At 45.2% G+C, this 283,981-nt stretch overlaps 11 protein-coding genes, 3 long non-coding RNA genes, 2 other non-coding genes and 1 pseudogene across 34 annotated transcripts; 11 read left to right on the top strand and 6 right to left on the bottom strand.

Moving 5' to 3' along the window:
* The first annotated feature begins 2,113 nt into the window (after window positions 1-2,113).
* Window positions 2,114-9,126, top strand: LOC105071700 (uncharacterized). Of its 2 annotated transcripts, XR_012501288.1 has the most exons (5): window positions 2,114-2,914; window positions 4,323-4,375; window positions 5,113-5,193; window positions 5,420-5,608; window positions 8,706-9,126. It is a non-coding gene; the product is annotated as an uncharacterized LOC105071700 (long non-coding RNA). The 2 variants fall into 2 exon arrangements; XR_006726150.2 differs by having other exon boundaries at window positions 5,113-5,608.
* A 38,597-nt stretch (window positions 9,127-47,723) lies between these two features.
* Window positions 47,724-76,284, top strand: THEM4 (thioesterase superfamily member 4). Of its 2 annotated transcripts, XM_074349441.1 has the most exons (7): window positions 47,724-48,065; window positions 51,891-52,044; window positions 54,273-54,459; window positions 58,802-58,961; window positions 59,552-59,662; window positions 69,749-69,873; window positions 73,198-76,284. In XM_074349441.1, exons 2-7 carry the CDS (start codon window positions 51,964-51,966, stop codon window positions 73,236-73,238), a joined length of 705 nt encoding a protein of 234 aa, XP_074205542.1. In that variant the 5' UTR covers window positions 47,724-48,065; window positions 51,891-51,963; the 3' UTR covers window positions 73,239-76,284. The 2 variants fall into 2 exon arrangements, with proteins under 2 accessions (XP_074205542.1, XP_074205541.1); XM_074349440.1 differs by lacking the exon at window positions 51,891-52,044 and having other exon boundaries at window positions 47,731-48,065.
* Window positions 50,617-51,872, bottom strand: LOC105071784 (steroid receptor-associated and regulated protein pseudogene; annotated as a pseudogene).
* An 11,177-nt stretch (window positions 76,285-87,461) lies between the features above and the next one.
* THEM5 (thioesterase superfamily member 5) lies at window positions 87,462-95,095 on the top strand. The gene is made up of 6 exons (XM_010958401.3): window positions 87,462-87,766; window positions 88,713-88,914; window positions 90,426-90,564; window positions 94,068-94,178; window positions 94,493-94,617; window positions 94,908-95,095. The coding sequence occupies exons 1-6, from the start codon at window positions 87,644-87,646 to the stop codon at window positions 94,949-94,951; spliced, it is 744 nt and encodes a 247-aa protein (XP_010956703.1). The 5' UTR covers window positions 87,462-87,643; the 3' UTR covers window positions 94,952-95,095.
* On the bottom strand, window positions 89,090-94,022 carry LOC141574354 (uncharacterized). The gene is made up of 3 exons (XR_012501287.1): window positions 92,462-94,022; window positions 91,142-91,243; window positions 89,090-89,308 (listed from the first exon to the last, which is right to left on the bottom strand). It is a non-coding gene; the product is annotated as an uncharacterized LOC141574354 (long non-coding RNA).
* Window positions 95,096-98,061: 2,966 nt separating the features above from the next.
* On the top strand, window positions 98,062-102,899 carry C2CD4D (C2 calcium dependent domain containing 4D). 5 transcript variants are annotated; one of them, XM_074349438.1, is made up of 2 exons: window positions 98,062-100,493; window positions 101,655-102,899. In XM_074349438.1, exon 2 carries the CDS (start codon window positions 101,731-101,733, stop codon window positions 102,790-102,792), a length of 1,062 nt encoding a protein of 353 aa, XP_074205539.1. In that variant the 5' UTR covers window positions 98,062-100,493; window positions 101,655-101,730; the 3' UTR covers window positions 102,793-102,899. The 5 variants fall into 5 exon arrangements, with proteins under 5 accessions (XP_074205539.1, XP_074205538.1, XP_074205537.1 ...); XM_074349437.1 differs by having other exon boundaries at window positions 98,062-100,726; XM_074349436.1 differs by having other exon boundaries at window positions 98,062-100,726; window positions 101,558-102,899.
* A 5,611-nt stretch (window positions 102,900-108,510) lies between these two features.
* On the top strand, window positions 108,511-130,996 carry RORC (RAR related orphan receptor C). 7 transcript variants are annotated; one of them, XM_074349432.1, is made up of 12 exons: window positions 108,511-108,626; window positions 110,833-113,749; window positions 120,811-120,933; window positions 121,030-121,115; window positions 121,446-121,587; window positions 122,846-123,358; window positions 123,565-123,686; window positions 124,582-124,714; window positions 124,878-124,949; window positions 125,160-125,270; window positions 126,476-126,585; window positions 129,467-130,996. In XM_074349432.1, the coding sequence occupies exons 2-12, from the start codon at window positions 113,743-113,745 to the stop codon at window positions 129,626-129,628; spliced, it is 1,581 nt and encodes a 526-aa protein (XP_074205533.1). In that variant the 5' UTR covers window positions 108,511-108,626; window positions 110,833-113,742; the 3' UTR covers window positions 129,629-130,996. The 7 variants fall into 7 exon arrangements, with proteins under 7 accessions (XP_074205533.1, XP_074205530.1, XP_074205531.1 ...); XM_074349429.1 differs by having other exon boundaries at window positions 124,878-124,985; XM_074349430.1 differs by having other exon boundaries at window positions 124,558-124,714.
* A 153-nt stretch (window positions 130,997-131,149) lies between these two features.
* LINGO4 (leucine rich repeat and Ig domain containing 4) lies at window positions 131,150-136,741 on the top strand. The gene has a single exon (XM_074349427.1). It carries the CDS (start codon window positions 134,365-134,367, stop codon window positions 136,144-136,146), a length of 1,782 nt encoding a protein of 593 aa, XP_074205528.1. The 5' UTR covers window positions 131,150-134,364; the 3' UTR covers window positions 136,147-136,741.
* Window positions 136,742-144,024: 7,283 nt separating this feature from the next.
* On the top strand, window positions 144,025-160,461 carry TDRKH (tudor and KH domain containing). Of its 4 annotated transcripts, none has more exons than XM_074349425.1 (14): window positions 144,025-144,129; window positions 153,230-153,374; window positions 154,122-154,228; window positions 154,843-154,932; window positions 155,793-155,897; window positions 155,999-156,320; window positions 157,201-157,361; window positions 157,548-157,720; window positions 157,955-158,019; window positions 158,302-158,453; window positions 158,678-158,779; window positions 159,054-159,150; window positions 159,454-159,541; window positions 159,725-159,863. In XM_074349425.1, exons 2-13 carry the CDS (start codon window positions 153,251-153,253, stop codon window positions 159,504-159,506), a joined length of 1,551 nt encoding a protein of 516 aa, XP_074205526.1. In that variant the 5' UTR covers window positions 144,025-144,129; window positions 153,230-153,250; the 3' UTR covers window positions 159,507-159,541; window positions 159,725-159,863. The 4 variants fall into 4 exon arrangements, with proteins under 4 accessions (XP_074205526.1, XP_010956712.1, XP_045375110.1 ...); XM_010958410.3 differs by having other exon boundaries at window positions 154,843-155,032; window positions 155,758-155,897; XM_045519154.2 differs by lacking the exon at window positions 159,454-159,541 and having other exon boundaries at window positions 159,725-160,461.
* Window positions 160,462-161,565: 1,104 nt separating this feature from the next.
* Window positions 161,566-168,079, bottom strand: OAZ3 (ornithine decarboxylase antizyme 3). Its single transcript, XM_010958413.3, is given in 6 exon segments — window positions 161,566-162,083; window positions 162,803-162,888; window positions 163,391-163,566; window positions 164,338-164,412; window positions 164,414-164,474; window positions 164,759-168,079. Coding segments are annotated over 6 exon segments (561 nt in total). The 5' UTR covers window positions 164,779-168,079; the 3' UTR covers window positions 161,566-161,940.
* A 142-nt stretch (window positions 168,080-168,221) lies between these two features.
* MRPL9 (mitochondrial ribosomal protein L9) lies at window positions 168,222-172,791 on the top strand. Its single transcript, XM_010958542.3, has 7 exons — window positions 168,222-168,457; window positions 168,649-168,805; window positions 169,270-169,394; window positions 169,599-169,649; window positions 171,454-171,555; window positions 172,078-172,161; window positions 172,274-172,791. Exons 1-7 carry the CDS (start codon window positions 168,305-168,307, stop codon window positions 172,406-172,408), a joined length of 807 nt encoding a protein of 268 aa, XP_010956844.2. The 5' UTR covers window positions 168,222-168,304; the 3' UTR covers window positions 172,409-172,791.
* A 14,902-nt stretch (window positions 172,792-187,693) lies between these two features.
* On the bottom strand, window positions 187,694-194,615 carry RIIAD1 (regulatory subunit of type II PKA R-subunit domain containing 1). Its single transcript, XM_010958543.3, has 5 exons — window positions 194,374-194,615; window positions 193,783-193,859; window positions 189,655-189,701; window positions 188,417-188,543; window positions 187,694-187,809 (listed from the first exon to the last, which is right to left on the bottom strand). Exons 1-4 carry the CDS (start codon window positions 194,455-194,457, stop codon window positions 188,473-188,475), a joined length of 279 nt encoding a protein of 92 aa, XP_010956845.2. The 5' UTR covers window positions 194,458-194,615; the 3' UTR covers window positions 187,694-187,809; window positions 188,417-188,472.
* Window positions 194,616-198,819: 4,204 nt separating this feature from the next.
* On the top strand, window positions 198,820-215,665 carry LOC105071708 (CUGBP Elav-like family member 3). 2 transcript variants are annotated; one of them, XR_012501283.1, is made up of 14 exons: window positions 198,820-200,165; window positions 201,446-201,528; window positions 206,494-206,542; window positions 206,975-207,103; window positions 207,236-207,315; window positions 208,338-208,481; window positions 208,623-208,764; window positions 208,994-209,143; window positions 209,507-209,572; window positions 209,871-210,026; window positions 210,249-210,392; window positions 211,245-211,382; window positions 212,251-212,312; window positions 213,020-215,665. XR_012501283.1 is itself a non-coding variant. In XM_074349426.1 (13 exons), exons 1-12 carry the CDS (start codon window positions 200,021-200,023, stop codon window positions 211,370-211,372), a joined length of 1,416 nt encoding a protein of 471 aa, XP_074205527.1. In that variant the 5' UTR covers window positions 198,822-200,020; the 3' UTR covers window positions 211,373-211,382; window positions 213,020-215,665. The 2 variants fall into 2 exon arrangements, 1 of the variants encoding a protein (XP_074205527.1); XM_074349426.1 differs by lacking the exon at window positions 212,251-212,312 and having other exon boundaries at window positions 198,822-200,165.
* Window positions 200,026-203,714, bottom strand: LOC141574353 (uncharacterized). Of its 2 annotated transcripts, none has more exons than XR_012501284.1 (3): window positions 202,992-203,714; window positions 202,360-202,526; window positions 200,026-200,988 (listed from the first exon to the last, which is right to left on the bottom strand). It is a non-coding gene; the product is annotated as an uncharacterized LOC141574353 (long non-coding RNA). The 2 variants fall into 2 exon arrangements; XR_012501285.1 differs by lacking the exon at window positions 200,026-200,988 and adding an exon at window positions 201,451-202,270.
* TRNAT-AGU (transfer RNA threonine (anticodon AGU)) lies at window positions 210,430-210,502 on the top strand. Its single transcript has one exon. It is a non-coding gene; the product is annotated as a tRNA-Thr (tRNA).
* Window positions 215,666-218,710: 3,045 nt separating the features above from the next.
* On the bottom strand, window positions 218,711-270,674 carry SNX27 (sorting nexin 27). Of its 2 annotated transcripts, XM_074349423.1 has the most exons (12): window positions 270,173-270,674; window positions 248,378-248,609; window positions 240,010-240,202; window positions 238,334-238,398; window positions 236,469-236,573; window positions 232,734-232,812; window positions 231,007-231,170; window positions 226,591-226,680; window positions 224,318-224,467; window positions 223,852-223,980; window positions 223,399-223,458; window positions 218,711-222,529 (listed from the first exon to the last, which is right to left on the bottom strand). In XM_074349423.1, exons 1-12 carry the CDS (start codon window positions 270,481-270,483, stop codon window positions 222,482-222,484), a joined length of 1,626 nt encoding a protein of 541 aa, XP_074205524.1. In that variant the 5' UTR covers window positions 270,484-270,674; the 3' UTR covers window positions 218,711-222,481. The 2 variants fall into 2 exon arrangements, with proteins under 2 accessions (XP_074205524.1, XP_074205525.1); XM_074349424.1 differs by lacking the exon at window positions 248,378-248,609 and having other exon boundaries at window positions 270,173-270,303.
* Window positions 270,675-276,007: 5,333 nt separating this feature from the next.
* On the top strand, window positions 276,008-276,081 carry TRNAV-GAC (transfer RNA valine (anticodon GAC)). Its single transcript has one exon. It is a non-coding gene; the product is annotated as a tRNA-Val (tRNA).
* The last annotated feature ends 7,900 nt before the right edge of the window (window positions 276,082-283,981 follow it).

The raw sequence follows: 283,981 nt of genomic DNA, 5'->3' as shown, positions 1-283,981 counted from the left end.
TAGGCGAGGCGTGAGCCATACAATGGTGTAGTGCTTTTGTGTTGCAAGTGAAATGCCGGTGTTTATGTCTTGATAAATTGCAAAATGTTTCTCCCAGCCCTTTCTGCGCCTGTTACAAGTTTCGGCACACATGCACTCCACTGCTGTTATTATAATAGCTAGGCTTACTAATAATACAATACTCTGTATTTTTATGGAGAGATGATGTGTGAATTGGCACATGAAATTGTCCCAATTAAATTGGTCAGTGAAGATGGAAACAACATACTTCTGGGGAAGAGTTCAGTGTAAGGTCATCCACCATCACACAGAAAAGCATGCAAAGGGAAACAGGAGAGTCCAAAGCTAGCTTTGGAGAAGGATATCTGTAATAAAATCAAGGTCAGAAATAAAATGCCAACCGTTGTGCTTTGTCATAGCCAACAAATGAACAGCGTAAGACAGCTGATAGCTTTGCAGCTCTAGGGTTACATCAGCAGATTTACAAAGAGAGGGATTACTACATGATAATTAGATGGCGGAGGGGAGCTAAAAAATGGACTCCAGGAATGATTCCCAAATCCATGCTGTAGAACTGGACCCCCGAGGGAGCTGCTGGCTCAGGAAGCTCCCTGCTGAACTGTGAAGCCGTTGCTAAGCCTAGCAGCTCCAGAACCACACAATGCACGGCAGAGTCCACACTAACAAGCACACCCATCGCCCTGCCTCTCTTTCCCTGCATCTCTGACCTGTACCTCCCACGACAGCAGGTGGGCCGCCCACTTGCCAGGCCAACTTCCTGTTCGCATCCCCCTAACAGGGACATGCATGGGGGTGGGCGGTGACTTCCTTGTCCCTCAAGAAGGGCACAAAGGGTCCTTGTCACCACTGACCCCGAGACTGTCATCAGCCTGGGGTCCCCCTTTCCTGGACTTAGGGCAGAATCTTTGGCGACTGCTTCCAGAAAGTATCTGGCTCCTGGGTTATAAATTAATTCCCTGGTCCTAACATTCACCTGGGGTTCCCATCTCTCTGCGTTCTGCCTCTGAGGAGAAGCCTGGGGTTGGGGCTGGGCACTGGATTTATCCATCCCTCCTAGTTAACACCCATCTTTATTTTTGTTTGTTCTTTCCTTGTGTGTATTTCCTAATTTATTCACCTGTTTCCCCTTTTCCCTTTTCCTTTTTTTTTAAATTAAAGAGCAAAGCTTTTTATTACTCTGTAATTTTAAAAAACTGAAAAAATTATTGAAGAATTTGGGGGGAAATTTTGTATTTTTTTCCTGTGTAAATACCGGATTCTTTTGAGCTTTATTGTGGTTGTTAATTTGAAGTAATAAAGTAGAAAAGGATAAAGTGGGGGAAAATGGTTCCCATATCCATATCTCATAGACGTGCATCTAATTCGCAGAATCTCAATTACATCAAACCCTAACTGCAAGGGTGTCTGGGAAATGAAAGTTTCACATTTTCCAGCCTCTGCAGACTAGGAGTTGGCATGCTGGTCCACCATATCTGCCACAGTGACAATCCTAAGAGAAGTCTTCCAACCCATAGATTAAAGAAACTACTGTCCTGAGGGAAAGAGGCCCTAAAAGATAACTTCTGACAGCTGCTGGGAACAGAAAAGCAAGCTGCCCCATCACGGTCGGGCAAACCGTCTCTCTCCTTGAGAACGCATATCAGCCTGGATTTGCCCTTTTAGTTTACACAGCCTGCCTCCTGAGAAAACTGTGTTTACCAGGTGTTATAAAATTGATGTTCAATTCACAAATGGGCAGGTGAAATTGTAACACTGGGACATTATGAGCTTAGATGTTCCCCAACCCATAGCAAGCTTTCATATCTAAGCCTCTTCAACTGAAAACAGAAAGAGAACCATCCCAGGAGAGTTCTGGAGGGTAGGGGAAAGGAAGTGTCAGCCCAGCTTCACAGTGGGTATGTGGATTCAAAACACTTCTAAAGTCATGTATTTTTCCCAGAAGATGGCCTCAGACGCTCTGGCATTCAGATAGGTGCCCAGTGCCAGGGAACCATCTGGGTCACTGTATTTGGCGGGGGGGGGGAGGGGTGCGTGTGTCTGTGTGTGTTGGGCTGGGAAGGGAAGGGAACAATAACACACTTCTCACTTTAGCCCCATGGCTCAAAGCATTTAGTAGGGAGCTGGTACAAGGGGAAAAAAAAAATGGGAATTTATGGTTTGAAATCCTACATGGCTCTTCTTGCCAACAAAAACACACGGCTCCCACAGTCTGACCTGCTGAAACAGCCATCTAGGCTTTAGGGGCCGAAGCCTAATGGTTCCCCAGGGGCAAAGCTGCAGTTATGCCAAAAGCCATCAAGAGGAACCAACCGGAAAATTCCAATCATTCTGCCACATGGCTGAGTTGTAAAAGCAGATCCCGCCCCTCTCCGCACCCAGTTAGGAAGGAAGAATGGATAGCAGTACAGAAAGTCAGTTTCAAACCCGTTGCAAAGCTGACCCTGAATAACCTCATTTTCTCTCTTGGACCCTGAACATGAGCCAGTTACCTGTGATTTAATACTTTTCTACCCACCTCATCTCAGTGCGAGACCAAGGGCAATTATGTAGACCCCTCTCTCAATATGACCAATTTAAAGTGACTGTCCACGTACCTTCCCCGGCTCTAAAACACAGAGGGATAGTTGTGAACAGAAATGCATTCATTTGGCAAGTATTTACAAGGACTACTATGAGAATGACACCAAGAAAAGTTCTGTTGGAAGATATAAAAAAGAGAACAGAGCCTGCTCAAGGAGCTCACAATCTGGTTGAAAGATAATAGATGAAACAGTAAAAAGTTAAACAGCAACACAACAGAAGAGGCAAAGGTAAGATGTGATGGACACCCTTAGTCACTGTTGGTAAGAATACAATTTATTCAGCTTTCCAAGGAGGCAAATGTTGGCAGTAGGTACGTTTTCTTTGGATCTAGTGTTTCTATTCCTAGGCATTTATCTTAACAAAATAATCAAAGATAGTGACAAAGATTCATATATAGAGATACTTAGTTTTTTGGTTTTGTTTTTATTGAAGTATAGTTGATTTACAATGTTTCAGCTATGCAGCAAAGTGATTCAGTTATACATATATGAGTGTGTGTGTGTGTGTGTGTGTTCTTTTTCAGATTCCTTTCCATTATAAGTTATTACAAGATATTTAAATACTTTCCTGTGCTATATAGTAGGACCTGGTTGTTTATCTACTTCATTTATAGTAGTTTGTATCTGCTAATCCCAAACTCCTTATTTATCCCTCCCCACTCTTTCCCTTCTGGTAATTCTAAATTTGTTTTCTATGTCTGTGAGTCTGTTTCTGTTTTGTAAATAAGTTCATTTTTATATCTTTTTTTTAGAGTCCACATATAAGTGATATCATATGGTATTTGTCTTTTCTGTCTGACTTATTTCACTTAGTATGATAATCTCTAGGTCCGTCTATGTTGCTGCAAATGATACGATTTTATTCTTTTTTATAGCTGAGTAATATTCCATTATATATACACATATATCTCATATCTTCTTTATCCATTCATCTGTCAATGGACACTTAGGTTGCTTCCATGTCTTGGCTATTATAAATAGTGATGCTCTGAACATTGGGGTACATGAATTAGACTTTCTCTAGATATATGCCCAGGATAGGATTGCTAGATCATATGGTAACTCCATTTTTAATTTTTTAAGGAGCCTCCATATTGTTTTCCATAGTGGCTGCACCAATTTACATTCCCACCAACAGTGTAGGAGGGTTTCCTTTTTTCACACCCTCTCCAGCATTTATTATTTGTAGACTTTTCGATGATGGCCATTCTGATTGGTGTGAGGTGATACCTCATTATAGTTTTGACTTGAATTTCTCTAATAATTAGCAACGTTGAGCATCTGTATGTCTTCTTTGGAGAAATGTGTATTTAGGTGTTCTGCTCATTTTTTGACTGGGTTTTTTGTTTGTTTTTGATATTGAACTATATGAGCTGTTTATATATTTTGGAAATGAATCCTTTGTCATGCACAACGTTTGCAAATATTTTCCCCCATTCCATAGGTTGTCTTTTATTTTTGTTTATGGTTTCCTTACATACAAAGATATTTGATGTGGTATTCTTTAGAAGAGTTAAATCCTGAATACAACCTCTTTGTGCAACAATACAGTTGTGGTTAAGTAAGTCTAGATGTACATGAGATACTGTATGACTCACAAAAACCATGACTTTGAGGAATATTAAATAAGATGGGGACTTGTCTATGTAAAGCAAAACAGACAGCAAAATTGGTATATAACGGATTTCCTTTCTTTTTTAAATATGCATGTCTGCACAGACACACAGAAAAAGACCAAAAGAAATACACCCACCTGTGTTTCAGTTTCCAAGGTAAGAATTGCTAGCTGGGGAAAAAGCTGTCTCCAGGAAGAGGTTTATGGGGTTATTTTTATTTTCTTCTCTACACACTGCTATGTTATCCAAATTTTCTACAGTAATTCTACTTTTACAACCTAGAAAACAAAATTCCAAATAATATTTTTAAAAAGAGCATGTGTATTTATTTAGGGTCTACCATGAGTCAAGACCTATATGAGATACTTCTTAAGCATTATATTTAGTCCTCACAATAACCCTGTTAAGGTATTATGATATCCATTCAAAGATGACAAAACTAAGACTCAAGTAATGCTCTCAAAGTTAGTGGCAATGTCAAGATTTGAACTCAGATACCGTCTTTCTTTCTACTCTGCAGCTGTCTGTGTCAAAGTAGGAGTAAATTAAATATCAAACATGTTAAACATTCAAAAGGGTAAGAGATCACTGTGGGCGGGGCAAGACTAGTCAGAGAAGATTCTGTGTAAGAAGTAGAATCTTGCCTTTGAAGATTAGAAAAAATTTGGATAATGGCTAATACATACTGAGCTCTTACTGCAATCCAGGTTCTGTTCTAGTGCTTTACAAACAGTAACACATTGCTCCTCCCAGCAACTTACGAGGTGGGTGCTATTACTGTACAGGCGATTTGCCCAGGGCACAGAGTCCGTAAGTTGTGCAGGCAGTCTGAACCTAGACCTTCTAAGGTTTTTCACCGTTTCCTTCTGCATCTCCGGACGTGGTAATGACAGCACAGAAGAACATCCAGAGCAAAGAGCATCTGGGCACGGTCAGCAGGCGGGAGTGGAGTGTGCTCACGTGAGGAAGCACGTGTAGGTGGGACAGGGAAGGTAGGAGGTGATGAGAGAATGGTAACTGGGAAACAGTAAATGACAAGGGAAGTACGGTGGGTGAGGTCACTGGATTAAACAATACAAATCTAAGGTTTGGGTTATCTCTACTCCTTTGGGAGACAGAGATGAGCCTCTGGGTGGGGTAGGGGGGAGGTAATCGGCAGAAAAATGTGTTCCTGTGAATGTTCTGCTCGCTTTCCTACAGCTCCCTCATTCCAATCGCATTCCAGCTTACAGAAGATAAAGCCAGGTGGGGATTTTTGTTTATCTTTCTAAGAAGCCCTGAGAACAGAGAAGGAAGATGTCGGGCCGCAAGGTCCGGTTGAGAAAGCTCTCTCCACAGAACACGAATTCATTTTATTTCCCACCAAGATTCCCACTGAGCTGCAAAATGGTATGTTCACTCTGACTGTAGCTACCCGGTGTTTTTTTAGGGCAAAGTCTGGAAGGGGTTATGAAAAGGCAATCCCTTTTTGTGGTCATGTTACTAAAGTTTCCTTTAACATTAATACATCATCCTTTCAATAAGATTGACTAAACGTGGAAAAAGATATTTCAGTTAGCTCTCTGGACACAGACCTTGTACTGCTCAATGTCAAAATCCTATCTGTCACGTCACCCAAAGCCACTAGTCAATGAGCAGCCCCTGCATTGCAGGTTCTTCCCACAAAGGTTCAGCCTGTTCCTTTCACCCTCTTCTGGGCACATCCATCAAGGCTCTGCTGAGCATTAATAGCACTTAGCCTCGAGCCTGTTTTTCTAGGAGGAGGGAGATGATTCAGCTTTGGTCTCTGCAGGGAGGACTCTGCCCTGTCCTACCCATCCCGGGTGAGTCAGCACACAGAGCCAGTTTTCTTGGCCTTCTTACAAATTTTACAAAAGCTGAAATTTCCTTTCAACGGTGTGATTTAAAGCGCTGCAGGAAGTAAAGCGAATGACACAGAGAATGCGGTCACTGGCCAGCAAAGGGTCTACAGTCTGGCGGGGCGAGAGCTGCGGGCATCGCAGCAACAGCACACGACAGCGTGTGGGATAAACATGGGGTAAAGCAGCAGCTCCGGTGGGGCCAGCTCTGAGGGCTGGGGGCTCATGGAGGAAGGACGTTGGCCAGAAAGGACCGGGAGGAAGATCCACTTTGGGCAGGGCAGGCTGGGAAAAGCAGAGAGGAACACACAGAAAATGTGGGAAAGGCAAGAAGGAACGGAGCGAGTGGAGGAGCTGTGAGAGGCCTGGGCGGCTGGGACCCCAGACGGGCGGGCTGTCGGGCGGGGTAAGGGCATGGACTTCCCGCAGCTAATGGGGGTGGGGGCTGCAGGTAGGTTTGATCAAGGTGTTTCAGCGAAGGAGGGGTGTATTTCAGGACAATTAAGGTGACACAAAAATGACAGATGTGGGAGAGACTAGAGAGAGACCCAAGTAAGAGTCTACTGCTAACTGGGCATTCATGAAAAAACTGAGGAAGATCTCAATGTACTGATCTGGAATGGTCTCCAAGACACAGTGCTAGAGTGAAAAATAAAGTACAGAATAGTGTGCATCTGTCCGTCTGTACATCTATTAAACTACCATTTGTGGGGAAATGACAGGAGGGAATATATGTGCATAATGACTTAAATATGCAAAAAAAAAAACCTCCAGAAAAATATACAAACAGCTGATGAAACTGGATGCTTCCTAGAACGAACAGGCCCCCCTGGGGAACAGGAATTGGGAGGAGACTATTTATGTGTCCTTTTGTATCATTAGAGTTTGAATCCATGTAAAGATACAAAAAAATTTATAAAATTATACTTTAAAAAATAATCTGTTGCCTTTAAAAAATATTTTTAAGAATTTTCCTGTCTTTAGTAAATATGTATTGTTTTTAATAATTAAAGCTTAACTTTTTTTAAAAGGTTTTATGTGCCTATTATAATAATCTGAGTCAGAGAAGTTAAGGTTTGGACTAGAGCACTCGAGGCAGGAATATGAGGATGAGGTGGATGCAAACATCTCATTTCCAGGGTCCCCTAAGCCTGTGCTTCTCACACTGCGGCCAAGGGGGTTGGTGAGGGGCAGTGGCAGAGTTTACTCAAGTTACAGCCTAAGCGGGGAGCAGTTTTCTGGAGCGCTCACTTTACTTGATGGAGTCATTTAAAAGAGTTTCGTATTGAAATAGATGGTCAGTGTAAAACATAGGACTTCTAAGAAAGCTTCCCCCCTACAGGGTGTTCCTTTTGGCTGCACTTTTTGGATATCCCCCAACACACACACACACACACACACACACACACACACACACACACACACACACGCAGGTGTTCATTTTCCTCTGACAGCACTTTGGAGGGCCTATTTGAGAAGCCCACACTGGCAAGCCCATGCCATGCAAACGGCCCCACGTGGCAAGCTTCCAGCATCCTGACACCCTTTCTGCCTTTTGACCCCCACCACTTACCCCAACCCTCTGGACTCCTCACTCCCCCATCCCCCAGCGTCCGACCTCTTTGTTCCTGCTCTTATTTACAGCCCCACTTTACCTTTACGACTGAAGCACACCCGCACTTTACATGTTAACCATCCCGACTTCTCTCATTAACATAGACTTTCCAGGACCACCCTGAGAAATCGAGGCCCTTTCACACTACTGCAGCCTCCTAGGGGGCAGCACTCCCGCCACGCATTCTCAGGCTGAAGAACGAGGGAGGGCACGGCTCATTGGTAGAGCGCGTACTTAGCACACATGAGGTCCTGGGTTCAATTTCCAGTACTTCTGTTAAAAACAAACAAGTAAATTAAATAAACCTAACTACCCCCAAAAAAATCCAAAAAAAAGGTCTTTCAAAAATGTAACAAGACTCAATGCCTGATTTAAATGGATAGAAAATAGAAGTATTAGATGCACTTTTAAAATCTATGCAAGCTTAACCCCTGGGGCTCAGGGCTGGGTGGCAAACTTCCAAAAGAAGCCCAACTGCCGTGAATCATTATATATGAGAATTTGTCTAAACCAAATCCTAACTGGGACCTGGCATTAGCCCACACATTTTGCATATTCCCTGCTGGGACCTGCCACCAACACTGTGGGTCAGGTATGTGTGACCCTGTCCATTCCTGTGGCCTCCACTTACACTTCACGGACCAGGTTTTGGGCTTTTCTCCCTTCCCCACTGGCCTCCAACTCTCAGTCTGGGCCTGGTTCCGCCTTCTCAGCACTGACCACTCATCACAGTGGGAACAGGGAGAGGGAGGAGCCAAAGGAGCGCTTGAGCGGACAGAAGATTGAGACGTCCATTGACATCATCACAGAACCATGAGGGAGGGGCTTTTGAGCACCGTGATGAGGACACTTGGGAGGTAGTTGGTCCAACAGTTAATGTCAAGCAGACCTGTGCTTAAATCCTTCCTGTTATTGTCAACTTTATGACATATTGATAAGACTGGGTACCATCTATTGCCCATTTTCTATTGGCAGAGTTCCTAATATGCTTTATCTCATTTAATCCTCACAGCGATTCTTCGAGTTGAGTATTCTTACTTCCCCATATTACAGATGAAGAAACTGCGCTGTAGAGAAGTTAATTTGTCCAAAGTCACACAACTTTTTAAGTGGTAGAGCTGTGATTCCCACCCAGGTCTGACGCTGAAGTCGATGCCTTTAGCCAAATAACTACTGAGTAGCCAGGGAAGAAATCAGAAGTCAGATTCTTTCCTCAGCCATGTCCAGTCTACTAATAACCTCATCCAAGACAATCTTCTAGGCTCATTAAAAGATGTTCTTCCCCATACCCTTCCCTCCCCAGTGAATCTTCTGCCCATTCATTTTTTACACTCTATGTAATCAATCAACAAGAGAAACTCAGGGCAGCCGCTCACCTGAGCCTGCCTGCTTTCCCCTTGAGAGTGTACTATCCATCCCTTAATAAATCCCCACCTTACTTCCTTAACCACCGTGTCTTGTCTCTGAATTCTTTCTGCGATGAGGCAAGAACCTAAACACTGGCAACCGAATGAGCCGGCAGAAGAAATGATGGAAAGAAGATCTAGGAGAGAGTAGATGACTGATGGAGTAAAATCTCTGAGACGTCAGGGAGGAATGAGAACCAGAGCACAGGAGGAGGGATTAAGCTAGGAGGGGAAGAGGGATGTGTAATCCACTTTAAAAGGAGAAAAGCAAGAAAGAATCAGTGTAGGTTAGATATTACGCCATTTAAAACTTAACAAAGCTCTCCAGGATGGGTACTGTTTTCCCCACTTTCCAACTGACCCGGGAAAGTTGGATTACTTGCTCACAGTCACAGAGGAGGACCTAGGTCTTCTGACTCCTAGCTGCTTGGAACCCAAACTGTGATGCTCATTTGCCCACAGTATTTTGAAAGCTTAAGTTCCCCATAGGAAGTGCCCTGAAAATGACTGAAATTTAGTAGTGTTCTTGTTTTATGACTTGATAAGCCAGAGCGGAAACAGCTTTTACAGGAACACATATGTGGTGCCACTTGGTAGAGATCTAGTGAAAGAGGCTGCCCTTAGTTAATGTTTGGCCAACTCGGTACCAAAGGTCTGACTTTCCTTCCTGAGCAAGAGTTGGCTAGAAGAAACAACCTTGCTTCGGCCTGTGTGTGTGTGGCTGCGGAGCACCAACATGCTTGTTTTTAAAATCATCTCCTTTATTCCTCCTAACAATCTCACCACATGGATATAATTGGGTTCGTGTTACAGAGGAGAAAACTGAAGCTTAAAGAGGCCAAGTAACTTGCTCAAGGCCACAGAGCAGGTGGTGAAGTAAGAACCGAGCCCAAGTCCTTCTGACTCCAAAGCTCTTGCTCCTTCAACAAAGCGTTGCTTCATGTAGCTTAAGGGAAGGGGGGGACCTGCCGGTTGGAAAGTGAACTACGAGGCTTTGTAATATCCCCTGGCATATAACCTGTCTACCAGGATTTTTTCCTTCTCCGTTCAGACTCCTAAACTTAAATTAAGAAAGAGTTGCAGGACTAATGATAGTCTATATTTATATAGTGCCAACTATATGCCAAGCATTGTCCTAGGTGCCAGAGACTTAATCCTAGAGATAGATTCTCTTCTTGTCTCCATTTTACACAGGAGAAAATGGAGGCACAGAGAGGCTGAGTAACTTGCTCAAGGTTACAGGACCTGTAAATAGCAAAGCCGGAATTTGAACCCAGAAAGTCTGGCTCCTGAGTGCGGGCTCTTAAACAATTATGATACTGCCTTGCAGGCAGGGACTGCTGGTCTCTAATGAGAAGAATGACTAGACTTGATTCTCAAAAAACACCTTTCAAAATTTGTAGATACTGACAGGCATATGTAGAATAGATAAACAAGATTATACTGTAGAGCACAGGGAAATCTATACAAGATCTGTGGTAGCTCACAGCGAAAAAAGTGCGACAGTGAATATATGTATGTTCATGTATAACTGAAAAATTGTGCTCTAACTGGAATTTGACACAACATTGTAAAATGACTATAACTGAATTAAAAAAAAAACGCCTTCCTAGAGTTCTGTACCTTATGAAATTACCCTTCAAAAGTGAAGGAGAAATAAAGATTTTCTCAGAAAATAAAAAAGTAAAGGAATTTGTTGCCAGTAGGTCTGCCTTGCAAAAAATGTTGAAATAAGTTCTTTAGGGAGAAGGAAAATTACATAGGTCAGAAACTGGGATTGAAAGAAAGGAAGAAAGAAAGAAAGAAAGGAAGAAAGAAAGAAAGAAAGAGAGAAAGGAAGGAAGGAAGGAAGGAAGAAAGAAAGAGAGGAAGGAAGGAAGGAAGAAAGGGAGGGCACAGAAAAGGAATAAACAAAGATAATATTACAGCTTTTATTTTTCTTATCCTTAACTGATCTGCCTGAAAATAAGTTGCTCAAAATAATAATAGCAACAATGTTATTAATTATGCAGCAGGAAAAAAATCAATAAGGACATAGCTGAATTCAGCAGGTCCATCAATCAACCAAATATAAATGACGTCTATAGACGACTTCATCCAACAACAGATTACACATTCTTTTCAAGCTCACGTGGAACACTCACCAAGATAGACCACATTCTGGGCCATAAAACACACCTTAACAAATTGTAAGAACAGAAATCATACAGTGTCCACTCTCAGACCACAGTGAAATTAAACTAGAAATCAATTAAGAGAAAGATAGCTGGAAAATCCTAAAATACATGGAAATTAAATGAAACGCTTCTAAATAATGCATGTGTCAAAAAAGAAACCTCAAGCAAAATTTTAAAATATTTTGAATAAATGAAAATAAAAACATAACTTATCAAAATTTGTGGGATGCAGTGAAAGAGGTGCTCAGAGGGAAATTTATAGCACTGAATTATATATTAGAAAAGAAAAGAAGTCAATCATTTAAGCTTCCATTTTAGGAAATTAGAAAAAGAATCCCTAATATCTCCACTAACAAGGAAAGAAAGAAAGAAAGAAAGAAAGAAAGAAAGAAAGAAAGAAAGAAAGAAAGAAAGAAAGAAAGAAAGAAAGAAAGAAAGAAAGAAAGAAAGAAGGAAGGAAGGAAGGAAGGAAGGAAGGAAGGAAGGAAGGAAGGAAGGAAGGAAAGGAAGGAAGGAAGGAAGGAAGGAAGGAAGGAAGGAAAGAAGGAAGAGCATTTGACAAAATTCAACACCTATCATGATAAAAGCTATCAGTAAACTAGGAATAGATATGAACTTTCTCAACTTGACAAAGAATATCTACCAAAAAACCTACAATTAACATCATAATTAATGGTGAGAATTAAGTAACTTTCCCACTGAGATCAGGAATAGGCAGGATGTCCCTTCTCACCACCACTTTTCAACTTCACACAGGAAGTCCTAGCTAATGCAACAAAACAAGAAAATGAACTAAAAGGTATACAGATTGGGAAGAAAGAAATAAAACTGTCTGTTGCAGATGACATAATCATGTATGTAGAAAACTCAAAAGAATCAACAAAACCTCCTAGAACTAATAATTGCTTATAGCAAAGTTGCAGGATACAAGGTTAATATATAAAAGTAAATTCTTTCCTATATGCCAGCAATGAACATGTGGAATTTGAAATTAAAAATACAATGCCATTTACAATAGCAACCCACTAAAATGAAATACTTAGGTACAAATCTAACAAAATATGTACAAGATCTGTAAAAGGAAAACTACAAAACTTTGATAAAAGAAATCAAAGAAGAACTAGAATAAATGGAGAAATATTCCACATTCATGAATAGGAAGACTCAATACTGTCAAGATGTCAGTTCTTCTGGACCTGGAGGGTATTATGCTTAGTGAAATAAGTCAGACAGAGAAAAACAAATTCGGTATATTTTCATTTATAGTGGAATCTAAAAAATAAAACAAATGAACAAATGAAACAGAAAAAGAATCGCAGATACAGAGAATAAATTAGTGGTTACCAGAGGGGAGAGGAGTGGAGGGAGAAGCAAAACAGGTGAGGGGATTGGAAGGAACAAACTACTAGATATAAAATAATTAAGTTATAAGGCTGTAATGTACAGCACAGGGAACATAGGCAATATTTTACAATAACTTTGTATGGAGTATAATCTAAAAAAATCAAATTACTATGTTGCACACCTGAAACTAACATAATATTATAAATCAACTATACTTCAAGGAAAAAAAAAGATGTTAGTTCTTCCCAGCTTGATCTATAGATTCAATGCAATCCTAATTAAAGTCCCAGCCAAGTTGTTTTGTGGCTAACAACAGATTCTAAAGTTTATATGGAGAGGCAAAGACCCAGTATAGCACAATATTGAAGAAGAAAGTTGGAGGACTGACACTACCCAACTTCAAGAATTACTGTAAAGCTACACTAATCAAGACTGTGTGGTACTGGTGAAAGAACAGACAAATAGATAAACGGAACAGAATAGAAAGCCCAGAAATAGACCCCCATGTATATATAGTCAACTGATCTTTGACCAAGGAGCAAAGTCAATACAACGGAGCAAAGATAGTCTCTTCAACAAATGGTGCTGGAACAACTGAACATCCACATACATAAAAGAAATCTAGAAACAGACCTTACATGCTTCACAAAAATCAACTTAAAATGGGTCACACATCTAAATGTAATATGCAGAACTATAAATCCCCTAGAAGATAGCGTAGGAGAAATTTCAGATGACCTTAAGTTTAGCAGTGACTCTTTACATATATCACCAAAGGTACAATCCATGAAAAAAAGAATTGACAAGCTGGACTTTATTAAAATTAAATTTTTCTGTTCTATAAGCAGATACTGTTAAAAGAGAAAAAAGACAAGCCACAGACTGGGAAAAAATATTTGCAAAAGACATATCTTATAAGGGACTGTGTTATCCAAAATATTCAAAGAACTCTTAAACTCAACAATCAGAAAACAAACAGCCCATTAAAAAATGGGCCAAAGACTTTAACAGATATCTCACGAAAGAAAGTATATAGATGGCAAATAAGCATAAGAAAAAAATGCTCCACATCATATGTCATCAGGGAAATTAAAATTAAAACCAAGATTAGCTACCACTTTATGCCTATTAGAATGGCCAAAATTTGGAACACTGATAACACCAAATCCTCGAAAGAATGTGGAGCAACAGGAACTCTATTCATTGCTGGTGGGAATGCAAAAGTGGAAGGCAGTTTAGAGGTTTCTTATAAAACTAAGCATACTCTAACCATACGCTCCAACAATCATGCTCTTTGGTATTTACCCAAAGATGTTGAAAAAACTTATGTCTGCACAAAAACCTACACATGGATATTTATAGCAGCTTTATTTATAGCTGGTAAAATTTGGAAGCAACCAAGATGTCCTTCAGTAGGTGAAGGGATAAATAAACTGTGGTGCATCCAAATAACGCTCTCACTCCTTTAATTAAGCCTTTGCATATACTATCTTCCCCCTCTAGAATACTCTTTCTCCTACTCTTCATCCTTTTCAACCTTGAAATATCTGCTTAAATGTCACTTCTTCCAGGAAGCCTTCCTAAATTCCCAAGTTCACAATGTGTGTTTCTTCTATCTTCTCTCAAGGCATCCTGTTCTTCTAAAATGTAGCACTTATCATATCATTTTGTAAAAGTTTCCTTAATTCTCTGCCTCCACCAATACTCACTAAATTTCAGGAGCACTTATTCATTACTTCACCAGAATAATCTAGCACAGATCTAGGTACAAAGTAAAATTTTATGACTAGGCCTGACACATGACAGTTGCCAAAAAATATCTGTGGAAATCAAAAGGAAAGAATTAAAGCAGGGCTCAAAAAGCTACAGCATAACTTAGCCAAACTGGCAGGACACAGTCCAGAGAAGCAGCATGAGATGACACTGTTCAACTTCCTTCTGGTTGTCGCCTGAGTCATTCTGTCAAACACAGAATGGACCAAGCTCCAACTCCAGATATCATGGAGATAGCATTCCATAAATAGGGCACAAATTATGTAGGTCGATGGACAGTATCATTGTCAAAGTAATTCACAATTCGTGAACTGATTTTCAGTTAGCCCTAATAAGTGAGCAGCAGGTCCTCAAAGTCTAATAACAAATTTCTGTAATTTGGCAACAGAACAGACAGGCTGTATCAGAGCAGGTTAACTGCTGAGTCAACTGCACAATAAAGTCCAATCAGGCCTGGCAGCTCTCTTTCAAGCGGTAACTCAGGGACTTTGGTCAGCAAGGGGGAGGAGGCAAAGAGGGAAGACAGAGAAAACAAAGGAGCTCGCATCCGATATTTAACTGCCTTGGCCCTGATGTAAACACGTTCCCTTCCATTTACGTTCCTCTGCTGAGAACCAGTCACACGTCCCCACCAGGCTGCAAGGTCAGGGACTTGCTAATGGAGCTCCTGGCTGGGCATCTGCTTCCCAACAACTGTTCTACCCATGACAGGGGAGCACAGGTCTTCAGTGGTCAGCTCACTGCCCCTGCCATCCTGCCAAAGGAAACTGAACCCTTACTAGTACAGCTACAAGACCTTCATCATAGTGAAGGGGGATGGAATCAAAGATGGCCATTGCAGGGGGAAGGTATAGCTCAAGTGGTAGAGAGCACGCTTAGCATGGACGAGGTCCTGGGTGCAATCCCCAGTACCTCTTCAGTACCTTCTCTAAAAATAAATAAGTCCAATTAACTCCCCTCACCAAAAAGAAAAAAAGAAGAAAAAAAAAAAAAGACGGCCATTGCTAGCTTCTCTCACAAACACCACAGCAATATTCTCTGCCCTTGTTGATTTCCTGGCTTCCAATTTCACTCTGTTCCAGCCTCCACCTCCACTTCCCATTGATTATACACTTTCCTTTCAGAATAACTGCTCTAAATTCAGACCTGCCCTATTTAAATCACATCAATGGCTCTCTAGTACATTTAGGATGAAGTGTAACTTCCTCAGCATGGCATCCAAGCCCCACCAAGCTCTGGCTTTAATCTACCCCTCCAACCTCATCTCCTGCCACCCCCCTCCCACACTATGCTCCGAACTACCTGCACTTCCCCTAAAGCATCAGGCAACTCTGCGCCTTCACACCCGTGCACATGCCGTGACTCTGTCTCAAATACCCTCTGCCCTTCTCCTGGGGCATATTTATATTACTCTTCGAGATTCAGCTCAAGTCGCTCCTTCTCTGTGAATCCACCCCCACTCCCAACTATAGTTAGCCATTCCTCCTTTGCGCTACCACTTTTCTTTGTACGTACATTGACCATCACACTACACTACAATTACTAGCTTTAAACATCTATCTTACCTATTAGATTGTGAACTCCTTAAGTTCAGGGACCAAGTCTTTTCATCACTGTATTTTCAGAGCCTAAAATATCCAATATGTACTAGGAACTCAATAAATGTTTGATGATGAATTAATGCATGTATATACATGTGAAGGAATCACAAGTCTTGCAGAGTGAATCTTGAGTGGTAACATTCTTTTGCTGACTATGGAAGCCAAAAGAGGAAGATAATATTTCCAAGCCAATAAATATGATTCTGGGAACTCTAATTTCAATGCGCCTTATGACTAGAAAATTCATGAACAATTTCTCAGATTCAGCTGGGGAGTCAAAACAGTATTTTCTTATTTTTGCTATACTTTTTAATTACATATTCATAAGTTAAAACCAAACGTGTAGAACCAACTCAGACCCCCAGGTGGAACAGCAAGCGGGAGTGAGTTTCTGTCAAATGAGAAATCAACACAGTAGAGAATCCATGTCCAGTCTAAACAACTTTCTATGGATGAAGATAGGTTTAAATTTTGTTTAATTTTTTCGTCATTTTAAAATAAGAACCAGATAAAAACAGATTAACTGGTTTTATTAAAAAAAACTTTTAGAGAGGAGAGTAATATCTCAGTGGCAGAGCACATGCTTAGCATCACGAGGTCCTGAGTCCAATTCCCAACATTTCCATTAAAAAGAAAAAGAAAAAGAACTTTTAGGAAAAAAGTGAATGCAGTCAGCCCTCTGGTATTTGCAAGTTCCCCATCTGCAGGTACGGAGGGCTGACTGTACTATGCCATTTTATGTCAAGGACTTGAGCAACTGCAGATTTTGGTACCTCTGGTCCTGGAACCAATTCCCCTATAGATACCAAGGGACAACTATGTTTACATTTTTTCTCAAGTAAAATATCAGTATTTATACTAAAAACAGAAGTTTTCTAAGTATCAGAAGACAATGTCTTAATATAACTTTCCCTAGCCTGCCTAGTAAACTTTGATCTAAATCACATGTCGTAATTTCAGTGCTTGAGTTTAACTATATATTCACAGTTCTATCCTTCATGGCTCAGTTTTACTAATTTTTGTAACCAGGGAGATGCTAGGAAACAATGTTGATTGAGATGTAATAAGTACCGGGTACCATTTTAGATGCTTTATATATATCATCTTTTTGAATCTCCCTAACACCCTCATAAGGAAGTGTAGGAGACCCTGGACAGGCTTTAGGTTGCTCAGCAAAGGAACTCCCCGCACACATTTGAGGAATTCCCTATCTTAGGAGTCTTGCTGGAGGCAGTCTGGCTCCCTCTAACAGGCTGGAAAGCCAGGTAATCACTTTCTAAGGCTCCCTTACATCTAGGAGTTAGCAGGAGACCTGGGCCACCTATCAGATAGACTGCTCCAGACTTGAATCAGAAGCTAGTGACCCAGAGAAGCAGGAACTATGAATATCTCTGCTAATTAAATTCTTACCTGTGGTCACGTGGAATAAAGAACCCAATGAAGGGAAGATCTGAGGGTCAAAGCAATCAGACCAATATGAACAGAACAGGGAATTCCATTCCAAGGACTGTGCAGTGGAGTGGGTATTTTTTGCTTCCTGGCATCTGGATCACCCCGCTATGTTTGGGAATTTTCTAGTCTTGGAGTTTGGGTGGATAGGGAGAGCCCACCTTTCACTACTGAAGCTGAAATACTACATACTTGCTTTCTCAGACTCCTTCACTGCTAGAGAATAGCAGATGACCTAAATTCTCCAAGCAGACACACCTTGCCCCAAACATTAAATTGGAAGTTAGTGATGATAGTCAGAGACTGCAGAGCATCCACTGAATTGGTGGCAGGGCAGGAGGACAGCATCCTGAGTTTCCAAGAGCAGAAAGGGCAAGAGTACCAGCCAGCATCCAGTGCCCAGTGTCAGCAGCATCCTTGTAGCTACAGGGCATCACTGCTTCCACCAGATGACTCTGTAACATCCTTCCGCTGTGGTCCTGGCAGCTGCCTGGCCTCCCCTGTTCCTGTGCATTTTTCTTTCTCAAGATTCTGTGAGTTATCCAATACCCCTTTTAATAAATCCTTATCTGCTTATGTGTGCAATTAAATGTGTAGATGGTTTCTGTTGTTATAAACCAAGAACCCTGGCTGATATGGGTGGATATTATCTCATTTCCCTCATACGGAAATCAAAACTTCAGAAAGGTTAAGTGACTCACAAAATAAGATATAACCTAGGAGTGGCAAGGCTGGGTTTGGATCCAGGCCCATTTGTACCTCTTGTCTGTGCTCTTTCCACTCTGGTACACTGCAATATCCGGAACCGAAATGTTTCAAATAAAAAACACTGTTAAATTAACATAGAGAAAAATCACGCACAACGTTTTAATGGAAGACTAGGAAAAATCTTTTTTTTCCAGCAACGTTTCCCAAATTCCACTTATCAGAACCAGCAGAGTGGAAAGCACTGGAATGCAGTATTTCCATTCTCTTCAAAACAAAATCTGTTTCCTTTCTCTGCCAGAAAAAAATGCTCCTAAGAAAGCTAAGAAAAAGTCAAAGACAGTATCTTTTTTCCTCCTGCTGGAAGGTGGAAACAACTTTTTGAATAATTAATCGACTGTATAATTAAGGGACATAACTCTCCAGAGACTCAGATTCCTGTCTGTCATTAAACAATTGTGGGCGGTGCACACGCTCCAAATCAACAAGGCCAGCCCTTTCACAGGAACACGGAGTTGGCTCTATGCCTGTTTTGATTAGAACAACGCCCTGCTGCTTCCTCTCAGAGATCTTTGGACTGGTCATGTCTTGCACACAGTGGGCACCCAATAAATATTTATTGAACGAATACATCTTTGCCCTTCTTGTATTAGAGTTCAAAGCCTAACTTAGAGTTCAGATCCTAAGTATTTGGAGGATCTGAAAAAGAGAAATTATTTTCATCTTTTTTGCGGTTTCTTTCATTCACTTTTGTCAATGCCCCAAATTCCAATCCTTAATTTTGTTAGTGCTGAAGAAGATGAGCTGGAAGCAGATTACGCATGACCGACAGGACCAGACTTCCCTTCTAAAAAGGATCCCTAGAAAAGCAGAGAATTCCGCGGGACAGGGATGAAAAGCTCTGCCCGGAGGGGAGGGTGTTTTCAGCCCTTGGTATCGGCTCTCAAAGAATACACACTAATAGAACTAGACATGCTGTTTTCTTATCCCTGAACTAAAAAGAAAGACAAGATCTAACATTCAAACTGTCTGGGATTCCCCTCTACCTACTCTGGGAAACCATTTACATCAGACAAATATTTCCATCCCCTGCAGGATCAATATGCAGTGATTCTGAAAATAAACCTTAGACCTAGCCTGTACCAGGAGCTCCCACTCCTGTTTCTTATCTTTTTAAAAAAATCTTCACCTGGAGGCATAGTGTGGGCAGAATAAGGCCTGCTCTTCCCATGTTCCTCCCATGTCCTCATCCCAATCCTTGGAACCTGTTAATATGTTATTTTACATGGCAAAAGGGACTCTGCAGATGGGTTTTTTGTTTGTTTGTTTGTTTGTTTTTGGGTTTTTGTTTTTTTTTTTTTGGTGGGAGGAGGTAATTAGATTTATTTATTATTCTTAGAGGAGATACGTACTGGGGATTGAACTCGGGACCTCATGCTTGCTAAGCATGTGCTCTACCACTTGAGCTATTCCTCCCCCTTGGGACTCTGCAGATGGGATTAAGGTTAAAATAGGGAGATTACTTTGGATTATCTGCATAGGCTTAGTTTTATCACAACAGTCCTTAGAAGCAGAGAAACTTTCCTGGCTGGGTTAGAGAGAAGAGAGGGCAGAAGGAGGAGAGATTGCAAGGGCAAGGGGGACTCAACCTACCGTTGCTGGCTTTGAAGAGGGAGGAAGTGGGGCATGAGTCCAGAAGTGTGAGTGGTCTCTAGAGCAGCCCTCAGCTGACAGCCAGCAAGGCTTCGGGGACACAGTCCTACAGCAGCAAGGAGCTAAGCTCTGCCCACCACCCACGTGAGGAAGGAAACAAGTCCGCCCCGGAGCCTCCGGAAAGGAACACAGCCTGGACACCTGGCTATCAGCCCCAGGAGACCATATCACACTTCCAACCTGCAGAACTGTAAGGTAAGGCATTTGTGTTGTTTTCGCTGCTAAGTTTGTGGTAATGTGTTAACAGCAGCAATAGAGAACTAGTGCGAGACATCCGCCTCCACCTGCCAGCCAGTCGTTCTCCGCCTGTTCGAGTTCACTTTAGAAACACGGATGCAGACAAGCCAAGGGAGGTGATTCTGCTTTTGTGGTTGCTGTAATTTCTTTTCTTTTCTCACTTGTTTTCCTGATCAGCTATAAAAGTCCCTGCTTGTCTCTGGAGTGACTGCTAGCCTCTTCTTTCCTGTATGAAATTCCTCCAGGATGAGTGGGCCACGGGGTTGTGGTTACGGACAGGTCAGTATCTGGGCTAAAAAAGAAGGTAGTTTGTCCTCACTGAGTCACAGAATGTGGGATCCAGTTAGGGGCCGACCTTATTTAGTGAAGCAAACACACCGGGAGTTAAAATGACTTCCCTGAGAATACACAGTGAACTATTTCAGAGCAGGGACTCGGAAACGGGTCTTCGGGCTTCCAGTTCACGACATGGTTCCCACCACACTGGTGGTTCCCAGTCCCGGGTGTGCATAAAACAATGATGCCAGGTCCCCACCCCAGGGGTTCTGACTCAACTGGTCTGCAGCGGGGCCCAAATCAGTATTGTCTGTTCAGAGCTCTCCTGTTCTCATGGGCTTTACACCAAGTCTCTGAATTTCGGCCAGCTCTTAGTAAAGCACACTGAATTCTACTTCAAGATCCAGATTAGTGATAATTAGCATCCAATACAACAAAGAGACCAGTATCACTTTTATTCATGATTATATAGGGTTTCATCGGATGCAAAGCAAAAACAAAATATTTAGCTGGATTTCCACATTGCCTTCCTTAAAAGAAACTCTTTTTCCCTGTGCTCACCTACCTTGAGAGAGAAGAATTTCTGCCACTTAGAACGTCTGACAGCTGACTCCATTTCCGGCCCCGGTCCTACGCTGTCACTGGTTCCTCTTCCTCTCCATGCCTCGAGGGACTAAAGTCCCTCCCCTCTCCTGGTGCGCCCCACCTTTGGCCCACCCTGGACCCCCTGCACACTATGCTGGGTCTGCAGCCATCCCTGCTCTTCAGTGGCAGCCACAGTCTTCCTCCCCGGAAGGTCTGTTCCCAAAACCTGCCCCACATCAAGTGAGGTTGTTGGCTTCCTCCAAAGCAGTAGTTGTGCACAGAAAAAAACTATTTACAGATGCTTTGGTTTTTAAGATTAATATTTGGTTTATTAAAGTTAAATTTTAAAGCCCAGTATTTCTAGTATAGATCATCATATTCTAGTTATTAATCAAGCACAATTCAACAGTCACTTTTAAGGCGTGCCTTCACAAATTAATTAAATGCTCTTAAATATTTTAAAACTGCCTTTGTAGATTTGGTATATTTCACTTTTCTTTTTCCTTTTTTTTCTATTAATGAGAACTTCCACTTGGCTCTCAAGTTGCTGTAATGTCATAATGCCAATTCATCAGATCTTTTGCACTTGATGGAATTACATTGTAAACTTTTGCACTTTATTGCATGATTTAAGTTGACCAAATTTTGTTTTCTTCTCATCTTTCCCTTGCTTGACAGGGCCATAACACTCAATTTTTCAAATAGCCCTCTTTGGATTCTACATGACTCTCGTAGTTTTGTTTGGCTCCAAAATCCACTCTGTGCTGCTGACCACCCCCCACCACTATATGCTAATAACACTGCACACCAACGCCTTGTCTTGTCCCCAGTTTCTGACCCTCCTGTGGCCTGTGCTAACATCCTTACCTAGACCAGGTTCCAGGGCTGAGCCCCATCCGCTGCATGTCCCCTTCCTGAGCGCCCTCTCCCGCTCCTCTACCCATCCTTCAAGGCTCATCTCAGACCTCACCTGCCTTCGCCTCAGCCCCTGGTGATCTTGCTCTCTTCCACACGCGTATCGCCCATTGCTGACACGATCCATTCTGTATTACCTTGTGCATCATATTATTGCTAGTTATTTTTTCCTGCTTTTTCCCCCTCGCTTTTTTGTCTTCTCTCACATAGATCAGAAACTCCCAGAAGGTAAAAGCTGTGTTTTAGAGTGTTTCTATCCCTGCTTCTGGCCTAGCATGAAGGCCCTGGGCACAGCAACAGCTCAGCAAGACCTGCTGGGTGATTGAGAGGTTGCCGTTTATTAGCATGTCATTCCTAGAGGGCGTGTGTAACCCCTGCTCCTGCCCAATGTGCGATGCATGGTCACTGATGACTGAGCAACGGTAACTTAAACTAACTAGTGGAGGCTCACGGCACATCCCTATTGGGGGATAGATAGCTTGTAACTCTGCTTCTTAGCTTCTGTGATGCTGATTTACTGACTTCAGCCAGCTAGTAAATTCCAGAGGGGTCATATCTGGTACAGTGTTTCCATCCTGAAATTACGATGCCTGTAGTGGTTCAAACATTTCTATCTGAGAAATATCCTCCCATGTGCTTAACGCCTACTAAAAAAAACCGCCGAATACTACATTTCAGCATGCTTTACTTACAGACAATAAGCACGTGAGAAGAGACAGGGAGTGAGAGAAGCCGCTCACGAGAAGCCTTTTCCTAGGTTTAGCTGTGTCAAGACTGCATGGGAAAACAGACCTTATTTTTATTTTTATAAGAACTAAGTTTGCAGTTTCTTGATATACGTGGAAGAGCAAAAGGGTACCTATAGTTTCTTCTACCCAGAGGAAGAAAATAAGAGAACATGTTCACATGACGAATGAACCATGTGTGCAGCCAAAGCCCCAGATCTGAGATGTCTCTGATTTACTGCGGGAAACAGGGGAGTCTCCCAGCTCAACTGTTGGTCTGGCTTGTGGTTGTAATTGAAAGCAGTTGCCCTCCCCACACCCAGCTGTGAGGATGACTCATCACCTGTCCCCCAGGCCAAGTGTTGTACAAAATACTCAGCATCACCATGGCAACAGCCCAGCATCTGCCCTCACTTGGGTGTGGTTAGATTAAGTACTACCGCTTTTTTGTTGTTTTTTTGGTATCTGTTTGACCAGTTATAGATTTAAAATATTAATCATAGGAAAAGGCCATTTGGTACCAGAGAGCTGTCATACAGCAGTGCAAGAGGCAAAAAGTGAAGAAAGAGACCCAAAATAGCACAATTAACTTTTTTTTTTTTTTTTTTGAGTAAAGATAGATTTATTCAGAGAGATACATTGAAAGGCAAGAGAAAGGCCACAAGGTGTCAGGGTTGGGTGCTCAGATTAAAAGTAGGTACACATTCCATAGACAGAATGTGGGCCGTCTCCGAAGAGGGAGAGAGGCCTACATTAACTTTTTGTTAACAAAAAAAACTTCTTAATTTTGTTAACAAAAATATGTCTCTGCTGTGAGCCATCAGTCACAGACAACACTGTACTACCTGAGGAAGACGGAAAGCAGAGATAATGATAATTATTGATGTTTTACTGTGAGACGCTCATTATTATTATTCCTCTTTTACAGATGAAAAAACTGAGACACCAGAGCTTACAGTTATACAACCAGTCAGTTAACAGAGCCAGGACTCAAACTCAGGCCACCTGATTCAAAGGACCTACACTCACGACCGCTCTATCTGACTACCGAAGGATCCTCACAAGTTGTTTGGTTGTGTTTTTGTTGGTTGGTTTGTTTTGCCAACTAAAGTCAAATTATATGAAGGCTTTCAAGACTGAAACAGGATGGACTTCTAATTTGACAGTTAACTGCTAAGTAAGCAAGCACTGTGGTTATAGCAGAGACCCGGCTAGCGGGACGGGTATGTTCGACTCACAAATGCATAGAGAAAGCTCTGTGTTTGATGCCAGTCCACCTAAACCCCTCCTTACACCTGGCAGCTTCACTCTTGCACAACCACAGGTCCCGCCCACTTCGGCCAGGCATCTCACAAATCCCAGCCCTCATCACAAGGGGGGCTCTGCTGGGGACAGATCAGCACAAGCCCACCACCATTTCGGGAAACACAACTCGCAGAAACTAGCCAACCAACAGAGGGCCACCGGGGACACCCAGGACAGCCTTATGCCCTCGTTTGCCAGGCACCCCCATCTGCTGCTTGAGTCGCTTGAACTCAGGAAAGGGCTATTAGCTCTGGGTCCAGAGCCATTACTTGAGACTCAAGATGAAAAAGGAGGCAATGAACACATTCGTTTACTGCGCAGCCAAGAGTGGAGGGTTGGTTGAACCTAAATGCAAAAGCAAACTGAGCGTTAAATTTAATCACTTTTTAGGTACTGATTTAAGTATTCTGTCATTGTTGACTAACAGTTTTCTTAGCTCTAATTCGGGTCCTTGACGGTAACATGAAGGTCCTGTGGGCTTACAGCATTGTGCTGTGTCATGATGCAAAACGGCTGTGCCACGATAAGCAAGTGAGCTGGCCTGTCACCACATGAGGCCTGCCCCATAGAGGTCAGCAAAATGTGACTGCCGGAAATTTGTCTCACCATCTGAATGCAGAGCCTGCAGCTGGGCTGCTTGGGCTCATAGCCCACCTCTGCCGTTTACTAGCTCTGGGACTGAGCAAGTTACCTTTTATTCTCTGTCCCTAGGTTTGCTGGGGGACACTTAGTGGCAGGCTGGTAATGCAGGTTGGTAAAAAGAATTTACCAAAGGCAAGGAAAAATTTAAGAACAAAGGACAAGTTTTAATAAGTGCGCTGCTACAGCCAACAGCAGGCTGCACAGACAAGAGGTGCCTGTGTGTCCAAGTGTAAACGTGCAGGGTCTTTTATTGAGGAAGGGGCTGTGAGCACGAAGGGACAGGGCAACAGACTTCTGACTGGCTTTAAGCGAGGTAAGGGGGTTTGGGATATGGGAGGATAGTGGATTTATGACTCCAGTAAGATGGAGACATGGGCTGAAACAAGCAAGATCATGCATGGATGGACTGCATGGATGACCAAATGTGTCCAGGCTGATAATTCACAACCTCTGGCCACTGATGACACCCCCTGCATACCTGCTTCTGACCTTTGAAGGTTTGGTGACCGTGGAGCACTCATAATAATAAGCTAATGTTCCACGTTATTACTCGCTTGGGTGCCCACTGGCCTGGCTGTTGTGCACCCATCACCTCACTTCATCCCCCAGAACAACACTGAGTAGGGACTAGTACTATCTCCACCCACAGATGAGAAAACTGACTCTTGAAGACTTTGAGGAACTTACCCGAGGTCCCACAGCAAGTACACCTCAGGATTTGCCCTTAGGCAGCCAAGCGCTCCAGCTGAGGGGTGGGGCTCAGCTGGTACCTCGGGCCTAAAGTCCTGGGATTCCATCAAGCCCACTTCTCAGACTAGGGGTGCTACAATATTCAAATTCAGTGTGGTAGCATGTTGACCACTCCAAACACAAAATTTATTTAATACTTACCCTTTAGTGAAGGAGCAGTGTTAGAGTTTTACCGATAAATATCTAAAAATAGGTAGTGTGAAGCAATTCCATGCCATGCATTCAAATGTCTGAACTTGCAAAATTTGACATAAAGACTGTTAGGGTGGCTGCCAAACACAAGGGAGGAGTAAGGGGAAAGATAAAGCACAGAGGGCTGTCAGATTTTTGTTTTCCCATGACAGTAGTGAGAACCAGACACTGCAAAAGGGGTGGAAAAAGTCTGTGTGGACTTTTACCAGAGCCAATTTCAATTTTTAAAAATTATTTGTAACAGTGAATAGTTACCAAGCAACTGTAGCCAAGTTACTACATCCGTGGTGAAAATACAATACACACACACACATAATGATCTTTCCAGTGAATGGACCCTGACTCATTGTCACCAGCCCTTACTATCATCATCCACAGATCTGCAGGAGCCATGATATCATCATTCCTTCCACAGAGGGGAAGAAAAATGTGACTGTGGTGTGTCTGTGTGTGTGCATATAAGTAAGAAATGAGGCGGGACAGCTAGAAAGGGAGTCGACTACCTTGATCAACTTCCCAGCAGCAGGCTTGGTCAGATGAGCTTAGGACACTCTGGTAAATTTTAATGGAACCACTATTAAAGTCATTAAAGACTGACCAGCTTCTACCATAAAGCAGTGGGGAGCAATGGTTATTCACACGGGCTCTGGCAGAAGACTGCCCAGGTTTGATTTCCAATTTCTTTACTTACTAGCTAGGTTTTCTTGAATAAATTGCCTAAACTTGATAAGCTTCAAGTCCCCCATCTGTAAACTGGGAATAATTCTAGACCCTACATCATAAGGTTGTTGTGAGGATTAAATGAGCTTAAATGATTAAATATTTACAACAGTGGATGGCAGATAATTAGTACTCAATAAATGTTAAATGTACTATTATCTCTCTCAGTGAAAATCACTGGTAAAAAAATAAATACATAAATAATTTTAAAAAAATGAAAAAGAAAGAAAATCACTGGTAACCCAAAGTGCTGACCCCATCAACAGGGTTTCTCATCAAGGATGATGGCCCCTCTAGAAAGTGTCTGGGGAATTTACAAATGTGGTGTTCTGTTTTACTTTGGTTTGGTTAGGTTTCACGTGGTTGTCAGAATGATTGGCGAGCACTGCCAGCACTCAGTGGGTTAAGGTTAGGGTTGGGGTTAGATACTAGATGTTCTACAATTCATGGGTCCGTGCAACGATGAACTACCCCGGGTCCTACACAACTTCACATATCCTTCCAGTCTTCATGCAGGTGAAAAACTTTGATTATCTGAACCTGGAGCCTCATTCCATTTTACATATGAATGCAAAGTATTTTTTGCACAGCTTAAATATTACTGAATTGTCCAGGAATGTAACTATCATGTAAATCAAGTGAAGCTAAATTTCATGCTGTTCAGAACCTTCCTAAGAATTGTTCACATTTTGTAACATTAGATGACCAACAAGTTGGGCCACCAGCACACCCACATCAGCCAGTGTCTGCGGCTACTGTGATCATAGTGATGCTAAGTGTGCTCGCAAGATTCTTATTCCATCACCATGTCTTCTAAGGGAGCTATGCCTGAGTAATTACATATTGTAATTGAGACTTTTTTGTTATAAATTACTTCCCTTTTATTTCTCTTTTATATGACTTTTTGGATATTAGATTGCTTTTTAAAGTTATGTGTATAGATGTTATATTATCTATGAATTTTGTTTCAGGAAAGCAATGGAAGCATTACGAAGTATTTGTTGTGAAAGGGGATGTTGGACCATAAGCGATGGAAAGATCATACTCACAGAACCCACTATTAATAGGGAATTCAAAGAGGGGAGGGTATAGCTCAATGGTAGAGTACATGCCTAGCATGTACAAGGTCCTGGGTTCAATCCCCAGTACCTCCATTTAATTAAATAAATAAACCTAATTACCTTTCCTGCACCAAAAAAAAGGGGGGGGGATTCATTAACTGACAGATTATGCAAACAACAAATTCTTTATCTAATCAAAAAGATGATAAGTATGTTAACTACGCTGGTACTTGATGTAGTAGACAGACTAATGCCCCCGACCAAGATGTCCACGTCCTAATCCCCGAACCTATGAGTGTCTTAGATAACATAGTAAAGGGGAGTTAAGGTTGCAGATGGAATTAAGTTTACTAATCAGCTGACCTTAAACTAGGAATTATCCAGGTGTGCTCAATGGTGTGTCCAGTGTGGTCACAAGAGTCCTTAAAAGTGGAGGACAGAGGCAGAAAAGTGAGAGTCAAGAAGATGTTATTATCAAAGAAAGGTACAGAAAGATGCAACACTGCTGACTTTGAAGATGGAAGAAAGGGGCCATGAGCCACGGAATGTGAGTGGCTGCTAGAAGCTGGAAAGCTCAAAGAAACAAAATTTTCCACAGAGCCTCTAGAAAGGAAAACAGTCCTTCTGACAGCTTGATTTTAGCCCAGTGGGACCCATGTTAGACTTCTAATCTACAGATCTCTAAGCTAACAATATATTTGTACTGTTTAAACTGCTAAATTTGCGGTATTTGTTATATCTGCAATAGATCATCTGCGATAGGCAACCAATGCACCTGAAAATATAAAGTATTATTAAATGAAAAGAGCAAAATTCAGAATACAGACAGATGCACAAACACAGCCCACAGCTGGGTTTAAATTCAAATGGGCAAATGAAGAGTGCAAGGTGGTGCTGCAGTGACTTGAGATGGACAAGCTAGACCAGCGAGCAAGGGTCAGGGGACCCCGGTCTGAGGCCCGGCTCCACAACAGACTTGCTATATGAAGCTATAAGAATCGGTCATCTCTCTGGGCCTCAAGTGCTCTCATTCCAGTCTTTCTAGAACACCTGCTACTGACGAGGGTCTGGACTGGGCTTAACGGAGCCAAAGAATGGGACCTTGTCCTTGGTCTCAAGGAGATTCCCAGTCACCCCGTAGGAGAAAGGGGGGTGACTAGATGCTCTCTGAGGCCACATTCAGCTTTAACAACCTATGAGTCCATGAGTCTAAACAGAATTTAATGCTTACTACCTTTTATGTATGTGTGTGCGAGGCTGCCTGAGTTCATAAATATTTTTGGATTGCAGGAAGTAGTTATGTGAAGTTAGATCACTGAAAAGTTCTCTCTAAAACATAAAAAATCACAATCTCAATATATCTCAGTTGAAAGCACCTTTGTTAAACTTTCCCTGTTTTCCAAACTAAGGCATAGGTATTGCTGTTCTTTTCAATTCCATGTAATTTTAATTCAGTGCCACCCTCCCCCCAAAAAACCCCAGTGAGCACCTATCAGCACGTAGCACTCTCCTCTCTTGGTAGTATTTATTTACACTATCAGTGCTGCTGTTATGTTATCTTTAGTTTACATGTATAGAGACAATTTTAAATGAGTACATTCTAAGATAAGTTTGAGGTTCTTAAGAGAAATAATCCAAAGGTAAGGGAAAAGGAGTAGGGAGGAGAGTGAATTATAAGGAATAAAGAAGCTAAGTTAAAGTAAGAAGCAAAATGCAATTATGGTGGACAGGATTAGGAAGGAAGCTGAAAGAACACGAAAACAAAGCAAAAAAATGTAAAAAGAAAAGGAAGACAAATGTGGTAGGAAAACAGCAGGGAGCAGACTGACACATCTGGTCCTCCTTCCGTCCGTCCGTCAGCTTCACTTCCTTTTTATTCCTGCCCCACATCCCCACACTGAGCGACACCCCTGGTCACAGTGCCCTTTGGCTTCGTTGTGAATTGTGCTAAAGTGAGTCTTAAGGCTCAGTGGGCCTCTGATGCCCCCTGCAGGCCCTCAAGGCTACCTGCTTTGTCTTTTTTCTTTCTCTCTCTCTCTCTCTCTTTTTTTATTGAGTTACAGTCGGTTTACAATGTTGTGTCAATTTCCAGTGTAGAGCACAAGTTTTCAGTTATACATGAACATACTTATATTCATTGTCGCATTCTTTTTCGCTGTGAGCTACCACAAGATCTTGTATATGTTTCCCTGTGCTATACAGTATAATCTTGTTTATCTTTTCTACATATGCCTGTCAGTATCTACAAATTTCAAACTCTCAGTCTGTCCCTTCCCACCCTGGCAACCACAAGTAAAACAAAAACAGACTCATAGACGTAGAATACAAACTTCTGCTTTCTCTTTTATTTTAATGGGACTTACCAGACCTTACTTAACCTTTACATAGACGCCTGGGTCCAGCAATGAGATAGAGCAACTACAGGCTTCAATAAGTGTATGTTCCCAGGAATGATATTGAGATTATGCCTTGGCATTCTCCATACTTGTGAAACGAGAGATTTCAGCGTGACTTATAAAAGCCCAGGAGTGTACTTTGCTGTGATTTGGTTGAAACGCATGAACCTTGCCAGAAAGATTTGGGTTTGAATTCCTGCTCTGTAACTAACTGTGTGATCCTGGGAGAGTCCATTAATCTCAAGGAGCTATTTCTTCACCTTTAAGATGGAGATATCAAGTAGGCCTTGGAGGGTTCCTGCGAGAGGCTTAAATGGGGTATGATGGGTATAAAGTGCCTCCCTCGCTCGGCATCTACTACCAGGGGGCCCCTCAGCAAGTGGAGCTTTCATTACCTCGTTCTAAGGACAAACCTGTATTGTCAAGAGCTCTATATCCCTTGTGATGCCAGAAATCAAGAAAACTTAAATAGTAGTCTTAGGTTCTTTATTTTCCTCTATCCCTCTGTCTCTGTCTCTCCGGCTGTGTCTTGGCCTACCCTCCGTACTAAAGACAATTGTGGTCTCCTTGGCTGCTGCGCTGCAGTGCGAAATCCTTCAGGTGGAGCCCATGCTTCCTGCAGCCGCCAGCCCCCTCAGGAGAAAGCAGCCTCCTCGGTGTGACTCGCACCCTGTCTTCCAGGAAGCCCCTTAGAACTCATAGTGCTTTTGTCTCGCAGCCCTAGAAACTTGGCAGAGCACTCACCTACGGAGGTTTCACACGACAGACTATTAACCATGCTTAGAACCCACCTATCCTCATACAGAATATCAGCCTTAAAACCCAGGCTTATAGTTTCTCAAGCCAGTAATAATAATAATAACAAAGTCATGCACTGCAGAAAGAATATCTAATAAGCAAACAGCTCTATGATGCTGGTGTTGCTTCTCAGTATCTATTAAAAATTTTATGTAGGATTATCTGAAGTATATGTAAGTCACAGAAAAAATCTCAGAGATTCTGCAGGTTTGACTCCAGACCACTACAATAAAGAAAATACTGCAATAAAATAAATATCACAATGAAGTGGGTCCCATGAACTTTTTGGTTTCCCAGTGCATATAAAAGGCATTTTACACTATACTGTAGTCAAGTCAATGTGCAACAGCGTCATGTCTAAAAAAAAAACGTTAACCAGAAAATACGTTATTGCTAAAAAATGCTATCCATCACCTGAGCCTTTAGCAAGTCGTAGTCTTTTTGCAATAGTAACACCAAAGATCACGGATCGCAGAGCACCAAAACAAATATATTAAATAACGCAAAGGTTTGAAATATTTCATGAATTACCAAAATGTGACACAGAGAAAAGAAGTGAACAAACGCTGCTGGGAAAATGACACTAACACGTGCTCAGCGGAGGGTTGCTACATCCCTTCAATGTGTTTAAAAAAAAAAAGCAACATCCGTGAAGCACAATAAAACGAGGTTTGTGTGTGCGTTGCCTTCTGAATTAGGCCAGATTATCAGAAAGCAGTGTGCCTGTACTATACTGTTTTGCGTCCCCAGGTGAGTCTCTTCCGTTCCCCTCGACTTGCTTTCTCTGGACTTCGGTCCCATTGCTTATACTGCGAGATGTCACACGGGGGAGCCCTGTGAGGCTTTCCTGTCTTTACAGAAGGGCGTCATTGAGGATGTTATTCAAGGCATTATGTAGAATCCCCTCTGTGAGAACCTCTGTGTGAATTCATGTCTTCAGGTCTCAGCACTAGAAACAGGTCACCTGCTTCTAAGCAGAGGGTGGTTCTCCTTTTTTACTCCAGAAAGACAGCATACATTATACATTTGTCAAATATCATATAATTATACAACATGACGAGTGAAGTCAAATGTAAATTATGGACTTTAGTTACTGCAACACTACTGGCTCGTCAATTTTAACAAATGTACCACTAACGCAATGTTAATAGCAGGGCAGCTGGGAGAGAGGGAGTATGTGGGAACTCTCTGTACTTTCTGTTCAACTTTTCTGTGACCCTAATACGTCTCTAAAAAACCAAGTCTATTTAATACATATACACACACAGGAAAATACACACATAGGAGATTCTGGGAAGATGGTGGCATCAGCACAGTTTTTCAGGGTCTCTGAATCCTCACATAAAAACAGACAAGCAACTAGAAAGCAAAACCAAACCCTGTGGACATTCACGATGAAGCCTTGATGTTAAAGTATCCCCGTGAACCCCAAAACAAAGGGAAGCGGGGACAAATCAACAGTCACCAAACCTGCACGATATCAGCATCAGTGTAAGAAGGAAGAAAGAAATGGGACAGTGGCTGGTGGACCCTGAACAGAACTCCAAAACAGCAACAGGTACGGAGGCGCAGCTGAAAAGTGGAAAAGAGTTTGCTCTCTCCAATACTAGGTGAGTGCAAGGGGCCCCCAGTAAAGACCGTGGGGAGTAGGGGTGAGGGCTGGGGCAGTCTGGCCCCTACTAACTCTCAGAACTCATTTCCCAGGGCTTCCTTCCAGCACGGGGCCCCCTGCTGGAGAGAAGAAAGCAGGGAGTAAAATGAAAACTGAGCAGGACAGGGACAAGCGAGAGGAGACAAAGGTCCTGATCAAAGTACAGAACAGATCCCACAAATCTCAGAATGCAGGCTTCATATTTTTAACATTATACCAAAATGCAGAGGGAGCTCTGTGAAGTTAGAAAAGCTTTCCTGCCTCATTCTAAACGTTCAAGAAAACGACATAAAAATCAGCAACAAAAAAAGGATTTAGGCTGAATCCTCATAAAGTTATGTTAAAAAAAAAAAAAAAAAGAAAAAGGAGTAAAGAACAGAATAACATCCCTACAAACAATGGAGTATGCTGGAAAGACGTACCCACAAAAGAGATCAAAGCTGCAATGAGCTGCAAGATATTAAGAATATAATACAAATCTAAAGTGCATCTCAGTGGGTTTATACAAATGGATACATCCACGTAACCACCACCCATTTCAAGAAGCGGAACATTACCAGCATCCTTGTAGACTCCCTTGTGCCCTGTCCTTATCAGTAACCATGTTACCTCCCGAAAGTTAACACCATCTTGGGTTCTATCAGTTTCAATTAGCTTGGCCTGTTTTTGAAGGTCGTATAAATGAAACTTAAATCTACCCTTGTGTGTCTAGCTTTTTTCTCTCAACATTATGTTTGTGACATTGACCAGGCTGCTGTGTGAGGCAAAGTCCGTTCTTTATCATTGCAGTAAAGAAACTGTGAGTTCACCACAATTTATCCGTTCTGCTGCTGGCGGATATTTGGGTTGCTTCCACTTCAGGGTTACTGTAAAAGAGGCTACTCTGGATAGCCTTTTCCTTGTCTCCTTCACTCACTTCTGTTGGGTATATTCCCTCGGAGTGGAATTGCTGGGTCACAAGGAATGGACACGTTCAGTCTTTGGAGCTGCTGCCAAACAGTTTTCCAAAGTGGTTGTTATCAATTTAAACTCTTATTAGCTGAACGTGAGGATTCCAGCTGCTCCACTTCCTTACCAAAATTTGGTATTGTCAGGGTTTTTTAGTAGCTGTTGTGATAGATGTGTACCAGTTAATTTGCATTTCCCTAATGACTAAGAAAACTGAGTGTCCTTTTATTTGCTTACTAACCATTTGGATACCCTCTTTTTTGATGTGCCTGATCAAGTCTTGTGCAGACTTTTCCTTTTTGACATGTAGGAATTCTTTATACACTTAAAGTCCTTCATCAGATGTATGTTTTTGCAAATATCTGCTCTGACTCTGAGACTTGCCTTTTTACTCTTACTGGTATCTTTCAATTAATAAAAAATTTGTAACTACCATGAAGTTCAATTTATCAATGTATTTCCTTTATAGTTAGGGATTTTTGTATCTTGTTAAGAAATATTGCCTCTACTCTAAAGTCATGAAGATCTTCTTCCATGTTATTTTTTTTACAAGTTTTATTCTTGTACCTTTCATACTTATATCTACAATACATCTGGAATTGACTTTTGTGTATGGGATGTAATAGAGTCAAGGCTCATTTTTCCCACCAGCCGTCCAATGGATCCAGCACCATTTGTTGAAAAGGCCGTATTTTCCCTGCTATATTGCAATGACACCTTTGTTGTACATCAGGTATCCATGTACACGTGGTCTGTGTCTTTGTGCTCTATTTTATTGCATGGGTCTATCTGTCTCAAACCTAATGCATCTGAAATTGAATCCCTGATCTTCTTCCCTAAACCTGCTCCTCTTACTATCTGCCCCATCTCAGTTGTGGGCAATTCCAGTTACTCAGGCCAAAATCCTTGGTATCATCCTAACTTCTTTCCTGCTCTCACATCCCACTTGCAATTCATCAGCAGATCCTGTTGCATTTACTTTCAACTACCTCTGGAGTCACTACCTCTATCACTCCCACCCTGGTCCAAGCCAACATCCTCTCTCATCTAGATTACAGAAATAACTCCCTAACTGGCCTCCCTGATTAGTGTTAACTGACTGGATGTACGGCACAGGAGAGAAGGAGGGGTCAGGATCCCATCCAGATGTCTGGGCTTGGGTAGTGGAAACTGCTTTCCAAGATCAGATAGCAAAGAAATTGGTTTGTGGGCAGAGGGAAGAGAGGACCCCTCTCTGCCTCTTCTTTACCTAATGGCCTGAGTAACACTGTGAAGTTACTTCCTGTAAGTCAGATCATGTCCCTGCTCTACTCAAAACCCTCCAATGGTGCCCTGTCTCACTCAGAGTAGGAGTCAAAATCTTTACAATGACCCACAAAGCTCTATGTAATTTGGCCTTCATTAGCTCTTTCCATATTATTCCCCCGTTCATTCACTTTGATGTAGCCATAGTAGCCTCTTTGATATTCCTTGAAAAACCAGGCATACTCCCACCTCAGGACGTTAGCACTTATTGTCCTCCCAAATACCCAAATGGCTAGCTCCCTCATTTTCATCAAGTCTTTGTTTAAATGTCATCTTTTCAGGGAGGCCTTACTCTGACTAACCTATTTAATTATAACCCAATCCCATTCTAGTAATTTTTCCCCCTTGGTTCTGATCATCTTCTAACTCTGAACTCAACAAAAGTAATCCTGAGAAAGACCAGGCCAGCATTCTACAATGAGAACCATTCGCAGAACCTTCTGAGGGGTGCACCATAACATCCATAAAAGACTTTTTAAATTTTTTGGTATGTTTTGTTCACTGCTATATCCCAGCTCTTAGAAGAGAACCTGACATATAGTAACGGTTCTATAAACACTTTGTTGAATAAACTCAAGAAATAGATGAATGACTGAACCAAACACATTTTAAAGATCTCCAACATTTAATGGCTTAATAAAAAAGGACGAACTTTCAAAGGAGATAGAAAGAACAACCAGACATGGAAAAAGAGTCTAATACCCTAGATATAAAGGGAATTTCCTGAGTGATAGTGTCTTTTGTTATTTATAACAAGCCCTTTTCAACCATACCTGAATTTATGCTAATGAAGTTACTCGGGGCAGAGTCCTAGGCATCTTCAGGTCTGGGAACCAACCATGTGATTAGAGGGTTGGAACTTTCAGAACACCCTCTGACCTTGGAGAGGGGAGAGGTGTTGGAGATTAACTTCAATCACCAATGGCCAGTGAAATTAACTGTGCTTACATAATGAAGCCTCGATTAAAAACTCTGACAAGGTTTAGGGGAGAGTCTAAGTTGGTGAATTGATGTGCTGGGAGGAGAGTGTGCTGAGAGAGCATTAAAGCTCTGCACCAACCCCCACCACCCTCTCACCCTCACCCCGCACCTTGCACTTGGCTGTCCCTGAGTTGTATCCTTTATAATAAAAATTTTAATAAAATTAAAATAATATAAGTATACGCTTTCCTGAGTTCTGTGAATTATTGAATTGGTATGAGGGAGTGCAGGGAGGGGGGCATGAGAATCCCTGAATTTATAGTCATCCAGGCAGAAGTAGAGGTAACCTGGGCACCCTATTTGCATCTGGCATCTGAAGTGGGGGCAGTCTTGTGGGCCTGAGCCCTTAATCCATGGGATCTATAGTGACTCCAGATAGTTGGAGTCATAATTGAATTAAATTATAGAATATCCAGTTGGTATCAGAAAACTGGAGACTTGGTCATTGTTTGAAAAAACCACTCAGTCACCCAGGAAGGGACAGAGTCCAATTTGAATCCAAGCCTTTTACCACAATGTAGTTAAAGAGTAATTAAGGTTACCAGATCATGCCATGTGAAAAGGAAAGAGGGCCAAGGACAGATGCCCCAAAATTTAATGAGAAAGTAAATGATTTCACAAAAAAAGCAAATTTCCAGAAACACAGGAATTAAACTTGGATGAGTTAATGTTGAAGAAATCAAGAAAAAAGGAAGTTAAAGGAAAGTGGTGATCAATGCTGTTAACTGCCATAAAAAGATCGTAAAAGTTAAGGCTTGACAAATATCCTCTGAATTTGGTAGTTGTGAATGACAATTCAATAGTCCCTCAGGCCAGAATATAATGAGTTGGAAAATGTGGGGTTTGTGTGTGGGTGTGTGGGTGCGAGAACCTTGGCTGTGGTAGAAAAAAGAAGGGGTAGCAATGGGTTAGTGGCACAGGAGTGAGGGTTTCCACTATCCTTATTGCTTGTTGTTTTGGGTGAAAGAGGCTTGAGCAGGTTTACAAACAGAAATGGGCCAGATGTGGAGAGTGCTTAATGGTAGATGCCAGGCCCACAGCTCAGGAGTCTGGTCAAAAAGCAGGCTGACAAGTTTTTACTTTTATTTTTATAGCTTCTGTCTTGTAGAATTTTCTTGGCATGTACAGTCGATATTTTCTCTGTATTTAAAAAAAAAAAAAAAAAAAGATGACCCAAAAAGAAGGACCCTTATTTAAAAAAAATAAATTATCCTTTCTTCGCCCCTAGCTGCTGCCCTCTCTCCTCAGGGGTAAGGTTTCTGGAGAGCAGTCAGTCTGTTTCTGTCCACAGGCGTTTGCTCACCTCCCACTCACTTCTCCCGGCGCCCTCCAGTCTGGCCTCCAGCGTCACTTCCCCTAGACAGCTCCTGCGGAGGTCTCTAGCATGTTGCCATTAAATCAAACGGTATTCTCTAGGCGCTCTCTCTCTCAAGTTCCTGGCTTTTCTGTTTGCTCACTGGACATCTCCACAGGTATCTCTAAAACACAGTCCACCTTTCTTCCCTCTGCCCCCAGGCATACTTCTTTTTTCCCACTTTGAAGGGTACCTTCCACCATCCCCCATCCAAGCTCAGAAACCTGGTGACTTCCTGAGTCCTCCTCTCTCCCATCCCCTCGGTCTCATCCATTACCAGATCCCTTCACTCCCACCCACCTTCACAGAATCTCAAGTGTATCTCTGATTCCAATGCAATTTTGAGAGCTTCCATCATGAACTTTCTGAAATAGCAATCAGATGTCACTCCCTGCTAACAGTCCTCCTTGGCTCCCGCTGCCCACAGAGTAAACCCCCAGCACAGAAGTACGGACGGTAATGATCCTTCAGGATCTTAAAGGCCCTGCCTGCTTCTCCAGCCTCATCTCTCCCTACATCCCTGTCCTAACCGATGCCCAAACCCCACAGAAACTGTTGGTAGTTCCCTGAATCTGAGCGACCCTATGCTGTCCTCTGGCCTGGAGAATGACTCCTGGATACCCTGCACCTGCAATGTCCTCTCCTGCTTCATTTCTGGTCCAACGTCTCTTTGTCCCTCAAGACTTAACTCAGACTTCAACTGTTCAGGGATTTAGTAACGCACACAGGGACAGTGTCACTGTTGATCTATTGTAGCTTTCCTTTTCAAGATTCTTAAGGCATTTGGATTACTGTCTAATCCTAAATGGCTTTATCCAAGAGTAAAGGAAGTATGACCTACAGTAACCCCACAACTACAGGAGATTTGTTTTTGTCATATGTTGGTGCCTTAAAATTTGTATTGGGCATTTCTAAGTATTTGTAAATGGTGATTTTAATTACGCATAGCCTACCAAGGCAAAAGAAGCTTTCTTGAATCAGAATTCTGTAAAGAATGTTGTTTATCCAGTGCAGAGGATCCTACTCATTACCAGAATCTTTAACAGTTTTGTGGAATCCACCAATCCAGATGACAAATCTTACGGGAGTCTTTAACTCTGAATTCAACGAAAGCAGTGTTGAAAAAGACTGATCCAGCATTCTCTAGTGAGAACAAGACCAGAGAACCTTCCTAGGGATGCACTGTAACATCTGTGAAGCCCTACATGTCAGGATGGCACTGGAACATGTACGTTTCCCCAGCTATTTCATCTATAAACTAAGGATAATAACAGTTATTTCACACAATTACCCTAATGATTAAGTAAAGAGAACTTTCGATTAGACATAAAAAGTTGGGAGCATCAGTGTAAGGATGGTGTTTAAATCCATGGGAATTCATGAGATAACCTAAAGAGGGGTGACAGAGGGGAACAGAAAAGCCCCAGCCTTCTTTCTAAATGTTTCCCATCCATTTGTTCATTCAGCAACTGTTTTCTGAGCGCCTATGACCTGTCAGTTACCACACTAGGCACTAGGGGTGCAGGGTGAGCCAAAGAGACGTGGAGAAAGCTTACAGTCTCCTGACGGAGGCACACAACTATGTATGTCATTACAAACTATGATAAGAGCGTTAAAGGAAAAGTTCCAGATATTATGGGAGAATTTAATGAGGACCTAATTCAGATTAAATAACATTGTATATAAAACACTTAGCATAGTGTCTGACACAGTGAACACTTTGGCCAAGGAAGGCTTCACTAAGAAAGTGACAATTATGCTGACACCAAAGAATTCGCAGGAGTTGGCCAGGTAGAGAACGGGGTGAAAGGGAACTGCCAGGCGAGGAACAATATACACGAAGGCCCTGAGGCAGCAAAGAGCCTGGGGTGTCCCTGGAACTGGAAGGGGACCTGTATGGCTAGTTCTATGTGACGGTCTACACGATGGTTCGGAAATGACAACACCTACCTGGCCATCCGAGGCAGAACTCTCCCTCTCCCCTATGTGATTAAAATCACTTCAAGAACCACACAATTCTAGATACCACGCAAAATAGTCATGATGCAAACGAACTGCATCTGCCTGAAAATGAGCCTGCAGTCTGCTTTCCAGCCTCCCCTTTCAGTCACCCTTCTCCCACTCCGTACCCTCACCCATCCAGCATCTCACTTTGTTGCATTGCCCTGAGGCTAACAATTCAAGAATACATCCTCCCTGAGGAAGAGTCCTGTGACAGGAAATCCAAGAGAAATTCAGCAAGAAATATTACACGAGGCAGCATCTTATTGTCATACAGGTTACGCATAAGTTCAGAAGTTAACTTAAAATTCAGAAGTGAAGTGGTGATCAGCGGGATACATGTTAACACTATTAAACGGGAAGGATATAGCTCAGGAGTAGAGCACGCGCTGAGCACGCACAGGGTCCCTCATTCAATCCCCAGGACCTCCATTAAAATAAACAAACAAACAAACAAACCTCACTTCCTCCTCCTTCCCCCCACAAAGATATTTTTAAAACACCATTATTTAAATTGAAAAAGTACAAAGACATGAAACCCTAAGATACTCAGGCAGTTGAGGCTTATATGTTCCCCTCAGCTAAGGAGAAGGAGGAGGGGTCTGGAGCTTCAAAGGGGAGGAAGACGATTCTCAGGAAGGTTAAAAGAGCCAATGTTTGGTAAACAAATGTTTTCTATGCCATGGAGATATGTCTCTCTGACATAAAACTTATCTTTGGTACTAGCTCTCTTCTGGTGACAACCTAAATTCTTTTAGGCAGTTAACGGGAAGGTAAGCAGCTCTTCCTGGGTCTTCGGGCCTTGTCTGTCATCAGCTCAAAATAATCCACATGCCAAAGTGGTATTCTTTGGCGTCATGTATTCTGCTCCCCCTCAACGGTAATATTGGAAAATTTGGAGATATGTGAAGCTCTTTTTTTTTCATTGAAGAATAGTTAATTTACGGTTGCGGTCGTTTGAGGTGTACGGCAAAGTGATTCACATGCGTGTGTGTGTGTATACACACTCTTTCTCAGATTCTTTTCCATTATAGGTTATTACGAGATATTGCATAGTGAAGGTCTTGAAACTTGATTCTTGAGGATATCTAACGTCCACTATAGCTTACTCATTCATGTTTATTCTGACTTCTGTTTTACAAAGTCTAAATTTGCAATTTTAAAAAATGCAGTGTAAAAATTTACCAGACTGGGGAAAAAAGTTTACCAGGAATTAGAGCACCCAGTCTAAGGTTAAAAATTAAAGGACCTGCTTGTTGTCCAAGATGCAGTAACAAGGACTAAATTCATCCTTTCACTTCAAAGAATACTGTCCCCACCCCACCCCCCAAAATAACCAACAACGCACACACAAAATATATGAGAAAACAATTTTCAAGACACTGGACATCAAACAATGAAGGACAGTGATTCCTGAGAGAGTGGAAACAAGTGACAAAAGAGCCCTGCAATGAACTTGGGGTTCCCAGGCTGCCACACAGCCTGAGGGGAACCCAGGTGAACCCGTTGGACTCCCTGAATTGCGAAAGTGCAGCTGAGAGTATGGGGAGCCCAAGATGGCTAGTGTTCACAGAACAGAGTGCTAGAGAGGAGAGATCTGCACAGAGAAAAACTCTAGAGATCTGTGGAGGGTATTCAGAGTACTGCTTGGTGCCTGCGTGAGAGAAAACTACCCTACAGATGCTGGGGAGGCAACTATTGAAAGAATGATAGTAAACCGTGCCCGGCACTCACAGAGCCAGGAAGAGAGCCTGTTCTAACAGCTCGGACTGGAAAACCTCATGATTCATACAGCACTGGATAGAGTATTCACAAAGGTCTTTCTTCAGTAGTGGGAAATAATTAGCCCTTGATCTATGGTTCTCAACCAGTGGTAAATTTGCTCCTCTCCCCCAGGGGACATTTGGTAATGTCTGGAAACGTTTTTGGCTTATCAGGACTAGGGGCAAGTTGCTACTAGCATCTAGTGGGAAGGCCAGGGACACTAGTAAATATCCCACAGTGCACAAGAGGACAGCCCCCTGAAAACAGCATTACCTGGTCCAAAATGTCAACAGCACTGAGGTTGAAAAAGCTTGCTCTAGACTCACCCCTGCTCTGGTCCTTCCTAACAAATCTTAAAAGCAAGACTCAAAAAGATCATACTGTTTCCAAGTAAATTAACTGCATTCCAGAGCAAAGCTCAAGATTTAGAGGATTAAAAATTACAACATCTGGCATTCAATTCTTCTTCATCAAAACACAGATTACCAGGGTGGTGGGTATAGCCCAGGGGTAGAGTACATCCTTAGCATGCCGGAGGTCCTAGATTCAATCCTCAGAACCTCCATGGAAGTAAGAAAGAAAGTAAACAAAGATTACTAGATACGCAGAGGTTCAGGAAAATGCAACCCATACTGAAGAGAAAAATCAGCCAATGAAAACCAACCCAGAACTGACACAGATGTTAGAAATGGCATAAAATGACATTAGAACAGTTATTACACCTGTATTCGATAATCTGTAAGTTCAGTAGGTCAAGTAGAGATATAGTAGGTATAAAAAAAGACCCAAATCAAACTTTTAGAGTAAAAGTTACAATGTCTTAGATGAAAAACACACTGGATGGGATTTAACAGCAGATTATATCATTTAGAAGAAAAGATTAGTCAGCTTGAAAGTACGGCAATATAAACTATCCAAAATGAAACAGAGAAAAGACAATTTTTTAAGTGAAATTTAAAAAGAAAAAAAGGAGCATCAGTGGGCTGCGAGACAATATTAAGCGGCCTGAGACACAAGTACTCGGAGTCCCTAAAAAACGGGGGGATAAAGGAGAGAACTGAAAATATAGTTGGAGAAATAACAACCAAAATTTTTTCAAATTTAAAGAAAACTATAAATCCACAGATCCAAGAATCCCAATGAACCCCAAATACAAGAAATATGAAAAAAAAAAAAACCAAGGCACAGCATAACCAAATAGCTAAAAAGCCAAAAACAGCAACAACCAGAAAAACAGTAATGAAGAGAAGACCTTAGAAGCATCTAGAAGAAAAACAGACACCTTGTGTATAGATTAAAATAAGGATGCCATCAGGCTTCTCATCAGAAACAGTGCAAATGAGAATATAGTCGAGCAATGCCTTGAAATACTGAAAGAAAAACCTGTCAACATAGAATTACATACTCAGCAAGAAATCTTTCAAAAGTGACAGCAACATAACTATATATTCAAACACGTGAAAACTGAAAGGATTCATTACCACACTACACACTACAAGAAACTACACCACGTACATAGACATACGCTGCAAGAAATTTAAGTTCTCAGGCAGAAGAAAGTGATACCAGATGGAAATCTGGATTTCCACAAAGGAATGAGGAGCACAGAAATGATAACTACAAGGGTAACTAAACAGGATTTTTTTCTTGTTATTTAAAACTCTTTCAGTGATAAATGACTGCCTAAACAGAAATAATAACAATGCATTTGGGGTTTTAACATTATAAAAGTAAAATGCTTGATAAAAAGAACATACAGGCCAGGAGGGAAGAAATGAAAGTATACTATTGCAAGGTTCATATAGTATATAGTATAGTGTCACTTGAAGGTAGACAACCATAAATTAAACTCTAAACTATAAACTTAAAGTTCAAACTCTAAAGAAGAAATACATGAGTGAAATAGTCCTGCATCTATCAAAGAAATTGAATGTGTGGTTAAAAGCCTCCCTACAAAGCAAACGCTATGCCCAGATACCTTCACTAGTGAATTTTATCAAACATTTAAGGAAAAAAAGAAGAAAAAGCCAGTTCTACACAAACTCTTCCAGAAAATTGAAGAGAGAGTAATATTTCCTGACTTGTTCCATGAGGCCGACATTACTCTAATATCACAACCAAAAAAGTGTATTACAAGAAAAGTACAGACCAATAGCCCTCATGTGGTTTATCACAGGAAAGCAAGGTTAATTTCATATTAAAAAAATCAATGGGTTGGGGGTGGGGGTGAGGGTATAGCTCAAGTGGTAGAGCGCATGCTTAGCATGCATGAGGTCCTGGATTCAATCCCAAGTACCTCCTCTAAAAACAAATAAATAAACCTAATTACCTCCCCCCTTTAAAAAATCAATCAGGATAATTCAAATATTAAACAATTTAAAAAGGAAACCACACGATCATCTCAACAGATGCATAAAAAGCATTTGACTAAATCCAACATCCATTCCTAATAAAAACTCTTAGCAAACAGGCATGGGAGGAATGTCTCCCATGTTTATGAGCAGCTGCAAAAATCTATAGCTAATTTTGTATTCAGTGGCAAAAGATTGAATACTTTCCCCCTAAGATACTAGCAACAAGACAAGGATATCTGCTTTCATCACTACTGTTCAACATTGTACTGGAGGCTCTAGCCACACAGTAAGGCAAAAAGGAAAGAAAAGCTGTCCAGACAGTAAAGGAAAAAGTAAAACCATACTCTAACATGATCGTCTATGTAGCAAATCTAAGGACTCTATTTAAAAGTTACTAGAACTAGTGAGTTTAGCGAGTTTGCAGCTATAAGATAAATATATAAAAAGTAATCGTATTTCTATATGCAAGCAATGAACAATCAGGGATTTAAATTAAAAATATTATTTACAATAGCATCAATACATGTGAAATGCTTAAAGGTAAATATGACAAAAGATGTACAAGACCAGTACTACAATACATAGCTGAGGGAAATTATAGAAGATTTAATAAACAGAGAAATATAACATGTTTATGAGAAGACTTGTTCACGAGATATAACTTGTTCATGAGAAGACTCAGTTTGCTAAGATGTCAATTCAAAATCCAGGCAGGGAAAAAATGTTAAAAAAATAAATAAATAAATAAATAAATAAAAATAAAAATCACTTAAAAAAAAAAAAAATCCAGGCAGGGTTTTGTAGACACTGACAAGTTTATTCTAAAATTTATACAGAAATGCAAAATATCTAGAATAGCCAACTCAATTTTGAAAAAGAAAAACAAAGTTGAAAATAATTTCAAAACTGATCACAAAGCTACAGGAATCAAGACAGTATAATATCAGCATCAAGAAAAGTAACGAGATCCATGGTTCGGAATAGAGAGTCTAGACCAATATATAAAAATGGGTAACCAGTTTGTTAGCCAGGCGCAAGGACAACTGGATTGAGAAAGGTACTGGAATAAATGGATATCCACGTGTAAAAAAACAACAACAGACAAACAAAATCTCTTCAATTCCTACTTCATATCATATACAAAAATTAACTCAAGGTGGATCTTAGACCTAAACATAAAACCTAAGTCTATAAAACTTCCAGAAGAAGGAGTTTGTGACATTGGGTTAGGCCAAGATTTCTTAGCTATGACACCAGAAGCACAATCCACAAAAGAAAAACATGACAGATTGGACCCGATTAAAATTTAAAACTTTTGTTCTTTGAAAGACACTTAATAGAATGAAGTCAAGCCACTGACTAGGAGAAAAAATTTTGCAAAGTACGTATCTAATAATGGACCTATATCCAAAAAAGAATACAAATAATTCATTTTTTCAGTGGGCAAAATATTTGAACAGATATTCCACCAAAGAAGATATACAGATGGCAAATAAGCACTCAAAAAGATGTTCAACAGTATTTGTCCTTAGGAAAATGCCAGTTAAAACCACAATAAAATGCCACCCACACTTGCAGTTAGAATGGCTCTAAATTAAAAACACTGACCATACAAAATGTTAGCAAGGATGTGCAAGAATTGAAACCTTCATTCACTGTTATTGGGAATGTAAAATGGTGCAATCATTTTGAAAAACAGTTCAGCAGTGTTTTGTGCCAAGCTCAGCCCATAACCAATGTTATAATTGGACCAGCCCCTGGGTTTCTTATGATCGCAAAAAGACCTTCAGCGATAGTCATTAGGGAACTTTGAAAAAAATTAAGTTTTATTACTTACAACACCTGGAAATTACACAGCACACAGCAAGGGCATGAGGAAGCTTGTGACAGATTTGCTCATTATCTTGATGGTAGTGATGGTTTCACAGGCATGTATGTGAATCAAAATTTACCAAACCATATACTTTAAATACATGCAATTTATTATATATCCATTATACCTCAATAAGGCTGTTTACAATATTTAGTTAAAGCATAGTTCTATAAAAAACAAGGTTGAAAATTTATTCCTTGCCTAAGACTCACAAACACCAAAGAACAACTCTTCCCTTCTTTGGACTTCCAGTCCTATTCCTAGATTGTCACCTGCCCCATCTCCCTCAAAATTTGACCAGGCATTTCTATGTGTTGTTAACATGACTACCTCAGATGAGTATCTGGTGAGGGAAATAGGTGAGAGTTTTGGTGACTGAGCCAGATGCATTGCCACTACCTGAAAAATCTGAAAGTTATACTGAATGCAATTGACCTAGAAGAATTGACAATACAATCTTAGCAGGACTGTAGTCTATTTATGGGTTTTGATTGACTCTAACTACATTGTAATTCATACATATATACAATTTTAAGTTTTCTGTATAAACGCTCTTCTTATTCATTAACAGAATCATCTGGATTTAGGGGTTTGTTTTACAATGTGCCTCTATCTGCATGCACCACATGGTAAGACAATAGACACCAAAGATACTTTGGGCTCTTGATGCCAAACAAGTATTGAAGCAATGTGGGTGAGTTATTAAAAGGAGTACTACACTTAACAAGACAATTTGGCACTGTCCCTGACCTCAGGGAACTGGAATACCATACTGAAGAGAAGACAAGTGAGACAGAGAGAATATGGGTTGGGGATGGAGGAGGCCATGAGATTACAGTCTGCTAAAACTACAAAAAATCAACAGCCACCCCTTAGGCCTGATCATCTTCAGTTTAAGAGTCACTCTTACATGCCTTCTCTCTCAAACTCCCTTGGTCTTAGACTGCTATATCTTTCCTCCAGTTACTATTGTGGGCTTAATATATATCCAGGCATTCTTTCCTACTGACAAACTGATGGAAAAGTTCATGTAATCAAGAAAAATATCTAATACTAATCGCACACACATACACGAACACACACAAAGTAAAAGGGGGCTCTCTGAACTTAGACCCAAGCCCAAAGCCAAGTCCATTTATCTCCAATACATCTCTCAATAATGATGCCACTAGTCTCACCTTTACTGTGTGAGTAGTTACAGAGCTGAGTTGGTGGGAAAGTGTTACCTAATGATGTTCTGACGGTAAGCAATTCTAGTAACCTGTTATTCTAGTAATCCTTAGAGTCTTAACACTTCACTTCAGGATAGACTAGGACTGTGGTACATTGGTAAATGTTTAATAAAGGGAGAGAGAAAGGCCCTCGTTTGCAGTATACTCCTAATCAGCCAATTTCAAGCTACCACTGTGACGTGACTGAATGAAACACTGGGAAGATATGTGCCCACCATACAAATGCAGTCAAAAGCACATACAATAGTAAAATGCAGTAAAATCATTAGGCAGTTACAGATTTTAGTATGTAATACTGTCACCAGCAAAGCCCATTAATAATTCCTGGGAAATAAAACTAGAATCTGGGAAATAAAATCAAGTCTAACCTTTTTCTTTTCCTTTGTGCTTAGTCTAGTTTCACTCGTTCACAGGGTACCGCATGCAGAGGTCCTGCACCCAGCAGTTCAGACCGGAGTTCTAGTGAGCAATGGCTGCACCCCACACCTCAGTTTGGGGGACGGCGTGCAGAGGAGCTGCGCAGGACACGGCAGTTCAAGATGGTGGCCGCGGGAGGTGTGCAGAGACTCTGCCGCCCGCCCCGCTCCCCTCCCGCACTGTGATCCGGAGCATGAGCAGCACGCCTGCGTGGGACTGCAAGAACCCCGCCCGTTCCCCGTCCCTGATGACAAGGACCCTACAAAGCAGTCCTGCCAAAGGCTTTTGCGGCAGCTTTTAAGCTGGAGCGCAAGCTCGTACCTCTCCATTCTTTGATCAAAGAATAAAGCTTTCCTTTGCTTCTGAACCGAACTAGATTTCATTCTATTGGCTCCAAGGACACTGGACAGAAGGGCCCTTGCAGACCATTCAGTAGGGTTGACAACAGTACCTTCATTTTTTTAATATAGTTTATTTAATTGCAAGCTTACGTAATATAAATTGTAATAATGGCAGTGTTAAAGAATTGGCTAGCCAAATATCTTGAAATTTTAAGTCTGCTCCCACAAGTCTGTACAAGCCGGCTTCAGCACACCACTGGCCTGAGGCTACTTGCTTTGCAAGAGGAGTACCAAGTAACTTGAGTTGCGGAATACTAGGTAAACTGAGGTAACTTCTAACTTCGTGACTAATTCTGAGAGAGCAGGTCCTGGCAACAAGTAAAACTTGCTGTATTATTTTTAGTAAATCAAAGATGAAGGAACCAGAGGCCAGGTACAACGGGAGAGTGTACAAGTGTTAAGCGATGGAGTGGGAGTGAGCTCAGACTCGTCTCCAAAGCTAAAATTGAATGTACCCTTCAGGTGTTGCTGCGATTTCTATTTGAAAAAGCCAGACTTAAGGACTTCTAGCTCAGCCAGAAGCCTGGGGGGGTGGGGAGCGTGGGGGTGGATGGCACAAGAGGCAGAGAAACTAGCTTTTTAAGCCAATAAATGCCCTTTGCACTCAGAAGGTTCTCTGTAAACCAATCCCAACCTGATCCCAGGGACTTGTCCATGGCCTACAAGAAAATACTTTATTCCTACAATCCACTGTGTGCACTCCTACTCGCCCGAGGGCCTTAAGTCTTCGGCGGAAGGGAAAAATACTTGGGAAACATAAAGCGCAGCATTCGACCGGCTTCATCCACTCGCAGCACGCGGGCTGAGAAGGGCTGAAAAGGGCGCTGAGGGGCTGAGACGGGCTGAGAAAGGCGCTGAAGGGCTGACTAGGGCTCCGGGACTGAGGGGCGGGCCCCTCGCCCTGCCTAGACCGCTGGGCCCCAGACGCCGTGCACCAACTCCAGCCGCTCTCGCGATGCATTACAGTTGTGGCGGGAAGTGGCTCCGGCGCCAGCGCAGAGCGAAAGGCCTTACGGGACGGAAAGGCGGATGCCCCGCCGGCCTTCACGCCCCTCCTTCCAACTGCCCCTTAGAGGCAGGGAGCCTCCCCGCCAGGCTTCGCCCTCCGCTCCCCTCAGTTTTAAAAGAAGAGCGGGGGCGGGTCCCTGGGTGAGTCATCTCTTCTCGTGGCCCCGGGCTCGCCGCTGCGCTCGCGGCCGGAGGCCCCCGTGTGCTGGGAGCCATGCTGAGGAGCTGCGCCGCGCGACCGCGCACGCTCAGCGCCCTGCGAGCCGCGCGGGGAGGCGCGCCCCGGCCGGCGAGGGACCCGGGACCCGCGCGGGTGAGTCCCGGCGCCGGGCGGCCGGAGGGGGCGGAGGGCGAGGCCATTCCGTCCCGAACAGGCGTGAGAGAGCGAATGTGTTCAGCTGTTTATCCATTTCCACAGCCAACTGACCTCAGAATAAAAGGCATCAATGTTAAACAGAGTCACCGAGTCTTTTAAGTCTTGAGATTCAAACCATAAGCGACTGGACAGGAGGGTGACTCCGTTTTGAAGCAGTGTGCAGGATGCTTGAACCAGGCCAGCAGGCCAAGGAGTGCCTCTACTGATATTAAAGGTTGTGACTTAAACAAGGTCACGTAGAAAACATGCAGTAGAGTTGGGATCTGAACCTGACCAGTCTGGCGCACAACCATTACTTAATACCATCGGGAGAAGGGTATACCCTCTTCCAAGCATTCAAACCGAGTTCTCTGCTCATCAGCTAATCTCGCCCTCTGCAAACCAGTTTCCCCACCTTTAAAGGTTGTTACAACATTTAACTGAGATTACGCAAGTGTTTAACAGCAGAGTATTAAATAAACATTGCCTGTTCTTACATCCCTACGTTGTGATTCGTTGATGTATTCAATTAATGTTAATTAAGCACGAACAACGTGGCAGACATTGGTTACTAACAGTATAAATATAAATAAGAAGGGGACGGGGGGGGGTGGGAAGGGACAGACTGGGATTTCAAAATGTGGAATAGATAAACAAGATTGTACTGTGTAGCTCAGGGAAATATTAACAGGATCGTGTGGTGGCTCACAGCCAAAGAGAATGTGACAATGAATATATCTATGTTCATGTATGACTGAAAATTGTGCTCTACACTGGAATTTGACACAACACTGTAAAATGACTATAACTCAATTTAAAAATGTTTTTAAAAAAAGATGAATAAGAAACAACCCTTTCTCTCAAGGAGCTCACAGTCTAGTTTGGGAAAAAGGAATGAAAGTGCAAAATTTAAAAATAATGTGTACAAAGGGAACATAGAGGAGGGAACAGCTCTGTCTTGAGCAAGAACTAGAAGCTACTGTAGCTTACTTTTAAAGAATAATGAGTGCAGGTTGGTTATTAATCCTGTACCAGCTTGTACTTTGGAAAAGATAACATCTTGTGCTAATCTCACAGCAAAGATAAATCTGTTTCTTTAATTATATGTTGGTGTCTTATAATATGTGTTGAGAACATTTAATAGTATTTAATGGCTTTATAACAGTAGTATTTATAGGCTTTATAAATCATGCTTCATTCAGCTCAGTGACTTAATCTTAAAAGGAGTCTCATAAAGTTGTAGCTTAACAAGTCCCACTTGAAAAACACACAAACCAAAGATCAAGCAAGACCTTTTCTCTATTCAGGGCAACAAAAGATAATGATTATCCCTAACATTTCTGCCTCGTGCACCAAGTCCAGGTGCCTTTAGTTCAAGTATGTCTTAGTTCTCATCTCCTTGGACTGAAAGTTTCATGATTTTTATTTCTCATAACATCATATTTTCATCCGTGGTCCTAAACTCAACATGCCCCAAACTAAAATTAACAGTCCCACTCCTACTTTCTTCCTCTTGACATGCACATGGTCACTAATAAAAACCTCCTCTTTCTTTTCCTTCTATCCACTCATCTTCACAATTCAGGAATCATCCAAGACTCTTCTACTTTCTCTTCCCCCACAATCAGTCACTGTTCACATCCCTTGGTCCCAGTATCCTAAATATGTCTTAAATCTTTGTTTTCATTCCTCTCTACCAAGTTCAGCTTCTGACCATATCTCCTGGACTTCTGCAACAGTCCTTTAACTGGTTTCCCTACCATTGCTTCTCACCTTGCAATTCATCCCTAACATCAGAGGGAGCTGTCTAAAACCTAAGTTCATGTTACTGCTTTGCTGAAAACTCCTTTTGGCTCCTCACAATGGAAAAATATTTTTGTCACTCAAGTATCACCTTTATGATTCTTTAAAGACATCCTTTCTTTAATTAACTAATTAATTAAATTCTTTATCCTAAGCAATAATATTTATGAAATCACAAGTGTGATGTGCTATTTATGTCCTTTTATAATATGCATTTAAAAATACGTGTATCATTGTCCTTGTGCCAACTTAAATCATCTTTCCTTTTGGCCTTTGGGAACATTGACCCAGAAAATGAAATCTAAGCCTGCGTTAAAGCCAAAGGGCCTTTGTGGTGTCACCCTCTTCTACTTTGCCATCTCCATCTTGCTGCTGTTCTTTTTGCACCTTACATCCACGAAGACCAAAATCCTAGCAGTTCCCCAACATGTCATACGGTCGTTTCGTCTCTCTGTCCCTTTGCTTGGAGCAGTCCTCCTGTTCTTTCCCTAGTAAAGATTTTATCCTCTAGAAATCACTCAATCAGTCCTCACTTTTTGAAGTTTTTCCTGAAAGTCACTCCTTCTGTGTCTGTATCTACTTCTATTGTAGCATTTTTTTCCCCACTGTTCAAAATCATCTTTATTCAGTTGTTTAACCTTTCTCCCCCATCTCCAAGAATACTAGCTCCAAGAAAGCTGTATCTTCTCTTGGCTTTGCAGGGCCCGGCACATGGAAGATGCTACATTAGAATTTGCTTCGGGAATTAGTTAGTCTCTTTCTATGTGGCAGTACCTTACCCTGCTTCCGCTGAAAGGCTAACAAAGAGAGAGGAAGGAGTACATAGAGTACTGTTGAGTGTGTCCCGTTTCAGATGGCCTTTAGGGATCTGATGTCCCTTCCTTGGCTCAGGCACAAAAGACTTCTGTTTGGCTGGGGAAGAGGGAGTGGGCCCGGGAAATTGCATCCACTGGGCCTCGGAGCCTGGGGTGCCAGCCCCTTCCTCCCACAGCCAGCCCCTTTCGGTCAATCAGCCTGTGCACAGACACAGGAGGAGAGGGCTTTAAGTGAGCGTATGACTTCCCCAAGCTGAAGACCTCTTCACGGGGCTCCCCTTGGCTTCAGGAACCTCCAGGAGGGAGGGTGGGTTGGCTTGGGAGGCAGCTGGGGTCACAGTCTCTCTGCAGGGTGGCAGGGTGCCCGTGGCCTAGGCAAGGCCCCCATCACCTGTGGGTGCCTCCTGAGTCAGATGAGGCTGGTTTCCCCCACAGAACAAGATGTAGGTCTTCATTGGAGGGATGACAGGTCCTAGGTTGGGACTCGGAGCTCGGGGTGGTGCTGGGGGCGCTGCTGGGGAGAGCTGTTTCCCATGAGCACAGTCGATAACGAAAGTTAGGTGAGCTTTGGGGATGGTCTTCTGATGGCAAGCTGGCTTTCCATCTGAGCTGGTCTCCAGGTCTGTCTTAAGGCCCTTGACTTTGGGGCTGGCTCTCAGGTCCCAGGGGTCTTCTGAGGGGGCCGTTACTGCTGCCATAGGGCCTCGCTTAGCGCTAGCAGAAGGAGCAGTTTTCAGCAGCCTCTTCCAGGATGCAGCTCCCCACCCAAGGACCAGACCTTTTATATTTACTGGATCCTGATCTGCTGAGTGAATTCCACCAGGAGCCACAGGAACTGGCCTGGGGCAGTTGAGGGATTGTTTTGATCCACTGAGGTTATGTCAGTAGGATTGCTGTCTGGTCCCTGGGAGGTAGGCCTTCTACCAAACAGACACTATTTCTTCCAACTCCAGCTGCTTCCTCGCTTAGGACAAGCCTTGGAACCTTCTCACCGAGGCCTCAGTTTCCCAAAACTCAGTCATTGGCTGCCTCCTCAGTTTTTAGTTGTTTTATTTTGCTTTTTCCTGCCTAAGAACTACGTGGAACACTACCTACTAAGTATGTCTCAGCCTGTTTAAGTAGCGATAGACTGGGGAATTAAGCCACAAATATTTGTTTCTCACAGTTCTGGATGCTGGAAGTCCAAGGTCCAGGTGCCTGCAGATTCTAGTGTTTGGTGAGGATCTGCTTGCTGGATCATGGATGGCTGTCTTCACTGTGTCTTCACCTGGCAGAAAGCCTGCAGCATTTTTCACACTCAAGGCTGGAAGCACTTGAGGGTAGGGCCTAAGTCTTCTCTCTCTCTTGCCTGGAACAGAACCATGGCATATAGTAGGGCTCAGAAAAGTTTGTTGCATTTAGCCGAATCCCCTAGACGTTCAGAATTTAAAATCAGGTAGGAGAGCCCACAGTTAAGGGAGTCATTCCAATTCCTAAAAGTCTGGTCCATAAAAGGATGCTAGAACTGATCAAACCTCGAGTTGCCTATTTAGGATAAGACCTATGGATGAAGTGCGCCCAAATCCACAACTCCAGAGTCTACACGTCCTGTTCCACCTCTCAAACTGACGTGTATTGGTCAGTACATATTAATTTGTGACTAATTGTGTCTTTTTGTTAGCTTACTTCCAAAATTCATGTGTTTTTAAAACTACATGATTGGGACTGGATTCTAAGGAAATAATCCAATAATAGAGAAAAGGCTATATTCATAATGTTCCAATGATCCTTTTCATTTAAAGCAGCAAAAACCTGGAAACAATTTACAGTACAATTTAAATGGTTAAGTAAATTATAGCGTATCATTTTAAAGGACTATTTTTCTGTTGAAAATGGTGATAACTGAGATTAAGGACATGAGAAAGTGAATACTAAATAACTAAGTGGTGAAGCAGAAGGAAAAATTCTGTACTGAGATTACAAGTTTATTAAGAAGAACTACATATAAAGATACTTGGAGGAAATACATCTAAATTTTACCATTGGTTATAGTAAGATGGAGAGATAATAAGTGGGTTTTAATTTTTTTTTTCTTTTCTTTCCTTCCCAAATTTTCTGAGCTGGGTTCTGAGGGTACGAGCCAGTCAAAAACATAAGAAAAAACAAAGTACAAATACTGGGCTAGGGACTAGAGTGGTCTTGACCCTACTGACATTTTCCCTCATGAAGTCAAGACTTCCTTTTGTTCAGCCAGGAAGTTTAGTTCCACAGAGTTCTTGAGACAGGCTCCCTGAATTCTTATCATCAGGCCAGGATCAGAGCCAACCCAGGTGTCAGCAGAAGGCTGGTTGGCTGGTTCTTCCATCACAGTAAATGTACCTCCCTCTCCCCTGGGGTGCAGTCCAAGTGCTGTAGGTACATTGAATCTAAATGAATTGATAAGGGTCCCTGGAAGGAGAATGCCTTAGAGTTGATAGCTTCTGTGATACTAATGTTCCAAGATTTCTGCAGAAGTAAAAATGGTGGAAGCCATAGTTACTATGACACGAAGCACTTGTCCCCTCCCACCTCCTCCTCCTCTTTCTTTGTATTCTCTTTCTGGGCATTTGGCTCTGACACCCACTCTATTGCACAATTCAGAAACCTGGGATTGGCTCTTGTATGCTTCCTTATCCAAATAGTGACCACGTTCTGCTTCATGCGCTTGTAATTTTTCACCTGGGTTACTCCAATAGCCTCCAAACAGAGCCCTCTCATTCCAGTCTTGGTTACTCCCACTATCTTTCATATTATGGCTAGATCTGATCTTGTCACTCTCCCGTTTGAAGTCCCTCTGAGAGCACTGCAGATGTGATTCAAACCAGGGAACTTAGTGTGGAAGCTTCTCACAGGCAGGTCCTTGCCTACATCCCTGCAACCATCTGCTCCTCCCTTTGCACTGCAACAATGCCAAGCTTCTTTGAGGCCTAAGTTTCATCATTTGTAAAATGTGGATAATAATTAGTACCTACTTAATATGGTTGTTGTAAGGCCCCTTAAAACTGTTTCATGCCTCCTTGTTTTTGCACATGGGGCTCCTTTGCCTGCAGTGCTCTTTCCAGCTGGTTAATTTCTGCATGTCTAATCAAGACTCAAGTCAATGAACATCTCCCCCGCCCGCGAACACCAACTCTATGATGAATACCTCTCCCCTGTGTTCTGGCTTCCTGTGTGTACCCTACTTGTAGCACTTTCTACCTGGAGGAAAATGTCTGTCCTTCATCTCTCTTTATCACCAGTGCCTGGCTCACCTGTGCTTGATTCAGTTTTGAAAAAAAGAAGGGGGTCTGCAGACCTGGGCTTAATGCTGACTCTGCCAATAGCTACTTGGATGACATTGAGTAAATCATTCACCCTCTCTCAGTCTCCCATTTCTGCCAAGGAGGGTAGACCAGGTGATCCTGAAAATTTGCTTCTACTTCAAAATGACAAGCTTTTGGGAAGAGGAAAAGCTGCAAGATAGTCTTAGAAAATAGAAGAATGTGTTGTACCTCCCATTACTCTCCCTTTTCTCCTCTCTGTCTTTTAGAGGTCATTTTCTACTGAGAAAGTCATTCATAAAGACCATTCTCTTCCCAACCCCAGCTGGAGCAAGGATTTAAGACTCCTCTTTGACCAGTTCATGAAGAAATGTGAAGACGGCTCCTGGAAACATTTGCCTTCATCTGAATGTAAAGTTCCTCAAAGGATTCACAGCTTCAAGACCTATTTTCTCGGTAGGAACAGCTACTCTTCCATAAAGACTATTTAAATATCAAATATAAAACCAAGAACAGATTAAAGCATTAGTTACCACTTAAGAAAGGGAGGATAGGTTTGCTGTATTCTCCAGTTTTATAGGCCAGAAATTGCAATAAATTTTGCAGATTGTGGGAGAGCATAAAGTCTACTGCCAATAATAAGACTGCCTCCACCATGGCATCCTCATCACCATTAGCAGAAGTAAAGAAAGGGCCCCAGAATGCCACCCCTCTCCCACATTCTCATCACCTTTCTGTCTTGAGGCTGTCATCACTAACCTCCTGTTACCATTTATATATGGCTGTCACCCTTAAGAAGCTTAGAACACTCAGGTCACCCCCTCATCTCCCAGACTGTAAACTCCCAAAGCAAACCACCCCACCTGTAACATACATATTGCACTTCCTGACCTGTGGGGGTGTGTGCTTTTTAATTAATAGACTTTTTTTTTTTCAGTAGTTTCAGGTTTATAAAAAAAAAAAGTAGAAAGTACGAAGTCCCCGTATACCCCTTAATCCTCTCCACCAGCTTTCCATATTATTAACAGCTTGCAATAGTAAAGTACATTTTTTATCAGTGATGAGACAGTATTGATACATTAAAGCCCTTAATTTACTTTAGGGTTCACTCTTTGTGTTGTACTTTGTGGGTTTTGACAAATGTTTAATGACATGTGTCATTACAGTATCATACTGAATATTTCCACCGCCTTCAGATCTGCCTGTGCTCCACCCATTCATCTCCCTCCTCCACCCTGAACCCTTGGCAACCACTCATCTTTTTACTCCGTAGGTTTGGCTTTCCTGAAATACGTATAGTATGTATCCTTTCAGATTGTTTTCTTTCACTTAATAATATGCATTTATTACGGTACATTTATTTTTTCCCTAGCACTTATCACCATCTGACATGGTTTGTGTTTATTTATTGGTTTGTCTCTCACCACTAAAGTGTTTGCTTCATGAGGACAGAGATTTTTTAATGTTTTATTCCCGACTGTATCTTCAGTGTGTAGAACAGTACCTGATACATAGTAAGTGCCTTATACATATTTGTAAGAAGAGAGGGAAGAAGGAAGGCAGGAAACACATGAGGGGGCCTGTTTAAGGTACTCAACTTGTTTTTTTTTTTACCTAAAATCTCTGACCTCCTGTTGAGCATTGCATTCCTGAAATAGGCCTGAATACACAGATAGGGTCCCTGACTTCATGAAGCTGTTACAGTTATTTCCTAATTTACTCATTACCTTTTACTCATCTAACCACATCTTTAGGTAGTAGTTTGGGTATTGTGATGGTTTTTTAAAAAATGACCTCAAGTGGGCCATTAACGTTGCCTGACAATCATTTTTCATTTTTCCCTCTTCCACTCACTCTCCTGCCCTCCTAAATGACTATTTCCTACCTACTTTTTCTCAAGCCTCACTCTCAGCTGATCTTACCTCCTGTTTCACTAAGAGAAAATAAAAGCAATCAGAAGAGAGCTGCCAAGTTCCCCCCCCCCCCGCCCCCGTCTCATTTACCCTCTTCCCTGCATCTGTGTCTGATACTCTGCTTTTCCCATGTGAACTGACCATACTCCTGCAGAGGCCAAGCCTTCTTTTTGTGCGCTGCGTTACATCCCTTTGGTCTCCTTAAGGACATCCCTCTCTGCTAGATTTTTCTCTAGCTACAACAGGCCACAACTGCCTTTCTCTCTTCCTGGTCTCTCTTCAGCCCTCTCCAGTCAAACCCCCACTCTCACCACTCCATCAGAACTACTTTCACTGGTGACCTTCATATTGTTAACCAATGACTTTGCTCAGCTTTTGGCACAGCTAATGACAACTTTCTCCTTGAACTTGGCTTCCAGGACACCACATTCTTGTATTTCATTGGTGCCTCCTTTATAGTTTCTCTTGCTGGTTCCTCCTTATCTTCACATTCTTAATGTTAGGGTGCCCCATGGCTCAGTCCTTAGTACTTACTCCTTCTCTGTACTCTGTTGGTAATTTCATTCAGCCTCATGGCTTTAGAGGCCACCCAAAAGCTGACAACGTCCTATTTTTTTCCTTTATTATGTAAGTTACATATGTACAATATAGTGGTTCACAATTTTTAAAGGTTATACTTCATTTATAGTTATTATAACGTATTGGCTATATTCCTCATGTTGTACAATATATCGTTGTAGCTTATTTTGTACCTAATAGTTTGTACCTCTTAATCCCCTGCCCCTATGTTGCCCCTTCCCCCTTCCCTCTGCCCACTGGTAACCACTAATTTATTCTCTGTATCTGAGTCTATTTCTTTTTTTGTTATGTTCACTAGTTGTATTTTTTAGATTCTACATGTAAGTGATATCATACAGTATTTGTCTTTCTCTGTCTGACTTATTTCACTTAGCATAATGCCCTCTAAGTCCATCCACATTGCTACAAATGGCAAAATTCCATTTTTATGGCTGAGTAGTAATCCACTATATATATATGTATATATACTTATTTTTATATATATTCCATTATATATATGGCAATTGTAGATAATGCTGCTATGACCATTGGGGTACATGTATCTTTTCAAAGTAGTGTTTTTGGTTTTTTCAGATATATATCCAGTAGTAGGATTGGTGGGTCATATGGTAGTTATATTTTTAATTTTTTTATAAACTTCCATACTGTTTTCCACAGTGGCTGCACCAACTTACATTCCACGAGCAGTGTACAAGGGTTTCCTTTCTCCACAGCCTAACCAACATTTGTTATTTGTTCTTTTTGATGACAGCCATTCTGACAGGTGTGAGGTGGTATCTCATTGTGGTTTTGATTTGCATTTCTCTGATGATTAGCTATGTTGAGCATCTTTTCATGTGCCTATTGGCCATCTGCATTTCCTCTTTGGAAAAATGTCAGTTCAGTTCATCTGCCCATTTTTCAGTCTGTTGGTGTTTTGTTTTGTCTTGTTTTTGATATTGAGTTGTATGAACTATTTATATATTTTGGATTTAACCCCTTATCAGTCATATTACTTGCAAATACTTTCTCCAGTTTAATAGGTTGTCTTTTTGTTTTGTTGTTGGTTTCCTTTGCTGTGCAAAAGCTTTTAAGTTTAATTAGGCCCCATTTGTTTACTTTTGCTTTTAGTTCCTTTGCTTTAGGAGATGAATCCAAAAAATACTGCTACAATTTATGTCAAAGAGTGTTCTACCTATGTTTTCTTCTGGGAGTATTTATGTTATCCAGTCTTACACTTAGGTATTTAATCCATTTTGAGTTTATTTTTATATGTGGTGTTAGAGGACATTCTAATTGCATTCTTTTACAGGTAGCTATCCAATTTTCCCAGCACCACTTACTGAAGAGACTATCTTTTTTCCATTGTATAGTCTTGTCTCGTTTGTTGCAGATCAATTGACTGTAAGTGGGTGTTTATTTCTAGGCTCTCTATTCTGTTCCATTGACCTATGTGTCTTATTATTGTGCCAGTACCATACTGTTTTGATTACGGTAGCTTTGTAGTATAGTCTGAAGTCAGGGGGTGTGATTCTTCCAGCTCTGTTCTTCTTTCTCAAGATTGTTTTGGCTATTCGGGGTCTTTGGTGTTTTCTACACACATTTTAAAATTAGTTCTTCTACTTCTGTGAAAAATGCTATTGGTATTTTGATAGGGATTACACTGAATCTGTAGATTGCCTTGGGTAGTATGGTCATTTTAACAACAGTAATTCTTCCAATCCAAGAACACAGTATATCTTTCCACCTGTTTGTGTTATCTTCAATTTCTTTCAGCAGTAACAACTTCCTAATTTAATGATTTAGTGAATTGGTTCACATTCTGGTTCCACAATTTAAAGCTGTGTGACCTTGGGCAAGTTACTTTACCTTTCCTTGCCTCAGTTTCCTCCTGGTAGATACTTCAATATTTGCTGAAGAAATAAATGAAACAAAAATAAAACTACTGTACTGTTGCATTGTTCATTTTCTTTAAATCGCAATTAAACCATGCTTATTCTAAGAAGGGTTTCTATCTATACCTTATTATTTTATTCAGTATACCCTTACCATTTATGTACTGTATTTTCTGACTCCCATGTGTAAGTACTTTGTTTTGATTTCATTTATTTTACTATGTCCCCAGGTAGACTAATTCCACAGGAGCAAAAGATTAACTACATTCTGTTTCTTTGGCACCCTTCAATTCCCTTCAGTTTGCACCTGGTTGACATTTTAATCAGTCATCCACTGACCTGCGATTTTAGCAGGGCACACATGTTTAGCTCTGTCATGGCATTTTCCTCATGCGTGTTTCTCACGTGCCCATTCACTTCATTTGCCTGCAGACTCAAAGCCTGTGAAAGAAGACCAGCTGTCACAGGCCCGGCCCTTCACCAGAAGCTATGAGGTTGGCCAAGGCTTTGAATATGCGATGTTCTATAATGAAGATGAGAAAAGGACGGTTTGCTTGTTTCAAGGAGGTCCTTATCTAGAAGGACCACCTGGGTAAGAATGATAGCCTAGAAATGTGGATCTAAGAGATTGTCATCTCGCAGCACCCCCATGTGTCCACAGTACAATGAAGGCATTAAAGTAGTAATGCAGATACATACTTATGGACGTGGATAGATGTTTACCATAAATTATTAAATGACAAAAGCATAGGACATAGAGCAACAGACTATACTCTGAGAGTATTACTAACATGTTAAGTGTAGCTTGTCACTCGATGGTGGGATTGTAGCCCTTATAATTTTTAATTTCTTTTTCTTCTGTTTATCTGCATTTCCTACATTCTTAAACAGTGATGTATATTTAGTTTAAGAGAAACATAATATAAATTTTCTGAATTGCATTTTAGCTTTATGCTTACTTGTGACCTGATTATCATTAAGTTCTGGCTTTATTACAATATTATAGTATTATACTATGAACAAAATAAAGTTGGGAACATGGATATAGTTTGACATTCAGTACACTGAACATGGACTAAGTTCGGAGATGAATTATATGGGATGCTTGGATCATCTTTCTCTCTTAAGGGGCTGTTTTCAGAATTTCTGAATACATTTCTCTTCCCTTCCCATTGTAATTAGATTCCTTCATGGAGGTGCCCTTGCAACGATGATCGATACTACTCTTGGTGTGTGTACAATTTCATGTATGGGACTTTTCATGACTGCCAATCTCAACATCAATTTTAAAAGGTAAATGCACGGGTAGCCTTTACTTCTTAGGTTTCATAATTTAGGCTCCGCAGCAGTGGACCCTGAGACAAGGATTTCTGTGCAAGTGTTTATTAAGGAAGCGCTTCTGAAGGAAACCATGAAGGGAGTGGGAGAAGGACAGGGAAGAGGAAGAAGCCAGCCAAGGTTAGACAATCGGTCGTGCAAAAGGTAGCTTCAGCCTAGTCACTCAAAGAAGTCTGGAGTGAAATGTGTGCCTCAGTGTCGTCCCTACCTCAGCAAGGGAGCCGGAGTCTTCATAGTCTCTCGTACTTCGTCGCAGGATAAGGGCTGTCCTGGGGACCATGAATTCCTGGGCACTTCTTGCTCTCTGTGTTTGAGCAAAGCAGGCTCTAAGGAAAATGTTCAAAAAACAAAAACAAAGGTGAAAAGAGGATTGTAGGGGATCTGAGTGGAGCACCAACATCCAGTACATAACAAAACTTAAGTTTTACCTAACTTCACACAAAGAAATAAAAGGGCAGCAAGGTAAGTCTGGTATCCATCACAAAGCTCAGCACGATCTTACTTAGTTCTTCAGTCATACAGCTGTACCCCGACAGTCAGTCAGATGGTATGGATACTGGCATAGGCAGAGGGAGAGGGAAAGGGCAGAATAGAGTTTAAGAACAGAGTTTAAGGACAGAGTTCGATAGATGAGATCGCTAATGCGGTTCTGTGGGCTGTTACCTTACACAGGAAGCATGCAGGTTACAGAACATCTTCACATCGTACCCGATAGAGTTGTGTGGCTTATATGGCAGTCACGGAGAGGGGAGGCATACTTCATTGATTATATTTAATGTCAGTAACACTTAGCTCGGCTTATCCTGCTCATGGCATGCTATAGAAAAGCATTCTTCCCCCTAGCAAATACCATTAGTTTATACCAGGGGTCAGCAAAACTTTCTGTAAATGTTCTGTGCTTCACAGGCCATAAAGTCTCTGGTACAACCACTGAGCTCTGCCACTGTAGCACAAAAGCAGCCACAGACAATAGCTATGTCCACAGCTATATCCATATAAATAAAACTTTATTTACAAAACAGGCAGCTGGCCAGTGAGACATAGTTCCCAACTCCTGGTCTATTTACCTGCAGGCCCAGTGAGAAAAAAGTTAGACAAAGCCCCTTGCCTCCTTTTCTTTTTTCTTGGAGTGCTTCTCTCTGCTCCTTACCATGTACACACACAAACACACACACACATACACACACACACACACACACACACACACACACACACTCTGAATGAATTAGAGGCCAATGCTTTAAGTTTTTCTTCCCTGGCTGCCAATAATAATAACTTCAAAATGAAAATGACTTAAGCAAGAAAGAAATTTATCATGTAAAAGAAATCTGGTATGGTAGCTCCCTGGTTCCGAGATGCAGGCTCCTTCCAGTTCATCTTTTCAAAGTCCAGAGTGGTAGCAAGAGCCATCACATGACCTGGACAGCAGGACTGAGGAAGGGAAGAAGAAGTGCTGTCTTCTCTCTTTCAAAGAGACTTCCTGGAAGTGCTATGCAACACATCCATTTAATCTCATTAGCAATAAGGAGGATGGGGAGAATGTTCCCTTAATTGGCATCATTATCACCTCAAATAAATTCAGCTTCAGCAACTAACATAACCAGACATATTCATAAATCCAAACTTACAAATTATACAGTATAAATTATTTTAAATACTGAAGCATTGATTAAAAACATAATTGATGGGGAGGGTATAGCTCAAGTGGTAGAGCACATGCTTAGCATGCATGAAGTCCTGGGTTCAATCCCTAGTACCTCCTCTAAAAATAAATAAATAAGCCTACCCCCCACAAAAAAGAAAAAAATACGTAATCAAGTTTTACTAAATAATCCAGTAAAGAAAATAACAAGCCTAGTATGGTAGTCTCTTCGAAGTGCAAAATTTTCTCCATGATTACAAAACCTACTATTTCACCTACATTTAACCTATTAAAATTTTTTCATTCTGGGTTTGATTAATTTCCTCGGGTTGTCGATACTTATATTTTCCTGAGGCTAGAATACTCATTCTTATAACCTCCCCAGGCTTCTAGTGATTATGTCAGATTCTAAAGAAACCAACTCAGGTCAGCCAAATTTGTAGGTTGTAGGCTGTCAAACTGGTGATCCTTGATGGGACAGGATTTTGCCTCTGCCTGCGATTGGAGCATAACCCTGAATTCATGAGTCTGAGCCGCTCTTGGAGCTGAGGTTTCCTTGCTGTGTCAGCCACCTTCCAAATCTACACCTGTGCTTACAACCTGGTACTTCCCCTTATTCAGTATCTAAGTCTAGTGTGTCTTAGTCGTATATATTCTGCCTTGGTGTACTGCTCACGTACAATTAAATGCATCTCATTTAATGGCAGAGGTTCCATCTCCCAGGAGGTAGGACAAGAGTCTGTGCAGTTTTCTTTCAGGGATATTCACCTGGGCAAGACATTCACCTTTCTAGCTGGTTGCTTTCTGTAATCAGTCCTTTCTGTTAAGGGTATGATCCCGGCATTTTCTGGAATTGTTTGGCTTCCTCACAGCTCTCTGCCTATTGTGTTGGGGAGGGGGTTATTGGGGTTTTTAGGGAGATTGTGCAGGAGTATGAACCTCCACATGGCATATATCCATTGATGTAAATCCACTGAATGTGCCTAAATGCTCTTTTCACCCGTCAGCTCATCAGCTCACCTGCACCTCATGCACTTTAGGGGGACATAAGAGGTAATAGCCCTGATGGGGATGCTAAGGGCTGTACAAATCTTTGCATATCCTCAGTTCATGCAGACTCTGAAGCCCTTTGGACTAACACATGGAAGACTCCCTGATGAACATAGGTATCCTCTACCTCTACCCACACTTTACCACTAAGAAAAGCATTGCTTCTGCCATGACGTGTGTAAGCATAATTCTTTGAATGCAACCTGCCCAAAGCTGACCTGTGTACACCTCTTACTCTGTGTCTACCATCTCCTACTTCCACAGAGTAATACATATAAGACAGATATATACTTCATAGAAGAAACACTTGCTTGTCAACACTGTTCCCTATGTGTAAACTGCTTTAGAAGTTAAACCTAGCCTACCTAGCCTATCATAGTTATCCTTGAATCATAGCTATGGTTTTGTACTCCTTGTGCTGACTTTTCCCTTTTTTGAGAATCAATAGGAACTTTCTGTAATGTGGTTAGCTGTGATTATCACCCTCTTTTCTGTGTTTAAATTACATTTGCCCTATAGAAGTCTCATTAGACTGGCTCCTTGTCCTTTATGTTCTATCCAAACAGCTTTTAAGTACCTTTGTCTCCTGAGAGACAGTATAATCACTAGTTAACAGGAAAGACTTTGGAATAGGTTCAAGTGCTCATTTTGCCACTTACTAGCTATGTGACCTTTGACAAGTTACTTAACCTCTCTGTGCTCTGATGTCCTCATCTTTAAAAAGAGGATAAGAATACCCACCTCATAGGGTCATAGCAGTGAATGATTAATCCATGAAAAGCACCTAGGACAGTATCTGGCCACAGAACAAGTTGCAGTAAGTGTTAGCTCCTTATTACTTTTTATCATTAACATTGTTGTTATTATCATTACTTCTATTTCTAACAACAATAGGTTACGTCTGTGCCAAGACACGGAATAGCTACTCCTAAAACCAGAAAAATATTAAATTGTTCCACATGTGTTCTCATAGTGGGCAGGATGACCTTGCTGCTGGGCTCTTACAGTGTCAGAGCTAGAAAGTTATTAATGTTTAATAAGGTCATGAGTTCACTCGGATATTTTTAATTTAACATTTTTTGTGCCTTATATTTAAAAAAAATTTAATTTCTAGTTGTGGTTAAAAAAAGACATAAAATTTACCATCTTAACCTTTTTTAAATGAAAAGTTCAGTAATGTTAAATATATTTACATTGCTGTGAAACAGATCTCTAGAACTTTTTCACCTTACAAAACTGATACTCTTTACCCATTAAACAATAACACTTCATGTCCCCATTTGCTCAGCCTCTGGCAGCCATAATTCTACTTTCTGTTGCTGTTAATTTGACTACTGCAGTTACTTCACATAAGTGGAATCATACAGTTATTTGTCTCTTTATGACTGGCTTATTTCACAGACCGTATGTCCTCAAGGTTCAACCATATTGGAGCATATAATATAATTTCCTTCCCCTTTAAGGCTGAATAATATTCCATTGTATGTATATACCACATTGTGTCTACCCATTCGTTTGTTGATGTATATTTGGGCTGCTTCTACCTCTTGACTATTGAATAATGCTGTAATGAACATGGGTGTACAGATATCTCTGTGAGATCTTGCTTTCAATTCTTTTGGATATATACCCAGAAGTGGGATTGCTAGATTATATGGTGATTCTATTATTAATTTTTTGAAAAACCACTATACTATTTTCCATAGCTACTGCACCACTTTAAATTCCTACCAGCAGTGAAGGATTCCAATTTCTTCACTTCTTCAACAGCACTTATTGGTTTTTTTTATGGTAGCCATCCTAATGAGTGTGAGGTGATACCTCACTGTGCTTTGATTTGCACATTTCTAATGCTTAGTGACGTTTAGCATCTTGTTGTATGCTTCTTGGCCATTTGCATATCATCTTTAGAGAAATATTCAAGTCCTTCACTCAAGTTTTTAGTTGGGTTTTTGTTTTTTTGTTGTTGTTGAGTTGTAAGAGTTCTTTATATATTTCGGATGTTAACCCCTTATCAGGTAAGTGATTTGCAAATATTTTCTCCCATTTTGTAGACTGCTTTTTTACTCTGTTGATTGTGTTCTTTGATGCACAGAAGTTTAAGTTTGATGTAGTCCCATTTGTCCCATCCACAGGCCGTCCACATAAGGTTACTTTGCTGTTCATTTGTTATCCACAATTAGAAAACTTGCTAAAAGTAAGTTTTACCTGAAGTCACATGGATAAGGAGAAAACAGTCAAGATTAGAACTCAGTCTTCTGAGCCTAAGTCTGGTATTCTTCACTGCAATGCACAGCCTCCCTTCTCTTCTTTTAATTGATGATTATAGAGCAGAATAAAACTTTGGGTAAGTAGTCTAGAACTTAATATTTATCAGACCCTATATTTTCATATAAAGTTGTTAGAGTCATAATAATAATTTTTAAAATATATTTAATCTAATCAGTTGATGACCCTGTAGCATACTAGAGACAACCACCTGGGATTAAAAATTAATTGAAGATAATTTATAGTGTCAATTAATCATCAGGTTTCTTAGTCCACCCTCCTACTTTTTTGGGGGGTTGGGGGAAAGAGAGGTAATTAGGTTTACTTATTTATTATTACTTTTTTTTTAATGGAGGTACTGGAGGTTGAACCCAGGACCTCATGCATGTTAAGCACGTGCTCTACCACTGAGCTATACCGTTCCTCCCTACCCTCCTGCTTCTAAGAAGCAAGACTGCTTCTTAATCAGCTCAAATACTTTCCAGCCCTCTAATCTAAATGTCACACTTGATTTATTTTCTTATGCTTAGCACATTAAGATGAATAGACAAAGCAGTTAATGATTAGTGGTTAGTGGTGGCTAGCCAGATGAAAGGATCAGTATCTCAACATTTCTATAACTCATTCATGGCCTATTAGTTGGGGAGGTCTGGGTTAGACTTCTTCATGCAACATGGCAGACAAGAAATTCTGAAGGACATTTCCTCCTTCAGAACAACTAGATCCTGTGCCAAATACACAAGGAAATAAACCACCATAAGTGAGAATCAGCAGAAACAATAAATAATGGACTTAGACCCTCAGAGGCTTGAGATATCATGATAATTAGATATACAGTATAAAAGAACTATGTATGAGATGTTTAAAGAAGTAAAAGATGGAATCACAAAAAGAGAAAGCAATAAGAAACTATAAAAATTATTAACAGGGGGGAGGGTATAGCTTCAAGCGGTAGAGCGCATGCTTAGCATGCACAAGGTCCTGGGTTCAATCCCCAGTACCTCCTCTAAAAATAAGTAAAATAAATAAACCTAATTACCCCTCCCCGCTGCAAAAAAAAATTAACAGATCTGCCATAGAACCTAAAACTCCTAGAAATGAAAATGTAATTGTTTAAAAATGAAAATACCTCAGTAGATAAGTTAAAGGGCTATTTATACACAGCTGAAAATGAACAGAAATGTAGAATTGAAAAAATTAACCTGAATCCAGCATAGAGAGAAAGAGAGGTGAAAAACATAAAAAAGAGGTTAAGTTAAAAGGATAAATAAAAAGCCCGAATATACTCTGATCCTAGAGGGAGTCCTAGAGTCCTAGAGGGAGACAGTAGAATGACTGGAAGAGATCTCGTATTTGAAGAGATGATGGGTAAGCATATTCTAGCACTAAAGAAAATCATGAGCCACAGATACAGAAAGTACAGCATATATCAAGCAAGGTAAATAAAAATAAATGCATGTCTTGAGCTATTATAGAGAAATTACAGAACACTGAAGGCAAAGAGATCTTAAAAGCAGTCAGAGACAAAAGATTACCCATAAAGAGTAGTCTTGCCTCTTAGAAGCAAAAGGGCACGTTTACTCTGGCAGTATGCTTCTTATCAGCAACAGTGGAGGCGAGAAGTTAAAATATCTTCAAAGTGCTGAAAGACACATGTAACCTAGAATTATGCTCTCAGCAAAAACTAAAGTTCAAAAATGAGGGCAAAATAAAGACATTTTTATTTAAACGAAAATGGAGAAAGTTTACAAACCACAGGCTAATACCTAGGGAACTTATAAAGGATATACTTCAGAAAGAAGGAAAGTAATCCCACCAGACGGGAGGATGAAAGAAAAAATAATGAGCAAATACATCAGTAAATATGTTGATAACATAAACCCAGACAAAGTCTAGATGTAAATAATATCAATGTCTATATTCTGGGGAAATTTTAAAAGGACAACTAAAATACTGGACAAAAATAGCATGTAGTTTGGGGATGAGGTAAACATAGTTAATATTTGTATTCTTCATTGGTGAGGGGACTAAAATAATAGAAAATCAGTGTGTATAACTAAAGCCTAACCAGTAGAAGAGTAAAAACCAAACAACTAAGTAAATAAATAATTAGAAAAATGTAATTTAAAAGTGAAAGAAAGAGAAAAAAAATCACCACAAAGTGAGTCAAATAGAGCACCAAAATAAGATGGTAGAAATAATTCTTAATAAATCACTAGTTACACTAAATATAAATGCACCAACCATCAGCTCAAAGAAATAAGATTATAAAATTGAGTTTTAAAATATAAAAAGCTATAAACTGTTTATATGAGACATGTCTAAAACATGACACAGAAAACTTTAAATGGAAGGGGAAATGCGCTAGTCAAAAGCTAACCAGAAGAAAGGTGAAATACCAGGGGAAAAAAATAAATTGTCGAAAAAGTAATATTGGGGGTAGAGAAGACTACTTCATAAGAAAAGATTTGGTTCAACAGCAGATAGTGACAATTCTAATTCAGTGTGTACAAAATAAAATAACTTGAAAGTATATAAACAAAATTAGTAGAATCATGGGAAGAAATTAATCCACTGTCACTTAATCAGTTTTGTGGATTTCATGGATATTCCAGCACACTGTTGTCAGTTATCGGTAAAGCAGACCAAAAGAAAAATTTTTTTAAAGAATTAAAATACCACAAGATAATAAGTATGATTTATTGGACATATGTAGAACCCTATATCCAGTAATCAGAGAAAAATACATTCTTTCCAAGCGCACGTGGAACATTCACAAAAATTGATCATAGATAATAGGTCATAAGTCAGATCACAATATATTGTAAAGAATCGGAATCTTACAGGCCAAGTTCTCCCCACGTTAAATTAGAAGTCAAAAATAAGGAAAAATCTTTTGAATTGTATTTGATTAGTTGCGGTAGCAGTGGATACTATTACAACCCCTACATTTTACCTACTTAAATCAATAGGCTTTTTTGTTTACATATTCTCTTGTGTGTCAAAGTCAGTGAGGGACTTACCCCTAAAATGAGTCAAAGATTCGGACTCCTTCCTGAGTGTGGCTTCTCTATCCTCTTAGGGCCTCTGTGTCTTCTTTATTCAACTATTCAAGCTTTCTGATCCTTTTTTGTCAATTTTGATTACATTTTTTCTGAATTTCATCCAAGTTTTCAAGTATATTGATATGAAGTTATTCATAGTGTTCTCTGTTTTTTTCTTACCTCAGTTAAATATGTAGTTATGTCCTTTTTGGACCCAGTATTTATTTTAATTCTCTCTCATTCTTCTTGATCTATCTTGCCAGAGATTGTTAGCCTTTTCAAAGAGCCACCTTTGGGCTTTTTAAGCCTCTCTGTTTTTATACGTGTGTTTTCTCCTTTATTTTTAAAATTTGCTTTTATCTTTATTATATTCTTTTTGCCTCTAACACAAATCTAACTAAGTTTTCTAGCAAAACTGGATTCAGGAAAATGATCTGAAGCCTGTTTTCTATGCCAGTCAAACTAATCTGTGCCTAAATATTAGTTTCATTTAGAAAATGATACTCTATAAACATAGTTATTATTTTGTATTTTGTCCAAAGAGAAATGATGTTTTCTCTTACTTTCTCTTATTAATCAAGGAATTTTTCATTGTAAGGAATAGATCTCTTATTTCACAATAGCTTAAGGAAAAAAGAAACATTGCTTGTGTGGTTGAGAAGATAGGTGTGGCTAGGTGCAGGTATTCAATGATGCCATTAGGAATCTGTGCCTGTGTCTCAGCCGTGGTTTCCTCCGGGTCTGCTGCATCCTCAGGTAGCCTTTCCCAAGGCAGTGCCACAACGGCTACCAGGCAGACTTGTATCTTGCAAGGCTAGCAACTCCAGCAGAAAAAGAACCCAGCCCCACGGGCTCCAGCACAAGTTCCAGGATTGACTGTTTCAGCCTGTGCCCACCTGCACAACCAGTCAACCTACATGCTCTAAAACTGGGGGTGATTCCCCAAAGAAAGGGAAGTGTAAGGGTATGAATGAGAGCATGTGGTGAGGGGTAGGACAGATGGATAAATGAAGGGAGTAAAGTTAGTAGTAAAAGGAGACGCTGGGCAAGCACGAACACCTAATGTCCCCTGGGTCTTAGTAAATCCTGAATTGTCAAAGCTCAGGTGTTCCGTCAAGAGGACACATTGTAATTGACTGTACTTCAATTAAAAACAAAAAGAGGATAAGGAAAAACTAATGGGCACAAAAACTGTGCAGAGGGGTAATCAGAGTGGTAATTTCCCTTCCACGTAGAGTGGTTCCTTCATCCACATGGTGGTACTATAGGAGCATGAAGCACATCTCCCTGCTCCTTATTATGTTTCTACCAACTAAAATTTTACCTTTAAAGATACCTTTTTCTTATGGTACTGTATCTCTAGGATTCCCAAAGGTGACTGTAGCCACTAGACACATATAGCTATATAAATTTAAATATAAATTAATTGTAGTTAAATAAATTTAAAGGTTCAGTTTCTCATTCACAACAGCCACATTTTGAGTGCTCCTGTGGCTACCACATTGGACGTTCCAGACGTGGAACATTTCTATCACCACAGAAATTTCTGTCGATCAGCAGTAATTTAGCACATAAAGCTGTTACCCGCAGTTTGTTGTTACTGGGTGTCCTTCTAGTGACAGTTACTCTAAAAGGGATTGGGTGAAAAATTTTGATTATGACAGAGAAAATGAGAAAAGCTGACTGGAACCATCCCATGGTCGTGTTTCCATTTCTTTAAAGGATTTCAGCTCCTCTGAGATGAGTCAGCCTCTGTAATTACAGAGCTGGAATCCCTGATGACCTCTTTGAGCCTAACCTACAAGAACAGTCTGGGACCAGATACCCGGGAGCCACCTGAGAGCAGTGGTGCTTGGGAGGAAGAGGGTGTGAGCGGCTGCTGGCGTCAGCCCCTTTCAGGAATGTTTTATCTAAGATAGCATCCACTGGTAGCAGGCATCATAAATCTCTACCCCTGTCATGTACTTGATCATTTCTTAGGCTTACATAAATCTGATAAGAGCTGATTTTTCTCTTTTTTTTTTTTTTCTTCTGCAGTCCTATCCCCCTTTGTTCTGTTGTTGTGATCAGTAGCCAACTTGATAAAGTTGAGGGAAGGAAAGTGTTTGTTTCCTGTAATGTTCGAAGTGTTGATGAGAAGACCCTACACTCAGATGCAACAGGTAAGAAGCTGCCACTCTCTAGTTTGGGTTTGGCTTAGTTTGGTTTGGGTTTTTTTGTTTTGGGGTTTTTGTTTTGTTTTGTTTCATTTTGGTTTTATAACCCACACATACCCAGAAATTCTTAATTCTCTGTCATACAAAGAACAAGGTGTTCTTTCTACATTGCTGGTAGAGGGCTGTTTGCCAGTATCTCTCAGAATTACAGTCTTGAACCCTTTGAGCCATCCCCAGGATTTTATCACACAGGTGTACTAACATGTGTGCGACGTTGCAGCATGTAAGGTTGCTCTACAGATCCAGTAATTGTGTTATTCATGCAGTGTTGCTTGGAACAGCAAAAGGTAGACAGAACATAGATATCTACCAATAGGAGACTGGTTAGAGACTTCAGTTCATCCATAAGCTATATTATGTCTGCCATAAAAATGTTTTGGAATATTGTGGTGCCGTAAGTAAGAATAAGAGAACTCTTCATGTATGGTATGCAGCTATCTCATTACTGCACATTGAATGGAAGACACAAGATACAGGACAGTGAATGTAGTCTGTTATCATTAGTGTAGAAAAAAGAGAGAGGTTCTTCCCATTCTCTTCTCCTTTTCTACCTCCTTCCTTCCTAAATATTTCTAAAGCCGTTAGGTGGAGTCAGACATGGTAGGCTTGGTGATGAGGGGGAGGCCCCAGGGCGGGGTGGCGGCAACAGCCCAGCCCTGTATGGGAGTCTGAGTGGAGTGGAGGGTGTTGCTCAGGGGAGTGGCCCAGCACAGGATGTCAGAGCCCAGGTAGGGGAAGGAAGGAGTCCCAGTGGGGAGCATCCGCATGGGCTGGCAGCTGTGATGGGAGCCAGATCTCTCATGTCAGAGGTGTTCTAGATGCAGAAAGAGAGCAAACCTGAACCCTGCGGTGTGGGATTGGAGTTGGATTGGAGTTTTCTCAGTCTTTGCCTTTTGCCAATACTGTTGTGGTGATAATGATTTGTAAGGACAAATACTGTTGCACATTGTCATTTTGCACACATTTTGGCGAGTTACTCTTCAGTGGTTCAGGAAGAAACAGTTCTTTGTAGTAGTCTCAGATTTTTCTGTAAGCTTGAAATTATTCCAAAATAAAAACTAATAAGCAGGAGGGAAGGGAAAATCTCTCTATATATTCATACTGCATACACTTCCAAGAAGGCCACGCACATCATCACTGGTTGCCTCTGGGCGAGGGACCAGGAGGTTGGGAGGGAGAGTTCATTGTACGCCCTTGTGTACCTTGTGAAAGTGGTTCTGTGTATTGATTCCCAGTGAGGAGAGAGGTTTTGTGAAGCCTAGAAGCTTATACAGTTTAAGAAATTCTAGGGAAAAAATGCAATATTGGGTACAAAAGTGAGTATTTATTTTAAATGAAAAAAGAAATCAGAACATTCCATTGCCTTGGAAATGCAGGTCCCTTGCCTCTGCAATCTCTAGAGGCAGTTTACCAGAAGTGCTGCCATGGAAGTACTTCCTAACTGCGCCCTTGAACACTGCGCAGCCCCCGGCTCTCCCAGGGCCCTTGCAAGTGAGGGGTCCTGGAAGCCTCCCCTTCAGTAGCTTCAGACTTAAAGAAGTTAACTTAGATAACCAGTACTTTTTGTTTGTTTTTATTCTTTCTTATTTGATGGACCTTGACAGACTTGTTTGGGTTCACTGGAATCCTTGATTTAGGACACAGAGTCATTACTGGTACATGGATGATACATTACTTACTCACTAATTTATTTATCTTTCTAATTTCATGATAAACATCCTGATACCTACCATCCAACAAGACCCAGTCTTAGTAATATTATATCCCTACCGAATGACTTTTCTTCATCTCATCCTCCTGTTTTCCCTCCAGAGGTAACTCTGATCTAAAGTTTTATGATTTCTATTCCTTTGTGCCTTGTTATTTTTTATTTTCTAAGTCTTATCAAGAATATACGTGTGCCTAAGTGATATATTGTTTAGTTGCTTGTTTTTGAGCTTTGTAGAAAGGAGATTGTGCTGTGTATGCTTTCCTGCAGCTTGATTTGTTTCCACTCGGTTTCATGTTACTGAGGGTCACCCGTGTTGTTGGCTGTGCAGTTTGCTCATTCACTGCTGTATAGGATTCCACTGTATGACTAATGGTGGGCCTCTGACTATTATGAATGGGGCTGCTGTGAACACTCTTGCTTACGTCCCCTGCTGGTGTATATGGGCAAGAGCTTGGCATGTACTTTGTAGTCGAATTTCTGGGTTGTAGGTATGAGAGTGTTCAGCCCCCCAGGGGAATGCCAGATTGTTTTCTAAAGCTGTACCAAATCATGTTCCCACCAGCAATATGTGAGATTCTGTTGATCCCTATCTTCTCTAGCAATTGGTAAAGTCAAACTTCTTGATTTTTACCAATCCAATGATTATAAAATGGTATCTCAGTATAATCTTAATTTCCATGATTACCTATGGAGTTGAGCATCTCTTCACATATTTATTGACTACATTTTTTTCCTATTCTGTGAAATTCCTGTTTGTTCAGCCTTTGTGTGTGTGGGTGGAGGTTCTAGGGATTGAACCCAGGACCTCGTGCATGCTAGGCACGTGCTCTACCACTGAGCTCTACCCTCCCCCTCGCCATTTAGCCTCTTTTATTGTTTTTCTTTTTTTTTAACTGATTTATAGTAGTTCTTTAACTATCTGATATTAAACTAATCTCTTCTGGCTATATAAGCTACATACAGCTCCTTCCAGTATGTAAGTTGTCTGTTATTTCTTTAACTTACCTTGTTTATGTACAGAAGTTTTTAATGTTAAGGTAGTCACATTTATTAATTTTTTTCCTTTATGGTTAATGCTTTTTGTATCTTGTTTAAGAAATTCGTTTTTCCCCTAAGTGTCAGCTGTTTGTAGTAATGGTGGATAAAAGGAGCAGGAAGGAGATCATGAATAATTTGAATCCACAGTCAGTTTAAAACTCCATTCCAGGCTATGGTTTATACTTCCTGTCTCACTAAACCTCTCAGTGTCATAAAGGCACCGGATGGCTCCATTGTAATTTCACTTCCTTTCACTCCCCTGACTATCTCTAATGGAAGTGGTAATGGTCCATGAAATGACCACGTGGTGGAGGACCTCGTTACCCAGGAGAGATAATACAGTATTGTGATAGTCAAAAGCTGATTCTTAATTTGACTGAGAAATGAGAGTGGGCAGATAGCCTGAAGGTACAAATATGAATCGAAGTGCTTTTCTTTATAGATATATTTCTACTTAGAGAAGTTCCATCAAATTGAAGTCAGTTGACTTATAATAATCTTTTGTCATTTTGTTTGTTTAGGCTTATTTATAAAGCTGGATCCTGAAAAAAGTTTGACATAAAAGAGCTTCTGGTGAATTCCACACCAATCTGCGTAAGGCTCTTCCTCCTCCAGATGAAGCAGTTGTCCCCCGCCCTGCTCTACTCACCCACCGTTGAGTCCCGCATAGGGTGAAGCCTGCTAACACTGATCTTCCTGAACAAGTCTTCTGAATACAATTCCAGGAGTTCCACTTCCATCTTCCAAACTTTTAGCACAGAGACAATCCCTGTGAGAGTGTCAGCAATTCTTTCTCTCTCCTCAGGAGAAGTGTCTGGTTCTTCTAAAATTTGAATGGGTTCCTTAAAGCTGCACAGGCGTGATATCTGACCCACTGCAGACCAGAAAAAAAATTCATATTGAAATTTTTATCACAAACTTAGAGATGCCAAAAAGCCAAAGAAAGGAATAAATTTGTGGGTGCATGAGTGTCTGTGTGTGTGTGTGTGTGCAGGCACACATGCACACGCATTATAGATTACAAAACTAACTTTATTGTATCTAAACAAATCTTTCTGGCTGCAGTAGGAAACACAACTAGTTCCTGTAGGATTGGATACCTCACATCTGTTGTCTTGGATTCTAGGAATTAAACCACTGTGCCATTTTAACATAGGCTGTGTTACTATATCTTACTAGCAGCATAGTTTATCATTACTGGAAGGAGCCTGTATTCATTTCCTAAGTGTCTTAATCCTTTTGGGCTGCTATAACTAAATACCACAGACTAGGTAGCTTATAAACAACAGAAATTTATTGCCCATAGTTAAAATGAGTTAAAATGGAAGGTCCAAGAACAAGATGCTGGCATAGTCACCTTCTGGTGAGGGCCTGCTTATTGGTTTCTGTCTGGCACCTTCTCACTGTGTCCTTACATGGTGGAAGGAGCTAGAGACCCCTGTGGATCCTCTTTTACGAGGACACTAATCCCATTAGTGAGGGCTACACCTTAAATACCTCCCAGAGGCCTCACCTACTAATATCATCCCATGGGGCATTAGGATTTCAACATATGAATTCTGGGGGGACACAAATGTTCAGACCATAGCATTAGGGCTGCCACAACAAAGTCCACACGCTGGGTGACTTAAAATAACAAACTCATTGTCTCACAGTTTTGAAGATTAGAAATCCAAAATCAAGGTATCAGCAAGGCCATGCTCCCTCTGCAGGCACTAGGGAAGAAACTGCTCCATGCCTCTCTCCTGGCTTTTGGTAGCCTATCTTCATGGCTTGTAGATGCATAACTCCAATCCTCCATCTTCACATGGCATTCTCTTGTGTGTCTTTGAATTGTTTTGCCTCTGTCCAGATTTCACCTTTTTGTAAGGACACCAGTCATATTGGTAGGGCCCACCTTAATGACTCCTTTTAACTTGATTACCTCTACAAAGACCCTATTTCCAAATAAAGTCACATTATGAGGTACTAGGGGTTAGGACTTCAACATACCTTTTGTCGGGGGACACAATTCAACCCATAACAGAACTTTAGACAAGTCAAGGTGAATTTAGAGATTAATAGATAATCCCAAAGAATCCACCAAAAAAACTAGAGTTAATAAATGAATTCAGCAAAGTTGCAGCATTTAAGACTTCATGAAAATTTTAAACTTATGTGGATCAAGGGACACTATCAAGAAAGTGAAAAGGTAACCTACAGAATGAGAGAAAATGATTGCAAATCATGTATTTGATAAGGGTTTAGTATCCAGGATATATAAAGAAATTCTTAAAACTCAACCAAAAAACTCCACAATTTAAAAATTAGTAAAGGGCTTGAATAGACATTTCTCCAAAGAAGATACACAAATTGCCAACAAGCATATTAAAAGATGTTCAACATCTTTGGTGCTTAAGGAAATCATAACAAAACAACACTTTATACTCACTGAGATGACTATAATTTTTTAATGGAAATTAACAAGTGTTGGCAAGATTGTGGAGAAATGGGAGCCCTCCTACATTTTTGGTCAGAATATAAAATGGTGCAGTTGCTATGGAAAACAATTTGGTGGTTCCTCAAAAGGTACAAGTTTCCCCCAATATCCTAAAGTAGAGTGTCCCTATGAAGAGCTTTCTTACGATGAAATAGCGTAAAGCGAGGAAACAATTACCTAAGAACACATCTTGCTAATGAACTGAGATAAAGCACAGATGCTCACAGACACAGCTTAAAGCTGTGGCTGCTTAATGCCGAGATGCTGAGTGCAGTTCCCTGGAAAGGAGTTGGTGGCGCCACTCTCACTGCTGCCCTGGGTGCCCGCTGGGGTACCCACTGCCTCTGAAATGCTCCCTGCGAAGCAAACACTGAATGTTATTTTTGCTTTTCAACTTTTTTCATAAAAGTGAAAATTCCCTTCTGATTTCTTTCAGTTAGCAAAAAGGGGTACGAATGTAGGTGTTTTGTAAAATCAAAGTAGCCTAAAGCAAACTAAAAACAAACACAAGGAAACAGCAGATGCTGTCAGTTACATTACCAGGAGTCCTTTGTCAGTTGCATTACAAGGATGAAACTGACTGGCATAATCTGTTTCATTGATCTTAAAATACTATTATAATAAGGTGTTTCTAGGGAAAACAAAAATATGGTTTGCATTGATACTGAATTAAAATAATTCAGTATCATTGCAAACCATATGATTGTTAAAAAATTAAGTGGGCTGGAAAATGTATTAATCTTGTGTTTGTGATAAATGTTTATTTCTTAGGTCTTGTTTAATTTATTGCTCAGAAGAAATTAAAATTCCCTAAGCAAAAGACTTTGAAAAGTTTTCATTTACTTCTATTCCTTCTCAGCCAGGTTCTTCCAAGGCTACAGCCATTCTGAATAGCAGAAATTCATTCCATTTGTCTTTAACTCTCAAAAACCTTCCAGTACTCTGATCTGAATCTTACCAAACTGTTTAATTATCTGACAATAAGAAACCAGATCACAGCCAAAAAAAATGTGACAATGAATATATGGATGTTCACATATAACTGAAAAATTGTTCTCTACACTAGAATTTGACACAACATTGTAAAATGACTATAACTCAATAAAAAATGTTTTTAAAAAAAGAGAAAGTTTTCCCATTGATGTCTTAATCTCAAATCCTTAATAAAACTACTTAAATCTTTTCCTTGAGGTAAAGGAACTGTGGAGCAGGAACAAACTGGTCTTTATTTTTTTCTTTAACATCTTTACACAACTCTACCTAGTCAATTCCGCTATTTGAACAGGGCAGAGGTCAGCAAACTTCATCTTAAAAGAACCAGATAATAAATATTTTAGGTTTGTAGGGCATACAGTCTCTGTGACAACTACTCAGCTGTGACATTGTGTTACGGAAGTGACAGGCCAGCCAAGAAACAAGCAGCACTCGGAGGGTTGGAGTACTGAGATGTATTACGCCAGCGGGCTCAGAGGGGCTTCTGCTCCGAAGCTCTGAGCACCTCCAAGACGTGTGCATGAGGTTTTATAGGGTAAAGTACAAGCTTGGGGTATTCGGCCAATAGGCATGGATCAGCTTTAGCAGCATCATTATCACAAAAGTGGAGGCAGGGAGGCAGCAAACCAACATTCCAAAGCCAGATATGTATCTTTGAAAACCCAGCTGGCTAGCAAAAAAACATGAACAGCAAACCAACACTAATTAACCTAGATTTACAAGTTAGTCCAGCAGAACTTAGATCAGTATTCCGATACTTAGATTTGTGAGTTATCTTGTTAGACCAGCCCAGCCTCTCCTTCACATTCCTAGACTTGTGTTATCTTGTTAGACCAGCCCAGCTTTTCCTTCACAATTGTAGCACAAAAACAGTCACGGGTAATAAAGGGTAGTCCCCCTTCTCCGTGGGGGGGTACATTTCAAGACCCCCAGTAGATGCCTGGAACCTCAGGTAGCACTGAACCCTGCGTATGTGTCTTCCTATACATACATCCATGATAAAGTTTAATTTATAAATTAGGTGCAATAAGAGATTAACAACAATACCTAACAATAAGCTAGAACAGTAAATTAACATACTGTAATAAAAGTTACGTGAATGTGGTCTGTCTCAAAATATCTACTGTACAAATTTAATGCCTTTTCCATCTTTAAGCACTTGCCATGCACTGTGGCCATACGTTGGCGCAGTTTGAGGTACAACAGCAAACTAGCACAAATTCCTTTTTCCTTCTTCATAATTTCATAGATACAAGATTCATTCTTACCATAGATCTGAGCAATGTCAGCCTATGATTTTTTTTCTTTCCTTATCAAGTTGAGAACTTTCACCTTTTCACTTAAAGGAGGCACTATCTCTTTGGCAATTCTCTTGGGCATATCCAAATTGCCAGTATCACTACTCTGTGCTTTGGGGCCATTGTTCAATAAAATGATATTTACTGGAACACAAGCAGTGTGATACTGATACCACGATCTGATACGGAGGTGGCTAAGTAACAGGTGGGCTACCAAAGGATGGCCCACCTCCCAGGCAGGATGCAGCAGGGCTCCAGCTGTGGGCAATTCACTCACCTCCTTTCATGCCCTCAGCCTTGTGCTTCTGAGACAGGAAGGGGGCAGGGCACAGCCACTCAAGGAATGCCACCGCAGTTAACATCAAAATGGTGGAAGATTCAACCCCCAGTAGGCCTTGAGGCTCAGGATGATGAGAGATTTAGCTTCTAGCAGATCTTGAACTTCATTATATGCCCACTGTAATGTATTAACAAGGTGAATAACATGCCCACAGGCACCATGGCAGTCCCAAGGCTAGCCACAAAAGGTCGAAGGGTGGGAAACGGCCAACTTCCTGGGAATCCCAGCCCCTTCCCCTTAGACTGGTCCTTCCACTTATTAGCACATGAAGCCACCAAGCACATAAAAACCAGCAACACGACACCTCGTGGCCGCCCCTCTCTCTCCCTCTTCGGAGACGGCCCACACTCTGTCTATGGAGTATGTACCTACCTTTAATCTGATCACCCAACCCCCACACCTCTTGGCCTTTCTCTTGCCTTTCAATGTATCTCTCTGAATAAACCTACCTTTACTCAACTGTGGCTCGCTCTTGAATTCTTCCCTGTGCGAAGCCAAGGACCCATGCTTGGTGGGAGACATCCCAGGGGCTCAACCAAGACCTGGGACACAGCCCTTCTCATGCTCCACGTCTGTTTTCCTGCATCACTTCCAGGGCTTGGCAGTCTAGCCAAGTGCAGAAGGGGACGGGGAAGGAAGAGAGCCAGAAGCTGAGGGCTGTCAGCTTCCAGATAGCAGTGATTTACATTGACCTCAAAGAATCTTTACAAGCACATGTACAATAGATTTTAATGCAAGACTTTTTCCTTCTCAGCTAATGGTGTCTAAAGTTACTATAGGGGAGAAGCAATGTTCAAGGTGACATGCAGAGTCATGCAGCTGTATGCATGAATGAAACCAAGATGAATTGGCCCATAAGTCTTCTCTAGAGTGATTCAAGCCTACTACAGTACAAGTATTGTGAAAAAAGTGGTAGCTATATATAAAATTACAATTTTCCAGGCATTGTGTAAACACATTATTTGCCTCACCTCCTTTCCTTCTTAGATGATACTGATGGCCTTAGTTTATGGGTGTACAAATCACACAATCCCCCTATGAAGTTGGTACTCTGATCATTCCCATTTCACAGATGAGGAAGCTGAGGAAAACCTGGGATTTGTATCTGGGAACTCCTGACTCCAGACCAGATCCCAAGGTTCCAACACTGGGATTTACTGTCCCCGTGTTATTACAAACTCGGGCACTGAAGTGTATAAAAGTGTGATGGGGCAAGTGCTAGGCCACGGCAAGAGGTCCTGGAGAAAGCACAAAGTGGAAGAGATTTCTTTTATCACTGACTTATGGCCAGAGTTTTCAAACTTGAATTTTGAAAACTTTATATTTTATAAAAGAATGATAGTTCAATCAAGAAATTGATAAAGTTTTAACAATAGGGCAAAATTTGATAGTGGGATATTATTAGTGTCCATTTTAGGATCAGAAAAAAGACCCTCTGAAATCATAACAATAATAAGTAAGTAAAAGTGTAAAGGACTGGGGATGGATGTAATAGAGTTGTAGCTAATTGTCTCTAATTGCACATTAGCTGATTCAGGAATACATATGAAACAAATTTGATGAGGAGAAGCACTCGGCCACTTGGCCGTTGATTCCCTCTAAAGTGCCTTATTGTTCTCAGGAAAAAATAAATCCACAATAACAGGTAAGGATAAATGTAACAAAAGGAAAAGTACTGAAGTCAAGCCCCAGGAATAATATCCCCCTCACCCATATCTAAAATGTGAAAAAAAAAAATTACTTCCATAAAGTCACCCTGTCCTCAGCCATTTGTGAACGTCCCACAAACCTTCCCACTTTCCTGAAGAACCCCAGAGTGAAAACCTCTGAACCACAGCATTTCTAAATGAGCCTCAGCAGAGAGCTGATTTTACTCCTCTTTCCTCTTTGTCTCCATTCAACCCTTCTCTCCCAAAACCCAATCTTCACCGTGGGGACATGCCACCTCAGCCACACCTGCCCATCATGACTGACTTCTTTGTTTATTTCTATTCATCTCTGGGGCAGAAACTTCTGGGCTATTGCTAAAATACAGCCATGGACATCAATTTTTGTTGTTTTTTGTTTGTTTGTTTTTTTGAGATCAATTGTTTTTTTGTCTGTCATGGACATCAGTTGTTTTTTGTCTGTCTAGCATTCCTTCCTGCCTGTTTTCTGGTAATGGAACTATGCTAACTTGGCAGACAGCCCTTCCACGATTCATCTGATCCTATAGGAGACGGGGACCAATCACACCCCTGGCACCGGGGCAGGCACTTGACCAGCCTTAGTCATAACTCCTCATTCCTTTGACCATATACATTGGTCTAAGGAAGGTGCACGTAAGTGGATGACAGGTGAGGGAAGTGGATTAAGATGTGTTTTAGAAATACAATGAATGAGGCTGATTAACCTCAGTGAACTTGAGTTTCCTCCTCTATGAGATGAGGGACTTAGACCAAAGGCTCTTTGAAGGCACCTCCAGACTCAGTCTGAGGGTTCTCTGGGCTTCACCTATGAAGAAGTCAGTCTGCCTGGTCCAGCCATGTCCCTTCAGGGAAGGGATACCTGGCAAAATTGCACATCCAGAGTAATTTTCTTCCATAATCTCAGACTCAAGTTTGTTCCTCTTTTCATCAAAACCTACTTTTAGGGTCTTACTTAATTTAAGAAGTAAAATAACTGCTTACATTGTGACTCTTTGTTGGAATATTTACATTTTAAAAGAGAAGCAAAACTCTAAACATGATGAGCAATGCACGGGGCAATAACTCTCAATAACGTAAAATGTGAACAGGTGAGTGTGTGCATGTGTGTGAGAGTGTGTGCACACGTGTACATGTGTGGTATTTCTGTGAGTCCGTGAGTGAGCATGCACGTATGTGAATACTGCATTACGCTGTGTGTGCATGCATCTGCATTTGTCTCTGTACGCGTGCATGTGAGCGTGCCTTCATCTGTGTATGTTGGTGAGAGTGTGTGTGCACCTGTGTGTATATCATATATACATGAGTACAAGTATATATGAGTAGCCATGCATGTGTGTGAATGTTTATGTGTAAACATACACCCATATGTGTGTTTCTGAGTGTGTTTACACGCATCTGTGTACATGAGTGTGTGTGAGTACATATGTGTGCATGGATACGTGAGTGTGAGTGTATGTGTAAATGTGAATGGGTGGGCAAGCAAAGTGTGTATGTATGTGCATGCATGTGCCTGTGTGCGTGTGTGCACACCTGTGCATGCACTAAAACAGCTGGTAATTCTGGAGGTGCAGTTGCCAGAGGTGGGGGCAGGGAGTGAAGTGCTGAGATCCAAAGTGTTGGGAACCGGGACAGCTGAACGTAGCAGAGGGCACCAGGTCAGGCATGAGACTTTCTCTGTTACAGAGCTGCAACAACATTGTGCTTCGCTGACAGGGCCACCAAGGCACGGTGGCGAGGCTGTGTGTCCAGTACCCCGTGCCCAGCTATGGACAGGAGAGGAGGCCACATCTCTCGAGGTCCCCTGCCCCACTGAAGGCCAGGAACCACAGAAGCAGGAAGGAAGGGAACCTCCCAATGGGTTCTTTCTCTGTCTTAAGAGACAGCGCCTAGAGCAGAACCCCAGAGCCAGGTGCTCCAGGATAGCCTGGCTTGGAGGAGGGAATCCATGGTTAGCCCGGTTTAATATGAAACTTAATTTTTTCACAGCACTCAAAGAATGGAATGCCAGCCTCCCCCACTAATCCCCCAGAAGTATGAGGATAGAGACCTACCAGCCCCCAGGGAAGGAAGAACCAGTTTTTCAGATGCTAATCTTTCTGGCTGGGTTTTGTGGGCTCTGGGAAGTCTTGTGAAAGAGGGAAGAATACCGAGAAGAAATGGGCCTCCCACCAGACTAAGTGGAGGTCTGAGGGCTGGCTGGGGAGAGGGGAGGCCGAGGAGGGTGACTATGGGTGTAGCAGGGGAAATTGCCCAACAAAGGTGAGGGCTGCTTTCTTGGGAAGCACAGAGGTGGGCAGGAGGCGGGAGAGTCTTGGGAGACTCCCCTGAGAGGGACAGTGTTCAGGGCTTCTGGGAGCCACTTGGGAGCTGAATCACTTAGCGAGCATCAGCCTCCATCTGCTCCCACTACCTGCGGTGATCCCTCCTGGGGACCTATAAGGACTTGCCTTCACAGCTCTCACCCCACCTTCACCCCTCCGTGACTGATCAGCTGGACCACTGCCCCATCAGGGCCACAGACTTGGTTGCAAACCCATCTGGTCATCCTGTGTGAACACACTCCACCCCCAGGACGCCCATGGCCCAGAGGAAGGGGGCGGGAGTCCTGGGCATCTGGCAGCGGTCGGTGATACCGCCATCAGCTGTACTTGGAGGGCTCACGAGATTGGCTCCTGAGCTGGTTCAACAGTTAGTGAAACCCTGTTTGAGAGTTTTCAGGGGAGAAGGAAGCTCAGGATATCATGGGGGTAGGGGTCAGTCACTTAATATGCTTTTTAAAAAGAAATGTAGCCTTACTTTGTACCCCAAGCTGGGACAGTAGATGCCAGTGACGTCCTGTGACTGTCCTATTGGTTTGAAGGTACTATCCTTCAAGTGATTGTCTGGGTTTGCGGAAGGGTATTTCAGATGCAGGCCTGGCCAGGCCCACGAGCCCCACCTGAGCATACGTGCACGCACACACCCTTCAGGATTTGTCACTTTCTGAGCTTTGAAGTCCTGCCTCTCTCTGCCTCTTAGCATTCCACAGATAGGAACTCAGTTCCAGCCGAGCAGTGTGGGGAGATCTCACATTTCTGGGGGGGAGCTCAAGGTTGCCCTCTGTCCTGGCCCCTGTACTCTGCTGGGACCCCGCTCCTCCAGCCCGGTGACCACACCAGGCAGCTGCACTTGGAGCCAGGGCCTGCTCAGCAGCTGCTCAGCTCCCTGGGTGCGGGGTCCTCCGCCACAGCCCTGCCCTCCCTGTGTTTTTCTTCTCCCAGGTGGGCATCCCATCAGCCCACCATCCAGGACCCCTCTGGGCAGAGCACTTAACAATCACTTCATCCTGTGCCCCAGGTTTGGTGAAGACAGGTTTTTCTCCTGTCTTGACTAGTCTGAGGCAGAGCTTCCAATGAACACTTCCCACCCGCAGCAAAGACCAAGAATCTTAGAAACTGTGGGGTAGAGGTGAGTGAGTGCTTAGCGGTCTTGAGGTCCTGGGCTCAATCCCCAGTGCCTCTGTTAAGGGGGAAAAATTGGATAAAGCAAAAGCCCTGAAGCAGCATAAAGACCCAACATGAGTTCCAACATGTGACGATTAAGACAGAAGAGGTCCTGGGCAGACAAGCACAAGAGCTCTGGAAGGGCGACGTGAGAAAGGCCCAGGAAGGAGCTTACAACCGGGTGGTGTGGTCAGCAGCCTGTAGGACAAGAGCCAATCAGAGACGTTTGATTTGGCTCATGCAAAATTTCTATACATTATATGCAACATTTGCAAGTTAGAAGACTTCACATAGAAGTCTGGATTTGTGCTGGCTTTTCTGGAAACATGGGAAGAGTTGGAAACTGGGCCTGTGTTCTATTGTGGCAACTCCTAAACAGAACAGAGCCAGGGCAGCCACCTCTGAGAACCCTCACATTTGCCTGTCGCTCTCTGCTCTGCACAGCTGCTCCTGCCCAGCCTGCCCTCTGACATTTAGCTCGCAGGCAGGTCAAAAAACTAAGTTTCCCTGAGGGCAGGGGCCAGCCTAGGCAGGAGCCTGGAGATCAGCCATGAACGGTGAGGGAAAAGGGCAGCCGAGCCTACAGCGCCAAGCCCTCGGACGGGGTTTGAGTCCCAGCGGGCACAGTAGCAATGGCGCCTAGCAAGGCTACCGGGAAGTTCCTCCCTCATCTAGAAAGGCCAGGTGGGGGCCATCCCGGACAGAGCCACTCCAGAGTGCCAGGAGCCCCCTCATCGCAGCAGGGAGCCGGCGGCCAGCCCTGCGGGCCATCGGGGCAGTTCCACCACTCATCCAGAGTGAGCTGAGAGGGCTTCCTGGGCCCCCCGAGATGAGGACGACTTTGTGCAATTCCTGGAAATGTTATAATTTTCCTTTTTAAATATCTTGAGACAAACAAACAAAAATCTTTAAACAAAAAATGTCCTATGAACTTGTTTGGCGGGCAGCAAGGGAGGAGGGCAGGTTGGGGAGGCTAAATGCTACCGCAGAGTTTGTCTCGTGAGGGGAGCGAATTACAAAAGAGAGACATGCGCGCGAGTTTAATTTGAAAGGACGCGGGACCAAGAAGTGATCAGTTGAACCTACCACGGCCTTGGTGACCCCTGTAGCTGGCTCCAAGCCAGAGAAGTTTCTAGTTCAGCGGTGTGCTGGAGCCAGGGTCAACCAGCTCGTGCACACCTTTTTCCACCTTCACAGTCAGGGTCAGTGGTTTCATATTGGTAGCTTGAAATCAGCCACCACCATGGGAATCTTCACACCACAGAATTTGCAAATGCTACCAGTCAGAGCCTCCCCTCCCCGCCAGGAGCTGCTGGGCACTTACCAGCTCACCATAGCTGGTTCTCCTGCGTGCCCGGTCAGGCCCAGGATGGGCTTCTGGGGACATGTCATATGTTGGCGAGAGAAGCCCCCAGGTTCAACATTCTCCGACAGGGTCCCAAACAGGAAAGGCAACAGGCAGGCAACAAGCTAGATAAGAACCCAACAGAAGTTCTGAATTGTGCGGAACCTTCACTGACTGACTTCCTTCTGGTTCCTAATTGCTTCTCCAGAGAATCCAGGTGTGAAGAGAAGTTTCTTCTCTCAGCCGAGGGTGCTTCGTTCTCTCTGAGCTGAGTCCATACAGAAGGAGAAGGGCTGTGGCCAAAACCCATGTTCCGGGCACTAGTCAAGCACCTTTCCACAGCCCTGGATAGCTGTAGTCCCAGCATACACGTAGGATATGTGACGAGATATGTGAAATGGTGGGAAAGGAATCAGAACGGGGGGAAAGAGAGTGCTCTCCACAATCCTAATCTTTCTCTTCCTAGATGGCCTCACACAACCACCTTCCTCCATCCTCCAGCTGCCAGAATTCAGCACCCACACACACACAGTTTTGCCATCACCATAAACGTTCTCCTCAGATATCTTTCTAGTTACCTTCCACCTGCCACACCCTTGATCCCATTATATCTGTGCTTAAATATCACAGGCATCGCCAGATCTCCTCCTCCTTCCCAGCCGGGAAACAAAGGTTGATCATCTCAACCATATTGCTTCAATTCCTCTGTATGTCCCTGAACCACAGTGTCCAGCTGAACCCTGGAAATCACCACAGTTGCCAGTAACCGGGCCCCAAGTTACCCACAAGTTCTATCTGACTTGCCTGCAAATCAGAGGCTCCCATGACCCCTCTCCTCGGAATTGATTGTTGGCTACAATGGCTCACCAAACTCAGAGAAACACTCACTGTCACTCACGTTTCCCAGCTTACTATAAAATGAAGGAAAGGATAAAGGATACAGATGAACAGCCAGAAGAAGAGATCCACAGGGCAAGGTCTAGGGGGATCCAGAGTGCAAGAGTTTCTTTCCCCGTGGAATTAGGGTGTGCCAGCCAGGAAGCTCTCCAAACCTTGTACTTCTGGGATTTTTATGGCGGTTTCATCACATAGGATGATGGATCATTAACTCAGTCTCCAATCCCTGCCCACTTCCTGAAGGATGGGAGGCAAGACTGAGAATTCCAAGCTTCTAATCATGGCTTGGTCTTTCTGGCGACTAGCCCCCATCCTGAGGCTGTCCACAGCCCACCCAGAGTCACCTCATTAGAACAGAAGTACTCCTAGCACCCAAGAAACTCCCAGGGATTTGGGAGCTCTGTGTCAGGAACCAGGGAATGAACTCAGGCGAGGAAACAAGAATTTCCTTTCCCAGGTTCAGCTACTGACTCTTCTTGGGAGCACAGCCCCTGCCTCCTCCTGGGGTAACCTTCCTGAGATCAACTCCCAGCCTTCTCCCTGCTCCCCTTTCCTCAGCCTGCTCTTCAGTTCATCTGCCCTTTGTAAGATTCCTCTTTTCTCTCCTGTCTCCTCCTCGAATTCCATTTCCCAAACCAAGCATCACACATCGAGGCTGGCAGAAGGAATGAAGGAAGGAATGCCCAGTACCAGGGGAGGCCTGGGGCAAGCTAGAGGGCACGGGGCATCAGCTCCAGCCCACTGCTCCTGCATAGGAATGAAGATGCCCTGCTGCCAGGTCTTCCCACTTACCTGGAGATCCTTGGACTTCTGTTTTATATGAAACTCCCTGTTGTTAAATGTTGACAATTAATTCGGATAGTTATGGTTAGACATAGAGACTGAATCAACCAAAACACTGGGTCCCCCTAGTCCTTGAAGAAGTTTCATTCAAACCTTCACAGGAGGTAAGGAAAATATTTATATTCTAGTCTTCTAGGGCCACCAAATACAGAAGGTGAGACAAAACCTTTAAACTTCCAAATTAAACCAGCCTGATCTTTCAGAATCTGCCAAAATATCATCATCTTAGCTCTAATTCCACCTTTGCATAGTTCTGACCTTTAGAACATGCTTTGTTCTTTTTCTTCTCTTTTTTGGTGGGGGAGGTAGTTAGGCTTATTTATTTACTTATTTATTTATTTTCAGTGGAGGTGCTGGGGATTGAACCCAGGACCTCGTGCATGCTGAGCACACACCCTACCACTGGGCTATACCCTCCCCGCCTAGAACATGCTTTATTCTTTTTTTTTTTTTTTCATGCTTTATTCTAATGAATTAAAAACTGGGACTTTTAGTTGAAAATGGGCAGTTTTAATTCAATCAAGAAGTAATACCACGTAGCACAGGGGACTACATTCAATACCTTGTAATAATCTCTAATGAAAAAGAATATGAAAACAAATGTACATTCGTATATGTATGACTAGGGCATTATGCTGTATACCAGAAATTGACACATTGTAACTGTCTATACTTCAATAAAAAAAGAAAAGAAAAGAAACAATGCCACCAAACAAAAGTCCACAGCCTTGCAGACACAGGCTGAGCGCTACTCACCACTCCCACACTCAGAACTGTCTCCTCTCCAGGCTCATCACAGACAAAGCCTCCACTGTCCCGCTCCCCACCTCCCTCCCAGCACTGTCTGCTGGTATAATCCCCTCCCTGGGGTTCCTACAGCACAGAGAGCCCTTGCTAAGCCGCTTCCTCCCTGAATGATTTTCTGGCCTCGCCTCCCAAGGCCTTCCTTCCCCTCCAACCTCATTCTCACCAGAGACCAGTAAGTGGAGGCTTCACTGTGCTGCCCTGTGTGTGAAATAGAAGAAGGGAATGTCCGAAGGCTGTGAGTTGGTTTTCTGAGTCCCAGGATCACACCAGAGTTTTCAGAGTCTTGCTGCAAAGCACATGCCACAAAAGCTCCACCAACATGCACAGACACTCCACCAACACCCTTCAATCAAGAATCAGATCTCTCTTACCTTTCTGGGAATTTTGTTGGATTTTCCCCAGAAAAAAAATCTAGGGCAGCTCTGCAAAGCTTCATGTGTACTCTATACTGTTTAATTATGTGCTTCTTTTGCTCCTTTGGCAAATATTTCTTTCTGAACTTAGGCCAGTCCTGCTGTGCATTCATGCCCAAGCACTGTAAGCCCCTCCCCAAGTGCTGGGTGGGGCTTGGCACCAGCTAAAGGCCCTAAGCATCTGTGGGTGTTGAATAAAACTACCCCAGCCTTGCCTAATCATTGGAAACTCGCTAATAAGAGCCTTGGGAGAGAGAGGAGACTAGAACGAGAGGTGGCTACACCGACAGCCCCAAGGTGCAATTAAAAAGCGCTCACTCACCTTGCTGCTTCCTCGGGATTCAATCAGCAGCCCTGCGGACTCTGATTCCAGTGCTCAGCCATGATCAGGCGAGGCTTCCAGGTGGCAGCAGGACTTGGGCGCCACAGAGCCCTTCTTCGTGCCCCCCTCCTCCTGCCCAGAATCAACCCTGCCTCAGCGTTCGGATCCTCCACAGACTTACGGGTGAGTGAGTTCCTAGCTCAGCGAGATGGGCTGAGCCCTTCTCCTGGGGGCTAAGGGTATAAGCAGCACCCCAAACCTCCTCTTCCCAGGCTGTGACCAGGGCAGGTGCGCAGTTTGTCTGGAGCTATTTGATTTGGCAAAGGAAACCAAGTAGCCCCGAACTAAGACTGCCAGGATACTGTCATCCTTATCTGGATCTTGTGTGGCCACTAAACACTCTCCTCCTATGGGACTCAAACTATTGCAGCTGAGTTGTGTTGGCCCCAGGGGGAGGACCCTGTGGATGGTCCCAGCAAGCAGTTGTCTTACTGCCTGTGGTTGTGATTGGTGCCTGAGCATCTGGCGCCATAGAGGTAACATCTGCCTCATCCCGCAGATGTTACCACATCACCATGGGTGCCTAAAACATGTTTCAAAGGAGCCACCCTTTCCCGGGCAGGCCCTCAGCTGCAGACAGAGCTGGAGTAGCCTCTGAGGTGATGGGATGGTAACAATGGTCCTCACCTGTGGTCGCACCCCCTAGGGTGGATAGTGTCTCAGAATGAGCTCTAGTCTGATCACCAGCTCTCACACTCACAAGCTTGACAACCTTAGCCATATTTCCTCAGTTTCCCCATCTGTATAGTGGGGCTAATTAATACTAGCTATTCTCAGCCTTAAAAAACAGCTCACAAGTTTTAAAACAAGACAATTATAATACACCACCACAGAGCAGCATGCCTCTACTTGTTGGTCCCAATCTTTTTCCTTCCCTTCCTTTGCATGTTAGCATCCCCTTGCCTGGTCACCCACAGGAGTCCCCGGGGGCCATTTCCTTCAAGTCTACACTGGCAGAAGGGATTAAGGAGCCCAAGAACCCAGGAGCATACTACCTAGAGGTCCCACAGCCCAAGCAGCAGCCCCCCTCCCAGGAAGCTGTCTAGTCTCCCTGATTTTTCCTGCCCAGGTCTCAAGATTCTGTCGGCCAAAGGCAGATCTGAAGGATTATGCCCTTCCCAATGCTAGCTGGTGTCCAGACATGCTAAGCCTGTACCACGAATTTCTGGAGAAGACCAAGACTGATGACTGGGTCAAATTGCCCTCCTTCAAGTCCAACAGACAGCACATCCAGGGGTTCAAGCTCCCATTGGGATTAGAGGTTACCTCAGGTGAGGCCTGGCCAGAGAGGGCCAATTGGCACACATGCAACCCAGCCCACCCGGGTCAGTTCAGCCAGCCCCTTTCTCTGTGTTCAAGGACTCTCCAGAAGGAAATCTACACGTGTTACCAAGTCCAAACTGGTTCTGCTCCCCGCACAACAGGCCAGTAAGTCAGGAGACAAGGTGTTGGGGCAAGGAATAGCGACTTTATTTGGAAAGCTGGCAGACAGAGAGGATGGCAGACTAATGTCTTGGAGAACCATCCTCCTCAAGTCAGAATACAGGCTCTTTTTATACAAGAAAAGGGGAGGGGGTATGGTTGGTTGTTGCAAATTTCTTGCTGTAGGAACTCTCTGCTCTTGCCGCTGTCCCTGTGGGTCAGGTCATGATGGTCCTGCAAAACCTCCAACAAAACAAATGTTACTCTCTATTCTGCAACTTGTTATCTTTATGTGAGTGCAGAGCTAGCAAGACTAAGCCTAGAAAATGGTGCCAATTCTCAGGCAGAAGTTCCTTCTGCTACCTCCACCCCTCATGCTGCAGGCCCAGGCAGGTGGAGGAGGAAAGTGTCCCATCAGGTCCCTGGCTCTCCTCCTCCCCTCTGAACTGAGCACACCCTAGCAGCTGCCTCTGCTCCCAGCCCAGAGCGCACCTGCTGGAGAGCCACCAGCTCAGCTCCCTGCGCGTCTTCCTTCTCGCAGGGTCTTCTTCCCTTCCTGTCGAAGCCTTCTCCCAAGTCCTCCCCACCCACAAAAGGCCTCAGGACACGCCCCCATCGCCCACTGCAGGCGCTGGCGTACTGACCCTGACCTGCCGGGCCCAGGCGGCTCTCCGCCAGGTCAGAGTGATGGCGCTTTCTACTTCCATCTCTCTGCGTGTGCCTGTGCGTGTGCGTGTGCGTGCTTGTCTCTCATTCATGTATGTGTTCCTCCTGCCCGAGCACAAGTGAGTGCTACAGTAGTCAGACTGCTGTGGGTTAACAGAACAGCAACAAAACAAACAAACAAAAATACAAAAACAGGTGTACGAAAAATTTTTAAAGAAATTGGTTTCTACCCAAAAAGGATATAGTTCTTGTAGGTCCCTGGGTGAAAAATAAGAACCTTAGTGGGCTCTTCTGAATTTATTTTCCTGTTTAGTACTGTTGTTGTTTTGAATTATATATGAATTACATGTCTTAAATCTTAATTTTCAATGGTTAAGGTGTCTTAAAGTCCTGACAGCTTCTGATCCTGTCTCTACCCCCAAGAAAGAAACTTACTGAGTTTTTCTCCTTCCACATGAAGGGCTCCCTGAGGAAAATTTTCTTCCACTTCAGAACCAGGGCTCCCTGAGGACTGTTCTGTGCCCCTCTCAGACAGGGTTCCCTGAAGACAGGGCGGTGCCTCTGCTGTTCTCTTAAAGGCTCCCTGGGGGCACAGCCTGTTTGTTCTGGTTCTCTCCTCATCTATACCTGAGGCAGGCTCAACCCACATCCTTAGGCGCTCTCTTCTGCTGTGACACTGCCCATCTCTCCCCAGACAAAAATGACTGGCGCATTATCACCAGGTGCACTGAAGTGGAAGGACAAGGCTATGAGTATGTCATCTTTTTCCATCCGAGGGAGAAGAAGTCCGTCTGTCTTTTCCAACCAGGCCCCTATCTGGAGGGGATCCCAGGGTAAGGCCACAGGCAGAGCCAGGGTGGACATCTCTGATTGCTTCCTGCACTTGGCTCAGCTGGTCACTCAGGCATAACCAGCCCCTGGAGTCTGTACCTCCCTCCAAGGAGCTGGGTGGGGAATGGGGGACACTGGGCTTTAGTCTCATGGTATCAGGTCTGGAAGGACATCCTAGGTCATCTGGTCCAGTCCCCATTGTGCACATAAGGAGCGCCTCCTTACTCAGGTCTGAGAATTTTCCAGTAAGACGGAGTCTTGGAAGCCACTTTGAGAAGGATGTGGTAGACTTGGAAGAGGACAAGATCTGGAATTAGGAGCCAGGCTTCCAGTGATGTTCTGCCACTGTGGGCCTAGACACCCCATGTAGGCCATTTGTACCTCTGGCCTTCAGTCTCCTTATCTAAAACTTGGGGCAATAGTATCTAGCTTCCAGAGTGGCTGAGAGATATGATATTATGGGCCTGTGTGTATGGGCTCATAAACTGTAAAGCACAACATAGCTATCAGACACCATCTATCTAAACCTCATGTTTGACCTAGGAGCAGTCTGAGGCACACAGAGGTAAGGCATCTTACCAAGGTAACACAGGCTTGATTCAAGGTCAGGTCCAGGATTCCAATCTAGGAGTTGGGACTCCAAGTCCATTGCTTCCTCCACTGTATTCTGCTGCCTTCAAACTGAGAACAGACCCCAGGAAAGAACTCACACTGGACATAAATACATCCACAATGGAAATTAGGCTGGCCCTACGCCTCTTGCCTCAGGACACTGGGTCACCAAGTCCAAGGCCGTCTGCTTTCTCTATCCCTGTTCCTGCTTTTTTTATTTTTCACTGAAGTATAGTCAGCGTACAACGTTGTGTCAATTTCTGGTGGCCAGCACAATGCTTCAGTCATATATGAGTATACATATATTCGTTTTCATGTTCTTTTTCACCATAAGCTACTACAAGATATCGAATATAGTTCCCTGTGCTGTACAGTATAAACTTGTTTATCTATGTTCCTGCTTGAGACAGTCACTGAAGGCTATTGTTGGTGTCAGAGTTCCTGCAAGGGAGCGGAGAGAGGAGGGGGAAGGAGCAGCTTTAGGGTCCCAAAGCCTGAGAGAGACTCAGTTGCAGTTAAACAGAATTCAAAGAGCTTAATTAGATGTCAGCGCCTCTGCAGGCCATAGATTTCAGACTGCAGCCCTTGGTCAACTTGGCCGCCCCAAAGGCATCTTCCATGGGGACTCTGATTTCCACACTGGTGCACGCAGATACTGGGGGACTAGGTCAGAGTCCTACCCAGGCCATGGATCACCCCCTTCAAAGAAGGAAAACCCATAAGAAGGCAGGGGCACACAGGGGTGGAGTGTGGCTGATTTTTATTTAATGGCTCAAGGAGGTGGGGCAGGAAAGGTAGAGGAAGACCATCCAACACTGAGACCAGTGGATGGAGAAAGTCCAGAGAAGAGACAAGTGCTGAATTAGAAAAACCCAGTTCGGTCTGTCTCCTGTGCAAAGAAAAACCCAGGTCTTCCCTGCCATCTTTCTTTCCTTTGTGTCTTCTTTGCTCTCACACAGAATACTTCCCTTCTGACACTTCTGATCACCAAATGTGAGAGGGTTTTTCCCCACAACAAGCAATTCTCTTTACACCAGCTGGGTGTCCTAAAATTTAACTTGATTCTAACACTATCTACCTGGAGATAGTGTCAGATCCCACAAATTAAGGGCTCAATCCCACAAGGCTGCCCTGACCCTTCTTCAGATGCCAAGTGCAAGCAGTAGGTCCCAGGTTACCCACAACTTCTGGCAGATTCGGCTGCAACTGGTGGTTCCCACAACCCTCTCCTCTGGTTGGATTAATTTATTAGAACAGCTCACAGAACTCAGGGAAACACTTACTTACATTTACCGGTTCATTAAAGATAGGATAAAGGATGAACATCCAGATGGAAGAGACCCACAGGGTGAGGTCTGAGAGGGTCCCAAGTGCAGGAGTTTCCATCCTTGTGGAGTTGGGGTGCATCACCCTCCCAGCGTGGATGTGTTCACCAACCTGGAAGCTCTCTGAACCCAATACTTCTGGGATTTTTATGGAGGCTTCATCACATAGGTATGATCAATCATTAACTCCATTTTCAGCCATTCACCCTTCTCAAGAGAATGGGGTGGGTAGAGGGAGGACTGAAAATTCCAAGCTTCTAATTATGGCTTGGCCTTTCTGGTGACCAGCCCTCAACCAGGAGCCACCCAGAGTCATTAGAACAAAAGACACTCCCAGGAAATTATAAGGGTTTCAGGAGCTCTGTGCCAGGAATCAGGGGCAGAGACCAATATATGTATTTTCTATCATCTCAAAAGTACTCACTCAACCCCTAGGAGGGGTAGGTTCGTGGCTGACCAAGAGCTACACTGCAGCAACTACACACTTGCCAGAGGGTCCCTTGCCTGGCCAGTGAGGATGAGGGCGAGCAGGTTTAGGGATCTTTGGCAGCAACTCCCTCTTTTTCAAGCAATGAGGGAAGGGAAGTGACTAGAAGCATACCTGAAGTTTTGTAAACATTACCTCATTTGATTTGATGAGATAGAAATTATCTTTATTCATAATTCACAGTGGGAAAACTAGGGCTCAGAAAGGTTTAGCAACTTGCTCAAGATCAAATAGGTAGTGATGGTGGAGCACGGAGTAAAACCAGGTAGGTGCAGGTTGCAAGGTCCCCAGCTCTTTCCACCCAAGGGAGGGGGAAGCAAGGGTGCGGGAAGCCCCCTGGCGGCAGGAGCAGCTGAGTAACCCACGGTGGTACGGCAGGCACAGCTGGCCTGGTCCATGGAGAAGCAGGATCGTGCTTTTGAAAATCAAAAACTCGACTCTGTTTCATGTCATCTGCATTCGAAAGTTGGATGCCTTCCTATTTTACCCAACTTAACCAGCAAGGGAGCTTTGGCATGAAGGTCAGCTTACACAGATAAGAATGAGAATTTTACACACCTTATAGAAAGCAAAGGTTTGCAGTATGCTGCTGAAGCCGGCTCTCGGCTTTCCACGGGCAGCACTGCTCACGCTTCCATCCTGTCAGCACTTTATGGTCCTAAGTTAACTTTCACATTTTACTCATCTTGAAAATGTGGGCTCAACACTGGCCTCAACATAGTGACTGGTGAGGTGAGAGTGTGGCCCAAGGCCATGACTTCGAGACTAAAGCCAGCAAGTTCAGGGGCTTTTCCATTCCTTGTAGGATGCACCTCTCCAAATTACAGTGATTGCTACCAGCAATTAGGTGATGAATCAAAGAAAAGGTTTTCCATTAACTATCAGAAAAACAAATTTTTCCTGGTGAAATAAAATAATTATATCAGTGATTGCTAACACATGCTGTAGCAACGTGGAAGAAAACTCAGCTGATTTTGACCGGTTTGATCAGGCAGGATCCAGATCTGTGTCCTTGCCTTTCCTAGGGAAAGATAGGTGGGGTGATTCCAGCCTTGGCCTTGTTCCCTGCCCCCACCCCCAGGTTTGCCCACGGAGGGTCCCTGGCAACCATGACGGATGAGGCGTTTTCTAAAACTGCTTACCTGGCCGGAGAGGGGCTGTTCACATTAAACTTCAGTATCAAGTACAAAAAGTAAGTGTGGATCCTTGGGGTGTTGGCCAAAGTCATAGCCCTTTTCACCACTGAGGGGGCAGCCATCCTGTGTTGGGGCACAGAAGCCCTGTCTGTCACTCTCCTTCCCCAGCTCGCTGCCACACAGGCCTCTGGTCCTTGGCCAGAAAACTTCTGCTGCCTGACTCTGGTAGCTGGCAGGTGTGCCCGAAGCCCGGAGCCACTTGAGTCCCTGAGGCGGGGGGGGGGGGGGTGTGAAGAGAAGGATGGGGCAGAGCAGTGGAGGGATGGGGGCCAGGGGTTCATGTGAGGGGCTAAGCCGCTTCCTCTCCCAGCTTTGTCCCAGTGGGCTCTCTGGCTGTGCTGAACATCAATGTGGAAAAGATTGAGGACCAGAAGATGTACCTGTCCTGCATCATCCAGAGCAGAGACCAGCAGACAGTTTATGCCAAAGCCTCAGGTAAAGAGGTCCTCAGCCTCAGCCCCAGGCCCCATCCTGCCACCACCAAGCCCAGAACAAACGCTAGGGATCCAGTCCCAAGCTGGGGCCCAGCTTTTTAGAGTGGGGTTGGTCACCTGCTGCAGACACAGACAAAGTGAAGGGGAACCCAACTAGGATTTTTTTTCTATGTATGAGTGGCCCAAACTGCACCACAAGGACAGGACCCAGGTCCTAAGTAACGGGGTGCAAATGCTCTGAGCACCCCATCAAGTGCCCACCACCTGCTCTGGCTCACTCTTCTCTTGCAGGTGTTTTCCTCCAGATGCAGCTGGAAGAAGAGTCACCCCAATAAGAGCGACTGTGGCTGCAGGAGAGCACACCACTGACTGCCCTGCCGCCTGGGGCCCCCCGCAGGGCAGGAAGCGGTGCCCTGGAAGTACCTGGTGACATGAGGAAGAGGGCACTTTTTTCTGTGTAAATAAAGTCTGCAGCCCCATTCTCAGTCCAAGACTCTTCTGTAGTTGGAAATCAAAATCCTCCCACATACCCACCTTCCCCTTCAGCAACAAAAGAAGAGATGTCCTGAGACCTGCCCGGTACTTGGCACTGGGTGAGGCGCCAAGCACACAGCGATGAAAGACAGGGCCCCTGGCCTCGAGATACACAGCTGTGGGCCGGGGGCAGGGCAGCCCATGAGCTCCTCACACACCAGCATGGCTCTGATTGTAGGTGCAGCGCAGACAGAGGGAGGAGAGGTCAACTCTACTCTGTGAAAGTGATCAGAAAAGGCTTTCTAGAGGAAGCTGTGCTTGAACTGAATCTCAAAAGTTAAATAGTGTCCACCAGGCAGACGCGTGAGAGGAGGGTATTCCAAGAGGAGGGACTGGTCTGAGCAAAGGCACAGAAGGGCGAAAGAGCACAGAGACTGTGGAGAACAGCAAGGTGTTGAGCAGGGCAGGAGCTGAGGGGAGGAGAAGAGGGTGGCAGCAGGTGCAGGCCACGGGGGTCTTCATAAACCCTGCAGTGGAGCCTGGACTTTGTCTTGTAGGCAACAGGGAGCCTTGAAAGGGTTTGGGCTAGGGCAGTGACATAAAAGTTTTGTTTTTCAGAAAGATGATGCTGGTGGCAGTAAGAGGTCAGCAAGATTGAAGGTGGCAGCACTGGTTGGGAGACCGCTGCAGGGCCCCAAACTAGTGACAGTAAGAATGTGACATGGTTCAAAGCCATGAAGGTGAGAAATGTGGAAACTGTCACAAATGGAAGAGTATAGGACTTTGCCATTAATTGTGAAAAGTGGATCTGTGAAGGGGAACTCCTGAGGATGACTCCACGTTTCCAGCTTGCTGGTTCCAGGTGGCAGAGCTGGAAGGTGGGGGAAGAGAATGAGCTCAGTTTCACATGCACTGAGATTGAAGCGCCCGTGGAACTTCCCCCAGGTGGTGAGCACCAGCAGGAACCTACATATTATAACGTGAAACTCAGGACTGATGAGACACTGACTCAGTTTGTAAGTCATCAATATAAAAACTGACATGGAACCCCTGGGAATGGATTATGCAGGATGAAAGTGAAGAGGAGGTGGGAGGCATGAGAATGACGGGAGGGGAAAGAAAGGAAGGACAGAGAGAGGGGTCAAAGGCAGAACCTTTGATCACACTAAGCCTTAAAGCTGGGGCAGAGAATCAGTGACCCACTGAGGAGGCCAAGAACAAGATAAGGACCATCCTTAAGAGGGGGAATTCAGCAGTATCAAATGCTACAGAGAAGGCAAGGCAGATGGGAACTAAAAAGAGGCTTTTGGATTTGGCAGTAAAGAAGGTGGTGGTCTCCTTTGTCAAAATATCGGAGCAAAATCCAGTTTCTGGTGCATGAAAAAATAAATGAGAATGACAAAATGAACCTAGGTGATTCTTTCTAGGAATTTTGTTTTTGTTATGTTGTGTTATTTAAGGAAAGATTTGTGTATATTTATAAATTGCTTTGGAAGGAGCCAGTGGAGAGAGGCTGAAAGTCTAGGATGGAGAGAGATGTCATCCAGCAGAACAGCTATCTGGTCTTAGAGGTGGATCAAGAGCACAAGTGGAGACAGGAGTCACAGGAGAGCATCAGCGTGAGTCTGAGACCAAAAGGAAGGAGTGGAGGGGTGCAGAACAGGATGGGAGGTTGAGGGGATGCATGCCAGAGCACCTCGACTTCCTCAGTGAACCTGGAGGCAAAGCCACCAGTGGGGAAAGAGGTCTGAAGGAAGGGCAATGATTTGGATAAGCCATATTGGGGATCAGGAAAACAAATTGACCAAGTATACGTGGGCCAAGGTATGTGGAAGGCCCAGCTGCTGGTGAAAACCAGACATCTGAAGTGGAACCAACCTGAAGTGAAAGAAAGGTGTGAGTCAGCTGGCAAGACCTAAGGGCAATGGCGGATGAGACAGGTAAGAACAGCGGTAAAGGATGAAAGAGCACCATGGCTGGTACCCGCTTACAAGGAGGAAAAGTCTGATGTGAGGGAGAACAATGGACTGGCGGAGGCAATGACCACCCAGAAGCTTGTACCTCCTCCGGGCCTGTGGAGGAGTGGGTGGAAAACCAAGCAGCTTGCACAGAGATAGGCAGCATTCCAGCCAGGCCAGTAGGTAGAGGGGACGTCCAGGAAGAGGTCAAGGATTAGAGAAGTTTTACCAAAGAATGAGAGCCCCAAGGGACATATCATAAAGGACCTCATTATTAAGTATGGTGATGCCAAAGATAAACCTTTGCATCTTCATAGCCTAATCCTCATCTTAAGTAGAATGAACTTTTCACTCATATAAAGTCTAGTTTTGGGTGTCTAGGAGTCATTTAGGAACCTGGCTTGACGAAAGCTCTGTCATCTTTAACACGTGATTTCCAAAGTCATCCTCGGTGTTGATGAGAAAAGAGAATCACAAGGGAGGTTTGGGGAGCAAACCTCAAAGTGTTTCCTCAGTCACGAGACCCCACCGAATTACAAGAGAGTTTGGCTGGAGAACATGGTCTAACTCTATGTTGTAGAAAAAATGGACATGGGTTTGATAAGTAGCTAGCAGCCACTGCCTCAGTTTGAAAGGAGCATGGGCAGAGGCAGGCAGGATGAGTCTGTGTCCCTCATACTGACAAGTGAAGAACTCAAGTTCAGACCTAAGCTAAGATTCCAGGATCCGGGACTGGGGCTGGGGGTTCCGGGCATCAGAGAGAATGCACCTTCTGTGGCCCGGAACAGGGTCGGAGAGCTGGACACAAATTCAGCAGTGGTGGAGAGGCGGGTGGACCATGTTCTCCTTCTAGCAACGAGACCACGCACTTCCTAAACCATCAATCTTGAATAATGGGCAAAGGATTGGTTGACATGGATTTAAAAGTCCTTGATCCAGTGCCCTCCAAAAGCTGGAGACATGCTAGAGGCCATAGTCAGAAATCTTAAGGAAACCAACTATGCCCTCCCCCATATGCTCATGTAAAAATCCTGTCTCCTTTTGTGCTTTTACAGTTGCCTTTGATAACCAATTAAACCCAGAGTCTAATCATTGTATACCAAAAACCTCTTGTCTTTTATTCATGCTCAAGAAGGGCCTAATCTTAATTTAAACACTCCCAAGAGAAGAAGGGAAAGGTACTCTATCCTTCCTGTGCAGTCAAGAGAAAGAAGAAAGTCAAAACAGTCGTACTGGAGTTGAGGCAAAGACTTACTTTGAATCTAGTTTTCAGTGCTCAGAAGCACTCGCAGTTCCTTTAAATGCATGAACAGAATGATCACTAATGGACTGAAACCACCATTTACAGAAATACTTGCCACATATTTGCCATCTGCATTTTCTCAGAAGGGCCAAGGATTATTTGAACTGTTAAATGTTTGCATACTTCTGTGACACCCCTGCCCATTTGTCTCTTTACTTAACCAAGGTGTTAAACATGACTGTCACAACCATTGTTTCCCATTAAATCAGAAGTATATTATTAGATATTTATCTCATGTTTGTAACCTTAATTTTACCACCTCAATGTTCACACGTTGATTCCTATATTAAAATATTTTTGGTTAGGAAGAAGATAAAATTGTATGCTCTCCTGACACCCTCTATGATCCTCCCTGACTTTAATTTTCTCCCCTGATGATTCCCATCTAATAAACTAATAAACTGTATTTTTTACTAATTTATTCTTATCTCTTGTCTTTCTCCCCCACTAAAGTATAAAGTCCATCTTCCCAGGAGATTTCTCTGTTTTCTCACTGCTGTATCCCCAGAGTTCAGTATACAGTGCCTGGCACACAGTAGGTAGTCAATAACCATGGACAGATGAATGAATGAAAGAATGAATGAAGCCACAGAATCAGACTCCCCTGAATCCTACCCTCCCTCTGGACTTCTTATCAGAGAAGCCAGAAATGTCCTTATTGTCAGGTTAGATTGAGTTGAGGTTTCTGTTTTTGTGTACTTTCAGCAGAAGTCAGCCTAACTGATGCCCGTGTGTTGTCTTATGTAATCTTCATGTCAACTCTGAGAGTTAGGTATTTTCTCTCCATTTTCCAGATAGGAAAGGTGAAGCCCAGAGAGATTAAGTTGCACACCAGAGGTGACACAGCTAGTAAGTCGCAGAGCTCAGCCCTCCAACCCAGCTGACGGGTGCCACAGCTGTGACTGCGTGGCTGCAGCACTCCATACACACCACCCTCCCTAGAAATGACACCAGGGCTGAGCAGAGTCACAAGCCACAGGATCGGAGGGTCTGGATGTCACCAAAAATCTCCATAAAAGAAACATTTGCCCCCTCAAAACCCTCAAGCATCAGATGTTAAAATAATCCCCTGGTTTGTTCCCCGAATTTCACAACTTGTCTTGCTGCTGCCTTTGTTACTGCATGTCTCTCCCCTCAGGCTGCTTCCCCTTCTGTGTATCCCCAGGACCCAGCACCGTGAAGGGATAAATGAACTGATTCAGATACAGTTCTGCTTAATATCATTCATTCACTCAACAAATCCTGAAAAGCACCTGCCTTGTTCTAAGCACTGTCTTTGTGATGTTTACCATCCAATAACGGAGGAAGACATTAAATAATTACGTAAATAAACTCTAGAAAAAAAAAAAAACAACTACTATGAACAGTGCCATTAAGGAAAAGAACGGGGTACTGTGAAAGTAGACAACAGAAGCCTCTAATTTCATTGGGAGGGTGTCGGTGGAGGCCTCCAGATGGGAAGAATGAAGGAGGGTGGGGGAGTCCTAAGAGAGGAACTTGTTTATGCAAATATCCTAGGAGGGAATGAAGGATAGTGAACGTACCTGGAGTACAGTTGATGGTCTCATCTTGTAAGTGGTGGCCTGTGCTTCTGAGGATCTGCCTTCAATCAGGAGAAGGAAGAGGGAGACACCCTCCATGTGTACAGTTTAACCCACTTCTGACAAGGATGGGGGGATGGGGCCACAGACCAGCCTGACCTCGACTCCCTGATGGAAAAAGCTCTGCCCTCAGTGTCTCTATGTCCAGAAATCTTGAGCCTGGTCACTTTTCCTTGGTCCCGTGTAATTCAGAGAACTAGTCACTGCAAGGCATTCTGTCTGGAAGCAATTGGGATGGTTCCAGAAGGGTGCAACCAGGGCCAAGGCAGGATTCCAGCAAAGACGGCTTTGCAGAAGATACCGTCTGTGTGGCCATGGCTGTGGGCTTCACCCAGGAGGGCTGAGGTGGAGCCAGAGTAGCACAGAGGGATGGAGGCCACTGCCCACTAACGGCCGCCTCCCTCTTCCTTGCCGCCCTCCCCAACTCCCAGAGAAGGCCCCAGGGCACAGCGCTGGCTTGCCGCTAGAAACCTGAAGGAAGGAGTTAAGAAGGCCGGGCTGATGGCCACAGAGACAGAGCTGTGTTTATCCAGGAAAAGTGGTACGTAGGCAACGGAGGCCCCTGCCAGCTCCTCCCAGGACTGGACTGGGGTAGTAAGCTGGAGAGGAAGCTGTTCCCCTCCGGGCTCTGAACGCTTCCTGGCCAGAGGCCAGGACCCAGAGGCGGCCCACAGGTGAGGCCTGCTCTCTGGGCGCCCGACTGTTGCCGTGGGCTCCGACTCCCAGGCAGAAAATCGGAACATCGCGCTCCCTGGGTTGCGGCGAGGCGGTGCGGTAAGCGCGCGGCGGCGGGGCCTCCCGGAGTCAGCTCAGGGGGTGGCGGAGAATCAATGCTGCCTTTGTGCTCAGTGGTTTCCTAGGGAGAAAAGGAGTGGAGAGTGGGAGGGGCGGCCCAACAGCCGGGCCGCGCTGCAGACTCGGGATGAGGTAGGACCGGGAGGCACGGAGCAGGACGGTCAGGGCAGACGAGGGGTGGGATTCTGCGCCCCCGAGAGGTGCGTCTTCTTGAACCGGCCTGGGTGCTCGCAAGGAAGCAGCCAACTGTGCAGCGAGTCTGCTTCTGGCCTGGAACGACTCGAAAAGGCGAGGGAGGAGCAATAGGAGGCAGGTGGGGCCAGGGCCGAAGGATGGCTCAGCCTGGACAAACTTGCGGCGCAGGGAAGGGCAGCCCGCGGCGAGGGTGGGAGGGGGGCGGGGGAGGAGCCCCGAGGGGCGCCAGATCAGACTTTGTAGAAGAGCCCGTGTCTTAAGAGTCTTCGGAATGGGCAGCGAAGAAAGCGTTGAGCCCGCCGAGGGCCGCGGTGTCTCTTCAGGGGGAACATGTGTATATATAAGCTGGGTTCCGGATCTGGGTGGGTGTTTGTGACTACAGACCTTTTAATACCGCGGTGTTACTCTATTCTCTTAATAGCCTAGGGCTCTAGTAGGTGTGTTAGACCTTCTAACTCTGACGTGGGTAGACATCTTTAGTACCAATGGGAGGGTCTGTGTAGTCGGATGCTGGAGGCCTGATCTGAAAATGTGACTGTCTAGCCCTGGGCTCCCTCTATTTCTTCCCGGGCACCCTGACTTTGCCGCCCTTTGTTTTTCCTGCTCAAACACGAGGCCCGTGAGCCCCGTGGGCCAACGGAGGAGGGGTTGGCGGACCACCCGGTGTACGTTTGCAGCATCACCCACCGCAGGCTCTTCTCTCCTCGCCCAGGCCTTAACCCAAGACGCTGGATTTGGCCCCTCTCGGCTTCGTGGAAATCGGACTTTCAGCACTCCCAGCCCACCGCATGTGGCTCTTGGAGAAAGCTGGCTATAGGCTAGGGGCCGCGGAGCCCGAGGCCCGGTGGGCGCCCTCCAGCCTGTTTCTTAAGCGCCGCACCCCGGGCTCGCTCGCGCGCACCTGCCCCAACGTCCTCACCCCCGATTGCATCCCGCAGTTCTTCATCCCGCCTCGGCTCCCGGACCCAGGCGACGCCGAGCCCCTCGGCGGGCGCGGCGCGGGCAGGCGCGGCCTCCCCTCGGCCTGTTCGTTGCCGCACCTGGCGGGCCGCGAAGGCTGGGCCTTCCTGCCCGAGAGCCCGCACACGCGGCGGCGCGAGTCCCTGTTCCACCGGCCGCCGGCCTCCCGCTCCGGCGGGCTGCCCCCGGCCCAGTCCCGGCTGCACGTCTCCGCCCCGGACCTTCGCCTCTGCTGGGCCCCCGACAGTGATACGGCCTCGTCGCCCGATTCGTCGCCCTTCGGCTCGCCGCGGCCAGGCCCCGACCGGCCCCGGCCGCCCAGGCCGCGGTCGCCGTGCACGCAGGAGGCGAGCTCGGCAGACGCCAGCCCGCCCGCGCCGCGCCGCGCCGGGCCGCCCGCGCCGCCGCTCTTCCACCTCGACTTCTTGTGCTGCCAGCTGCGGCCGACCAAGGAGAGCGTGCTGCGCCTCCGGCCCCGGGGCGGGCAGCTACGGCTCTCCGCCGAGTACCAGGCCGGGCCCGGGAGGCTGCGGCTGCGCCTGGTGAGCGCCGAGGGCCTGCCCCTGTCGCGGGCCGGCCCCGGGAGCGGCGGCGGCGGCTGCTGCGTGGTGCTGAGGCTGCGGCCGCGCGCCCGGCCGCAGGCCCAGCGGAGCCGCGTGGTCAAATGCAGCGCCAACCCCATCTTCAATGAGGACTTCTTCTTCGATGGGCTCGGCCCGCCAGACCTGGCCGCCCGAAGTCTGAAGGCCAAGGTGCTGGATAGGGGCGCAGGGTTCCGCAGGGACGTGCTGCTGGGGGAGTGTGAGACGCCTCTTATAGCCCTGCTGCCCCCCTTAGGCGGTGGGCTAGGTCCCGGGGCCTCCCTGGCGCCTGCCCATCTCAGCCTGTAGACTGAGAGACTGTCTCTTCCTCAGGAGGTCCCCACCCGCTCTGCAGTCCTCATTCTTTCCATCTGCCCGGCATGTATTTATTTTTGCTAATAAAATGTGTCTCTCTAGCAGAATCTCTCTCCTTGTTCAGATCTGCAGCCCATCCTCTTCCCTATGCCCTGGTCACAGGAGGGGTGGAGGAAGCTCGTTCAGGTGGTCCGAACTGGAGAGGACCTTAAGCAGTGGTTCTCAAACTTGAATGAACATCAGAATAAGCAGACATCAGAAATCCTAGATGAGCTCATTTACACATGCAGAAAGAATCCTGGGCTCCATCCCCAAGAGACACTGACTCTAGTTCAGTAGATCTGGGCTGGGTAGGTCCTAGGTTTCCTGTTCAACAAGGCCCCTACCCCTTCAGGGGGCCCTCCAATCACTGAGTCACTCCAGAAAAAGCTCTATGATTGAAACCAACAGAAGCCACTTCCCCTGGGGGTTCCTTGGGGCCGCACATGGGAAATCAGCACTCCCCCACCCATCTACAGTCCTACTCACACTCACATCTGTGCTGAAGAGGGATGAAATTTCTTTGCCTTGAGTGAGGCAGGGGATGTCAGACTAGCGCACAATGCTTCTAGGTGTCCTCTCTCTCTTCCCTTCCACACCTGTGCCACCCTGGGGAATAAAGCTAGAGCAAGAGCCAGAGACGCACTTGGGTACCAAAAGACCAAGATATTATGTCCCAGGGGTTGAGGTCTTGGGGGAAGAAGAGAGAGTATGAGAGCTGTTCTCACGGTTGCCCAGAAGTCTACCCGAGTGAGTAGGGGGTAGTGTGGAAGATAGAGAAATGTAGGTCACGTTGTATTTCCCTCTTACCTGAATGTCCCTGACGTCAGCAGTGACCTTCTTTTCTCTCACCCCACCTTCGCTGGAGCTGCTTCCTCTTGGCTCAGGCCAGGCTTGGAGGAGGAAAGAAGGAAGGGCAAGAGGGAAGGAGGAAGGGACGCACCGGGCCAATCTTTCCTCGTGGGCTTCTTCTCATTTTGCCCAGTGCCCCTAACCAGGGCCAAGCCTGCTGGATGCAGGTGAACCTCAGCATGAACAATGCGAGCATAACACACATCTCCATTCAGAACACTCCTCAGTTCCTTTTCCCACCCCCTGACCGTAGCCCCAGGCCCAGGCCCAGGCCAGGAAAATCTTGCTCCAGATGTCCACCAGGTGGTAGCATTGACCAAATAATAGTAAGTACTACCAGCTATGCAGAGATCACCACGCAAGAAACTTTCAACAGCGTTTCAGCCATTCCTATGAGGGTTAAGTACTATTGTTAATATTGTTATCCAACGTGACCTTGGGTTTTATTCATTCAGTGAAGAGTATAACTAGGATTCAAGCCCAGAGAGCCTGGCCCTGGAGTTTAGGCTCTTACTCACCGCAGTGTAATGTCCCTAAGTACCAGCTGCCACCTCCCAGCCAGGTCATCTCTTTCCCTAGGGGGATAGCTCTCCAATCTTCTCAGCCTGTGAAGCCCACCTGTAGGTCCAGCTCTGTCCCTTGTACTGTCCTACTTCAGCCCCAAGTCTCCCCTAACAACCTTTGGTGAGCAACTGGATTTGATGCCCATTTGAAAGTAGCTGGAAAGAAAAGCAGTGGTAATTTACCCTTTATGTGGTCAGGCCACTCATGGTGGCTGTTCTCTTGCTCTCTGTACATCCCCTACTCGACCAGTGTCTGTTCGACCCGTATCCTACTCACATGACTGACCTTCCTATGTACTTGCCCCAGATTTCAGCCAGTGATTATTCTTACCAAAAGGGTGGTGAGAGGTGTGCCCCTCTGCTGGTTTCCCTGGTAAACAATGAGCCAAACTGACGTCAACTCCCCCTGAAACTGCTAACCCCCCTGCCCCTAGTTGCAAAGCCTGCCACTGTGTCCTGCCTGCTCTCCGCCCCACGTGGCAGGGAGTCGCCCCAGGACCTTGCTTCAGACATGTGAGATCCCCCTGCTCATTAAACCACTGATGTCTTTGTTGCTGACCCTGGGATCTTTCTTTGGTCCTGAAGCCAGGCCTGCAGGGTGCAGCCCAACACCCTTCATTCATGCATTCCTTCAACAAATACTTAGGGAGCTCCAGGAGGCGCTGGGCTCTGGACACCAGAGCGATCGAAACAGACACAGAGACCAGACAAGTGGCAAAATGAGTAAGTAACATGTAGAAGTGTTACTTGGTAATATGTCACAGAAGAAAATAAAGCAAGACAAGGGCATAGGGAGTCAGGTGACGAGAAGAAGGGACAAATATAGGAATGAAAAAAGGGAGGGAGGGACCAAAACATCTCTTTTTAACCACAGTCCTTAGTACCAGTAGGTCCTGTACGTTACTTGTTATGCCAGTCCATCGTTGCGACCGCACAGTAAGGTGGGTCCTCTTTCCATTGTACGCAGGAGACAGATCAGAGAGGTTAGGTAAACTTGCCTGGGGATCAGCCCTGGCTGCAGGGAAGGTTTAGGACTGTGGCTGCATTCAGACCCCCTACCCCACCTGCTGCTCAGTGGAGCCTGTGAGGTGGGAATTCAATTCACTTCACCCAGGAGCTGTTCAGTCAGTGTCCACCGCTGTGACCTGTTTCCACATGATGGGGGCCACAATGTCCCTGGAGGAACTTCCTCACTAGCTAAAGCCACAGAAGCATGTCCTGGGGGCAAACAAGGTCTTAAGAACCCCTCCTGTGTGCAGACTGCTCTGGCCTCAAAGTATGTTCACAGACACAAGTCAGGACAGATATTACTGTCCCCTTTTTAACAATGTGGTAACTGAGGACTAATAGATAGCAGTCTACATTCTTATCCAAGTCTTTTGGCTCCAAAAATCAGAGCTCCTGCTTTTCAGCCCTCCTTGCTGCGTCCAAGCCTAAGTGACCACAAATGTTAATTGACAGATAAGTGGTACAGGCAGGTCACATGGAAAGTTCAGGGCCAGGAGCTGGGGTCAAACTCCCACTAGTGCCTCCACCCACAGTGGCCTTTGTGACCGGAAAGGGGAGGGGTGTCAACTGTGAGATCTACAGATATTTGTAAAGCCTAAGATGTCTTTTTTTTAATGGTTGAGGGAGGGGGTGGGGTACAGCCCCCTCTCTGAGTCACTCCAGTGGGTTGAGGTCTCCCCAGGCACAGACCTCCTAGGGAGGACCCAAATCCTCCACTGAATCACTGATTAGGCTTCCCAGAGCAGGTGGCCCTCGAGAAAGATAGAGCTGGGCTGATATGTGGCACGCAGGCTGCCCAGGACCCACATACTTTCCACCTTTCCACCCCAGGCCCTCCCAAGAGGGGCAGGCTTGCACTGAGCTTTAAGTGGTTTCTGTGGTTTAGGGGGTGGGGAGGACGGGAAAGAGAAGTTGGTGACTGCTCCTCAGTTCCAAGCCACTGCCACCACCCTGCCCCCCCTCCAGGCTGCTTGCCCCCTGGGTTGAGATTCCCTGGCCTGATAAGGGTACTTGGGCACGTGGGGGGTGAAATGATTCTCTGATCTCTATCAGCCTCTTCCTTGCATAAGAACGTGAGAATGTATTTGAGGAGGAAATAACCACTGCCCTGCTTTGAAAGGACTGACTCCTCCAGAAGAGGGGCTGCATGGGACCCAGAGCGGGGAAGGTCAGGCATGAGGGGGAACTTCCCAAAAGGATGACCAAGGGAACTGCTTGCCCCGGGAGACAGGACCCAGCCATCCATGCCTAGGGCAAGGAAGGGGTAGAGAATGTCTAGGAAGCATGTGACTAGCTTAGGCCCAGAGGCCAGGACCCTGTCTTCCTAACCCAACTTCCTCCCTACCTTACACAGTGGCGCGAAGTGGCGTGGCTGGGAGAGGCAGCCGGACCTGTGGTATCTGGGGCAGGCAGGACTGCCTGGCATGATGCCAGGGCCAAGTGCCCATCCTCAGGCGCTCTGCAGGGCTTCTACTCTGTGCCCACCTTTGGGAGGGCAGGAAGGGTCCCGAGAGACCCAGAGTCACAGGAAGAGAGGCTTAAAAGAGGAGAAAAGAGAGAAGGGGATGAGCTACAGAGGCACAGAAAACAGAAAAGCCATAGGCGGGGAGAAGTTGGCAGGGAGAGACACAGATGGAGGATACTGAGTGGATGCAAAGCCAGTCACAGGCGGGGAGGGGGAGAGCGGAGCCACACGGGCCTAACGCTCTCTGCAGCCCTGCCCCTCTGCCTCTTGCCGTCTCTACTTGTCAGCTGGCCATTGGGCTGGGCGGTGCTTCAGAGAGCTTTGCTTCTTACTCCAAGCCTGCCCAAGGGGCTGAGCCCCAAAACAGACCAACATCCTGTTCTGTGCAGAGAAGTGTACACAGACGCGTGGGCCATGCATTTACCAAAAGGACACGGGGATAATCAGAAGAGGCTCAGAGACACAGACACACGCCCTCAGACTCTCGGTACAAGAAGGTCCCCAAAAGTTTCCACTCCACTCTTCCTCACTCCCTACCCCTCTGTCAACCATCCTAGGAGTTAGAAAGTCCTTCTCTACTTCTAACCTTTGTCCCTTAAGCTGCAGCCCTTGGGAGACCCTGGGGGCTCCCCTGGAATGGAGGTGCTGATAGCAGAGTATGAAGTTCCAGGGTGGGGCACGATTGGATGATGGCGAGATGGGAGGGCAGGGAAGGGAAGGGACAGCTGCCTGCCCGCTCCACGCCAGGCGCCACGTGCACCAGGTTGGGGGGAGTGGGCTGCAGTCACGAGGCTGAGGCGTGGCTGGCCCCTGCTCTGCTGTTTACCAGCTGGGATTGAGAGCAGGAGGAGGTGCCAGGGAGCCTCCCCACTGCAGCCTGGCCCCTGGCCAGCCGGCCTGTTGGGTAACCAGGAGAGCCAGGCCCAGCTAATCAAACCCTGGGCCAAGGCTGTGCAGGAAATTAGTGACATCCAGGACCTGGAGGTAGTACCCTGTGGCTCTCCGCAGAGCCCTTCCTCAGTGCAGGTCCCAGGGGTCCTGCTCAGCCTGGGGGCCTCTCTCCTGCAGCTGGCTCAGTGTAGCGTGTCTCCTCTCCTCTGCTCTCCCATTGCTCCTCAGCCTCTGCACACTCCTCCAGGCCTGCCCCTGGCCCCAGCAGACCAGGACTATGTGGAGGCACCAGGGAGCAAGGGAATTCTAGGGAAGGACAGCAAAGGGCAGAGGCTAAGTTGGCAGAGACCTCAAGAAACTCGAGAACCACTGGGATGAATCTGACATTGTCCTGGAGAAGAGGCACCCCCCCCAAATAAGCCATTCTGTCTTCGTCTCTCTGCTCCCCAACTCCCCCGTTCCTGCCACCTGTCTTTGTCAAATAGAAAGTGAATGATTCTAAAGTCACAAAGACCTGGGTTCAAATCACAGGTCAGGCACTTCCTGTCCTTGTGCAAGCCCTTGGGCGAGTCGTGACAATCTTTGAGCATCACATAGCTTACGAGCACTGGATAGTTGTCTGGAGGAACTGCGCTTGCCTCATGGTGGATGTTGGGAGGATTGAAGAAAATCATGGATTTTCCTAGAGTGACCAGCAAGGGGCCCAGCACACAGTAGGTGATCAATAAATGCTAGCCCCCTTCCCATCACCTATCCTGTTTCTCCTCAAGGCTCCAAACTGTGTTGCTTCTCTCTCTCCCCTTGTCCCCCTCCTGATGCCAGGATGCTCTGCCAGCCACTCCTTTCCCCTGCCTGCTGCCGGGCCAGGTGCTCCCTCCCTCCTCCCTCCTCCCTCCTCCCTCCCCTGGGCCCTGCTCCCTGCCCTCCTGGGCAGCCAGGGCAGCAAGGACGGCACCAAGGGAGTTGCCCCATGGATAGAGCCCCACAGAGACACCACCAAGCCTCGCAGGGTAAGAGGCCCTACAGCCCTGCAGGCAGGTGGAAGGGGCTGCCAGGAGGTTCAGAGGAGAGAGAGAGATGGGAAGAGACTGGTCGGAAAGTGAGGAGGGGAGGAGGGGCAAAAGAAGGGAGAAAGAGAGAGAAACGGGTTGGCAGAGGAAGGCAGGCCAGTGAGACGGGACAGGTCTTGGTAGAAACTGAAGGAGAAACAGGAGGAGGGGCTGGGGACATGACAGAGGAGGAGAAATAGGAAGTTGGAGAGAGAGGAGGCACATGGATGGGAAAGAAAGGGAGAACTGAAGAAGGAAGAGACAGGTGGGATGGGGGGAAGAGCAGAGGCCCGGAAGCCAGAGGGAGGGAAGGGGCAGCACGTGGGCAGGCCCTCCCCAGTGTGAGAACCCTCTGGGAGGAGAGGCGACACTGCTCATCAGGCTGGGCCCCTGGGCAGCAGTGGCTGGGAGGCTGGCCACTTCACTCACCAACGGAGGAAGCTCTCCTGCCTTTAAGGATGACAAAGGGTCTGGGAAAAGAGCAACAGCTCCCTGTCTGCCGCCCGCGCCCACCAGCCCAGCACTTTCCTTCCCCCTGGCCCGGGGGCATGGGGCTTCATTTCTGCAGAGTGTGGGCACCCAGCTAGGGGCATCGGGGGACAAGAGAGTCAGGTAGTCCTTGGCTCCATGAATGACCTGACTCAGAGACCCTGTCTGCAGGATCCCATTGCCACTTGGTCAGGTGTGAGCACTGAGGGGGAAAGCTCCAGGGCCACCTGGTGGAGGAAGAACTCCACTGCCAGGGCGAGCAAGAGGAGCACCCCCACCCCAGGACCCCTCTGAAGTGCAAGGCTAGGGGCCAGAGAGATGGTGCCTCTTCGGGGAGGAAGCTGGGTGGGGCCATGCAGAATCTTGGGGGAGATGGGAGGGCCCGGATGGAGCCACTCCCTCGCTGGGCAGTCTTTCCCCCACCACAGCCCAGCAGAGCCCAGGCCTTCAAGACCACTCACCTCCACTCAGCCCAATGGAGGAAGCCTGCTAGTGGGGAGCATCACCTGGGCAGAGGGACAGTGTAGGGATGGAGGGGGATGCAGGGCGGTGTCCATGATTGGACAAGCAGAAGGTGAAAAATAACAGGAGAGCAGAGTCAGAGGTTAGGGTAACTGTAGTGGGCATAATGCAGGCCTGCAGTGTTTTCTGAAACTAAAGACTGGCCCTGTGCTCTGTGAGGGGCTGCTGTGTGGCTGTAGGAAATGCACCAAAGTCTAGCAGGGAAAGCCTCCTCCCAGGGGCTCCCTTGGTAGGTGTTTAATAAAAGCTAATCATGTGAATGAATGACACCCCCTCCCCGCCAGCGATGCTCTAGATAAGGCTTTCCCCTCAGCAGCTGTCCCTCTGGAGGTCTGTGCCTCCCTGCCCACCCCTCATTAGCCTGCTGGTGCTCCCGACTGCCTGCTCGCCACCGGGACCAGCCACACACAGCAACAGGAAGGGATTGCTTCCTCTGCAAGCGGAGCCAGAGCCCGCAGAAGGCAGAGCAGGGTCTGTGCTTACAGCTCTCCCCATCCTCTTCCTCCTAACATCCTCACTCCCCTACTCTCAACCCCTACACCTCTGGAATTCCCAGGTGCTTGCAGGCACAAATAAGCAACCAAGAGATTTAATTCTGGCTGCAGGATATTTACTGTGCACCTCTAACGGGGCAGGCACTACAGAATAACAAGGTGAACAAGACAGACACAGCCCCTGCCTCCATAGGGCTTAGTGTCTAGCAGGAAAGCCCCGTTTCACACATAATGACACAACTATAGTAGAGAGATGATGTGGTGAGTGCCAGGAAGTCGAATGCCCGGTGCTGAGTGTGTGAGCACCAGGGCAGGGTAGGGGGCGTGCAGAGCTTCTCTAAGAAAGGACATAATTGGGAACTTGGGGGATGAGAAGTTGGCTAGACTGAGGTGGAGCAAGGAAGGGGCATTCCAGGAAGAAGGAATAGTGTGGGGAAATCCCAGAGTAGTGGGGAGCCGGCACTTGTGGCTCTTGTGAGGCCTCTTGTGACTGGAAGGCAGAGAACGAAGAGAGGGGTGCTATGGAGGGTGGGGCCATCTCATCCTCAGACACAACATTCTTCTGGGAAGGAATGGGATGGGGATGGGGGCCCAGGCATTGGCGGGTGTCTCTCTGTCCTCTGTGGTCTTCAACTTTTGGTCCTGACCCCCTCTCTTTACAGAGCTGCTGGCTGCAAAGAAGACCCACACCTGTGAGTAGAGAGTTGGGGCAAGAACTGGGGATGTGGAGAGATGGCAAGGAATTCAGCAAGGGCCCTGGGAGGTCCGCGTAAAAGAAAGGCACATGTGTTGCACAGAGATGGAGGAGCCAAGCAGAGATGGCCGGGCCTGGAAGGAGGTGGAGCCTAGAAAAACAGAGGAGATGCAGAGACGAGGAAAGGAGGGGGAGAGGTGAAGAAGCCTCAAGATCAGGGCAATGGGAGGAGATAAGGAAGAAGCCTGAAGAGAGGAAACATTGCAAGAAACAAGGAGAGAACAGTGATAGGGAATCAGGAGAGGGAGGTGCTGGGCAGGGGCACAGGAGATGCAAGGGAGTGGGTCAGGCCGCTGGTCCAGGGAAAGGAGAGGTGAGGAGGCAGGGGTGCCTCAGGGACTCAGGGAGCCTGCACCAGGCTTTGCGGGCAGCAGAGCCAGGTTTGGTGTTCATCTCTGTGGTTAACACATCCCGAGGTGCGAACAAGCCTGGGGGCAGGCTGTGCAGGGCTGGAGAGCAGGAAAGGCTTCATCTCTGAAGGAAACACATGGATAGGAACACTCTGAGTCCTGGGGCCCTGAAAGACTGAGGCTACAGCATGTGAGAAAGGGGTTAGAGCTCAGGAAGGACTTCCCAATGGATACTAGTAAGTAAGCATCCTCTCTAGGCACCTCTCAGCACATCAGATCTCCCCTCCTAGTTTGTGGGAGAGGCTACTCCTCCAGGAAATGCACCCACTGCTCCTCAGTCCCAAAGCTTGTGTCCCATCAACGAGCCCTTACCAGCCTGAGGGCACTCTGGGGAAGGCCTTCTAAGCATAGGTTCCTTGAATTGATGAGGACCACTCTGGGGCAGGACAGGCCACCTGCATTTCTCCATAACCCTTTCTAGGATTGCCTCCCAGTTCCTCTTGAGAGCTCACTGTGGCTCCTCCTGCTGCCAAAATTGCCTACAGCGCCTTGTTCCAAGCAGAGAGATCTCAAAGGGCAACAGCATCACCCTCCTCCCTGAGCTGGTCAGAGCGGGGCTGGGGGGCCACCAAGATGCTACGTCCTTCTGAGTGGGGGGTTGCTTTGCTCAGCACAATCCTGATCGGTACCTCATCTGCCCCTAGCCACAGGGCCCCACGGAAATGCTGAGCAGGGCCTCGGGAGGAAAGCGGGTCAAGGAGTGACGCGAGCGAGTTAGAGGGAGGGGGAGCCAGGGACCTTATGTGGGTGGGGGGAGAAGGGGGACTTTCGGAGCATCTGGAACTAGAAGAGGCTAAACTCTATTCCTACCCTTAACCCCTTACCACAGAAACCTCGGCCAGGACCACACCCTGTATCCCCTCCCCAACCCACTAGCCTTGTGCAACCATACCCCCAGGCCACCCCCACCCATGAGTGTCCTCAGTAGGACACAGGCTGACAGCCCTATTCAATCCACTGCCCAGCTCCTGAGAGCCCGGGGAAGGCCAGCAGGAAAAGGCCTGCAGGAGGCGGAGGAGCCGTTGGAGTCCCAGCAGGATGAGAGACCTCTTAGGAGGCTGGCTTAGAGAATCCAGGAGATTAATGCCTCCCCCAGGCCTAGAGGTTCTGAAAAATGGGCTCTGGAAGGGGGTCCAAGATAACCCCAAGAAGGGAGGAGTCCAGGAGAGACCCTAAGGCCAAGAGGGGTCCTGATTACTAAGGGGCCCTGAAGAGGGAACCCTCAGGCTGAGGCACCCCACAGAGCAGATATGAGGCTGAGAGGGCCTCTGAAATTGACTGGTCCCTCAGAAGGACCTTCAGGCCAAGAAACTCTATAGAGAGGCTCACATGCCAGGAGACCTCCCAGGCTGAGACACCCTCATAAGCAGACCTGAACCAGAGAAATCTTTCCACTCCTCAAGTGGGATCTGGAGCCAAACTGCCTGAATTTGAATCCTGACCCCACTACTTTGCTAGCTAAGTGACCTTGGGGAAGTTACTCAACCTCTCTGTGCCTCACTTTCCTCATCTTTGAAATAGGGATAATGGCACCTATCCCATAAAGTATTTTGTGAGGATTAGACAATCCATACAAAACATTAGGAACCATTTCTGGCATGTAGCAAGCATCATCACCATCATCTACTTTCCAATTTCAGCAGTTTTGCTCCTGGGGGCATTTCTGAAGGACTAACACCTTCTACAGCTGGTGGCATTTGTCTGATGATTATTACTGCTACTATTATCATTTACTCCCTAGCTCAGGGCGTGCACCCTGTCGTAGGGAGGGTGTGAGCATGGTGGGCGGTGGGGCAGCCTCCCAGGCTGCATTTCACTGAGCACGGCCTTTGGTAGTCCACAGGGTCGCAGATGGCACATGCCACCGCCCCAGGCAGATATTCTGTGACTTACCTTTAGAAACATCCCTGTCCCTGGAGTCACCTGGCAAAGAGGGTCAGGCTCGGGGGTCCTCATTGGGGAGGGGGAGTAGGAACCTGGCCCCAGGCTCATGTGAGCTCCATTCCTCCCCAGCCAGAACTAACCTGGCGGGTGGAAACAGCTTTTACCGGTGTGTGGCTGTCGCATGTGGTTTTGGAATTTTCCAACACCCCCTGTGATTGGCTGCCCCGCCCCTCACACCCTGCCCCAGGCCCAGATTGGCCACATGGGGCGCCTGTCATCCTACCGCTGCATCCCAGGGGGGTGGGAAGTGGGGGAGTTGGGGGGGTTGTCACTTGGCCACCTGTATGGTGTGGAGCTTAAACCCCCCTGCCCAGAAGCACTGGGGGAGAGCTAGGTGCAGAGCTGTGGGCTGAGGCTCTGCTGAGAGGGCCTCGCCCCAACCCAGCTGCCAGCTGCGCCCCATCCCTGGACCACCCCTGCTGAGAAGGACAGACCGCCCAGGCAGCAAAGCCCACGACTCAGTCATGAGAAGTAAGTGAATGGGGCCACCTGGGAGCGGGGAAGCCTGGGTCCCGTCGTCAACCCCGGGCCCTCTAGAGAGGAGGGGCGTCTTGGGAGCAGCGTGAGCAAAGCTGAGTGCTCTTCCCTGGCAGAGTGTGTCCAAGTCAAGGCCAAGGTCTGTTGGGAGATGGATGTAGTAGTTGGGGAGTCTCACTTCCCAAGCAGTTCCCTCAGTAAAGGGACTGTTGAGGAACTCCTCTGGAAAGGATCTCCAAGAGTATCTGAGGCACAGTGCCTCTCATCTTAGAGAAAGAGACTGTGACCCCGAGAGGCCGAGTGCTTCGCTCCAGATCACACAGCTATAGTAGGTGGAGGCTGGTAATGAATAGGCAGCCTGAACTCACTCTCCTGGCTCCCACTACAGTGGTTCCCTCCATGCCTGCAAACTGCCTGAGAGTGGGATGAGAAAGGAGGCCAGAGGAGTTACTGTGCCCTGAAGCAGCAGGACAGTGAGGGTAAAGCGAGGTTAGCAGGCAGAGGGGGTCAGAGCCCCACCTCCAGGCCTCTGAGCCACCACACTCTCTGCCCAGTGCAGGAACATGAGGACCGACTAGATTCCCAGGTGTGTGTGTGTGTGTGTGTGTGTGTGTGTGTGTGTCCGTCCGTCCGTCCATCCCATCCCAGGTTCAGGCACCCATTTGATGAGAGGGATGAGGCAGTGGACATGGGAGCAAAAAGCCTTCAGCTTCATTCCTTTCCGGGCTTGGAGCCATGGGCCAACAGCTGGTGGGCAGGTGCCTAGGGTCCCTGTGCCTTCTAGCAGAGCAAGGGTGGGCAGGGAAGCCAGAGAACCTCTCAGTGCACAGGGCGAAGGAAGCAAAGGGAAGCCCCATGCCCTTGTGGCCTGAGGCAGCCCCAGTCCCAACCCAGGGTCTTCCCACAGCCCACAAAAGGGAGGCCACATTGGGTCCTGGAAAGACCCGTGGGCTGAGGGTCTAAAGACCAGGTTCTGGTGCCACCTCTGTCACTGACTCGCCTTGTAGCCTTAGGCAAGTCATTGCGCCTTTGTCTCCTCCTCTGCAAAACAAGTAAGCTGAATTTAAAAACAAAACCAGCTTTAGAGAGGCTCCCAGTTCTGAGGGCCCAGGACAAAGGAGAGACTCCTAGTCCCTGAGTGAGGCACCCCCAAGCACAGTGACAGGAACTCAGCTCTCCCCTAGGGTCCAAGGGTATGAGGGTTCGTGGAGAAGAGGCTGAAGAAAGGGAAGAGCCCCACCGCTAGGCCGGAGACGAGACCCCAGCGCGGGTGTGTGAGCTGGGCTGGGTTGGGGATGAGGGGAGAGGAGCCAAAACCTTCCACAGGAAGAAGGGCCTCTTGGAGCTTCAGTTTCCCTTCTAGCTTCTTCCCATTAGCAGCAAAGGTTAGCAGACCGGTCTTCCCAGAAGTGGCCTCAAATCAGCAAATCCACCCTGGGAAACAATGATGTGGTGTGCCTCAGAGCCGGGCAGGAGGGCAGGAGTCCCCGGGGCTGCAGGAGGCAAACACTGGGCGGCTCTACAGGGCATCCTCCCGGGCTGGTAGGCAGGAGTGGGGGTCTCCTCTGATGGGGGGGGGGACTGCCCTAACCCCCCAGTGAGCGCCAGCCACCACCACGTTCAAAGGGCCTCCCCCTGCCTCACATCACTCCTGCACCTTCACCTTTCCCTCTCCTCCCATCCTCAGCAGGACTCCCAAACACCCCCAGCCCAAGGAGCTAGAAGTCAGAGCATCCCGAGCTTGTCCCTTCACAGTGAAACGTGGGAGTCTGTGTGGCCGCCCCCCTCAGGGGCACCCTCCCTCTCCCCTGCCTCTGAGCCCCTGACTCAAACAGGGAACAGGGACTTTCCCAGGCTAAGAGCTCTCCAAGAAAGGCAGCCCTGGGGTCTCTTCCTGCCCTCCACTGGCCAGTCCTTTCTGAGATCTAGTCTCCACTCCTCCTGCTGCTGCAATGCTACCCCTTCCGTGAGACTCTGGGCTCAGAAAGGATGGCAATATCTCTTTGGGGAGAGGGAAGGCTGGAAAGGAGATGCAGCCCCAGAGGCAGGGAAGGCCACTGATTGTGACGTCTGGGCTCCCACTCCTCAGAGCTTCCTCCTGGTGATTCATCCCCTCCCCCATCTACTGGTTGTTTTCACTCAGTTTTTTTGTTTCCCCTCCTTTCTCCTGTCCCAGACTGTGGGGGTGGCGGGGGCACCAGGAGGGGGTTTCAGGTGGCTGGCTGCCTTTCGTGGCTTTTCAAAACCCCAGACTCTTCCTCGCCCACCTGAGTTTTAGCTTCACTACTTTCTCAGCCCTGGGATCTGGGTGTATCAGCAGAAAATTCTCGCCATGGGCAGGGAGGAGCGTTCACCAGGTGCAACTGCTTCTCTCTTGACCCCTGCCCAGCCCTCCCCCTCCTGCTCCCCTGCGGCGGGTGGCCCCGCAGTGGTTTCCAGCTTTGCAGAAGCTGCGGGAACGGAGAGCTGAGAAAGGAGGGAGGCTGGTAACAGGCTGGGGTACATGGGGGACCCCTGGCCAGAGCTGTGGTCTCCGTGGGGAGAGAGACTGAGTTTTGGTCGTGGGGAGAGGGGGCCTAAGCTAAGAAAAGAGATGCATTCCTCTTTCCCACTCACTCATTCATTTCTGCAGAGAGGCCTACCAAGATGTGTGAATGCCCGTCCACACCCCAAGGGAGCTGTGGTCTCCTGAGGAGTCCCAAGTCAGGATCTCTGGTGGGATGAGTGAGCCATTCCTCCCTGGCCTTAGAAGTCTCCCCTGAGAAATGGGTAAAAGCAAGAGGGCCCTGGCACCACAGAGGAAGGCGTGGGACAGAGGGAATAATGTCTCTCTAGACCTTTAGACTAGACATGAGTCCTGGCTTTAGTCCCACGAGTGTCCTTCCTGAATTCCAGTCCTCGCCCATCCCCCTCACATCACAATTTACCCTGCAGTCGGTAACCTTGTCCCCAATTCCACTCTGCCCAGTGCCTTTGGATGTCATCCTTACAGAATGTATGGCTCAGTGGTTGAGGACAGTGGCTCTCAGGTTATAGAGACCTGGGTTCACATGCCAGATCTGCCACTTCTGGCTGTGTAACCTTAGTCAAGCCACTTACTTGCTCCTGGACTCAGTTTTCTCATCTGTAAAGTGGGGACAAGTAGTATCTATTTCACAGAGTTGTTGTGATCATTAAATGAAAAATGTGTGTAAAGCCTGGCCCGGAGAAAGAATTCAGCCAACACCACTCTGTCGTAATTATCCCCCACTTAACCAACGTCCACTGGAGAAAAGAAGAGAGAAAGAGAAGTCCCCTAGACTGACGGGCGCCAGGAGGAGATGCGGGTGGTTCTGGGGTTTGAGGAGAGATCCCCCTGGGTTGCAGCCCCTCCTTTGCTCCCACCACTTCCTCTCTGTGGCACAGGGCACCTGGACAGGGCCTAGGGCTGGCTTCCTAAGGTGGCACAGGGCCAGGCCCTGGATACATTCAAAGAGCGCTATCAATGAATCTCGCAGCTGTGAGGAGGGTGAGATTAGAGGAGGCTGGAGGGAGGGGCGCCTACTTTGTCTCTACCGTATTTCTCCGCATAGGAAGTACTCAGAGGAAGTTCCCTGAGGATCCTTCAATCCCCAAAGCAGTCAGATGACATTCATTTTCTTTTCCTATTACTGTGTCAGAGTGACATTTTAGAGGTCACACTGGACAATGGCAGGGAAGAAGCAAGGATGAGCTGGGGAAGAGACTAGCAACCCCACCCTTACGCCCCAGGAAGAGGCGCCTGGTGCAAAAGCACAAAGAGGGACTAAAAGCTTGCTACTCAGAAGTGTAGGGTGAGGACCAGCAAGCTTGGGCACCAACGGAGAGCTTGTTCAAATACAGAACCTGGGCCCCCCTCAGACCTCCTTTTAACAAGATCCCTAGGTGATCTTGTTTGAGACTCAAGGGTCTAGAGTCATCCAGTCACTAGGTGGTTTCAAGAGGTATTATGTGTACATGAGTGTTTCTCTGTCCTTGGAATTAGAGGGTTTCCTTTGCTGGGCCCTGGGTGAGAGCTGCAGTGAGATTCAAAGATCTCCCCGAAGCAGCAGGTGAGGGCGGGCCGAGTGAGGGCTGCTGTGGGAGCCGTGCTGCAGGGGCTGGCCTAGAGGTTCCTGACCTCTGCTTGGTTCTAGTTCCTGGCACCCTCAAGCCTTGAGATGGTAAGTTCCTGGCAGGCCAAGCTCCCGGGCAACAGCTTGAGTAATCCTGTGATTACTCAGCTCCCCTCCCCAATCTGGGTTCCCACCAGCTGCTGCTTCGGGAACTGGGCTCAAGGGGGAGGTTTGAAGGTGAGGTATCCGAGGTGTTTTTCAGCTCCTGCTCACCCCACCGCCACCTGGCCAGTCCCCTTCCCATTCTCTCCCCTCCCCTCCTCCACAAGTCACACTCCTGCCCACCAGTATTTTCTCTTTGAGGTTCTGGGTAGATGGCATTGCAGGGGTGCAGGTGGCAGAGCAAGGAGGGAGGAGTAGGGTGAGAGGGCCTGACAGTGCTGACAGGGCCAGGGGTTGGGCATGGGGCCAGGACATGAGTGTAGGTTTTTCTGTGTTTCTGTGGCTATCTCTCCATCTCTGGGTCTGTCTCTGTTGTCTCCTGGTCACAAACCTCTTGGTCTCTCTACCTCAGAGGCTAGAGGGTCTGACCCTGTAGCACGGAACCGCTGATGCTGTGGGCCTGTCTCACTGTGTACCTCTGCCTTGGACTATGGCTGGGGAGCATGAGCGAGTGGCTGGCCTTGTGGCTGGGGTCCAATCTCTGGCATCCCCCAAACATGGGTGTTTGTGAAGGGGGTCAATGGCTGGCCACATTGTCCTAAGAGAAGGGCAAGATTTGGTGACACTATTGTGAGGTCCTAGGGCCGGGACCAGCAGTGGGTCAGGCCATGGGGCAGAGAGATGTGTCTGGGTCACCCGTGTGGTCGGCGCACACACGCACACGGATGTGGCTCCTGGAGAAGGGAAGAGGCAGGGAGGCCTGTGGCTGACTGCTGGGCTGGGGCCCGAGTTCCCACTGTGGCTTGGCCTAGTCTCCCTCCTGCTTGCTTTTTTGGGTGACCCATGTTGGTTTCTGCCCTCTCTGGGCTTAGGGCCACTGAGGAGAGCGATCCCACAGCGTTGGAGGGGGAAGGTGTCGGGGAGAGGCAAGAGCAGACTCTATAGGGTGCAAGTGCTTCTCTTGGGCCTCAGATGCCCTCTGGGTTCTGCGCGGGTTGTACCAGCACGCTGAGCCCTCATGGCTGAGCTGTGCTCTCCTCATGTGACACCACGGACCTCCCGTGCTATCGCCCGTCACCCCATGCACGGGCAATGCTGTGCTTCCCCCCGATTTTACCTACAGGGGAACTGAGACTTAGAGAATCCAAGTGGCCTCATGTGCAGGTGTCCCCACATTCTCTGCCTCTTTTCCAGGTGCCCAATCCCCTCTTGTTCTCTCTTCCCGCCTCACATTCCAATCTGCTCTTAATTTACTGGAAAGAATCTGAAGGCTCACTTGCTATCTTTCCTGGGTGATCACAGCTTACTGTGAGGGTGTTGGGCAGACTAGGTGGGGCTAGGGGAGGGGGAAAGACTTGAATTCTAACAGAGGAATTTCAGATACCCCGGGGCGCCTGTCCCCCATGAGGAGGCAGCTGCTTACTCTGACTCAGCTCAAGGCTAGCCTGAGGGGATAATGGTTTAAGGATGATGGAAGCAATATTTCGGGGAGTGGTGGGCAAGCCATGGTCACGCTCCCCACCTCATCAACAGGTCCTACACACATCCAGGGTCCAAGCCTGGGCCAGAGGAGAGCTCACAGGAATGTGGATTCGCCATATAGACAGGATGCTGCTTCATCTGACCCTCAGGGTGGGATATGAAAGGGAGAAGTGTCAGAGATGAGAAAGGGGTCCTAGACCACTTTTATACTCCACCCCCAGCTTTCCCCCTCAGAGGGAAGGCAGCAGGTCAGCGATGGCAGAGAAGTGACCCACAGGGCCTTAGAAGTGCTAAAAATATCTCAAACAGTAGGGACCCCAACTCTGCCCATTTCCTCCAAAGATGGGCTGGGGGAAGGCCATTGGCTGGTGCCTGAAACTCAGCGGAGACCTGTGGGCATTGACCAGGATGGGGCAAAACAAGAGATGAACCTGGGGCCAGCAACCAACCACAGTGAAGGCAGGGGGCTGGCATAGGTTACAATGATCTCAGGGGAGAGAGGGGATCCTGGCACCCGGTGAACAAACACTAACACTCATTTGCACTTGGGCACGCTGGCTCAAGCCGATACACCCACTGGCTGACAAATCTCATGTACCTTTCATGCGTACATACACACACATACACATGAGCTGACCTTCAAGCATCCAGCACGCCCTCTGATGTGTGTACCCCCAAAGTCATGTACACACAACAACAAAATGGAAAGCTATGGGGAACTGGGATATGGACCCAGCTCCTGGGTAAACTAGCTGTGTGAACCTGAGCCTCATCTGGCCTATTCCTTCATCTGTAAAGGAAATGAAAGAGGTTGAACGAGATGGTCTCCAGCCCCAGCCAGTGTTGACATTCATGCTTTGTGTGCACATAACTGGATGCAGAGGCTCACGTGCTGAGACATGCAGAGCCACCCTCTGCTCTGAGGCCAGGAACCTAGGAGCCCTGCTGTATTGACGCCACTCTCCTGAGCTCCATCTCAGCTTCTCCCTGCTGTCTCTGGGCCTCACTGCGTGGACCCTGCCCTCTTGTCCCCTGGACTCCGTACAGCCCCTCCCTGAGCCTCTGCTGCCTGCCTGAGGATGGCTGGCATCTCTACCTGGCCCCCAGGGGGCTTCCTGCCTAGTGCCCCACATCTTCCCGCCATGCCCCACACTCTACCCCTGGAGACTGAGCCCCACTGAGGCGGGTGGCACAGAGGAAGCCCCCTGGGCGGGAAGCAGGTGTTGTGAAGTAGTGAGGACTCCCAGGTCCCTCAGGCGGGAGGGAGGCAAGCAGAGCTTTTCATCTTGAAGGGCTGAGCAGGTGGCCTCTCTGCAGCTGCTTTCCCTGCCCCCATAGAGCTGATACCACCCCAGCCGCCCCGCAAAACACAAACGGCCTCCGCAGACCCTTTCCTGAGTGGCATTTGGCACTTCACTCCTTCTTCCATCTTGCAAGAGGGAAACAGCAAGCTGGAGCAGGGTAGGAAAAAGCAGGGGGAAGCACCATGCCCTGTGCCTGCTGCCCAGGTACAGGGGTAGGATGCGCCAGGGCTGACCTCAGCTCTTTCTCTTCCAGCACAAATCGAAGTGATCCCTTGCAAAATCTGTGGGGACAAGTCATCTGGGATCCATTACGGGGTAATCACCTGTGAGGGGTGCAAGGTGAGTGCGCTTACACACACACAGCCTCTTCAGATACAAGAGGGGGCTCAGTGGCCTTTGTTCTGACTGCAGGGCTGGTCTCCTGAGGCAGCCAGGGAGCTGCTGGGGCTGCCCATTACCAGGAGTGCCCTGCACACAGGAGCGCATTGTCTTCAGCTGGGGAAGTGTTCGCTGGACAGATTACAATTACACCAAGAAATGGAGGAGAAAAAAACGAAGGGATGCTAGGATCTGGAAAAGCTGGGGCCAGGTCTTGCAGGTTGGAGGCTCTCAGGGCTGAGCTGGGCCTGGCCAGGATCAGCAGTCTTGGTCTCCACCTGCCTCCCCCAGGGTTTCTTCCGCCGGAGCCAGCAATGTAACGTGGCCTACTCCTGCACCCGTCAGCAGAACTGCCCCATCGACCGCACCAGCCGAAACCGGTGCCAGCACTGCCGCCTGCAGAAATGCTTGGCGCTGGGCATGTCCCGAGATGGTGAGGCCAAGCGGGCAGCCCCCTGTGGCTTCCCTGGAGTCCCCAAGGGAGCAGCTGGCCTGCTGTGCCAGACAGGGGTTAACCTGTAAAAACGCCCTCCCAGAGCTCTGCTCTCCATCCCTCTCTCCGGAGGGCCCTTGTCTCTTCCACTGTCCACTGGTGGGTGCTGGGGGCTTATGGGGGGCACGCCACCCTCGTCAAGGGTCTTTGCAGTCCCCAACTTCAGGCTCTGCTAGAACCACCCTCCTTTTTCTAAGGTCCCAGACTCTTCAATTTCTCCTTCCTCGGGATGGATTCTCCTCACCCCACTCCCCTGTGGCCCAGATACCATCAACGGTCCACACCTTTCCCTCCAGCCCCGTCACTCCAGTTCCAGCTCCATCTCCCTCCCTAGTCCCCCATCCCTGGCCTGGGGACCAGAGTCCACCTGGGAACAGCCCCAAAGGCTTGAGGGTGGGGAGGATGGACGTTCCTGGTGCTTTCTCCACCTTCCTCAGTCACTGCCCCTTCTCCAGCCCCCAAACTGCCCCCCCAAGACACCACAGAAGGAGCCCAGGGTGGGGCTGGGGGAGGCACGAGGTGATGAGGAGCCAGAAGGAGCCTGTCAGCACTTTTCAGCGCCCAAAATAACAAAGTGAAAGGAAACACGCAGGGTTGCAAAGGGGCAGGCGGGGCGAGGGGCTGTGCCCCCACACCTGGGAGGGGCGGTAGGGCGAGTGAAGAGGCAGGAAAGAGAGAGCAGAAGAGGATGTTCAGAAACGAGCCGCGGAGCCTGGGTTGGGCTGTGGTGAGTATCTAGGTCACAGGGAGCCTGCCCGCCTGACCACAGGGAGACCCGTGTTCTCAGCCACCCTCTTCCTCTGGCCCTCCGAGGCAGGCGCGGTGACCCTGATACAGCTTAAGGCCCCCGACTCGGCCACCCCCAACCTCGGCTCAAGAGGCCAGAACCCTCAGTCCAGGCTCGTTGCTTGAATTCTGCCACTGCTGGAAGTTGGTTTCGAGCAAGGAGTGTTTGCTCAGGAGACCAGAATGCCTGGGCTGGACAGAGCCCTGTGGCAAACGGGAGTGAGGAGGGGAGGGGGTCTCAAACAAAAGTGCCCTAAAGGGAGGCTCCAGGGCAAGACGGAGAGAAGCTCTGCTTGGAGTCAGCTATTCAGGAAGCGACAGGATAGTCCTATAATGGTCAAAAGGCCTGTTGACTCTGCCCTGTGCCCTGTCCTCCTGCCTCAAACACTCCTGATCCCCGGACCTCTTGCAGCTGTCAAGTTCGGCCGCATGTCCAAGAAGCAGAGGGACAGCCTGCACGCTGAGGTGCAGAAACAGCTGCAGCGGCGGCAGCAGGAGCAACGGGAACAAGCCGTCAGGACCCCTCCTGCAGGGGCCCAGGGAGCAGACCCCCTTGCCTGCACCTTGGGGCTCCCGGATGGGCAGCTGCCCCTGGGCTCCTCACCTGACCTGCCCGAGGCCTCGGCCTGTCCCCCTGGCCTCCTGAGAGCTCCAGCCTGTGGGCCCTCCTACTCCAACAGCTTGGCCAAGGCCGGGCTCAACGGGGCCTCGTACCACCTACAATACAGCCCTGAGAGGGTCAAGGCTGAGGGCGGAGAGGACTTCCTTGGCACCAGTAACCAGCGGGCCCCTGACAGGTGTGGACTCCATTTTGCGGACCCCAGGCATCCTGGGCTTGGGGAACCAGGACGGGGTCCGGACAGCTACTGCAGCCCCAGTTTCTGCAGCACCCCAGAGGCACCCTATGCCTCCCTGACAGAGATGGGTGAGCAACTCGGGAGACAGAGGGGCTGGGACATCGAAGGAGGGGCTTCCAGGAGAAGAGCCCTAGTCAGCCCCCCATGTAAATCACACACGCCCAGGGTGGCGGGGGCAGGCAGGGAGGGGTAGGCCAGGCAGAGGAGTGCCCTTTGTCTGGGTAGGGTAGGAGCTGGCTGAGCTTGAGCCCCTGCCTTCCTCCTCTGGCCCCAGAGCACCTGGTGCAGAACGTTTGTAAGTCCTACCGAGAGACGTGTCAGCTGCGGCTGGAGGACCTGCTACGGCAGCGCTCCAACATCTTCTCACGAGAGGAGGTGGCCGGCTACCAGAGGAAGGTGAGGCCAGGAGATCATGCTGGGAAGGGAGGACATCCCACCACCGCCGGAGGGAGTCCAGCGCCGGCCACCCACACACACAAGTGGGCCGGGGCGAGGCAGGGAATCACAGAAAGACACGAGCATGTACATGCTTTTAAAAAGCACGTACCCTAGCAGGTGGATGAGAGCTTTTCCTTAGCTCCTGCCTATGAACATTTTACCCGGCCTCCATCCTACCTCCTCCACCACCCAGACCTTGGTGTGCAGCCCTGGGCAGACTCTCCTTCCTCCTCCTCATCAATGACAATAGTCAGAATTCCAATTGCCATTTGTTAAACACTCCTTCTCTGCCAGGCACTGTGCTAAATGCTTTACATAAATTATCCTTGACCCTTAAAACAACCGACCTGTGAGGTTGGCATTTGCTTCTGTTTTTAATGGACTGGGAAACTGAGCTCAGGCGAATTCATAGACTCACTCCATATCACAAAGCAGTGGAGCCAAAGGCAAATTCAGATCCACTGGGCTCTAGAGCTTGTTCTGTCCCTTTCATCACACCCTGACAACCCCTGCGCTACAAACACCCATCTGCACTGAACTTGGGTGTGTCCTACTCACCTCGACACGATGCGAACTCTTGGAGGGCAAAGCTGTATCTCAGAAGTTTATGGATCCCTCCCACAGCTAACTCAGTGCCAGTGGCTGGTGGGCGCTCAGTGTGACCGAGCGACAGGAATGAACATGGAGTGTGCATTTGTGCTAAGAATAGTCTAAAACACTGGTCCTGAGAAAGTGGGGGTTGAGAATCTAACCCCTTCAGTTTATCCATCTGGGTTCCCAGGGGCTTGCGGGGGTCCCAGAGTCATAAAGAGGGACCCTCCCCCTACAGTGGGACCCTCCTCCTTCCATGCAGTCAATGTGGGAGATGTGGGAACGCTGTGCCCACCGCCTCACCGAGGCCATTCAGTACGTGGTGGAGTTCGCTAAGAGGCTCTCAGGTTTTATGGAGCTCTGCCAGAACGACCAGATCGTGCTACTCAAAGCAGGTGCCCAGGGAGAGCGGGCAGGCCTGGGGGCCACTGGGGACAGATGTGGACCGGGCAGGGCTGAGGGGAGGGAGGTGTCCCAAGGGAACTAGGACATTAAAAGGGACAGAGACAGACTCCAGGCTCCATTTGACACTGTGCCTGCATTCTCCCCACTCCCCAGGAGCAATGGAAGTGGTGCTGGTCAGGATGTGCCGGGCCTACAACGCTGACAACCACACAGTCTTTTTTGAAGGCAAATACGGTGGCGTGGAGCTGTTCCGAGCCTTGGGTGAGGGGCAGGGGGAAATGAGAGAGAGGAGTCCGATGCCAACCCCATCCAAGTCTCTGAGACCCAGGGCACCCTCTTTTCAGCACAAATTGGCCCCTCTGTTCCCGAGGGGCGGGTGTCCGGGGCAGCGCAGCCTTGGCCACCTTGCTCATTCTTTCCTCTCCGCCCCGTCAGGCTGCAGCGAGCTTGTCAGCTCCATCTTTGACTTCTCCCACTCCCTGAGCGCCCTGCGCTTTTCCGAGGACGAGATTGCCCTCTACACAGCCCTCATCCTCGTCAGTGCCAGTGAGTGTCACTGGGCCTGGGGAAGGGACATTCAGGTGGTGGGGGCACGGCAGGTACTGAAGAGTCTGGGCCTTCGCTTGTGGTTAAATCTGGGAAGTTGCTTTATAGAGCAGAATGAGCCCCATCCGACCTGGCCGTGAAATAAAATGAGCTGAAGACTCAGAGGACTGAGAGAAGGCAAAGAGCAGCACAGGTGGGACCGAGGAGGTGGGGGGACTTGAGTATGAGAGGAAGTGAGCCACTTCCCTGAGAGAAAGCAGTCAGCTTGTGATTCCATCGTGGCCACCCACAGAGTCACCTGGGGAACTTTAAAAACTGCCTGGGATTGCTGCCTGGTCCCCCTCCCAGTGTCTCTGAGGTCATCGATCTGGGGTGCAGCCGGAACACCAGAGTTTTTAACAGCCTCTCTTGAGTGACTATAATGTGCTACCAAGCTTGAGAGTCACTTCTCCGTATGAACTCATTTTTAGACTGCGCCATCATGGCACAAGAATGGAGTGGGCTAGGGGAGCCAGCGGAATGCGAAGGATTCAGGGAACCCAAGGAAGTGGGTTGAGCTGCTAACCTGCGTCTGCAGACCAAGATTATCAGTCTTCTGATTCTGCCAGTGGGTAGAGACCTAAGTGTGCCCCTTGAACTGGAAATAAAGACTTAAAACATGACTTCAGGCTACTTTATGGAGTCAGGGCAAAAGGCGGTTTGCTGAAGTTAGCCACAGACTGATGCAGAGGTCCCGAGGCTAGCCTGGGTGGCTTCACGAAGGCCATCTCCTATCAGGGGCCATCCTTGCTGGGTGGCAGTGGGGACAGGGTGCTCTCTCCCAATCTTTTTTTTTTTCTTCCCCTATGGCAGAGTTTTAGAGCCTAGCACTGAATGGGCTGTGAGAAATATCAGGGTACCAGGGAGAAGGCAGCTTGGAGTTGGGAGATTATAAGTTCTCATCCCTTTTATCGCTCTCCAGTTTTCCTTGTAGAAAGCCAGCCAAGCTTAAGGCCCCAGAACTTACCATTATCAAACCAAGACACACACACACACACACACACACACACACACACTCACTCACTCACTCACTCACTCATTTTCACTCTCTCGCTCAGCTGAGACGGCCTCTATCCAGCACAGATATCCAAAATGGCACACCCTTTTGGTGGAAGTTAACCTCCATGTTCTTTCTTGTTCTCGCTGTGGTCTCGCCCCTCCTTCAGACCGGCCAGGGCTCCAAGAGAAAAGGAAAGTAGAGCAGCTGCAGTACAATCTGGAGCTGGCCTTTCATCACCATCTCTGCAAGACTCATCGCCAAGCCATCCTGGCAAAGGTAGGAGCAGTCTCTGGGACAGAGGAGGTCAGGCCCAGTGCCAGATGTGTGACACGGGGGCTGGTGAGGACCAGGGTCTGAGGATCCAGAGGACGAAGTGCTTGAGGGCCAGCTTGTGTGAGAGAACTTGCAACAGCCTGGGGACGAGGGGACTGAGCAGTCACTTCCATGTGTGTAAAGATGGAAAGTTAGGGAGCCTGGAATTGGGAGGGAACAATTCAGTTTAATAGCACCACCGCTTACCCAGCACCTGCTGGTACTGTGGAGTGGAAAGATACAGAGATGCCGTCCTTGCCCCACCAAGAGTTTTTAATCTGTGAAGAAGAGACTCGTCTACCAATGACTCTAGAGTTGAATGTGATATGTGATATGTGATATGTGATACAACAATCATGCAGTTAACAAAGCGCTTTCCCAGATATGCTCATCCTCGTGGCAACTCAGTTGATAAGGCAGTTGTTAAAAATCTCCCCGTAGTGATAAGGAGACACAAATGACTTGTCCCAGTTTATGCAATTATAAGTGATAAATGCAAGGTTGAATCCTAGTGCCCTTTCTAGCGTATCCCTCTGCCCCGGATACATTTCTACAATAAGAGATATTGCGGGAAATGCGAGAGCATGGAACAGGGATTAAAAATAACATGGGGGTAAAAGGAGTGGATCATAAATACTTCCCAGAAAAGGTGGCATTTAAACTAGGCCATGAAACGTGTACAAGCATTCAGGGGGTGGGGCAGGCGTGCCAGGCTTAGGGTGCAATACAAGCAGAAATCAGGAGGCAGGATAATACACAGACGGAGACCAGCTAGTGGAACATTTTGACTAAAGTGTTAGATCAGGAGTTGGGATAGATTGATAGGGGCAGGGAATTAGCAGAAGACAAACTTGAAAATTAGGTCAAGGAGCAAATCAGAGAGGACTTTCAATGCCATATTAAAGAGTTAAGACTTTATTTCCAGGCAGTGGAGCACACCGAAGGCTAGAGTAATGTTATCATCAGAGCTATTATTCAGGCAATTTAATTTGGAATCAGTGGAAAGGAACCCTTTACATAATGGTCCAAGCAATGAGCCCTTGCCATGTGCCGGGCCCTGTGCTAGGTGCTGAGAATACAGCAATGACTTCAACAAAAGTCTCTGCCCTAAAAAACCTTGCAGTCTGCTAGAATAGGTTGGAAGGAGGAGAACTTGGGAGAGCAGTTTGGAAACAAATCTGGCTGGCTCCACCTTCAGAATACAGCACCTCCCCACTGTCACGCCCTCACTGTCAGTTCTCACTTGGACCATTAGAGAGGCCGCCTTACTGGACCCCTGCTCCACCTGTCTGGCCTCCAGCAGCCACACCGCACTGTTCTCCGTGCTCCTGGAGCAGCCTACAATGCTGAGAATCAAATCTAGAGTCTGTGTCCTGGCCCACTGGTCTCGTGGTTTGACCCCCGACACATTTCCTCACCTCGTCTCCTTTCTCTGCCCCCTCGATCGCCCGTCCCAGGAACACTGGCCTCCCTGCTACTCCTTGAACACATCAAGCCTAGATACTTTCGTACCTGCTTTTCTGGCTGCCTGGAAGGTTCTTCCCCTGGTTTTCCAAGTGACTTGCCCCATCCCTTCATGCTGGAGAGGTTTTCCTAGACTACCCCCTACAAAAAGCCCCCTACCGATCACCCTGTTTTATTCCTTTTTAAAGAAATTATATGACACATTTATTTTCCAGCTCCCTCATTAGGGTATACAATTAATAAAGGCAGAGAGTTATTTTATTCACTGATGGACCCCTACAGCCCACCACAGTGCCCAACAGAGTAGGATCTCAGTATCTGTTGAGTGAATGAATGAATGAATGAATGAAGCTATTGCAACAGCAAAGACAGACTCAAAATAAAGCAGTAGGAATGAAAAGGGAATGAATTCAAGAGATGTCAAGGGATCCCATGCTGCCTGCTCTTCTCTGCCTGTCCCTTTCCTAGGTAACTAAGCTGAGGGGAAGGGGGCAGCGGCTGGTGAGAGCTATTTTTAAGCCTCACTTGGTTATATGAGGAACTGCAGAAGATAAATGGTTTTCCCAGCCTTTCTCCAGTGAGGTCTCCCTCCCTCTGTCTCCCCATCAGTCTCTGGGCCTTTCCACTCCCCTCCGGCTGAGTGCTGGCAGTGTTGTTTACTATTTACAGTGTTGGGTGCCTGCTTGGAAATTGCTCAGTCCGAATAAACAGTTATTGGGCACTTGCCATGTGCCAAGCAGTTTGATAGATACAGAGGATACTGAGAGGGAGGGAGGGAGGGAGGGAGAGTAGGAGGAGGAGGAGAGAGAGAGAGAGAGACTACCCAAAAAACTTAAATCTAGGATGGGAAGACAAACTGCATCTTTTTCCTAAAATGTGGTTTAAGTGCTACACAGAGGGAAGCCCAAATGAAGAGCCCTTCTTCCAGGAGATAGTTAAAGGAAATATTCCCAGAGGAGGTGACACCTGAAGGTAAGAATTAGCCAAGCACAGAAGAACTGGAAAGCATTCCAGTAGCAGGGAGCAGTACCAGCAAAGGCAAAGAGGCCCTAACTGCGCATATAATAGAGAGTCACGGAATCTCACTATTATAAAAGCACAACGTGTGAGTGACAGCGTCTTTAACACAGCTCATTCTAGGAGTAGCAGGGACATGATTTAGGGGCTTCAGCCAGAAAACATGCACCTGTCCCACAGCGGTTCTCACTTCCCTCCAGTTCCCGGAACACATCCCTACCCCTACCAGTAGGACCTGGCTGTTCCACAAGTGCCAGGGGCACAGGGAGAAAGCAAGGAGGGTTCTCCCAGCCCAGGAAGGATGAGAGGACTGCTCTACTCTGGGGAGAGGGCTGACGCTCTCTCCCTGTGAACCCATCTCCAGCTGCCACCCAAGGGGAAGCTTCGGAGCCTGTGTAGCCAGCACATGGAAAAGCTGCAAACCTTCCAGCATCTCCACCCCATCGTGGTCCAAGCTGCTTTTCCTCCACTCTACAAAGAACTCTTCAGCACTGAAGTCGAGTCACCTGAGGGGCTGTCCAAGTGACCTGGAGGAGAAATTCCCTTCCCTTCCCTGGAACCTGCTGGATCACCTCCCTGGACCCCCTCCCACTCTCAGCCTTTTCCTTTCCTTGCCCCCTGGAGGGTGGTCCCTGCCTGTTGTGGGAGGGGGGGCAGGGGCAGGGTGAGCAAATGCTGAGACTGATTTTCTGCCTGCAGGCCTGCCTGGCAGCAGGCCAAGGGCCAGAGGGCGGGGATGGAGGAACATCGTCTCCAGCCGAAGCTTTGTCCTGGCCCCTTTCTCAGCCCCATCACCCGCAACTTCTGAGAGGCCTGGGGTGGGATACAAGGACTTCCAGAAGGACGTAGGTGTCCTCAGGACAGCAGGGGGATCCAGGGCATCCTGGACAAATGGAAGTCAACTGTGTGCTCAGAAGCTACAAATAGGCCTTTGAAATACCTCATTGCATTTCCCAGGGGGCTTTGGCTGGGGCAATGCATGAAGCTCAGAGACTGGTGCCAGAGCCCAGAAGCACCTGCGTAGAACTTGAATCTAAGTCTTTAGATTTTCTGTCTTCCCCCTTCCTCCCAGCTCAGCAAGGAAATGGTTGGGCACCCTGGGGTCTATAAAAAACTGAATATGTGGTGGGTAAGGATGGGACAGGATTAAGAGGCTGGGGCTAATATTTTTACAGGATTTGGGTATAGGGATGGGTATGATGAAGTCCAAGAGGCAGACAAGAGACAGAGAGAGTTAGAACTCAAACCTCTTATGTGCACTTTAAAAACGGACTTCAGTGTTTACGCAAACCTGATCACACGTCCACATACACATGAAACACATACATAACCTGCAGTCATGAAGCTCAGTAGACACATTTAATCTGACACAATCTCTGCCTTCCTTGAGATCACAGCTCAGAGGAACTTAGTGGCCTCAAGGAAGTCCCAATCCTGAGGGACCCCAGAATATTTCTATGGTGTCCCAGTTCACCTATCTTAGACCTGGGGTGGCGCAAACTCTAACCCAGCCCCAGCTGTCTTCTGTCACAAGAAACCCCAAGAGAAGCAGAGATGGCTGGACACAGGTCAGTCAGGAGGCCAAGGACAGACCCTCGGAGGACTGTGGGCCCCCTCCCCCAAGCCCTGCTCTTCTCGTGGAGAAAGGAAGCAGACACAATTCCACCACTCTGTGCCTGTGTACCCCCAACTCCAGGAGAAGGAGGCCTGTTTCTCCAGCCGTGATCTTGCCCAAGTGCTCTCTTGGCTTTATAAAAGTAGCTGTGAGCCCTCCTCAGAGGGATAAACAGCAGGTGGTAGGGATGGTTGTTTTTTTTTTTTTTTTCCCTTCTTAGGGTAGGGTAAACAGAAACCCCAACCTGTGCAGTTCTTTATAAAATGATTTCAAAGGCAAGAGGTGTGTGTGTCGGGGTAGGGAAGCCTTAATTAAGTTTACCTGCGTGCTGCTCTTTACTTTCATCCCTGCCTGAGGACCCAGGTGTCCAGCCCAGCCAGCCATCAGCATTGTAAGGATTCTGGCCCCCACCCCAGGCAAGCCCCTCAGTGAGGCGTGAGAGCTGATCCTCAGCAACTCCCCACCCCCACCCCCACCCCCAAGCAATCTCAAACTAAGCTCCACAGCTGGTGTTCTGGACTGAGAACTTTCCCCACGAATGATGCCCACAGGGGACATTTAGAATGAGAGGTTGCACGGAATTGCCCCGCATCTGGGAGACTGACAGCCTACAGAAAGTGCCTGGCCCCAGAGCTCCCCAGAGGACAGTCAGGATGTCCAAGAGACCCCGTCTCACTGCCCAGCCGCTTCCACTGCTCGCCCCAGAGACTCCAGACCCTCCCCCTGCGCTCCCTCCCCTCCACTGCCATCGGTAGTGGCGCTTGCTGCAGCCCTCCCCGGTGGCTTTATTTATTTATTTTGCACCAACAGGGTTGCTGCAGACTCATTCTTGCCTGGTTTAAAAAGAGAGAGAGGAAAAAAAAAAGGAGAAATGCTTTCTGGCTCTTTTCTCTACCTCGGTCTTGGCAGCAGCGGCTGCAGCAGCAGCAGCAGCGGAGTGCAGGCGGGCCGGTGGGCGGGCAGGCGACCCGGCAGGCAGGCAGGGAGCGGGGAGTGAGGCACACAGGGGAGGCGCAGCCTGAATGGGACGGCCCCCAGCCCTGGACGGATGCAGTACCCAACTTGATGCCACCCTCCAGCTTCCCTGGTAAGTGCCCCCTCCTCCTGTCCCGGAGCTGCAGCTGCCCTTCTCCATAACATTCTCAGAGCCAAGGCCAGACCTGTCAAGGCTAGAAGGTTTGTGCCCACCCCACTCACAGGCAACCATTGATCCTGGTCCCACAGGACTTTGACAGGAAAACTAAGATGTCCCAGGTACCCTTAAGGGGGAAGGACTCCAAGGAGACCTCCCTCCATTTCCCAGGTGCTCTCTCTACCTCTGGGAAGGGTTTTTCTGCAATCAGCATGGATATTCCAGAAATGTTTCTTCTAAGAGCCCGCGCCCCATGTAGGTTCCTGTGCCTCACTCATGTCTGCTTTAAAGAGAATATCCAGGATCAAATGTGTCTCTGGACTACCACACAGAGACAAAAAGAAGAAAGCATCCTGTTCCTTGAGGGGTGATGCCCCGGACCCCAGCCCATATGAGGAGAGAAAGAAGTGGTTCTGACACTGAGCTCTTCCTGCAAAGTGGCCAGAAGCCAACCCCGTAGCCATGGAGAATGGCCAGAAAAGTTCGTAATTACATTAGCCACCTAAAGAGAAGGGGGCCAGATCCCCCAGCCCCTGGCCCAGCAGGCATTTGGAGACTAAGAGGACACTCACAGGAGTGGGAAGGAAGGAAGCTGGGTTACACCCTTCACTGCACTTTTGCTGAATGCAGAGTAAAAAGGATGAGCAAGAACTGCAGCAGTAGTAATAAAGAGCTAGCTGCCAGGGGGACTTCCCTGAACAGGCACAGGGAGAATGAAGGAAGCTGGGACATTTGTCTCCCTGGAGAAGTCTTAGCATGCTGTAGATCCCTGTTAGGTTGAGATAGAAACAGAGGAGTCTGGGCAGCAGCCTCTGCCGTGCCAGTTTTTCTCATGCCCAAGCCTCAGAATGGTGTTCTACCTTCCTCTGCTCTTTTGGCCTTTCTTCAGTTTCCCAACTACTACAGTCCTCCAAAGCAGCTCTAGGGTAGCCACCAGCATGGTCCTTTTAGAAGATGGTGTAGAGTGGGAAGGAGAGGGGAAGCAATCACCCCATCTCTTACACTGCCTCCCCTAAGTTCCACGTGGGAGAAAATGGACTATGTAGTAGAGAGCTGACCCTGTAGGGCCCGGAAAACCTGAGGCCTGAAAGGTCAGAGGTACCTGGGATCTGCAGCTAGAAAGAAACCCAGGCATCCTGCCTCTCACAGAGCATCTATTGGTTCTTGTCCTATCTCTTTAGCCATCTCTTGCCAATTCCAATACCTCTCCTCCCGTGGGGTCTGGGTTGTCGCTGAACCAGTGAGTCTATGAGACCTCGTCTCCATCACCTCGGTCAGGCTCCAGTGGTCATCATATTCACCATCTTCCTGATGTTGCCCAGGCCTCTGGCACCCAGAAACCTACTTTAAATTGACAGGCTGTGCACACAGCCTGTGCCCAGAGATCTGCTGTGCCAGCCAAGGGATCCCAGGTGCTGTCTCTCCTCACTTACCTATGCCTCCCTGGCTCACAATCCGTTTCTTGCATATTGCTCAGGCAGTAGAGGCCAAAGGGGACAGGAGATCTCCCTGAGACTCACACATTAGGCTTGAATCAAAACATCATGAAGCGGGGGGAGGGTATAGCTCAGTGGTAGAGCGCATGCTAAGCATGCACGAGGTCCTGGGTTCAATCCCCAGTACCTTCTCCAAGTGTAAATAAATAAACCCAATTACCTCCCCCCCATAAAGAAAAAAGAGAAAAAAATCATAAAAAGCAAAACCGATCATGAAGGAGGGATACGAGAGACGCCTGAGTCTGGGGACCAAGCGACAAAACTTGGGCACCCCTTGGGTCCCTCACATACCCCGATGTCATCTGTAGGGGAGGAGGGGTTGCCCTTGGGGCTCTTGTGAGGGATTCGTGTGCTTCCTGCACCCTGTGCCTTGGCTCCTGTGCAGCCTGGCTGTCGTCCACCAGGCGTTCTGGGGAGACTGGATCTTGTTAGCCTGTGGCCTCAGGCCCTGGGCCAGGCTGGAAGATGGCACAGAGGCAGTAAGTGGAGCCTGGGGGGCTGAGCTGAGGCCCATATGCTTCCCAGCCTTGGATGACTTAGTTAAGGTAAGGCCTCTCTCCAATTAGGATCCAAAGATGGGATCCCCCTGAGCTTAGACAATGCTGTGGGTAGATAATATGGGAGAAGAAGGGTGGGCAGAGAGGGACAGAGCAGCTATCGGGGAGAAGGGACCTGAGGCATTTCTGGATCTCACAGACACAAGGAAACTCAAAGTTACTTCCCTGCTGCTTCCTGTCTCATTCCATAAAACTTACCCCACTTGACTAGGGTTCCATGAGCAAGTAAGCACTTGGCCTGTTACCCAGGGCTGGGAGGGGGAGGAAAGTACCATTTCCTCAAAGAGGAGCTCCAGGAGGCTCCAGGGAGGTGTGCACCAGCACCCTGCCTGCTGGCCATGCTGAGATGGACAGCTCAAATCTCTCTCTCCTCTAAGGAGGCCCAGGGATGTCCAGGGTCCCCATCATCTGAAGCCACTTTCCAAAAAGGGCCATGTCATCTATTCCAGGACTGAAGAGGGAATGGCTGTGGCCACAGCTCCAAAGCAAGCCTGGCCCCCGTGGCCCCCCCTCTTTTTCCTGCTCCTCCTGCCTGGGGGGAGCAGCGGCAGCTGCCCTGCTGTGTGTGATTGCACCTCCCAACCCCGGGCAGTGCTGTGCGGCCACCGGCGACTAGAGGCTGTACCAGGGGGACTCCCACTAGACACCGAGCTCCTGGACCTGAGTGGGAACCGTCTGTGGGGGCTTCAGCGGGGAATGCTGTCCCGCCTGGGCCTGCTCCAGGAACTGGATCTCAGCTACAACCAGCTGTCCACCCTCGAGCCGGGGGCCTTCCATGGCCTGCAGAGCCTGCTCATCCTGAGGCTGCAGGGCAATCGGCTGCGAATTATGGGGCCCGGGGTCTTCTCGGGCCTGCCTGCCCTCACGCTCCTGGACCTTCGCCTCAACCAGATTGTCCTCTTCCTTGACGGAGCTTTCAGGGAGCTAGGCAGCCTCCAGCAGCTGGAGGTCGGGGACAACCACCTGGTGTTCGTGGCTCCGGGAGCCTTTGCAGGGCTGGCCGCGCTGAGCGCCCTCACCCTGGAGCGCTGTAACCTCAGCACCGTGCCTGGCCTGGCCCTGGCCCGCCTCCCAGCGCTGGCGGCCCTAAGGCTCCGAGAACTGGATATTGAGAGGCTGCTGGCAGGGGCGCTCCGGGGGCTGGGGCAGCTACGGGAGCTGGAGATCCACCACTGGCCATCCCTGGAGGCTCTGGAGCCCGGGAGCCTGGCTGGGCTCAACCTTAGCAGCCTGGCCGTCACCCGCTGCAACCTGAGCTCGGTGCCCTTCCAAGCGCTGCGCCACCTGAGCTTCCTCAGGGTGCTGGACCTGTCTCAGAACCCCATCTCAGCCATCCCGGCCCGGAGGCTCAGTCCCCTGGTGCGGCTCCAGGAGCTCCGGCTGTCGGGGGCGTGCCTCACCTCCATCGCTGCCCACGCCTTCCATGGCCTGACTGCCTTCCACCTCCTGGACGTGGCAGATAATGCCCTTCAAACCCTGGAGGAAGCAGCCTTCCCTTCTCCAGACAAACTGGTCACCCTGAGGCTGTCTGGCAACCCTCTGACCTGTGACTGCCGCCTCCTCTGGCTGCTCAGGCTCCGCCACCGCCTGGACTTTGGCACGTCCCCCCCTGCCTGCGCCGGCCCCCGGCATGTCCAGGGGAAGAGCCTGAGGGAGTTTTCAGACATCCTACCTCCGGGGCACTTCACCTGCCAACCAGCCCTGATCCGAAAGTCCGGGCCACGATGGGTCATTGCAGAGGAGGGGGGGCACGCTGTTTTCTCTTGCTCTGGAGATGGAGACCCAGCCCCCACCGTCTCCTGGATGAGGCCTCAGGGGGCTTGGCTGGGAAGGGCCGGGAGAATAAGGGTTCTGGAGGATGGGACACTGGAGATCCGCTCCGTGCAGCTACGGGATAGAGGGGCTTATGTCTGTGTGGTCAGCAATGTCGCTGGGAATGACTCCCTGAGGACCTGGCTGGAAGTTATCCAAGTTGAACCACCAAATGGCACTCTCTCTGACCCCAACATCACCATGCCAGGGATCCCACAGCCTTTCTTTCTGGATAGCAGAGGCATAGCTATGGTGCTGGCAGTCGGTTTCCTCCCCTTCGTCACCTCAGTAACCCTCTGCTTTGGCCTCATTGCCCTCTGGAGCAAGGGCAAAGGCCGGGTCAAACATCATGTGACCTTTGACTTTGTGCCACCTCGGACCTCTGGGGATAAGAATTCTGGGGGCAACCGGGTCACTGCCAAGCTCTTCTGACCTTTTCTTCCACACTGGGGACCCATCCAAGCCAGCTTCAGATACCAAAGGGGAAGAGAACCAAGGCTGCTTGGACCAGAACCTAGTCCTCAACAGCACAGATCTCCCACACCTCCGCCCGCATCATGCCAGCAGCTAATGCTGCCCCTCGATAGAGTCTCCCTCCTCGTGCTTTCGCACTCATCTCTTCCCTGAGGGTCCCAGGGAGCGGAGGGTGTAGGCCCTGTAGACAGTCCAGCCCTCCCCCCACCACACGCAAAGCAGGAAATATAACCCTCCAGTCTGCTAGCCTCAGTACCAGGCTTTCTTCACAGACACTTACACACTTACACATACTCTTAATAACCAATACCAATTGCCAACCACAAATAAAAGATTATTTCAGAAGTGGGGCTGGAAAGTGGCACTCGCTTCTTGGAGTCTCTGCTCCTCAACCAGGCGGTCTCCCTCTCTTTTCTGCTCTGTCCCCTCCCCAGGTGCAAGGAACCTCAGGCTAAGAAGAGGGTGTCAGTGGGGAGGGCGGAGGACAGACTACACACCGGCACTGGATCTGCATGAGCCCCCACAACCTGCCTCTATCTGTCACATTATTAAACCTGCTGCCAAAAGGCCATGGCAGTAGCAGCCATAACTCTATGTGATCTCTGGAGTTTTCTTTACATCAATCTTTTCCACCCCTTATCTCTGTCAGAACTTCCCCTTCCTACCCTGCCTGCCCACTGAGCCTGTATCCCAATGGCCTTGCCTGAATCTAAGGGGTTTATGCAAGAGGCTGCCCACCATGCCTGGAGAGATCAGCAAGGCCAGCCCATTTCAGTGTCAGCCCTTCCCCTGCACTCTCCGTCTCTGGACTTAGAAGAGAGATCCTCTGCCTTCCAAGGAACCCTCTGCAGAAATGCCAACCCAGGACCCCCAGCTTCTTCCCTTCTTTCTCATTCTGTTGGGATCTCCCTACCATTCCTGTCCTGAAGATCCCTAGTACTCTCAATGCAAAGCAACAGAACTCCTAGAAAATGACTAACAAAAGCAAGAACCTGCAGCTGTCAAAGGAGAGAGGCCCAGAACACAGCAGGACCAGGTTTGGAGGAACAAGGTGGGAGGGGCACTGCAAGCTGTAGTGACAAGTGGGGGGAAGTGGGAGCAGCAGGAACTGCCCACCTGGTTAATTCCCACTGTCCCTCAGCAGTCTCCCCTTGTTCCGTGTTTAGTGCAGCCCCAGTGGGAAGCTGTCCCTGGATGGAGGTCACTGTCACATCGAGACCCTAGATGCACAGGTGGAGTGGGAGGAGGAGATGCTGATTGCCTCTGAGTGTGCCTCAAAGAGAGGACAAAGCAGAGCCAGAAAAAGTGGAGATGCCGCGAGCTCAAGCGACTAGGCAGCAGCCTCAGGATCATCGGAAGGGGAGGAGGAGGCGGGGAGAGGAAGGAGCAGGGGGAGGGGCTAAGAAGTGGGGAGTCACGTGGTCCGGGAACCTCCCCTCCCCTCCTCTCTCTGCAGCAGCATCTGCACAGTGTCCTTAGTTCTCCTCTACCCTCAGGACCCCCCAGTCTCCCCTCACCTGACAGTACGCAGGCATCATGAGCTTCCTAGCCATTTCTGCTGCTGTTGTCCTTGCTCTGAGGAGACGCCACTCAGTAGAAGATTCCCAGCCCAAACTGTCCCTGACAGGTGAGAGAAGCTGGCGCCATAAGGCAACAGCCCGCAGGACTTCACCAGCAGGCAAGCTCTTCAGTGGGGCAGAGGTGGGAATATGGGGGTGGGGCCAGAGGTGAACGTGAGAACCCAGCAGCTTGGAGAGAGAGGCTGGGTGTCCCCAAGCCTCCAGCCCTGCCCCTGACCACGCACACACAGTTCTCTTAACATCAACCTCCACTTTCCAGCTTATAAGACACCAGAAAGGTCTCCTCAGGACACAACCCTCTCCCTCATCTCCAAAACCTTCCACCAGCAGATTAGGTTGGGACTTGAGGGTCAGGTACCAGAGGATCTCATTCTAGTTGTCCACACTGCAATGCAGAAAAGGGCAGAGCAGCATTGCTGTTCAGAGAAAGCTTCTCTGGGAAGCCCCTGAGTCAGTGGGACAGATGACATGTGTCTGGACTGGGAGATGCTGCTGCCCACACTCTCCAGAGCAGCCCAGTAGAAACAGAATGTGAGTTACAAATGTGATTTCAGATCTTCTAGTATCACATTAAAAAAGCAAAAGAAACAGATACAATTAATTTTAATACTATATTTTATTTAATCCAATGTGCCCAAACTATTATCATTTCAATGTTATCAATATAAAAATGAGTAATAATATCTTACATTATTTTTCCATATTAGGTCTCTGAAATCCCATGTATATTTTACACCTAGCCTCTGCTGTGAGAAGCCTCAGGCGGCAAGGGGAAAAGCTGAAGGCTTAGGTTTCCTGTGCCCTCCAGGGTCCTTTAGAGGTGAGGAGAAAAGGCTGGGAAGGACTACAGTGTGACATAGACAACTGCACAGGTAAGATTAGGTGACAGGATGGACTCTGTAAAGAGGCACACTGTTGCCTCCAGCTTCTCCCGGCCCGCTCCCCTTCTCCTCCCAGCATTCATCTCTCAGCGAGAGGGAGGAGACTTGGGGTAGGACTTCCACTCTAAGAAGTGAGGGTGGTGGGGATTCAGGCTGAAGAGCATCTGAGACCAGGGACTCTCCTCCAAACTGTTTTGTAAAGAGGAATTAAGTAGGAAGACTTAGAGCTAGATGGTGGTGGCCAGAGAGGCTGAGGGGAATACCTCTCCCCTAGGACACCTGCCACAATTCATCAATCTGATCCAAAGACTGGAGCATAGCACCAGCGTAATTTCTGACAGTGAGGCCAATGCTCCTAGACACTAGCTTCTGGTGAAGAGCCTTGAGTGACAGGAGAAGAAGGGGTGACTCCTACAATAGGCAAAGGGAGTGTGCTGTTTTCCAAAACCTCAGATAGCTGAAAATCACTTGGATGAATTGTCTGCATGTTGTCCAGGACGGGAACTCCACAAGCAGCCAGTGCCCTGGAACTAGGCTGCTGTGTTTGAGAACCCCTGCTGCCCAGCCCTCTGGTTAAAGTCTACTTTCCTGCTTTGATGTACTGAGTGGAAACACCTGTCCACTGGACTCTCTGGGCAACTCACACTTTGTAACTGGTTTCACCAACTGCCACCTGCATCTTGTTCAGAACACCCTTTAAGGAAGCAGAATGGACTCTGAAACTAGAGGTGACAATAAAGAAATCACAATGCACCCGAACCCAACTTCTCACAACTCAGTCTTTTCATCCTGATTCGAGCTCTTAGAGGGGGAATGAGGTGACAAATCCCAAACACACAGTGACTTGAGAGTGAGTCTGGAATCATCTCACCTAAAGGTATCCCTTCTACTCCCCAACCTCCCTACCCGACCAATTAGAAGTCAACCCTCCTGCCAAACATTTCCAGGAAAAGTGATTACACCTGGCTTTTCACTAATCTGATTAATTATTCCTATGGTTTTTAAATTTTAACCCCTCTTTTTGGGCTTCCCCTTCATTTCCTCTTTTTTGCCACCACCTCCCACTGGTGCTGGAAGACGATAGGCCCATAAAACAAGCCTGTGCCTTTTACTGCAACGACGGGCATTCCTCTTTGGGTCTGAATTATCCTTTTACCTGTTTAAAACTAAAAGTAGCTATAGCAATTAAGGCGCTCAAACACCTAGAAATAATTTTGTAAATTTTATATGACAAAAACTTTAAAATGCTACTACTGAGACATTGATGAGTTATGCCTGTTTATAGGAAGATTCTATATCATAAATACAACAATTCTCCCTCAGGTATAATCTAAAAACATGTGATTCTAATCAAAATGGCATCAGTATAAATCAAAAAGTAAACTGTGCTACATTCCCACAGTATAACACTTACACAGTAGTGAGAATGAATGGACTAAAACTATACACAACAATATGGCTGAATCTCACAAAAATAATGTTGAACAAAAGAAGCCAGACACAAAAGAGTACACACCGTGTGATTCTCTTTACATAAAAAAACAAAACAAGCAAAACTAGTTTTTGCTATTAGGAATCAGAAGAGTGTTTCTTTACCCTTGAGAGGAGTAGTGACTGGGAAGTGATACAAGGGCGACTTCAGATGTGCTGGTAACGTTCGATTTCTTGATCTGGGTATTGGTTACACAAATGAAATGAAAATTTCCATTTTTGAAGGTTCCATTTTTGAAAATTTATCAACGTACATGCCTTTCATTTGTGCACTTTTCTGTATGTATATCATATATCAATTTTTAAAATTTTGGTTTAAAATGCATAATGTACATCAATTTTAAAAAACAGTATGGTACTAGAATTGAATAGAGAAATCAATGGAACATGAAAAACCCAGAAATAGACCCAAATATATATGACAATTTGGATCTTATAAAAGGTAACATTAAAAAACAATGGAGAATAAATTGCTGTTTTTAACAGATTGTGGCAAATTCCAAACAGCAATTCTTTTTGTACGTAATAGGACATTTCATCCTAGAAAAGTAATGTTTTTGACATTGGATTTGGTGCAGTTTCTAATGAAACAATGGTTGGTTGGTTAATATATTTTCTGTAGATCTGTAATTTAGCATTGCCAAATTGTACAAAAAAGGGTAAATTTTACAGGAATCCTCGGACTGGGAAGATTTTAATTTCGTATGTATATTTAATAGTATAAAGCCTTTTGCAATTTCTATCACCATATAAATACACAGACATCTTATAGTTTTATCAAGTAGAGAGCTTTAGACTTTCAAAAGTAATTTTTGGAGAAACATGCATTATTATAACACATAATGAGTTTCAAAAGCTGCTTTTCTATGAGTATTTGACAACCTTCTGCTACTCAAATGAGATACATACGTTACAACTGTTTTGCTTTCAATAATCCAACTAATAGAAAGCACATTTGTTATACTGTTAGAAATTTTCTACCTAGTCTTTGGGTTTATAAATATACTTAATTTGCATCAATAGATTTCCTTTGGTAAAAGTATTTTCAATGCCTGTTATATTTTATCTGCCAAGTTCACAATCCTTGAAACCATTTCATAAAAAGTATTTTCATAATATTGGTAAGGCTTTTTTCCCCTACCCAAATTCTGCAGGATTTCTATTTCAGTTAATGTCCTGCAGTAGTTTAAAAAAAAAAAAAGTGAACTTTCAAAGGCATTTTCTAAAGTAAAACAATTACCTTTTTATATTTCAAGTGGCTTGAAGTGTTATTAAGAGACACTCAGATTTGCTGTTTGTAATCTGCCTTCCTGGAATCTGCACATAAAAAGTTCTTTCCCTATTTCTCTTCATTTGTTAGGCAAATGCCCTGCATCTTGTGTGTTTCTGATATTGAAGCGGCAGCCTGGTGACCTTTTAAAAAAAACACAATGGAGGAAAAAATAAAATAAAACAATGGAGAAAATGTGGGTTATTCAATAAGGGTTGGATAAAACAAAATAAAATTGGATCTCTGTCTCACACCTTAATACCAAAATAAATTCCAGGTGAACTAAATATTTACATACACAAAAAGATACTTATAAAAGTATTTAAAGAAAACACAGGATAATTTCAGAATGATCTTAGGTAGTAAGAGCGTTTTCTAAATATGATATGAAACCTAGAAGTTATCAAAGAAAATGCCAACAAAATCAACTACATAAAAAGAAAAAATAGTTGCATAGCAAAAAAAAGTCACTATAAACAAAGTAAAAAGTCAAAGAACAAACTGGGAAAAGGAGAAAATATTTTTAACCTATATATGAGCAAAGAGCAAATATTAAAGATCTGATAACCAATAAAAATATGAACATAGTGAATGAACAAATTACAGAAATCAGACTACAACTGCCACTTAAACATATTAAAAGATGCTGAAACTTGTAAGAGAAATGAAAATAAAAATAGCAGTGAGGGATACCCTTTACACTATCAGATTGTCTAAAAACAAAAAGTTTGATATCAGGCTGTAGAAGTTTGCTGATGGGAGAGAAAATTGGTAAAACTTTTGCTGAAGGCAATTTGGCAATACTATACTTACCAAAACTCTTCAAGCACTGCTGGTGGGATGAAAATGAGAAAAATCTTTGTGGGAGAAAGAGAATTTATTAAATTGTATCTATCCAAATGAAAAAGCAATGCATGCACTTCTCAGACTTAATATTTGCAGCCCTAAGTATTTATTGTACAGATATACAAGAGCCAAATGAAATGCACTTGTGCATCAATATCATGTTAAAGGACTGGTTGAATATATCTTAATACACCCCTCAGGCTTAATATGAAACTTAAATATGAGGCAGACTCCTCTGTGCAGCTAATGGAAAGATATCTAGACTATATGAAAGGACACTGCAAAATAGTATGTATAACATGGTAACATACATAAAAACATATTTAATATATGCATGTTTGCTATAGAATATTTTGTGAAAAATCCACAAGAATCTGGTAAAACCGGTTGCCTCTGAGGGAAGAGAGACCTTTTGTTCCTTTGTAGCATGTGCATATATTACTTACTCAAAACACATAATAATAATACAAAACGATTGATAATATTAACATATATTATAAAACATTAACAATAAAATAATAGTATGTGATTACTAGTATATATTATAGAAATTAATAATAAAACAAAACACATAAACCAATACAAAAGGAAAACCTGAGGGCTAATGGCATCGCCTTAGCTGACCCAAGATATAATCTTGGATTTGCCCAACAAACATTTACGGAGTGCTTATCATACGCCGGGCATTGTGACAGGAGCTGGGGCGAAAGAGCCCCACCGTACAAGGAGCGCAGCGGGCAAGCCCCTAGAGAGGGGCGGGGAAGCGCCAGGGTCCGGCTCTCGAGTCTCCTCGCCGCGCAGAGTCAGTAGCAGGGCCCAACCGTCCCCAACGGTCCAAGGACCCAGACGGCGGCTGGAATGCACTCTTCCAGAGCAAACGGCTGCCCGCAGAAACCCACCTCCCTTCTCGCCCCCACAGAAACAGCCCCCACCCGCGGCTTGCGCCTTCGCGCCTGTCTCCCCGACCCGTCTCCCTTTAATCCCCAGGAAGGGTGCGCCCCTAACGCCAGCACTACCCGCAGCCCCCTTACCACCGGGTGCTCCGAACTCGGGTCCCTCTCCAACCGTCTTGCTGCCGTGTCGGTTGTCATCGTCTGTTCACCCCTCGGCAGAGGAATAGAGTGGGCCCTCACCCTCTGACGCGCAGTCCTTTCCCCTTGGCTTTCTCTCCATCTTTACGAAGCCTATTTAATGACCTCCCACCAAAAAAAAAAAAAAAAAAAAAAAGGTTTCCGTTTCTCTTAAGTGCCTGTCACGGCGTGGGGACCAATCGAGGCAAAAGATAGCAGAAGAAACGCCAAGTAGCGGAGCATCACCCATCAGGAGGCGGTTTCCCCGAACGTCACTGGGTTGTGGGGTGGCACTGGCTTAGTACAAAGGTACTAATTTTGTACACACGGTGATATGGCTGAGTGATTCCATCCTTTCGCACCTTGGGAGCTTTAATTTTCCCGTAGGCTTGAGAAGCGGACGCCTCCTCGGTAACTGGCCTAGAGGGGGACTGGGAGGACTCTGTGAGCTTCTAATTGGCTGTTTAATACTCAGCAGGTGCTACTCAATTAACTAGGTCTGCTTTCCCTGGAGCCTATTGGCTGACCTGGTGGGCCGGCTTACAATTCCATCCGGGTAATTGGGTATCAGCACTCGGCAGCGCCGTCGCTCAGGGTCAGCCAGCACGAGGATTGGTTGTAAATGGGAAGGCTGATTGGTCGGGCTGCGGGCCGGGCCTTGATTGGTGCGGGAGGGCTGCGGGGGCGGGGAAGTGGCGTCTGAAGCCAGGTCGGCGGGGCTCAGGGTACCCGTGAGAGTAAGAGGAGGCGACGGCCGCTGGGGTGAGGTGCGAGGCGGCGCGCGACGGCTGACTCGAGAAGCGGTAAGGGCGGGGACCGCGAGCGGAGGTTGGGGAGTGGAGAGCCTGGGCCAAGGGCGCCTCTGGCAACGAGGAGCAAACTTGTGAGGCTGAGGGAAGGGACGCGCCGCCAGGCGAGGCGAGGGTGTGGGGCCCGGGGGCCGGCGTCTGGGCCCCGGGTGGGGAGGCGCTGTGTAGGGGCAGCTCTCCCCCTCCTCGGGGCTGGTAACCGTATCCAGAGAAAATGCGCCGGCCCCAGGGTTGAGCCACAACGGACCCTTGCACCCGGGCGAGAGGGTTTGCCACAAGCCAGTTTGGACTCTTCGACTGGTCCTTTTTGAGACTGACAACCACCATCAGTTTGCTTTTTATTTTCCGCAGCTTTTTCTTTAATTACCTCTAGTAGGATGACTGTTTACGTCGTCAGAATAATAAATTGGGGGGCTTTTTGTTTGTTTTTCCAGTTTCCCTGTTTACTTAATGCAAATAGCTTCGTGGGTTTTGGCTCAAGACTCCCGTGTCAAAACTGCAAGACTCTTTCCTCAACTTGACAGAAATGGGTGGAGGCTTTTTTTCATTCATTGGTTTAAAAATAAATGTAGCAAGGATGAGAAAATTGAATGACCTACGTCAGTTCAACAAGCCTATCACTGTTTTAAGTACTTCATAGGTTCTGGTTGTTAGGTACTGGAATGATGGATCCGTGACCCCACGGAGCTCACAAAGTGGATTTGACTCCTAACTGTGTTTTTGAAATGACAATATAAAAGTAAGCCTTAGTTACGCGTATCAGATAGTTGATAGCAACTGCTTAATACAAATGTCAGGAAATTTCAAAGTTAGCTTTTACTGAAAACTGTTGTCTAGCTACATTTCTCAACCTTAAAATGATCCACATGTCTCCTCTTTACCTAGCTTCCCCTAGGAGCTATGGTCTTAAGTTCTAGTCTCCTTTTCACATTCAGTTTGAAGAAATAAAGTCAAACACAAGCTAGCATTTAGTACTATGCAGTTATTCTCATTTCATTCATATTTTTCCCACTTTATATTTCTTAAACTTAACAGTGTGAAAGGGTATGTAAATTGTACATAAAACTATACTTGATTAATATTAATCAAGTAGATATTCATTTGAGACATCAGCTGATAATTAGCACAAACCAGATTTCTAGTATCTGAAGAGGAGTTAGTAAAATTTAGTTTTTGGTTCAAATAGAAGTCACCCAATAAATTTATCCATGTCACAGACCTTCATCTTCCTGCCACCCACATCCCCTCCACCACCAATATTCAATATTCTATCTCAGACACCACCATCTCCAGCTCCTTGGCTCACCCTCTAAACTTTCCATGAATCAGTTGCTAGGTCTTGTGTATTCTACCTGTGAAAACTCTCTAAACCATCTACTTCACTCCATCGACACCTGGACTAGCCTCTGAATTAGTCTCCCTACACCCGCTGTTGCTGCCTTCAATTCATTCTCTCTACAGACATAGTCCTTAATCAAGAATTACAAGCAATGCATGTGTGTGAAGGGATGTTTGGAGTACCATGGAACCAATAGCAATGAAGCCTAGTATAAAGGGTTATTCTGTCTTCTGAGATGGAGAGGAAAACATTCTGAGGTCTTCCAGGGACCCTTTGGAAAGCCTCAAAGCTACCTAGAGGTCGAATGAACTTCATTTAGAATTTGATCTTTGGAAAGTTTATAATATCCAAAAACATTTTTTTTTTGTATTAGTAATACATATTTACTGTGGAAAACATTGACAATACTAATTAGCAAATGTGACATGCTTAAAAAAACAAAACTCTTCACCCAAGATCTAAAGAAAACTAGTGTACATTTCTGAGTGTCTCCAAGGGTCCTCACTTTGCACGAGGTTTCTGGGGGGAAGTGAGGGGAGTCGAGTCTATGGTCAAAAATATCAAAATAAAAAATGTTTAATTCTTGGTCGATTAGGATCTGATCATAGGTCACTGTGGAGCAATATTTAGTCACTTCACCTGGGTGACAATAAAAGATCACAAAGGCAAGTACAGAAATGTATTTCCATTTCTCATACCTTCTTTTTTCCTGAAAACACACCTCTAATTTTCCTCATATACTGAAATGTTTCCCTTATTATTCTTGGAGCTTAAATTACATATTAGAATTCTCAGGTCTTAAAAACCTTAATTTTTAGTGAAAACTAAGAGGTAGGCAATTATTAACTCTTTTACGTTAGCATTCTGTAGGTTGGCAGGCTTATAAACACTATTTATGGTTTCTAGAAAACAACATGCTTTTTTTTTTTTTTTTTTACAGAAAATGTCCTAATGTGGCACTAAACATATTAATAGTTCCAAATATCTTTAGTTTCTTTGTAAAAGGAAGTCTGTATTCAGTTACTAATATTTCAGTATCTCACTTTATTTGAGAATGATCTAGATATTCAGTAGACTTCCATCATTTAACTTAATTTAGCAAAACTCTATAAAGTTTCAAGTTACCAAAGTCCAGAGACACTTATTTTAGACGTTCCCAAAACAATTATTCTTAAAGCACTTACCTAAAAGCTCTTACCTCATTTACCTCTCTTTTATTTACTTAAAAGTTTAATCATATCAAGTTATTTTTCTTTCTGACAAACTTTGTAGCAGATATAATTGGTTCTTATTGGATTTCTAGTAAACCTAGGTACAATAAAAGTATTATATTTAATTTTGATGACTCTAACGACATGCATTATCAATTAAACAAACAAGCTAAAGCTAACTTTAATACCAGATATTACTTCAACACTGAATATCTCCCAGATTGTTGCCTAAAAACTGGGTTCATCTCTTAGTGGGTGTTGAGCTAAAAGACACAGCCAAGCCAAGGATCAGGAGGATTTATTACTTGCAGAAAGTAAGAAGAACATCAGGAATCTTTCCCAAAGCAATGGTTCCCCAACAGCAAAATTGGAGAAGTTTTAAGCTAAGAGTACCTGTATATTCATGAATGGTCTTGGGTGATTGAGAGTTCAAGCTTTAGTTGATTGAAGTCACAAGGTCAGAAAAGGTCAGCATCTTCCCTTAGGTGCCAGTTGATCCGGTGGTTGAGTGCTTCAGGCTAATCTTTATCATTGAAACAGAACTGGAAGTCTTTACAATTGACCTATTATTTTTGCTATTGTTAACTTCTCTTGCCTAATAACAGTTGTTTCTGTATTCTTTTGTTCCCTGAAGATCATTCATTACTGAGACCTGTTCAAAGACTAGCATTGTGGCCAGGCTTAGATCGCAAAATGGCCTTGGCCAGAATGGCTTCTCTTCTGTCAAGAATGCCATGCCTGGTTCTCTTTCTCCAGGGGACCTCCTGTCCTATTTGCTTACAAGATCACAGGAGCCAGAAATTCATTCTGGCCAGTTTATTTTGTATTTCTGAGTATGTAAGTGCTTAATTTCCTTTAAGCCAATTAAATAGAGTTCTTTTACAAGTTAATTTTGGCAATACCGCACATTTACAACACACAAACCTGTTTAGATGGCTAAACCCTTTTTATAAATAGATACATACAAACAGACACCTCATAGTTTTCATTCCAAAATATCAGCCATGAATCAGGTACAGTGATATTGAACCCATCAGTTATAAGTGGTTAGATTAAAATTGGGTTTCTGGCATATGGAACAAATCAAAGAAACCTGTTTAGATGGCTAAACCCTTTTTATAAATATTTATGGAGAAGGCACTTTTAAGATTTTTAAACAAGGGCGGTTGTTACTAATTCCTCAAAGAATTGGGTGGCCACCTCAATGATAAAAAAAAAAAAAAGACTGACATACCCATTCACCTGTTGGAATATTACTTTTTCTCAACTAGCTTAGGGGAGAAGGGCCCTCCCCCCAAAAAAAATTCCTATCAGGCTCTGAATATTAGCGATGGTCAGTTTATTCAGACTGATAGCCTCTCATCTTGATATTCCATTTACAAACTTTGCGTTCTTTTTTATTGAAGTATAGTCAGTTTACAGTGTTGTCAATTTACAAACATTTTTTGAGGATCCTCCTTGGGTTTAAGAAATTATTTAGCGATGGTCTACAGCCTCAGGTAGTCCCATTTCTGAAGGCAACCATAGTGTCTTCAGAGTGGAAAGGTAATTCAGACAGAGGATTACTAGAATGGGTACTCAAAGGAGGACAGAGGGGAGCAGTAAAGTTTTAGGTGCCTTTTATATCATTAATCTTTCATTAGCCTTCTACAGCAAATCTTTGAATAAGGCTACTTTGAAATTTTGGAGCCTTTGGGGGCTTCTGCATATCAATTAAAATGCGTACAGTAGTTTGAGATGAGAGTTCTCTAAAGATTTAACAATTGGGAAGTTTTTCCAATTCAGAGGATTCAAGGAACTAATCCTATACAAATATTTCTCCCTGCTAACCTAATTTTTGAAAAAAAGAAGCTCTTACCACAGTTATTTCCAGTAGACTGTGCAGGCAGAGATCCAGGAGACTGCCGGCTTTAACTGAACACAAAAAATCAATTTTGGAATGCCAAAAAGAGATCCCAATCTTGGCCATTTCAGGGTGGGATTTCCTCTAATTCTCAATGAAGTATTGCAAGCATACATAAATCTCATTGGTATTTCTGTAGGTAGCTGTCTGCATGGAAGCTCTTTGGCCTTTGAGGAACAATTTCCCATTATCAATTTGGCAGCCTAATTCAGATGTGAGATATAATCTACAACTTTCTGAGTACCATGTGGTGGATCAAAGGTGTGCTGCTTCTGAGTCTAGCTCCCCACAAGTGTTGCTCTTCGTGATTGAGCAGGAATTTCTGCCAACTGGGAGGTTTGGTTGATGCATCGTGCAGATACGCAGTGCACAGTAGGAGGAAGAGAGGAGGCCAAATAGGCAGAGAAGTTTTTTTAAGTGTAAATTATCCTTGATTTGCCTTAGAACTTAGGATACGAGTTTTTATTTCATCACATGTAATTTATTGAGTACTAAAAGTGAAAACCAGAATAGTTGTAAGTATATTATTGTTTGTTTACCCTTGTGATGCTGTGGCTGACAGGGAGCTGCAGTTTGCTATCGCTGTCTACTATCCTGAGAGAGTATCATACCACATGTTGCTAGCCTGGGAAAAGAGCAGTATTCAAGTATGGTTTCTACTGAACGTGTTTCACCTTTACACCATTGTAAAGTCAAAAATCGTTAAGCCAAACCATCTTAAGTTGGAGACCATATGTATACTGGATCTACTTAGTAACTAATTACCTGGGATAACAAGACACTTGAAAAGAGTCCCTTACCAAGGTAATAAAAGATTGTTTTTCTCTTCAGGCTATGAGTCTGGGCAAGAGAGTGGGTTAAATTTGTTTAAAACTTGGCTAGAAAAAATAGATTTGGTAAACTTCTGGTAGTTCTCTGAAGAACTTTCTTCATTTCTTCTGGTTAAAGCTCTCTGAGGCCGAATGTAAAAACTTGGTTCTCTGACAGTAGTGAGAAATCTGCCTGCAGTCTCTGTGTGATTTTTATCTACTCCTTGGAATGAGATTTTTGTGCTAGGTCTCCTTTCCTTCATCACTCTTCCTGAAAGACTTTTAGGAAAGGTACGTTTACAGCCAAAGTTTTATTATTTTATTTTAATTTTTTAGAACCAAAGTTTTATTACTAAGTAGGTCCTTTATTAATGAGTATATTCTTAGCCTTACTAGGATACTAAGAGATTTTTTAGAGGTGAAAAACATTTTTTTCTTGGCTGTCATAATCATTTGGATTGAATTTTGGCAAGTTATAGCATAAATTACATTTCCTCGTTCATTTTAAAGCAAATCTTGTTAAAAGTCCCATTGTATTTTATTCTACTAGATCATAATATTGAGAAATAGACATTGTCTTTAGTTTTTTTTGGCCACCTATACTGTTTTCCACCAGTATGTTTGTTACTAATTTTGAATTGGACATTTTGACCAAAATAAAGAATAAAGACACCAGGTAGTATTCCCATGAGAGTTTAGATAAAAATGGTGGTGGGGGGGTGTGTGTGTCCTAAAGTCCCTTTAAAAGGTTTGTAATATGCAAATAATACCCAAAGTCTGGATAAGATGTTATGTAACGTCTTTAAGCATGTACTCCTTTGTAAAACTGGGGTTGATATTTCCTAGCTTACAGTATTGTATGAAGATTGAATGAAATAATGTAAAATGCCTGGTGGCATACTGGCTACTCAATAAATTTATCTTCTCACCTTTGTGTCCTTAGTGCCACAGTAGCATCTAGCACATAGAAGTGCCTAGCAAGGGTGGCTGAACTGCACTGGTGAAGCCAGCAGTCTAGAGGACTCCCTGTCCCTAACGGATTAACAGTTGTCTGCAGTGTGAGCAAATGCTGTCACGGTGGTATCGTTCACAGAGTAGCACGAGCTAAGGAGGAACTCACCCTAAATTAGCTGGGGAAAATCCCAAAGGCCTTAGAAAAAGAGGGGCTGGTAGAGCTACGACTTGAAGAAGGAATAGGATTTTGCGAGAGACGCCAGATGGGCTAAGGAGGAAGACTAGGAAGACAGAAGTGATATGTGTCAGAGCAAGGGTACAGAAGAGAGCACATCCTGTTCCCCTGGTTAGAGGTGGGATTAGAATATTGTGTGCTGTGAAGATGATAAGCAGAAATTAGGTTATTAAAGGACCTTTTGTGCCACTAATCAGTTTACGTGTAGGCAAATGAAGTTACTGAAGATTAAGGGGAAGTGTATTCATTCATTCAGCAAATGGTTATCGACCAAATATTTGAGTGGCCATTCTGTGCTAAGTACTGAGAAACAAAACAAAATTTCTACCTTGGGGAATTTACCTTCTGATGAGGGGACCATCAAAATGAAGATCTTGCAGGTCATTGTAATGATTTTGGCTTTTAATTGTAGTGAAATGGAAAGCCATGGAAGGTTTTGAGCAGATGAATAACATTATTTGACTTACTCCAGCTGTTGTGTTGAGAATAAACTGAATGGACAATGGCAAAGCAGGGACATAATTAAGAAGCAGTTGCAGTAATTTAGGCAAGAGATAATGATGGTTTAGAGCAGATGGTGGTCATAGCAGTGGAGAGGTAAAAAGTGGTCAGATTCTGGATAATACACAGGATTTGCTAACAGGATGGATGTGCTGTGTGAGCGGACAAAGAGTAAGAGTTTTAGCCAAGGAACTGAAAGAATGGAGTTGCCATTTCCTGAGATGGCAAAGTCTACAGGCAGGGTATGAGATCTGAAGCTAGGTGTTGTACTTGTTAAGTTTGAGATGCCTATTGAACTTCAAATGGAGACATCTTATAAGCAGTTGGATATACAACCTGGAGTTCAGGAGAAATGTCCTAACTGGATCTATGGATTTGGGAATTATCAGCATATAGATGGGATTTAAAGCCAAGACTGAATGAGACTTGATGAAATCACCAAAGAAGTGAGGTGGAAGAAAGAGGACAAAGGACAGAGCCCTGGAGCCCTCCAGGGTTTAGAGATTAGAAAAAGGAGACTGATGGAGCGGCCAGAAGAGGAAAAGGAAAACCAGGCAAGTGTGCTGTTGTGTAAGCCAAGCGAAGGAAGCATCAAGAAAAGAGGGAGTCACCGCCTATGCCAGATACTGGGGGAGGGAGCTGTTGGGTAAAGTGAGGACTGAGAATTGACAATTGGATGTAGCAAACTAAAGTCACCAGTGATCTTGACAAGAGCTGTAAGAGTGGATTCAAGAAGAGAAATTGAGCACAGGAGTATTGACACTCGAGTCTTTCTTTAAAAGGAAGGAAAGAAAGAAATATTTGGAGGAATAAGTGGAATTGAAGAACTTTGAGAGAGGAGAAATAATAATAGCATGTTTCTCTGATGGAAAGATTCAGTAGAGAGGAAAGCATTAATGATGCAGGGGAAGGAAGGAGAGCAACACTTTTGTGAGAGACTTCAGTGCTGGGAGCAGTGACAGTTCAGAGGTGGCCACAGGAGGAAAGATAGAATATTCAGGCACAGGTGGAGGTAGGTGAGTAAGATTGGAAATTAACATTTTTTCTGAATGCTTTACTTTCTCAGTGAAATAGGAAGCAAAGGCATCAGTTGAGAGGGAGGATGGAGAAGGAAGCACTAGAGGTTTGAGCAGAGATGGTATGAAATAACTGGGAGGATGAGAAAGTCTATGGAATAAGGAAATACAGTGAGAGACATGTTAAAATATCCTTGGCCACAAAATGAAGATACAGTGTCAGACTGACTATAACTCAATTAAAAACAAAATGAAAAAAGAGAGAGAGATTCAGTGTCAGAGACTAATGGCAAGAGGCCATTGCAGTGGTCTAAAAGAGATTTGATGAGCTTCTGAATCAATCCAGGTACAGCGTTGCAGTCATTAGCCTTTAGGTAGTACTTGAAGCTGCAAGTATGGATAAAATGGCCCAAAGAGAGCCGAGTGACAATAGCAATAGACAGGCCACTGGGAGACGAGCTCAAAACTCAGAAGGCCCCTCCAGGTAAGTGGGAGAAACCATGGAAAAGAGGGCACAGAAGTAAGACCAGATAAGGCTTATTCATGCCGTCTGGGTTGATTACCTGGGAAGCTGCCGTTTCGGTGAGGGAGCAGGACAGAGCCCGCCCTTTCAGCGTTAGTTGGGCAGTATGTAGGAATAAGAACAGACAGTACACTGACTATACTTCCAAGAAAGAGAAGTAGAAGTGGCAAAGCCTAAAACTAGGCCTGGGAGGCCGTTCCCTGCAGGTACAACCACTTCTGGACAGGCCTGGAGGCATAGAAGGGTACATATAAGGAACTTTAAATAGTTTGACATGAAACCTAAATATTTAATATTTGAATCATTTACTAAATTTTTGTTCCTTTGTCTTCTAAAACTGTGTTCAGTGTATAGGTCTGTGGGGGGATTGAGGAGGGAGAAGGATCACTCTGTCTAATTGTGTATGTGTGTGTGTGTGTCTCTTAGCTAACTTTTCAGAAATACCCTGAGAGCTCACGTGACGCAGACTGAGACTAGTCAAGCCCCTGAAGTGGGAAAGCAGGCAGTAGTGGTCTTCTTAATAATACTGTAATGTGTTCCCATTCTCTCTGCCAGTCATAGAAGTTACGTGAAAGCTCCTTTTCCTTCATTTGCTTGTTTCAGGATGTGAGAGTACAGCAGAAAATGTCCACTGAACGGACTTCTTGGACAAATTTGTCCACTATTCAGAAAGTAGCACTGGGCCTCGGGATCCCAGCCAGTGCAACGATCGCCTATATCCTGTACCGCAGATACAGGGAAAGCAGAGGTATGTGAATCCTGTGGCTGTGCATGTGGAAATGTTTAGGCTGTGTTCTGAACTTGTTAAATTGAAAACTTCCCTTCTAGACTGAGTATCGTTTGTTGAGGTCATTGGCTTTCTGTGAGGGATCTTTGACTGAAGCTATTTGGTGTCTTCTTTTCTTTGTTGCTAATGTGAAGCTAGTCTCCAAAATAAAGAATTCACTTTATAATTTGATTGACCTGTTCCCTTCAGAGACGCCAACACTGCAGTGGGTTCTTTCTCTCTATTCTCTAAATATTCGTACCCTTTTTAGAATATGCTCTTTCTGTTTAGTTGTTAGAAGGCTGCCTGTGGGGTCCAGTTTCCCCAAAGGCTGGACATAGAGAATAGGTCCTAGAGAAATGATATACATACAAAAAGAGACGTTCTGAGACTAGTGCACTCCTCAGGCAACTTCTAGCCTTCATTCTTCTCCAGGAGTCATGCCTTGGGAAAAATAGTTTGCCCAGAATCCAGCACCCCTTCCTTGCAGAGCCATATGTTTTTTCTCCCATTTTAGCATTTGAAAACAGTATGCCAGAGAGAATACACATCTCCTGGTCTTCCAGGACCTTCTAATTCCCACTCAAATGCTACTTTTCCTTCTCTTTTATGGTTGAGACCCTCAGTTTCTCTTGCATGCCTGTCTCTTTGAAAGCTAGATTCAGGGAAAGGCTGGTAGTAGCTTTGGGTATTATGTACACCTGATCTGATGAGCCATGATCCATGCAGAAGAGCGGCTGACATTTGTTGGGGAGGACGACATCGAGATAGAGATGCGGGTCCCCCAGGAGGCTGTGAAGCTCATCATTGGCCGGCAAGGAGCCAATATTAAACAGGTAAGTATGTGAGCAGGCAGTGGCTTTCCCAGGGGCTCATTCTACTTTCACTCCTCTACCCCAGTTCCATAAAATCCACTCACACTATGTATATTTTAAACAGAAAACTACAGGAACTTTTTAGCTAACTGTGTTATTCTCCCTCTAGAGCTGAGTACTTCTACTCCCTAGAGAATGGATGCCTTAGCTTGAAATGGCGATTTTTTTTAATTGGATGGTTCTCAGCTTGATATAGCTTGAATCCTCCTTTTCTGCTATGGAATTGTGAACTCTCATTAATTGATAGTAAATATTTAATTGCTGCCTGATTTCTTTTTACCATCTTCTGTTGTTTGGTTGGAATGTCAAGAAAATAAAATAATTGATTCTCTAATCCAAATCAGATTAGGGGGAAAGAGCGTTCTAGACAAACTTTTTAATTAATTGCTATTTGGAGTTACCTTTGTCTCTAACCTTCTTCCATAAGTACATGGAAGTACACTGAGGACTATTTATAGCACCCTGATTGACTGGGTCCAGTTCCATCTACCTCCAGGGTTAGGTTTAGGGTATCCTTAGCTGACCCAGATGGGAGCTCTTCCAGAGCTTACTGCCCTGTATCCTTTTCTCTGCAGCTGCGAAAACAGACAGGTGCTCGGATCGATGTGGACACAGAGGATGTAGGAGATGAGCGGGTGCTGCTTATCAGTGGTTTTCCTGTTCAGGTGTGCAAGGCCAAAGCAGCAATTCATCAGATCCTGACAGAGAATACCCCAGTGTCTGAGCAGCTCTCAGTTCCCCAGAGATCTGTGGGCAGAATCATAGGTACCACTGGACAGCTTCCTCTGCTGTTTCCTTTTTTGTTTACCTTTTCCTTTCTTTCACACCTTCCCAAGGGTTTTTCCTGGCCTACTTCGCCTTCACCTTGTTGAGAAAAACAGGGACATTGAGACCAGAGCATTAATTTTTTAAGGAACCAGTGGTAAAGCAAAACTTACTATGTCAAGAAGTTGTATGATCTGAACCTTACAGATAGGTTCCAGAGGGTTCAGGTAAATGTACTGAACTCATATTAGATTTTTAAGAGGGAAGCTAAGGATGCTCATTTTATCCCAGATCTTTCAAGACAGTGCTCTAGAGAGCACCTATTATGTTCTCCTCTAGAGCATTCCTTATGCTGCTGTTAGAGGCAGAGAAATGTCCTGTCCTTAGTCAAATGTTTCACACACCATGTAGGATTATCTTCTAATGAAGTGGGGATGTAAAGTATGCTGAGTGGCCAAAAAATGGAAGCAACGTGACCATGTTAACCTAGCTAATGTGTAGAATTTAAATGGATAGAGCAAATAATCCATTATAGTAAGGATTTACTATAATGATTATACTATAAGGATTTCAGTAGCTCTTGCTTTCCATTCAATATCTTACATTCAGTTTAGCTTGAAAATGAGAACTGGCTCTCCTCTTCTAGTATATACAAAATAGTGATATCTCTAGTAGTTAAGGTTAACCAGAGGGAAGGATAGGTTTTTATGTATTATTCAATGCAGGAAGGGGCGGAGAGACAATTCGTTCTATCTGTAAGGCCTCAGGAGCCAAAATTACCTGTGACAAAGAATCAGAGGGGACATTGCTGCTGTCAAGACTTATAAAAATCTCAGGAACACAGAAGGAAGTGGCGGCAGCCAAGGTAAGTAGCTGATAGTTTTGAACTATACGAATGAGAACCCTTTGCTCCATCCTGGGTCAGTATCTGGCCACATGAATATCATCCCTTCTTATTTTCCACAGCATTTGATACTGGAGAAAGTTTCAGAAGATGAAGAACTCAGGAAGAGAATTGCTCATTCTGCAGAAACCAGAGTCCCACGCAAGCAGCCAATCAGCATAAGAAGAGAGGAAGTGACAGAGACAGGTGGAGCCGGGGAGCCGGCATTATGGAAGAACACTGGTAGTCGCTTGGAGCAGGCAGCACCACTGGCAGTTCCTCCCCACAGAGGAGGTGGTGACATGGCTGTTGTAGGGCCGGAAGAAGGCTCCTGGGAGAAACCTAATGACGACAGCTTTCAGAAGTCTGGAGCCCAGACCAGTCCAGAGATGTCCATGTTTGAAAGTATGTAACAAAGAGGGAACCCATTAGCCAAAGAAAAGAAGATAGAAATACTGGCTTAGATAACCCAAGATAAGAAACAGTAAAAAAAAATAGTTTCTATTTTCTTGACTGTACTTACAAGTCTTTAATCACAGATATGACTCTGGTAATGTTTTACTTGGGTTAGTAGTAAACACAAATATTTTTCTGAATACAAACCAGCTAATTATAGAGAACAATATAGAAACATGCTAGCTCACAGGAAACCAGTCTCTGTGTAGTACGTCAGGTAATTGAATTTACATGATATTCTTTCTCCAAACATACTTATTTAAACAAGTAGAATATACTGAGTCCTATTTTTTTTCCTGTCTTATTACTGTTTTTAAAACTTTTCACCATTCAAGAAGAATGAAAAGGCCATGGACTTTTTCTTCTATGCATAGGTACTGGGATGGGCAGGGAGGACCAGGGCCCCTAAGAGGTTCATAGACTTGTCCAAGGTCACATAATGACTCAGTGGTAGAATGGGATCTGGAACAGGTGCATGTCTGTCCATGTGTCTTTCCCTGGTCCGTACTGCAGCTAGCATATGGGGATTTCCCTTCATTGTAATTGGTGACTGATTTGAATACATGGCAGATGGCCCAAAATGTGAATAAACTCTCATTACTCAGTTACATAGAAAGGAACAGAACATAGCTTACTGCCTTTCTTCAGGATGTTTTGTATAATTCATCCATTTGTCCCCCTAGCCATTTTTAAATGGTAATAGCCACTTGGTATTTGTACCTCTCACCCCCCACTGATCCAGTCTCCCCATTTCAACCCAGATGATTCTGGTAAGTCACCACAGTGGATGGTAGTTTCTGCAGCTTAACTTGCTTATCCCTGTGTTTAGTCCCCAGTCCAGACTTCAGTTTCCATGCTGATGAATTCCTCGAAGTCTATGTCTCTGCCTCTGAACATCCTAACCACTTCTGGATCCAGATCATTGGCTCCCGCAGCCTGCAATTGGATAAGCTTGTCAGTGAGATGACCCAACACTATGAAAACAGTCTGGTGAGTTTTCATAGGGACAGGGCAGGAGTTTGATGAAAGGAGCATATCTTTTTCATTGTGACATACTGTCTTCCCTTTCCTGTGGAGCAGCTGCTGGTTCTTTCTTCCTTCTGATGTATTCACTGTTTAGTTTTCAGCCTGCCCCTTCCTAACTGCCCCCTCCTAACTCCTCATCCCTTTGTGTAGCCTGAAGACTTGACTGTGCATGTAGGAGACATTGTTGCAGCACCTTTACCTACAAATGGTTCCTGGTATCGAGCCCGGGTCCTTGGGACCTTAGAGAATGGAAACCTGGACCTCTACTTCGTTGACTTTGGAGATAATGGAGATTGCCCACTGAGGGACCTCAGAGTGCTCAGGTCGGTGTGGGGACCAGGGTGGAGTCATGCTGGAGTCCCACCTGGTGACTCAGTCCTGGCCGTAGGATGGTGAGCTGTCGGCACTCATCACCAGGGTGGATTTGGAAGAGAACCTCTTTACAGAGATCAGATGATTATCTATTCCTGCTCGGTTAATTGGTGCTGTCTAGAAGCAATGAACATAAGAAGGCCCTTCTGGCACTAGGATTCTAACTTCAATTTCTTTCACTTTAGGAGTGACTTCCTAAGCCTTCCATTTCAAGCAATAGAGTGTAGTTTGGCACGGATCGCCCCCTCAGGTACATTGGTCACACCACCTATTGACCTCGCTCCAGATAGAATAACTTCACAGAGCACATGGTGGGGATACTTACATTCCCAGGCTTTTTGAGTTGTGGGGGTTCAGGTGCCTTTTCCTTGCCAGTGCTAGAAAGCAACAGCCAGAAACTTGCCAGGCAGGCAGACATAGGTGACTTTTGGAATAGATGGTGGTAGTTCCCGTTTCCCTCCGGTTCCCATCATCCCACCCCCATCAGCTCTGAGCCTTCCTAGGTGGAGTGCGCTCTCTGATCTTTTGTCAGGTGAACAATGGGAAGAAGAAGCTTTGGATGAGTTTGATAGACTCACTCACTGTGCTGACTGGAAACCCCTGGTGGCCAAGATCTCTAGTTATGTCCAGTCTGGGATCTCAACTTGGCCCAAGATCTACTTATATGATACTAGCAATGGGAAGGTAAGATTGGGGTTCACTCATGGCTCACTGTCTCTTCAGTAATATTAATTGTCTCTACTTTCTTTCCCAGAAACCCTTATCTGATAATATTTCTACCTCATAAGATCCTGCTTACTGAACCATCAAAGGAACGCTTTAAAGCATCAATCCTAGCGCTTCTGCCTGATTTCCTCTGACTTGCCCTTCCTTCAGAGATATCATTCCCTTTTCATTTTTCTTTTCAGAAACTTGATGTTGGGTTAGAATTAGTTCGTAAAGGATACGCAGTTGAGCTTCCTGAAGACGTGGAAGAAAACAGAACTGTCCCAGGAATGTTGCATGATGTGGTAAGGGAGCCATTGTAGTCCTTCAGGGGGCTGCTTTGGAGCAAATATGGTGCCTCGAGACATGCGGGCTTCTCATCATGCATGCGGTTTGTAGGCAGTTCGTAGGGAGCACTCTTAAGGACTGAGTTGCTCCGCTAGTTGATCAAAGGAGGCATTGTGTCCCTCTCAGCAGCCAAAAATCTGCCTGACCCAGATTCTGTGAGCAAAATGATGGGGTGGCCTCTCCTTTCCCACCAGCCAAACACATTCTTTTTCTCTTATTTTCTCCCTTCAGGCTGCAGAAACAGATGTCTCTCTCAGCAGCATGCTCCCTGAGACCAAGAAGAGCCCTGGAGAGATACCAAACACCCCGTCCTGCCTCAGCTTATCAGGTACAGACGGCGTTCGCTCCCTAGGGAAGCTTTGGAAGTTACCATTTCTTTCTTTTTCTTTTTCCTCTTCTTTTCTCTTCTCTTTTTCTTTTCTTTTCTTTTTTCTTTTTCTTTGTTTCTTTGTTTCTTTTTTTTGTTGTTACCATTTCTTAATGTCTCTCCAAACTAGGGAGGTTGTTAGGGCTTACCTCTTAAGCAAGGTGGTCATTAAATACCAAGAAGCCCATTCTTTCCCCTGAGCTTCAGTGGCAGTGCCTGCTAAATTAGAGCAGTCTCTAACTTTCTCTCATTTCTGCTGAATAGAGGCTGCCTCTATGTCTGGTGATGATAACCTTGAAGATGACTACTTGCTTTGAAACCAGCTTCAGCTCCCCCCACCATCTGCTTTGCTGTGAGTAGAGCTGTCATCTGTCTGTAGCAACAGGAAAGTAACGAGGAGGGTGCCAGCGGGGGCCTTGTTTTAGTCTCTTCCCCCATAGTCTGTCTTACTACTGCTTCTCTGCAGCTGCTTTCCTGCAGCTTTACTTTCAGATTGAGCCCTTTCAAGCTTTTTGTATCTTTGTGTCTTTGGCAGGATTTGGCATAAGATTTGGTGCCTGGAGAGAAGAGCCTATGATAAAGAGATCTATGCAGTCCTTCCTTTATTATATACATGATCTGGCTTGCTGTGGACCAAATGCATTTTCTCCTTCCACTGGACTACCAGAAAGCATGTGGGGTGGAGGGAGACAAACACATGCCCCTTCCCACCACCTCCTCACCCACTTGCAGTGTCTGAATACTGCTGCACTCCTTCCAGGCTGCTCAGTATCCCGCTCGTTCCCCTCTGCCAGTCATAGTGCACACTGCTGCTAGGCTGTGTTCTTTTTGAGGCTGAGAAACAGCCAGCATTTGGTCATTGGAAGAGATGATTCTGCAGACTTCTGACTCACCTCATCAGGTGACTCTGGTTAAGGGGTATTTGAGTGGTGAACTCAAAGATGGCAGTTGAGTCAGGAGGCAAAAGCAAAAATCAGTATAGTTACATTAAAAAGCTTCAGGAAGTGGGAAGAGAATACTGCCTCCCAGCCTCAACTGTTAATGTTATTGGAGTCAAGTTTTTTGAAACAGTGCTCCAGCTATTTCCCTGTAAACTTCAGTTAAAATACAAGTAGACAAGGAGAGAGGCAACTATTCTAAATTGCTAGTATAGTGTCTATAATACATATATATGTACACACAGAGCCACGGAGAGAGAGAGAACATATGTAGCTGTTTAAATCATTTGAGAGATTCTTTGCTGAATAAAGTTCTCAAGAAAATTACCTAAAACTAAGTGCTGGTTGAATCACAAGGTGGAAGCAAGCCTATGGGTATCTTAACTGAAATCTGCTGAAAATTGCTGGACACCTCACACAGAGGGGCCCGTCTGGGAAACAGGTGTCCTGCTCGCGCACCCATCATAAAGTAACTTCAGAACCAGTTTAGGTTAGGCTGTGTAAAACCCCACCTTAAAGGGATGGATTAGGATTCTAGAAACCTGGGTTCTAGGAATAGATCTTTGCTGTGAATTTATGGAGCCTGTTTCCTTGTATAGTATCTCTCCGTTTCTGACAGTATCGTGAGGATCCGGTGAGAATTGTGAAGGTTACTTGAAAGTAAATATTAATGTAACGTGGTAGAATGGTAAATGAGTATTTTTTTAAGATGAGCATGGTAAAGTGGAAAACTTAAAACCAGTATATAAGGATGCCATATGGAGGATTTTTTTAAATCGAGGAATTAGCAGTGTCTACCCACATACTACATGGCAACTATTTTCCCATAGACAACAATTTTCAAGATTTATTATCTCAGAAAATCTCAGTACCAACGAGCAGAAAGGTTTCTGTGAAGGTGCATTTTTGATGAGCAGCTTGGCTGGTCCTGGAGGAATCAAGGGCCGCCACTGACGTGAAGTTTCAGACTTGGCTGTGCTGCACACTCTGCAGCAGGCGCAGCCCTGCGGCTGGAACTGCTCTACGGCAGGGTTGTGCGGCCAGCTGGGCCCCACTTTCCTCAGCCTTTACTCCTAGGAAGGGAACTCCTTTGATGCAAAGCGTTCACGGGACTTTTTGCTCTGGAAAATCAGTAGTGTCTCATTCCCAGCTGCAGCTTGTTACTCTGTATGAAAGCCTGTTCCTTTAATGCGGCCTTTGAGCCTTGTCAGTTTACATCCCATTCCGATGGGGTCTTTATTCTAACAGTACAGTGCTGCACTTTTCCTGCTTCCTGGAATGCTCTCATCATGCTTCCTATTTCATCTGTTGAAATCCTCCCCTTGAGGCAAAACTACAGGATCCATGTACTTCTGATTTCCTCCACATCAAAGAGAAGGAATTAGCATTTGCCTTCAATTTGAGCCAAAATATATGGATGAAAATTGCCCAACAAGGCCTAAATCTTTCTGAACTTCCTAGCGCTTGGTTCTTGGCTCCTGGCAGGTGCTCAGTAGATGGTTAGAATAAGTGGAGAAATGGCTGTGGGGCAGGGGAAGGCAAAAGCTAAAAATCCTTGAGTCCTTTTCCTCTCTGGCTCAGGTCCCTCTGATCTTTTCAGTCATTAAATGTTTGTCCTACAGTGAGTTCAGCTCAAGGCTCATTTTCACTCCAGCCAACCGCACCATTCCCCACCACCACCATAAGAAACAGCAAACACTTGAGGATTGCACTACCCTTTATTCCTAAGATGGGAGGTGTCCTGAATCACATCCGGGGCCTCTGGTTCTCATTTATCAGGCCCCCAGCCCCTCCCAGAGCAGAATAAGCATGTTCAGGGGGGCTCACTGGGCGGGTGGCCAAGGTCCCTTTCCAGGGGATACACCATAAAGATGACATTGTCCCAGGGAGGAAGGGCTGGGTGACCTGGTCTGACTATCTCAAAGCCCAAGTAGCTGAAGGCCCGTAGCAGGGCACCTGTGAGGAGAGAACAGGTTAGATCATGCTGAAGCTCAATACAGCAATCCGCCTAGACTTGGCTTCTTCCACTAGGGAATGACTGGGGGAAGCGGTGTCGCACAGGCATTAGGATGATGTGTTTTGGAGTCAAACAGACCTAGGCTTTAGCCCTGGCTTCAGCACTTAGCTTTGTAATGTTCTGCAAATTAACCCTTCTGAACTTTGATTTTCTCGTTTGTAAAGTGAGGATCACAGAACTTTACTCAAAGAATTTAAATCAAATGAAAGGTTTATGAAGTGCTTAACACAATGATGGTATAGTCAACTCCCTGAGGGAAGAGGTATAGTTTCTGTAATGTGCATCTCACATCTGGTTAAATATATTCCTATCCTGGTCTTATGCCAGACCCTTTCACACTGTATGTGCTTAATGCGTTTGAGATCCTTTCTATCCTACCAGCCACATCCCTTGAATGGCTTCTGTGTAATTCACCAATGCTCCTTCAGTCTAGCTTCTGAAATCTACCTGCAGGGCCTTCCTGATTGTCCAGTTATAACTTGAATGAACAGATTGCTAGGTGCTTTGGTTCCTTGGCAGGGAGTTGGGGGTGGTGGTGAATCCCTGGAATACATGAGCATGCCCTTTTTTAAAGAGTGAGGGGAAGGTCTCCTACAAAGGAAAAGTCGCTGTCAGCTGCTTCAGGAACAGGGCCTAGAAGGACAGAGCAGATCCCCACCTCTGTCATTCCGGTTGTTTTGGAAGTTTACAAACACGGAGTCCACATTGGTCTTCTCCTCCACGTACTCCAGTGTTGCAGTCAAACTAGGGACCAGAGCGGAAAATCACGGTTAATATAATGTTTAGCAAGCTCAAAATCCCGCAGATGCCTACTGGAGCAGAAGAAATCTTATTGCTCAGTTTTTCCTGACCCAAGTAAGGCAATGAAAGTTGCTAAACTAGGTTAATAGATTTTTCTCTGAAGCCAAAGGACTATACACTACTGGCCTGACACCTATGCCACGGAAGGGGCCCCGGGGAGAAGGGGCCACTCCGTAAAGACAAACAGCGGGAGGGCACTTCCTTTCAACAATTTATGGATCCCCACTTGTGTTTCTGAATCAGCTGGGCAACCCTCCCTAGGCTTTTGTCCTGTGAACCCCAGGCTCAGCTCACAGGTTTGTCTGCATGCCAGTTCAGTGGTTTGAATGTGTCCAGCTCCTGACTAAGTCCTCACTGGTTAGCATACTCACTACCTGATTATGACATGATAAGGGTGAAATCCCCTACCTCTTCCCTCCCCTGTCCCCCATCCAGGCTCAGTCACCTTTCCCGGTTGCCTTGATCCAAGGCCCGATATGGGATATCCAGGAAAAGCCTGTGGTCACAAAGAAGGCCGTGCCAGTGGGCAGAGGTCTGGGGGGTGAGGCGGAAGTGGAAGTCTAGTTGCACTGGGTCCTGGTGAAGCAGGGGGTCAGTAGTCAGCACCGTCAGGTTCCCAGCCTAGAAAAGGAGTAAAAATGAGAGTAGCAGTCTGTTTCTGTGCTCACCCAACCCTCAAATCAGATCTCGGGCCAATTTGAGTATGTCTGTGGAAACAAGGAAGGGGCTGATAGGGAGACTGGGAGAATTAGAGCCAAGGCCTTACTCAGTGTCCCTTAGTCCTAGGACCTAATTCTGTCCTTATCATTGGAGTTCTCCCTTGATATCAGACAATATGGCATCTGCAGTCAATGCAGTATTGCCACTGGCTGGCCTCACTCAAGGGTGCACTAACTGTTCAGAAACTTATATTTGCATCAGAGAGGTTATACTTTAAACAAAGCTGTGCAATCTATTTATTGTCTCATCGATAATACTCTTCTTTTTCCCATCATGAGTTTTCTCTAAATTCTCCCATTTCTTAAAATGCAGAGCTCATACTCAGGCGTGTTACTGGGATATGATACAAAGGCAAGTGCAGGAGTTTTGGGTTCTAGTCCTTGAAATTAGCATCTAAACAGCTTTATGTCCCCGAAGTCTTAATACAGCCCATTTTTGTACCCACTTCCTTTTTTCCCATTCTGCTTTTCACCACCAGCCCTAGAACCTTGCCTTAAGATCTCTGGACCAGAATCGTTGTCTATAAAGTAGCTTTTACACATGAGCTCCAAGGTCTTGCCTAGCTCTAACTTTCTGTGACTCATTTTCCAACTAGCTACTGTCCCTGTGTAAGGTGACATCACAGCAAGCAAGGGACTGCCACGTCACAGTACCAGCTCACAGTCCACTTACCGAATAGAGTTCTTTAAGCTGGTCGTGATCTGCCTGCTTGGTGCTTCTGCCCACCTGAGGGCCTACTAGGGACTCAGGAGCACTGAAGGCAGCAACGGGGCCGGAGTGTTAGGTCCTCCTGTTCCTTATAAGTGATGCTGGTTGGGAAAAAGAGGCCCAAATTAGTTTATCTCTGAGTCCGAAATGGGGAGAGATTCATAACTTCCAGGTACACACAGCCAGGCTCTGGCACTACCTTCTGTATCTTACATGAACCAGTCTGTTTCCATTTTCCCAGGCTAGCCAGATAGAAAAAGTTTACAGTTCCATGTCAGCCTTCCATCCTGTTTTGCTATTTTACTCCTTGGGAGGGCCTTTCAAATACTTTTATTTTTCTTTACAATTTATATAAACAACTACAAATAGAGATGAAAACAATTACCTTTTATAACAAGGCAGCATCTTTTCCCGGAGGGTGATCTGGTATTTGTAACAGTAAAGGTAATAGGCGTATGGTGACCAGATCGGGTAGAGGTAGTTCCGTGTTTTTCCCCTCTTGATATAAGAAAGGGAGTAGACAGAGGGGCGTGACCTGTAACAAGGCAGTTTCTTAGTTCAGTGCCTCCCTGCGGCAAAGTGAGGTTCAGAGATCGGTGGCAGAGGTTCAGGCATCCTGGTCCATTGTGACCCGGTGAGCACTATGACACAGACAAGGGGCTAGCCCTGATGTCACTTCAGGACTCCACTCTGCTGCTCCCCTACCCCCTTAACCAAGGCTCCTATTCTACTAGTGTGCACTTCACAGCTGTACCACAGGTTAAAATACTTCAGTTTCTGTGCAAGTTGGTAAACAGCCCTGGCTGAACACACACCCACCCAATGTGGACCCCTCTCTGGCAGGGGTATATGCATACCCACGTCAGCAACTAAAGGGTTTGAGTCTGCCACTGTAGGGGGCTTCTAAGGCCCTGGTCCAGCATCTGACCTGATTGGTTTGTTCCCGGTTCCTATTAGTTCAATATTTTTATCATCATCCCTATACTTAATAACCCAGTGGTGCCACCGTCATTGAACTTTCTCATTGCCTTATAGGGTAAAAATTGCAAATTAAACACTTCCAGGGGCCTGGACAGCTAATGGGAATTAGTGGGGCTGAAGCAAAATGGAAAGCTCACATCCAGAAAGGAATGACACAGCTCGGCTCCATCCAGTTGCCATGTAGGAATACAGACTCAGTGGTATCAGATCGTAAGGTTTTTCAACAGAAACTGGAAAAACAGATTTTTGTGGTAAATCTCTCCAAATTGTTTTAAATTTTGGCTAACTCAATAAAAAAAATGTTGATTTAAAAAAAAAAACATTGTGAGAAAAATTTGGTTCTGGGGCCGTCAGTTTGAGACCTCTGCATATTCATTCATTCATCCATTTATTATTTATTGAGGGCCTACTATGAGCCAGGCACTATTCTAGGTGCTTGTGATACACCAGCTAACAAAACAAAGATCCCTGCCCCCTTGGAACATATCTTCTAACAGTGAAGAACAAACATAAAATTATTTAGTGTGTTAGATAATAGCTGCTATGGAGGAAAATATGGTGGAATAAACAAGGATCAGGAGTGGGGGGTGGGGAGGCAGGTTGCAGTAATAAACGGGGTGATCTGAGTAGGCCTCATTGAAAAGGTGACATTTAATTAAAGGCTTGAAGTGGGTGAGGGAGTTAGGCCAAGCCAGCATCTGGGGATAAGAGCATCCTGAGTCAAAGCCACAGCCAGCGCAGCAGCCCTATGGAGAAGGAAAGTGTTTTCAAGAAACAGCCAGGAGTCCACTGTGGCTGGAGTGGTATAAGCTACAGAGAGAGTAGAAGAAGTCAGAGCTAATGAGACTGGATCACACAGGCCCTTGTAGACCTTGTATGGCCTTTTTAAAAATTATTATTTTAATTGAAATGTAGTCAGTTACAATGTATCAGTTTCTGGTGTACAGCATAAAGTCCCAGTCATGTATCTATATACATATATTTGTTTTCATACTCAGTTTCATTAAAGGTTATAACAAGATATTGAATATAGTTCCCTATGCTGTATAGAAGAAATTTTTTTATCTACTTTTATGTATAGTGGTTAAAATTTACAAATCTCTAAACTCCCAAGTTTATCCCTTCCCACCCTCTTTCTCCTGGTAACCATAAGGTTGGTTACTCTCCAAGAGTCTGCTTCTGTTTTGTAGATGAATTCATTAATGTCCTCTTTTTTTCTTTTTTTTAAATTCCAAAATGAGTGATATTATATGGTATTTTTCTTTCTCTTTCTGGCTTACTTCCCTTAGAATGACAATCTCCAGGTCCATCCATGTTGCTGGAAATGGCATTATTTTATTCTTTTCTATGGCTGAGTAGTATTCCATTGTATAAATATACCACAGCTTCTTTATCCAGTCATATATCAATGGATATTCAGGTTGCTTCCATGTCTTGGCTGTTGTATATAGTGCTTCTTTGAACACTGGGATGCGTGTATCTTTTCAAATTAGAGTTCCCTCCAGATATATGTGTATGGCCTTTTTCTTTCACTCTGAGTAAAGGGGAAAGTCATTGCAGGTTTTGTGTGGAAGAGACATGGTCTGACTTAGGTTTTAAAGATTCTGACTGTTGCGAGTAAACTGTAGAGCAATGAAAGGTATTCATTAGACTACAGCAGTAATCCAGAGAAAGATAGTGTCTTATTCCAGGGTGGAGTGTTGGAGGTAGGTGATGGGATGTGGCTGGATTATGGAAACAGTATAAAGGTAGCAGCCAAAGGATTTCCTGGAGTAGGAGAGAAGTTGAATCCAAGAACTGAAAGAATGTGGAGTTGCCATCAACTGAGAGGAGAAAGGCTGCAAGTGAGGGAGTTTGGGGCAGGGGACAGAGATAGGTTTAGTTTGGAGCATGTTAACTTTGAATTGTCCATTAGACAATGTCAGGGGAAGATGACAAGCAGTTGAATATTCGTGTCGAGAGTTTAGAAGGCTACGATGGAGACAAAAATTTGAAGTTATTGGCGTACTAATGGTACTTTAAGCCATTAAGCTGAATGAGATCATCAAGGGTGAGTGTGTATCCTGAGAAGGGTAAAGATCCAAAGACTGAGTCCTGGGGGCACTCTAAGAAGTGGGGAGGAAAAGAGAAATCAGCAAAAGAAACTGAAAAATGCTGAAGTAGGGAGAAAACAAAAACAAACTGGTATCTTAAAAGCTAAGTAAAGAAAGTCTAATTAGGAGGAGGGATTACTGGTCAAAAGCTGTTTATAGATCAAGTAACATGATGCATAGAGCATTTTCCCATAAATCTCTTCTGCCAAACAGACCCAATTCATTCCATTTATATAGTTTACTCCCCAGTACTGGGACCCTCCGCAGAGGGAACCGTCTCCCTTGTGACTTAGAATTCTTTAAATAGGAGCCTAAATACTGCAGTGTGACAGTTAAGTGTTATGCGACTTCTGAGGTTGGCATAGCTTTTCAGAGGATCCCATCCTTCCGCCACTTTTAGATGGAGCTGACGTAAGGGAAAAAGTGAGAGCAGCACCCTCGCCCCTCAGCATCCACTTATCACAGAATGTTAGAACTGGAAGAGGCCTCAGAGCTGCTAGAGCGAAGTCAAAGCCTCCATTTAAAGTGAAGCCAAGAGGGAGAGGTTGTCTTTTCCGGTGTCAAACCGCCTAACCGTCATTCCACTAGCTGTCACTTGCTATGGGTGGCCCTCCCCAGAAAAGAAATAGGGAGAAGGGAGTGGGGGAAATGCTGACTCGTGGAGCATTCACCCCAATCCCTGGTCTCACGGGGGCAGCCGCGAGCCGGCCAGGTCCCGTTCCCCGCCCCGGGCCGGGCTTCCCCTGGCTCAGCCCAGGCAGAGCCGCGCCAGCTCAGGCGCGCCGCGGGCAGCCGGCGGGGGCCTTCCCTGCTGCCGGCGCCGGGGCCCTTTTGGGTCTCTCTTCGCGCCCGAGAACATGGCGGCGGCCGCCTGGGCCGCCCCGGGCCGGGCTCTGCTGCGGACCGGCGCTGAGCGGCTGCTGCGGGGAGGAGTTCGGGAGCTCCTCCGCCCGCGACGTGAAGGGGGCGTCCCCGGCCCGGAGCGCGACTTCAGCCTCTCTCACAATCGGGTGAGGGCCGGATCTGAGCTCTGGGGCTCTTTGACCCTGGTGGAGCTATTTAAAGCCCAGCCTTGTTTCCGGGGGCGCGTGGAGACCTGGCGGGGCCCCAGGCTGGGGATGGTGGGCTTTCCTTGAAGTGCTGGCGGCCGGAGAAGGCGTCTCGCGGGAGACTCGCTCACCCCCGCTCCCCCGGCCTCCAGGGCACGGTCATTGTGGAGCGCTGGTGGAAGGTTCCGCTAGCGGGAGAGGGCCGGAAGCCGCGCCTGCACCGGCGGCATCGCGTCTACAAGCTGGTGGAGGACACGAAACACCGGCCCAAAGACAACCTGGAGCTCATCCTCACGCAGTCGGTGGAGGGTAAGGCCTGGGCACAAGTACTTCCTATCTCAGACTGGTCCTGTTTGGCATCAACTTTTTTCTGCCCTTTCCCTACTTTGTGGGAATGATCACTTCTATGTGTGAGACAAGGGAGCCATAAAAAGCACTGTGGTTGTGACATTGGTCTCCTACGTGGAAAAGTAGAACATGAATGCAGCAACATAATTGTGTTGGGGGAGAGAGGCCTGACAGTATGTGCCGCAGATACTGACATCCCGTGATGGAACAATGCCTCATTTTGTACAGGGAATGTTAAGTTTCTAAATCAGGCCCTAAAGAAGTGAATTAGAAGTCTCCTAAGTGTTGTTCCTAGCGAATATTGATATTTTTTCTAGGAAGAATAAACACTGAGAAAATAAAAGGTCCTTTATTCTCTGATTGTCATCTTCTCTATAGGGACTGCTAGATAATTCTCATCCAGTGACTCTGTTCTCTGTTGGCAGAACTTGGAGTCCGAGGTGACCTGGTCTCAGTGAAGAAATATGTGGGCCGTAATCGACTACTTCCTCAAGGACTGGCTGTATATGCATCTCCTGAAAATAAGAAGCTATTTGAGGAGGAGAAATTGGTGAGCTCAAAAGAAGGCAGAGGGACATGAAGGAATTAAAACCTTAAGATTTTCTCTAGCAACTTTTGTCCCTTTGATATTTAATTTGAAAATGAAGTAGGAACTAGAAGAACAGGAAATCAGAAGCCCGGCATAGTAAGAGTTTGTTACTAGTTTCCATGGACTCATCTGTTTTTTTTTTTTTCCATTAACTTTTTTCCCTAGCTGAGGCAAGAAGGAAGATTAGAGAAGATCCAGACCAAGGCAGGTGAGGCGGTAAGTAGAAACATAGAAAGTCTTTATTTATTGGTCACCTACAGGAGTCACCAATCTCTTCCTGAAAGGCTTCTTGACTTCCTTGAAGTCTTCTGATTTCAGGCGCAGTGTAGAGGCAAGGGGAAGGGTGTGGTATTGAGACCTCTTGGGAGATCCTGACCTGTTGGGTGAAGTGCCCTAGCTTATTGAGGGAGGCCCCAACCTGGACACCAGGGGAATCTATGGAAAAGTGTGAGATGACGGCTCTGCCTTCAAGTGTGTTTACAGACAAGCTGGAGAGAACATAACACACAAGAAAGTGATACATAAACTCAGGGCAGTAAATTATGAGTGACACGGACCGAGATGTATTGGGAAGGTTTTTTTTTTTCTTCAGATGGGATTGAACTGGGCCTTGTAGGGTTAGTAGGCTTTGCATAGGCCAGGAGGGTTGGAAAGTTATTTTTAAGGGAGAAAAAGTATAAGTAGATAGTTAAAGCATGTTTTTTAATACAATGTTTAAAGGTTATACCCCATTTACAGTTATTACAAAATACTAGCTCTATTCCCCATGTTGTACAATATATTCTTGTAGCCTATGGTACACCCAATAGTTTGTACCTCCCACTCTCCCACCCCTACAGTGTCCCTCCCCCCTCCCCACTGGTAACCACTAGTCATCTATATCTGTCGGTCTGTTTTTTATTAAATTTACTAGTTTGTTGTATTTTTTGGATTCCACATATAAGTGATATCATACAGTATTGGTCTTTGACTTATTTCACTTAGCATGTCCTCCAAGTCCACCCATGTTGCTGCAGATGGCAAGTTTTTGTTCTTTTTTATGGCTGAGTAATATTCCAACACACACACACCCCTTTATTCATTCATCTGTGGATGAATACTTAAATGTCTTCTCACACACACACATACATATATATATACCACATCTTTATTCATTCATCTGTGGATGAATACTTAAGTTTCTTCCTAAGCAACACTTACGTTGCTTCCATATCTTGGCAATTATAAATAATGCTGCTGTGAACATTGGGGTGCATGTATCTTTTTGAATTAGTGTTTTGGGGTTTTTTTGGCTGTATATCCAGGAGTGGAATTGCTGGGTCATATGGCAGTTCTGTTTTTAGTTTTTTGAGAAACCTCCATACTATTTTCCAGTTCCTGCACCAACTTACATTCCTATCAACAGTGTATGAGGGTTCCCTTTTCTTCACATTCTCACCAGCATTTGTTGTGTTCTTTTGATGACAGCCATTCTGAGCAAGTATGAGGTGATATCTCAGTTAAAGCATGTTTTAAAATAGAAAGTAGACTGGTCTAGCTAAAGCAGGACTTATATATTAAGAAATAAATGACTGGAAAGGTTGGTGGGGCAGGATTTACAAAACATTTTGAGTCCTCAGCTCATGAATTTATAGTTCATTCTGTGAGCAGGGAGGGACCACTAACGGTGCAGGGGTGGGACTGAAGGGCCAGAACATTGGGTTACAACAGCCTGTGAAAATCATTCCACCCTGAGATGTGCCAGTGGCCCCCATTGATCAGCCTGATTTTGACTTGGCCGATTTCTCCTTGCTTAGGAACAGCCAGGTATAGGCAGCATTCTCCTCCAGAGTGTCACAAAAAACATTTTTCCATAATAATCAGCCTTGAAACAGTAAGAATGTTCTGTCTTTCCTATTCATCTTCTAACCTGTCTTGGCTGTGAGGCAGAAATTGTGCTTTTCCTGAACTCTCAGTTCTTGTGCCTCTTGCCTCTCCTTTGATTCTAACTCTAAACTATCCTGTATTTAATTCCTCTCAGACAGTGAAATTTCTGAGAAGTTGTCACCTGGAGGTGGGGATGAAGAACAATGTCAAATGGGAGCTAAACCCTGAAATAGTTGCTCGCCACTTCCTCAAAAATGTGAGTGTTCCCAAACACCTCTATACCCCTGAGGGCGGAAGCTACCCCTGGAAAGGAGGCCCAGGATTGAGCCTTTTTTTAGGAAAGTGTGTGATCATCAGCTGGAGTTCAGGCAAGTGTTCTTGGTTGGTTTGCAGGGTTGTGAGAGCAAAATGACTTAAGGATTGAGGATGGTCACATAAAATTGAAGACTGATAGGAACAGATGGTGGTATCGTTTATTTTCTCTCGCTAGGGGAAACCTGGGGAAATGTGACTCACTGGAGAATTTTTACTTTTGTGGATGAAGTGATTTTTCTCTCAAGCCCTGTTTCTCTTTGCGAATCCACCTCCCTTTCTGAGCAATCAGTACTGAGTTTCTCTGCCACTGTCTGTGGAGGTTTGTGTCCTCTCGTGGGACCATCCAGAGTCACCTCCCCAGGTTTTTTCATCCCTGTACATGAAGACCTAGCTCCTCTTTCTGAGGTTGCCTAGAGTGGCAGCCCTGTAACAGAGTGCCTTTTGGCTGTGAATTTTTTTGCAGCTTGGTGTTGTGGTCGCCCCACATGCACTGAAGTTACCAGAAGAGCCCATCACACAGCGGGGCGAGTACTGGTGTGAGGTGACGGTGAGTGTTTCACGGACTGTCTCCTTTTTCTCACGGGGTGGAAAGCTGGGGTTGGATGGTATTAGTTCTTACCTGCTCAGCTGATCTCTGAGGCTTCCTGTTTTGTGTATAGGTAAATGGACTTGACACCGTGCGGGTACCTATGTCTGTGGTGAACTTTGAGAGGCCCAAGACCAAAAGATACAAGTACTGGTTAGCCCAGCAAGCTGCCAGGGGAATGGCTCCCACCAGTTCCCAGACGATCTGAACCTTTACTCCCTCGAAAGCAGCGAAGCAGAACCAGAGGAGCAAAGACGGGCCAGCACTGTGATATCGCTCCCAGCTCTGACCAAATATGGAATTTGAGCGAGCGTATGGAGACACTGGACACAGGCATGCACATACATGTTGAATTGTCCATATTTGCCATCTTCATCTTCAACCGTTAAGCACAGCTGGCCTCACTGTGGCAGTCCTGCTCCAGGAGTACCAGGCTGTAGATTTGATAAGCTGTGTTAATAGACCAAAAGAGTCTAGATCCGTTTAGCCTCTTCCTCCACTGGAATTCAGTGGAACAAATGGAAGAGCTAGCGCATTCTTATCCAAACTGAACATTTGTATCCTAGGGAGAAATAAAGAGGTTGTATTCTTTTTAGGTGTTGTTTACTGGAGTTGAGTAGACTGGGGACAGAACCTCCAAGTAGGATGTCCTCTTGTGCCACTGGGGTTTGCAGCGAAAAAGGAAGACAAGAATACATTTGCAGGCTGCATCCCAGTTGCTATGGGCAAACTACTCAAGCTGATACGCCTGTGGGCTTAAAACGTATTCCCAGGAGGTATATTGATAACGTCTGCAGTACAAATAAGCACAGTGGGGTCTACTTTTCTAAGAAGATCTGAATAAGGCCTAAGGGTAATTGTTAGAGAAAATGAAGCTGGGATAAAAGCAGCTTAAAAAGGGAACTTCTGTTTCTTAAATCATCTCCTGAAATTTTGAAAAAGAAAATACCTTGGTTCCCAGACCAAGGTTAAGATAATAGGGCTAGTCATTAGGTAATTATGAAATGGGAGGTGAGGTAAGTAGATAGTTCTGCGTAAGTTCAAGGTCTGTTCCTGGGGGAGAAAAAGACCAACTGTTGACAAGTCGATTGTGCCAGACTCACTCAAATATGTAAGATTTTGCAATTTAGGAAGGATAAAGACGAGACCATTGACTCTACTGCTGTCCTTAGTAAAAGTTCAGAGAGATTGGTTTCTGTCATCCTATTTGAGCTTACCTACTGTGCCAAGCCCGTTAAAATGACCCCTTCAGGATTCTGGTGGGCCTCTTTCCCTGGGAAAATTAAAAGAGGAAGATTTGGGACCCACCACAACCCCTGCTGCTGTAGCTTAAGTCTGCGACTGGTACTTACCTCCTCCTCTACTACCCATTCTAGATTCCTCCCCCACCCCCACGCCCTCAGTTTATACTTTTATTGATCCAAATGGGCTGCCTGATAAGGTACCTGGTCATCATGTCTTTCTCAGGTCATGGTTAAACTTGTCCGTTTATCCTGCCAGGATAGTGATTCCTTTTCTTAATCTCTGTCTCTTAGTAGTGATCTGAAGTAATCTGGTGGCAGCCATAGCTTAAAGTACAGTAAGACTTGGTGTGTCTGTCCACTGGTAGAAATAGTCTCCTCCTGGGAAGCAGGACTTCTAAATCCTCAGAGCCTGGAGTTGAGGAGGCAGGGTCCTCCAGTAGGATCACTGAGGATGTTGGCTGTGAAGGGGCTGCTCCTACATCCAACCCCTGTATCCCAGACCCATATCTTTTACTTGGGGACAGCACTCTAGGTTGGCTATTGATCCAGGGTATATACTGCATCCTGGAGGATGGTGTCTCATCTTTACAGAGTATCATATCTCCAAGCTGGTGTCTCAGCTGTTTCTTCAACAAGATGTTCCATTGTTCTATCAGGTGGGTTGCTTCTGGGTATTACGGTGTGTGATCAGACATGGATCCTATTGTCATGTACCCAGTGCTGTACCTCCTTGCTAAAATGTGGGTCTCTTGGTCCAACGCAATTTTATGCAACACTTTGTGCCAATGGATCAAATATCCTGTAAGCCCTTGAATGATGGTGGTAGGAAAGGTAAACCCATACCTTTAACACACATCAATTCAGGTCAGGATGGAACTGCCCCTTTCAGGACAGCAGAGACTCAATGTAATCAACTTACCAGGTGGCTAGATGGTTTCCTTGAGGAAGGGAGACGTGTCAGGAGCTCAGGGTTGGTGCCTGTTGCTAGCGAGACGGACTGTCAGTCACAACAGCTGGAGCCAGGTCAGCTTGGCGGGCCCATGATGTGGGGCCCGTGCGTAACTTCCACCGTGGCTCCTCTACTGAAATCTTTGAATACTAACCTGTGCACGCATGGGATGAAACTTCATAAGGCTTGGGGTGGGGGGCGGGGGGGACACCAGACAGCAGTAAGCCAAACAATTCCCAGAGCTCACAATATTGGGAATGTTTTGTTTGTGTTCCTGGCAGCCAGTGTGGGTACATCTTGTAATACATAGAGCACCAGGTAGAGTCCTCAAAAGGCCATTTGAATAAATGCTACTCTGGAACCACCATGCAGAGCTTGAAAGCGAGCCTTGAAAGGCTCAAACTGCTATCAAGTATTCCAGAACCAAGACCAACACTCATGAAAGAAATGCAGCAAAATCTAGCACTAAACAACATAAAATTCATGATGTCTGATAGCAAATCAAATATTACCACAAAAAAAGAGACAAAGAGAGACAAAAATGTTACCAAAAACCAAGAGAAACCATCTTAGATATGACGGGGTGGAATTAGAAGACAGGATATTAAAATAGCTATAAATATGCTTCATATACTTAAGACTATAAAGGTAAACAAAAATGTGAGAGAAATGGAATATAAGACCCAAATGGAATTTCTAGAGGTGAAAAATACAGAATCTGACCTAAAAAATACACTGATGGAACTTCTACTTCCAAGAAGATGGAATAGATATACTTCACAATTCCTAATACAACTATGAAGCCTGAAAATTATATGTAAAACAAATATAAGATGACTTTGAAAGCTGGAAAGAGGAAAGCAGACTGTCTAGGAAACTCAGGACCCAAGGAACAATGCTGCAGTGAGTGCCTTGGGTTTTCTTTTTGCCTCATTTATCCCAGACTTGGAGCTGGAGAAACCAGCAACTTGGAAATGCCAAGTTGGGGCACAGGTTAAATAAATAATAATAAGCTCCATGAAAGCCTGCTCCTGCAGCCGAAGGAACGCAGCAGCCCAGCAAGACACAACTTTTAGACAATAACTGCTCCACACTAGCCAAACACCGCAGACAGCACTGTGGCCCTACCCCCGCCACGCCAAGGCTAAGTGGGGAACCCAGACTCCCACCCTCTCAAGGTTATAACAAGTCACCCCAACATCTGTGCCACCCTGGCCAAGTAGGGAACTACAGCTTTTCTCCCCACCAGCCAGTAATGAGTCCTCGTCCCTATCCCTGGTGTCAGTAAAGACCACGGTGTCAGCAGGGAACCTGGCAGAAAAGAGGCACCCTTCTTCCTTCCTGCAGGGTTGAGTCAGAGGAGGCCTAGTGGAGAGTCAGGACTTTCACTGTTACCCGGCAGTAATGAGGCCACATCCACCACATAACCAGCGGAGACCAGCTGGGGAGCTGGAACCCACACCCCCGCCTAACAGTAAAGAGACGCTCCATATCCCTTGTGTGTCAATGGAAGTGCAGTGAGAAATCTGAAATTCCACCGATCAGCAATGAAGACCTACCTCCCCGTCCTGTGCCAAAGCAATGTTAAGAAGTCAGTTAAAACAAGTTTTAAATTAAGATTCAGAGCCTCATAATACAAGTGTCCAGATTCCAATTTTTTAAAAATCTCTCAACATAGTCGTATTATAGTTGGAGGCTTCAATACCCCTCTCTCAATAGCTGATAGAACAACTAGACAGAAAATCAGCAAAGATACAGAAGAATTCAACACCATCGACCAACAGGACTTTATCAACATTTATAGAGCAGTCTACCCAACAGCAGCAGAATACATATTTTTTAAATTCTCCCACAGAACATATACATAGACCATATTCTGGACCATAAAAATAATCTCAATTAAAATTGAAAAGAATTGAATCAAACAGAATGTGTTCTCTGACCACCATGGACTCAAAATAGGAAGGATAGGAGGAAAATCTTCAAATACTTAGAAACTGAACAATACACTTCTCAATGACCTACAGGTCGATAGGACATCTCAAGAAAAGAAAAATTTAAATACACTGAAGTGAATAAAAATGAAAACACAACATACCAAGTTTATGGCACACAGCTAAAGCAGTGCTGAGGGGAAATCACAGCACCAAATGCACACGGAAGAAAAGAAGAAAGGTCTACAGCCAGTCATTTAAACTCCCACCTCAAGAACCTAGAAAAAGACCAAACTAAACCCACAGCAAGCATGAGCAAGAAAATAAAAGAACAGAAATCAGTGAAACTTACAAAAGAAAAACAATAGAAAATGTCAATGAAACAAAGAGCTGATTCTTTGAGAAAAAATCAGTAAAATTGACAAACCACTAGGAAAAGTGCCAAGAAAAAGACATAAATTACAAATACAGGAATGAAACATGGCATGTCACTAAAGACTTCACAAATATAAAAAAGATAAGGGAACACTATGAACTCTATGCACATAAATTTAAGAACTTCGACAAACCAGATTAAATCCTTGAAAAACAAATTATCACAACTAACCCAATATGAAATACATCATTTGAATAGACCTATAACAATTAAGCAAACTGAATAAATAATTTACAGCTGCCCCCGTCTCCCCCCACCCCTCAGAATTCTCCAGGCCCAGGTAGTTTCTCTGGAGAATTCAACCAAATGTTTAGGGAAGAATTAACACCAATTCTATAGTTTCTTTCGCAAAACAGAAGAAGAGAGAATACTTCCCAATTCATTTTATGAAGCTAATATTACTCGAGGCGGCGGGTTGCGGGGAGGGCGGTGGAAACAGACCACAACAGTACAAAGAAAGTACAGACCGATATCTCTCATGAATATACATCCAAAAATCCTTAACAAAGTATCAGCAAATAGATTTTACCAATGCATAAAAAGATTTATACACCATTCTCAAGTGGAGTTTATTCCAGGGATGAAAGTCTGGTTCAATATTCAAAAATCAACCCATGTAATCCACTATATTAAGACTCTAAAGATCACATGATCATATCAAGTGATTCAAAAGAATCATTTGACCAAATTCAACACCCACTCATCATTAAAAAAAAAAAAAGACTCTCAGAAAAATAGGAATACAGGGAAACAACTTCAGCTTGACAAGAACACCTACAGAGCCTACAGCTAACATTATACTTAATGGTGAAAGTCTGAGTGAGTTGCTTTTCTCTGAAGATGAGGAATAAGGCAAATATATCTGCCATCACCTCTTGTCCAACATAGTGCTGGCGGTTCTAGACAGTGCAGTAAGGCAAGAAAGAGAAGTAAAAAGGCATATGGATTAGAAAAGAAAAAATAAAACTGTTCCCATTTGCAGATGCCACAATTTTCTATGTAGACAATCTCAATGAATCTACCAAAAAGAAAAAAACCTCCTAGAAACAAATACACACACACACACCCTTGTGGACAGCAAAATTAAAAATACTATTTACAATTGCTCAGAAAATTACTTAAGTATAAGTAACCAAACAAATACAGATTTATACGCTAAAACTATACAATGTTGATTGAAAAATATCAAATATCTAAGTAAATGGAGAGACATTCTGTGTTCATGGATCAAAAGACTCAATTTAGTAAAGATGTCAATCCTTCCCCAAATTGATATGCAGGTTTAATGAAATTACCTTCAGAATCCCCACAATTTTTGTAGGCATACACAATATTATTCTAAAATTGATATGGAAAGCAACGGAACTAGAATGGGTAAAATAATTTTTAAAAAGACAATAAAGTGTAAGGAATCAGGCTACCCAATTTTAAGATTTATTATGCACAACAACAATCAATGCTGTGTTTTACAGCTGGAGGGTAGACACATCAATCAGTGGAACAGAACAGAGATCCCAGAAACGGACCCACACAAATATGCCCAACTTATTTTTTGGACAAAAGTACCAAAGCAATTCAATGGAGGAAAGATAGCCTTTTCAACAAACGATGCTGGAGTAATGCAGACAGCCACAGGCAAAAGAGAAAGTCAACCTCAATCTAACGCCTTACTCAAAAATTAACTCAGAATGGCCACAGATTTAATGAAAACTGTAAAACTATAAAGCTTTTTTTTTTAAAGGAGAAAATCTTCAAGATCTAGGATTAGACAAAGAATCCTTAAATTTGACACCAAAAGCATGCTCCATCAAAGGAAAAGTCAAGAATTTGGACCTCATCAAAATTAAAAACTTGTGCTCCTGGAAAGCCCATGTGAAAAGACAAGCTTCTGGGGAACAGTATTTGCAAACCATTTCTGTAACATGTATCTAAGTAAAGAGAACTCTCATACTCAAAAACAAACAAAACAAACAAAAAACCCCACAAATAATCCAGTAAGAAAATGGGAAAAAGCTGTGAACATATATTTCACCAAAAAGGATATATTCAGGGAAAGGAAGCACATGAAAAGATGTTCAACATAATTAGCCATCAGAGAAACGCAAATTAAAACCACAGTGAGATACGACCTACACCTGTCAGAATGGCAGAAATGAAGATTATGACAGCAAATGCTGGTGAGGATAGACACACTGGCCATACGTTGCTGGTAGGAGTACAAAGTGGGGAAGCCACTTTGGAAGAGAATTTGGCCAATTCCTTACAAAGTTAAATATACACTTACCATCTAAGTCAGCAGTACCAACCCCAGGTATTTACTAAAGAGAAATGAAAAGTTACTAATGATACATTTAATGTTCATAGGAGCTTTATTCCCCCAAATGGAAACAACCCAAATGGCCATCAACCGATGCATAAAGAATGGAACAGTACTCACCAAGGTAAAGGAACAAGCTAATGATACGCACAACACTGATAAATCTAAAAATATGCTACATGAAAGAAGTTGGACACAAAAGAATACATGATGTATGATTCCATTTATGTGGAATTATTAAAAAGCCAAAACTCTGGTGACAAAATACCCATGTTGGCTAGGAGCCAGAGCTTTGGATGAGGATTGACTGCACAGGGGCATGAGTAGTGATGGACTGGTAAATGTCAGCAACCAGCTTTTGGTGGGGAGGGAGCCCTGACTTGTAGCATTTGCCAGTTTCTATAAATACCCCTTCCATTGCCAGCTTCACATTACCAATGTGACATCACTGAACACCGGGTAGGGGAGCGGTGCACCTGGATCTCACTAGGTGGTGTATGTTGGCTCCAGCAAACCGCTGGGCACAAGAGAATGTCATGGGATAACAGAAATGTTACATATCTTGTAGTGATGGTTGAACAGCTATATAAATTTGAAAAACTTATTAAAGGTATGTTTTAAATTGGTGAATTTTAATGCAAATAAATTATACCTCTATAAAGATTTATTTTTTTAAGTTGGCTCAGGTGTAGAAACAAGGAACTATAACTTTCTATCAGGGTGGCTGCCCTCAGCTTCCTGATCATCCATTCCTGATCACCTTTAATTGTACAGATTGGTCAGTATCCTTCCTGAATGCTCGCTACCTTGTTCTCAGGAAAGCTATGTTCCATGAATGATCTCCAGAGCTCTCTGCCAGTCAGAACCCAGCTGCCTCTCCAGCATTCCCGCTCAGTACAGTAATTCAGCCACACTGACTTCGATGACGACGCATCCCCCTCCTGCCCTGGCAGCTCCTCTCACCCCCAGGACTGTCAGCGAGCCTGGTTCTGGGACAGTCAGTCCTGGCCTACAGAGCAAGGCCATCCCTGAGCTCCTAGTGACACTGGTGCTTGTCTCACCAGCATACCCTTTCTCACATCAGTAAATAGAATACCCTTTGGGCCTTCTGATAGACCATAATCATTTGGTGACTTTTCTGGCTTTTACGCAGCACATACATCTGGCATATTCACTCTAACGTGCCCACCTTTTTGAGGCTTCCTTCCATCATATACACCAAGGCAGCTCTAGCATTTCTGCTTCACCTAATATGCATGTGTCTTTCTCCAAGTTCCCAAGAGTCATCCTATCAGAGTATTAGCAACATCTCTTCGGGTCCTTGTCAGAGTATTAAGTCCTGCCTTACAGGAGGGTGCTCCCATATCCGTATACTCTCCCTCGCCAAACAATGTCCACCCTCCTTGATCCAGTAACCTCAGAATCCAGTCCCACACATCCTCTCCCATCTCCAGCCATACATCCTGGCCAGGCTCTCCAGTGCCTCCAAGGCCTAGTCTTCCTCATGGGGCTCTTACCTGGGTCTGTTGCACTTAATCCTAGCTATCGGTCTGGAGGCCAGGAGAGGAGGTGGGAGCAGATCTTGAAAGGACCATGCATTGTCTTGCAAGGCAGAGGCCTCTGCATCATCTTGAAACAAGGGAGGAGTGATAGCCTTTAACAGGGATAAGTGGGTGCTTTTGCAGGCCCAAAGGATGTGCAAGAATTTGGAGATTCAAGATTTTTTTAAAGTATCAACCCAGATGTCCCATTCCATGCCTCAGGGTCTCACCCCTTCCCAATAAACCTGCCAGAGTTAAGAATTCAAACTTACCTAGAGCCCTGCTACCCTTATAATTAAACCCTGGACCTTATTCTCAGCTTTTTGGGTCCTCTAGGCTCATAAATTGCCAAAGAGGGCCTCTGGCTTTCACAGTTAGCCTTCAGTTCATGATCAGTCACCCTCCACCTTTCACTGTCTGTCTCCAGTGCACTAACAGCCTTCCAATCACATTGTCTTTATAACTTCTCAAACCTGATATATTTCCCCAACTAATGCGTTCCCTCCCGCCAGGACCCCAGCCCGGTTCACCACTAGTGAAAGTTTCAACAAGGGCACTGACCCAGCATGCCAGGGCCATCCATGCTCTCCCTGCCACCAGTGGTGGGGTCCTCACTGCCAGTTGGCCAGCAAGTGATTTGGCTTTAAAATCACATTTTAGAATCTGTTTCCTCAGTACTCTTGGCACTAACTTTGGGTTCCCTGGGAAACATACTTTGAGATGGAGATTTGAGTAAAGGAGGTTCCTTAGGGTGTGCTAAGGGTCGACAACACCTGTGAGAAAGTGAAAGCCACAGGGCTGGACAGGAGCAGCTCTGGAGCTGTGGTGACCCTTCAGGGCTGTCCCCCACAGAGGCGATGGAATGAACCTTTTTACTCCCACACTGACCAGTGAATACAGGCTGTCTCAAGATGGGCACTACCTTAAATGATTTTTCAGTTGAGGGCAATTCCTAGAGGGTCTCAGCTTAGAACTGTTAGCCCCTAAAATTCCCAGCACCTCGGGCAGGAGGGAAGGCCACAGGATTGCGTGCTTCAGTCCTGAAAAGAGGTATCTGGATGGTGCACCGTAACTTCCATTATAGGACCTTTAAATATAAGAAGCAGGACACATTTTTTTTGGTACTTCTCACCGAGGACAGTATAGACAACTTCTCTCCCCTCCTAGACGGTTCAGTGTGTGGGATCTCACAGTCAGTCACTTTACTATTAGAAGGGTTGTCAGCTGAGGGGAAAAATCTGTATATTCCAAAACCAAATAGACATTGTGTTAGGATCTTATGTCAGTCCTAACACTGCCATAACCTACTGAACACATGGATCAAGAGCACACTCTGCATCCTGCCTCCTCGTTAAGGAGAGGACCACCCTTCTTTACACTCAACAGATCTTCCCATAACATCTAGTGCAAGACAATGTACAAAACAGCAAATTGAAAAATGAAAATCATGGAGATGGAAAAGACCTTGAGGGAGAGAGAACCGGTACTCAAAACGGCTGTTGAATAAATGAATGAATTTTGACCTCACCTGCAGTAAGGATGACAGGTGAATTACCCAGACGTACACTAGGTCCATGTTTCTGAACTGTCGTCTGGCCATTTTTTGTTTCCAAGCTAAACAATTCTGGGTATTTTTTTTCCTAGCGTGAAATCCTGGCATCACATGAGATTGGAAATCAGGAGGGTGTCAGCCCCCTCTGCCACTCTGTCATCTGTGGAAAAGTTTCTTCATCTGTAAAATAAGACTGGGCTGGCTGGTCTCTAAGGCAATTTCTACGTGAAGAAATGCTGTGATTCAGCCCTCCCCTTTGGCATCTGGTTTCACTTCTCTAGTCATGAAGTGTGGAAACAAAGTGCAGTAACCAGCCTCTTCCCATCAGACTTAGTTTTCAGGCACATCCTAACTGAACAATTAACCTGCCCTGCAGCTGCCGGGCAGCTGCTGGGACGGCTCTGCCAGTCCCCAGAGGCAGCTCATCGCTGCCATTCTTAGTGGGCTCTGTGCTGTCACTTCTCCAGCCCAGTGACCAAAGAACAGGAGACTTTGTGAGGTCCTGCCCCAGAGTCCAGGCCACCTGGGGCCTGTGAGAGGCAGGCCAGAAGTGTGAAAGCTGTACCGTTGTGCCGGGCCCTGAGGTGGCTTTCTCGAGAAAGCTCTAAGTCTTCAGTCTCACACTAAACAGTCTTAAACTTCAGCATGTCAACTTGCGTTTAATTTTGGTGTGTCCCCTCTTCTCACCAGGGTGAGACTCGCGACTGTCTCTCCTTGTGCCCGCCCTCAGGGCCCTGGCCCCTGTGCCGGGTTAAACTCCGTTTGGCCACCTCACTGCACAGCCACCGCCGCCTCTGAAAGCCTGCGTGGGCGATGTGGCTCCGGTGCCTGAGTGTGCAACGACAGCCGGCACAACAAGTCCCCAGGGGCCATGTCCTCCCCTCACAGACGAAGAAATTCCGCCGCCCAAGGGGACAGCGGGAGCGCTCTGAGGGCCGAGAGCCCATGCCTTTTCAGCAAGCATTTAGTGAGAAGCTACTGTATGCAGAGCACACTTGGTTCTTTTGGATTAAAGCAGAATCTTCCAGTGGATGCTGCAAAACTTCGAGGTCTGCATGTGTCAGCCTGCTCCCCGGGAGGGGTTTTCACAGAGCAAACGTTAGCATTCACAGATATCAGTCATGACAACGATGCTCACAAGTAAAACCTAGTCCCATGTCCCTCTTGTTCACAGATACGAAAACCAAGGCCCTAAGAGACACTGAGACACTGAGAAAACAGTGAGTGAAGACTTCAGGGAAAAGTTTCCTTGGAAGAAACAAGACTTGCCCTTCAGATTTAATAACCGGGAGATACGGTATTAGACAGTAACCTGGTGCCCGTAACTCCTATTTATTCACCTGTCGGCATTCGGCTCCCACCTTGGGAGACGTTTTCTGGCCGCCCCTCACCGAGCCCGCCCGCCTCCACGGCACCGGTCGGGTGCCCTCCGCGCACGCGGAACGGCTTGCACGTTTCTCTCATCGTTTCGGTTTTGAAAAGGATTATAATCGTCTATGATCTGTCTCCACTCACTAGACTATGAGTCCCCTGAGGAAAAAGAAAGCGTGTCTTACTTCCAAAACTTTGCGTCCTGAATACATAATATACCCTAATATTTGTTGAACAAATGAGTGAATAAGTGAACAAATGAATGAATCATCAGCTTGGCCAGGCTTCTTTCTTCGGACGCCTTCAAGAAGGACACATCTAAGAAGCCCGGGAAGCAGCACTGCCAGAGAGAAGGCCCTGGATTTTGTAACTTCCGAAGAAACTTCCCCTTCTAGGGATCGGCACCCTGTGGACGGTCTCCGACTCCGAGCCCGTGTCCCTCCCTCCCGCGGGCCCGCGCGGGCCTGGAACGGCGTCCTTCGCGCGGCGGCCTGCCCAGGAGAGGGCGGCAGAGGCCCGTCCAGCGAGGGAGGGCGCCCCGCTTTCCAGCCGCTGCCCACCCGCCCTCCCGCCCCACCGCGTGAGCACCAGCCCGCGGCAACCCTTGCTGCCGGCCTGAGAGAGCTTCTGCTCCAATTGTGAGGACGAGGAGCCTGGCACGGAGAGGCCCCTCGAGGTCACGTGGTGGCAAATTTAGGCCTATTAGTCCCCCTCATTTCTCAATATTGGGGCCAAGCTGCACAACATTTCCAAGAAGCTCCTAACGTTTTTTTAGCCTAAAAGTAAAACTGATCCAAAGAGATGGGAAATGTCAGATCCCTGGATGCTCAAGCGCCTCCTATTATAAAAGCGCGCGCTCGCTCCACGCCCCTTCCCCTCCTAACCACCACCCTTCCTCCATCCTCCTCTCCCAGCTGGGCTCCTAGACGGTCATGCCCACAGGCCGTGTGCATCCACTCCCAGTCCCCATCTCACAGTCACTGCTAAGTCCACTGCAGTCTGACTTCTGCCAACCCCACTGAAGCTAGCTAGTCATATTAATATTATCCACGACCCAGTTGCAAACCAGTGGAAACCTTTTAGTTTAAACTCATCTCCCCGCTTCCCCTGCCCCTATCACCTTCCCTTCTGCATTAGCAAGTGATCCTCTCAGCCCCATCCTTGTCCCCGCAAGAAACCTGGCAGTCAGTCTACAGTCTACACCCCCCATATAATCCACTCCATTCAGATCACAAGCCCTGTTCCTTCCTCCTTAAGACATCGAGCCTCCCTCTCCTGTTTTCATGCCCCTTCACCCATCAAGCCCTCACCCTGCAGTCAGCTTCTAACCACCATCCACTCATCCATGCAACCATTCAGCAAGTGTGCACTGAGTCGCCACCCTCGCCGGGCACAGCTGCGGGCACTGGCTTTGCGGTGATGCACAAGACTGACCAGGCCTGCTCTCACTGGGGCTCACGGTCCCCAGGACCACAGACAGTAACAAGAAAATAAGCAAACAAGATAATATCAGACAGTGACAGGTGTTGTGAAGAAAACAAAATGGAGTGATATGACAGAATGGCTGGGGGGTGGGGAATTTTTTTAAAGTAACTATTTAAAAATGTTTGGGGGAAGAAGCTACTTCAGTTGGATCCTTAGGAAAGGACTCTCTGAGGCAGTGACAAGCGAGGGCTTCACTGTTCACTGGCTGAATCCTCAGTTTACCAGCCTCCCTTCAAGAGGGGGCCACGTACAAGGTCTGGCTAACAAGATGTCAGTAGGAGTTGGGAGGTGGAGAGGGTGTCCTGGGGAAGCTTTTGCTTCCCTGAAAAGAAAGCCCAGCACACTGGCACAGTCCTTCTCTGGTCCTCCTGCTCCTCCTCTGACTGTGAGGGGAAGGGAGGACACTGCAGAGAGGCAGGTCCGGAACCAACACTAGGAGCCACCCCCTGTGGACTTGCTACATGAGAAAAACACGGCCCATTTGCTTGGCAGGGTTTTCTCCCTCTGTCAGCACAAAGCATCCCAACCTGGACCACTAGTTCCATGAGGTTCTGGGTAAGAGAACCCCAGGCAAAGTTCAAAAGCCCTGAATTGGGGGCCACCTTGGCACTTGTGGGGAGGAGAGAAAAGACTGGTGTGGCTAGAGCCCAGTGAGGTGGGAGGCAAAGGGCAGATGACGTCTGACAGGTGAGGGCCCTGGTGAAGCTCCACGGCCCCAGGAAAGCCACCTGGATTTTGAGTGCATGAAGACCACTAAAGGGTTGTAGGTAGGAGAATAACTTACTGATTTAGGTTTCTTGAAAGATCGTTCTAGCTACACCATGGAGAGTGAGTCAGGGAGGGAGGGAACAGCAGACACTGCTTTGGGACTGACCCAGCGGCTGCTCCCCTTTCCTTTTCTCTTGCTGCCTCCTGCTCTCGAAGCAAGGAAGAAAGAGGTCATGAGAATCTGCGGGCCACCACCATCCTGCTCAGCAGGACAGAAGCACCGAGATACCCTGACTACCCCACGCGACTCCCCACATGGGCTGGCCAACCCGTTCTTACGCGTCGCGTGCCAGTTTCCATGAGGCTTCCCTCGCTCCACAGGCAGACGGGTGCTCTTCCTCCCACCTCCTCCCACTTCATGGCCCTACTTCCATCACAGGTGTATACAACGGTCTTGATGGCGATCGACTCAGTGTGATTGCTCCTTCAGGTACACAAGCATTCGTTCTCTCCACAAATGCACCCTGAGTGCTTGCTATGCTCAGACACTGTGCTAGGAGCTGGGAACTCAACAGTGAACAAGTCTGATTTCTAGATTTGGTCCCTGCCCTGGTGGAGCTTTCAGACTAAAAGGTGAGACATTCAGACAGCTCAGGCTCAGGGAGAAAAGCAGCCCGTCTCCCAGAGCACGAGCCACTGCCCAGCAGGGACGACCCCGCTGCCTCACCCCCAGGACCGAGCACTCTCTCACGCAAAGCAGGTGCGTTAAGACCACGTGTTAAATGTATTCCTTACTCAGGAAGGATTTGAAATATATCTTAAATGAAATGCATTTCTTATTTCTACCAGGAACCTCCCCAAGCATGAGCCACTGCACTCTCACAGTATTAAATCACACTCAAGCAACCTGAAAAACACTCTGCTCCCTCCCAACACTGTTGCAGGCCTCTCCTCCCACGAAAGGTTCCAAGAATGTCTAATATAACACTTCACAACAGAGGCCCTGAGAGATATGTGTTTGGCTGAAGACTTCATTTGGATTTGCTAAACAGGGATACCCCACCGTCCGAGCCACAGCCACTGAAGTGTGATGCTGAAAGGACTTAAAATATTCCACAGCTTATTACGTGCAGTTTTAATAGTTCTCTAAACGGCCCATTTTGTTGCCCTTTCTGCTACTGCAGGTGACGGAAGCTGGGAACAAGACAGCAGAGATAAGGGAAATGAAGATGACACAGCCCCTGCTTCCGTCTGTGTTGCCTGGTGCTTCTGCTGCCTTGGTGAAGCTGGCCAGTGACACACAGGTGAGAGGTCTTTCCTACAGCGGCGCCTGTGAGGTAGGACACACACACACATGCCTCCTCGGCCTGCAAAGGCCTTCATAAGGCCAACTGGTCCATTCTCCTGCCTCTGAGCTGAAAATCAAATGGATGGGCGGCTTGTTCTTAAAAATCCTCAAGAACAAAGTCCACCATCTGAGCCACCCATTAGGCTCGTATTTCACAATATTCATGACCCTGAATGGGTTTTCTATGTCTAATCTCATTCTCTCTGGCCGCCCTTCCAGCCCAGTTCCTCTTGTTGTTGCTTCTACGGAAATAAAAGTTAATCATCACCTGCCCACTCTGTACAGTACCCCAGGAGGTAAGATAAAGAAAAAACAAAAGCCACCTCGCAAGTGTGGACTCTGCCTGTTTCTGTACCACCACGACCAGCTGTGGGCCTCGCGGGATCCCCAGCCCTGTTCGTTCTCTGGTCCTGGCCTGGGAGTGAGGGGCCTGGAGGGACAGGGACTACAGGGGTTGAGGCACATGTGGAAACAGCCCGCTGACCTAGCTGAGAGGCTGCTGCCACGGACAGAGAAACAGGCCTGCTACCTACCGGCTCAGAGCAGGGGCAGAGCAGCCCTCCCATGAAGCATGTCTTCTCCTTCCGAGTGAAATAAAGCAGAGAGAGCAGGAGGAAGGTCTGTTTTTAATGAGTATCTTTAAAAGCCTTTGCCACAGCAGACACAGTCCAAGGCGGCCTGGAACCCACACGTGGCAACAGGGCTCTTTTGCTTCCAGATGACCCTGCGAAACAGAAAGGGTGCTGCTAAATCAGGAGTGTGGCTTTTTCCCACCTCGCATCTAAAAATCCCAAGCTTCGAAATCATTTCAGAAACCCTGCTTGGAAAATGTGCGATGGCCCTCACAGCGGGGCCTGGTTTGACCATGAGGGGGGCAGTAGAGCGCCCAATCCAGAAGCAACTAGGGAGGCTGCCCTCTCTTTCCAGAAGCAGTGGGGAGCCCCTCTGCTCCCACCACCAAGGACACAGGACTAGGCCCCCTGCAGGAGCACTCTGGAATTCTGCAGCGTGAGAGGAGGTCCTGATACAACTGACCGCACCCCCATCTCCCCATCACTCTCTCTCCCCAAGGACTAGTCCCACTTCCATTCTCCTAACCCCGTCACTAGGCTAACCGGCCAGGGTCTCCCTGCCGCAGACATGCTGGCCACACCCTGGGCCTCTCTTCACAGTCCCTAACTCCCCAAAGCGGTGTCAGGAAAACTCGGCACTTGCATGGGACCTCTCTGCGGCGTCTCCATTTGGTTTCTTTCACACCCTGGGCCGAGGAGGTGGTGCTTATTCTCACACGACTAAAGAAGCCTCTGTCTGCAAGCGAGGTTAACACCCACCCGAGGCTGGATTCTTTCTGGTCTCTCTCAACAGCTGAGCATCATGATTTTGCTAATTAAGCTGCTTTCTTCTCCTTAATTAGCTGCATGTGAATCTTGTTGGGAAGTCTTGGATCCGTGAAATAGTCTGGGACAAGAATCAAAAAGAAGAAATCATCTAAACCCAAGGGGGAAAGACTGGGAGGGAGACAGCTTACTCTGCTAAAAAAGTTAGAACGGCTCTGTCTTAGCAGGACTTTTACTGGTGGCCCTGCTTTACGACATGATATAAGATATCACAGCAAATCCCAAGGTCACTGACTCCCCCTGCCCACCCCCCACCCACAGTTCTGAGTCTCTGGCTCAAGCGTTCCCAGGCAGGACAGACCGCTCCTGTCCCCTCCACACCGCCCTGCCCTTTGTCAGCTTGCTGACGCACAGGAAGCCATCGGAGGGCTGAGGGAGTCTCCGGCTTTCTGCTCCCGGCCCATCTCGGGGCCTGAATAAATACCAAGTGTTATTCTTGTCTCAACTGGGCCTGCCAGCTCTCGTCTCTGAGACATCACGCCCTCTCTGAGAATATCCTCTAAGAGGAGAGCCAGGCCCTCGCAGGCTGACGACAGAAGAGGGTTTTTATACTTCCAGCATAATGTGAATCAGAGGCAGCATCTGCTGTGGCAGCAAAGACGTACTGAGACTCAGTTAGAAACAGCTTCAGGCTGTAACTGACTCCCAGGGCTAACAGGACCCAAGAAATCATCCAACTCAGCCCCTTCCCTTTAAATACCATTGACCTTAAGCCATCTCAGGGCAGCAGAGCCCATTAGAATCACCTGGGGAGCCTTTAAAACTATAGATGCCAGGCCCCACCCCGGACTAATAAAATACAAACCTCCAGGGGTGGGCCCGGGCATTGGTATGTTTTAAGAGCTCCCCAGGTGGTTTTAATGTGCAACCAGGGCTGAGAACCATGCTTTAAGATTCCCAGGGAAAGAGCTGCCAGTCTGTTCCCTTGGGGATCTCAAAATTCTTAACAACCCTCACCACGAGGAAGTTCTGCCTCATTTCTTATCTGTCCTCATTTTAAGGAAATGACAATGGAGGAAAGAGCCTTTCGAAAAAAGCTCCCTTGGGAGACCTCGGGAAAGAAGTGCCCCAGACTCTGCAGGGAGAATCCTGGGCTCCTCCAGGTTTAAACTCACAGCAACACTCCTTGCGCTGGTTTATCAAAAGCCCAAAACAGACGCCGCCCTACTCACCTGCAGCAAATTCTTGAATGTTGTCTGGTCTTTTCAAAAACATTTCTCTGGAAAACATCAAGGGATAAGGGGAGAAGGGTCCCGTGCCATCAGGCGGATGGCCCGAGACACCCATGGTGGCTGGCAGAGGGCCAGGGACTCCTGACAGGGACCCCTGCACTCGGGATTTTCCTTCAAGTCAGGATCTGAGGCCGGGAGTGAGACACACTGGAAGTGGCAAGAAGCTGAGGGAATGCTCGCCTCACAAGACAGCTGTGCTGCAGCAGGTGAAGCTTGTCACTCACCCAGCAAACACTGCTCACGACCAGACCACGCCAAGGCCATGCCGCACAACAAGGAGGCTGCTGCCTGGTCCTGGAGGGGCTCCCGTGTCGGGGGTCAGATTTGCGACCCACAACCTCCTGAGGAAGGCTGACCAGGGACTGCCACCGGGCGGGGGAGGGCACAATGCACAAAGCTGAGAAGACGGACTGGGGATGGCTGCTGCCTGCAGCACAGTGGGCGCTGCGACAACACTGGGAAGCCGAAGGTGCCTCAAAGCACGAAGCTCCATGGCCCATCAAGCATGTTCATGAATACTCCCTCACTCTACAACCCTGTGAAACAGCAGTGACTGTGCCCCGTCTTACACGTGAAGGAGCCAAGCTTTCAAAAGGTTAATCATTTATCCAAGTTCATAAAGCAAGCAAATAAAGGAGAGGAGGCCCAGGTCCTGTGGTGCCAAGGCCAGTGCTCGGGGCCACGGCTGCCTTGCCCGCCCAGGGGGCCCCTGCTTCCCAGGCTTCAAGAATTTTGCTTCCCTTATTCTCCTTCAATTCATTTTGAGAATTATTAAGCACAAATTATGTGTAAGTCACTATATGATATGAGGAATTGATTTTAAAAAGATAAACTATAGCCCCACCTCAAAGAAATTAGTCAAGTTAAAGGGAACGAGTAAGTTCCCAAATGTCCAAAAGGCCAGGTGACCTCCAGGAAGTGCTACAAGAGGGTTTTAAGTCACAGTGAGCGGGGAGATCAGAGGGGAGAGGGAGGTGGCCCGGAGCAAGACCCCGACTCCTCACAGAGAAGCTGGCACCCGAGAGCTGAGGGACAAGAGCAGTGCAGACCAGGGGAGCAGCAGGAGCAGAGGCCCAGGCGCTGCAGACGGTGAACGGCTCTAGGGCAGGTTTCCCCAGGGCCCAGAAGGGCGCTCAAGGAGAGCCACGCCCCTGCTCAAGGCTGAGGCCGGTGGAGTGATGGGAGGGGCCCGGTCTGGCTGGAGTAGGGGGCGTGTGCGCGGAAGCGAAGGAGGGCTTACTATGGAGGGGCCATGAAGGCCAAGGAGGGACATTTATACTCCATTCAAAGGACAATGGGAAAGGATAACTAAAGAGTGGGAGAGCCACACAGTGGAATACTAGGCAGCAATGAGAATGGAGGATCCACAAGACACTGCCAAGCAGGAGAAGCCAGGCACAGAAGAGCCCTACTGCAGACTCCCATTTACATAAAGTACAAAAAAGGGAAAACAAATCTGTGCTGTGAGAAGTCAGGATGCTGGCCACCTTTCTGGAGGGAGTGACTGGAAGGGGCCACAAAGGGTCTGAGGTGCCGGTCAAGTTCTAGTTCTTGATCTGGACACTTGTACCATGTGTGTTCTCAGCTTGTGAAAATCCATCCAGTGTAGGATATGCCACTTTTCTGCATTTCATATTTCAACAGAATGTTAAAAAAAGAAAAAAAAAGGCAATATTGTGGATTTGGAGGCTTTTCCAGACAAGGAATGACATGGTCAGTGCTATGGTTTGGGAAGATCCATCAGCCTGGCTGTTTACAAAAACATCAAATGAAGCCTTTCCACAATTTCACTTAGTTATCGTATCTCCAACCTAAAACCTGAGATCTCTGGGTGCCCAAAATAAGTTAGATCCCTACTCCTTCCATTTTTCAGGTCCAAAATTCAACGTATTAAGAGTTCTGTACACTGTATATATGAGCACAGACGAGAGGGCTGTGGCTGAGTGGCCATAAATCATTAGGATCTGGAAACCCCAAGTGGGGAGCTGGCTTCCCAGCAAAAACTGTTTGGGGGCTTCTCATGGCTTGGAATAAATCTAGAGCTGAGACCTGCTGAACAGGTGAGCACAGGCTTGCTGCCCAGGGTTCTGTCCCCTCCTCCCCCTTCCTCTTCTCTCACAGGAAGGGCCATCTGAAGCATCCAGTACAGATGAGGGGCTGATTCTGGTTCATTCTGGCATCGTCCAAAGGAAATAACAATCACGCCAAAAAAAACCCCAAAAGCAAGCCCTCAAACTTCAAACACTTCTCCCCTCCCCACCTCTACCCCAGAAACAGAGAAGCCTAAAAGGGGCCAGGAGGATTTCATGAGGGGAGGTTCAGGGACAGCAAAAGGAAAAGTCTGGTGGCCTACCTGGCATGCGGAGGGGAATGATAAGGAAGGAAAGGGAAGATGACTGGGGCTGTCCTCGCAGACACCCAGCTCCTCCTGGAAACTGTTCCTGGGCAGAGACGTCAGGCCATCCCTGCCATGTGACTAAATAACACCCTCTTCATTCACCACTCTCAAGGGTTCTAATCCTTTTGTTTGTGAACATTGCAAATGGTGATTTGATTCAGGCTTTACCGTCCATTCCCAATCTCCCTGCTGGAATCATTCCTAACTTGGATTGTAAGCTCCCCAGGACAGGAAAGATGTCATCCTTTATTTCCCTTTAGAAGAAAAGGTACAGGCAGTGATGGCCTGATCCCCAGGGGTGACACTGACAGAGGACCTCGAAACCATCTTTTGCCCAAGCCTTACCCCTGGCCCCAAAAAAACCAAACTTCACAAATAGATTTCCATTTTCTCTTTCCCCTTCCCCCATCTGCCCTCTGGGAATCTGCTGCCACTGGAAAAATGGCTAAAAAAATGAAGAACAGTGAGATCTAGGAAAAACAAAGGGGCCTAGAAAAAAAACAGCCCTCCAGGCCTACTTTTGAAAAGACAAAGGAGAGCCCTAGGTCTGGCTCCCCAGCTCCTGTGTGCCTACAGTGCAACACACGGAGAAACCAGGGGTTTGGATCCTAGTTCAGGACCTTGGGGAAGGCATTTCACTCTCCACCTGTAATATAGAAACAATAATAAACTGTCTTTTGGAGAGCTGCTGGGAGGATCAGCAAAAGTGTACCAAGATGCCATACACTCAGCAGGCACTGGGGACACAAACATGGCTCCACCAGCCCAGAGCTTTGGTCCAGAGAGAGCAAAAGAAGATGGACAATGCAATTACAATACAATGTGATAACTGGTAATGCAGAAAACCAACACACCGCCTGGAAGTGGAAGCCATTATTATTTAAATCTTGTCCATTTGTCTGTAGCCAAACAGTATTTGAGAGAGCTCTATTGTTTTCATCCATTTCTGCTCCATGATTTTTTTCCCTAAGTTCTTTGTTTTTCATCCCATTAGGAAAATTTTCCATTTAAGCAAATACCATGCTGAAAGGCAGTGTGGCAGAAGGAAAAACATGCTCCAGGATATAGTGGAAAATGGTCTTCTTTTCCCCTCAACTTACAGGGGAGTGGCTTCCAACCCTTGGAGTCTTTCTACAACAACGTTATCAGGTAGAGAAAGGCCAGACATCTGAATTTTTTTAAGTTCTTCTGATCTTGTTAAACTCCTCTGATGGAGAAAAGCGTTCTACACCCAATGTCTGCCTGCTGAGTTTCTCAATGCCAAATTCCCACTTCCAGGTGTCAGAAGGTATGTATTTATCCCTACAGCCAAAGTAAATGAATATTGGTGGGAGGGTAATAACCTGGTGGTAGAGCACATGCTTAGCATGCTCCAGATCCTGGGTTCAATTCCCAGTACCTCTGTTAAAAAAATTAAAGTGAATGAATATCAATATTTTTGAGAACTTAGAGATAACTGAAGGAAACCTCTAGAGACAAGAAAACCTGGGATGTCACAAACCCCAGCATTGGAAAAATTCAATCTCGGGTTATTTTCTAACCTTCAGACCTTAAAGGAAACAACAAGGAGTGTTTAAAGAAAGAAGAGGCCACTCACACTCGTCTATTCCCAACAAGCTTTGGTAGAAATGTTCACTGTTTGCTCAAGGCCAGTCTGGAAAACCACCTACCTGAAGAAACCACTTATGAGCAACTCCACTTCTTTGTGGGTCCTTAGGTACTTTTCATTAGTAATCCGGGTCTGAATCTGGGGTGGGGGGGGCAAGAGCAAAGGGTCATGCTCCATGAGGAGCCGATTTCAGGGTTCAAGCCCTGGAGGTGTGAAGGGCTTGGGGAAACACCGTGCACATTTAACCCGGGCCTCTTCCCAGCATGTTTGAAAATTCAAGCCCTCTGTCTTCTTACAGATCAACATTCCAAGTTGCCTCCTGCTCATGCTTCAGGGTCACAACTAAGTTCGGGTGGCTACCGTTGGGCAGTTCTTGTTTGCATCTAAATTCATGGATCTGGCAGTCATTTCGCTCCATTTCTCTGGCCCAATCCTGCTTTAGTTCTTTCTGCACTTTCAGGTGCCTGCAGGGCTCTGTTCAGGACCCCAGAATCCCCGGGGTCCGCCGGGGGAGTCCCCCTCCCCAGCCTTCCGCCCCTCTCTCTGGGAACAGGCACCCGAGCCCCTTCCCTCAGGGCGCTTCTCCCTGTCTGGGGCCCTTACCGTGGGGGAGCTGCACTCTGAAGGAGGCGGGGGTCGGGGCCGCACCCACCTTGAAGCCCCGCAGCTGCTCCAGCTGCTCAGGGCTCAGCGCTTCGGGGTCCAGCCCCTGAATCCCGCCCGGCAGGGTCGCCATCTTGTCGCGGTCGTCAAGGCAACGCGCGGCGCGGCCGGTGAGGACCCGCCCCCGGCCTGGCCCCGCCCCCAAGCCCGGCCCTCTCCAGCCGTGGGGCGGGGCCGAGGGAAGCAATATGGAGGCCACTCTGAAGTCGAGGGGTAAGCTCCAAAGGGTCAGTGAATGATCCCCGTCCTCAGATTTGGGGACTGAATTCCCGGCTTGATTGCATATGAAAATAAGCCCCTCTGCTTGACCCCATTCAACATCAAATAGTTTTTTCTTTAGCTCTAGAGCAAAACTGGAGAAGGTATTCCTAAGGCAGTGTCTCCCAGAATCTGGTTCCTGACCCTCTCACTTAAAGCCTAGTAGTAGGGAAAGAGAATCTAGGCCTCTTCTCTTTCCTTTGGCCCAGAAGCCAAATCCCTCCATCTGTCCTGTAGACACTTGACACTGAAGTCTTAGATTCTTAACACAACATGAAACACCCCACAGGATGAAATGAACCATGTTCTCAGACTAAAAATGCTGGAAAGGACCTGGGGACATCCTGCCAGAAGCATCCCCTCTTGGACTGACTTTATTGTATAGATTAACTTGAGCGTCATAAATTCTAAATCATTTCTCTCACTCCCAATTGAGTAGAGGAGGAGGAAGGCAGTTGGTCTTCAAGATGTGTTCTTCTGCTATCTAATTAAGAAGAAAATGTGAGACAGAAAGCCAGAGAGCTGAAAATAGCACCTAGAAAGGGCAGGAGGCTGTTTGACAATACACACAAATGCTGAGTTTCTACACCCCCAGAGATCATGCCCCACAGAGGCCTTCTGAGAGGCCGAGAAGAGAGTCTGAAAGGAGGCTGTTTTTTCAGATTTGTGAACAGCTGCCCAAGGAGGAAGGAAAGAGCATAAGAAACAAGCCTAGCGTTAGGCCATGGCCTGGGAGTGGTATCTCGGTGGTGGTCTGCCTCTATCCTTCTCAGAAAAGACTGAGGAAAAGAAGTGAAAATGTTCGCAGTTCCAAAGCCAGGAAAAAACCTCAAGAGGTAGATTAGATAGTGGGCTACAAGCCTCTCCCCAGAAACCCCATCTGGGTTAGTAATCATTTTGGTTGTTTTTTGGAGCGAGAGTTAATAGTGAGAGGTAGATAAGCTGCCATCTGTCAGAAGTGATTTTTTTAGATAGGAGCAGAGGTTAATCAGGGGTGATCATTCCTACTGACCAGGGACCTGTCTCTTTCCCCCACTCCACCTCACAGAAGTGGTGGCAGACCCTCTAGGTTTGCACCATCCGGTGTGGTCACCACAAGCTACTTGTGGCTATTAAGCTTTTGAAATTTGCTATTTAAGTGTCAGATAAGCTGTAAGTGTAAAATCCTCAGTGGATTTTCAAGACTTAGTATTAAAAAAATGTAAACTATCTCATTAATAATTCTTACATTGATTATATGTTGAATATTTTGGATATGTCATATAAACATGTTGAATAATATTTTGGATATATTAGTTAAATAAAATATATAATTAAAAGTAATTTCACTTTTTCTTGTCACTTTTTTAATGTGGCTATGAAAAATGTTTAAATTATATATATGGCTTACATTATATTAAACAGTGCTGGTGTGGACTGGCAAATCTACACACACACACACACACACACGCATATGCATGCACAATTCCTTCCATTTCCCACCCCACCACGAATAAAATAATGAAGGCCCTCCTTCTGTTAGGCTATGATCTTCTTGTGCTTTGAAAATCAATCAAGCCTTTCCTGACTGACCACAACCCATGGCCCAAACCCCAAATACACATATGTGTCAATGAGAGAGGCTACTTTCATTTTTTTACTGGCATATGATAGTTCTCACTATTGTAAACTGTGTTGGCCTGTCTTACCTCTCCATTTGAGGTGGAAGCCACTTGAAGGAAGTATAATCAGCTCTTTGCACACTCTCATAAATTCTGCTGCAGATGTCTTCGCTCTGCTGTCAATTAGTGAGGCCAACAAGTATTTGGTGACTAGCCACTCTGCCCACACATACCATCACTACATTTTGTCCTTTCTGAAAAGTATCCCAATTATTCAGCATTCCTCATTTCCCAGGAATCTAAAACCAAGAGTGAGCTCTCTCTGTGTAAAGTCAATATTTTAATGTAGGGCACCTTAGCACTAAGGGCAGAAAAATAAAAAAGAAGGTGAGCTTGGGATGGTGGGCAGAGAAACTTCCTTGGAGAAACTAGGGGTTGGGAGCCTCATTTCTTCCTGGAAAGCAACTCCCCAGTAGGGCCTCTGAGTCAGTTTTCCGCCCCCGCCTCCTCTTTACCTCACAGGGCTCCCCTCCCCCACAGCCTAAAAGGAAAACAGAGATGTGCCCACAGTCACCCAGCAGGGAGGGCCTGAAGAGAGCTCCCATGGCTTCTCCCCTAAACTCTGCCTCTCCTCTCACGCCGAAACCCTCCATCTGAGGATCATGAATGAAGCAAAGGATTGGAGGTGGTCTGCTGCCTGCAGCTGTCTCCTCAACTGCTGACTGAGAGGAGGAGTGAGGGGAGTTCATTATAATTCATTTTTGTGAATGTTTAATATTTCAATTAATATGATTAGCCCCAAGCCTGAATGAGCAGCAGGGCGGCAGATCTGCTGACAAGACACAGAGTAATGAGATCAACAAGGCCATGGGGTCTTCCTAGGCTCCATCCTCAGAGGGCGTGATCTGTTTAGTATCTCCATAAATACCAAGATCAGATTAGGAGGCAAGAGAAGGAGCAGTGGGGGTGGGGGAGATGAGTGGAAAGTTACTTTCCAGATGTGTTTGCACTCTTGACTTCCTGACACTGTGATCATATATTCTGACCACCCAGCACTGAGTCCTCTACCATCTCCCACCACCACCCATTTTAGAGGACCCTACTGAGAGAACCTGGCATCCATACTGTAAGTGTAATCATGTCTACACACACACACACACACACACACACACACACACACTCACTCAAACATGCATACCTGTCAGAATGTGGCTTCAGGACACAGAAAATGAGGCTAAGGAAGGATGGAAGGTGGTTAATGGACAATCAAGCAGCAGAGGGAAGGATATCTCTCATCCAGGGCTCAAATGAAGACACAAGAGGAAGAAAGGCCAGGCTCAGCTACTCTGTCCATTCCCACCAGGAGATTTGTTGTGGGAGTTAAATGCATGAACTTGGAGCCAGACTGTCCGGTCTCCACTCTTAGCTGGACCTCTTTCTAGTGAGTGACCTTAGGCAAGTCATTTAATTTCTTTGTGCCTTGGTTTCCTCATCTTTACTCAGAGAAGGCTAGAACCTATGTCATAGGTTTGTGCTGATGGTTAAACAAATTAGTAAATATAAAGCACTTGGAATGGTGCCTGTGACACAGACTGATACCAGAATAGTCCTCTAAGTGATATTACTATTACTTCCCTTCCGGAAGAGAAGCCTGCCCGCCCAAATAGCAGAGGCATAGGGGCTGCTGGGATTCAGGTGGGACATATTTCAGAGACACCAGCACCACTGTGGAGACATCAGCCCCATTCTGGGATGAAAGAATGATAGGAAGCAGGGTGTTCCACAAAAGCTGTGAGCCCAGGTTGGTGAACACTTGATGGCAAGCAAGGGCTGCCCTGTCCAGGAGGTTTGATGTCAACAGATACTCCCTGCATTGAGGTGGAGCTGTGAGTGAGCCCAGGGCATGGAGCAGTCCATCTCCCTCAACATAATGAAGCCAAATGATCATCTATAGAAGCATAGCTGTTCAGGGGAGTAACGGCCCCCAAACATGCTTCACCCATCCCTCTTTGTTACCTGACTCAATTAGAGACTCCCACTCAGAGAACCTAAGGTGGGGTGGAAGGAAGGAGTAATTGGGTTTCCTCTGCCCTAAAGGGGAGCTTGACAGCTGTGGTTCTGCCCACTGAAGGAATTAGGAATCTACTCCATCAAAGGTTCTCTGCATTTGACTGTTAATTCGAGAAATATTTGTTGAGTGCCTACTACATGTGAACAAGACACTGTGTTAGACACTCTGAACAGTAAAATGTTGTATCCAATGGTGTCTTGGTCTTCCAGGAGCTTACACGTGAGAGCTCCCGCTGTCACCACTGCCTCCCTGCCCATGCACTTATACACACAAACCCTCCAGAGGGCGTAAAGGGGGCGTTGGCAAATGCCAGCAAGATAGGGTTTGTCTTGGTTCCTTTTCTGGAAACCACACAGTTCTCTCTCCGCATGTATCTCACCCTGCTCTCCCTTCTTTCTGTCTTTCTCTCTGGGTCTCTTCTGCCCTTTCCCCCAGGCTCTGACACCTGCTTCCCCTCCTCCCGCCCCCGACCAGCTACACCCTTCTCCTCACTCCCAACCTGCCCACTGTCCCTATGCCATCTTCTTTCCGCTGGTTTTCCTTGGCTCTCCACTCTCAGTCTCCCCAGATGCCGGCTCCCCTCCCTTCCTCCCCCGCCTCCCCTCTCCTGGGTCCTCTCTTCCAGCACCGGGGACAGCTCCAGCCCCCGGAACAATGGACCCCACCTTAGGGCTCCTCTATAAATTCTCCATCTTAGCGCCTTACACAACTCGTGATTGGGGAGTAAGATGGGGGAAGGGTTATTATCAACAGGACCAGCTGCTCTTCTGGGGGTGGGAAGGGAGTCAGGGAGGAAGCAGATAGAAAGAGGGCGTGGCTCTTGTCTGGATTGTGCGTCCCTCTCCAGGGTAGAGAATTTGTATTCCACCCCTGAGACTGACATCACTGATGTCAGGGGAAAGGAGGTGGGAGTGGGGAGGGGGTGTGGAGGGGGGAGGTTTTTGTTGAGGAGAGCGCGGCCGGAGAGCAGAGCTCCGGGACCCAGGTGACCGAGAAAGCAGGCAGCCCCAGCGGCGGGAGAAGCCAGCATCAGTCCAGGCCCGGGGACCGGGGTGGGGGTGGGAGGGGGGCTGAGGGGAGAACCTGAAGGGGGGCTGCAGGGCAAAAGGGACCCCGGAGCCCTGCCGCCATCAGAGATCAAGCATCTGGCATCAGGGATCTTCGGACCCAGCAGAAGGATCAGCCACAGGGGAGGTGTCCTCCCAGGGAAGCCAACGAGAGCTCCACCTGCCCCACATCAGGAGTGCCCCCCCTACCCAACACTGACGCTGCTGGCAACCATACCAGGCCTCTAACCCCTCAGCCTCCATCCCCCTCTCCCTCCTCAGGCCCTTTCCTTCACCTCCAGCTCTTATCTTAAACACCAATTCCCAGCACCCTTGCTACCACCCTAACCCCAGGTCTTGGCCACATTGCCTCCCATCCTGGGATATTTGCCAGATCTCTGGGAGGGAGATCGTTTGTTTGGGCTATGCCCCCTGGTGGCATGACAGCGTCTGCCTAGACCCCTGACCCTTAGCCCTCAACTCTCTGGGCCTCCTTTGTGTGAAGAGCTGCCCCTCTGCTCAGCACTGTGGTTGGGGGCCAAAGGGAAAGCCAGCCCCAGGCTGGGCCCTGGCCCGGGCCACTTGCTTCCTTGCTGGGCAGCTCCCCCTGGCTTTGGGCCTCTCCCTGCTCCCCTCGGCCACTCCTCCTGGGCCGCCCCAATGAAGGAGCCGGATGCCATCAAGCTGTTTGTGGGGCAGATCCCGAGGCATCTGGAGGAAAAGGACCTGAAACCCATCTTCGAACAGTTTGGTCGGATCTTCGAGCTGACTGTCATCAAGGACAAGTACACCGGGCTGCACAAGGGTGAGGGGTCAGGCCAGGCTGGAGAGGCTTCAGGGAGTGGGCTGGGAGGCTGGGAGGCTGGGAGGAGAGGGGAAGCTAAGCTGGAGGGATGGAATGGCTGGAAAAGGTGGATCTGGAAGGAAAAGAGTTCAGGGACTGGGGAGTGTGGATGAGGGAGCTAGAAGAGAACTCAGGGTGACCAGGGGACTCTGGATGGAGGACCAAGGAGAGCCTCTTTGGGGGAAGAGGTGTCAAGGGGGCTGCAGAGATGTGGATCCCAGAGCTGAGGGGGATGATGTCGTGGATGAACTTAAGGAAGGCTGAACAGAGAGCTGGTTTGGGAGATAAGCAACTGGGCAGGTGTGTGTGTGTGTGTGTGTGTGTGTGTGTGTGTGTGTGTGTGTGTGTGCGCGCGCGCGCGCGTGCGCAAGCACACAAGACTGAGTCTCAGTAGCCTCAGATACTATTGGGATGGGGGTCAGGACACAGAGTGGACCTCAACCTGGAAAGAGTGGATGGACGTGGACTGGGCAGGGCAGCTCCAGAACTAAAGAAAGGGACCTGGGAAACAGTGTACGAAGGACAGAGGGTGGTAAAGATCAATCTGGAAAGTGTAGGGGACTCGAAAGTTAAGAGAGTTGGGGGTGAAGAGAGGATATGCCTTAGGCCTAAGGGCTGTGCAGATAAGCAGGGTCAGGCCCCGGGGTCAGGACTTGGACAGCTCCCTGCGCTGGGAGCCAGAGGGGCCACACCGCCTCCCCTCCACCCGCCCAGGGAGTTCCCACTACCTGCTCTTCTCTTTCCTTTTCTATTCCACTCTCACCCGCCACTGCCTCCCGTGGAGCTGGAGAGAGAGGAGGAAATAGGGAAAATGGGGGAGGAGAGGGGTGATGATGACCAAGATGGAGGGAGGTGGAGGCAGAAGAGAAAGGGGAAAGGAGATCAGCTAAGGAAGAGAGAAAACCATACTACATGTACTTGTCTGAGATCACATGCCCCTTTCTCCTCCCCCCACACAAAGCCCCGGCTCCTGACAGCCCAAGCATCCTTCCTCTTCCACCACCCCCTCCATTTAAGCCTCCTGGTCTCTAGGTCTCTGCCCCACGCTCATCAGCCCAGAGACCCCCTGGGGCACAATGTTTACCCCCCTCAGACACCTCCCCACCCCAACAGACAGAAGGTGGCAAGAAGGGACAAGCTTCCCAGTCCTCAGTCTCGTGGAGGGGAGCCTCTTAGGGAGGGGAGACCGAGGACTCACCCCCCCCCCCCGACCCGGTCTCTCTGCCCCTGCTCCTCCTCAGGATGTGCCTTCCTGACATACTGTGCCCGCGATTCAGCCCTGAAGGCCCAGAGCGCCCTGCACGAACAGAAGACGCTTCCAGGGGTGAGTCCCGGCCTTTCCAGGGCCAGGGGGCTGAGAAGGGCCTTAGAAGGGGCACCGCCTTCCCAAGACACTGAGTGTATTTTCCACCTGCTCTCATCACCAGGCAGTCCCTCCCTCCTTCTAGCACCCCCCTTCCTTGCTGTAGCTGCATGCATTTCTCCTCACCAGGAGAGAAGGAAAACAGCGATTAGCAGAGTAAACGTGACCTTCGCAAAGAACAGAGGCGGCCCCTTTCCCACTTTCCAGCTGCCCTTGGGACAACACATAGAGGGAGGACTTAGCTGGTTGGGAGGCGTGGGGAGAAGACTTTGGACACCAAGTGTGGGGCAGAGTGAGCAGGAGGCACTAGGCACTCTTTTGTGGCTCTGGGGAGGAAATCTGTGAGATGGGGGAGGGGTGCCTGCAGCCTGAGATGGGCAGCTGGTGCCTGCTGGACTGGCATCTCTGTGCTGACTTCTGAGCTCGGACAGGCTCACCTCGCGTCCCTGAGGAAGAGCTGCGGGAACAGTACCACAGGGCGTCAGGGTGGATCGGGGCCTGTTGGGCCTGGGCTGGGAGTAAGCCCTGTAGGGAAGGAGGCGGCAAGCAAGGGCAGAGGCAGACATCACTGCGGAGGGTCAGGCCTGACCCCGCCAAGTGTGCCCAGGGAGGCAGGCGTGGCCTCTGATGTGGCCTCCCACCTACAAGGTCAGAGCTCTTTGTCTTCTTCCCAGCCAGCTTTGCAGCTTGTCCCAGACCTGCGCTGGCAAGGGCAGGAATAAAGAATCTCAGATTGCCCCTCAGTTCTGCATCCTGAGGGGAAAGGCTGAGCTCTTCCCTTTCAGTACCTACCTGCTTCTGTTGTCTCCCTCAGAAAGTACCTCCTGAGAGCCAGCTCCATCCTTCCCTCCAGCCAGCATTTGCTAAACACAGTCTGAGTGCCGGAGACACACCTGTCACATCCTCTGCTCCTTCCCCCTTGTAGGAAATGGAGATCAAGGCTGATTCTCCAGCATTTCCTGGGAGGGAAACAGACAAAACAGATGGGAAAGAGGGTGGGGGGAATTTAAGAAAATTAGAACTACTTCCACCACTCTCACCTTCGAACCCTCCATCAGTCTGTGACCTGCCCCTCTGTGGCCCCCCACCCCGAGTACCACTGGGAAAGCAGACCCACTGCCAGCATCCTGACTTTACCCCACTGTATTATCCCGGCTGGGGGCACGGCAGCCTAGAACAGCCATCGCCCACAGAATTTAGGATCCGTGCATGTGTGAGTAGGCTCAGGCTCCAAGGAGCACGTGCATGTGTGTGTGAGCACGCGTGTGTGTGAGCACGTGTGCACAGACATCCCTGGGAAGCCTGGTTCCCATCGCACGACCTCGCAACTCTCCTTACTCTCCTTTTGTCTGGGGAGGCCCTTCAGAAATCGACAGTTCTCATCTCCACTGCTGCTCCTCTGTCTGTGTCTGCTGTCCTCCTACCTCTCAGAGCCCCTGAGGAAACCAGAGAGGATGAAGGAGAAGGCAGAGACGGGGGCACTGCAGGGGGAACATCTGTGCCAGCTGGGGGCTTCTGCCCTGGCTCCATCCCCCTCCAGCCGCCTGTGTGGCTCAGGCAGGGCTCCATCCTGAGTGTGGAAAGGCACTGCTTCCTCTTCCTGAGGAAGTGAGGCCCAGGGCCAGAGGAGAGCGAGAAGGGTGCCCGGGGTTAAAAATTGTCTAGCCCTGCCCCAAGCTCCCAGGTGATGCTGCGTTCTCCACTTTGGCCCTTGCCCCAGGGGACAGAATCCAGCAGCACCTGACAGAGGCTTTAGTAGGAAAGCAGTGAGGGGTTCCATCCTCCAAGGGGCCCCCATACTGGGGGTTTGGGGGAGCAGAGCAGGGTAGTTTAAGGGACAGATGTCTGTAACCAAGCTCGGCCTGACCCTTTGTGCCCTCAGGTCTTTTCTCAGCCACCTGCCTTCCTGGCAGCATTGTTTCCCCTCAGACAGTCACTGAGTGTGTGTGTGTGTGTGTGTGTGTGTGTGTGTGTCCAATGTGCCATCTTTTGCACAATTGTGTTGGGAAGTCCCTCCTAGTCCCTCTAATCTTCATGCCCTCCCCATCTTGGTCACCCCAGAATCCGGAAGGTGCCACCATATTCAGGTGCTGCTTTGGGCCACAGGGAGAGGGGAGCCAGGCCCCATTTCCTTCTCTCTCCCCTAAGATTTCCAGGAGAGGCTCTGTCACAGGTCCCTGGATTCTCCCTGCAAGCAGAATGTGGCCTCCTGGAGGTGGCGGTGTGAGGGACGCCCCCTGTCTGGCCTGCCCTTCCCTCCTCTACTAGGGCCAAAAACCCACTCTCGGGGCACGGGCCTCCCCGTCAGCTCACTGTTGAGCAGGTGGACTCTGGCTCAGTGGAGAGGACCCGTGTGTGGCCTGGGACACTGGGCACAAGAGAGTGACAGGGTACCAGGCCTGTGCCCTCAGGAGAATTAGATTTTGTGGGTGCGGGGAGCTCTTTGCAGTGGGGTCTTTGCTATTGGTGACAGGGAAAGACTTACAAGTGACCGTGTTGGTGAAGGGTCTCAGAGATTGGAGTATAAATAGCCTCCTCTTCTTTGGGAGGCCCTGGGGAGGGCTTATCACCTGGTGGGTGGTAGTTAGGGAAGAGAGGCGCCCAGAGCCAGGTTGCCAGGTAAACAGGGCCCAGCTGGACTCAGGGGAGGCGGCAGGTGTGCCCCAGCTAAGCTAACAAAGGCTGAGCTTCCCACAGGAAGTGCCAGGCCAGAAAAAGAGAGGCTGGGGACTGGGCACTAGAGGCCATTGAGGGAGGAGGCTGTCCATGAGGGAGTCAGGGGAGCCTTCCACCAACATGGTCTGGGCTGTGATCTGTGCACTCGTGTGTGTGTTTGTGTGAATCCATATCAGCTGTGGAGATTTACTGATATGCTATTTTTGTGCCCAGGAGCCTTGCAGGGAGGGAACGCCATCCTTTCTCTCTGGGTCCCAGGTCCCCCATCCCCAACTGGAACAGTAAATCCCCAGGGGCCTGTTGGAAAGGGGTTAATACAAGCAGAAGAATTCCCTGATGCCGTGACTCCATGCCTCCTGTTCAGAGTTGGCCTCTCCTGCAGCGGGGCTAGGGGGCTGGCTGCTCAGATGCCTGTGAGGGGACTTCCTAATTGCTTTGGCAAGAGTACAGGAGAGAAGGCGTACACCCCTTGCTGCACACACAGACACACACACATACACATGCACACACACACACTCCTGAGGAGATAGAACCAACGATGGGATAATCCCAGATTGGTGGAGGATAAAGCTGGGGCAGATTGGCCAGCGGATTTGTGTGACTGTTACCCCCTCCCCCACCAGCTGCTCTCAGATTCAGAGATTGGGGGGAGGGGTGGCCAGGGAGGGAGTACTGGTCGAGGTGGGGCCTAGATCGATCCAGGGCTGGGATACCTCACCAGCAGAGTCCAGTCAGGCCAACTGGCATGATCTGACACCTGGGAACTGGGTGCAGTGTGAGAAGGGGCAGGGGCAACTATCATTTCTGCACTTCTCTGTGCTAAGTGCTGACCTCCAAAGTCTCCAAGGCTAGAATAACTGACTCAAGACCGCCTGATCCAGCCCATTTTATAGATGAGGAAGCTGATGCCTAGAGGAGAGGAATGACTTGTCCAAGAGTGGCAGGGCCAGTCCTGGAAGTCCAGTGCCTTTCCTGAGGGTAACTTTGGCCCCACTCTCAGAATGTAAAAGAAAGTTTTCTTCGGTTTGTTTGTTTCTTTTTGGTCACTAGAACTAGCGCCGTTCCGCCATCAGATGATTTGGGTGACCAGATGTGACCCCAGCGGTCAAAGTCTTCAAAAGCAAAATATATTCAGACATGAGATACTGAGTCCTTCCCCTCCCTCTCCAGTTCCTAAGATGCTCCCCACTCCGGTTAAGGAAATCAACCTGCAGGAGTCATTCCCAAGTCCTCTCACCAGTCAGGAACATGGAAAGCGGAACTGGGGCTGTCTGCATTTCCACTGGAGGCCGAACAAAGGGAGATGCTTCAGGAGTAGGGGAGAGGGTAGATCTCTGGAGGACTTCCGGATACCGAGAGAATCTCAAAAGAGCACGGGACAGCAATTCCTCTTTTAGAGCTGTCTCGGCAGTGAGACATCAAGGATTTGATCTGGAGGAGGAAGGCAGGAGCCGGGACAGCATGGCCCGGGCAGGGCCTGCTCACCACCTCCCTCCAGGATCTGGAAGCTCCCCTGGGCCCCTCCCCCACCTCCCAGCCCCCACCAAATCTTCCCCCCACAGCATACCCTGTTCCCACCCCCCTCCCCACTCCTTCTCTGGGTGTGTGAAGCAGCAGAAGTGATGACGTCACCACGGTCGCCAGGGCGACGGGGACGGATAAATCAGGCTGAGTGGGCGGTTGCCATAGCGCGCATTCTCCCGTTGCCACGGAGACTGGGCATCTGCTCCCTTTGTGCTGCCCAAGTGCCTTCCCCCTGGGGTCAAGGGGTGTAGAGGGGCAGAAAGAGAGGCAGACACACCTCTAGGGGTCAGAAGGAAGTTGGGGCATCTGTGGGGTTTCCCTCAGTCTAGAGCCTTCCTTGGGGCTGCTTGATGGGGTGGCCTCTGTTGCTCCTACTTTGTAGAACTGAGGCGGCTCTTGCTGAATAGCCCTTGGCTGAACTCTATCTCAGGATCTGGGTCCTGTGGGCAGCCCTGCTCTCCTGGGCCAAATCTTCTGGGGTTTCACCTGAGCTTGGGGTCGTACCCCATAAGCATCCTCCTCTACAGCCTCTCCTTCCACCACCTTTGATCCCCTCAGGGCCTAATCCGAAACAAGATCAAGCCCCATTCTTTCCTTCTCATTAGCAGTTTAGGGGGCTGGGCCTGGGCTCACTCCCTGTAGCCTCTCCGCAGGTCCTGGCCCCAGGAGGGCTCTTGGGGTGTTTGGAGGAGGTCCCCAGCAGTTGCCTTCTCTTCTTTCCTTTAGATGAACAGGCCGATCCAGGTCAAGCCAGCCGACAGCGAGAGCCGAGGAGGTAGGTTCTGTACCTTGACTCAGTCTTCCTCCCTCGATCCTCAAGCCCAGGGCCTGAAGTAGCTGAGAGGCAGTCTTTCTTGAAAAAGAAAGTCTGAGAATTCTGAAGGGTTTCCAGTCAAGATGCGCATAGGAGTCAGCATAGCCAGAGGGGATGTGATCCAACCCATTGTAGAGATGGCAAAACTGAGGCCCAGAGTGTCGTGCAAGTCAGTCCTTCAGAACTGGGATACACATCCTACGTAACTGTGCCCCGCTCCCTAACCATCACCCCGTTCACAGCCCAGAGCCGTCTGTCCCCAAGGTGAGGGCAGTTCCAGGGAGGAGCTGAAGGTGAAGGAGTGGGGTCTCTGCCTGTCCCAAGCTGGAACAGGGCTGGGAAAGCAGCCAGGAGGCCCTGAACCTGCCCCTTCTCCTCTGCCTTACCCCCTAGAAGACCGGAAGCTCTTTGTGGGGATGCTAGGGAAGCAGCAGACAGATGAAGACGTCCGGAAGATGTTCGAGCCTTTTGGGACCATAGATGAGTGCACTGTGCTCCGGGGGCCAGATGGCACCAGCAAAGGTAGCCCACTGACCCCCCTCCCTCACCAAGCCCTCTGCATTCCTGCCCCACCTGGTCCCTTGGGCAATGGGGACTGTAGGGGCCCTCCAGGGTGGGCTCTCACCCTCTCTTCCTCCCTCTTGAACTCTCTAGGCTGCGCCTTCGTGAAGTTCCAGACCCACGCCGAGGCCCAAGCAGCCATCAACACCCTTCACAGCAGCCGGACTCTGCCGGTGAGCCCTGCTGCCCCTGCCCTCCGGCCTCTTCCAGTCTCACTGGGCCCCCGCCAGACTGTGGCTCAGGCAGGGCAGCCCATTCTAGACAGGGTCTTTGAATTTATTCAAGAAGTTTCTGGCGGAAGAATCAAACATCTTAGGGACAGCTTCACCTTTCAAATACCATCTCCCAGGCTCTTATCCCTCATCTTCAGTCCAAATGTCCTCACTCTCTTCTCCTGCCTCCTCCAGCCCTCAGCCTTCTCCCTTATCTCTCACCTCTTCCCGTACCCACCACCCGCATTGGCTGGGCATCGGGACAGTCGCTTCAAGGCCTCACATGCCCTCTGCACATTCATCCTGCTGTCTCGGCACATTAGCAGTGGGTCAACTGATGGCTCTCGTGGAGGGCTCCCCAGCAGGGCAAACCTCTCACATGCAACTAGATGGCTCCCAGGGAGGTGAGCTTCCCACAGCTCAGGGGTTCTCCAGCAGAGGCTGGGCAAGCACTCAGCGAGACTTGGACTAGAGGGCGTAGCATCAGATAAAGAACTGCACTCTAGATCCTAGGATTCCACGACAATCCTCGCAAATGTTCCAGGCTGGCTTTTATTTGGCATAGGCTGGCATTAAACTTTGAGCTGCACCCCCTGAGCACACCATGAGGACTAGGGCATGGGGGCAGGGGGTAAGTTAAGGGCATGGGGTAGCCACAAGGCAAGATGAGCTTGAGATTAAACTGTTTGCTGTGGCTGATGCACCCTGGGGATGATTTCCAATTCAGAATCCTCATGGAGAAGCCAATGATGCCCTTTGCATTCCCTTTTCAAGAATATGCCTTCACCTTTTCTAGTCTCTTGCACACCCTGGCACAGGGGGAGGGTGGGATGAAAATCTCCCCATTTGACATAGGCCTAATGATGGCTGCCCTCCCAAAGAGGCTAAGCCATGTGTGGTGGACCTGAGGCCAGGTCCTGAGGGCTCTGGGGAGGAGAGACCCTGACTCTCTCCCTCTGACCGCATGTGGGGCCCGTGCCCAGGGTGCCTCGTCCAGCCTGGTGGTGAAGTTTGCTGACACGGAGAAGGAGCGAGGTCTCCGCCGAATGCAGCAGGTGGCCACCCAGCTGGGCATGTTCAGCCCCATCGCTCTCCAGTTTGGAGCCTACAGCGCCTACACCCAGGCCGTGAGCAATGCCCATCCCCATCTCCTCCTGGCCTCCTGTGTCCTGCCCCCACCCTCCCAAAGCCAAGGCCCAGGGTTGGGAAGGGATTCAGGCCCGGGTGCAGGGGGTCTGGCCCCACTCTCCTCTCTCCCCCTGCCCCAGCTGATGCAGCAGCAGGCGGCCCTGGTAGCGGCTCACAGTGCCTACCTCAGCCCCATGGCCACCATGGCTGCTGTGCAGATGCAGCACATGGCCGCCATCAATGCCAATGGCCTCATCGCCACCCCCATCACCCCATCCTCAGGTAAGGCCCAGGCTGGGCTGGGCCGGGTGCGAATGGGGCAGGTGTGGGAGCTTCCCCTGGTTGGGGCAGGGAGAGGTAGCTCACAGGGCATCACTCAGGGAAGCCGTGGGGTCTGGGCTCAGAGAGCAGCCTGCTTCCTCCCCTCTGCCCTCAGACTTGCTGACTGGTTCTCTGCATTTGTGTGTGTGTCTGCTTCTCTGCTCTGTCTCTGCCGCTTTCTCCTCCCCAGGAACCAGCACCCCTCCTGCCATTGCCGCCACGCCTGTCTCTGCAATCCCTGCCGCCCTGGGCGTCAACGGTTACAGCCCGGTGCCCACCCAGCCTGCTGGGCAGCCTGCCCCTGATGCTCTGTATCCCAACGGGGTTCACCCCTACCCAGGTGGGGTTCTCTGCCTGCCCCGTCCTCTCCCCAGCAGCCATCCCAGCCACCGCTCCCACAGCCAGCAGCCATGACACGCCTTCCCTCTCCAGGTGTTGGGGTTATAAGGTGCTTTCCTCTGCTCTGTCTTGAGACAGGCGAAATGGTTCATCCAGGGTTTCACAGCCTCTCACACACTCAAATCTTGCTAATGCAGGCTCGCCCCTCTTCCCACGGTTCTGCGCATTCCCACCCTCTCATTTCACACCCCGTGCCCAGATGAGGCTCTCCTCCCGGCCCGCCTGGCCTCTGCTCTGAGAGGCACTGGTGGGGCTCCCGGCCGTGGCCCAGCCCCACTCTCACGGTCAGTGCTGCTCTCCCCAGCCCAGAGCCCCGCGGCCCCGGTGGACCCCCTGCAGCAGGCCTACGCGGGAATGCAGCACTATACAGGTGAGGAGCCCCAGCCCAGGCGCTGGCCCAGGGATGGCGAGAGGAGAAGACGCCCGGAAGTGGGGTCTGGGCTTCATGCTCCCGGCCAACCACCCGCTCAGACTCACTGACAGGACACACCTGTGAGGATGCCCCATAGGAGCAGGGCATCCAGGGTCTGAGGCAGCTGCTCTTCTGACACCTCTCAGCCCTGTCCACTCCACCAGCCCGGGCTAGGGAAAGGGAGACGGAGCTGGCTGGAGGGGCAGGGCCACAGGCATCCCAGAGCCCCATTAGCTCTTTCTATTCTCCCTGCCAGCAGCCTACCCAGCCGCCTACAGCCTGGTGGCGCCTGCGTTCCCACAGCCCCCTGCCCTGGTGGCCCAGCAGCCCCCGCCTCCCCCCCAGCAGCAGCAGCAGCAGCAGCAACAGCAGCAGCAGCAGCAGCAGCAGCAGCAGCAGCAGCAGCGGGAAGGTATGGCCTGAGCGGGCCCGCCAGCCAAGCGCCTTCGGGACGGGGCTTCCTTGCCGTGGGCTCCAAGGCCAGCTCTGGCCCCACATGTGGGGATGAAAGCAGGTGGGGACGAGGTGGCTGGCACCCTGGCTCACATGCTGGCGGCTGCCTTCCCTGGTCCCTGGCACCTTGAGTCTGTCTCTCAATCACTGAGCCCTTCCTTCTGTCTCTGCTGCCACCCAGGCCCTGACGGCTGCAACATCTTTATCTACCACCTGCCCCAGGAGTTCACGGACTCAGAGATCCTCCAGATGTTTGTCCCCTTTGGCCATGTCATCTCAGCCAAAGTCTTTGTTGACCGGGCCACCAATCAGAGCAAGTGTTTTGGTAAGAATATGATGATCCAAAAGATAAAATATGGGGGGGAGGGTATAGCTCAGTGGTAGAGTGAGTGCTTAGTAAGCATGGGGTCCTGGGTTCAATCCCCAGTACCTCCATTAAAAAAAGAAAGGAAGAAAAAGCCTAATTACCTCCCCTACTCAAAAGATAAAATACGGCACATTTTGGCCAAACTCCAGGTGAGGACAAGGTCTGATGCATTTGAAGGCACTTATGGTTGCAATATGGTTGCAATGGGCCCAATATTTGAAATCCAGATTGTCCAAGAGTCAGAAAGAACCATTCTTTACCCTGCAAACATTCCATACCAGCTGCTGCCCAGGACCATCTCTTCCTCCAGAAAACCACAGCTTCATCTGTTCTCCCTAAGAACCGGTCAGACCCATGCTCTACGAGGGCGGAAAGAGTCTCGGAAACTGGGGAAGTCCTGTTTTCAGAAGGAAGGCTTAGGGAGCAGCGATCAGTTGCCTTCACTCTTTGAAAGCCCCTCGGGAGAGAAAGGGAACATGCTTGTCCTCTGGGTTTTAGAAGTCATGTAAGGTCTGGAGCGGAGGTTTCAAAAGGCAGGTTCAGAGCTACCAAGGCTGAGGAAGGGGCTGCTTCTCAAAATAATGCTGAAAGGGACATTCCGGGGTGTGAGAGAGGCTGGACAGGACTCAGTCACTCAACTGTCAATCAACAATTACTGAATGCCTACGGTGTGCTGGGCAGTCTTCTAGACATTGGGGTTTCAAGACCTGGAGGAAGTAGGCTGGTGATCGGAAAGCAAAGAGCAGGCTTTGGCCCTAAGCACAGGAGAGTGAGGGGGCTGGGCCAGGCCTTATGCCCCTCTCACCTCAGGCTTTGTGAGTTTCGACAATCCGGCCAGTGCCCAGGCTGCCATCCAGGCCATGAACGGTTTCCAGATTGGCATGAAGCGCCTCAAAGTCCAGCTAAAGCGGCCTAAGGATGCCAACCGGCCCTACTGAGGGCCTCCAGGTGGGTCATGCTCCCAACCCGTGGCCTCTCCAGCCCCCCCGCCCCTCCACTGCAGCCAGGGCCCCTCACTTGGATTGCCCCCCACCTTTCCCACTACTCGCAGGGATGCCCACCCCTCACTCTGGACACTTGAAGGAGGGATCTGGAGCAGCTTCCTCAGCTGTTTTTCAATCATCCAAGTCTCTCTCCCCAACCCCCACCTCCTCTTTCCATCTCTCCCTCACACACACACACACACACATACACACTTGACCCCGGAGAGAGCCAAGTCTGTGTATATCTGTGTCCACTCCCTAGATCTCCCCAATATCTGGTCTCGTTTGTCTGGTCAGTGTCCATGTGTCTTGTATGTCTCTCTTTCTGGTTTTCCTTTGGGTTGGAGTAGAGTTAAGAGGAGTAGGGTTTGGGGAATGGGGGCTGGTTTAGGGTACTAGAGGGTCCTAGAATCACCGGCTCCTGGATTATCTGTTCTCCTGAGAAGTGGGAACATCAGGTCCCAGCGCCCTGGACCCCAGGTGATTTCCCTCATACAGCAGTAGACCCATGAGACAGTGGACAGTGCAGAGCAGACTAGGGGGAGCCTGAGCACCAGGCCTCTGGGAAGCAGCTTCAGTTCAGGTGGAGGTGGCTGAAGCGCTGGACTGCCTGTGAATTTCACTTAACAGGTCCCCTTCACCCCGCTGCCTGCCGCCACCCCACGCTCATGGCTACAGAGCTGTGACCTTTGATTACTTTTGTGTTGTTTAATTCTCCTTTGGACCAAACACCTGAAAAAATACAACCCAAGAACAACACCCACATTTTCTGTTTTTCCCCCTTTCCCCCCAATCCTGGCTGCTTAACTCCCCCCACCCTGGGGGCCCCCCAGCCCAGGGCCCGTGTCCATTGTCGGCCGAAGCCCCCATCCCCGGACCCCTGCTCCGGGCCCCTGTAAGTTGCATGGAACGAGCGTGTTGTCTTTGGAGCCGATTGTTTGTTATTTGGGGAGGGGGCCGCGGAGGGAAGCGCCCCCCCAGCCCAGGGTCAGGGCTGGGGGCAGCTCGCGGGATGTGCTTGGTCAACAGTGGTTGGTGACTGTGGTCTGTGTTCCGTGCACTTCTCTCTTGCTTCTTTGTTCCTTTCCTAAAAGGAATGAGAGCACCCCCTAGGGGCTGGGGGGGGTCTCACCCCCCCCCCCCCCGAGACTCCAGCCCCAAGCCCAGCCCTGGCTCCACCCTGGCCTGCTCCGCCGCCCTTCTGCGGATGCCCCTTTGCTCTTTTCCAGGTGTCTGCCCATACACTGTGCCCCTCCCTTCCTCCGAGTCACCTCTGCCTGCCTGTTTGTTGTCTCATTTCTTTGCCTCTCTCCCCCTCGAGTCCTGGTCTCCATATCTTTCAGTCTTTCTTTTTCTCACGGGCTGTTTGAATATCTCCTTCCTAATCCTTTTGGTTTCTTGAATCATTAGTCCCTCCGTCCCATCCCCTCCATCCCTGCCCCTTGTCGAATGGCTGGGGAGCCGGATGGTTCAGTTTGGACTGAGGCCTTTCCGATGACCTGCCTTCCTGAGCCACCCCAGCTAACTCTTCCCCCTGGGGCCTGTGACCTGCAGTGGCTGTCGTCTTCCCCACAGCTTCACCCATGTTTCCTTCCTTCACAGGTCTGGACACACCAGAGGAAGGGGCACCTCACCCCTTCTCCCCACGACTGGCCCCAGCCCTCTCTGCACATCTGCCCTGGGCCTTGATCGGGTGCTGGGGCAAACGCTGCTTCACGGCCCTGGGGGCACAGGACACCGGCCCACTCCCACCACCCTGCCTCCCCTGAAGGGCCTGTTTCCTCCCAGGTGCCCTTTTGGCCTTTGTGAGGGAGCAAGGAACAGGCTCGAAGGCTCCAGGGGGTACCTGCCTTCTGCTGGAGCTCCTGTGATGGGCTTTCTGTGCCCAGCTTTCGCACCTGCCCCCCCCACCAGCGGGCCTGTCCCACCCATGCGGCCCCTGAGGGCAGCGGGGCCTCCCCCACGCCCCCCCCCAGCCCTCACCCAGCCTCTGCCCCACGTTAGGGGCTTCTCAGACGCTGGTCCTCACACTCCCTGCCACCCTCAGCTTAGAGGTAGGATATCCCTGAACCCTGGGCTCCCGGCCCTAAAACTCACTGCCTCCCCCAAGGGCCCCCTCTAAGGAGGGTGTGGGGGAGCCCTGAGGGCTGCCTCTCTGCCAGTCAGCCACAGAGACCCTCCTCCTCCGAGGAAAAGACCTCCCCCAAATCCCTAAAAATGTTTACAGTCTCTGCTGGTTCCCTCCGTGTAAATACCACTGCCACCCGTGCGTTACCCAGCCCGGCCCGGCCGGACGCTGCCATCTCTCTTTCTGGGAGTTTAGACAATGTTTCCCTTGGATTTTTTCTCTCTCTTGATTTCTCCCTTTGCTTTGGGGGGTAACTGGGTATTTGGGAAGAGGGGTGAGGGGAGGGCTAAAGGGGTTTATTACCTGATCATTTTCTTTAGAAAGAGGTTTTAGGGAAAAGAAATGGGGTGGGGGTGGGAGTGGTTAAGGGGAGAGCGGGGAGTCAGTTTCAGACACTTCTCTATGCTTAACTTATTTATTTATTGCATTTTACTTTTAAAGAGTTGGTCTTTTCTGTCTAAATAAAGAAAAAAGTTTAAAAGCACCAAATAAGAGTCTTGGAAGGTTGAAGGTAAGAGACTGTGCACACTGGGGACGGGGAGGTGAGTGAGGAGTGAGGTTTGGGAGAGGAAAACTCCATCAGGAGGGCCCAATCCCTGCCTCTGAGCAGTGTCCAGGCCGGGGTCACAGCTTTGTCATCCTATCCTGCCCTTCTCTGGGGCTTAATTCTGGAGTGCTCTGCAGAGCTGGGCACAGAGGGAAGCAAGCAGCTCAGCAGGCCTCTCTCTCGTATCCAGCCCAGCCCCTCTGCAGGCCAGGGTGTGCAGCCTTATCCCAGACCCCACTTCCCCCTCGTTCGCGCTGAGCTGTCCCGGCAGGCGGCCAGCGGGGAGACCGGGAGCTAGCTGCACCGCCGCCTGTCACTCAGCAGCTGCTCTGCATGTAGTTCTGTTCTAGGCCCTTAACGTGCGTTTCCTCACTTAACCTCCCAACTGCCCCGTGAGGCAGGATATAATTTTACAGACACAGAAATGGAGAGTCTGGAGGTCAGTTAGCTTACCCGGGACCACTAAGGGACTAAGGCAGCCATAGCTGCAGGAGGGGAGCCCAGGCCGCAGGGCAGGTGACGCTCTTGCCTCACAGCTTCAGATACCTGGTGTCTGACCCAAGGCAAAGGTCCCAGGAAGCACCCAGCAGGCTGGAGCGGTGACCCTGACCAAGCAGAAGGTGGACGCGTAAGACCTAAGGTCCCTCCAGTTTCTGGACTCCTCTCGGTGAACTGCTTTTGGGCGAGGGTCAGGGGCTCACACAGGTGTCACCTTTGACTTCCCAGCACACGGGCCATGTGCTTCTAGGCAGCTACCTGCTACCCCACCCTTATCACCTCCTGCTTATAAACCTGCTCACATTCCAGCCCCGACCTGGCCTCGCATCAGAGCTGCTCTGCGAGAGCACAAGGATGGGTGAATCCCCACCCTCCACCGCATACTTCTGCCTTCTCCTAAACTGCCCCAAACTGGGAAGAGTTAGAAAAGAGAAGCAACATGTGCAGCACCATAGACGTATCTGCAGACACTGTTTCAGGGGAAAAAGCCTCTTGGGTTGGTGCAGATCAGGGATGGGAGTCCCTGGGAAGGAAGAGAATCCAGTCAGGGTTCTGAGCCAAGTATGCAGCACCTGCAGTCTCAATTCAACAGAGACAGAGGGGGCGTGAGCACACGTGGCGTGCGGGCGTGTATGGTCAGAGATGGGAAGAGATGTGTGTAAGGAGGAAGACCTTAACAGGAGTTGGTGTTAACATTATGAATCTTCCCCTGAGATGCTTACTGTGGCTTCATAACAGTTTGTGGGTCAGGACAGAAAGATGGAAGGTGGAGTATAAACCAAAGGGCACCTCCCAGCGTGATTTACTGGCTGGTGGGTTCTCCTGGGATGTGGGAGGTGGAAGGACTAGGAAGTCTCCTCCTTCCTGGTGTCTTTCCAGATTTCAGACAGCCCCTCGGTATGGCAGTCTCTCACACAAACACTGAAGACTACATTTATTGTCTGTCACTGCTCACTGCAAGGCTGCAGCCAGATTTTCTCCAGAGAAGCAATACTGAATGATGGGGGTGGAAAAGACACAGAAGGGTCTTTTGGGGGAAACACAAAAACTTCTGGGCAGGGAGGGATTCTCCAGGTCCTTTGATGGCAAAACACAAGAGGCCATCTGAGACAGGAAAGGCGGCTCCTAACTTGTCTTTTGTGTGGAGACAGATTTTTCGGGCATAATACTGGCTTCAAATACAGTAGGAAGGATATAAAGGAGGGGTAGTTCTGTTAGCTACCGAAGTTCACTAAGATCTCTTCTGAGCAGAAGAGGCCTCAGTAATGAAACACACATGAAACAAGAAATGATGACAGTAGGATCCCCTAACTTCACACCAAGCAAGATGAAACTCAGCACCGGTTTCTTCTAAAATAATCTAGTTACTGTTCACGTGTTAATGGCGGCACAAAGAGAAGAGTAAAGGAAAATAACTTCTCGAGCAGAAGAGTGGAGCTGACAGGTTAATAGCAGGGACTGGGAGAAGCCTTCCAGTTTTAGAAACAAAAACAGACATTTAGAAAAACATCCTCAGTGAAGAGGGGCTCTGGTGATGAGCACGTGGCAGAGGAAAAGCCCCATCACCCCTTCAGTGCATTCCCACCCCCTCCCGTGTTTTCAGAGCTTTGAAGTGTATGAATGCTACGCAAGGTGTCCCCATTTCCTAAGGGCTGGACCTGCAGGAGCTTAATGCCCTCTGACTTTCAGGGTCTCCTTTGCCTTGCAGTTCTCCTGCTACAATTTCGAAGCCTTTCACAGCCTTGGCTGCTTGTATTTGTGACTGAAGGGATTTCCCACTCATGGCCAAGACTCATCTCTTCTCCAGACCTGAGAATCTGAGCAGCCCTGGTTCAAACTCTTGGTTCTTAGGGTTCTTCTCTGGCCCCTCTTTCAGTCTCTCAGCTTCCTCTTGCGCCCCATAAACGGGGTTGCATCCTCCCATCTGCTCGATGAAAATGACCCTCAGCTTTGTGTTTCTAACTTAATGTTTCTCCTGAACTCAGTTTCAGTCGTGCCTTCCCCCCTCCGCCTTCCTCACGAGTAAGCAGCACCACAGTGCGGCTACTCCAGCCAATGCTTTGATCACACCCTTTCTCTCACCTCTCATACGCAGCCCAGCTGCAAAGCCCTACTGGTTCTCTCAAATGTGTCGGTGATCGACTCACATCTGACTCTCCATCTCCGTCTCCTCTGCCATCAGCACCGTCCAGGTCACCCCCACCCACTGAGGCTTGAAGCGTCCTCCTCACCCGTCTCCCCATTTCCCCTCCCGCTCCCCCACGACCTGCTCTCCAAGGAAGCCGCTTGTCTTCTACAAATTCATCCACAGGTATTTTCTCTGCCTTGGTCACCACTGTACCCTCCCCATCCTGGTCAGTGCCCAGAATATTAGAAGGTGCTCAGCAAATAATTAATTAACCGCAGGACTCTGAGATCTAGATTTCTCACCCACGCCTCAATCATAATAGGTCCAAAGCTAAAGTATTTTCTTCCCCAAAGTTTCAACTTTAAATATTATCTGCATTCTTAGTCACCTAGACATAAAACCTTAGGAGCCTTTTACTACTCTCACATAAATTCAATGTTTAGTATTAAGTCACCAAGGATTTTACTTCCACAATTTCCCTCATATCCGTTTCCCTTGTTTCAGCCATCATGGCCTCTTACTGCTCACTCCCTCACTGCTCACAGACCGAGCCTCCTGCGTGCATCCTGACACATCAGTGTTTCTAAACCGCAGCTGGTGAAAAACAACAGAACTGCTCTGGCTCTTTCTTTTACTGCAGGGCACTTCACCTGGCATTCAAGGCTCTCCAAAGGCTCATCTTCTGTTTTACTCCTACCCACACCTTACGTTCTAATCAGACAGGACTATTTGCCGTTCATCTGGACAAGCTTGCTTCTCCCCCTCCTCCCCGCCCCACAATGTCTTTTCGTCCCCAGTTACTATTGTCTGGCACATAATGGCTCAGTAAAGTGTGCTGAGTGCCTTCTTGTCGAAAGCCTGCTCTTTCTAAACAGTTCACCTGAAACACCACTTTCTTCATGAAGATCTCCTCACGTGCCTTCATCCAAAGGTCTTTCTCCCCTTCTTTTCTAGGCCTTACGGCACTCAGCCCTTCCACTGCGGGGTCCACGGTCACTCCTCTGTGAGGCTGAAAGCTAGCAGAATGTTTCTGTCTTTGCTTTTGTACTACTGCAGTATCTAACACAATGCCCTGCACACAGTATTCTATAAATATTTGACTTTTAACTTCTGTAACTCTAAGTCTGGAGTTCCACTTTCTACTTCTCTGTGGATTCTTTCCTTGTTGAAGAAAAAACACTTCCCCCCATTAGCATAGTAATATTTATCAGATTACAGTTATTCAGTCCCTATGCCCGAGGGAGAGGCCCACAGCAGCGTCTCCCCTCGATCTGCCAAACAAAATGTCAGGCTACTCCTTGCTCTGAAAGTCTTCAACCAAGGAGCAAAGGCACATGACTAGGAGAGTAAAATAATAAAACAGGAAGGATTATAAAAATAATTTTAGAATATCCAGCCTAACACAAATGCTGAGCTTTCCAGAGCAGATTCAGCCCATAAACCAGTGCACAGAGCAGAGCAGGTACTCAGACCACAGCGTCTGAGATTCCTCGGTAAAAGCAGAGAACACGCAGGGCCACGATTACACCCGCCCAGGGTGCACAGCACTGAGCTGGCATTTGTAAGGGGTAATATGTATCTTCCATTTCAGATTCCAGAGAGAAGTTGCTGGGGGCAGGAGGGCAGTGCTAAGATCCGTTCCAAGGGCTCGGCCAGGCCCTAACTGGACAAGGCTGAGGGAGGGAAGTCCTGTGAGCCTTAACATGGGAGTCTGTGCGGGCTGGTGCAACCGACTCAGAGAGCTGAGGGAGAAGGAGAAACTTTCAAAGTAGCCACTGGAAAGAGAACGTGGGCCCAGGGGCCTCCCAGCTTCTCCTTTCCCCACCCTTCCCCATCGCCTGCCCCCAAACGACGACCCCACCAGTCGCCCGGGAGAATTGGCTAGACGCTCCTTCCCATTTTCAGACTGACCTTTCAAACTCAAATCTCAGATGTCCCCCTTCATTTCTTCCCACACAACCCAAAGGATTTGTAGTCTAGGAAACCAAAGAATAGTTTCATCAATAAATCAATTTATTTAAAAGAATATGTTACAATTAATTACACTAAGTGACATTACCAAACAATTTTAGAGTGGTTAGCTCTAGAACAAGGAATGAAAGAAACACTGTTAAGCCATTATGTGTTGGTGTATTTTCTCTTCACATTTCTTAAATCACAAATAAAAAATACAAGATACTGCAGTGAAAATACAATTAGAGTTTCTCTCAAATAAATTAAAAGTGTGCATGACCTGGGGAAAACTGAAGCCCAGCTCACCGGCTTAAAAAGGGGGCATGATATAAAACTGGTGTCCAAGTTTAGCAGTTGGCCAAGTGCCTCCACCCTGTATCACTCCCCTCTTGGATTCTGTTCTCCCTCCGAGCCCTAAGCTTCCCACACACCCTAGATTTGCACTGAGGAGTGAGCTGACGCAGTCCTGTACAAGTGAGGCCTGGCATGACGCGCTCAGGTTTAGGGGAAGAGGAAGGTAGAAGGTGGAGCTGGAAGATGGGGAGTCAAAGAAGCACCTCCATTGCTTCTGCTCTCTCTCGGAGTGTTCGTCAACATAACCTTCCCTCCAAAGGAAGCTAATGTGACACAATGAATCTGGAAGGAACCTAGCAGTATGTTGGGGTCCAAAAGAACAAATAGTTTCTACAGCTGAAGCAATCCAGCCAGAGAACACGAGGGAGAGAAGGGAGGGCACAGTTGTCCCTCCAGGTCACCCAGGGAGCAGTCCCCTTTAAGAAAACTGCCTTTTAGAGCCAGGCCCCTAAGCTGGCAAATTCTGAAACTGAGAGAGGTGTCACCTCCTGTTAGTGGCCTACACTGCTGCTCCCAGCATTGGGTTTGGGGCTACAAGAGGGGACGACCCAAAGCTACTGGCCTGGGTAACTAAAGGGTGAAACCAGATGGGCCAGGCCTGGGGATGTTGAACATTTATCTAATTCCGCCCTGAGAGCTCTGTCCAGGCCCAGGAGCTGCCCTGGGCACCCACCTGTGCCGAGCTCAGGCCTAGCTCAAGGGGAGGGCACAAAAACGGAGAGAAGAATAAAAATGTAAAGAGCAGAAAACCCAAAGCAGGGCTCTACCTGCAGGGGTAGGTTTCTCAGGGCCCCCCCCTTTTTTCCTGATCCATAAAAATCTCTGAACCTTTACCAAAGAAGTTAGAAAAGTCTTCGTCGTGAAGGGAAGGACCACAGGAGACCGGGAAGACCCTGCTGGGGCAGAGCAGGGGAGAAGGAGAGCCCCTCCATTTCTCAAAGACAAACTGCAAACGAAGACTGAGTAGAAGCCTCCCTGGGCAGAACCCAGGGCTGAGAAGGCAGTAGGGATGCGAGAAAGGAAGCACAGACAAGGGGGAAGGGGCACCGCACTAACGCCGCTTCCTGCAAAGAAGAGCCTGACCCTACGAGCCCCACAGCCCCGAGCTTGGCCTCCGGCGCAGGGCACAGGGCCGTTGGTGGGAGAGAAGCAGGTACTGTCCGCCAGGGTTTCCCGCCTTCTCCCTTCTCACTGTAGCTGGGGGCTTGGTTAGTGGTACAGCCACTAACAAGTACGGGCTGTTCCCAGACAGATTCTGCCGGTAGGCTAACCACCCACAGGCCCCTCACTGATCTCCAAGCACCCAGTGAGTTCCGGGTCAGCACAGGATCGGAGCAGCCTCTGTCCGCGCTGAGGGTATCCTTGCTACTCTCGCATCAGAGGCCAGCACCTGGGTTTCCCTTGGGCTCCTGGATTTGCTCATTCCTCTCCCACTCTGAGGGAATAGGAGCAAACTGCTGCTATTTTTAAAGTTTGAACAAAGCTGGTGCCAAACGTCTCTTCAGCATCTTGGAGAGGGCAATCAATCTATCTTCTTTCCAGGGCCCTTTGGCTCCCTGTTAAATTCATTTAAGTCAGAAGTTAATTCTGTGTCAAAGCCTCCGAATCAGAGATCACTCTATGCAGCTTTCAACACTCGGCATTCTTACGTTTTGCACTCTGATTCCACCGGGATTTGGAGAAGGGGAGGGAAGACAGGATGTCCTATATGATCCCACACCCCCTGGGGCAAGCGACTGCCAGGACGACAGAGTGAGAAAAAGAAAGTGGCCTCACGATGATCTGCCAAAACAAGTTACAAAAACAGAAACGTCAAACCACTCCAACACTGCTCAGTGGAGTTGACTAAAACCAACTACGGTTGCCTCCCAGTTAGACAAAGTAAGACATCACCCTATGGAGGTTTCTGTTTAGAAGGAAAAAAGAAAAGAAGACTCAAAAATGTGTCTCAGATGCATCAGAGCCTGACTTAGAGCTCCCACTTAGAGCCTGACTCCAGCTCTTTGGAGCCTAGGGGTTGCCCCACCACCGTCAGCCCTGGCCCCAGACCCTGGGATGTAGCTCTTGGGTCTCACAAGGTCTAAATGCAAAGTCAGATGAGAAGTTCTTTGAGGGACAAAAAAGTTTTCCTTCAGTCTCCTTTTAACTAAAAGCTGAGATCCAACCCAAATCAACCACACTCCTACTACTCCTTCCTGAGTCCTCAGCTGGCTCGGATGGGCTCTGGTTTGGTCGGCACAGACCACTGACCCATTGCAAGTTTCCCCAAGGCCTTGCAGATGTCGGCAGATCCCTCCCCAACACAGCTGTTCACGGAAGTCGCAGAGAATGTAATAGTTATGGGTGGTTACTGGTCAGGAATGGAGCGGGGAAAAGCTTATGTACACAGGGCATTTCTTCCTTCCTTCTCCCTATGCAAGTCCAGTCGTCGTGCCTAAAGGTATCAGCTGTAACTCTGGTCCCAGGCACTATCCCTGCCTCAGAAATGGCAGGGAAATGAGAAATCACAACCACAAAGTGTTTCAGGTTCCTGTGGCATCAACCTCCCGAGCCCACCCTCCCCGTCGCTCTAGGCCAGCTGCAGGAAAGCAAACAAGGGGCCCTCAGGAAGCAGGAAGAGAGAGAGAGACGGGCCAGGAAAGCTGTTTTGGAATCAAGAGACCACACTCCGTGCTTAGACTCTCCCTGCAGATCTGCAGCCTTGCTGTCCTTGAGAAACACACCTCTTTCTCCTCCCCAGCAGCCTCTTGGAAGATAAAGAAACTATGCTCCTTGCTCCTCAGACTCTGTGGCAACCCATGATCCAGAATCTTCACTCGATACAAAAAAAGGGAGAAAAACCCAAGTAGGTTGTAAACTTTTCGAGTCCTTCATGAGGAGAGGTATTTTCCCTGTAAATTTTTTTTTCCTTTTTAAAGTTTGTTTCAAAATAAAGAGAGCAAGAGAGAAGTCATGAATTCTAGTGAAAGGTGTGTAAAAACACAAGCTAAAAAAGGTACTGCCATCAATATGAAATTTAAAAAGAAATATATATATGTATATACGTGCAGCTAATTTGTGTATATATAATTTTTACATACATACATATATATGTCTGAACAGTGCAAATGGATGGAGTTCATAGTTCCAGTTTTAAAAATATAGCACAAGGAGAGCGTGTTGGTGCGAGGCCCAGGCGCGAGGACAGAGCCGCCGCCGGCGCGCTGGCTGGGCTCCTTTCTCTTCCTGTCTTAACTCAGGTGGCGCCTGGCGCTGACCAGCCTGTGGTTCTCTACCAGCTCAATTCCAGAGACATGACATTCAGGGGATTATTAATCATATTTAGTTTAGGGCTTTTGAGTATAATGACTTTTTTCCTTTTTCTCTTCTTTTGTGTTAATGGTTACTCTGTCTGACATGGGAGACGAACAGGGTAAGAGGATGAGGGTGAAGAGAAGGGAAGAGAATAACGAAAGGCTAGGTGGCCACGTCCCTCTGCTGTGACCTCGCCATCTGGAAAATGTTCTGAAAGGAAAAACAGAAGAGTTACTGGGAAGCCTCCGGTGTCCACATCTCCTCCCATCCAGAGACAACGCCTCACAGGGGAAATGTGCGACTGCATGACTCGCTCTGACTGGCCTCTTCACCTGATCAAATGTCCCGCCGAGAATCACAGCCTTTGAGGACCTAGGATATCAATTACTCGGTTCGGCCTTCCCCTCTTACAGGGGAGAAAAGATGAGAAACCTGAGAGCCAGGGAAGCTGATTTGCCCAAAATCACAGAGAGGAAAAAAAGCCGGGAGAGAACCCAGGTCTGATTCCCGAGCCCAGTGTTCTTTCTACTACATCAAGAATATAAATTTTCATGTTCCTGACTTTACATTCTGAACGTCAGAAACATTTTCTTTGAGAGTAAGTAGCTAATTATTCAGAATCTTCTAAACTCGGCTCCCGCACTGGCATATACCGACAGCAGGAAAGCAGCAGCAAACACGCCTCACACACGCACACTCGCGGTTAGCCCAGACACCTCCTTCATGACTCATCTGGTCAGAAAGGCTAAAACCGAGGACAGCTGCCCTTCTGGGTCAGGAACAACATGGAGGGAGATTTGATTAAAAAAACAGGCTGAGGAGGGTCCACGGAGTCATGAGACGGAACAGCCTGCAGCCAAGAGCCACCCTCTAGACCAGCAGCAGCAGGGCTTTTTTGACCAGTTTAGCATCCAAGGCTAATGACCTCTCTGGAAGAGTCTCCTGGCTCACATAGGATAACTGGTCTCAACTAATATTCCTCGAAAAATGGAGGTGAGAGAGTCCCAGGTATTTGGCTACAGGACTATAAATTTAAAAACAAAGATGAAAAAGTCAATTCAAGATTATTTAGAAATTACCTCTTTTCTCCACTTGAGCTCGCAGAACACCCTCTCGAAGCACTCATGCATGTAATTGAACTGGAAAAAAAAAGGACCATACTCAATGACTTTTTAAGACCAGACACCACAGGACCCGCCTTTGAACTCAAGCCCCAGTCACTCCACCTTTCAAACTTGCTCAGCCTAGAGAAAAGCCTTAACAAGCCCCATAAAAATCCAGGCCTGGCTCATCTGCTATTCTCTGGCTCCTTCTAGTGGTAATTGTGAGTCAGGAGGGATGTGAAATTGGCAATCCTACCCAGGCCTGAGCAAAAAAAAAGACAGGAAGAACCTGGGGCTCTGGGATTCAGACAGGTTCTGATCTCAAGACAACCGCCATCTGCACAGCAATCTCCCCTTGTGCATTTAGCTTACGGAGAACTTTAAGCCCAATCTACTTTCCCCAAACATGCTTCCCCATCCACCACTCACATATGGGGTGAAGATTTTAACCCATCGAGGCTTCTTCTCTCCTCGTGCATATTCAAAACAGAAGGCCATTCCTTCTTCATCTGTATCCCACCGCTGCATCTCATCCCATTCAAATGCTATTACCTGGTTCTAAACAACCGAGAACAAGAGCACACATGTGAGAACGCTGGGAGCTTAGATAGGATGGCTCTGAACCAGGCAGCAGAAAAGAAATGAGTACAGACGTCTACATCATTTCAGGGAAAACACTGTGACAGAAGAAGAAAAGTCAGTGTAAGCAGCCAGTCAGGGTGAGGAACAGTGCGGATCCAGTGCCTGTTTACCTACTCCAGTCAAAACAGTTTTGATTTCATTTCCCCCCCCAAGTAGGAACTAAAACATAGCAAGTTGAGTATCAAAGTCTCCCCAGTGCTCCTGGCCCAGCCCCCCGACTTCCCAGATGGATGCATGCTACACGAACTCTCACCTCCAGCTGTCCCTCCTCAGTGCAGGCATGCAGTTTAAAGTGCGTAATGCTGATGGCTGTGATTACATGCCCCTTCCTCCTGGAGTCGCAGGCACAGTGCGGGAAGATGATTTCATTGTAGCCCTCGCAGGTCCTTAGCATGTTGAGGTACTAGACGAAAAGAGGAAAGGGACAGTGTTGCTACGGAACTAAACCGCCGTCAAGAGCTGCTGAGACGACACAAAAGAAAAGCGAGTCCTCTCACTCAGCAGCCTGAAGACCTTGATGCTCGCCTCGCATCCATCACTTACATTGCGACAGGGCTCTTGAGACGATTCTGTACCCTACTTCTAGCTTCCACCTCCATACTTCCAATCCTGCTCGTTTTTTCTACTTAAAAACGATATATGGGGGAGGTTACAGCTCAGTGGTAGAATGCATGCCTGGCATGCACAAGGTCCTGGGTTCAATCACCAGTACCTCCATTAAAAAAAAAAAAGTAAATAAACCTAATTACCTCCCACTGCAAAAAAAAAAAAAAAATATATATATATATATATATAAATGAAGCCAGAAGAGACACTACAACCAAGACTCCTAGGACTAGAGAAAACTCCAAATGCCACTCAGTCCAGCCCTCTACTTCACTGTACCTAAGGGGTAGAAACTGAACCTATCCTTATAACTAAGAAAAGTGAGCTAGTGTCTCGCATGTATTCCCTAATCAAAAGTTAGAATGACCTCAGTGATGAGGACTGAGCTACTCCAAATCTCAGATTCATAAAATGTTTACGCTGAAGGAAACTTGAAAAGTCAGTCATTTTATAGAAACTCAGAGCCTTTCTCTATTACCAACCAGTCCCCATTCAGCCCCACTGTCCCCTGGGTCTACAGCATGTATGTCTCCTTAAAAGCATCTGGACCAAAATCAAGAGTCATTTATGACCCTCACAGGTACAATGCTACTAGACTAACCCAGAGAGTTCTCTGAACTACTGACTCTCAGACTGCCCTGGGCTTGAATCCTGGCCCCACCACTTCCTAACCACATAACCTTGGAAGCAAGTTATTTGAACTCAAGCAGATTACTAAACCCTAGGAGCCTGAGTTTCTTCTTCTGTAAAAAGGGAAATAATAATAATAGCACCTATACCACACAGTTATCTGTAAGCTTTAAAAATATCCAGCATGGTACTTAGTACATAATTAAGTATTCAATAAATGACAGCTGTGAACAGTAATTTTAAAGGCTCCATTAAGGTAAAGTGTTATCGGGGACACTTCAGGTTTTCAGAGATTCTCAGGTCAGGTTGCATTTCTCAGCTTTAAGTGGGCAATCTCTACATTCCTGGATTTGCCTAAAGCATAGAGAAGAAATGCTTAAAATTGTACATACACACAGAATTTCCAAAAGGAAAGGGAATATTTGTTTTCAAACATATTAGCATAAGGATGTAGCTATATTATTTCAAACATAAACTTATCCTGTCTACTCTCCTTTCATATTAAATTTTGAGTAGCTAAATACATATCCTAAATTACCTCCTGTGATTGGCACACCACTCAGACGATGGCCCACCTTAGGCAAGAGAAGAGGACAGGTACGGCTTGGGATAGTTTATAAATGTTCGATATTCAACAAGATAGGTAAAGTCAAAAACAGGACAGTTATTAAAGCAGAGACACAGCACTTAACAGAGCAGAACTATGCAAGGGTTCTGCATCCGAGCTGTCCAATATGGCAGCTGCTAGCCACGTATGGCTATTCAACACTTGAAATGTGCAAGTGCATCTGATGAATTAAATTTTAAATTTTATTTAAGTTAAATTTAAAATTAAATTAAAATAGCCACAAGAGGCTAGCAGCTATGGAATCAAATGGCACGGCTCCAGGGCATCATACTAACCAAGGGCACTATTGAGCATAAATGTTAAAGCAACTGCAGGGATGAGAGTTGTGAAAACAAATGATTTCGCGATTGCTAAATCACAACTAAAACAATTTCTAATGTTAAACATCTAAACCTTCATTCAGAATCTTATTTTTATCACATTAATGTTTTGCACATCTTTTATTCTAGGACTTTTTTAATCAAAAAGAATACTGTTTGGTTATTACTAATAATAAAGTTACATACCTCTATGTAACACAATAAACTCTTTGTGTGCTAAATGGAGGAACACAATGGACTTTACAAATGAACTCTCCCTTTTTTAAAATTAATTAAGCCACTGACCAGGTTGCAACATCCTTCAAAAATGACTAGACCAACAGGCTTAAGAGATAAACCTACCATGACCATTTTTCTTTGTTCATACAGCTTCTGTAACTGGTAGGACTTTTCCTCTGCTTTGATGTAGCCTTTTTTCACATCATCGACAGCCTTTCCCCAGAACAAAGGCAAGGAAGGAAGAAATGTAAAAATTATTATCATGTACATCCTTGACAAAAATAAAGATACACAGATTCATTTTCAGAAATGAGTAACTCCTATCCATTTGGACCACCATCATCACCAGTGAACTCTGCCACACAGGTGTATTTACTGGAATAACTAACATTTAAAGAATGTCTGGTATGTGATCAAGGATTGTTCTACACATGAGGGATCTGGTTTCTTGTGTTAAGAGATTTAAATTCCAGTTGATTTATACATATGAAACAATTAGAGAACACTGAAGAACAGTATGTAATACTGTGCTAAAGGTAACAACGAAGCAGCAGAAGTGTGTGACACAGACAGTGAGGGATGCATGCACCCAGAACAGGAGAGCTTGTTGCTAACCGTACTTATCAGGGAGGTCTTGGCTGGACCCCAAACGGTAGGTTGAATAGAAGAAACTAAAAGCTGAAGAAAGGAAACAGAAACGGGTTTGAATTTAAATAGTATATTTAAGAGACAGATTTGCCTGATTTAAATAAAGTATACATGTTAGGGGACAATGACAAATAATTCCGGATGGACAGGTTAACAGATTGTGAAGGATCCTAGACAGCACATACAGGCATTTAGACTTAAGGACAGTAGGGAGCTAAAATAAAGAATAAAAAATAGTTTTTTTAAAGAAAGATTGATCTGTGTATGAGGGCTAAATGATTTAAACCAAGGAGAGAATGAAATAAAGAGAGCTCCGCGATGTCGTGGTACTTTAAGCATGAAGTGAAACAAGATCTCAAACTAGGGTGGTAGCAATTGGAAGACAAAAAGTGATAAATCTGAGAAGACAAACTGAAAAAGTACCAGAGGACTTTTTATGGGCACGAAGGTGCCCAGATCTGACATGCTAGTTCTAACCCACTGCTGGCTCAGCTACATGAAACGTAAGTCCCCTTCCCGCTCAGCCTTGCTCCACCCCCAAACAACTTTAAAAATCTAATGGAGGGGAAACTGATCTTTGGGAGAAAAAAAGAACAAAAAGAATCATTTGTCCAGGGTATTTAGACTCTAACCACAGGGAGTTACTGACAGGACAACTCTGTGCAGACACAAGGCAGGGGCCCACCTGAGCCTTTATCAGAAGACCGCCTATTTCCTTAAGGCAGAAATCATTCCCCATAGCCTTATCAGGGAGATTATCTGCATAACAGAATGAATTAAGGATTGAAGTCAAGGGACCAGTTCAACTTCTAGCTCTGTCACCTGCCAATACGCACCTGAGTAAGTCACTTAAACCCTCTCAGTCTATAAAACAGGAATAATACTCACCTTGTAGACAGACAACAAAATGAGATAACAGATGTTAACAGTTTTGTAAAGTACCTATAAACAGTTATTATTAGTATCACCGATATTAACATCATTTAGCTGTTAAATTCTTCTCAGAACCACACAAGGACATTAATGTCCTGCCTGGGACTGCCTAATGGAAAGATTATGCCAGTCTCTCCCCAGTCAAAGCCGTTCAAGTGAGGATTCACTTAGGCAGAGAGGATTATATTCAGAGGGGATTCTCAGTAAGAACTGCCACCAGTGCCCTGAAGAACCTAACACTGTTACATATCACCAAAAGACCTGGCTGCTCTAGGCCACATTTAAACCAGTTACTGAAAAGCTGGGAGAGAAGTAAAGAGGGAAAACAAACACATAAGTACTGGTTTATCTATTCAGTTTCCGCAATACCTAGAACTGGGTCTGACTAGTAACAGCACTGAAACATTGATGAACGTCTCCCCAGGGCAGAGGTGGGTCAGAGGGAACATCTACTCCAGCAACTCTGCGTGAACTACCCGCATGTCGGGGGGCAGCAAAGTATTCTATCCTCTCATTCTAATCACGGTTATATTGCTTGACTATCCCTGAGTGAGAAACGTAAATACTGCCACTCTAGACTCCTTTTTCCCTTAATTAAAAAAATTTTAAAGTAAAAGATGTATATAGTTTTTAAAAAATGTTTTTATTAGGCACTTCTTGGTAATACGCAATCTCCTGATCCCGCAGTCTCATTCCAGAGATATTTTAAGCACTGTGAACAGTTTTTTGTGATTTTTTTTATAATTCTAAATTCCTAATTCTGCTAATTCCTAACTTACCAATTTTAGACAATGCTGATTTGCTGTGTTGAAAATACTAAGTTTTAGCTTTCTTACATCACCCCTACACCTTCACTACTTCTTCCTTGAAACATCTCAATAATAATTAAATCAGTATTCAGTATTCATTACTGTAATCAATATTCAGTATTACTGTAATCAGTACATTATTGTAAGCATACAGACACTGGTCACACCTCGTCATGTACTGTACTAGGACTTCCTTTCTTGTACATTCTTTATCTCTGATGTTAACTACCTCACGTTTCTTTGTAACTTTCCACATGCCTCTCACCATTCTTCCACAATAACCAAACACCAAACCCTTGTTGATTGATTCAAATAGTCATTTTCTAAAAATTGTTGACCGTTCTCATCTGTTGTGTCTCCTCTCCTGTTCTCATTGTCCTTGCAGATTTACACTTCTTACAATCCATTACTATTATTTTAGCAAGCTTTCAGGAAGAAGCAGTTTAAATGTATGTTTAATCTGCCAGGTTTAGCCAGAAATCAAATATATCCTACTATAGATTTTGAACTTACTAATTTTTTAAGGAAAAGGCTCATTATCTAACATTTGCTCAATTCTAAAGTACACATTTTGTCATTCCTAAAATTGGGATGCATCTTACAATCAATGCTATGTCGTTTAATTGGTAGCTTTTTCCTCTCAGCAATACATAAAATAATAGTGCATTTTACAATTGATGGCATCTTCGAATTGATGTAATGCATGAGATAGTCCCACCATCAAAATGTGATATAAAAATTACTAAAATTAAGTGAAAAAATTTAATATTATTTTCCAAAAGGCACAATTGTTTACCTAGTCAATCAAAAAGCCATTTTTTCATTTGAACAGCTTTGATTTCGAGCTGTTGTGCACTGCTGAAAATGTAAAGTGGTGCAGCTGCTATGGAAAACAGTATGGTGGGTCCTCAAAAAATTAAAAATAAATTGCCATATGATCCAGCAATCCCAATCCTGGGTATATTAAAAGCAGGATTTTGAAGAGGAATTTACCATATTCATAACAGCATTATTCATAAAAGCCAAGAGGTAAAGTAATCCAAATGTCCATCCACAGATAAACAAAATGTGATATACACATACAACGGAATACCATCATTCAGCCTTAATAAGGAAGAAAATCCTGTCATATGCTACAACATGAATGAGCCTTGAGGACATATATGCTAAATGGAATATGCAAGACAAATACTGTACAACCCCACTCACATGAGATATCTAAAGTAGTCAAATTCACAGAAAGCAGAACGGTGGTTGCCAGATGCAGAGGAGTAGGAAATGAACTGTTTAATGGGTAGAGAGTTTCAATTTTGCAAGATGAAAAAGTTCTGGAGATCCATTGCACAACAGTGTGAATATACTCAACACTGCTGAACTGTACATTTAAAAACGGTTAATAGGGTAAAAAAAAAAAAACCTCATCAAATTATAAAATTTAAGTATGTACAGTTTATTGTATGTCAGTTATACCTCAAAACTGTTTAAAAAATTGTCTGAAGCAACAGGGGAGTTCAGAAAAGCTGCTGGGTATGAGATACTGCTACAAAGGCTACAGCAGGAAAGGGGAGATGAAAAGGCACGAGTCTGCAGCGGGAGCTGGGGAGGAAATGGAGCTGAGGTCTACAGCAGGAGGTGAAGGGACACTTCGAGGATCCGAAACATCAAGCAGGAGAAATATAAGCAAGTTGTAACAGAGACAGGGAAGCACCTATGAAACAAAATCAAACAAACAACAAAAAAGTAAAAACAAACAAACAACAAAAAACAAAGCTAGAAGAGGTGAAAGTAGCTGCCTAAAGAGAGAAAAAGAAGGCAAGTGGGAGCAACCGACATTTTCCATAATAACCTGTGTAGAACCATTTGATGCTTTAAACTCTGCGTATGTATACTTCTGGCGAAAAATTTTTGAAAAGGTACCTCACCATAATGCTCACTTGCTCTTGTTTTAAAAAAATTATACATTTTGAACTCCAGAATATCTTCACTTCTTAACCTGTATTTTGTGAAATGGGGTAGAACATTTTACAAACTTTACTAAGATCCAGGAGGCAAACGGCTTACTCAAAGATCCACACTGGATTGGCAAATTACCCACTACATACAAACAGAAAAAGAAATCAGGCCTTTCCAGCAAGATCAGTTCACCCACCTGATGAAAGAAGTAGGTAACAGCAAGGTCATTGTCGTTTAAGAGGATTTCTTCTTCCGTGGTAAAAAGCCACTTTCGAATAGTCAGGCAGGTGCCTGGCACAGCTGATGTGTAATTCTGAACGTAGAGTTTATGAGGAAATTCATTAGGTGCCAGCTTACGAACTGGAGAGAAGACAAAACAAAGAAAGCCAGAGTGAAAAAATATATAGGGCATTTCCCTAGGATGAACTGTGTAAATCAGATCAAGAATGGCAGGTTATTATTAACCAGAACATCAGCTCAGATCCATCAAGGGGCTCTGCCTTGGGGTCATAAACGACCACTTGTCTAACCAAATCTACGCCTTCTAGCTATGACTGGCCAGTCCAGCCTCAAACTAACTGAAATCTATCACCTGAAGGACACACCTTCAGTCAGCATGCTGGCTCTGCAGACAGCACCTACTCCAAAGTCAGTTAAAATATCTGATCCATTATCTGGTAAGTTACCACCATGTCCACTGAATATCTTTAAGGCAAGCCTCCCCTCTTACCCAGCTATGGTGCATTCAGAGTGGCAGTTCTCAACGAACTGCTTTTACTGTTAAGAACTGAAAGGCTCTCCCCATCTCCCAAGTTAAGACATTTATCAAAGTGAAAAGAGTCCTCTGAGTAACACTTACTTCCTCTTCCTAACAAGGCACAACAGGATAAAACATTGGCACTTTTTTAAATTGTTTTTATTTGGGGGGGGCATGGGGGTTAGAAGAACACTAGCACTTTTAATTCCTATGTTGCTTTTCTTTAAAAAGGCTGTTTTCTTCTACTGATGTTTACTTGACTTTATAACACTGCAAAAGACAGATTTAATATTTCCTATTTTATTTGTTAACTAAAGCTTAGAAAAGAAGGATAAGATTAGAATCCAAGTGTCCAGATTCCTTGGCAATCTGTAACATTTACATCTGCCTAACTGGACTGTAGGGAGTTGGGAAGATAAAGAACAATAGGGCGATGGCTGCTTTACGGGGAATCTAAATTGTTCTGTCTTCCTCATCCCTCTCTCTCTATGAGGAAGGTCTGATCAATTAATATTATCTGTCATTCTGGCATGTATGATGTGGGAAAGACCCACAAACCACAGGAAATCTATGCCATTCAAAGCAAGCCTTCCAACTTCATCCCTTTGTGGTCTCATTGCAACCAACGTGACTACCATCCAAGCTTTTATAAAATAATATATAAGAGAAAATCTGTTACCATGCAATAAAACTTCCAAAGAGGGTATCTATTCACACAGAAATTTAAACACATGCATTAAGGCAATGGCTTTTAATCACTGTATCTTCTTCTAACTCCTGAAAACAAAATGCTATTCTTAAAAATCTTCAAAAAGCATAAAGTACACTAAAACAACTTACAGCTAAATAGAAAATCCCTTCTTTTTAAGGCTGTTTCATTGGAATATATTAATTTTGAACCTCTAATTTAAAAGAACCTCATGAAAGTATCTGCTTCAGTGTGGGTGCGAGTAACTTACACTTACAAAGGAGGAAAAAAGTGATTGGACACCTAGATTTAATGGGGTTCATCCTGTCTGCTTGTTAGAAACATTGGGATTGCCTCTTGTCATCAAGCTCTTCTCTAGGCAAACAGTTTCAATTTGACAGTTTTGGGGAGCTTCAGTCTATTAGTATTAGAATAAAATACCCCCAAATAAAACTTGGTATTAGTCGCTGGCACTTACCAAAGGAATGATTGATCACTTCAAATAAGGCAAAGTAATTCACTGTTGTACTGTCCATGCCAACCTTTGCTGCAATAGCCTGAAGTGTAAGAAGGACAGATTAGTTTCAGGGAAACTAGATCAGACAGTGTTGTAAGACAAGACAGTGGGGAGAAGGAAGGACTTCTGCCATCTTGGTTTCTTTTTTTTTTTTTTAACTTGTATAGACATATTTATTTTGACTCCAAGCATCAGATATGGATTGGAGAGGGTAGGGAGAATGAGGGCAGATGACAAGAAAGCACACAACTAAAAAAAAAGAGTGATTATAAATTATAAATTCACTTTCAATTATACCTGATAAGAAGTTTATTCCAGCCTCTATCCAGAAAATAAAGAGCTTTAACTTAAAATACCTGTGCTGATAATAAAACAGAGGTTCAACAATCTTATTTAGAGGCTTTGTTTTTCAAGAGGATCTTACTGTATTTTGAAATCAATCAATAAATACAAGTATGATATGATTCTTCCCTTCAAAGAAAGGCTAAGAGTCTTTATCATTTTCTAAATATTATTCAGACATGCTCTCAGAGAACTTATTTACAGTCCTCATAATTAATTCCCATAACTTTAAGCAGGAAGGGATTTGTTAGATGGCATTAGGTGGTTTATAACAACTTCCAGGATGATTAGGGAATTATGCTCAGATGATACACAGACAGGAAGAATAACTAGAGAAAATGAGGTTCTGGGGAAACCCCACTGGCCCCCAGACTGCTGCTTGGAGGCTGTGATCCTCAGGAGCAGATAATTGGAATCTTCACTACAGTTGCCGTAAGAATGAGTGTCTACACCCCTCATCCTCGCTGGTAGCCATTTTGGTTTTATACAAACTAAACTCATGGTCCATAGCTACTCTTCTTTGCATGTATGTATACATGCACACATATGCATGAAATAAGAGGGAAAAATAATCTGTCTTTACCCACACAGCTATGATCTCTAAATATGAGTTTCTCCCCTCCAATTCAAGCTGATAATAGTCTCTCCTTAAATATCGGTTTTCCTCTCCGAAATACGACTTTATCTCGTAAGTCTTTTTTAACAGAACTTACAAGAAATGTGCTTTATAAGGACTGATCTTAAGAAGAACATAAATTCTTAAATACACAGACTCACATATCCAGCCTACATTTAATATAGGCTGTTAACATACAAGATTTATCTCTTTGGTTCTTGAGCTTATCAATTTTTTTATGCTTCACAAATTATTCTTGTTTATTTTTCAGATGATCCATGTCTCAGGCCAGGGACTTCCATTTCCTAAGAATTACCATCATCTTTATCCACATGAAAATAGCAAAATGTTGGGACAACAGAGGCATTTTAAGTAAGTATTAGTCCTTCTCTCTAGGAATTAAGGTCCTAACATGACAAATAAAAAGAAATTGAAAGACTCCACATGGAAATAAAAGACATACATATTACATACAAATTACATACAAAAAAATTACATACAAATAACAAAACAAAGCAAAAAACACAAACTAGTAGTACCAAAATTTCTTTTGAAGATCAATCCCAATATGTATAAATAAGGTGTTAGTTAAACAAGAGAAAACTGCTGAGTATCAGTGTCTCAGTAAACCAAGTATGAGTACATCCTTCTTCCTTTATCTGCTCACATATCAAACCTAGGTTCATCTCTGATGTGAAGTAGGAGATGGACAGTGTTCTAAGTTACCATTCTACACTGCACTGGATAGAAACGGAAATCATCTCAAGGTTTGAAAAATGGCTTATAGTTAGAAGTCTAAGTAACAGGGTTAAGGGGAGAAGTGCAAAAGATTAGGCCTTGCTAGATAGAAAAATACTGGAAAAAAACAAAAAACCCCAGAAACATCAGCAAGCTATATAAAATTATTTTCTTTGCAATCGATCCATCATTTTATAATTTCTGAAATATCTCAGATCCTGTACCTATCCTTTGCCAGGGTATACAGTTAACGAGTAAATGTTTGAGGGATAAATTTTGTGTTTGCTACAAAGGAAAAATAAGTATTAATATCCAGAAACCTGCTAGTCTCCCTGAAAATCTTGATCAAATCAGGATTAAAGACCAATGAAAAAGCCTAAAAGTAATGATTACACCCAGCACCCAGATAATGATCTTTAAGTGCCATTTCTCACCGAAAGCAAACAAGACTTCTCGGGAAAATGGCTAATTCTAGAGCTAGTGTAGGAAATATACAAAGAAGAGCCCAGAACTTCTTGCTGTACTGAAAAGCAAGGATTCTATCATAGACAAATGGGTGGCATCAAAAGAGTATAGGAGCAGACATGGAGTTTCCACTGATCAAAGACAGGACAACGTGAGCACCACAAAGATAATACATGCTATTGATTAACTCATGTTGTACATCTAAAACCCCACATGATATTAAAAGGTAAAATAATTATATCATTGGACATCATTGGAATCAACTAGGGCACCAATTCTTTATGCCAAAAATTGGCAATAAAAGGAAAGAATTAAATATTTATCCTCTTTCCTACAAACTATATTTCAGGGTAACTAAATAGCCTTAGCTGATAAGGAAAAGTTCTTCATAGAATTCTAGTTAGTAACCGTGAAGAAATGAGAGAACTGGAAAATCAGCACTTTGCAACCCTTAATGAAGCCACTAGCTAAGGTCATAATCATCAGTGATACACTCATTTGATAAAAGACCAATGGAGAACTGAACAGTGCGTGTATCAGGTTATCACCACCTAAAACTACTGATTAACCACCAAAAGTGGATAACCAGATATTGCGTTCTTCCTGTTGAGAAGCAATATGAAGTATACAGCGCTGATTATGAAGTACTCTTATAAAAAGAGGCTGAACCTGAATCTAATCAAGCTTCTAGAGCAAAATTCCTTTTATAGATAATGTAAGAGGCAGAATGCCTTATTAAATGACACAAACAGACAAAAGAAACAAACAGATAAATTCAGAATGTGGGACATTCCACAGGACACGGACTCAATTTATGCAATAAAACAGTAACATGGGGGAAAAACGCTGGGGAAGGAAAGGGAGGGAAAGGGAGACTGCCCGATACTAAAAAACATAAAAACCAAATGTGACATAAGGACCTTGTGTAGATCCAGATTTTAACAAACCAATTATTAAAAATCACTTTTAGACAACTGGGAAAATTGGACTCTGGATTTGTTATTAGTTAATACCATGGAAGTCTTGTTAATTTTTTAGGTTTGAAATTGTTAATTTTTTTGGATACTGTTAATTTTTTATGTAAGAAAAATACCCATATTTTTTAGAGATGTATACTGAAATAATACAAGAGTGCAATAAAATAGAATTTGCTTTAAAAGATTTAAACAAAGGAAAAGGGAAAAAATGTCTAACACAAATATGGCAAAATCTTGATTACTAAATGAGTGATGAGTACACAGAGCTTCATTGTACTATTCTATCTCTTGTACATTATTAAGTTTTTTACAACTAAAAAGGTGTGGGGGGGTGAGTAATCATGACCATTACAACTTGGTATATTTACTGCATCTTTCTTTCAGTGAGAACAAAGCACTCCACATTAATAATAACATCAGCAGTAGTAGCTAACATTTAATAAACTTACTATGTGCCAGATACTCCAAGCACTTGATATGTATTAACTCATTTAATCCACCTTCTTTAGCTTTATTTAAACCATCCAATGTCAAGCCTACTGTTTCAGTTCAATTTACCTGATATACTTGGTCTGTAGTACTGTTCTTTTTAACCCTGACTGTAACTGTAGTTCCATCTGGTAATGCTACTCTCAGCTCTACGTCGGACACGCCATTGTAGTTCTGGGGAAAAAGACACAGAAAAAGAATTTATGACCTCACTCTCCTTGCAACATGCTAGCTAAACAACAACTAAACTTGTGAGAGAGAGAAAGTGAGTTCCATTGAAAAAGGGAAAAAAGACATAAGTCAATACATTACAAGTCATAAAGCTGACTTTAGGCTGCAGCAGACATTAACCCTTAAGATGAACAGGGAGGAAAGAAATATGCTGACATCAGCGTGTTCCTATTTCAAAACAGAAAACATGTGAAAGCATTTAGGTCAAACACAGATGAGATTTTTGGCTTACTTTCAAAAATTCAGAACTCACAAATGAGAAGAGAAAACAACCAAAAGCAGCAGTTTCAACAAATAACCTCTGGTTTTAAATGGTTAGGCCTGCTGGATTGGTCACGTGCTATCCCCGAAGTCACTTTTGGAACCCTGAAATAATCATGACACTTTTGAAAGAAAAACTGATGAAACTCAGGAATCTGGATTAGTGTGATGCTCAATTCTCTTCTAGCAAAGAGTAAATAATTCTTATCCTCCTTAATTCAAAATAAGTCTTTCTCCCTTATTGCTTTTGATAATTAACACATTCCTGTAACAGATTTGCAACCTTGTAATTTTTATTAGAGAGAAAAACTATTTAGGAAAAAGTCCATCTTCATTTACCACTTTAAAAGAAGTTCTGAGGGAAGGGTATAGCTCAGTGGTAGAACGCATGCTTAGCATGCATGAGGTCCTTGAGGTCCTGGGTTCAATCCCCAGTACAGTGTCTCCATTAAAAATAATAATATTAATAAATCAATAAATCTAATTACCTCCCCCACTCCCCCTCAAAACAGAAAACAAACAAAACAAAAAAAGAAAGAAAAAAAAGTTCTATTCTTTGCCTAAAACCATCCTAAGCATTACTTTGTTATAAGCCCTTGTCTGCAAGAAACTATCTATAATCTAGTTGGGAAAATTAAAATATACCCTAAAATAATTAATGGATAACACACTATTTAATGTAGTAGCATTACACAGTCATCCTTCCATTCAATTTATATTTATTAAGCTCCTACAACACGCCTGACATTCTGGTAAGGCACAGGGAATATAAAGATGATCAAGATTTAGCTTTCACTCTAAAGGTCTAATGTACAGCATGGTGACCATAGTTAACAATACTGTACTGGATATTTGAAATTTGCTTAAGAGGGTAGATCTTAAGTAAAGAAAGAAAGGAAGGAAGAGGGAGAGAAGAAGAGGGGAAGAAATGGTAACGAGGTGATGGAAGAAATGGTAACGTTAATCAGCTTGATTATGGTGGTCATTTCACGATGTATACAGATAACAAAATAGCAGATTGCATATCTAAATACATAAAATTCCTATTTGTCAGTTATACCTCAATAAAGCTAAAAAAAAAGATTTAGCTCTTACCTACAGGTAGCTCACTCTAGTAAACTAAAAATACAAAGTTATAATCTGATTAAATGTATAAAAAATTAGAGAATGAGACAGCAACAAGGTGATAACTGAGCGGTACTGACTGCAGAAGTCCTTGGTGGAGTGAAAAATCGATGACTTGAATATCAGGGAAAGATTCAAAGAGACGGTGGACCTAGCACTAGGCCTTGAAGGATAAGCAGGACACGTAAGAAAGGGAAGCTGAAAAAATAGTCATTTGGAGAATTTATGGAAAGTCAATCCATGACTGATACCTTTAATTCATTTTCACTCACAAAGTGCCAAGAGGTAAACAGTCCCTGTAGTGGACATCCACCTACCTCATCTGATTCTGACAGGAATTCTTGCATGATGTCACTCTCACCAATGACTCGTATTGAGCACACTACAGAAAACAAAGACAGAATCTGGCATGAGGCCCTAAAATCAAGAATATAAAGTCAAAAACATATCAAGGTCTAAGTATAAATCCCCAGTAGCAGACAATGCTAGAGATAGTACGCCATCCCTGACATATGATATTTAAAGGCACTATAATATATACATATATATTTATTTATATAAACATGAACTAAAACAGAGGAATAATACGATGAAAATACACAGATTGCTAAAAATATTAAACACAGACAAAGGAAGTCACCAAAAAGAGAGAAATAAAAGTAACTTTATAGTCTTGTGTTAACTACTAACAAGCTAGACAACAGATCAAGGGTAAGGTGAATTAGGAATAAATCAAACACAAAATTAAAATACAAAGAAAAATATCTATTTGGCCTAAGAGCAGGCCAATAAGAGCATCATAAGCATTTAAAGCCACTTTGGAAAAAAATAGGTAGGTAACTAAGTATTAAGCTGAGCACATCCTCATCTCATCTTACTGATTTTAGCTTCAGAACAATGACAACTAAAGAAGAGAGAGAGAGAAGGAGAAAGGAAAGGAAAACAGGCAGAAGGTAGGTAATCATCTAAATCTAAGAGAGTTAATTTCTTGATACTCTCATGAGGATAGAAAATTACACTGATGATTTTGCTTCATTTTATTAAAAAAAAAATTGTACCCTTTTTCATTTCCCAAGGGCTATGTTGGAGGCCATTCCATGTTAGAAAAAAGCTAAAAACAGATGAAGTCTCACTACCTTCTACAGGGGAAATGGTTTTTCTTCAGGGATAAGGCTCTCCAGCAAAGTTTAAAAAAAAAGTTCAACTAGGTCAATTAGTTCTTATACAAGGACACAAGGACACAGAATTACTAAGTACCACCTAAGACCATTATTCTGTTAAATTAGTATTTTAAAGAAAAGCCTACTGCATACCTAGCAAATTACACAACTCTATAATGTAGCAAAGTAAGGTCTCTTCTCTGAGCCACGAACTGAACCATCTTATTCAGATCTGTGTCATTTCTCCCTGCCTTTCTAGATAAACGAATGTTTCAGCATCCATGTTCACAGACTCCTGATGTATTGTTTGGAAGTCCTGAGATAACAAGTAAGTTTTAATACATCTAACTATAAACTGCATAGAACAAGGAGACTTTAGATTACCTACAACTCAGCAAACCTATCCGTGCACACCTGTAAGAGGAATAAGGAATTTTCAAGTAGGATATGCCAGTGAACCAAGAATCATTTTAATAAAAATGTCTTAAATACTGCCCACCTAATTCCCAAATCAATTCAGCATATTGATGAGTCTGTATGTATTTCCTGGCAAATAATAAACCCCATAAATAAAGGTTCTTAATGCATTAAAAATAATTACACATTTTTCTATTGTTAAGTGTTAGGAGCATCAAAAAATAGGCTATTAATTGCTGTACTAGACAGTATTTCAGTCTTGGCTTCAAAGCTTAGATCATTCAACACTTACAGTCAAAAACCTGACTGACTTTCCCTATTGAGTTTCAGGAACCTTAGCTTGCAGTTTAGGAGCTGTGATGCATACCTAGACCCCATGTTTACTCAAGAAAGTGGAGTTTAACAGGCTGGCTTACCTTTTTCTAGATATTCTTCCAACCCCCGACGTCGGGCATCTAACTGCTGTTCTGATAAAGAGAATGGCCACTTCCCTGGAAGTCGGGGAAATGTAAAGTTGGCAAACTCTCTCTTCAGGTTCTGGTGCAGAATGGCAAACTCCCGGTACCGCTTAGAACAGAGCTGCCTCCCAGCCATGTAAACATTGTATACCTGGTGACGGGGAACAACAACAGAAAACGCTTACTTACTACAGATCAGATCACAGAATCACCCAGAGTCAGGCTCAGACTGATGCCGGTTAGGTGTATTTTGCTGTGCACTTTACAGAGAATATATGTTTAAGGTCACCGTAAGACAAGACTTACTTTTAATAAACGTGCCAGAAATTACATGCACAAAAAGAGGGCTACTGCCTTTAAGAGACCATGATCTTATTTTTACTATTAAAATTACCTCCAACACACTGTTTTAAATATCTTCAAAGGCAATTATCAACTTTCATGGGTATATTTTATTTTCAGAATGTTAAAAATCATTCAAAGCCAATGTGGTAAATATAGTGAATGAACAAGCAAGCAAATTTGGAGAGAGATATAAAAAGCTAGAACTGATTATAAAGTAATGTGACTGATATTCGTGTGTGACTTACACTTCCAAAGAAAAGGTCTAAAAATGATGCAAGCAATAGAAGCATTTTTGTTACCAAATAGATCATTTTTACGAAAAGTCCTTTCCTGAAATCAGATATCCCTAGTTCTGCTCTTTTCCCTCCCACCATTAAAACAAGATTAACAAAAAGCTGCAGAATAAATGTACCCTAAGGACCTCCTCATAACAATAAACAGTTAATAATCCTCAAAAGGAGATAGGCAGATTTTTGCCTATTCTTCACAGATACATGCCAAGCTTCCAGAACAGGGCCTGGCACATAGTAGGCACTCAGTAAATATGTGAAGAAGAAATGAATGTATGTATGTGCAATTCTTAAATATGTGCCCTCATAAAGGAAAGTGGAGGGATGCATAATCCAAAAACATCAAACAATCTAAGTGACTTTGTATTCTCAGAACATATCAAATTACGCAGATGGAAAAATTAGCCCCAAATCACACTTCCTGGCTTAGTAAAAATCATTCAAAAATTAAAATGTGCACAGAACAGGTTATCTACTCATGTAATCAAGAGTAGTCCCTGAGAATGCATACACCAAAGCCTTTCCTTCAGCCTCAAATCTTTCCCTCCTGTGATTTAGGAAGTATGAATTAAATGCAACAATAAAGTAATTTAGTCATTCAAAACTTCTCTCCCACAACTCTCCTCCTATGATTGTTCCCCACTTAAAAGCAAAGCCTCTAATCACTATCAAATAGTGTCCAGGAATGTATATGATCCTGATCAATGAGTTCTCCTCTTGTGATTTTCACTCAAATTTGTAACTGATTATAATGAATCACACATATTACCAGGTATTCCCATCACTGCCTTCTAAAGTTCAAAAGCATTAAAAGGCCAGTATTCCTCCCCTCAGATAAGACCACACGTTCTTTTAAGGGCAGGCAGTCTCAAGAAGTCTTATTCAGTCAATCTGGCCTTATATACTTAATTCTCAAACTAAATTTCCCACGTTTCTCAATAACATCACTATTCCTTTGTTTAAAAAGCAAGTCTGCAACCCTTCTGGTATTAAAAATTAGTGAGTTCCTCACACAAGGAAAAAGGAAGAGAGGTAAATCTAGCTTAGTGGCACTGCTGGATTAAAGACATTCCCCAATGTCTTTTTCCAAGGAAGAGGAGACTTAGGTCTTTGACGATGCACAGAAAGACGACGACCGCATTTCCTCAATGCTGATCACTCAAATGAGCTCAAGTCTAGTACAACACTCCCTTGGGGAGAAAGAACCCTACAACTTGAGAGGCCTTTATGGCAATTTCAACCCTAAAAATTAATTCAACTTTTAGTTTCTTATAAGGTGAGAAGAGTAACATCAAACAGCCTCTCACCTACCCCACCTCCCCATTTAAATGTGAAGTCAAAGGGAACGGAGTATAAATAGGATGCCTAACAATTCAGTAATACTTTAATGCAGGCAGGCATGGCTCCCACAAAAGCCAAGCCATTTTTAAATTAACTGTGCTGAGCAAATGAGGAACATACAAAAAGAGATCACAACAGAGACTGCTTTGTTCTTCACTTGTCCTTACAATTAACCAAGATCCATTAGTATTCTTTTCCCTGGTTTAGACACACCCATTTGCAAAGAAAATGACTGAGTCCCTGCTGAGTCAACTCATGAATGTCCGTGGTCCATGAGAAATGACCACAGCCTCATTACAAATGAAAATGTCTGCTAAAAAAATATATTCTCCAGGGGATGGGGACAGCTCAGTGGCAGAATGCATGCTTAGCATGCACAAGGTCCTGGGTTCAATCACTAGTACCTCCACTAAAAAAAAAATTATACACACACACACACACACACACACACACACGTACACACACTCTGGACTTGAAAGGGAATACAATCAAATAGGAACTAAAGATACCCACAGGCAGGCAATGCTTCTAGGATCTTTCCATCTTAATTTAAACCCTCAAACTGGTTGGCTCATACACGGAACCAGAAGAAATCTGTCTAGCTTGCAATAGCACACTGAATTTAATGATTACCGGTCACTGTCTTCTCCAACTGACCATATCCTGCAAGACTTCAAGCTGGAATGTTTAGACTGCAGTCAGCTTCTGAGGGTAACAAGTTTTGACCCTCTTGAGATACTCTTTGCTAAGTTGGACTCCAATCAAGGAAAAGAGATAAATTATGAATAGGGAAAGTGTAAAACTTATCTGGTCAGTGATCTAATTTTGTCTCTCTGGATTCTGCAAGTCAAAGTTTCAAAATTCAGCTTTGAGATAATTCCTAAATTTCTCAATATGTAAATGTTGAAAATCTAGACCGTGCCATTTCTCTCTTTATCCTTGTGACTTTATTTTGTGGATTGAATGCCAGAAGATGGTAACATAAATTCTTCAATTGGCACAAACCACTGCAGGGAAAGCAACTCTAGTAACACCTGGGCTCTGCACTCAGTAGCAACAACCAAAATTCCAGATATCAGAGATCTTTATTTTGTTGGTTCCTTAATCCCCATCTACAGATTTTTTAAGGCTTTTAAATGGTAATGTCTCACTCCATGTAGGATCTGAATATTAAAATATTCTCATTTTCTCAAACCTCTAGTAAGCAACAGGAATTGTGCTACTGAACACACAAAAGAGAATCTTCTTATATAATTCAAAAGTGATTAGAAAAAGAATGGTGACATTTTGGCCATGACAATATCACCCATGTTCAGCTTCCAAATGTCAAATAGACACTGAACTGGTTCATGATATTGATCTGGATGAATCCTCAATGTACATTATGACCAACAAATTATTTCCAATGCCACCCTGCCATTTAATTGTGCTTTTAGCTGAAAATTCATTTTCAAAAGGACACATCATTTGCTATTCACAAGCTACTCATAACAGCAAAAGGAGACACAGCACACTTAGCTGATTTCTGGGTGAAATGTGTGCGATCCTTAACTTAAGGATTTTTTTTCAAATGTTGAAGCATTTAGGCTCCTTCCTGGAAAGAAAAACAGCATAAAGGCAACAACACGCTCTTAAATTACTTAGGTTTAGAGTGTGTGTGTGTGTGTGTGTGTGTGTGTGTGTGTGTGTGTGTGTTTTCCCTAATGTGGATCATAAATGATATCTATTTTCTTTGTTTTATTTGGGCCTCAAGTGTACAGAACTGAATTAATCATAATCCTTGGTTCATAATAATCTCATTTTGGTGACTTTGGATATTTAATTTAGTTATTTTTAACACTGTAAAAAGTAAACTAAAAGCTAAGACCTTCACAAAAACTTATTTCTAACCATAAGTTTCTTCCTCCTTCATCCTATCTCCCTGCTTCTCTAACTCCCAAAAATTATGCTCAAAGAGGTTCATCATTTCCTTGTTTTTCTTTTTATAGTTTTTTCCTGCATTTATATGTAACCCTTATATTCTTATTTTTTATTTTAATTTTTAAAGGGTATTTTGGTTTTATAAAAAAAGTTACATGCAGAATGACACCCTTTGGGACTTATTTTTTCACTTAGTCTCATCTACAATGTTATATACCTTTATGGTTTATCCTGTTGTATTTAACACTTTGTTTTTTGTTTTTGTTTTTTTTTAATTCAAGTATAGTCAGTTGCAATGTATCAATTTCTGGTATACAGCATAATGTCCCAGTCACGCGTGTATATATAAATACACACACATGCACACACACTTCTATATATACACACACACACATATATATACATATATACATATATTCATTTTCATATTCTTTTTCATTAAAAGTTATTATAACACTTTGTTGTTTTGCTTTTCAAATAATTGCTGTTCTCCCGTTGGCAGGCTTTTGGGGTGTCTCTGGGTTTTAGCTATTTCTTGGTTTTGGCTACCGTGAACAATGCTGCCGTGAACATTTCTGCATATGCTCCTTCAGTACATATATCAGAGACTCTCCTGGGTATATACCTAAGAGAGGAACTGCAAGGTTATGAAGTATACGAACAGTCAACCTACAGAGATAATGCGAAACTGTAGCTAAAGTGGTTACATCAATTTATACTCCTTTCAGTAATAATATAAAAAGATCCTCTTAATTTTTGCCAATGGAATGTGTGTGTGAAAAGATTTCTAACTGTGGTCCTAATTTACATTTCCCTAATTACTAAAGAAGTTGGTCATTATCTCTTCATATATTTATTGGCCAGTTGCCCAGGGATCTAGCCCCAACCACTAGTGGGCCAACATCAACTCTGGGAAACCCCAGACCCCACAGCCAGCCAAGTCAGAAACCAGCCTCACCCACTAGAAAGCTGACATCAGCCCCGGAATCCTCGCAGGACACGGCCCCGCCCATCAGCAGCTGGCAGCTTCTGCACTAGGCAGGGCCTGCCAACCAACCTGATGGAGGGGGGTGGCATGCCTTCTAGTGCACCCACAGTAGTCAGCCTGCCACAACAGAAGTGCCCACACAGCCCACACAGAGGGCACCCCACGGATACAGGTCTGGTGATCAGAGGGGAGTATGCTGCTGGCTCACAGGCATCACCTACAAAAGGTCACTTCTCCATGATCAAGAAACATACTAACCTACCAAACACACAGAAATAAGACATGGAATTAGGCAAAATGAGGTAACAGAGGAATATGTTCCCAACAAAGGAACAAGATAAAACCTCTGAAGAAGAACTAAGTGAAGTGGAGATAAGCAATCTATACAATAAAGAGTTCAAGGTAATGGTCATAAAGATGCTCAAAGGACTTGGGAGTAGATTGGATGAACACAGTGAGAAGTCAGAAGTTCCTAACAAAGAGTTAGAAAATATAAAGAAGAACCAACTAGAGATAAAGAATAAATTTTAGAATACTAAAATTAAAAATACACTAGAAGGACTCAATAGTAGATTAGATGATACAGAGGAAACATCAGAAAACTGGAAGACAGTGTCGTGGAAATCACTCAAGCTGAACAGAAAAAAGAAAAAAGAATTTTTAAAAATTGCTGTTTTGTGGACAGTTTAAGAAACCTCTAGAACAACATCAAGCATATAACATTTGCCTAATAGGGGTCCCAGAAAGAGAAGAGAGAGAGACAGGTCCAGAGAACATATCTGAAAATATAATAGCTGAAAACTTCCCTAACTTGGGAAAGGAAACAGACATCCAGGTCCAGGAAGCACAGAGAGTCCCAGACAAGATCAACCCAAAGAGGATCACACCAAGACACACTGTAATTAAAATAAAGACAAAGAGAGAATATTAAAAGCAGCAAGGGAAAAGCAACCAGTCATGTACAAGGGAACTCACATAAGGCTATCAGCAGACTTTTCAGCAGAAATTCCACAGGCCAGGAGGAAGTGGCACAATGTATTTAAAGTGAAGAAAGAAAAAAATCCTACAACCAAGAATACCCTACCTGGCAAAGCTATTCAGATGTGAAAGATAGATCAAAAGTTTTACAATATGTATGTATCTGTATAACTGAATTGCTTTGCTGTACACCTGAAACACTATAAATCAACGACACTTCAATAAAAAATAAAAGTTTTACAGACAAGCAAAAGCTAAAAGAGTTTAGCACCATGAAACCAGCTTTACAAGAAATGTTAAAGGGACTTCTCTATGCAGAAAAGAAAAGGCCACAACTAGAAATACAAAATAATGAAAGGAAAAATATCACTGATAAAGGCAAATATACAATAAAGGTAGTTGATTAGCCACTTATAAAGCTAGTAGGAAGGTTAAAAGACAGAAGTATCAAAATCATCTATATCCACAATAAGCAGCTAAGGGATATATACACACCAAAAAAAGGATGTAAAATATGATGTCAAAAACAGTAAATGTGACAAGGAGTAAAAATGCAGTATTTAAATGTGTTCGATCTTAATAGATCAGCAACTAAAATAATCACATATACACACATATATATAGATTGCTATACATAAACTTCATGGTAACCACAAACCACAAATCTATAATAGATACAGAAATGCAAAAGGGAAAGAAAGGAATCCAAACATAAGACTAAAGATAGTCATCAAATCACAAGCGAGCAAAAGAAGGAATAAAAAAGAGCCATAAAACCCCAAAACAATTAATAAAATAGCAGTAAGTACATACCTATCAATAATTACTTTAAATGTAAATGGACTACATGCTCCAATCAAAAGACAGAGTTGTTGAATGGATACAAAAACAAGACCTATATACATGCTGCCTACAAGAGACTCACTTCAGATCTAAAGACATACACAGATGGAAAGTGAGGAATGGAAAAAGGTATTCCATGCAAATGAAAACAAAGAAAGCCAGGTTAGCAATACTTACATCAGACACAACAGACTTTAAAACAAAGACTATAGTAAGAGAAAAACAAGGACATTACATAATGATAAACAAATCACTCCAAGTAGAAGATATAACGATTATAAATATATATGCACCCAAAATAGGAGCACCTAAATACAAAAAGCAAATATTAACAGACATAAAGGGAGAAACTGACAGTAACACAGTAACAGGAGGGGACTTTACCACCCCACCTACATCAATGGACAGATCATCCAAACAGAAAATCGATAATAAAACACTGGCCTAAATGACACATCAGACCAGATGGACTTAACAAATATATAGAGAGAATATTTAATCAAAAAGCAACAGAATACACATTCTGTTCAAGTGCACATGGAACATTCTTCAAAACATATCACACGCAAGGCCACAAAACAAGTCTCAGTAAATTTAAGATTGAAATCATATCAAACATCTTTTCTGACCACAATGCTATGAAATGAACAAGGAAAAAACTGCAAAAGACACAAACACACGAGGGCTAAACAATATGCTACTCCACTACCAATGGGTCACTGAGGAAGTCAAAGGCTCATTCCCATAGTCGGGACGAATCTCAGTTTCAGAGATGGCAACTTTCAGTCAGCAGATCAGCTTTAAATACATGCAGTCTGTCTGCCAATTATCTGTTCTAACGAACCCACTGCATCTTCCACAAAGATTAATTAATTTCTCACTATACCACCACTCCCAAAATAATCAAAGGCAAATAAAGAATACTGCAACCAAGAGAAAAATTAAGTAGACTGGGCTATCAGTTGCAATTAAGTTTTGAAGAATAAACAAAGGCATCCAGGAAAGGGACTGGCACTTATCATCCAGAATTCAAAATGGGCTCTCCTGCATATCTTCAACAGCAAGAAACTGGAAATGTAGAAAAGAGCCCATGTGAATTGCATTCAGAATATAATTAGGACAGAGTTAGTCATTTACACAGATATTGCCAAAGAAAATGAAAAAGAACAAGATGTGGAGGGGGGTATGTACGAGGTTCTGACGTGGACAAACTCTGTATTACCCAAATATTTTGAAAGATACCACCTTTTAAAATTAATCTTGCTGTATAGCTTTATAGAGTCAACAGTAAGTAACATACTGCTATCAACAAAGAGGCAGACAACCAACCAAAGAACAAACAGAACAAACACACACACGATTACAGCAGACCAGAATGCAAACTTAAAACTGTCTACAAGCAAACAGAATTATACTTAAGTAGAAACAGGACTCTTCTTCATTACTGTAGTTCAAACCCTGAAATAAATCAGGGTCAGTGTCCTTCATCTGTGCGTGACTTTCCTCGTAGGCAAACTAACCTAGGTGCAGTCATTATTCTAGCGCTAGTACATATCACAAGTGATAAGACTGAGAGAAACAAAAGCTAGATGTTTGAGGATCGAGTTGGGCTGACACTCACCACGAACTTCTCACCATTCTGCTCCACATGTTTGTATGTGGGGACCGATATGGGCACTGCTTGCTTTTCTGTGTAATCATAAAATGATTGTCCCAACGAGTCGTCACTGGGATCTAGGTTGTCTGCCTCATGAGGAGGTACAGATAACACTGTCAAGATCAATTCCTTCTCGCCTGCTCGGATCAGGTCCACCACCTGCTTGTGTGTCGCCCCCTCAACATTCACGCCGTTCCTAAGGGGAAAAAGGGAAAAAGACAATCCCATAAACCAGAAGGGTCCAAACACCTTGTATCTCTACCCTCCTGCCCCCACTCCAGGGTCATGAAGTATGAACCATAAAATCAAAAGATCAATTTGGTTCCAGAAAAGCTGTTATGTCTTTACAAACCATAATGTGAAAAAGTGTCTGTGAACTTATGGCAGGGGGAAAAAATGGAAACAGGTGAGAGGACCTACCCTTCCTCTGTGCTAGAACCCCACACACAGATTCAGGAAAACACATGAGGAGGGTGAAGCTGAGGAGGAAACAAAGCCTTTAAAGCTATACAGTCCATTTCCTCATCCTAACTAAGCATGTATACAAGACAATAATGTGGCTTTTAACAGTCCTGCTATTTGAACTCTTCTCTGTCCTTTTTAAACCTCCTGGGAATCAGGAATTCTGTGAAAAGAAAATTTTCACAAAATGCACTCCCTTAATTTGTAAAGACTCAAAAAAGTATGACTTAGAATAATTCTTTTACATTTACATCTGATTTCTCCCCCATATCTTCAAATCAGTCAACTTAATTTTCCTTCATATCAAGTTTCATCACCTTGGGAATTAAATGGTATACATCTCCATACACACTAGGTTCTCCTAAAAGGCAAGAATATAACCTCTCTAAAATTGTATTATCTGATCCAACTCCCTTTGCTCTCCCAATCACTTCAATTAACCTTAGGATTCTATCTATCTTCTTTTCTGCTCTTTTTTCCTATCACTTAAAGCCCTGTGCAATCAGTTCAAACTAAAAAATGTACAGCTAAGGTTACATAGTAAACCAACCTACGCATTCTCCTTCCTGTTCCACTGTGTATATAAAGGCTGAAACCAGGAAAAGGACAAGGTTTGGGAGAACAATAATTTTGTCAAGAGAGATGCTGAGTCTCACAAAATTCACTCGGCAAACTGCACTGCCTTCCCAGAATGCTGACCCAGCCAGCTATCTCAGCAAAAACCACCAGGCAGCGGCTGACCTGGAGGTTTCCTCCCATGGCTATCCCAGGAGGGTTAGGAAATACACACCTGGCCTTTAGTCAGTTGGATAAAAGCTCATCTACTCTTTACAGAGTTATACGCTTTTTCAGTCCTGTTCCAAACTATTAAGGTTTTTCCTTCCAGAAAATGATGCTAAGTTTAATAACAAGCCTTCCACAAAACTTTTCAATCACTGGAATTGTCCCTGTCAGAGGATGGTATCTGAAACATCCATTTATATAAACAGAACAGGCAAAAATCACCCAGCTAAGCCTCCTTCCTTATTTTAGGCTTAACAATCTAGCCAGTAAATTCAGCACTCTTGACATTTCACAACCTAAAATCTAACTTACACACAAAAAAATTCAGCAATTTTACAACTGGTTTGCTACAGAAGAAAATAAAGAGTTCCCTCCACTGATGGAAATTTGGGCTTTTAAAGTTCAGATCTGGTCAGACCAGTGACCAGGGGGGGAAAAAAAGGTCAGCTCTTTGATCACTGAGCAGGATGGTGAAACAGAAAGAAAATGAGCTTTGGAGCTAGACCTACATGGGTTCAAATCCTGGTCCTGACTTTTAGTATCAGAACTGGTCTTAATCAAGTCATTTAACCTTTCTTAGCACTGCTTTCCACATCTATAAAACAGGAACAATAATAAGTCCCTAACAGGGTTGTTGTGAAGATTAATATAATAAAACATGTACCTTGCCAAGAACAATGCCTGAACACTCACTCAGAAGGTATACGAAGGAAAGAAGGGTTATGTATCTGTTGGTTATGAAGAGATTTTGGTTAAAGAAAAAATGGAAACCTAAAGTTGGGGAATGGCAAGGGATTTTATCTAAATCTTTGATCTAATTAGTAGTTCTGAGAAAATGTTTTGATGGTAGAAGAAATAAAATTGAAAAAGCAAAAGTTAAAAATCAACATAGAGAATTTCATCTATCACTAGGAATCTTAGCTTACTGACAAATATCCTTGTTAATTTTTTTTCTTAACAAAGTGGGGAAAACACTTTAGAGATGGAACAAAATATAATTTTTGGATACTAAAATATAATTTTTATATTAGCACAATCAATTTTACGAGGTGTATGTTTGTGAAAAAAGTTTAAGAACTGATTCTCAAATCTTATTTTTCAGCTCCCTAATTTTTCCTCTTTAAAGAATTTTAAATCTGGGCTACTCTATCGAAAGGCTTGGGGGGGGGGCAATGAATACCTACAGAATTTGTATGTAAAATTATGTTTGTGTGCATATACGCTTTTTTTAAAAATTGAAGTACAGTCAATTACAATGTGTTGATTTCTGGTGTACAGCACAATGTCCCAGTCAGCATATGTGCATTTTTTTTCTGGGAAGAAGGTCCACAGTTTTCATCAGCTTCAAAAAGGAGTGCGCAGAAGGAAGGGTAATAGCTCAGTGGCAGAGAGTGTGCTTAGCATGTACAAGGTCCTGGGTTCAATCACCAGTACCTGCACTTAAAAAATAAAATTTAAATTTAAAATATTTTAAAAAGGAGTATGCAATCTCCAGGAAGGTTAAGAACTACTGCTTTCAATGCACACTTCCACCCATTCCGTTTTCAAGTTAGAATACACTGCTCCCTGGGTCACTCACAGAAATAAGCCCTGAAAATCAGCAGAGAAACTTAAGTGAGGCTTACTCCAAGAGCAGCCAAGGAGCAAGGAAACTTACTTAGGTTTCACTTCTTTATCACTAAGGCCAAGCTTCTAACTGGCTATCATCCCTAAATCCTCTTTTAAAAAACAAAAACAAGGGCAAAAGGTAATAGCTCAGTGGTACAGCACCTGCTTAGCATGCACAAGGCCCTGGGTTCAATCCCCAATACCTTCACTTGAAAAAAAACAAAAACAAACAAACCAAAAAACAGGAAAGAGCTACCAGTGTCATATTCTAAAAATACTTGCTAATACTTATCTCATTTAACTACAGAAGGAATGTTATACATTCCACAATTAAATACAATCTGGAAATTCCTTCATTCTTCAGAAACTGAAATGCGGTCAGTAAAAACCCCAGGATATCTGATTTCAAAAAGGGCCGTTCCTCCTCAAGAATTAAGAGGCCTTCACAGTCATAAAAAAGGTTTATATGATATCCCCTTTTCCACAAGTACACTACTACAACAGGCTCAAATTAGGTGTGGCCCAATTTGACCAATTCTGAAGACATGAATGTAAAAATATAAATTCTGCAATAAAGGGAATCTTTCAGCAGTACACACTTCTGGTTCAAAGCACGGGTTTGGGAGTCAGAGAGACTCGGGTTTGCATACCAATTGTGCCGTTTAACAGATGAGACATTGGGTAAATGATTCAATCTTACTAAGCCTCAGTTTCTTAATCCATAAAATGGGGCTAAAAATACCCTTAGCTAATGGAGTTGTTGTAAGACCACAATGAGATAAAGCTCTGGAACACAGTAATCACTCAATAATGGTAATTGCTCATGTGATAGTATTGCTACCAGTTGGGCAAGCAGGTTGGTAGTATTTTGGCCTCCTGATGATACACTTTCTACAGCCAATTTCCCTTGCTTTTCTTTTGTCTTTCTAACATAATCTAGGTGCAATTCATTTGGAAATAAATGATTAAGCTCTCAACCAATGATAACAGAAATCACAAGATAGTCACCTTCCTAAGAGAAGTACTACATCAGAGAACCACCGAGTCCTACACTTCACAAAATTAACTACCGCCCAGTCGGTTCTACGCATCTAGACTTCTTCCACAAAGAAAAGCAGCAGCTTAAACACACCATCAAAACATCTTCAACTGATATGTGATTAAACAAATACAGCACAATGTTAATTATAGAATCTAGGTGGTAGATATATGGTATTCACTGTGCAATTTCTTGAACTTTTCTGAATGTTTGAAATTTTCCATAATGAAATGGAGGTGAGGGGGGAGAAGGCTATCAAAAAAAATCCAACAGTCTTCAACTAAGACCAAACTTTTGCTTCCTTAGGCAACTAGATGATACCCAGTTTACTCTGTGTCTTCAGCACTGTAAGGATACACTTGATAATTTTAATAAAATGTCCCTCATTTTTTACACGAAACCAAAATTTGAAAGCCTTTCACTTAGCTCAAGGAAGTGGTTTTAAAAAAGACTTTTATTCAAATGCTGCTGTTTAAGCCATCCAATCTATGGTATTTAAAAAAAAAAAAAAAAAAAAAAGTCTTATTCAACTGAAGTTAGCCAGCTGGGGAAACTGCAAAGCTAATACAGACACTCCCAAGAAGTAAGAATAAAGCTCTAAATAGTTGGGATTTACATACTGTTTGTGAAGGATGCTGTACATAATGAAACTAAGTATGGATGGCAACATGACAGAGCCAATCACTATACATACCACAGGAAAAAATCACTCTATGTGGTAAGCAGAATATTACTTTGACGCCCTGTGACACGCAAGAAAGTAAAGTGTAATCAGTCCCTCACAGAAAGCCTGTAAAAAACAGACAATAAATTCCTACAACTACAAACAGTAGGATATACTTTTCAATTTTGTAGATTAAAACACAATGGCTACATGTTCGTAGAACACTTAAAATGAAAACGAAGTTTTGCCAAGGATGTGGAAAAACTGGAATTCTCACACATTGGTAAAGGGAACATAAAGCAAAAACAATCGGGCAGTTTCCTGTAATGTTAAACAAACATTTACTACAGGCCTAGCAATTCTACTCCTAGGTGTCTACCCAAGAGAAATGAAAACATGTCCATACAAACAACTGTAGCTGAATGTTCACTGAAGCTTTATTCATAACAGTCCAAGACTGAAAACAGCCAAATGTCTATCAAAAAGTGAACAGATAAATTGTGGCATATTCATGCAATGGAGTATTACTCAGCAATAAAAAGGACCAAACTACTGATACCTACAACACGGATGAATCTCAGAAACATACTGAGCAAAGCAGCAAGACAGAAAAGAGTCTGACTGATTTGATTCCATTTATTTGAAGTTCCAGAATAGACAAAACTATTCTACAATGACAGAAATCAGATCTGTGGTTGTCAGGGACAGGGGTCGGGGTTGGGACAGGGGTTGGGGTTGGAGCAGGGGGAACAACAGACACAAGGAAGCTTTCTAAACTAACACATGTGTTCTATATCTTGACTGGGGTGATGGTTAAATAGATCTATACTTTTCTCAAACTTAAAACTCTCACTTAAAAGGTGTGCATTTGGCTGTATGCAAGTTAAAACAATAAAGTTGACTTTAAAATAAAATTATATAATATCCTCATTTGTAAACATAAAATAGTAGCCCATCAGCAGAGTGAAACCACCCCTATTCCACTTCTAGGTTACTCTGAATGTTGAATGCTTTTTGTTTTTAGGAAGAGCCCAGTAGATGAATCTCTACACATATCTACAGCACAAAATTATTTGATGGATATTAAAGTACATCTTTTTTCCTTCACCTCTCGTATCTTCGTGGGAAATAAGCTAAACATTCAACACTTCCAAGTCTTACAAGCCCATTCCAAGGAAGCAATGAAGAGAAACTTAAGCTAGAGCTAGTTTTACCCCTACTACTCCTTTGTCCTCTTCTCCCATAAACAAGACGACACATATTTCGAGCCTACTGTAGTTAAGAACCTCAGCAACAGATGACTGTCAAGTTAAGCCAGAGAGCAACAGCATCTCTCTCAAGTTTATTAAAGCCACGTGAGAAACAGAAGTCAAATTCACTCAGTACTTGATTAACACCATTCTATCACATCGCAAATATAATTCAGATTTTGTTTTTCAGAGTCCTCGAATCCTCTTGTTTTAAACATACAAGGCTGTAAAGCATTTTCTTCTGACAGTATTTGAAAAAGAATTTGTCCAGCCAAATATCTAACATTAGGGAAACTTTTAATGACACTGAAATACATGAAGCAAATGGACTATATATATAACTCTTAAAAATATTTAAGAAGCCTATATGTAAATATGAAAAAGTCCCTATATTATGTTATATGCAAAAAACAAAGACTACACATTGTTTGGGGTTTTTGCCTTTAAAAGATAAAAATATTGTCCATTGTGATTATGAACACGAGATATTTTGCCCATAAAAAGGCACAATATGTAAAATATGAAAATAGTTAAGTTAGGGTGACTATGGATGGAACTACGGGTAATTTTTCAAATGTAACATAGCTTTTCTATCTGAAATTTTCAATTATACAAGCTTTTAAACAAACTCCCTAACTTCTCTGTAATATATCTTCCTGGAAACTGGGTGAAGACCTTACAAGTTGGAGAGAAACAGTCCCCTGACACATCAAAAGAAAGACACTTCCTTTGACTTTTCACGGGTTCACTGCCCAGTTGTTGGGTACAGCTATACTAGACACCAAACTATAAAAAAGGAGAAACCACTCTACTGAAATGTAAAGACGTGTCCTTTTTAATTTTGCAGTTAAATCATCTGACTGGCTTAACTTGGCTCCATTTCCTTTAACTCTGCCTCCTTGCTATCTTACTTAGGCAAACAATCAAGTCAGAGAAATTTTTATTGACTAATTGTCTTAGCAATCATGTTGTACTTTGCCCTTAAACTCTTGAGATAAGCAATTCAGACATGCAGAAGCAATGAAAACAGACAAAGGAAGTCAAGCTTGAATGTGTCTGCACCTAAGTATAATTCCAGACCACTAAATATCAAGAACTTTTTGGAATTTTGTTTCAAAAATAACATTTTGCATGTTACATTTTGAAACACCTAATTTATTGACAGGATAAGAGAAGTATAACTAGAGAAAGTAAATGGCCAAAGGTCTCTAAAATGTTTGCACTTTTTCTAATGAACAGCAAATCTGGTCAATAATTTTAAAAGCACAAAATTATTATCTCAATTACATTTAACGTTAACTTACATAGAAAATGAGATAATGATTATATAAATAGGCAAAATCCCTTTGGAAAGCAATTTCACTGGTAAAATGCATCTAAAATCATAAAAATATTCATATTCTTTCAACTCAGAATGGCCTTACTGAAGATTTATCCTAAGGAAATCATCAAAATATGAGCTCTGTGAGGGCAAGAACTTTGCAGTGGCCTGTACAACACTCTCAAGTATTTATTGAAAGAATAAATAAAATAACCCTGAACACAGAAAAAGCAAGACAAAAATATATTCATCATTATTTAAGTTGTTTCCAAATTTCTGTTCTTAGAAAAAGCCAACAACAGGTGAAAATGAATGGTCAATAAAATTATTGCAAAACAGTTTGATTAACTATAAAGCAATCACAAAAATTATAAATATGAAGAATAAAATAATCTAGAAATATGTTTGAGCCAATGCCATGTTAAAAAGTGGATTATAAAAATGCAACTTCTACAAGATGACATAGGAGAAAATCTAAACGATGTTGAATATGACAATGAGATTTTAGACAATAAAAACGTGATCCATGAAAAAAAAATTGCTAAGATGAAATTCATTAAAATTTAAAACTTCTGTTTTGCAAAAGACACTGTTAAGAGAATGAAAAAACAAACCACAGATCGGGAGAAAATATTTGGAAAACACGTATCTGATAAAGAATGTGTATAAAAAATATGAAAGAACTCTTAAAACTCAACAATAAGAAAACAAACAAGCCAATTTAAAAATGGACAAAAGATTTGGACACTTCACCAAAGAAGATATACATGTAGCAAATAAGCATAGGAAAAGTTACTCAACATCATTCAACATCAGACAATTGCAAATCAAAACAAGATACCATTACACACCTACTCAAACAGTTAAAATCCAAAACAAAAAACCAAAATCACAATAATATCAAATGCTGGTGAAGATGTGGAGCAACAGCAACTCATTCACTATCGGTGGGAATGCAAAATAGCATAGCCACTTTGGAAGACAGTTTGACAGTTTCTTAAAGAGCTAAACATAGTCTTACCACAAGATCCAGCAATCACTCCTAGGTATTTACACAACTGAGATGAGAATTTATATTAACACAAAAATCTGCACATGAACGTTTATAGCAGCTTTGTTCATAACTACCAAAAACTGGAAGCAACCAAGATGTCCTTTGTAAGTGAATGCATAAACAAAACTGGGGTACATCTAGACAATGGAATATTATTCAGCTATAAAAAGAAATGAGCTCTCAAACCACAAAAAGACATGGGGGAATCTTAATCCAGGGGCTTGGAGGGAGGTGGAAGACGAATAAGGGAAGCACAGGGGATTTTCACCGCAGTGAAACTGGTATGATACTGTAACACTGCATACATGACATGATGCATTTCAAAACCCACAGAGCTTTACAACACAAAGAGCAAACCTGAATACATGCAAAATCTCTTTTTAAAAAATCAGTAGGTTCAGAGAATTCTATGTTGTGACAAGAGAATCTAACTGTATTTCAAATCTATTTCAAAAAACCTCATTGAAGGGGAAAAGGTACAGGCTTAAGTAACTGAAAATGAATAATTCTGTAAGATTAAAGGCCACACACACATAAGTACTGTATTCTAGTCAATAACAATTGCTTCCCACAGGGGTACAGGTTACCAATTCTGATACTGCTATAAACATATACTGGAATTGAACAATTAAGTAAATGAATGGTGGATGGGGGTGGGGAACCAGGTTTCTCACAGTTGGGGTGGAAATGTACAGATCGTCAAGGGGAGGGGGACAAAACATCCATACCGTAATGAAGTGAAGCCAGAGACATCAGTAAGAACTTGTGTCTAACTTAACACAAATACAGATGGTTACATACAGAAACATTTATAGATATGTATATGTACAGGGGTTAATAAATACATATATCTCTATGTCCTGTCAGCTGAGAGGGCCTGAAAGAAACTACACCTTAGTAGCAAGAACCAAATCTAATTTCCAGATCTTGGTTTCTAATAACATTCTCCAGTAAAAAGAAAAAGTGCCCTTTGGAGAAATGGTTGATTCTAGGACCAGGGCAGGAAATATACGGTATGAGCCTGAAGCATTTTGTACTACCAGAAAGCAAGGAGTGCTCAGAAACAAAACAAAATAGAGAAACACACATTGATGAGAGTATGGCGAAAGGGCACAGATGCCAACTGAACGAGCTACCGCTGGCCAATTCTAGAACTGGAGCAGCAAAACAAAGTGGCAGCATCAGATGATGTAACCCGAAGTATAAAATAAATATCCACGAGCCCATACCGATGAAAATAAATGACAATACATTAATACATTAATAAGAGACATTCTTCTCCTATGCAGAAGAATTCCAAACCAATTACATACAGATACTACATTCTACAGGAGGGAGCCTAACTCCTCGCTCCTTAAGTGCGAGCTGCATCAGTGACGCCTATCCAGAGGGCACAGTGTGACAGGAGGTAGAGGAAGAGGAGAATAACTTTAAAGCAGAGAGACCTGACAAACACTGCTTCAGCCAGATGACCGAGGTCAGCAGTCATACGTTATGACGACAGCATGCACCCTTCATACGCACTGATGAAAATGGTACTTGACCTCTGTGCCTGTCCTTCCAAAAACCCAAAACTCCGGTCTAATCATGAAAAATAAAACCCAAATTCTAATAGTCAGGTATCCTATAATGTTACCTGACTAGAATTTCTCAAAAGTGTCAAGGTCATCAGAAACAAGGGAAGACTGAGAAACCATCACAGCCAAGATCACCCTAAGAAGAAATGACAACTAAGTAATGTGGTATCCTGGTGAGGACCCCTGAACAGAAGGACATTAGGAGACTGGAATAAACTATGGGCTTCAATCAGTAGTAATGCATCAACTTTGGTTCATTTATTTTAACAAATGTTAAACATTTAATAAATAACCATACTAATGTAAGATGTTCATAATAGGAGAAACTGTATATGGCAGGGGTAGGGGAGGTATATGTGTGAACTCTCTATACTACTGTTCAACTTTTCTGTAAATCACAAACTGTTCTAGAAAATAGTCTATAAATCTTACAAATTATATATAACAGTATGATTTTAACTTCATAACAAATGCATAAGAAAGGACAGGGAAAATATGAAAAGTAGTTGTGTCAGGACAAGCTAATGGGTGATTTTTTTTCTCCTTAAAAGTCTTCAAATTTTCTCTAACATTACTAACATATTACTATTATAATTTTTAAAACGAATTTTATACCACTACATACCTATTAGAATGACCAAAATCCAAAACACTGACAATACCAAATGCTGGCAAGGGTATGGATTAACAGGCACTGTCATGCATTGCTGGTGGGAATGCAAAACAGTACAGCCACTTTGGAAGGCAGTTTGGTGGTTTCTATAAAACTAACGTATCTTACCACCTGGATTCAGCAATTGTGCTCCCTGGTGTTTACACAAAGGAGTGAAAAACTTAATGTCCACACAAAAACCTGCGCAGATGTTTATAAGCAGCTTTATTCATAAATGCCAAAACTTGGAAGCAACCAAGATGTCCTTCAGTAGAGAAATGGATAAATAAACTGGTAGATCCAGACAAAGGAATATTATTCAGCACTAGAAAGAAATGAGCTATCAAGCCATGAGAAGACATGAAGGAAACTTAAATGTGTATTACCAAGTGAAAGAAGATAGTCTAGAAAAGGCTACACACTGTAAAATTCCAGCGATACGACAGTCAGGAAGCAGCAGAACTATGGAGACAGTAAAAAGATCAGTAGCGGAGAAGGCTTGATGGGAGGAATGAATAAACAGAGCACAGAGGATTTTTAGGGCAGTGAAACTACTCTGTATACTGTAATGGCACATACATGTCATTACAAATTTGTCCAAACCCTTAGAATGCACAACACCAAGAGCAAACTCTAGAACTATGGACTCTGAAGGACAATGTTACGTCAATGTTGACTCATCAATTGTAACAAATGCACCCTGTAGTGGGGGATGTCTGTAACAGTGGAGGCTACGCATTCTATGGACAGCCCTACTTGACAAATCCTTTGTTGACTTTTTCAAGTATCAAAAGTAGCATTTAATATTTATACCAATATTCTGAAGTACCTACATCCAAAAATTTAACACCAGGCAAAACAAGAGGGTTAGTAACAATAAAGTATGGCCCTGGCAGGGCTGAGAAATGGGGAGGTATGTCAATCAGCATCCTGCCTTCCCAAAGAGGGGAAGAGTAAACAGCTTGTCAAATAAGCTGCTTACCACCAGCAGGACTTTTCACCCTTGGCTAGGTGTTCTACTCACAAACAACGCTGCCTGAGGCAGGAAAAGCACAAATAAGGGTCATTTGTCCTTCAAACTCAGTATCTCCAGCCACAAGTAACAAGGGTTTATCACTTGGGAAAGAGTAATAGATTCCTCAAACCTTCTAGTTTCAAGGTAATAGTATACAAATATAATCTACGCAGGTAGGTTTATGTCTTAATAAATGAATCTTATTTGTCATTCAAGAAAAAAGTATAATAAAGCTTAAGGCTTTAAGATATTTAAAAAATAAAAATTAAATTAAAATCAAGCTATTCAGAAGAAAAGTTCATTTGTTATCTGATAATAACCTATAAGGCCAATGCAACCACTTAAAACCAAGGATAAAAACAAATTTGTTCATTTCTCTCCTAAATGAATATAAAATTTCAGTCTCAGAATTTTAAAACAGCCTCCTACATTAAAACTATTAAGGCTATAGATCTGTGTTCTAGGTTGCCAGGACACTAGTTTACACCTTTTATCCCAGCATAATTAACAGGCCCCTTTCACTTTCAAAAATGTCTGTTTGAGTGATAAACTGTACAGTCCTCCTAGTTTTAGTACATTTTGCATCTGGGAGACTCCTGTTAATATGCACACAGTCCCTGGGCACTTGCATGTACTAGTTTAGACAACTAAAGGCAGAACTCATGGGGACTTGGAGGAACTGCTCTAAATTTGTTCATCCCACTGTGGGGAGGCAGGGAGGAAGAGGTTAGGGGAGGAGGAATGAGGCTTCAGGTCAACTGGGCTTAACAAATGACCTTAGGCTGCTGGATCCCCCACCAAACCTAAAATTCGTTAGGGCGAGAACTGCATGTCATTCAGCTTCCTATCCCCAGTGTCTAAATACCATGTGTGTCACGTAGTAAGCATTCACTAAAACTTTTCCCTGAATGAATGAAGAAAAATTATTAGGCTAGCACACAAACACAATAATGGTTTTTCTTCATGTGGCTCCATAATTTCCTCTTATTTTTACTTTTACACTGGTTTCACTTTTTAGAGGGAAGTACTAAAAATATTATGTAACCTCTACATTTTTTCAAACTTTAGTATTAGTGATCATTTTGTTTTCTACTGTAGGAAGCAGTAAAAATAATGCTTAATTGACACACATTGTAAAGTGACTATAACTCTATAAAAAAATGTAAAAAAAAAAGCTTAAGAGTAAAATATGGCATTCAATTATGTAAGCAATTTCAAAGTGAGGCTATGCTTTCTCTTACTGAAATATACAGAAAATAAACATAAACTGTTTTTATTAATTAAAAAAAATTGATTCCAAGAATAGCAAAATGAGGTAAGAAGAAGGAATAAGACAGAAAATATGCTGACATTTAAAAAGCAGCCTTTATTTTATGTTAATTCTGAGAATAATCCATTGTAATTACACTGTTTTATCTCATAAAAACTAAATGCACCGCACTCAGAAGGAGAACTTTAAGCACAATGGGTTTCCCACACAGCAGAGGCTGAAGTATCACCAGCACACTCTTAAAGAAAGCTCTGATACTGACACTATACAAATACACATCAATTTATTTAGTTTGGATGGGATTTTTTGTTTGCTTACTTCTCAATTTTTGTCTTCAAAAACTTCATCAGCATATAACAATCCTACAGTTCAATTTAAATGTAAAGCTGGATGTAAACACTGGGCTGGCTCTTCACACTGTGGGCTAAAGATAGGAAAGTTGCTGATAGCCATAATGGTTTCCCTAACCTGACTAACTCATTCGCCTCCTACGCATACTATTTTTGAGGGCCCCCCAATTATTCACCAGCAAAACAAATATAATCAGTTCTAAATCACTTCCCAACATCAATTCAGACTTTGAGATCTGCTACAGTTTGAACCATTGCCTATACGGCCAAATTAAACACAACACCCACATGTTTTTAATTTGGTATTATGCAGTGAAAGTTAATTAAAGAATAAAATCTACTTGCTTTATCAACAACCTTAGTTTGAAAGTCAGGTAAATTGCCTACGAAGGAATCTTAATTTTTTTAAGTTCTGTTTCAATGCTATTTCTAAATTACTATAATAATGTGATTGAAAGCATGATTCCTTGTGTGATCTAGTAAGTTTGTTCTGGGGTGACAGCCTGCACCCTCTATCCCAACACCCATTTCCTAAATATTCAATTAGTTTAAAGAGGTAATATATTTGAGTGTGAGTAGAAGTGTACATCTATTACTACTACTGAAAAATAGCTCAAAATACCTTCATCTATGGTAGACAGCCTTAGAGATTAATAACAAGAGAGATATGAAGTGATATGGCTTTTTAGCAATCAAATACCATCCTTCAATCCAAATTAAATTTGGGCAATTTCTTTCGGAAGCTGAGGAACACAGACCACAGCTTCTGTAAATTGTAGTCTATTTCAACACACTGAGTAAGAAGTTAACAGTAAGACCTTTTTCAAATCAGCAACATAAAGGATAACTGGGTAGGACAGGGAAATCTAAAATAATCTATCAGCACATAATTCATAAAGGAAACTTTAATGTCACATTTCCTTGGATTCAAAACATCAGATAGAACAAAACTCACTGTCATTTCTAAGAAAACAGAAATATAAGTTACATATCTTGAGAAAACAATTTAAAACACAGTTTTCTAACCCTACCAGAATCAAAGTGATCCTAATATTAGGTGAAAAGAGTTAAGTAACCAGCATGGTCCATTCAGCAGACCCACTATACACTTTACAAATTACAAACTTTATAGATGATCAGACTGACCAACAAGAGGGCAAGGAGTTGCTAAAACTTTCACAGAGGTCATCACATTTTCCAAGATCTCCAAATATTAAGTTTCTCAATCTCCCAATTTTCAAAACTTACTAAATAAGTAGAGCTAGATAGACACACAGATATAAAAGTACTCTGGCACTTGGTGGGTAGAGGGGAGAGAGACAACTTCCTGGTTAATCTCACTGAATAGTTCTAGGAGTAATCAGCCTCTTGAATGCAGCTGGGAGAAAATCCACGCGAGCAGCTGACTCTCTAAGACCGCTCTGTACTTTTCCAAAGAGAAGTAAACTAATTATGTGTGTTTCAAGCCCACAGAATACCTAGGCCTGCCATTCTAGTCTTGCTCTGAGAGCTCACTCACAGTTTCAGATAGCTTACGCAAAAACAAATCATTTTTTTAAAAGATGTTTTCCTAACAACGGAAGTTCACTGAAGGAAGTACACATGAGAGTACTCAAATAGAGCACCTCACTGTGCAACCTGAATCCCTTGCAGGTAGGTGTACTTCATCAGTTGTATGAGAACGTTGTTAGTTAGCAGGGAGCAATAAATAATAAACAAAAGAGACTACACACGTACTGTACTACCTAGCATTTGACTAATACCATATCAAAAAATTTAATTCTGAAGTACCCCTCACATTACTGACAGAAAGCAAAAATTCACTTTGCTGTGCAGGGGAGGGTGTAGCTCACTGGTAGAGCTGGGTTCAATTCCCAGTACCACCATTGAAAAATAAATAAATTTTTAAAAACCTAATTACCTCCCCCCACCCCAACCCCCAAAATTTCACTTTGTGGTCACCACCAACTCTTAAACTAATTTAAAGGATCTTTGTACAAATTTTCATTTTGAATACCTTCAGATTTACTGCAGGTATAAATCTAAGTACTATATTAAGTTCCCTGTCTGTCTTCAGTCTCCCTCAACTCTTCAGTAACATGCTGTTTGCTGAAACTAAAGATTTAAATTAAAGGAGGCATCTTCAAATCAGAGGAATGGATTTGCAGGAAAGTACAGCTGGAACAGAACATAATAGGCAGGGCAGGGCACAGTGGGCCCGCAGCACAAAGGACCAAACTTGCCAAATGTAAACACAATGGTAAGCACAGTCACGTGAAACATAAGAGAAAGAGAAGAGGGTGTCTGGGAGGCTGAACTGCTCTGTGAGGTGGGACACAGACACGTGAAAGGCAACCAGCTCATCAGCAGCTGTTCCCAGCTCTGGGCATTAGAGCTCAGTTGTCTTTAGTTCCCTTCTTTATATAGTACAAGACAGCCCAAGAGAGTGGATGCTCTGACATTCTTCTAATTCTAACAGTGATTTTCCTCTTTGGCCTTGGAAATGTTATTCAACCTCTTCAGGTAAATAATTAAATAAACCTAAATTCACAGGAGTACTTGGTATCAATGCACATACAACTCTGTTCTGACCTCAAAAACAGAATAAAATTCAAACTTTTTAGCACTGCATCAAAACCCTGTTTGATTTAACTTCAAGCACAATTGTCTACAAACAAATAGCTTTAGATTCCTTGTTATCCTAAGAACTTTTCACATCTTCCTCCCTTTGGTCACAGTTTCCTCAGCCTATAAAATCCTGCCCCCTTCTCTGCCTACTGAAATTATACTTGTCCTTTGACCGCAGTTTAAAAGCCTTCTATGACCTATCTACCCACCAATCTTCTCAAGCATATTCACTCTTACCTCTAAACTCCCACTGTGTCTTTCATTTATCTCCATTATTTCATTTCGCTTTAAACATAGTAAATTGTTTACGTGTTCATCCTCCACCGCAGTGTGAGCTTTTCTAGTGCAGGGGTGCAGGGACTCTGCACCTCACGTGAGCCTCAAGTAAGCACTTTACACATAGGTTGTGCTTAACTGTGGTACCAAACTGAGTATGAGGTGGTATCAGTGAGCCAGTATCAGAAAAGCGATGCCCTAAATCACTGTTTTTCAAACAGTGGATTACAACTTAATGAGTCATGAAATTAATGCAGTGGGCCACCATCAGCATTCAGAAAACAAAACAAATGCAGGTCTGGAATTGTACCACTCAAACATGGGTTCTCACTGGACTGCCCAAGTGAAGTACAGAAATTATCTATGTAGCAGAGTTAAAGAACAGAATGATCTCAGCTGACTCTAACCTAAACCACCACAGTAGCCTTTTTGTCAGTAATGCCAGCATCTAATAAACTCACCACAGATCATGCTCCCAAAGCACTGTGCAGTGATCATAAATCGTAAATGTTTGCTTGTCAACTGAGTCTCTCTGCTAGCTACCAGAGCATAAGAATTATTCCCAATGGGACTTATCTTACACAATAATTTTCCTTGAGAGCATGGTAACAAACCCTCACCTGAAACAAACTGAAAAGTGGTGGCTGAAAAGAGAATTGTTCTTCATAGTAACTTAAATGACCCAGACAAATCTTCATATGACTAATAAAAGATTTGTTCCTGTTCACAGCAATGTTGCACAAGTGATTTCCAAGGCGAAGGTAATGCTGTTTTCAATTTTATTTTATTATTTTGCTACCCCAACTACCTATGAAATTAAAAGTATTTCTTGGGGTTGCAATTGTGACTGTCATGCTCTCTTCACTGATAACCAACAGAGTAAAGATAGCAACATATAAGGACAAAGAATGACTGTTATGGTCTCCTGTCTACCACCCAATTTAACACTGCAAAAGAGACAGGGTAAGTAAAGATATAACATAATTGTATTCCAAAATAACAGAACCAAAGTTCAGCTGCTATCCAAGTTCACAGAGATGTGACTGAATTTTAAGAATTTTACGTGACTACTCAGTCAAGAATAGTTGGCCATTAGCAGTCAAGACTAGCTGAGAAAACAAAGAAACAAAACACACACTGGATTTAGAATCCAAAGACCTGGATTAATTCTGGTTAACATTCGTTACTGCAACACCCAGTTTCCTCTCTTATGAAACAGAGGTAATACTTAAACATTCAATCAGCAAGCATTTATGGAAGAATACCTTCTATGCGCCACTAGGTATCTGACCAGGGAAACAACACAGATGTAGTCCCTGCCATCAAGAAGCTTACAGTTTCCCCATCTCACAAGGTTATGGTGAAAAATCAAATGTCAAAACACTGTGCAAACTTTAATACTACAAAAACTGCAAAGTGGTAAAATGATTATTACTATTAACTTGTTCCACCTCTCAACCCCATCTTTATTACAACAGCTCAAGCAAGATTCAATAAATAAAGTATAGATGATCTGATATAATAGTCCACTATCCACTGAAGTGATTTTCCTGAAGGCTGGCATTTCAAGAGCCTAACAAATTACTCTGTTAGTGTAGTCTTAGCTAGTGACTTTCTATATAACCATGACAATAAAAGGAACTGAGAGTTCAGGGCCCGTAATTTCACTTCAGGTTTGGGGAGGGTACGGGGGCTGCGTTACCTATACCTGGTAAGGGAGTAAAAAAATAGACTTCTAGGCCCCATGCAAGACCTACTGAATCATAACTCTTAAAGGGTGAGCCCGCAAATCCGTAATTTTGACAAGCACAGCAGTGATCCTAGGCTCACTAAAGCTTGAGAATCACTGCCATCAAAACTTCCTTTGATCAATAACCATGATTTCAAACACCATTTCCAAAATCTACCTGGAAGAGCCAAACCAACTACAATTCAGCTTCAGTTGAGAAAGCAACTCTCGAGAAGGTACTTTTTAACTTGTAAAAATACTGCTTGTAGCACCAATCTCTTTTTATTCAACGATCTTCAAATTTTTACATAAAATGAAGCCCCCCACAAAAAAGAGTGCCCATGAGATTTTTGTTTTTGAAATCAACTCTCAACAAATATATATATTGACACACACATCTGTAATTTTTCTTATGACTTAACTTGAACAAAGGGAAGGTACATTATCTTGCACCTATCAAGAAATAAGGCATATACTGTCTGCCTAGCATAAATACCATCACTATATTGCTTGCAAGCCAACCAAGAGTCTGCGCTTATTAAAGACCACATTACCCAAATACCAGAGACAGAGCAAACTAGCCCTCAGAAATATAGACAGTACCAAACTCATACCCACTGCACACCTAAGCCCTCCTCAGGGCATCTCTCAAGAAATTAATCAAGAGCCTTTGGAACTACTTAAACCTTAAGAAAATTAACCTGAAGTCAAATGTTATTTCACATACTATATAATTAGTGCAAAGACATATTTATTTTGCTTCTGTTTGTTGAAAGCATCCGTCAGGCATTAGCCTCCAGGTATACACACATCAAAGGGAAAGCACTCACTATGTTACACTGGGAAAAAATTATAAGGTGGAGACTGACATTGCTATTCAAGAAAACTTTCCACCTACAGTAAAATTTAGAGCCCAGAAGGCTTGTTCACACTCCAGTACCAAGTCCTGCAACACGACTCCCAAACCAGTTACAATCTAGTCAGTTTTGAAGGGAGAAAGGACAAACCAAACCATATTGAGGTTAGTTTAACAACTGTTCCAAGATTCAATGAGGACAAGGCCTTGGTAAGCAGACTTTAAAAGAAACGCAAAGAAATAATGCTCTTACTTTTGTCCAAGCTTGTATTCTCCTAAATCTCAAAATTACTCTGTTCTTTCAAACCTCCCTCAGTTGTCCAAACTACTGTAATATATGAAATCTGTAATAAAATAATTCATGTATTGGAGGAAAATGTCTAAAATAGAGCAAAGTCTTAAACAGCAATTATCAAGTCCAGATATCCACCTATGACTCAATACAAACTACATCTACACAGCAGTAATAATCCAGCTATGCCTACTCTGACCCTGCCTGGCACTTCATCAACATGCAAAGCTTCCCTGGGACAACAGAGAGGTTAATTTAAGGAACTTGGGTGAGAGACAGAGAAAAGTACTGCCTAAAGAATGCTTTAGGAAAGTCAGCGTCAACCTAACCAAGATCAAAACAAGCAGCAGACACAGATATTCTTCAAGAATCATGTCTTTTTGGTCTCTGATTTCCTCCTCCTACTTGAAAACCTAAGGAGAAGATGTAGACTTTGGAAGAAGGGAAAGTAAAAGAAAGAACCTGCCTGGTTAAGGACCCAGAGAATTTACTAAGTCACTTGGCTCTGTGTTGCAACTATCACTATTTTCACTATAGTAGCAGAGAAGCTTCAAAGAATCTGGAAATCAAAATACAACTGGAAGGTGAGAAACCATTGCCAGATGTCCAATCATCACTATCTTCCGGAGAAAGGTTCTCTAAGCAGAGTGTTCTTTTTCCCCTGCCCACTAAAAGAGATAAAGTTCCCTACTCACCAACAAGGATGTGCCAAAATGTAATAATGTCTTCTCTCTAGAAGGAGGAATGAGCCTAGACTGGAACCTGGGCCTGATGCAAGAACTTCTACCTGTCTTGGAAATCATCTGAGGTCCCCTTTACAGTACCTAGTTTATACCTGGACTCTGATGCAAAAACCGCGGTAAAGGCAAGATGCCACCAACTATGTTAGCTGGCATATACATATGAAATGGTTGATCACATTAGCTTTTGTCTTCTACAGAATTAGTTTAGTTTCTTTAGCTTTCAGTTTAGTTCCTTTAGCTCCAAAAAAGAATAAATGATTTAGAAGTTTATAAGTTTAAATAAATATTTCAGCTTTAAATTTAAAAATAAACAGCTGGATCCAAAGTTAGCTTCCAAAGGGAAAGGAAAATGACAATCCCAAGAGCATCTATCAGAAGAAAACACCAACCACAGGTTTTGAGTTGTCTAGAAAGAAAAGAATTAGGTGCCCACATACAAAGCAAAAGACCATCACCGCATTCTATACCTGAATGCCCTGACCTCCAAAAGATTAAGAATACACTGCCAAAGCATACTAGAAAAGAGTATGTAGCACATCAACAGAAAAAGAACTCATCTATTTACAGAGAGGACAGGGGAAAGCTGTAAGAACTCCAACACTTGCTTTGGTGAGCTCTCTTTCTAGAGGTGAAAGGTCAGAGGAAACAGAACGAATGTATACCACAAAGAATGTCAGGGACAAGGGCAGGAGGCATCAGCGAAGTAGGAAGGGGCAGACTCCACTATGGGCCCTTCAAAATACTATCACCTTGAAACCTTGAGCAAACCTACTGTTCTACTAGAGGAAAGACTGAAGGATGTGGAAATTACGGTTAAAATAATATTTAAAAATGAGAAAGACTTCATGAGGGCAAAAGTGTGAAAAAAGAATATACAAGATAGATTCAGTAAGGAGATACAGGATGGAAGACCTCTGAGGAGAATGGAGGTAATGAGAGCACGCACCACCTACCAATCAACAATCACTAGATAAACCTTAATACAAAGTATGAAAACACAAATGTAACACCTGGGTTAGAAGAGTGGAGGAGGTCTACAAAGAAACTGCAAGACAAGGCAGCAACCTGCCAAAGCTTTAACGGATGCAGCAGGGAAGTAAGGATGAAGGAGTATGAAGGGGGAGGGACTGCAGCAGGGAAAGAGGATGGGTTGCAGCAGCAGAAGGGGCCTAAAAAGAGAAGGAAGGGAAAGCAACCTAGAGGAGAGAAAGAACTGGATAAAGTCAGGCGTGGGAGGGATCTCAAGAGGACAGAGTAGGAGAGAGAATGAAAACGGCATGTGTTGAAAAAGTGGGGAGATCAAAGACCCAAAAGGGGGGCTGTGGGGAAGCAGGAGCCAAGGATAGCTTTACCATAAATCTGACTAAAAAGAAGTGTGAGTATCGTGCAGGAGTGAAGACGGGGGCCGGAACAGGGATGCTCTCAGAGAGATGTAGAGATGGAGACACTAGATTCAAAATCCTGCTGTAATACGGGGACTACTGTGAAGAGAAACTATAGTCAAAGACACCATCACCATCACCATCACCACCACCACCCTCCCCCAAAAAAGCAGCCAGGGTCAGAAAAGAAGGTATTCTCGAAGTATGAATACAAGAAGGAGAGGAAGAGAGGGACACATGGTAGGATAGAAAAATCTAACCATAAGGAGAGGGTAACCAACAAACAGGAGTGCATCGTGGAGCGATGACGTTTTCGGAGGAAAAGTAGGAGCAGACCAAAGGTCCTGCCCACTTGGTCTAGAGGGCAGAACGGACGGTCCCCGGTGGCTGAAAGGAGTGGTAGAGAACAACAAACTATGACGCTCAAGATGAGAACTTGGGGATGACACACAGTGGCTGGGTCAGAAAAGGAGATGCTGTCAGGAGAGAGGTTCATTATGAGGAAAGCGAGGGGCACCGAGGAGCAGAAAGCATGCCAAAGGCGGACGCAAAGGGGCAGAAAAGAAGCCAAAGGAATGGAGGCAGGGGTAAAAGCAGTAGGGGCGCAGGGACAGACACTGCAGATTATAGAGAGGGAGGTGGGAGTCCCAGAAACCCAGGGCGTGGGGAGGTAAAAGGGTCAACCCCCAGGGAGGGGCGGGGGTCGGGAGGGCCGGCTCGGCCTGTGGGTGACAGGGGGAGAGGGGAAATGCACGGACAGGCGGAGGGGATGGGGTGGGGTGGGGCGGCGGGCAGCCCCGATACTCACACCTCCAGAATGCGGTCCCCCTTGCGCACCCCGGCCCGGTCGGCCGCCCCCCCGGGCAGCACGGCGCTCACATGCTGCAGCGGGGCGTACAGCTCCCCGTTGATGCTCCGCAGTTGCCCGCCCTCGCTCACTTGGCCCCGCACGTTGAAGCCGTAGCCAGACTCGGACTTGACGATTCGCACGACCCGCGGGCCACCGCCTCCGCCGCCGCCGTTCCCGGCGCAGTGGAGCCCAGAACCCCCACCGCCGCCGCCACCTCCGTTCCTGTGAGGGGCTGCGGGGTGAATCCCTTCCCCGTCCTCGTCCGCCATCTTGCGAGCAAGCGAGCCGTACTCCCACCCCCCTACGCCTCCACTCCCTCAGCGCGCGCACGCCCTTCTCGGCAGCCGCGCGACCCCCGGCGCGCGCGCCCGCTCCGCCGACCGCGGGACCCGAGTTGGCCAAGGAGCCGCGGGCGCGGGTAAAGGGTAGGGAGGGGGCGGGGAGGAAAAGAGGACGGTTAGGCCCCGTGGAGCCTCCTGGGAGATGTAGTTTCTGGACAGTGGCGGGGAGAGGGCTGGGCCCGGGCCGGAGGTGAGGTTATATAACGCGGTTCGGGCGCAAAGCCTGATGGGAGTTGTAGTTCGTCTTTTCTGCTCTAATTAGGAGTTTTCCTGTTGGAAGGTGAGCTGCTAACCTAGCCCTGAGTGCAGCTGACAGATTCAGCTGTTGATGTGCGGCAAGTTTTATTTTTCTCCTTTCATTTCGTAGCCTCTGAAAGCAGTAATATTAAGACAAATTTACGTTTGTGATTCAATAAGGTCTTAAATTATAACATCTTGTTTGCTCGGCACTTTTCGTGTCTCCATACATTACTTTATTCCGTGGCCCAACATTCTTGTGAGACAACTGGATCATGAATTCGTTTCTCTATTTCATATATTAGGAAACTGAACCAAAGTCATCCAGCTATTAGGTAACAGGAACTAAGGCCCAATTATTTTTGCACAACTTTCTGTTCATATATTGCAACTACATAAAAACTGCCCCAACTATGCAAAAATCATATGGAGAGGAAACAATGTTCTCAGTGATTTAGACCTGGATATTAGAGTGGCAAAGTAATAATATAAATTAAGCAATGACTTGGGGGTTTTTTTTGGGGGGGGTAGTTTTTAAATATCCATATATATGTTTTTTATTGAAATATAAGTTGATTTACAATATTATGTAAGTTTCAGGTATATAAGCCGTGATTCACAATTTTTAAAGATTACACTCCATTTATAGTTATTATAAAATATTTGGCTATATTCCATGTGCTGTACCATAAATCCCTGTAACTTATTTATTTATACATAGTAGTTTGTACCTCTTAATCCCCTACTGCTCTCTTGCCCCTCCCCACTTCCCTCTCCCTACTAGTAACCACTAGTTTGTTTTCTGTATCTGTGAGTCTGTTTCTTTTTTGTTATATTCACTAGTTTATTTCTTAGATTCCACATATAAGTGGTAACATACAGTATGAGCAATGATTTTGCAGTTATCTTTATTTGAAATTCATTTTGTTTTCCCCAACAGCCCAGTAGAGTTCTTTGCAAATGGCAGCAATTGATGTTTTTTGGCTACCTACCTGAACACAAACTTAAAAGATACTGTACAGATTGCCTGACAAAGGCAAGTAAGAAGAGCAAGAGCAAAAATAATGAAAAATACCTTTCTTAAACACTTATGCTCAAGCTTAGTATTTGATTTTATCCTATTGACAGGCTAATAAATTAGTCTGTTACTGTTCCGTGGATGCTGATAAAAGACGCAAGACTCCTGGGCCAGAGACAAAGGACTATTACTCACAGCATGGGAAGCAACTTGAGCTTCAACACTTTAGTATCAATTTCTCTCACCCACTAAAGTCCCACGGAGATGACCAGAAGGGCTCAGATGAATGCTGTGCACTTGGTGGACTTACATGACAGCTAAGGAACACTGAGCTTGGGGAACCCATCACTTTATAGGAAGCAGTAAGCAATCCCATTCTTTGTCCTGGAGAGAGAGATTACTTCATCCCTGAAGGTCGCTCACTGTAAACATAACCCTGAGAAATGACCCTGGTAAAGAGCAGTCAGGGCCTTGCGTTCTTTTCATACCCAGGAAGATGGGTAGAAGCATGAAAGACCCATGAAGGACTGTCTCTCTCAAAATTACTATGTGCCAAACACTATTCTAAGCACTTTAAAATCTTGCTTAACCCTCACAACCCTTCAATGGCCTTTACTTTATAGATGAATAAACCAGCATAGAGAGCTCACACAGCTAATAAGCTATGAATCTAGAAAAAACAACAAGGACACATAGTTCAAAAACAGTGAAAGTTAATTTGCAGAGGCCTGATGACTTGTAAAAGCAACAAGCAACCCCTAAAAGAATTTATGGACTGTGTAAAAGTTTCCAGGAATTGCTCAGTGAGGGAGGCGGGGAACCCAGTAGAATAATTAAGATGTTTTACAAAACGTGCGATGAGAATTCAACATTATTATATTAGAACATTAAATTAATATAACCTGATTTTATAAGAAAGCTAATGAAGAGGGGTCTTGATTAGTTAAACAAATATGAAACTTAATACAAGCTGGAATAAGAATTTTGCTCCAGACTAATCATGGCATTTGGATTGAACCTGAATAGTTTGGTTTGAACTGAGCGTTGGGTGGAAAGGAACTTATCCAACAAAGCCAGGCATCACAGAAAGGAAAAAGGGAGCTTCCACTAAAAGAATTGGGTTTTTTGTTTGTTTATTTAACAAAAATGTCCTGAATGCCTACTCTGTTCTACGTGCTGTAATAGCAGCTAGGGATCCAAAGATAAATAAGATGGTATCTACAAGGTCCACCAAGGGCAGTGTGACGTGGTCAGACTCACAAATGCACGTACTCCTTGATCTGTTAATGCCCCTTCTAGGAGTCCATTCTCCTGTCGCACTCGCACGTGTGTGAAATGACATTTTTGTGAAGTTAGTCGTTGTAACAGAAGTTAGCATTTGCAACAGATTGGGAATAACTTAATGTTCATTGGTTAAATTACGATATAGCCACAAGGAAAAACTGAATAACTGTAAATAAAGAATAAGGAAGCTCTTTACTGAAGTGGAATGATCTCATGGACACCGTACGTAATTAAACAAAAATAAGATGCAGCACGGTCTGCAGAACACGATGCCGCTTTTGTATAAAAGGGAACCACAGATATGTTTACATCTCTAGAATTATTCGCAAGAAACTGATAACATTGATTGCCTCTGAGGAGGGGGACTGGACAACGGTGGGGTGAGGACAGGATAGACTTTTCACTATACCTTTTACCTTTTTGTAACTTCTGAATTTTTAGACAGATGAATGTGTTGCCTATTCAAAAAGTAAATACAGAAAATACTTAGAAAGGATTGGATTGGAAGAAAAGGTGATCGGAGCATCCAAATAAGAAAATAAAATGAGACACCGTTCCTGCTCTCAAGAACTCACAATCTAGCCAGAGAGACAGCAAACAAAAAAGCAATTACACTACAGGCCTTGGCCCTCCTAAGTAATGAGAGCCGTGCAGAGGCCTGAACAAGCTGCTAAGAGTGCACATAGGAGAGGCCTTTAAAACGGAACAGCTGAGCTGAGGGATCATCCATCCATGAGGGAGCCCAGGCAGAGGACAGTGGTGGGAGGGCATTCTGACGGGACACCAGGGATTTGAAAGAACGTAGTGAGTGAGAGAACAGCAACCTGGAGCAGAGGGGACAGGGAGGAAGGGGCACCGAGGGACGGGAGGAGGGCAGGAATCAGATCCAGGAGGGCTTCATATACTGAGTATCGTGCTCAGGAGTTTGGATTTCATGCCAAAGTATTTGGGGGCCTCTGGACACTTTTAAGCAGAGCAGCAGTATTATCAAAGTTGTGCTTCAGAAAGTTCATTCTGTTGGAAGTGTGGAGACAAAATGAGACAGAAAGATCAGTTAAGAAGTGATTGCAGTGATTCAGGTGAAAATTGATGAGACTCCAACTAGGGCAGTGGTGATGGAGGAGGATTCACTGGAGAAAAAACTCAGTAACCCCTTGGCTCTCAGTGTGAGCATGGGGGAGGAACGATTGATGCAAGATTCCTGACTTGGCAGTGTGATTTGTTAAGACTAGGCATGAAAAGGAAGAAGAAAAGGTTTCAGGGGGATGATAATGAATTCAGTATGGGGTCTGCTGGATTTGAGGGGCCTGCAGAAGATCCAAGAGGAATTGATCAGTAACTGGTCAGATGCATGAGTTCGGCATCAGGGAAAAGGGTCTGGGCCAGAGCACAGATCTGGGAGCCATCAGACCTGGCTGGTGGTGGAGAGCCCCAAAGCAGAGCTGTAGTGAAATGAGAGAACGACTTGGGCCAGAATGCAGAGAATGTCCTCTTCCCCCCATTTAGGAGACTTCAAGAGGAAAAGGGGAGAGACTGAGAAAGAAGAGTCAGAGAGCTGGGGGACCCAGAGAGAGTGGGACCTTCAAAGTTGAAGAAGCTGCCTTTGGAAATAGGACCTGGAAAGTTTGCAGAGCACTTGCCATCCAAGGGTTTGTCTAGTCTTCACAATAACCAGGTAAACAGAAGCATTCATGAGAAACTAGGCAGGCCCCAGGCACACTGCTAGTTAATAGCAGAACTGAATCTTGAACCCAGATTTTCTGACACCAAAGTCAGAAAGTCTCTCCACTATCCAGCTTCCTTTTGGTTAAAGGAGAACACAGTTCCTTCTTGCCTTTGTGATGTACAGAGTCAGCAGGCTTCCATTGGTTTTCTGTACAGGAGAGCCCCACCCTGCACCACTGCTCATGTAGTCCTTTGGTTCTAGATGTCCTGCCTCTTCTCCTTCCCTCTTTGCTGGTCTAAATGCTCATCCTTCAAGCTCGAGCCTAAGTCCCTCCATAAAGCCTCCCCTGAGGATTCCAGTTCACCCCGACCTCTCTGTTGTCTAAATCCCTGCAGCAAATACAGCTCCCAGTGACCCCATCTCCCCTTGGTGACTCACACGCTTGTGTAATCCCCTCCCCTTGAGTGTGGGTGGAACCTGTAATTCACTTCCAGGCAATAGAATAAGTGAAGATGTGTCACTCCCAGGGTTACAGGTACATTATGTAACACTCCTTGGCTGACTGGAGTGAGGGTCCCCTGCTGGCCCTGAAGACGAAAGCTGCCATGTTGTGAACTGCAAGTGGAGAAGGCCCATGGCCGGGAGCTGCAGGAGCCTCTAGGGCCTGAGACTCGCCCCTAGTGGACAAGAGAAAATGGGGCCCTCAGTCCTCAAGAAAACCTGCCAACAACCTCATGAGCTTGGAGGCGATCTTGGGCTCCGCTAAGTAACGTAGCCCAGCCAGTGCCTTGATTGCAGGTTTGTGAGACCCTGCAGAGGACGCAGCAAAGCTGAAGCCGGATTCTTGGACCACGAATGGTGTGAGATAATAAATGTGGGTTGTTTTAAGCTGCTAAATTTGCAGTAATCTGTCACATGACAATCGATCGTGAATGTGGCTCCTGTTGCATCTGCGATCAGTGCTGCTCGGTTTAGATCATAACGATTTAACATCTAGTTTCACTTGACCTTTCCAATCTGAACATAAGTTTCTTGAAAAGAAGGAATTTGTCACATGTGCCTTGTCGTGTCCTCCGAGTGTGTGAGAGTAAGAGGCACAAGAGAAGGAGCTTAGCAAGTGTTGATAGAAAGTCAGTCCAGGAAAGGACCATGAAGTGACTAATAGTACCTCCTGCATAAGGACATGGTGGGGATCAAATGAGAATATGTGGGCCACACCTAACATAATGCTTAGTACTAGTTGTGGGGGAGGGTATAGCTCAAGCGGTAGAGCGCATGCTTGACATGCACAAGGTCCTGGGTTCAATCCCCAGTCCCTCCTCTAAGAACAAATAAATAAACCTAATCACCCCCCCCCCAAAAAACCTAAAAGAAACAGAAGAACTTAAAAAAAAAGGAATACTAATAAATATCACACCTAGCTCCATTCCCCCATTTTGCTGGTAAAGAAGTCGCGCCCTCCACTACTACCCTTCAAAAAAGGAAGCAGACCCAACAAGGTACAGAGACTGTCCCAGGCCACGCAGCAGGTCAGTGGCCGGCGCCCGGCCCGGAGCGGAGAAATGAAATTGCTCAAGTGAGGAAATAGTGCATGTCATTTCCCATGGAGTCATGAGATGAAGAAAACAAGAAAAGGGCCCTTTTCTTAGGCCCTTGCCCTAATTCGGACTCCTCCTTCCTTTTCGCTACCTTTCTGCACTTTTTTCTGTGAAGACCATGTGAAAAAAATTACTTTTTTTGTAAATTGAGAAACTGATTTGCAAGAGTGGATAATATCTACAGACCAGAAGGTTTATGAGTCGTGATTCTTTTAGTTGCAAGCGATAGAAACTCAATTCAAACTAGCTTAAGCAAAAAAGGGAGTTTATTGGTTCATACAGCTAAGGAGGACACTGGGCACACCTGTTAATTATAGCTGCATAACAAACCATCCCAAAACTTAGTGGCATAAAACTATCATTTTATTATGCTTATGGACTCTTTAGGTCAGAAATTGAGGATACTTAGGGATAACTTGTCTCTGTGCCTTGATGCCTGGAGCCTCAGTTGGGAAGACTCAAAGGCTAAGGATGATTTGATGGCTAGGTTCAACTGGAAATGTCTCATTTCTGGTGGTTGAGGCTGGCTGCCTGCTGGGACCTCATCTAGGGCTCTTGGCATGACCCTATACATGGCCTCTTCACATGGCTATTGGCTTCTTTCAGCATGTGCCTGGGTTCCCAAATCAGATGTCCCGAGAGAATAAAGCAGAGGTGTGTGGCATTTTTATGACTGAGTGTCAGATGTCACATGGCATGACTTCCACCATACTGTTTTGCTCCAAGTGGTCACAAGGGTCTGCCCAGGTGCAAAAGGAGGGGACATAGACACCACCACTCCACAGAAGGAAGGTCAGTGTTGCACCGTAATTAGAGTATATATTGTGGTGGACACTTCTGGAAAATATAACCTGCCACACTGGGATAGCTCATGGATTTAAAGCAAGGGCTGTAGGAACCTAGGCCTTGAGGTCTAACACAGAGAACTCAAGGCCATCTCCCTCTTTTTCATCTGTCTTTCATTTTTGCTCATCTCTGCTTCTCTTTGTCTCTTAGCAAAAAACACCTTGTTTTTCTCAGCGTCTGTATATAATTTCCTAGGGAAGGACTTTGGCCTTTCCTTGAGTCATGTGCTTACCACCTGGACTGATGGAAGTTGCCTGCAGGATGAAGAACTATAATTGTCCAAACCTGAATCACATGCCCAGCTCACGTGCCTAAAAGAAAGTCTGCTGGGTAGACTACAAAGAATAGCTAGTGCAATCTTTTTTTTTTTTTTGCATCCACAGTATTTAATTTATTTGGATAATAGTTACAGATAAACAGGTACACTCCATAGACAATTACCAATACTTTTTATACAGTTCATATTTCAGAACATCAACACTATTTTATTTACACTCTATTTATATACATTAACATCTTTCTAAAGTCAGTGCATTGTCAACAAGTTTTATACAGTAATTTACAAGGTGAATGTAGTTAGTTAATTTAATAAATTTTCTGCTAGTCATGAATTAAAAAAATTAATTACAACCAATATAACAAACACAGATCAAACAACATTAGTAGATTGTGCTACCTGCTTAAATAAAACATCTGTAAGGGAATTATTTAAAAGCTTCCACTGTTTCATGGGACTTGTCCAGGTAGGAATGGACAGATTTTATATACGGAAAATCACAAAACTATGAAGTCTGCATTCTGTCTGATTTCCTATACCATTTAGGCCACTCCGTCCTACTTGCAATTATAGTTTTCTTCTATATAGGGTTTCAACTTAGGTAGCCATTTAAGACAATCTTTCCAAATGCTCTGAGAAGAACTGAATAGTAACCGGCCTTAGATATCAGAACACAAATGCTTCATTTCATTGGTACCTACTATCTATGAGGAAGTAAGAGCAATGGAATCTGATAATTAATGAGAATCAACTTCCAGGATTCAGATGAATAAAAAAAGATCACTGAAAAAAAGTGGAATAATTACTTCAAACACATATTTTAAAACAACACAGAAAAAAATTACTGCTTGAAATAAATAACATTTAAACTTTGTTCCAGTCTTGAATTATCAGAGGAAAAAAAAAAATGAAATGAGCAAAGAAACATAACTTTTGATGACCACTACTGTGAAATTAAAATAAAATAAAGTAAAGTAAAAAGGACAAACATCAAAATTAAAAAAAAAATGGACATGCAAACAAAACAAAAGTTTACTTCCTAAAACCACCAATTTCATTAAAAATACTTACCCACTATCAATGCTTGGGATGTATTTTGTTTTTAAATTTAATATGATGGGGGAAAAATACCCCAATCAAGTTACTTTATAGCCCTTACAGCCATCAAATATGAACAAGTTTTGAAAAGTTCATTTGCACATATTCTTTTTTTTTTAAAGTGCAAAACAAAGAAACAAAGAAACAGGTTTAACCTAAGTGAGCACCAAAGCTCAGTGTGCGATCATAATTATGTCAGTTCCCTATCAGCATTCTGTCCTCGCAGTGTTTCAGAGCCCTTTACCTGGTCATCTGCACATCATGCCCTTGTCTTCCACTTTCTCACATGCCACCTCTGAGATTTACTGGGTTTCCTATTGGAGAGAAAATCTCCCTGGCTCTTACAGCCATACTGGCTGGCTTTTTTTCTCTCATTCCTTCTCACCCCACCTGACCATCATGATGCAAAGGGCCATTCCCAAATATCATTTTCACCATCCTTCTGGCTGCAACTCACTAGGCAATTGTCACTCTGTTAGTTGTGTCTTTCTTCATTTAATCCAGTGCCTACACCCCTTTCTTTTCTCAAAATCAAACTCAATTTTCCAGAAATTGCTTCCCAGAGCCAACAGTTCCTATATATATATATAAAATATATATTGTATTATATCAGAAATATATTACATCTATTATATCTATCAGAAATATAATAGGTTGGGATATCTCATAGCAAAAAGACCAATGCTGAGGCAGTAGCAGCATCCAGTGGAGAAGTATGTGAGACCTGGGGCCTCTGCATTGGTTCCGTTTAGTTTTTTTTTTTTTTTTTTTTTTTTTTTTGGTGGGAAGGGAGATAATTAGGTCTGTTTATTTATTTATTTAGAAATGGAGGCACTGGAGAGTGAACCCAGGACCTTGTGCATGCTAAGCACACACCCTAACACTGAGCTCTACCCTCCCACTGGTTCCTGTTTAGCTTCAATCCTTCACAAGTCATTTGTATGCTTTTGGCTGCAAGTACAGAAAATTCAAAAGTGGCTTAAATAATAAGGAAATTTATAATCTCATGTAAATAGCAACTTGGGGAGTCCCAGAGTTAATTAATTCAGAAGCTCATCCATATCATAAAGAATCCGGATTCCTTCCATCTCTCCCTCTGCCATCTTCAATGTATCATCTGGGGGATTTGGTTAACTCATCTCGTGGTGGCGAGATGGCTGCTGAGTGCCAGGCATCAACCACATACATGGTCACCATATCAAGAAGCAGAAAACAGGAAGTATGTATTCGTAAAAGCAAAGAAACCCTTTCTAGAATCCTTGCATCAGCTTTCTCTCATGTTTCATAAGCCAAAAGTGTATCACTCACTAATCCCCTAAACTAGTCATTGGCAAAAGAACTGAAATTACTGTGATTGACACAAATGCATTAAGAGTTACTCCTGGGGCCAAGAGTAGCCCCTTCCCTGTGTGCATAACTGGCCAGTGAATACCAGAACAAAATGGGGACTTGCCAAAAGAAAGAAGGGAGACAATTTGGTTTCTTCCAGTATAAACTAGAGGTGATATCTACTTCATCTATACGTAGAGATACTTCTAGAAATAAGGTTTTGCAGGACACTCTTATGAAAATAGTTTAATTAAAAAAACAGTGAGTCATGTGCTACAACATGGATGAAATTTGGAGACATTATGCCAAGTGAAATAAGCCAGTCACAAAGAGGTAATTATTGTATGATTCCTGTAATTCGAGTTTCCTAGAGTAGTCAAATTCATGCAGACAGAAAGTAGAATGGTAGTTGCCAGGGGCTTAAGAGGGAAGGAAATGGGGATTTCGTGTTTAATGGGTATAGAGCGGGAGGATGAGAAGTTCTGGAGGTGGATGGTGGTGATGGTCACACAGCAACTGTAATAGAGAAGAACAAGCCTGACTCCGTGTTGGATCTCTTTTACTTTAACCTTTGTAATCTCTGCTTTTGCTACAAGTTAATCACTACAGGGATGCTACCTGCAAGCTTAAATTATACATAATGGCCCATCTCTTGGAACCCTGCCTCCCAGGTAATGGGCATTAAGCTAAAATATCTTTGTTTAGCTCACAGGAAACATCCTGACCAGGCCCACCTGGGAATGACTGCAGGAAGGAAGAAAGCAACGCATGCCCTCTGGAGCCTGGCCAGAACCAGGACTTTGCTACTTTCCCTTTTAGTATGAAAGGAGCCTGAATTCTAACTCAGGCAAGATGGTTTTTCGGGACCCTAGTCCACCATCTTCTCGGTCTGCTGGCTTTCCGAATAAAGTCGCTATCGCTCGCCCCAACAACTCATCTCTCGATTTATTGGCCTGTCGTGTGGTGAGCACTATGAGCTTGGATTCAGTTACACAACGTGAATGTACTTAGTGCCACAGAATGGCACATGTGACAATGGTTAAAATGGTATTGTCTATGTTGTGAATATTTTATCACAAAAATTTTAATAAAACTGAGTCTATTTAAGATACAGAGCAAAGAAATTGTGCTAAATTTGAAGTGTACAATATAAATTCATGGTTCTAATAACCATAATGTTGAATTTTGGCCTAATTTGTGGGTGGTATCATTTCCCAACCTTAGATCACCTCTGTCTAAATCATGTGCCATCCTCCCCTCTTTCCTCATATCCACATCCATTTTGACTGAAATGCAGATCAAGAAATTCCATCTCCAAAAAACATCCTGCAAGAGAATCTCCTGCACAGAATGGAATCAGCTACAGCACCCACTTGCTCATCCCTTGCAGGCTACCTTCCCCTTTCTCCTTTGTCTTCTAGCCCTCATTCAGTACAGCTGGCTGTCCCCACATCCATGCCAAGAGGCTTCAGGACAAGGAGGCAGAGAGGAAGATCCAGGGAGCAGCACAAGCACAAAGCACCAGCGGGTGTTGGCAGCTCTCACAAAGTCTATTTACTGACAATACATATGTACTAATATTTACTGATCCCTCAGATGTTTGCAAATGAGGCAAAGCTGTGAGGAGCTGTGCAGAGAAGTGGCAGCTATGTATCCAACCCCAACACCCATTCATAGAGGACCCAGTCCTTCCTCCTGAAGCTACCAAAACCCCACCCCATGTCCAGTGGCCAGGGCTGAGCAATTCTGTTACACCAGCTTGAAACCAGAGGTCATCTATTCATATTTAACTGCTCACTCCGGACAGTCTTTTCCAAAACATATCACAATCTTCAGGGTGGAGCATTCACCACTCCCTTAAATTCATGTCCCAGAGCTGGATCACACTATCAGAAAGTATCTCCTTACATGTAATCTTCTGTAAATAGAATGGGTTCTAGGCAAAGGGCCTCCATCATGGAGTCATGCATGCCCTCCAGGGCAACTGAGTGTCACTCCTCAGCTGTCTGCATGTACTTCCCGATGTACGGCAAGTGCCCCAGGGCTCCCTCCGGGAATGATTTTCTTTTGCTCAGTGATCCTGGTCAGTCACCTTGCAAAACACCCTGCTAGCTACAGGAAAGAGAACCCGTTTCTGTTCAGCCAGCACTGACTGAGTGTGCACAGCGTGCCAGGCAGTGGGCCAGAACTGGAGACACAGAGACAAATCAGCCCCTGCCCTTTGGGAATTCTCAGGTCTGGGGGGAGAAGCTGACATGAAAACAAACAATTATTGTACAGTGTGATGTTTTGTACCAGCTGCTGTGGGAGGACAGATGAAGGATGATTAACTGTCTGGGGATTCTCTGGGGAGTCAGGGAACATTTGTCCAAACAGTATCATCGAGTGGGGTTTTGAAGGATAAGTAAAAGCTTGCTAGAAAGATAAAGGAGGGAAAAGAATTCCAGGCAGAGGGACTAGCATATGCAAAGGCAGGGAGATAAGGAAGGACTTGGTGTACTTTGCAAACAGCAGGCAAGGTAGCAGAGACTCAGAAATGAGTAAGGCCGTGGGCAGTTTAGTCCCAGCCATGACCCCTCCTTGGCCCTGGGGGAGGGGGACAAAAATCAAAGCTCTAGCTCTATTGCTGATGAGTAATAAGCAATGTTACCTTCTCTATATATATAAAGCTCAGACACCTGTAGATCCTGTTCTGTGGGCGTTCTAGGTCTTTTGCAAGATTATCATCTAACGGGAACTATCTTCTCAAGGAATCAGGGTCTTTTATGTATTTGAAAAGGCCCATGTGGAATCTTTGGGCTGTTGTGATGATGATCTGAAATGTGATTCTTGCTGATTGCAGCCTTGAAGGGGAGAAGCCAGGCCAGTGCCCAGTCCCCCTTCCCACCCTCACTGGGCTTCCTCTCCGTCCTGTCATACACTTCGAGTGCCCAGGCTGCTGCTCTTCTCTCAGTAGACACATGATCATTTTGGTTACTTCATCCTCTCCAGAATAATTAATTAATTAAGCAAGCGTTGGCTTGGCTGAGCTTTCTGGAAACATCCAGAACCAATTCTTTCTTGAGTAAGGGCTTATCAAACATGAGCAAAATGAACTGCAGCTCCTCAAGGAACTAACTCTAAGAAATGCTGGTCTAACACACGAGCCGTATACATGAGTTTTTAAAATCACCTTTCAAGTCTGCTAAAATTTTTACTGACCTGTGAAATGCTCCAAGCCCTTCTCAAAGTGCTGCCTCTGATGATGTGAGCCATAGGCAACTTAAACCAGGACAGGAACGCTTTTTCAATTTTTCATAAAATATTTACTTTCCTAGAATCCAGTTTCTTTTCAGGCCCGGTCTTTAATCTTTCTGGTGCTAGACTTAATTTGCAAGACTGCTCCCTTGTCTGATCCCAACCTGGCTGGCTGCCCTTTGCTAAATAAATGAGTCTGGAATTTACAACAGGAAAACTCCAGGGACCTAGGCAAGGTCTGAGGAGAGAGCCTGCTTGTCTTCCTGTGGGGCCCACCATGGCCACCAGCCCAGGTGCTCTAGGACCTGCTGCCCTCTTGTGGCTGCAATCTGGGGTGCAGCTGTACCTCCACCCGGCAAACAAAAAGCTCTGGTTTTCAGGTTCAGTGGCTGGCTGACTGTGCTCTGAAGGCATTGTCCCTCCCACTCCTGGCAAAGACCTGGGTTATTTTAGAGCTGAAAGGGACCTTAGTCAACCCCCAATTTTTTTTTTAAGAGAAGGAGCCTGAGAATCAGAGAGATTTGGTCATTTAGCTAAGGACATACCCTAGTTAGAGAAGCAGGCAGGAATGGAACCCCCATCAGAAGACAGAAGGGAGAAGTTGCCATTTGAAATTTAGAAAGATGTGATGATGCTAAAGAGCTGCAGACTCCGTGAGTCGGGGGAGCCGGGAGCGTCTGGTGGGCTTCTCTCCATCTCCCCTCCCACCTTCTGCTTCCCAAGGAAAGCTGTTCTGTAATTGCACACAGGCCTTGGATAAGGACCATCTCTCTTTGTCAAATACTTTCTTATGCCAAGGACACAGCACTCCAGTGTAGGGGAACCAGATTTTCTTC

The sequence above is a fragment of the Camelus bactrianus genome, chromosome 21, assembly GCF_048773025.1.
Source record: "Camelus bactrianus isolate YW-2024 breed Bactrian camel chromosome 21, ASM4877302v1, whole genome shotgun sequence".
Taxonomy (NCBI): Eukaryota; Metazoa; Chordata; class Mammalia; order Artiodactyla; family Camelidae; genus Camelus; species Camelus bactrianus.
Note: the sequence above shows the minus strand (reverse complement) of the source record. Positions and strands in the feature narration are given on the sequence as shown.

Bases quoted from the DNA above. Each gene is read 5' to 3' on its own strand.
- MRPL9 (XM_010958542.3), top strand. From the start codon at position 168,305: ATGGCGGCGGCCGCCTGGGCCGCCCCGGGCCGGGCTCTGCTGCGGACC. The intron at 168,458-168,648 runs GTGAGGGCCGGA...CCCGGCCTCCAG, and splicing joins TCAGCCTCTCTCACAATCGG to GGCACGGTCATTGTGGAGCG. The intron at 168,806-169,269 runs GTAAGGCCTGGG...CTCTGTTGGCAG, and splicing joins CCTCACGCAGTCGGTGGAGG to AACTTGGAGTCCGAGGTGAC.
- RORC (XM_074349428.1), top strand. The intron at 123,359-123,564 runs GTGAGCAACTCG...CTCTGGCCCCAG, and splicing joins TGCCTCCCTGACAGAGATGG to AGCACCTGGTGCAGAACGTT. The intron at 123,687-124,557 runs GTGAGGCCAGGA...CTCCCCCTACAG, and splicing joins TGGCCGGCTACCAGAGGAAG to TGGGACCCTCCTCCTTCCAT.
- C2CD4D (XM_074349438.1), top strand. From the start codon at position 101,731: ATGTGGCTCTTGGAGAAAGCTGGCTATAGGCTAGGGGCCGCGGAGCCC.
- THEM5 (XM_010958401.3), top strand. From the start codon at position 87,644: ATGATCAGGCGAGGCTTCCAGGTGGCAGCAGGACTTGGGCGCCACAGA. The intron at 87,767-88,712 runs GTGAGTGAGTTC...TTTCCTGCCCAG, and splicing joins GATCCTCCACAGACTTACGG to GTCTCAAGATTCTGTCGGCC. The intron at 88,915-90,425 runs GTGAGGCCTGGC...ATCTCTCCCCAG, and splicing joins GGGATTAGAGGTTACCTCAG to ACAAAAATGACTGGCGCATT.
- THEM4 (XM_074349440.1), top strand. From the start codon at position 47,967: ATGCTGAGGAGCTGCGCCGCGCGACCGCGCACGCTCAGCGCCCTGCGA. The intron at 48,066-54,272 runs GTGAGTCCCGGC...TCTGTCTTTTAG, and splicing joins GGGACCCGGGACCCGCGCGG to AGGTCATTTTCTACTGAGAA. The intron at 69,874-73,197 runs GTAAGAAGCTGC...TTGTTTGTTTAG, and splicing joins CCTACACTCAGATGCAACAG to GCTTATTTATAAAGCTGGAT.
- SNX27 (XM_074349423.1), bottom strand. From the start codon at position 270,483: ATGGCGGACGAGGACGGGGAAGGGATTCACCCCGCAGCCCCTCACAGG. The intron at 224,468-226,590 runs GTAGGTTTATCT...CTTTTCGTCTAG, and splicing joins AACAAAGAAAAATGGTCATG to TACCTCAACATGCTAAGGAC. The intron at 223,981-224,317 runs GTGAGAGTTCGT...TCGGTTGTTTAG, and splicing joins CTGAGGAGGGACAGCTGGAG to AACCAGGTAATAGCATTTGA.
- LINGO4 (XM_074349427.1), top strand. From the start codon at position 134,365: ATGGCTGTGGCCACAGCTCCAAAGCAAGCCTGGCCCCCGTGGCCCCCC.
- RIIAD1 (XM_010958543.3), bottom strand. From the start codon at position 194,457: ATGGCGACCCTGCCGGGCGGGATTCAGGGGCTGGACCCCGAAGCGCTG. The intron at 189,702-193,782 runs GTAGGTGGTTTT...GATGTTTTCCAG, and splicing joins CTCATAAGTGGTTTCTTCAG to AGAAATGTTTTTGAAAAGAC. The intron at 188,544-189,654 runs GTGAGTAGGGCG...TTCTTGTCCCAG, and splicing joins CATTCAAGAATTTGCTGCAG to ACTATTTCACGGATCCAAGA.
- TDRKH (XM_045519153.2), top strand. From the start codon at position 153,251: ATGTCCACTGAACGGACTTCTTGGACAAATTTGTCCACTATTCAGAAA. The intron at 157,362-157,547 runs GTGAGTTTTCAT...CCCTTTGTGTAG, and splicing joins AACACTATGAAAACAGTCTG to CCTGAAGACTTGACTGTGCA. The intron at 158,454-158,677 runs GTAAGATTGGGG...TTTTCTTTTCAG, and splicing joins ATGATACTAGCAATGGGAAG to AAACTTGATGTTGGGTTAGA.
- LOC105071708 (XM_074349426.1), top strand. From the start codon at position 200,021: ATGAAGGAGCCGGATGCCATCAAGCTGTTTGTGGGGCAGATCCCGAGG. The intron at 206,543-206,974 runs GTAGGTTCTGTA...CTTACCCCCTAG, and splicing joins CGACAGCGAGAGCCGAGGAG to AAGACCGGAAGCTCTTTGTG. The intron at 209,144-209,506 runs GTGGGGTTCTCT...TGCTCTCCCCAG, and splicing joins CGGGGTTCACCCCTACCCAG to CCCAGAGCCCCGCGGCCCCG.